At 37.4% G+C, this 246,123-nt stretch overlaps 7 protein-coding genes across 12 annotated transcripts; 2 read left to right on the top strand and 5 right to left on the bottom strand.

Moving 5' to 3' along the window:
- Positions 1-25,236: 25,236 nt before the first annotated feature.
- Positions 25,237-42,263, bottom strand: ca7 (carbonic anhydrase VII). Its single transcript, XM_053491287.1, has 7 exons — positions 42,027-42,263; positions 40,633-40,830; positions 35,530-35,648; positions 35,339-35,434; positions 34,925-34,987; positions 34,388-34,543; positions 25,237-27,221 (listed from the first exon to the last, which is right to left on the bottom strand). Exons 1-7 carry the CDS (start codon positions 42,061-42,063, stop codon positions 27,099-27,101), a joined length of 792 nt encoding a protein of 263 aa, XP_053347262.1. The 5' UTR covers positions 42,064-42,263; the 3' UTR covers positions 25,237-27,098.
- A 1,703-nt stretch (positions 42,264-43,966) lies between these two features.
- si:dkey-1h4.4 (leucine-rich repeat protein SHOC-2) lies at positions 43,967-46,990 on the bottom strand. Its single transcript, XM_053493475.1, has 4 exons — positions 46,829-46,990; positions 45,453-45,873; positions 45,026-45,165; positions 43,967-44,875 (listed from the first exon to the last, which is right to left on the bottom strand). The coding sequence occupies exons 1-4, from the start codon at positions 46,988-46,990 to the stop codon at positions 44,822-44,824; spliced, it is 777 nt and encodes a 258-aa protein (XP_053349450.1). The 3' UTR covers positions 43,967-44,821.
- Positions 46,991-54,138: 7,148 nt separating this feature from the next.
- Positions 54,139-61,801, top strand: sord (sorbitol dehydrogenase). Its single transcript, XM_053492157.1, has 9 exons — positions 54,139-54,290; positions 54,389-54,422; positions 55,676-55,840; positions 56,176-56,335; positions 56,490-56,608; positions 57,650-57,715; positions 57,964-58,142; positions 58,360-58,481; positions 61,278-61,801. Exons 1-9 carry the CDS (start codon positions 54,237-54,239, stop codon positions 61,441-61,443), a joined length of 1,065 nt encoding a protein of 354 aa, XP_053348132.1. The 5' UTR covers positions 54,139-54,236; the 3' UTR covers positions 61,444-61,801.
- A 2,851-nt stretch (positions 61,802-64,652) lies between these two features.
- apba2b (amyloid beta (A4) precursor protein-binding, family A, member 2b) lies at positions 64,653-189,187 on the bottom strand. Of its 6 annotated transcripts, XM_053492151.1 has the most exons (14): positions 189,048-189,187; positions 139,493-139,531; positions 96,646-97,761; positions 94,160-94,240; positions 90,720-90,759; positions 87,169-87,314; positions 80,445-80,480; positions 77,955-78,041; positions 74,133-74,318; positions 70,602-70,781; positions 67,778-67,990; positions 66,948-67,067; positions 66,505-66,645; positions 64,653-65,890 (listed from the first exon to the last, which is right to left on the bottom strand). In XM_053492151.1, the coding sequence occupies exons 3-14, from the start codon at positions 97,714-97,716 to the stop codon at positions 65,819-65,821; spliced, it is 2,373 nt and encodes a 790-aa protein (XP_053348126.1). In that variant the 5' UTR covers positions 97,717-97,761; positions 139,493-139,531; positions 189,048-189,187; the 3' UTR covers positions 64,653-65,818. The 6 variants fall into 6 exon arrangements, with proteins under 6 accessions (XP_053348126.1, XP_053348131.1, XP_053348128.1 ...); XM_053492156.1 differs by lacking the exon at positions 80,445-80,480; XM_053492153.1 differs by lacking the exon at positions 139,493-139,531 and having other exon boundaries at positions 189,048-189,186.
- Positions 189,188-199,881: 10,694 nt separating this feature from the next.
- On the bottom strand, positions 199,882-203,899 carry mcee (methylmalonyl CoA epimerase). Its single transcript, XM_053491801.1, has 3 exons — positions 203,721-203,899; positions 201,481-201,827; positions 199,882-201,397 (listed from the first exon to the last, which is right to left on the bottom strand). Exons 1-3 carry the CDS (start codon positions 203,746-203,748, stop codon positions 201,245-201,247), a joined length of 528 nt encoding a protein of 175 aa, XP_053347776.1. The 5' UTR covers positions 203,749-203,899; the 3' UTR covers positions 199,882-201,244.
- A 64-nt stretch (positions 203,900-203,963) lies between these two features.
- mphosph10 (M-phase phosphoprotein 10 (U3 small nucleolar ribonucleoprotein)) lies at positions 203,964-210,481 on the top strand. The gene is made up of 11 exons (XM_053491800.1): positions 203,964-204,118; positions 204,451-205,138; positions 205,277-205,461; positions 205,546-205,708; positions 206,693-206,834; positions 206,964-207,031; positions 207,104-207,241; positions 209,255-209,365; positions 209,474-209,581; positions 209,679-209,909; positions 210,206-210,481. Exons 1-11 carry the CDS (start codon positions 204,033-204,035, stop codon positions 210,353-210,355), a joined length of 2,070 nt encoding a protein of 689 aa, XP_053347775.1. The 5' UTR covers positions 203,964-204,032; the 3' UTR covers positions 210,356-210,481.
- A 762-nt stretch (positions 210,482-211,243) lies between these two features.
- mtmr10 (myotubularin related protein 10) lies at positions 211,244-245,281 on the bottom strand. The gene is made up of 16 exons (XM_053491799.1): positions 244,549-245,281; positions 243,828-243,888; positions 234,031-234,167; positions 231,079-231,151; positions 228,290-228,432; positions 222,463-222,556; positions 222,178-222,325; positions 221,409-221,496; positions 221,016-221,104; positions 220,494-220,624; positions 216,985-217,054; positions 216,460-216,530; positions 215,420-215,592; positions 214,866-215,036; positions 214,576-214,764; positions 211,244-213,879 (listed from the first exon to the last, which is right to left on the bottom strand). The coding sequence occupies exons 1-16, from the start codon at positions 244,594-244,596 to the stop codon at positions 213,262-213,264; spliced, it is 2,304 nt and encodes a 767-aa protein (XP_053347774.1). The 5' UTR covers positions 244,597-245,281; the 3' UTR covers positions 211,244-213,261.
- Positions 245,282-246,123: the final 842 nt, after the last annotated feature.

The following is a 246,123-nucleotide window of genomic DNA, read 5'->3' as shown; positions in this document are numbered from 1 at the left end:
GCTTTCAGCGCATTCGAAAGGAGCTGTTTTTGCGTCCAACCATTTCGAAAAATTCTTCCGGGTATGGCCAGGGATGTATAGGAGTTGGCTGGTCCTCCTGGCTACCAACTGGTGCTTGGTTGTGACATTTTACTCGAATCTTGGGTCTCTATCACGGACATCTTCATCTACTTATCACAACGTGATCAACCGAAATTGGTAATTTATTCATATGTCCTTGTGAGGTGTGTGACGTGATGTCATGTGCAGGTGCGATGGATCGCGTACCAACCAATAGGGTGTCGGAATGGTATGTTTATACTTCTTATCCAACCACAATGAAATTCGCTCCTGCCGGATGGCGTGATTTATCCGGATGTTTTTTTTTTGTTTGTTTGTTTGTTTTTTGAATGACAAGCTGAAATAAAATGGGAGGGCTATTTTTAAAATGTAAGGAGTAGAAAGTACAGATAATTGCGTGAAAATGTAAGGAGTAGAAGTAAAAAGTCGGCTGAAAAATAATTACTCCTATCTATAGTAAAGATACCCAAAATTTCTACTAAATAAGGTAACGAAGTATTTGTACTTGTTAAACATAATAATCACAAAATCTTGATGGCATATTCTTCAGGGGATGGGAAGCACTCACCTTAACTAAGCGCACATGGGCTGCGATAAAGTGAGATTAAGTCTATTAAACTTGGCAAACATGACAGTGAGCTCTCTTCCCAAATATCCACAAGTGACATCACACATAGTGCCACCCAGGAGGTAACTACTTAACTGAGAAAAGCAGTTATTGATGTTCACTGAACTGTGTCTGCCCAGTTATTTCCTTTATACTGAGTTAACCTTTAGATGGCAGAGCTCCTTGATGATGCCCCCAATGGCCACAAACAGCTGGTCAGTGGGCACATGACCGAATTCAGCACATTTTGATCTACAGTATACAACCCTACTCAAATTCAAATTCAAATTCAAATTTTATTTGTCACATACACAAACATACACAGTACGAAATGTAGTGAAATGCATTATACGACTGCCATTGACCCTAAAAGAGAGTTAAATTTTACAAATAAGAAATAAATATGAATAAAAGAAATACGATAGAAATTAAATTAAAAAATTAAATTAAACTAGGAAAAATAGAACTAAAAATAAAAATAGAAATGTGCTAGGAAAAAATAGAACTAAAAATAAAAATAGAAATATGATGTACAAAATAGAAATATACTGTGCAAATTGAAATATACTGTACGGTGTGTGCAAATATGCATAGAACAAAGTGTCTTAGTGCAGAGGTTATTAAAGTGTCTTTGTGCACTGGTCCAGGATGTAAACATAAAACTGTAAAATGTAGTGTAGTTGTGAAGGTAGGTGTGCAAAGTTATTAAAGTGTCTTTGTGCAATGGTCCAGGATGTAACGTACGACATGTAGTGTATATATGAAGGAAGGTGAGCGTGTAATTGTCCATAGTGTTCATGGATGTAAGAAGATTGATAGATTTGACCAATTATGAAAATATTGTGTAGTTCTGCATGGTGGTGTGGTTGTGGTTGAGAGACCTTATCGCCTGCGGGAAGAAGCTCCTCCTCAGTCTCTCTGTGTTGGCCTTCAAGGAGCGGAATCGCTTCCCAGACCGCAACAGAGTAAACAGTCCGTTATTGGGGTGGCTGAGGTCCTTCACGATCTTCCTGGCCTTGGTCAAGCACCGCTTGCTGTAAATCGATTGCAGGTCAGGGAGCTCGATGCGGATGATGCGCTCAGCTGATCGCACCACCCTCTGTAGAGCTCGTCTGTCCTGCATGGTGCTGTTCCCGAACCAGGTCGTGATATTTCCCGTCAGGATGCTCTCGATGGTGCAGGAGTAGAAATTCCTGAGCACCTTGGAGGGCAGTCTAAAGTCTCTCAAGCGTCTGAGGTGGTAGAGACGCTGCCGGGCCTTTTTTACCACGGTGTTGATGTGACAGGACCATGCCAGGTCCTGCGTGATGTGAACACCGAGGTATCTGAAGCTGTCCACTCTCTCCACTGGGCTTCTGTTGATGACGGGGGTCTGGTAGTTCCTCACCTGCTTTGTACTAAAGTCCACTATCAGCTCCTTTGTCTTACTGACGTTCAGGAGGAGATTGTTTCTCTGGCACCAGTTCTCCAGATTTCCAACCTCCTCCAGGTAGGCCGTCTCATCGTTGTTCGTGATCAGGCCCACCACAACAGTGTCGTCAGCAAACTTGATGATGGTGGTGGAGCTGGTAGTGGCCACGCAGTCGTGGGTGTACAGAGAGTACAGCAGGGGGCTCAGAACACAACCCTGGGGGGCTCCAGTGCTGAGAGTGAGGGAGGCTGAGACATGTCCGCCCATCCTTACTGCCTGTGGTCTGCCAGTTAGGAAGTTGGAGATCCACTGACACATAGATGAGCTGAGTCCCAGGTGCTCCAGCTTGGTGGTAAGTGTGGAGGGAATTATGGCATTAAATGCAGAACTGTAGTCGATGAAGAGCATTTTCACATAATTCCCCCTCCGAGTGTCCAGGTGAGTGAGAGATGTATGGAGGAGATGAGAGATTGCATCGTCCGTGGAACGGTTTGGACGATAAGCAAACTGTAGTGGGTCGAGTGTGTCTGGTAGTGAAGAGATGATGAAGTCTCTGACCAGGCGTTCAAAGCACTTCATCACTACTGAAGTGAGGGCTACAGGGCGATAATCATTGAGGGAAGCAGGATGAGGTTTCTTTGGGACAGGAACAATAATGGACTCTTTGAAGCATGTGGGGATCACCGACTGAGATAAAGAGATGTTGAATATCTCTGTGAACACAGGTGCTAGCTGGTCTGCGCAGGCTCTGAGAATACGGCCTGAGATGCCGTCTGGTCCTGCTGCTTTCCTGGTATTCACTCTCTTGAAGGCTCTCCTCACGTCATGCTCGGTGATGATGAATGCGCTTCCGGTGCTGGCAGTGACTTCCTGTCTGCAGCCGTTAGCGCCGCTAGCATTAGCATCGCTAGCGTCCTTAGCTGCAGCCTCGAAGCGAGCATAGAAAGTGTTCAGCTCATCTGCCAGAGACACGTCTACGTTTATCATACCGGATGTTGGTGCTTTATAATCCGTTATTGTCCTTAGTCCCTGCCACAGGCTCCTAGAGTCACTCTGTTGGAGTTGTGACTCTAGTTTCCTCCCGTAACGCTGCTTCGCCTCTTTCACCGCCTTCCGGACGCTGTATGACGCAGCCTTGTACGGTTCCATGTCCCCCGACGCGAGTCCCGTGTTGTAGGCAGTGGTGCGAGATCTCAGAGCGTCGCGGATGGTTTTATCCACCCACGGCTTCTGGTTGGGAAACGTTTGAATAGTCTTTTTTTCTACGGTATCGTCCGCTAATTTCCCGATGAATCCCACAACCGCTTCCGTAAACACGCTGACGTCACCATCGGAGCTGTTTCTGAACATGTCCCAGTCTGCGTCATCGAGTGCGTCCTGTAACGCGGCCACCGATTGGTCCGTCCAGCGCGCGACCTCCCTCTGAACCGGAACTTCCTGTTTCAGCCTTTGTTTGTACTTTGGCATGAGGAAGATAGCGGCGTGGTCGGATTTAGGTGGACAAGATTGTGCCTTGTAGCCGTCCTTGACCGTTGTATAGCAGTGGTCCAGTGTCCTTTCGCCCCTGGTGGGGCAAGTGATGTGCTGATAAAAGTTTGGCGCTGCACGTTTGAGGTTGGCACTATTAAAGTCCCCCGCCACAATAAGCGCAGCGTCCCGGTGTTGTGTTTGGTGCTGTGTGAGTGCCTCATGCAGCTCGCATAAGGCAGTGTCCGTGTCCGCTTGTGGTGGAATATAAACGGCGCTGATTATGACCGATGTAAACTCCCGAGGAAGGTAAAAAGGACGACACATGATGGACAGTAGTTCCAGGTTTGGTGTGCAGGAGCAACGCTTGCGCTGTTGCACCAGCTGCTGTTCACCATTAAACACACGCCGCCTCCCCTTGACTTCCCCGAGTCCCGCGTCCTGTCCATGCGATGAACCGAGAAGAACTCGGCCGGCTGGATGGCGTGGTCCGGCACCGCTGGGTTCAGCCATGTCTCGGTGAAGCAGAGGAGATTGCAGTCCCGAATGTCTCTCTGGAACTTTATCCTGGCCCTGAGGTCATTGAGCTTGTTTTCCAGTGACTGGACGTTGGCGAGCAGGATGCTAGGCAGAGGTGTGCGGTGTGCACGGGCTCTCAGCCTGTTCCTGACGCCGGCTCGTTTCCCTCGGGGCAGCCGCTTCGCGTCGCGTCCTTTGTTGTCCCTCAGGATCTCACTCGGCCAGCTCGGATCCGGAGTTAAAAACGTCGAATTGTGAGTACATTGTATACCAATAGAAACAAGAGTGTCTCTATCATAACTAATGTACCCCATGGTGGTAATTTTGCCGGTTTTAAAACGCTGTAAACTAACTTAAAGAACAAAAACAAAGAAAAGGTGGTCGGAGCAGTCGTGACGGCAGCCGACCTCACCGGCGCCATCTTGGTTAGACAGTCTTGTAGTTAGTATATGACATGTTAAAAATCCAGTTTTGATCACTATGAACACACTTATCTGTTGGATGTGCTATAGTAGCAGTATTACTAAAAATTTAATTAAAATGAACTCTATCAATAAAAAAGTGTAACTCTATCCAATTGTGCACCAGTGTTTGCCATCTGCATGAGTTGGCAGCATCTGTCGTCCGAGTTTGCTTGTCCTATTTTAACGAGGCTCACTAATTTGTGTCCACTAAATTTTTACTTTCCTCTTTCCAGCATTGGAAAGGTGCTCACTTTGCCTATTCTAGGGTATCTAGTAAACAAACATTCTGCACATATCTGTTCCTGTTTTGACAACACAGCTAAGGAGCTGCTTTATTTCACAATGCATTTTGATGATCAAAAGAAGTGCTCCATATTGACAATCTGGAGATAGTTAGATAGATTGACATCATTACTTTTAGATTAAACAAAGTGCAATTTTCCTTCTAAGGATTAAAAAGAAAAACAATTGGCTTCTATTCCCAATGGCAGAATAGCCGATTTAAGCAGAATAGCTTCTCAGTGTGGTCGGGGTCTTACTTGAAATCTCTTGAAAATTCTTTTTCAGGATGTTTTTTCCTTAAAAAATTAAGCAGCTCTAAATTGTACAGATTAAAATTTTTAATAAAAAAAAAGATTTACTCAAACTGTGGGTAAGGAATTGCAGGTAGGGCAAGGTTGAGATTATAAAAAAATAAAAATTACTTTTTCATACTTTTACCAACCTTTAAACTTTTTTGTAAGACCTCTGTATTTTAACCAATTAATCCAACAATACATCTCAGTCTTCTTCTTCTTCTTCTTTTTTTTAATAAAAACATCAGAGTGTGCAGGTGCTTTGAGTGTTGCATTTACAATATGTGTTGTTCTTTCACAGTGAATAACCCATTATGGTGATTTTTTTTCTTTAGTTCATTAAATAGTTTGGAAATTCTCAAGTCATTGAACAAACTCATGGGAGGAGCACAAAAAAAAAAACTTAGTGCTGTCTATACATGCATTTAATACATCTGCTGGAAATGTGCCAGTCTAGTCCCTCATACACACAGGTGTAAGGTGGCTTATCCCAAAGTAAGACAAAGCCTTGATGAAAGGTTGAAAGTTTCCATGCACCTGCCCTTTGCACCTAACTTTGGTGAAAGCTAGGTCTAAATTTACCCAGCAGAATTACTGGTAATACTGGTATATTTCTGTTATCTGATGACTAGCGCAGAGATAAGCATGCTTAATGACAAGCGTGAAAATTACCAGGAAAAAAAATTACATTTTTACATTGGTGTGTGTTCACAAAAATAAACAAATCTTATCTATACTGTATGTATATATTAGAAAGTAGTAGTAAAAACAAAGTGGTATTGTTTCCCACAACAGCCTAAAGTTTAATTTTTGATGTACCTTTCACCATTGATAATTATAGGTCATCAGCAGCAACCATTGCAATATGCCCCCCTTTTTTCGAAGATCCCCAGCTGTTACGAAGAGAAGGGCTGTCTTCCCGGTCTAATGCTTCAGCACCCTACAGCTTTCAGAAATTGATAGAATTTTCATACTCACTTTTGTAGACTTTGCATTGTATGAATTAGTTGTATTAAATGTGTAAATATGTAGTATAAGGTGAGGTTGATATTCTGTGCAGGAAACATCACCGTTCCTGGAAAAGGTAACCAAAGCTCTTCTCTAGGTGCAGGATGATGTAAGGCCTATGAAGCAGCAAAGGTTACGTGCTGGCAGAATGCCATTTTGAAGGGCATTACAGTAACACAGCACTCCACAGAAGACAGTTATTTTCAATCCAGGCATCAATTTCTAACCTTCAGCAACACAGCAAAGCATTTTCTCTTGTGCACAATAGGCATTAGGCAAAGCAGTTAGGTAGTGCCCACTAGGATGGATGGATAGATGGATGGATGGATGGATGGATGGATGGATGGATGGATGGATGGATGGATGGATGGATGGATGGATGGATGGATTTTTCTACATTCTAGAACAATACTGTATTTTTTTCAAACCTAACCTATGAAATAACACATACTGTATGGCATTAGATAATTAAGTAACAACAACAACAGTCATTATTTTAAGACACAAAGGTCAGCTGTTCTGGAATGTAAGAACAGTATTGCCAATGCATTTGCGAAACCCATCAATATTGTCAAGTTCAAAACCCATCAACCTCTCATGCAGACCATGACAGAAAAACAAGACCAAAACTTACCTCTCCTGCAGAGGAGAAGTTCATTTGGAGTTACCAGCCTAAAAAAATCACTAACTAACGGCACCACTGATTAAAGCCATTTTGAAAGCTTTGCAGAACATCGGCAGCAGACACATCTCAATATCAACTATTCAAAGAAGATTATTGGAAATTTTTTCAATGTCTTAAGTATAGTTTTACATTGTAGAAGGAAATAATAATAAAAGCATGTAATTTACATGTAAATAAAAGGTGTGTCTGCCACATGCTTCTTCGCTTGAGAAAAACTCTATAATTGGCTTTGGACATGCAGGACAGCATTTTGTTCAAGATCCTCCTTTCCGACACAAACTGCAGCAACAGTTTTCACAGTTTTCATTTTCCTAACCACCTTGTTCTCAGCTTTTCAGGTTCCCCAGCACACAACAGCATAGGGACAAACACTGTCCACTGACTGATAAAAGTAAGTGACAGCTATAATATAAATGAGTCTCAAGTCAGTTATTCTGGATGAGAGTAAAACAGAATGTATTGCAATAATTCATAAATTAGTTATCTCTTCACACTCAATGTTCACAGGAATGACTGTAGTGGGCTCTGAGCCACCTTGGCCAGGATCTTCATTTACAGACATATGGCCTTCTTTAAAGCGTTTGAACTGTTCAAATGTCCTATTGAAAGAGTCTCATCACCATACTGTGCTTAAAGTCACTTCTGTGAATGTTTTAAAACTGCATTCATGGGGAGCTTCATCACTAATCCCAGTTTGATCTGAATGCCCCTTGTATATTGCTTTAACTGTATAATGATATATTTAAAATATATATATATATATATATATATATATATATATATATATATATATATATATATATTCAATAATATTCAAATAATTTTCTTTTTCTATAATTAATTAATATGTATGTTGTTGTCAAACATTTGTCAAATAGCTTTTAAAAATATTTTGGGATGTTTTTGGAAGATACCAGCCCATAATTGGTTATTTTCCTGTAACAGCTAATAAGTTGTGTTTTATTTAGTATATATTTACAATTTTTCCCTCATTATTCCTTGCAAAAAATTAAGGATTTTAAATTTCACCTCGACATGCTGTTGGTTTTCTTGCCTGATGTATTTGAGTGTCACTGCATTAGCTGTTAATGCACTGCAGCTCACCTCAGACCATTATTTGCTAAGCAACAGTAATCAGTGTACTTTTAAGATGTATGTTTCTGATTTTGTTCTGTAGGATACTTTGGAAGGGCCAAAGCTATAATTATGTGCATTCCATGTTTTCTTTCTTCCACTTCTGTCTTTTTCAAAAGTAAATTGTTAACATTTTTCTTCTCTGTCAAATTGCACATAAGTCTAAGGAGGTCTTTTACATGTGTGCATTTATGCTGCTGGCTTGCAGGAGGTGGAGGAGGATGACGACAATAACCACAATGTCGATGATTACTGTGATTTCATTTTTGAAGGAACCTTCAAGCTGAATAAACATATGAGCATCTATTTTCAGAAGGCCATTTTGAATTGCTTCCCGTTAAAAGGAAGAAAGAAAGTATCTGAAAGTTAACTGAACGGCAAAGAATGTTCATTGCCACCCATGACAAGTGGCCTGCCTTTGTCCAAGGAAATGTGTATACTGTATGGAGATGCGATGAATCACCTACAGACCCCAATCAGTGGTTAGGATACATTGCGTTCACAGTGAATTTAATCAGTTTGATGTTTTTATAAAAGTCCCTGGGTGCCTATGAGGATATTATTATTAATCAATGAGAACACTGACACTCATCAGTGAATGACAGTGACTGTGATGAAACAGATTCCATACCTCCAACGCTCTAAAGGCATCTTCATAACGATCAATTGATTTATTTACTGTGACATTTAGCTCTATTCCCAACTGTGTATGATTCATCCCTCAATCACTGCTGACATAAATCCTCACAGACATTGCGGTCATAAAAACTGGCCTTGAATTTCACTCAATGAATTCTCATTTTTCTATTAAAGAACATTTTTTTAAATAGGAAAATGAGTATCTTAGTTTAATTTAACTAAGATACTAAGATATATAAATCAAATCAAATATGCACACATCAGCAGCATTGCCAAATCACAGCTGCAGAGTTTTCATTTAAATCCCAAAGCCTGAGTTACTTTCTGTCTGCTCTCTCCATGCCAGCCTGTTTCCTTTGGTATTATTACAGTACCCTTCCCAAAAACATGCCAGCAGGTTCAGCTAGGCTAAATTGTCCCAAGGGTTAAAGAGTGTGTAAATGTTTGTGTGCTTGGTGCCTTGCTACTGGTGCCCCCCTGTCTTCCTGGGATAGACTCGAGATAACCCTAAACAGAATAAGGTATTTACATGCAGTAGATAAATGGATAAAGAAATAAAGAAAATAAATAATAAATATGATAAAAAAAATCTTTATACCAGTCATTATTTACATCTTATAGACGAGTGAGCTAGTCAGTTATGACCCTCTACACTTTAACTAAGTCACATATAGGGTCACAGGGGGCCTGGATTAAGGGAACGAGGCATGATACACCCTGGACGGGATGCCAATCCATTGTACAGCACACATTTACACACGCATACACACACTATGAGAAATTTGGGAATGCCAAATAACCTAATCAGCATGTCTTAGGAATGTGGAAAGAAACCCGGAGGACTTGAGGAAACCCAACAAGCAACCAAGAATAGGAAGAACATGAAAACTCCATGCACACAGACCTGATCAAACCTGGACCGTGGAGGTGCAAGTGCTTAGCATTAAGCCAGTGTGTTGCCGTTATAGAATTAATTATACAATAGTTAGTTCCGACCAAGTAATCTGATCAGATGAGAGGCATTCAACACAACACTGGGGTGTTTAACTATATTTAGCATTTTGCATCACAGATATTTAAACAATCATTAATTACACTAATTTTCAGTTGTCAGCATGGGTGATAGTGAGTCGGTCCACAGTACTAGAAAAAGGAGAGAGCAGCATTACTGTCTCTGAACTGTTCATGTGATTTTAAAATTTAGCTAAGGCTAAATCCCAAATCCCTTTATAACCCCTGATCGAAGGCATAACTTGGTACGTGTAACAAGGGGCTCTAAATGACACCCTACTGTACATAGTGCACTTGCTTTTCATATAATGCTATTTAGAATTTAACCCAGGAACCTCAGAAGTTATAGATATTTAAAAGTTAAGGTAATTCTCATAGGTTTCTCAGGACTGTCCACCACCTCCATGATGTATTCTTCCCACCTTTAAGCTGGATAGTATCAACAAATAATTTGTAAAAAATATACCCTATTTTAATTGCACTAACTTTTTATTGCTACTTGTCAGTTGTCAGCTTAATGCTAGTTCTGCTAGTCACAGAAGGATATGTATTAGCAAAGCAAACATAACCAAATAAAAAAATTAACAATAGAAATCTTTTGAAAATATATTTTGTTTGAGTAACTGTTGTATAAAAGCAATATCAAATGGGACGCCGGGCTTAAGTACTGAATATCGATATATATATAATATTAAGCATACAGCATACAAACTTGATCTGAAAGTGCTAAGTTAAAATTTTATTTGGAATCATCTTAACCTGTTAAAATGTCATCCTGAGAAAACAAGCTATATCATATAAAACGTCACCCCTACTACTGAAAAAACAACACTAGTAACAGTTTGTTATAAGTACAGTAGCAACAATTTGTAAATTTGTAATGGAAATTCACAATACACATCAGTCCTTTCATGTGAGGTCAATTTCAGTCATGGCATTTAACAACCAGAAGCCTTATCTTCGCTCTTCGCTTGACTGATCACTGTTTACTCTTTCAACAGTTCTGAAATAGTCACAGATTATTTCAGTCCATTTTGTTGTGTAGGCTAGTAGTGCTAGGGTTAGGGGATTTTTTTTTTTTCAGGTTTCGGCTATGCCGTGTTGATAATCATAATAATGGAATAATTGTCCTCATAATGATAGTATGACAAATAAGAGAAATAAAGGATTTGCTGAGAAAAAAAGGGGAAAGAGAGAGATAAGCCGTCAGAACATTGTGTTCTAACCATCTTTATTTGGTACAAAATACGAATATAGTAGCTTTTTGTTTTCTTTGACTCTCTGATTTCCCGTTTTATCCATCATGCCACTTGAGTGCATTAGCATTGCTCTTTGAGTTGGACTTCGCTATAGCCACAGGCACTCACCATCATCCGACTTGGCTGTCTATCCCACGTTATAATAAAAGGTGAATCAAATATGAGTCCAGCCTTGTCTGCTCCCTCTATTCTATTCACTGCCCATCTCCCAGCCACCCACTCACACCACCCGCCTTCTGATTTCTTGTTCAGGCTTGGCAAGAACACAGAGAATCACGAGCACACTGGCCGCCACGATGAGTGGGATCTCATCCACTGCTCTGAATATGAGTGGGCTGCGTACAAAATCTCTGTATGCTAATAGTTTACTGACTCACAGTTACTACACTGTAGGTGTGTGTCAAGTTTCACTGATTCAAGTTGTAGTAATATATGGGTTGTTTTAAGAAATCTATTATCTGATATGTGCTGTAGTAGTGTGTGTGTGGGGGGGGGGGGGGGCAAAGACTTTCATGATGGGAAGAGGGATGAACTACGGAATTCCACGTTGGATAAGATCTGGTCAAACTTAGTCGGTCAAGTACACAATCTCAGTGGTATAAGAACATCGAAATGCTCTAAAAAAGAAATATTCCACAAGTAATTGTGGAAAGTCCAAGTTTATTTCAGTGTACCGTTTTGGCAGTCTCTCTGCCAATGTTTCCAAATTCAAAAATTTTTTTCAACCCGGTACCATCTGGGTTGTCTCTCAGTGGCTTTAATTGTGTTGATGGCAGGCTTTGAACTGTTTTTCCATATACTGACGTCTGCCTTTTTAAACTTATTCCCCTTTGACCTGTGTTTCTGGCACGAGGGAGTGAATAAAGCTTTTGCAATATACAGTTTCACTCTACCGCCCACAGAGAGGGGACTATCAGGTCTTTTAATCTTCCTACACTAGACTAGATGTGGGTGCATTAAAAGTTTGCTGTGGCCAATGTAGGACAATTGCATTATTGAGCTCTTGAGCAGGGATCATTCTTTACTTGCATTACAGTGACTTTGCATTCAGAAACATAATATTGGAATAATATACAAAACTGGAGTGTACATTCCTATACATCTCGATTTCCATTTTTGGGAAAATAAGTTATTTTAGTTTAACATTTCTTTAAGCACTTCCTCATCTTAACTTATATTATTAATTAACTGCAATGTAGCGAATATGAATTAGTTGATCTAAATCTATCTATATCTATCTACTGTTTATGTGTGTGTGTGTGTATATATATATATATATATATATATATATATATATATATATATATATATATATATATATACAAAAATGGCATATAACAAACAAAATCTTATTATCTTATGTATCTTAAAAATCTTAGATTATTAAAATTATCTTATTAGATAAAAATATCTTACTTTACATTATGATATAGGTACAGTATATATTATAAGTTGTAAGGTTATAAGTTATAAGGTTTCTTTAGAATGAACAACACACTTTATATAAAATAAATGAATAATGAAACTGTTTTAGCTGTGTGTACAGTACATCCCTAGGCTAACCTGTGTCTGGGCTTGATTAGATCTCAATTATAAAATGTCATATACCAAAGCAGATTCTACACCTGGCTGGACATCAAGCAGTCATGTGCTTGGATTTATCTGCTCTAACACAGCTCAGACAATGCCCTCTAAATGTCACCAGGCATGGAACGCTTTAAATCAAAAGAGGTACCATACATTACATGGCAGTCTGCCTTTGTTCCTCTTGGTTTAGCTCACCCTGAGTTTAGAGGTGTCATACTGTCAAAAAAGCTTGCTGTGTCTTGTTTAGGAAGAACTGTTATTGAAACTGTACAGTGGAAACTACAACAGGATGTCATGCGGAACACAGCTGACCATTAGCCCCAAGGTAAAGTGTATAAATTGACTGCTTATGATTTCTATTAGCCAACAATACAGTATATATCATAACACTGTAATGGCATTGTAAGTATTAAATCAATCTGATAGGACACTTTATATCATATATTTTTTAAACATATATTTTTAATTATTAATATTTCCAAAAGAAGTTATTAAAATATATGTAGGCAGTTACTCATGAAATGATTTAAGTTATTAAAATGTTCCAGATCCACCAAACCCGAATCAGTATAAAGAGATCATTGGAAGTGTGTGTGTGTGTGTGTGTGTGGGGGGGGGGGGGGGGGGGTGTTTGTAGGGGTGTGTGTGTGTGTGTGTGTGTGTGTGTAGGTGAGTGTGTGTGAGAGAGAAAAAGAGAGAAAGAGAGAGAGAGAGAGAGAACCCATGACAAAACTGTCTCTGATCCTAATCACATATTTATATTAATTAATTCCTTCTAATATATTATCATTTTTATCAACTTACACAGGGAATGGTAAAGTTGTCACTCAACATAATCTTATAGACAGATTAATAATGTTGCATTTTTTACAAAGAAAATGTAGAATAGATAAAGTTTTTTTTGACAAAATGTAAATTTTATAGTTATGATGAAAGTCTAGGGACTTCGTGTTTTCAGTTTTTTTTCAAAATACATATATATACTACTTAACCCATGTCGGATTGCACGGGCCTGAAACATATCCTAGGGAACTCAGAGGGTGGCCTTGGGGTGCAAAGCCATAGCAGGGCACAAGCCGGGCCTAATCATACACTACTAACAATTTGGAACCATAACCTTCACTACATGTCTTTAGACTGTGGGAGGAAACCAGTTTACCCAGAAAAAACACACTAAGAAGGAGGAGAACATGCAAACTCCAAGCACACAGATCAAAGACAGGATTCTTGCCAAGACAACCTTGCCAACCACTGCTATGTCACCTCTTGTTAACCGGAGATGCTTTTATCTATGATTTCTTAATGACTAATTAAGCCTAAAAGAAAGAAAAACTGCAATACTACAAGTTGATTAAGTGTTTTGTGGCCGTTCAAACAACACTAAATGTAAAGAAACAGGTATAATAAGATGTTTTTAATACATAAAAAAGGATATTGCAGTGATATAATAGGATTAAAACCAGTAACTTTAACTGGTCCAAAATTCAGCGGCTCGCGTCTTGTCTAGGACTCCTCTACGCGAGCACATCACTCCAATTCTAAAGCAATTACACTGGCTCCCAGGTAAGTACCGTATTGATTTTAAAATTTAGCTTCTTACATTTAAGGCTCTACATAGTTTGGCTCCTCCATATCTCACCCATCTTCTAAATATTTACACTCCTTCTCGTTCACTTAGATCGATGCACTCTATTTCTCTCGTGCCGCCGCTCATTCGTTTAAGTACAATGGGAGCGAGAACTTTTAGTTTTGTGGCACCTCGGTTGTGGAACACACTCCCCCCCAACATACGGAACAATGACAGTCTTCATATTTTTAAATCCCGTCTTAAAACGTATTTTTTTACTCAGGCTTACATGTGAATTGCAGCTTTGTTTTTTATTTTGATGTGTAATAGATGTATTTATGTTGTAAATTTTATAATGTGATTTTTATATTGTTACCTTTTTATTGGATTTTTGCTGTAAGGTGTCCTTGGGTGTTCAGAAAGGCGCCTTTAAATAAAATGCATTATTATTATTATTATTAATAAAATACTTCAGCGTGTACTATTAATTAAAATATTACATTAAAATATTAATATTAAAACATTGGCATAGCAATAGCATACCACAACCCCACTCATTCATTATTTCCCTAGACCAACAATGATTAATATGTAATTATTAATGTGATTATTAATGTGTTTTATTTCTTATAGAATATTTTAGAAAACATTTCACTCTAATAATAGTTTTCATTACTCACTCACTCACTCACTCACTCATTTATGGTCTGTATCGCTTTATCCTTCATACAGGGTCACAGAGGGCCTGGAGCCTATCCAAGGAGACTTACGGGCACGATGCGGGGTACACCCCGGACAGGATGCCAAGCCATCGCAGGGCACACACACATACACATTTCTAGCATCCCATCACATATCAGTAAGCAGCGATAGCTCAGAGGTTAAGGCATTGGGCTACTCATTGAAAGGTCCCAGGGTGAAATCCCATCACTGCCAAGTTGAACCTGGCATTTAACCTTTGTCTGCAAAGATGTACAGTATAATGGGCTAAAAATGTTGTTCTGGATAAGGATGTCTGCCAAATGTAAATACCCTTTAACGAGTCAAGCAAAAGTATGTTTTTTCCCCAGAATTATGTATCTATTTTCATTCTCAAAATGGTTTTCTAAATCACATTTTAGTACACATCCAAGTAAAAAGAACATTATATCACTTACTCACTCATGGTCTATACTGTCTAATTCAGGATTCAGAGGGCCTGAAGCCTATCCCAGGAGACTTAGGGCATGAGGCAGGGTACACCCTGGACAGGTGCCAACCCATCGCAGGGCACACACACACACACACACACTAACCTGCAGGTCTTTGGGAGGAAACCAGAGTACCCGGAGGAAACCCACCAAGCTCGGGAAGAACATGCAAACTCCATGAACACAGATGGAAACCGAACCCGGACCCTGGAGGTGCAAGGCAACAGTTCTACCCGCTACACCGTCATGCCACCAACATTATATAAATTTTTATTCAAATTTATAAATTTATTCAAATTTATAATTTTATTGCAAAATTTAGTTTCAGTTGTTCGTCACTATTAGGCATTACTGCTCCTCATCTCCGTTGCGTGTCTAAAGGACTTTACTTTTGCGTGACTCGGTTGAATACTTTCAGTCATGAGAACAGAGGCAACAGTTACAGTATAAATTGTGTTTATAGAAAGCTATAGTTTCCTCAAATTCTACTTGTAAACAAAATCAGTGAGTCTCATTGCAGTCTGCACAATTTATTCTACCAGGCATTTTAAAAATAAACAGTAAATTCACTGAGAGAATTCCGCCAGCTGTGTTTAGTCATTAGTTTAATAAGGGGGCTTTTAGCATTATTTGTGTTGGGGAATTTCTCCCAAGGCGGCGATTTCCAGCAACACAGAGCCATGAGACTCGTGATCCCCAGCACGGCGAGTGGAAAGCCTATGAGTGCTGCTGTCAACACTGGAACATAAATAAAGCTAAAGATAGGGTCACACCACCATCTCCTCTGACCGACCTCTCTTTTTATAGGCGCGCTCCGGTTTATAAAAGGCATTGACAGGCTATTTTTTGATCTATTGATGGAAACTTGTGACGGGTGCATGACTGACCTCCCTAGCCTGTGTGTGATGGGATTTTCAAGTGATAGTAAGTGTGTAGAATGTCAACGACACACAAGGCCAATGTAGTATTTGATCCCACAGGCAACACTGCTAAATTAGTGCACCCCTGTGATAGTGTTCCTGGAAGACTTTACCCCTGGTGCTTTACGGTTCTCTCTAAAGATCCCTAACAAATGACATTTAGACTGACATTTCCCAGAAAGGGGTCAAAGGTTAAAGAAATGTTGTTGTTTTTGTTTTTTTAATTATTGAGTCAAGGTTAACATTTTATTTTTACGCACATTTGCACATGACCTACAAGTTGCACACCTCTGGGACTTCACCAGTGAAGACTAAGTGCACTTAGCTGTAACTTGTCTTGCATTGTTTCATATTTTTACAACAAATTTTTTTATAATTTTATATTTATATTATATTGTGTATAATTTTTTTTTCTACTGTTGCACTTGTACAACCATGTATGTGACAAATACAATTCTTGGACCTTGAATAACCCATATACCTATAGGCCTTTTACATCTATTTTAAATCTATTTTATTAATTGACATATTGTAAATTTTACAGCTAAAGTTTTCTATATTTGTATCATTTTCTTTTATTTCATATTTTATTTTTAATTTCATATTTAATTTCTTTCTTTTCCTGTTTTTTATTTCAGGGCACAGGCTGATAAGGATTTCACTGCATAGCATAATGTGTATGGCTATGTACAGTATGTGACAAATAAAATAAGAATTTAAATCATAGTGCACTTCAATATACTTCATCTGAAAATCGAAACCTTAAAGAAAAATATAATGTGTAGATAGATCTGCGCATGGATATGTGTCATGTCATTGCCCTGGTGCAACATCACCAGCTCCTGTTTACTCACTGACAAAATCCTGCACTGCTTAGTAATCCTGCAATGAATGTATACTCAGTTAATGTCCCATCTATCTAACAAGGGACACAAGGTCATAAGGATTCCTCACGACCAGTAATCACCAGGCACATTCGAGATTTATGAATGGTTCATCCGGCAACTGGCCTCACTGTCATAATGTGTCATCTGCCGAGTTTTTAAGGGCGTCCATGAAGACAGTGAATCAAAATCGCACCTTAATATATCAGTGAATCAGCAGCAATGTGCTCCGGGTGACTGTGCCAACGGTTTTCGGCAGTGCCACATTTCCTAATAGACTCATTTCCCTATAATGTAATCCCACACTACTGAGATCTGCTGACTGGTATGTGTGTGTGTGTGTGTGTGTGTGTGTGTGGGACGGCAGTGGAGTGGTTTTCTGTATATCTATATTTAAACTGGAAATTTACCCCTATGAATTATTATTTATATCCTGTTTATATCACGCTCCTATTTTTCTTTGTCCTGTTGGTTAGTACAAACTTTATTGCTTTCATATCTGTTTTTTAGCAATCAATAGCACTGAAAAACTTTATGTCCAAGGTGTTAATGGTTTACCTAAAGACATTTGTATTGAAGACTGCAAATCTCAATAGAGTCACAGTTTATAAGCTCTACCACCTCTACCATTGATCTCTGACGTCACATCAGCTCCAATTCTCTTCATTTCAGTTTTATATCTGTTTTTATGATTATAATATACAGATGTTCTCCTCACTGGTTAAACTGCAAGCCAGATGTGGCTAAAAAGGAAAGATAAAGCCAATTGGGATGCTGCGTGATTTACATGGGTTTTCCACAGATCTAAATCATTTAACAAAGCCATAATGTTGGCGTCAAACTCAAGGTCAAGTCTGTTTTGTCAATGAATCTTACATCAAATTAGTACTCACAATAAACAAGCATAAACTCAAAAAAAAAAAAAAAGAAGAAGAGTACAGTAAAGGCATAATGGCACAAAAATAATTGTGGGATATTTTAAGCCTACAATCTGTTAGTTTCTTCTTTATTTTTGATGTTGTGACAGTGACAGCTTGTGAGTTAAGAGCAGGGAGAGAGAGAGAGAGATAAAGGTAGGAGTCATCCTGTTTGTTTGTAACCATGGTGATGTCCTGCTGTGAAATGAGGCAGAGACCATGTGTGTGTGTGTGTGTGTGTGTGTGTGTGTGTGTGTGTGTGTGTGTGTGTGTGTGTGTGTGTGTGTGTGTGTGTGTGTGTGTGTGACCTGTCCTTCACAGCCTGCCCTCTATAGCCATAAATACAAACCCAGGGCGGCTGATGCTTGAAGGAACAATGCAATGTTTATAAAATTAGAAGGGCACTTAATCAGACAAGTGGTCTCTCTAGCTAACATGGATGCTGTGTACTTGTTAAGGACAGTGTGGCAGAGCGAGTTCTAGGTCAAAGCATGAACTGCTTTATTTATTATACTAAACGCTAATAAATGGTAACCTATTAAATAGAAAACACTTCAATAAATCTAAATGGAAATCAAAATTATTAAGACTAAATTGAGCCCAAACGGAACAAATCAAAATAGTAGTAAAATGAAGATCACAAGCCAAAGGGGAACATGAACTGAACAATGTCTCTGGTATAAAAAAGTAATCAAAGGCCTCATAAAAGATGGTGAAGAAGAGCGTGTCCTATCACCAACTACGTGGCTGCTTACTGTAATATACTGTATAATATTTTAAAAAATTAACAAAATTAACCAGATGTATTTACTAAAACAAGGCAATAATCTAAGGAAACTAACCGATCAATTAAAACTGAATTTTATTTCAATTGAACATGGAAATAGTATAAAATAATAAAAAACATCTAAATAAAACACAGACTTCTGAAGACACAAGACACAAAAACATAATGTCTAATAGTGAATAAATAATATTTTAATTATTCACTCCGATAAGCACAAAAATTACTTTGCTCACAAAATAAAAAATAATGATAATAAGTATGCTGATCAGTTAAAAAATCTCTTTTTGATTTATGTCGACATTATGATTAACCTATTCATCTATGTTTAGGATATTTTACATTTAAAACCCAAAGCCAAACTAATATTTTCATGGGTCTTTAAGGCCTTTTTCTATTTAAATAATTGGCTCCTGCCCTATTATGGTTAACTACAGCTTTTATCTCTTATACAAAGGATTTAATAACATTTCCTGGGTATTTCTAATAATTATCTGGTTGGTAGCTTAACTAAATACCTTAATCAGTTTTTTGAACAAAAACACAATTTAATTTAATGTAAAGCTCTAACTCCTTAACCTTGCTGTTTTCTCAACTCGCCATCCCGGCCTGATTTGTTTTTTCCAGTTGCAATACAAAATGTGTAAGCAGTTGACGGTTGAAATATAAATTCTTTAAATCTCTTTATTTATTGGTTTTCCATGCCTGGAAGACACAGTGTAATCAAATAAGCATGACTGGACATAACACAGACATGACCAGACACATGTATTCAGGCTTATGTGTCATTTATTCAAGGAGATCTAAAAGCAGCCTGTGTGGAAATGGATCTAAAGTAATCATGATCATCATGCTCCAGCAGCTTGGAAGGGCAACATCAGTAGACATAACTGATATGCCCTGCGACAAAAATATCTGATGGCAGTTATTTATATATGCGACGGAACCCAAAGGCAGTTTATATTACACACCACATTGATCGTGCCTGTGTATATTCTGCTTGCTCAGGTATCTTCAGCAGCGCTATTCTGGGAGATCTATTTCTGCAGATATGTTAAATATACACCAACGCCTTAGGCTCATTCATTATTAATGAACACACACATAGAAAATAGCTGTGAATAAGACTGCTCAGGTGACAAACGCTGGACAGGTGTAATGCAGATATGGACTCCCACGAGATTTTTAAAGGAACGACCTCATCATTTCAGATGAGGAAAGAAATGCTGAGATATCATTACTCTGGTGAATGACCTTGTAAAGGAAGGTGTGGCTTCATTCTAACACTCCTCCTCCAAAAGGAAAATCTCCAACAAATAAAAAGGCAAAGATTATTATTATTATTATTATTATTATTATTATTATTATTATTAATAATAATAATAATAATAATAATAATAATAAATATGAGCATTTAAATGAAATTCTGTATGAATATGAATGCTCATAATAAAATATCTGATTAAATTAAAGTAGCCCCATTTATGATAAAAAAAATGTAAACAAAATTATGGTAAATGTGTAAATATTATACGTACTAATTTAATTGGACTCTTTTTAACCAATGCTTTATTATAATTACAGTTATTTATCAGAGCTTGTTTTTGTCTAGGCAAGTATATTTTTTGCATGAATAAACGTTGGCCTACAATGCCCTCTTGTGGAAAATATGACAAAAAACAAGCAAAAAAAATAAGCAATTCAAATACATATCATTATAATTTTTTTTAAGGTATAGCTTAAAATTCATTCATTATTAGGAATCTAAGACAGGGGACCAGTTGCAGTGAATAAATAATCATTTAAAACGTTATTATAATATTCAAGTAAGCTATCAACAGATGTCATGTGATTAAAAGTATTAGATGGTGTGTTCTTTTGTAAGTAAAAACAGTGTTTTTTGTTTTTGTTTTTGTTTTTAAGGGTTGCTTCACTTCCCTCCTCATTAGTCTGTCTCTCCATGTGAAATAAACCTTGGCCTGATTACTTAATGGAACAAATCACAGCCTGAGAATATTCCACTAACAGCATGAACATACTAAAGTACACCGCCCGTGGCTGCAGCCTGTTCTCAACTGTTAGATATGAATCACAGTCTGACATGGTTAAAGATTCACTCAGGTTGTCAACACTGTGGATAGCCAGCTTCCTGACCATCGGTTTAAAAACTGCTCCCACTTCTTAATTAAGTACTTCAATAAAATGTTAGATTTCAAAGATTTTCTTTTTAACAGGGCTGCTGTTTGTTTAACGCTCTGCTTGCAGGTTGAGTCATTTAATGCAGTCTAATGCAATCTATTATTAATTCAATTCAATTCAATTCAATTCAATTTTATTTGTATAGCGCTTTTAGCAATTTTCATTGCCGCAAAGCAGCTTTACATAGTCAAAAGAATTATTTAAGTTTGTATGAAATGTGAATTTGTATGAATCAAAATGGTCAGTTTGTCCCTGGTGAGCAAGCCGAGGGCGACAGTGGCAAGGAAAAACTCCCTGAGATGGTAATAGGAAGAAACCTTGAGAGGAACCAGACTCAACAGGGAACCCATCCTCATTTGGGTGAAACAGAAAGAGTAAATGATCTGCATTTATACAGTGAGTAGGGTGGGAGGCAGTTCAGCTATAATAGCTGATGTTAATTGATGTTAATATGGAGTCCAGGTAGTTATTGAAGACCCAGGTAGACTTGTAAGAAGTTCCAGTCATGAACTATCGAACTGTCAAGTCCCCAGAGAAACAGTTGCCAACACCAGTCAAGGCCAGAACCATTTTCTAGGTGGAGAGAATCATTCCCAGACACCAGACGCATCCCAGAGAGACACACGGGGCATCCATGTGACGAGATCTTCAGCCAGAAGCGGGGCACCAGGATGGGTCAGACAGGTCCGGAGGGCAGAGGGAGTCTGGATCACTGGCAGCTCAGGAACGACATGTGTAGCTCGACAGAGAGAGAGAGAAAGAGTGAAAGGGGGGGACAGGAGGAGAGAGGAAAAAGAAAGAGGGGGGGAAAGAGAAGAAGAGGAGAGATGGCAGTTAGGTATGGTCACAGTCACACAATGTATAATGTGAATGTATATTAACTGTAGAGTGCAAGCAGAGACTCCGGCAGGACTAACTATGACAGCATAACTAAAAGGGAGAGCCAGAAGGAAACACAAACATGAGGGCTTCCTGACATGTAAAGCAAACAATCACCTCACCGTCAGCAAACCTGAGTGATCAATGAGAGTGAGGAAGACAGCATCCAAACATACCAGTTCACCATAATACTCTACGTCCATGAGTCCCCCAGATCTGCTCCTTTACCTATGGCAAATCTATTTATAAAAATGCTTGGCTAAATAAATAGGTTTTTAGCCTGGACTTAAACACTGAGACTGTGTCTGAGTCCCGAACACTATTTGGAAGACTATTCCATAACTTTGGGGCTTTATAAGAAAAAGCTCTGCCCCCAGCTGTATTTTTCATAATACGCGGTACTGACAAGCAGCCTGCATCCTTTGATCGAAGTAGGCGTGGCGGATCGTAAGACACTAGCATTTCGCTCAGGTACTGCGGCGCGAGACCATTTAATGCTTTATATGTCAAGAGTAGTATTTTAAAATCAATGCGAAATTTCACAGGGAGCCAATGGAGTGAAGATAAGATAGGGGTGATGTGCTCATATCTTCTGGTTCTGATGAGGACTCTCGCTGCTGCATTCTGGACTAGCTGAAGCTTATTTATGCATCTAGCTGAACAACCAGACAGTAAGGCATTACAATAGTCCAACCTAGAGGTGATAAAAGCATGAACTAGTTTTTCTGCGTCGTTTGGCGACAATAAATTTCTTATTCTGGCAATATTTCTGAGGTGAAAGAATGCTATCCTGGTAATATTATCTACATGTGCTTCAAATGAAAGGCTGGAATCAATAATCACACCAAGGTCTTTCACTGTTGCATTTGATGGAACAGAAAGGCCATCTAAAGTTACGGTGTGATCTAAAATTTTACTCCTAGCTGTATGCGGTCCTATGACTAGAACTTCTGTCTTATCCGGATTTAGCAGAAGGAAGTTAATTAGCATCCAATTTCTTATGTCCTGCACACATTGCTCAATTTTAGTAAGCTGTTTTTTCTCATCAGGTTTTGCTGAGACATATAACTGTGTATCGTCAGCATAACAATGAAAACTAATACCATGCTTACGGATTATGTTGCCCAGAGGAAGCATGTAAAGGGAAAAAAGCAGTGGACCTAAAACTGAACCCTGCGGAACGCCAAACTCCACTAGAGAACATGCAGAATAATCACCATTTAAGTCTACATACTGATAACGATGGGTCAGATAGGATCTGAGCCAGGAGAGGGCTGTACCCTTAATTCCCACTACATTTTCTAATCTGTGAAGAAGAATAGCGTGATCAACAGTGTCAAAAGCTGCACTGAGGTCAAGTAATACAAGCATAGTTACACAACCCTGATCAGAGGCCAATAGAATGTCATTATTATTACTGTTATTTAGTTCTGCTTTAAGGCATATTTTACGAATATACATATCACTTTGTTCCTCTGCCTCCTGGGACAGTGTAATTAACCAGAATGTAAAGAGATCAAATTTAAATTCCATGGCTGTCATCAAACCACTTTTGGGCCCTTGAGCCCAAAGCAGTAATCATCTTTTTAATCATCAGCTGGTCCTTGCTGTGCTTGGATTGGATTCTCCCTTACTTATTTGGAAATGTCTGTCAGATGAAAAAATGCCTTGTTTTTTCTTTCTGCAAAATTGTAAGGCATCCATTAATATATGAAATACAGATTATCTGGTTAGACCCAGGATGAGGGGATGGGTTCCCCTTTGCTTTTGTCTTTTCCTTTGATTTTAAAGTTGGGTTTTTTTCTGGCTTGCTCATTAGGGAGAAGGGCTGATTCTTTTGTTTAGCCTGTGTTGTTATATGGATTACATATCCATATGTGCAACTTGTCCTGCCTCCCTTTTTATTTAATATAACATTGCAATATGCATTACAGTACATATTAGTTTTTGTATATATTTGTATTGTATATTATATATACAGCTCATTCATTGATTGCATTAATATTCACAAGCATTCACTCTAGGCTCTCTTCCCTTCCTCCTGACCTAGGGTTATTTTTCACTTGCAATGATTTTTTTGGACTGGAGGAGAATGTCTTCTAGGATTTGGCTGCATCCACTGTGTGCTGAACACTGACTGTTTTTCCAATGCCTGCATGACCATAACATGTTGCTACCTTCACCGTGCTTCACTGTGAAGGTGGTCATCTTAGAGTTCAGGGATTTTGCCAAACCTAGCTCTTTGTGCCAAAACTAAAATGTTCTCATCAGACCAGAAAACTTTCACATCATCGCTTATCACTATCGCTTACACTATCTTTACTATACTAATGCACTTACCCCAGCATTTTACTAGTGCTAAAATACAAGATAGAAAGTTTTAGCAGCCTGTCAAAGCCATGATCAACCTTTCTGCTCCACATGAAATGCTGGCCTCCCAGGAATCCTTTTAATGGTGTGCTAAAATTGCTTAGACTGAGGTCAGGAATGTAGAAACTGGTGATGTGCTGACTTCCTGAAATGCACAAATGGTTGGTGTTGATAAATGTGTGTACAGTTCCTACAGACATGTGTTTCTTATGCAAGTTAGCAACAAGTTATCTATTGATTTTCCACTTGCTGAATGTTTACGGGAACGAATGCAGTGGGCTTCAAGCCACCGTAGCCTTAATCATCATTCATGGACGTACATCCTTCTTAAAACGCTTGCACCATTTAAATGTTTTATTGAGTGTCTCATAACTATACTGTGCTTGAAGTCTGCTGTAAATGTCAATCAGTTTTAGGCCTTCATCCACCAGAAATTTTGGAAAGTCCTGGTTTGATTTGAACACCTTTGTTAGAGTTTTGTGATATTGTGTGAACTTTCTCATGCCTCTATCTCTGACATCTCCCTTTGTTATAAGTCATATGTCAATCAATCCACTCATAAAAATCTATCCACTCATTTTGCTTACTCTTTTCTTACAAGGTAACACTTTCTATGGCTGACAAGAATCCTTTGGTTTTAACACAGCATGCGAATAGGCTTTGATGTAGCTATAGGCTTTGACTATATTTATAATATAAGGGCTTATATACTGATTTTTTGTGTGAATAAAACAGGGAGATACATGCATGTTTCTGTGTTTTGCATGCATGTCGAGCTGGCAGGTAGTGTATCGAGGCGAAGCAGACACATTAAGTAATATTTTTTCTTTAATTAATTCAATAGATAGATAGATAGATAGATAGATAGATAGATAGATAGATAGATAGATAGATAGATAGGAAACAAAACAAACAAACAAAATGCAGTACTATTTTTAATTTTCATATTCCCATTAATGTAAACCTCTAACAATGTATAAACGTTTGCAAAACGTCCACTATATGTCTTTTCACTGAAAAAATTATGCACCTTCATTGTTAATTCCTTTTTTCGCCACAAAGTGGCAGTAAGACATCCCACAAAATAGCACATTTTATCATGAGAAGCCAGAATATTATTCAACAAAAACTGAGAAAAAATTTTCACAGTAACTTTAACAGTGTCTTTTTCAGTATTGATGTAATCATGGCTTGAGGATTCAAGGTACTGTAACTGGACACATGGACATCCTCAGTGAAACATCAGACACTCATCTTAAATGACCAGACCATAAGTAACTGAGACCAGAGAATGGTACCCCTCTTAAGCAACTAATGAAGCAAACACAAAAGAAAAAACTGTGAAAATGTAATTGTTTTAACATTATTTATATACATTATTTAATTACAACATTTACGGTAATTAACATAATCATAAACCTCATATGTTGAATAAAAAAATGACAATAAATAGCTAATTTAACTTAAAAGGTAAAGTCATCCATTAATTCTAATCACATAAGTAATTTAATTACATAGCTCTTTGTAAACCATTAAGACTACACAAATACATGCAACAAACTATATAAATCTGTAAGCCAAGAAAGCATATGTCTGCTACCAAGACAATAAAGAATACAAAGCTGCCATAACTCTCTGTTGTGCTCATCCTTTAAGAGTTATACCTGTACATGTAAAATGGATCCTCTCTCTTTTTTAGGGTGTGAGTAGGCTTTTATCATCCATTTCATACAATACGACCCAGCTGTAAGCTGTATAAGCTGTAACAATGGTAAATCAGCCAGAGAGCTCCTCGAGAAGAATGTGTTGAATAACTGTGCCAGCATGCACCACTGATGCAAATTTGATTCAAATTCAAGTCTATTAAAGGTATTCCAGGTTCATGTAGGTTTACAACCATATTAAGTAGCTGGTTTGGATTTCAAACAACCCCACACCTAAAAGCAGTATGTGTGACAGCAGCATCTCTGCCAAAACAGACTTTAAATTGTTTTCAAAGAAAGGTTGCCTTTGATTATTTTTAGGTCATAGTCCAATGTCAAACATTGAATAGTGCTGTCAGGAGTTAGTGTTCTTGAGAAATGGCATCAGCAAGCTTAATTCCAAGGTAAATAGAAGAATATTCTACAAATTTTATTTTACAAAAGTTATAAGCCTAAAAGTTATAGATCTACTTATAAGCCTGTAAGTATTAGTAGCATTTCAGTAACTTGTTGATGAATGAGGTTAAAACCAAGCCAAGATGGGACATTATAAATCATCACCAGAGAGAATCATAAGGAGAAAGAGAGCGTATAAAAGGTCAAAATTGCACTAACTTAGCAAAATGCATTACATGGAAAAACACAAAAAGATATAGTAACAAGTTGTGGGATATTTTGCTAGGTTATGATGCTAGGAAATCTATGGAGTATATTGTAATGCATCAGGATAATAAGTGGTATAGATTTTAAGTGTGGCTTGCCAGAGGCTGGTTACTATCCAAATGATGTGGAAAAACAGAAGGCTTGTCCTGGGTCATGCGGTCTCTGAGTCACGGTATGTACCTTAGGTTGGATCGCTCAGAACAAGCCTGATCATGAGAGATTACAGAGGATGTGTAAAATGGCTCAGGCACTTAGTGTTTTCAGGAAGGACTTCAGTGAAAGAATCGTTCCTGTACTATCCTACTGTATAATTCCTCTATTTGATATGAAAACAAAATAAGGTTGATAACACCTGGTAATATTTTTGCATCTTTAGCTGAGATCTAATCTATAATCAGCTTGACATGATTTGTATTTCTTGTCAGGCTCCAACATGATATATATGTCTACGCAGCAAATGATGCGTTTCCTGTGCTTCCACTATAGTACTTTGAAACCTGAGTTACCAAATGTGCCTGACTTCAGATAAAGAAAAACAGTATCTAGACTTCCAGGCTGCAAAAAGATGCTAAATTATGCTTATGGTGACTGGTGGGCTACTTGAACGAGGCACGGACCGTCCTGCCCTTCAGGGGCTGTGGAGGGCGAAAGTTGTTCTCCATTCGGTGCCTCTGTTCCTCCTCTTCAGCACTGAAGTGCAACATTCGGAACTTTCCCATCTACAGCCACAGGGGAAGAAAAGAAGAGCATTATAGAAATACAATAATCCAAGTTCTATTAGTAATAATGAACAAAGCTTGATGTGTCTTGGAATACACTTGCTTTCGATGGAGAAAAACAACAACAAAAACCTGAATTTTAAGCATTTTTAACAATCTTTACAATTTCCTCCATGGGTTGGGTAACTGATTGAAATGTTAAGTATTCAACATTGTAAAGCAGTGCTACACGTCCTTCCTGAAAGTATTAAAACAGGAAGGAATTTATTTTCCAAATCAAACTCTGAAAACATGAAAAGATGAATATGAGACAATAGATCAGAATTTCAGCTTTCGTTTCCCAATATTTACATCTTAATGTGAGACTGCAAATGAAAAATAGTTCTTGTAAATCTGGTACATTTACAAATATGTGAATTAATGTACAATGTTGCTGTCAAATAAGCTATTAAATGCATACTTAGAACATGCCATCTTTTGTTTTAATCTGTGCTCAGGTATTCCCAATTATGATCAGTTAAATAAGCAATTGCTCCGAATTACTACTTTTGCATGAGCCTTGTCTTATGACTTTGAAGATTGTTTTTTGTCAAAAAAGATAAAGTAACAAGCAGTTCTTGTCCAATCATTTTCTCAGAGGAAAAAAAACCTAGCAAAAGTTAGGTTCCAGAAAGCTACTGTAGTTTACATCAGGTTCATAAGTTTCTCATGGGTTCTTTGACAAGTTATTACTTTTGTAATGGTTGTCAAACCCAACCTTAACTGCGTGTGATGGTAAAGGGGAAAACAGGGTTTGTGTATACAGATTAGTCACTACACCTACCACTTCTCATCCAGTGCAGCTGCACCTGCTACAGTCTGCTATAGGAACCCCATGGTTTTGTTAGAAGGACACTCTAAAGAAACATTTAGTCTTTTTGGACACAGTACAGTGTTTAGACAAACTGTAGATTCAATTCAATTCATATAGTGCTTTTAACAATGATCATTTCTAAAAGAGAAATCATGATCAAAACTAAAAGAGAATTATGGAAATGTGTAGGAGCAAGTAAAAATGTGTATAGATCATAATGATCAGATTGTCCCTGATGAGCAAGCCAAGGGTGACGGCGAAAAGGAAAAACTCCCTGAGATTGCCATATGTCAGTGAATCACTGATGCTGTTATTGCAGAAAAGTGATATGCAACTAAACATCAAGTGTTATTTCCTTTACATTTCTTGAAGGCTATCTTGTCCATCTTGTTCTATTCGGAACTTGGTGGGACATGAAAAGACATGCAAGTGCTTACATACTTACACATACACACCACCCTGCTGAGTATCTCCGGGTTTCATAACTTAGCACAGTTACATAGGGCTTATAGGATTGAGCTACTGTATGCACACACACAATCATGCACATCTAACCCAGTGGTTCTTCAGAGGTGGGATATGGCAAATGAATCCCTTTATTATTACATTTTTAAAGTAATGTCACTTCTGTTTACCTGAGGATTATTCGGTTTTTTTTTTTTACATTTGGACACATATGGACTTTTTCCTTTGTCTAGTAAACAGAATCAATTATTATGTAGAGTTTTTAGTTTATGTAAGTTTTCAATAGTAAACATTTAATTTAAAACATTCAATAGTAGAAATGAAAATGTAAGAGAAAAGTGTATTTATATTGTATGCCATGTTGAAAGTGCAACAAGATTCTGTTGCTAGACTGAGTCATATCAGTCATAAGCAAACCAACAATAATTTTTATCACTATTGTCAACTTGTAAATAAAATCAATTTTGCTGAGACTTTCAGAATAAATGGGGGCGATTGTGAAGAGACTCGCAGAACGACCTTTAATGCTGTGGATGCATGCAGGACTCCAATGCTGTGGCTCACACTAGGAGTGTAAACGAAAAAAAACCCTTTGACCTGCATTCCTGAGACTTCAAAGCATTTCAGAATTGCACCTGTGCTTTTGCCCGATATCTGTTTTGACACCCAGCCATGTACACAGGAAACAACAATAGGCTATATAAAAGATTATAAAAATATGTAATCATGCTGATAAACCTGAATGAAAATTAGCCGCAATGTAATCATTAACACAGACACTATATATAAAAGTCAGGTCCATAAGCATTTAGACAATCATTTTTCAAATTCTTGTCAAATGTAGCACTAATCATTTATAAAGTAAAGCTATTATTTACAAAATTATTTAAAAAGTTCACAAGTATTAAGACAAACCAACAATCTTAAATATTATGATTTATTTTTATATCTTGTATGCAAAAAAAACTTGCAGTTATTATCTGCATCCCTTGAACAAAACGTTCTCTCTTCTGTGCTACTTTTGCCAGGGATTTACTGCTTTTGGGTCCTTCTCCTTTCAGTTTCTCCCTTCTCCCTTTAGTTTCTTCAGTACAATGTATGTGTAAAACATTTTCAATTTAAGTAGCCATGTAAGAACATTTGATGTCTTTGGCTTAGGTTGTTTTTGTGGTTTGTTTCAGGTCATTCTCCATCTGTACTATAAAGAGCTGTCTTTTGTAGCATTTGCCTGTATCTAAGTAATGCTCTATACACTTCAGAATTCATCCTGCTACATCTATCAGTAGTTACATCCATGATAATCTTGTTAAAAAAATTTCTTAGAGAAAAACTCGGTGCTCTACTAAAGGTTCCATGTTCTAAGTTGTTTAACGCATCTAGAAATAAAAGATCTAGAACTGCAGTTCCAACACTTTCAAAGGGGATTGAATTTTGGAAAATATTTTGTTCGGAATTCATAGTGTTTACAATGCAACGCAAAGCAACCCAATACTTGTAGTAAAAAATTAACTAAACATACAGTAAAACTGTAATGTAATTACTGAGGATGCCTGCACTGTTACAGATAAGATTACTACAATAAAGCGAACATGTGCATTCACTTCAGTTTTTGGTTTATTTAAGGACACATGTATGTTAACAATGTAACGTACACACCTAATGAATGGATGTTCGAGTCAGCAAATGAATGCTAATGAATGGCAATTGCAATTTATAGAAGACTTTAAGCACAGCACTGTGATGAGACTCAGCAAACCCGCAGCAAAAAAAAAAATTTTAAGGTGCAAAGATTTTAAAGAAGGCCGTACATCCGTGAATGATTATCCTGGCCGAGGTGGTTTCGAGGCCTCTGCAGACGTTCTTAAGAACATTCAGCAAGTGGAACGCCAGACGCTCAAAAATCTACTAACAACTTGTCACCAGCTTGCGGACGAGACGCATCTGTCTGTGGGAACTGTACACACAATCATTCACAACACCACTTGCATATTACAGGAACTCCTTGAAAAAAACTTTTTACCCTGATGGTATCCAAGAACCAGTTAAACACTGGGATAACTGCATTAGTGTAGCTGGGAATTATAGTGAAATAAAGTTAGTTTTTACTCCCATAACCATCTTCCATTAGTCGGCACAATCAGTTTGGCTGAAACGTCCCTTGTATAACCTTCCAGTGTTATAATGAGTATTGCTAATGCTAATCAAACATGTTTCTACATTATTAGAATAACTATCAGAAAGAATGTCCTATTACCGATTTCCACAAAGATTGAATATAGCAAAATGATCAAATATCATTGCAAATTCATAAAATTCTGAAAGGACAGCAGAAAAGGAAAGTTCCAGAAAGCTAGGTCACATAAGGTTCACACGAGTTCCTTAGGGGTCCTTTAACTAGTTATCACTCCTGTAATGGTTGTCAAACCTAAACTTAACTGTGTGTGATGGTAATTGGGAAAAGAGCTTTCAGGTGTTCGGATTGGTTACTATTCCAACCACTTGCAGCTCCCTCCTAGCCAACAGTTTGCTCCAACAGTCCTTGCATACACGCAGACACTGAGACTTGTATGGTTAACGGGGACAGACTAATCGAGGCTAATGGTTCTTCAGGGGGTCTGAACTAAATCATGCATATATGCAAATAAAGCTTTTTATTATTGCATTTTCTAAACTGTTGCCACTATAGTTCACCTGAGGATTATTGCTGAGCACCGTTTCAAATATTTTCAAATATTTTATCATGCAGGTAATTTACACTGAGTGATTTGGTTTTGAAGTTTTTAATATTTATAACAGCATTTTCTGATTATATATCAATTGGTTATAATTTAAATAATAATATGAAGCTTTTAAAATATGATGTGAGAGAAAAGTGTCTATTACATTCAATAAATCAATTCTATTGCTACACTGGCCAATTTTAATAGTAAGCATAACAACAATAAATTTCATCACCACCGTAAGGCCATGTTGATTACATTTAACTGAGTCAGCTGAATCTTGTCATTCATGTGCAGTTGTAAATTTGTGACGCGTGTGTAATAATCTATTGCACATAAGCAAGAGCTCTGTGTCAGAGTCAGAGTAGGGTCTCATCAAAAAAATAATAATAATAACCCCAATGCAAACAAACACAAGAAAACAGAAAAAAGCAGGACTGGAAACAGATTTTACTACCCAACTGCTGAGTCAGATAATTTGTGTATTCATTTTTGAATATGTAAAATAGGTTAAGATTTTACATTCAGAAAAAAAAGGGGCGGGGGGTTATGAAGAGACTTGCAGAATGACCTTTATTGCTAGCTTTTAATGCAGGACTCCACTACTGTGGCTCACACTAGGGGTGTGAAAGAAGAAAAACCATTTGATCTGCATTCCTGAGACTTCAAAGCATTTAGGAATTGCATCTGTGCTTTTTAGCAATACAGTATATGTATTGACACCTACGTCACCCCAGGAGACAACAATAGACTAGATAGGGGATTATAAAAAATGTGTAATCATGCTGATAAAGCTGGATGAAAATTAACCACAATGTAATCATTAACGCTGATATACAAAGTCAGGTCCATAAATATTTTGCCAATAATTTCCAAATCCTTGTCTAATGTTGTCCAACTAAAAAGTAATTAGACCAACTAACAATTGCATATATTAGGACTAAAAGAAATTACAATTCCTGGTTAAACTGTGAAGCAGGAGCACAATAGCATGCTGAAAATTACGCGTGCGTTGCTCAGGGGGCATGGGACTTTCTGCAGCCCCCTTCCATGGCACATTAAAGGGATTTTTATATTAAAGGCCCGGGATCGTTTCCGAGAAAAGACTTGACCCCAAAGTCTGGTTGAATCCTTCTGTGCTTAGAAACCGCACCTGAGTCTGATGGAAAAGGTGGTCGTGATAACAGCGTACTTGTGTATAGATCGAATCAGATATGCAAGCCAATCGTACCTGAAAACGGAAGTAGATCGCTGTTTAGACGCGACATCATTGGTGCCATCGGTCTTCTCCAAATCTCATGCCAATCTCATCCTCTGACCTATACATCCACAGATGATAAAGTAGGAAGGCACGCGAGTGCATTCCCCCCCTCCTTTCTAGGTGTGTAAGTGTTTTTTGGTGAAAATTAGCCAGAGAGTAAACTGAAGGGATCCTATTGACAAAAATCCATTTTTATCGGTTATGAAACAACAGATCATACTGTAGCTCCCAAATGGTTTGTTTAATCTTTATTCAATTTAATATTAATTGAATAGTGCTTCTAACAATTGTCATTGTCACAAAGCAGCTTTACACAATCAAAAGAATTATAGAAGTTTGTATGAAATGTGAATGTGTATGAATCAAAATGATAAGATAGTCCCTGATGTGCTGTGGAGCAACAGAGGGCAACGGAAAAACTTCCTGAGATGGCAATAGGAAGAATCCTTGAGAATAACCTCGAGTGATCTACTTCCGTTTTCAGGTACAATTGGCTTGAATATCTGATTCAATTCATACCCAAGTACACTGTTACCAAGGCCACCTTTTCCATCAGACTCAGGTGCGGTTCCTCACCAGGGAACTTCTTATTTGGGTAATAACAGATAGCAGTGATTAATCTGCAGTCATACTGTGTGTTAGGAGGCTGGCAGTTTAATATAACAGTTGATGTCTTATTAAAGTTAATGTATTACATAGAGTCCAGTTTGTTGTTGGAGGCTCAGATAGAAATTCCAGTCCTGAACTATTAAGCGACTGCAGTCACAAGTCTTTAGAGAACAGCGGTCTGCATCAGCCGTGGCCAGGACTATCTTCATGTTAAAGCGGAACTGTCCATTTTGATACAAGATTTGATACGTTTTATAGGCACGTGTTTAAAATTTAATGCACATCAGGGAGAGAGAGAGAGGTAGTTAGTAGAGAAAGTTGTTGTGTTTCTCAACATGACATGTCTTGTTTTCCAATCAGACCATAAATGAAGAGGCTAGGAGGTTCAGCGTGGGTATCAAACAAATACTCTACTAAACTTGAAAACAGTGTTTTGTGCCAAGGCTGCAATCCTTCAACTGGGCTCGGAAGACACCATCAAATGTTTTTATATAAATTTGGTGAGGATGGCTGACAAATACTTGCCTTGTTCCAAATTGGAGAAACAGTAATTTTGGAAAAACAGACTCCTTCAAAATGTACAATAATGGCATAAGTAAGACAGAGGAGGAGGTGGTAAACATGATAAAGCTGGGTAGTGTGTATCTGCATGCAAAGAATAAAACTGATACTGTTGGGTTGAATTACAAAAAAAAAAAAAGATTGATAAAACACTAAATCTCAAAGCTGCTATTTTTAACAGATAAGGCATGTAATCACGGCTAGCTAGATATTAAATAGGTTTGTGCAAACTTGAAGTCCAAAGGTCTCAGTACTGTAATGTATACATAAAATATGACTGAACAATAAGTCAGGGTTATAAAAGCTAAGTACATACAATTAAATCTGAAAAAAATTATGATGCAAATCAAACATCAAGCCACAACCTCCCACCTGAATCTAAGAGTTTAGTTAAGTGACAATAAATTACATACTGAGGACAAAAAATTTATGCCAATTCTGATTGGTTTTAACTCTGAAATGTCTGTAGTGTATTTTAAAAGACATCAGTGACATGTAGTTTTAAAACCATAAACAGGTCTGTTTGAGCATTTCCATTCAAGTCCACGAACTAACCGCCACATTAAGTACCCAAATAATAAAACTCATGCGATGGTTAAGATCAAGACGACAATCTGTCCACAGTGAGGAAGTGCTGTGGCAGTATGTAAATGCATGAACACGCAGACATGCAGGTATTTAAAGTTAGGTAACCCACCTGTTTATCAGAGACTCTAATAGGTTCAGCTAGAACAATCCAAATGACGCTTTCATACAGTGGAGGAGTGGTTAAAGATCCCAGGTACGTCCAGTACTTTAGACTTGAAGGTAGGAGGCACTTTGGGTTGAAACCTTTGAAATTTGCGATGTTTCCCTTAATATGAAACAGTAACAGATCACTGCTTTAGTATAAACACCCGCGGTGGCGATGAAGACTTAAATTGCACTTTCGTTTTACTTTATCACTAAATATATATTGCACACATACTGTATATTGCACATATTTTGTACTATTTTTGACTTCTGCACTATACAAATCATTGAATAGCTCCAAACATTAGTTCTCCACAAAGAAATTTGTTACAGAAAAATGTTTTTATATCAGTTAAGAAAAAATCTTAATATGTAACAGACCACATTGCTGACAAAAAAAGGAACAGTACTGTTTATTTATAACAGCTTTTGTTTAGACTTTACAATTCAATATTGTTATTATCATTGCATTACAGAATTTCTTAATAAATAAAAGAGATACCTTGAATTTGACCATATACAATGCATCTGTTATAGTGTGTAGGTCTCTATGTTCATCTCCTTTCTGCAAACAACCATATAAAACAAAAAAAAGGGTTAAGCCTTTAGTAAAATAAATAAATGAATAAATAAATAAATAAATAAATAAATAAAAACTTTATTTTCATAAACCCCCTTTTCAACTACTGTATATATGGCCTTTCTTACTAAATAAGTTAGATTATATTTTTAAATTCAAGCATAAAATTTTAAAAATCATCTACTGCCACTACTTTTTTTTACAACTAGTGTATGACAATATAAATTTTCTAAAATCTTAAATTTAACAATAATTTAATAAATAATAATTGCATTGCTTTTAGGGTGACATTATATAGTTTAGGTAAATAATGGACAGCAAATATGAGGTTCTAACCTCTAAAAAGATGCCCAGCACAGCCAAGCCATCAGGAGCTGCAGCAGCTTCACCAAACGTGCGATAGCGCACAGCATTCCAATGCACCAGATGCAGCTGTAGAAAAGGAATGAGCATAGTAAGATATGAAAGAGAAGAGAGTGAGATTGCCATTGATGATTTTTTTTTATTCCATTTTCTTGTGTTCACACCTCAGACACGTAGGTCTTCCCACTGACAGTGTGTTCAGAACCATCGCAGTCTTTTCCTCCCCAGTGAAAGTGGAACTGCTTGAGCCTGTATGCATTTTCAAGTGGGCCTCCTTGGATCACTGTCATGGGAGAAGAGTGATTCAGCTAGTGATCAGATTCCATGAGCTCTGTGTCTAAGGTTGTTTGGGTAAACACATGACACAAATCTCTGGGCACTATGCAGCTCCATAGAACTTTGTGAAATAGCACCAAAAACTCTATATCTAAATAAAGTCTACAGTTGTAAAGTTTACAAGAATTATTAAAAAATGAATAAATATTAAATAATATTATCAACTAACAATTTTATTTGAAATGACTGCACAAAGATTTGGTCATTTATTAATAGAAAATGTGTTTTTTTGTGTGTGTGATTTAACCCAAAGTTTCCGTTAGTTGTAAGACCCCATCACACTGCAATGAAGACCATGAACTTCCCACTTTGTCCTTAAAATATTGAAGAACAGAGCAGGAGCGGGAAAAAAATCTTATCCATGTCCCTGTCAGACTCTCAATACCTCCATTACGTAGTCAGTAATGTCCTTGAATTGATTGACTTATTTATAAAACTTATAGAGGGGCAAAAAAATATTTAGTCAGCCACCAATTGTGCAAGTTCTCCCAATTAAAAAGATGTAACTGAAATGTAATGTTACTTAAGATGTTACTGAAATGTAATTTTCATCATAGGTATACCTCAACTATGAGAGGCAAAAAAAAGAAAAAAAAAAGAAAATCGCATTGTAGGATTTTTAATGAATTAATTGGTAAATTCCTCAGTTAAATAAGTATTTGGTCACCTACAAACAATCAAGACTTGTGGCTCTTACAGACCTGTAACTTCTTCTTTAAGAGGCTCCTTGGTCCTTCAATTGTTACCTGTATTACTGGCATCTGTTTGAACTCGTTATCAATATAAAAGACACCTGTCCGCAACCTCAAACAGTCACACTCCAAACTCCACTATGGCCAAGAACAAAGAGCTGTCAAAGGACACAAGAAACTAAATTGTAGACCTGCACCAGTCTGGGAAGACTGAATCTGCAATATGTAAGCAGGTTGGTGAGAAGAAATCAACTGTGGAAGCAATTATTAGAAAATGGAAGACATACAAGACCACTGATAATCTCCCCAGATCTGGGGCAATCAAAACAAAAACGCAAGATCTCACTCCATGGGGTCAAAATGATCACAAGAACTGTGAACAAAAATCCCAGAACTACACGGGGGAACTAGTGAATGACCTGCAGAGAGCTGGGACCAAAGTAACAAAGGCAACCATCGGTAACACACTGCGCCACCAGGGACTTAAATCCTGCAGTGCCAGACGTGTCCCCCTGCTTAAGCCAGTACTGTACATGTCCACGCCTGTCTGAAGTTTGCTAGAGAGCATTTGGATGATCCAGAAGAGGATTGGGAGAATGGCATTTGGTCAGATGAAACCAAAATAGAACTTTTTGGTAAAAACTCAACTTGTCGTGTTTGGAGGAAAAAGAATGCTGAGTTCCATTCTGTGAAGCATGGGGGTAAAAACATCATGCTTTGGGGCTGTTTTTTTTGCGAAGGGACCTGGATGACTGATCCGTGTAAAGGTAAGAATGAATGGGGCCATGTATCGTGAGATTTTAAGTGAAAACCTCCTTCCATCAGCAAGGGCATTGAGGATGAAACATGGCTGGGTCTTTCAGCATGACAATGATCCCAAACACCACCCGTGCAATGAAGGAGTGGCTTCGTAAAAAGCATTTCAAGGTTCTGGAGTGGAGTGGCTCTGGAGAGGATGAGCCCCAAAACCACTGCTCTAGAGGAGATCTGCAGTGTGTGAAAACCTCGTGAAGACTTTGACCTCTGTCATTGCCAACAAAGGGTATATAACAAGGTATTATTGAGATTAAATTTTGTTATTGACCAAATACTTATTTTCCACCATAATTTGCGAAAAAATTCATTAAAAACCCTACAATGTGATTTTCTGGATTTTTTTCCTTATTTTGTTTCTCATATTTGAGGTATACCTATGATGAAAATTACAGGTCTCTCTCATCTTTTTAAGTGGGGGAACTTGCACAATTGGTGGCTGACTAAATACTTTTTTGCCCCTATGTAATATTGTTTCTGAACATATCGCACTGCACTTACCAGGTGCATACAATGCATGCAGTGCTTTTTAACACAAAGTTATTGTGTGAGAAATTGGATCCGGTATCTATACTAAATTCTGTGAACCCGACATAGGATCACTGACAACCTGCTGCATCCTCACCATAAACAGGGTAAGCACTAGAGGAACGTAATTCGAACACCAGGGCATGGACCTACCATGGTCATAGCACAAGCTGGTAAAAAAGTCAAAAACCCCACTGACGGAGCAACAACATAGTGACATCCCAATGAGAACTCCAGTCTTTCCTATCTGCGTACATCAATAAGGATCCTAGGATACCGTGTTCTTGCCACAATATCTTAGGATCTCTTTTTCAGAGTTCAACCAATTTTTTGCAGATGAAGTGAGAATTAACATAATAGTTACAACACAAAACTAAAAAGATGCATGTTGAACACAAAGCATTTGATAGATTACTAACATTTGACCTAAAGGGAAACTTGTGTAAATACTTATTTTTATCTGAACTTGCTACTCTTCCTTTAATAATGTATCAGGTATGCCCTCTCCTAATCTAGGTCATAAGAGATCATTTTCCCCCTTCATTTTCCACATGTATCAAGTTTACTTAAGAAGAAAGAGCACAGTGAGGGACAAACTAATACTGTGTCACTGGTAAGCATGCCTAGTAATAGAATATGACAAGTTGCCATTCTGTACAGGACATAAAATGCCCCAGTAAGTGATACAGAAAAAGCCTGGGGAAATTGCTGCCTCTTTCATCTACTGTCTGCTTATGGAGACTGAACTGTTGACTTAGTGTGTCTGACTGTTTCCCTAAACCGAGAATTTGAAGTCCAGATTTGCATTCCTAAAAAAATGTTTTTGCAAGTTTACCATGTAAAAATAACCTGAATAAACTAGAATGTCCCTGATCACATTTTAACTGTATTTCACAATTTCCACCTTTTTTTGTCCACATTGCAAAAATTTTGCACGAAAATATATTTTTTTAACTGATTGATTTCTCATTTTATTCTTACTGACAATTCACCAGTAGACATGCTCTCGGTGCTTCCCCTTAAGATCAAGAAGTAAGATCAAGGTTGCATATAAATATTTAAATCATTCTTAATACTTGTTGTATTTAGTGACATCATACTGTACAAGCAGACCATGATACCAAGCAAGCAGACAAGAACTCAGAAACAAAGATGAATATGCAGAGAAATACTCCAGTCTGTGTCCTTTCCTTAGTGCAATTTAATTCACAGGCAGAATTATAACTCTGCCTGAAATACTGACACATACAAAAACCTGAGTGCAATAATTACACACAGTGGTCAGACAGGGTCAGAGAAGAAATTACATGTGTCAGCCAAAATTATGCTGAGGTAATGGCATAATAGTGTTTCTAAATCAGACACTTTAAATGTTTAGCAGAATTCATAAACATTTGAACAACACCACGACTTTTTTTTTTTTTTAGGTAATTTTGCCTTTGTATACCATTAATGTGTATTTAAAATAAAGGAATCAATAATGTTACAGAAATGTAGACATTTGGCTTTAATTCATTACAAACAAGCAGCAACGTGCACAGCAAAGTACCTCAAGGGAGGAACCTCAACATTTGGTGAGTGTGTATGGGTTTGTATTGATTGCAAAGGACTTGCATCAAAGTATTAAAAAATAATACATATATTTATAATATTGTTTGCTAAATTACTCTTAAGCCAATGGAAAAAAGAGACTATGTAAAATGTAATTCCTAAAATATTTTTGGTAAACACACTGAATTAAAGCCAGGAATCTACACTTTAATCATGATTACTTTATTTCATATTCCTTGTGCACACATGGGCCTGACTACAAATACAGATTACTGGATCTCAGATAAATTCAAACAGCCCTTATGCAGAATCTGCTGCTGAGAATAAAATAATCTGATTGTAATAAATCTTTCAGCTACAGAGAATTTATTAAGCATTCAATTGCTTTAAATAATCATGGGTGGATGAGTGGAGTCTAAATGACTATTTAAGAGAGAACTATTCTGTGCTATTTGAACGGCAATTATATTTCACTAAAGATATGCAATAAAAGAGAAAACAAAAGCATTTATCATTAATTTATCAGTATTATACGATATAATTTATAATAAACAGTTTATTTTTCAATCCCTCCTTCTCTAGCGCTGGGGGAACATGCAAACTCTACGCACACAGATCTGAGATGGGACTCGAACGCTTGACCCTGGAGGTGCAAGGCCACAGTACTAAGCACTATGCCACCGTGCCACCCTAATAAACAATTATTCTTCTCAATAATTGCACTACTGTAACGACAATGCAAAAAGTGGTAATGCATTCTAATAGGTTACATAAAAAAACCTATTAGAGACCATTACACAATGTCATGTTTTGTCTATTTCCAATGCCTATGAAGGTTTACAGTTGTCCAAATTATAATGAATTAACAGCTCTTCCGTTATAATACTGAAAAATTGATGATTAACCAGATAAAGCTCAATGGATAAGTTCATACTTTATAATTTTTCCAATTATACAATTATTATTTTATCATCTAGTGGACTAAAATGTCTCCTCAGAGTTCACTACTTTATTTCACTATTGTGGGTTTCTTCTCTAAACTGATGGTCTAGCCTCAGCTTTCTATTCAGTGTAACACATTTGAGTAGTGTTGAGTGTAAGTGTTGAGCTCATACAGCCAAGATAATGCTGAAGACAGCTCTCTCAATATATGAATACATAGCACTTTGAGTTGTTTTTTTTTTACAATTTTATAAATAATAATATTGATTATTATTATTATTATTATACATAAAATGCTACAAAAAAGGTTTGTCAGGAAATTAAGCAATATAGGAAGTTGCCTTTTGAGATAAAAAAACATTAATTCATTATTTATTTATTTTTAAAGAAAATATTAATGCCAACCTGATCGATCATCCATATCCTCGAACTCCACCACCACAGAGTGCCCGTTGTTGGATATGGTAAGAGAAGTGCAGTTGTCATAGTTGAGCGAGATGCCTGGCAGGCGGCTGTCATAAACTGCCTCTTCAGGTACAATGTTAATTGGGGACTGGCGAGCACCTTGAGCGATGGGGTACGATTTGTACCATGCAGATGGACCTGAGAATATTTCATAAACCACAGGAAAAGATCAGTAATTGGGTAACACAGGAAAAGATCAGTAATCCTTCTGCAAAAATAGTGGAAAGTGCTATCACTTAGTTGTACTGATGCCAAAATCATTTAAATTTACATAACAGACACATTACTTGTATAAGAAAACATAATATGTACTTTTAATCATGAAATATAGATCTTATATATATATATATATATATATATATATATATATAAGTTAAACACTAATATCATGAAACAATAATTGATTATAATTAGTAATATGGAATAAATATCAGTTACCCCAAACTACAGTATGTGATTGTTGTTACTGTTGCACAAAAACAGACTTATTTTGAAAAACATTGGACAATTTGAAATTGTTTCTGCGTCAGAGGTCACTAGATAAAGAGCGCTGGACAAATGCAAAAGCTATGTCAGATGTTTCTCTTCATTTGTTTAGAAATGATGTCACTTGACGTGCAGTTTTATGAGAACTTTTTAAGTCCGTCATTTTGAATTATTTTATAATTATAACTATAAGAATTTGGACAGAAAAACTGATTACATCTAATAATGTATATAATCTTTTATATATATATATATATATATATATATATATATATATTTCCACCAGCTACTAAATAAAATAATTTACTTTTTAATATATATATATATATATATATATATATATATATATATATATATATACACTCACACACACACACATTTATACATTGGGCTCTTCTTTTTGTAAATAAATTTTAAAAGTAAGAAATACTTCTCAGGAACATTTTATAACCCAAATTGACCCTTGTCTGTAGAATGACCGGACTGTGCTGCCCTAGTGCCCTAGTCTGAGAATAAAACAACAGAACTATTGCAAGTTTTTAATCAGACACTTGCTGTACAAATCAAGTATTTTCACGCATGCATTGTACCTGATATGTTTTTCTCCTTTAAGTCACTAGAAGCCCTAGAGAAGTTTGTCCTGTGCAGACACTTTTCTTAATCTCTCTTTAACTACCCTGGAAAAGAAATCTCCACATATCCACACTACAGGGTGAACGAGTCCATCAAATCCATTAGTTTGTAAACCTGTGCTCGGCTCAAGTGAGCGCTACAAAAAAATGTCACGCTATTACAGTGTAAATAAGCTCTAATGGAAAGGTAGCAAAGTCTGATAAAATTCTTCTTACCATCTTCTTCACCATAACCCCACGTATGGCCAGTCATTGTGAGCTTTCTCCTTCTTTAGTGGTGAAAAAAAAATAAAAACCTGCAGAAGTGTCGCCTTGTTTCTTCTTTAGTGGTTCTGAGTAAATGAGTCCAGGTAAAGCGGTTTCATTCTCACTAAAGGCAGAAGTTTACCTAGCGGGTTGCCAGGTTTTGCTGCTTTATTCATTATAAATAAGCCGCATCGTTTTCTTACTGTGCCAGCGCCACTCAAGATGTTTACGTGATAAGCGATTTGAAATCTGGCAACAATAGAAGTTTACTCACTCCTCGCCACGCCCCTAAAACTCAGACTGATTAGCCGAACAATATGACCGAGTTAAAAAAAAAAAGTATAACTACGACACAGATAATTTATCTTCGTCATAAAATAATGACGTTTATTTACGACTACGTCTAAGATAAATGACCTGCTTCATAATTCACCTAACACGTCTATTTTCGACATTTGTAGTCGTAAATCAACCTTCAAGATAAATTACGAAACAGTTCACTTACTGTATCTTAAACGTTTATTTACGACTACAAAAGTCGAAAATGGCGCAGGCAGAATATTAAATAATTTAACATTTATTGCGGGCTTAAGGATTCAGTATAATAATAAAATAGTAAGGATAATCGTTATAATTAAATAAAACTCATTGCCTTATTAAATCTTATGAAAAAACACAAATCTTTTGTTAAGTCATTGTTTCTTTGTCAATGATACGCTATGATTTTTACATTTTACATTTAGTGAGTTTAGGTTCCCAGTTCAAATTCCCACCCAAACCCCAGCCTTTGGATGCAGTGCTGGTCCCAAGCCCAGATAAAACAGGAGGATTGTGTCAGGAAGGGCAAGAAAAACTTTGCCAAGTCACATGCGGATCAGATGGTCCACTGTGGCAACCCCTCGACCCCATGTGGCGTTTATATGCTTTCCCATGCTTGGTGGGTTTCCTCTGGTTACCCCAGGTTCCTCCCATGAATGCAGATTAGGCTAACCCAACCTGCCAAACCTAACACTGTCATTATTGGACAAATAACAAAAGAGAATGTTTTGTTTGGCAGTCCTGTGTATGAGATTGTTGGTATTTTCAATATGGCATGAATGATATTCCGCTGTACTTTGAAAAAGTTTACAGGCTAAAGACAAATATTAGAATTATAACAATCTAAGTTTTACCAATAGCAATATAAAAAATGAAATTTTGAACCATTTGTGAAATAGCATTAGGTAAGTTTCTCAGGATGTAAATCACACGGTGGTGTTTGGTCTTGACCTTGCAAATTTAATGGTTCCCTTTCTCATTTTTTTTAAACTACAGCTGCCAGTTGTTTCCTCAAACGGGCAATATACCTGTTCCCTAAATCCTTGGTAAAACCAGCTCTACTAGAAAACACATTCATTTATGGACACATTTATGGTGGTGTCAGACGCTGTCAGTGAAAACTAGCTCATGTAAAATACCCTACACTGTGTACATATGTTGTCTGATAAGTAAAACATTTCACGGGAAAATTTGTTAAATCATGAGTGATACGGTACCTACAGGAGACCGAATTTCATGTAAATTGCAGGGAAGGAATGGATATATCGATGTCAAAATGTAAAAGTAAGCAGGGAGCCACAGTAGCATTTCAATGTATAAATTTTAAATGTGAAATCAAAACCTATATACATACTGTAATGCACCATAATTGGAACAATATGTGAATCACATGGTGTTAATAATTAAAGCAAACAATTTTCCATAATACCAAGAATCATTCAGTTATAAGTTTAAATTAAATACAAATATAGTATCATTGTTCAAAATAATCTGCATAATGGCAAAAAAAAAAATAAAAAAAAAATGTAATGGCAGAAATAAATCTATTTGTTTTGCATGCATTTGTACAAATTCACATAGTTATTTCACAATTCATTAATTTACATCACAAAAGCTGTAAAGTATTGTTAGCTACTACTTTGAAAATAAAATATTTGTTGGAAATATTCAGACTTTTTAAACAGAATGAAATTACAAAAACAGATGGGAAATCACCATGTAATAGCTTCGAAAAAAAACGAAGGTCTATCGTAACTATGAGGTATTGCATGATCACAAAAATCTCTGTTCAGCATGTCCCAACACTTTATATATTATGTCCCAACAGTAATATATACATAACAAACAATCACAAGAACATACCAATCTGTTATAATGCTAAAAGACAGCCTGTGTAGGACATTTTTGTACTCACTTCTAGTACTCTTACAGCTCTGCAATGAAATTTAGATGTGAATTTGCTTTTTGGAGTTAATACTGCATGTAAATGTGCTCATTTTCTGCTACAGAATCAAGTAAATATTGTAATACAATAATAGAACAACACAATCTATTCATCACATTTAACATCAAGGTGTAATGTTCTGAGTCTATCATAATGTCATGACCTACATTACATTACAGCACCATCTACTGTCTACTAGCATGTTTAATATCTAACAGTGTAATGCTTAACTTTATAAACCTCAATTATATTTTTACAACATTGTATTTTACCATTCTCAGGATAAGAGGTATAGAGAATGGGAAAATATATTTGACCATAAAACAAGACCTAGTTTTGTTAAGGAATATATTTACCCAGTTCTCAATGTTCTTCACAATAAAATTACTTATTTATTGTGTTACATTGTGTTCTTATTATATATCTTTCATTGTAGTTCCTTCTGTTATAACCAGCCATGTGAAAAGCAAACACTGGACGAGTCGGATTTATTGTGTATTTGTCATATATCATCCATTGAGGTTTCTGTGCTGCCTAGCAATATAAAATCCAGACCCTGCAATAAAACAGAAAGAGAGAGAGAGTGAGAGAGATAGAGAGAGATTAAAATAATAGTCACACGAAGGAGAAAAGCAATTAAAAAGCCCAAAGTCAAACAAATGTACATGCACCAAACTCTGAATGCATAAACACTTTATATTCTTACCTTCCAGTGATGTGGTCTGAGTGTTAACGTGTTTTGCCTGAGGTCAAGTTTTATAAGTTTGCTGAAACCTAGAACTAAATCATCCTCAAGTGATGTAATACTATTGAAGTTCATAAGAAGAACCTGAAGGCTTGGCATTTCTGAAAAGAGATTTAAGATGCTACAGTACATAAACACAACTATTTGCATGCACCGTGCAAGAGAGAGAAAAAAAATATATAGTAATATTAAGCTAATTGTGCATTCTGACTGTACCTAGGCCTACCAGTTACGTAGGTAACTAATGATTTTCTTTTGTAATGTATGAAATAGATTCATTCTACATATCTCTTTGTGTATGCCTTTCTGCCTTGATGTTTCATGAGAAAACTATTATTTGTAAACTGGTCCTGCATACAGTATATTTAATATATGTACAGTTACTAACCTATGAGTGCCTTTGGAATCTTTTTGAAGCTGTTCTTATTCAAGTTGATGAAGACTAGTGACTGCAAGTTTTTCAAATCCTCTGGTACATCCTCTATTTTATTATCAGCCAAGTTTAACCACTGCAGACTTTTGAGGTTCCCAAATTGTGGTGGCAACGCAGTGATGGAATTACTACTCAGACCAAGTTTTTGCAACTTGTCGAGTTTGCCAATAGATGGTGGGATGGAAATAAGTCCGCAGTTTATGGCCCAGAGCTCTCTGAGTTCTCTCAGTTCTCCCAAATCTTCGGGAAGGACAGACATAGGGTTGTGGTTTATTCCCAGGTATGTCAGGTGTTTCAGGAAGCTGATGTTATTAGGAAGAACAGTCAGCTGGTTTTGATCTAGGCACAATTCCTCAAGCTGTTCAAGGTGCAGAATCTGCAAAGGTTCAGAGTAGGGTGAAGATGTAGTTTAATCAAAATAACAGTTAGAAAAATCGGAGTCCAAATTAAGTAACGTTTTTTCAAAGCAAAAAGTTTAGCAGTGTAGGTCTAAGCGGGTTTTTTAGTGATGACCAAAGAGATAGTACAAGGTGGTATCAAAGTTTAGAGATTAGCTCTGTTAACAAGCTCTGTTTTTTATTCTCTCAGATGCCTTAAAACCTGGCAGTGAAATTCGCTATTGACAGCGTGAGGACCAATGTTCGATGCACAATGTCACAAATGTCAGAGACAATGAGCATAGCCTTGGTCGAGCTGCAGACCTCCCTCGCCATTTTCTGACATGGAGATGCCAGACATGGGCTCTTCCACTGTAAAGACTTTTGGTTTAGCTCAGGGTCGTACCCATACACCCAAGTTTCGTCACTGGTGATGTGGTAACACACATGGTCATACAGTAGCACCAGTTGCACAGCTCCTGATTAACACAGGCCGATGTCTTTTGGCGCACTGACTTATGAAGATCGCAGCTCCCTGTGACTGTTGGCGTGTTACAAAACTAGTCTTAATTAAAAGAAATGATAACACCTTGTAGTGATAGTGATGCTTAACAAAGCAACAATAAAACTGTGAAGTCATAAAAATTTTAAATAATTATTTACTTATTTGTATTTTACAAAAAGAAGAAGTAGTGGGAACTTGGGATTGATTACTTCTGGCAACATGTATGGAGTTACTTACCTTACGATATCAATAATATGCAGAAGGGTGTATCATAAAATATTAATACCATCTATATACCACCGTATATAGTAGAGTTTATATATATATATATATATATATATATATATATATAGAGAGAGAGAGAGAGAGAGAGAGCGAGAGAGAGAGAGAGAGAGGAAACATAATGTAGTGTCAGTAGTTTAAAACAGCTCCTCCACTTGCCTTCTTACCTCTTCAGGGGGTAAAATCAGATGATTGTTGTTCAGAAATAGTTTCTTTAAAGTGATCAGCTCTGAGATGCGATCTGGCAGTACAACCAAACCGCGATGGCTGATGTTTAAAGACTCCGACTTGTTTGTTTTGCATTCATTAAGTACATCGTCTATATTCATTTCGCTTGATAACAATATCACCGTGAATGAGGTGACAGTAATGCATCTACAACAGGCACAAGACTGGAGCGGCGTCTCCATGGTTACACCGTCCGGGGGAATTTCCGGTCTATACAGTACAATACAGTACAAACCCGGGCTGAAATTAAGACTGTGCGAGGCACTGAGGCGATTTTTAATTTTAAAAAATTATAATAAAACATAAAGTGCAAAATAGCAGGAAGGTGTTTTATGTATAACATTGCCGTAGCACTATAAGTAGGCTATTATATACCCATTCATGGACAACAGACAACTAGAACCCGCCTCCTGTGCTGTGATTGACTAGTAAGATCTCCCTCACGGGCCATGATTGGCCAAAGCCATACCAGGTGGAAGAAGTACAGAAACCCGTACGCCACCAATCTGAGATAAGTTAGTGACAAGGTGCATTATCATACTGAAAACAATGTCAGATAGGCAATAAAATTTAAGTGAAGATTGGTTGCGATTAAAGGGTTCATCATCCATTCATCTAGGAACCTCTGTAGTCCAACTAGGGACTACAGAGGCCAAAGCTGACCATTATATTGATTTCCATTTTTACAAATGAAGGTAACATTCACACGTGCATTCACAGGAAAAACATGCAAAATCCATACACACAGATCCTGAGGCAGGAATTGAACCCTCGATGTGCAAGGTGACAATGATAGAAACTAAGCCACCATGCTGCTAAAGGGCTAACACTCACTCACCAACCAATAATACTGTACATTCCCCACACCTATACACCACCTCCACCAGGCTCTGTTTTTTTTTTGTATTTCAAATGTACACTATTAGTGACCATGTGCTTGCTGCAGCCTCTTTCTGTTCAGAAGTAGAACTTGATGTGGTGTTTTGCTGCATACTGTAGCTCATCATATTCAACTTGTTGTGCTGTGCATTTTGATATTCTTTTCTGCTCACCACATTTCTTAGTTACTGTAGTCATTCTATAATCTTAAACCAGTATGACCATTCTAGGCTGATGTCTTTTATTAACATAACACTTAATTTTGTTTCTCTGTGCACTGTGGCCTCACACCTCAGGGTCGCAGGTTTAATTCCCACCTCAGGCCTGTGTGTGTGAAATTTGCATGTTCTCCCTGTCCCTGTCATGTGTGCCCTGAGTGGGTTTGACACCATCCTGGGATAGCCTATTGGCCCCGCAACCATGTTAACAGGATAAACGGTATAAAAGATGAAAAAAAAAAAAAAAAATTTGTCCAGAGAAATGCCAGTCACTGGATGTCTTTATTGCACCAGAGATTATTCTATATGAACATCCTAGGAGATTACCAGTTAGGCATATATACTGTATACATAGCTTGAATGTGTTAATTAAATTAGATTAAGAATAAGAAAAAATATATAGCAGAAATAATATTGCCCAGGCGGCATGGTGGTGTAGTGGTTAGCACTGTCGCCTTGTACTTCCAGGATCCAGGTTCGATTCCCGTCTCTGTGTGGAGTTTGCATGTTCTCTCCATGCTTGGTGGGTTTCCTCGGGGTACTCCGGTTTCCTCCTGCAGTCCAAAAACATACAGGTTAGGCTACAGTAATTGCTGTTCCTGAATACAGGATAAAGCAGTATAGAAGATGAGTGAGTGAGTAATATTGCCCTCCAGTGGCTAGCTATAGTAAAACATTTATCCTCACCCATTAACGGGTCAGTGAACCGTTTATGCCATTTAAAGTTAATGGCATAAACAATGCAGTTAGGTTTAGCTAGATTTTATAACAAGTTATTATTGACTGTATGACCTTAGCTAACTCTAGAAATAGGTTTTTAAAGGTAAAAAAGGTGGTACAAACTATTGTCAGTGCCTTCATTTTAGATACTGTGGCAGGTTCTATCAAATCAAAGCTTTTCTGAGACAAAAGAGAAATTTTGCTAGTGCTAGAGATACTATTATATATACACTTTTATATTTAGAATAATAATACCTTCTTGGAGGTGGCTATTCTAATATTTCCCTCAAAAATAGGCTATGTTGAGTGTAAATTGAAAATTTGTTGAGTTGATGCTAACTAGTAAATTGTCAGTTGGTACAATTAGCATCTTTGGAATCTTATACTCACCAGCAACTTCATCAGCTACACCTTGCTAGTAATGAATTGTTGTTGTTTTTGTCTACATAAATAAAAAATGTTCCAGCCGTTGTAGATGTACTAGCTATTAGCTATAATATCTCTCATTAAGTGTACCTTGTTAGTACCGGGTTGGTACTAGAACCTTCACTAGTGGTGCCTTCAGAACTGCCTTAATAGTTTGTGGCATAGAATCAACAAGATGCTGGAAACATTCCTTAAAAATTTTTGTCCAGATTGACATGATAGCAGCGTGCGGTTCCTGCAGATTTGTCTCCCATTCTACTACAGTACATCATAAAAGTGCTCTGTTGGATTGAGATCTGGTAAAACTAGTTTGAGATGATTTTAAATTTGTGACATGCCGCTTTATTCCGTAGTCATAAAGAGATGAACATGGTTAGCAACAATACTCAAGTAAGCTGTGCTGCAGCAAGCAAAGAAAACATTTGAGGAGATTCGGAAGTACTGTAACTGGGTTAAGAACCCTTCAACACATCAAAACCTGGAAAGATACTGCTGAACGATCAACGTTGTTGAAGACATACAGTTTGGTTAAGTTTATGCTTTACTAGTAAAAGTAAGAGCTTTTCGATAACACACTATGCAATACCCCTTGAAACATACACCACAAAATATTTATCCTGCATGGCCATCTGGTATGACTTTAAAAAGTTTCCATAATAGTTAGTATCAGAGAGTGAGGACTGCCCACTTGGTAGCTAAGCACCTCTTCTCCCATTGTACTTGAAGACCCTTACCAAGAGCTTTTGGATAATGTAATGCACTTATCAACATGCTAAAAAACATGCCAATGTGACGGGGGTGTGGAGTACACAAGATCCCAGTGAAGCTGTGGCACACGACAGGCAAGATGTCTTTAAAACCTGGCATGGGCTCCAGCATGACAGTAACTAAGCTACAGTACGGAGCAAGCAGGACATCAGAGAAGCTGAGGTGGGCTGCAGCGATAAAGTTCTCAAAGTCAGGTGGGAGAGCATGCTCAATGTGCTTAAAACTCATTGGGGGTGTAGCAATACATCCTCAGTGCCATAGACAGAGGGACAGTGCAGTGAGGCAGTGCCTGGCTGAGATGGTGCTGTACATAACAGTGATTGTGCAGGACTAGGCAGCAGTGAAACAAATGATTTTGACACAACATGTAAACATTCGGTCACATACTTTTATTTTCTGATAGACTGATGATAGTCAACAAGGTGAATATCATCCAATCCCCATGTACAGCTGATAAATCAGTGCATCTGTATCATAAACCAATACACATTTACTAAGCACCTACATTTTATGCAATTATGTAATCATACAATCATACATTAGTGCGATGGGCAAAGTCATGAGACAGAGCAGCATCAAAATTGGGAACATTGTGATCTCAGTGACTGTGGCATGACGGTTGGTGCCAGACAGGTTGGTTTACTCTAAATGGTGGAATAAAATAAAGACATCCTGTCAGCAGCAGTTCTATAAATGGAAATGCCTTGGATGGATCTCAGGCAAAAAGAAAAGTATTGATGAAGTTATCAAGCAACGTAAATGAGGTCTGTTTAGGCATGCTATGCAGGATGGGCGAACAAAGATTAATCAGATTGATAATAGAGAGAAACAGAAATTGAAAAAAGTGAGAAAGAAGGCCAGCAAAAAGATTGATTGATGACATCAAAGAATGCTTAGGAGTAGGCGAGCGGGCAGAAATAGAAATAGCTAAGGAAAGAAAAGGATTCTGGAAAATATCAGGACAGGAATAAAAATCACCATTGGCCTCCATGGTCCCTATGGACTACAAAAGGTTCATAGATAGATAGAATAGACACCAAAACTTAAAGTTGTTGTTTTTTAAAATTGATGAAATTTTTGCTAGGGCGGCACAGTGGCTTAGTGGTTAGCAATGTGGCCTCACACCTCCAGATTCCCACCTCAGGTCTTTGTGCATGGAGTCTGTATGTTCTCCTCCTAACCCCAGGTACTCCAGTTTCTTCCCACAGTCCAAAGATTAGGCTAATTCTCATTACTAGATTGCCCATAGTGTGTAAATAAGTGTGTTAGTGTGTGTGTGTATGTATGTTTGCCCTGCAATGGATTGGCACCCATTCAGTGTATACTCCATCTTGTGCCCTAATCTCCAGGCCCCCCCGTGGCCCTGCATATAGGATAAAGCTATATAAAAAAATGAGGAATGAATGATATTTACACTTAAGAACTTTTATTATCTGTATATTTTTTTTGTAGATTGAGCTATTGTAGGTAGGTATTATATATACTGTAGGTAGTCTAAACCAACAAAAATGCTAACCGAATAACTGAGAAACTACTTGAGCATTTTCAGTCTTTCTTTTTGACCAAAAGATGGCTCACTTGTGTGAGAAACATGACTCTGTGAATTGGAACATTTCCACCCCCAGATTTGCAGACACCCAGGTTTAAAATAAGATTTTGTAAGAAATCTTTAGAAGGATAACTTAAATAATTTAGTTAGTGAACATAATGACCAATGTGTATTGAGAAATTTATTTATAATAAATATGGTATATTAGTACGTACTGTAAAACATAATTTACACTAAATCTAAATCAACAGGGTTCTTTGGATAATTAGGGGTTCTTCACTTCCCAGAGTGTTTTATCTGTTTACCAGGTAAATGCATAACAGGGCAGGCAAATGAGGGCAAATGAGCAGTTGATCGGACAACTTTAGCCAAAGCAACAACCAATGATTGTATACTTGTTGGCCTACTGGCTGATTGGATAATTGCATTTAAGGGCAGGGATATGAGTGTTCCTATTTAAGTGGCTGATGACTGCATATATGTGTCTATAAATACAGTGTGTATGGAATGTATTCAGGCCTCTTAAATTTTTCACTCTTTGCTATATTGCAGCCATTTGCTAAAATCATTTAAGTTATTTTTTTCCTCATTAATGTAAACACAGAACCCCATATTGACAGAAAAAACACAGAATTGTTGACATATTTGCAGACTTATTAAAAATGAAAACTCATGGGCCTAAGTATTTAACATTACATTAAGTTAAACATGTAAAACAAATATAGAACTACATTGTTAAGTGGGGTTAATCTTTTAAGTATTAAGTTTTCATATTTGTAAGAATTGCACTGCAATTTCTTGTCTATTGATAATTATTCTTACTGTAAAACAGGTTTTGATTTTTTTTCTGCACAATTTTTTTTGGGGTCGGGAATTACAAGTAAATTTAAGCTCCTGTATGTTTTATAACAATAACAATTTTTAAAGTACTGCATCTTATTGATAAACCATTTGAGTAACTTTATAATACCAGATTTGGACTAACAGAACATGCTCTTAAGTGGATTGGTTTTACATTGCCTCTGTCTATGAACGTGTGTGCATGGTGTCCTGGGATAGAATTTTTTTTTTTGAGAATTACACAAATATTATTTTTTATAAAGTGCTGTTTTGGCATTATTTAATCTTTTTGGTGTCACTATGGTGTACTGATTCATCTTATAAGTGTCAACATTCTTTATTGAAATTACCTCAAGTTTATCCTCTGCAACCACCTTGAAATCCCTCAGATTGCATCTCCTACACAGCAGATCTTCCACCTAAGTACATCTTACACCACTCTTATACTGTACATGTACAGTATGTCATCCTGGGTTTCTCTCCTTCTTCCTAAAATATGTATTCACCACTTACATTTTAATTGTTTTTGTGAAATCTACAATTATTTATCCCTCCACATTCCTCCTGGACCCCATACCCACCCATCACCTTTTCATCACCTCTGTTTTCTTCTCCAACATGCCCAACTCAGAAATCTTTTTTCTCACATCCTACCTGTGTCACTGATAACATTTATCATTACCCTTCAACTTCCAGTTTCACACTCTATCAGACACTCTCCTCACATCCACTACACTCGTGACATTCTCTTCCCTATTAGGTCAAAACAGTTTGGTGATGTGCAATGCCTTTTCAATGCATGATGGAGCAGCTTGTCCTAGGACAAAAGTCATAACTAAGTGGCTCAGAAACAAAACATGGAAATTTTGGGTCAATGGCCAGGAAACTCCCCGGAGCTTAATTTGCGGTCAATTCTCAAGAGGCAGATATCAGTCAGGATGTGGCCCAAAAGGGGATTGGCAGTATGCCAGGGGGAATTGCCGAGGTCTATTGACTCTTTGCATGAACTTGATGTAATGTCAATAAATTCAGTACGTCATAGTAACACCTGACAAAAAGATCTAATAACACCAAAACAGCACTGTATGAAAATCAATATTTGTGTAATTCTCAAAACCTTTGGCCACAGCTGTACAGTGGCTTGTGCTGCCCCAGAGGCTGAGGTAACTGCTGGACTTCTGCACCCTCTTTTTTTATTTTTTATTGATCTTTTTATTTATTATCTTTTAAACTTTGGTCTTACATTGAAGTTATGACAGTGTGAGGTGTTGTGCAACTTGGTAATCTCAATAAAATAAAAAGTTTATAGGCCTATTGTTTGTCTGGTGCGTGTCAGGTATTTATATAATATGTGATAGCTTTTTATGTTAAAATAATAGCAATATTTATAAGATTCAGCTTTAAATTAGGCTGCTTAGAAATCCTAGACGTGTGAAAGAAGGCGGTGCAAATCCTATGACCACTTTATTCGTGTAACTCTTATTCGTAATTTCATTGGCTGGTAGACTCTGACTCCCGGACTGTGATTGGTTAGTGCCGTACACGCCCGCCTAGGTACGGAAATTTCACGTTTGTCTACTGAAATCCTATTTAACCAGACACATTAACAGAACTACTGAATCAGAAAAACATTGGACAAAAAATATTATAATTGTAAATCTATATAAAATAGTACAAATAAAATTAAATAACGTCACTTAACGTAAAGTAACGCCGTATCTGCTACTGCTATTTCCGCGAAGTTATGGTGTCACGTGAGCTGCTGTACAGACAGGAGACAATAGCCAATCGTGATGCAGGGGCGGAACCTATTAGCCAATCCAAGTGTAGAAGGCGGGATCTAGCGGAACACTAGTGAGAAAACTGAGAGCATGAGAGTCGCGCGCAGTCACAGCTGTTTTTTAATAACACTTTGAGATTAAACGCTGCAGTGCACGTGAGGAGAACATGGAGAAGGACAACCTTTCAGCAGTGTTGCACGCTAAAGGCGATTTGAGGCTGGTATGATAAATTTGTTTTAACCCAACTTCCTCAATAAACTAATGTTTCTCTGAAATGGTTAGTTTTAATGGTTAATGGTTAATGTTGTTACTTTACAGGAACAACGTCCCATCCCAGAACCTGGAGCTAATGGTACTGTATGATCAAATATGCACAGGTTTTCCCTGACAGTAAATGCTGACGTTGCATGAGCTGGAATATGCACTTTGCCCCTCTATGCTCCAGGACCGGTGTTAGTTCAAATTTTTTATGTTATCCACAATAAAGAAAAAAATCTGTGTGCCAAAGTAGCTACTTCTGAAGTTTATGCAACATTGAAGTAACCAATCCTACTTCCCTAAAACCTTTAAGTTCCTAACTTCAGCCGTTTTTCCAGAGGCGATTTTATATGTGCCCCAAAATTTGCCATTTATACTGTCTCGCTTCAAACAATACTCATATTAAATGCAAATTATTCATATTTATTTAAATATTAATACTAGAAACGAATATAATATGCCATGTAAAGAGTGTAGTTTAAATTAAAGCAGTCCATGCAAAATGAAGAATTTTTCCCCCAAACAAATCTGTAGTTTCCATAACCATGTCAAATTCATGTTGCAATATCTAAACAATTTAGCATTTTAGAATAATAAACTTTTTGGGGTTTATGTTTTTTTTATGTAAAATTTAAATTTCAAATTTCATTAAAATGACAGTTGAGATCATTGAAAGATTTGCATTAAAGCCCGGATAAACTGTGAGGGTTGCATCAGGAAGGGCATCCAATGCAAAAAACAAAACAAAACAAAACAATACAAAACAAAAAGAAACCTGTGCCAAGTTTTGTCTGGATTGGTTGGGCCACTCAATGGGATTAAGACTAACAACAACAATTAGGACTGTCACCTTGCACCTGTATTGTCACATACCTGTAGTTCATTAATGCCGTCGTAACCGCGATGGCAGTAACAGAGTGTAAACGTCTTTTTTCTTGGCTTCATCATTCTCCAAATGTCCCTTATAGACAACATTGTGTGGCTAAGAAAAATAATATTCCGGAATAAGTAAAAGTCTGAAAAAGGTGTTTATCGTGTTTTGCTGTCAAACTGTTCAACTGGACTTGAGTATTTATCATCAAACAAGAAAAATGCAATAAGAGACGCATATGATTGTATCTAATGAATAAAATAGTCTTCAGCACTCTACTCTCATTATGCACAATAGAACAAAAGGTACAGAGTATGTAGCATACATACAATCAGAATAGCTACAAATGATTCACTGCTTCTGTCTCAAAACGGTAAATGGTCATAAATCCAGAAGATTCATGTGAATTTCATGCTTATACATTAAACATGGTTAATATTTGAGGATTTTTGTCTTTTGTCTTGTTTGACCATTAGAGGTTTTACTTCAGATGCACTCAGTGGGAATCTGCGGCTCAGACGTACACTACTGGGAAAATGGACGGATTGGGGATTTTGTTCTTCAGAAGCCGATGGTCCTGGGCCACGAGGCATCAGGGCGAGTGGTCAAAGTAGGATCTGCAGTCACTCATCTTAAACCAGGTCTGCTGGAGAAATGCATGTTTAAAAAATTGTCCTGCACTGTTTAAGCCAATATTATAAATGTTTCTTTGGATTCATAAACCTACACAACAGTATGCAGTGTCTGTTATCTGTTGAAACCAGACAATCATACACTTGATGATAAAAACAATTACTGTACATATTGGTTACATATTGGACTTATTTGTTTAATGCAGCTTTTAGTAATATCGGTGTTGCAAAGGTGAATATTCAAAATGGCTTATCATGGAGCTGTATAATTTATTAATTGTAAATACAGCTCCATGATAAGCCATTTTGAATCCTATTTATGTGCCAATTTGTTGTGTCATCAGGTGACAGGGTGGCTATTGAACCTGGAGTTCCCCGAGAAACAGACGAGTTTTTTAAAACTGGACGTTACAACATATCACCCACAGTGTTCTTCTGTGCCACACCACCTGATGACGGGAACCTCTGCAGATACTACAAACATAATGCTAACTTCTGCTACAAGTTAGTTTTTCCCAACATGATGCACATTTGACTTTAAAATCTTCCAACTCTTGGAAACATTTTGCTTATTTTAAACTTCTAAGCCACAAGAATAACCATCAGGCTGTGTGGCCATGTGCTTCTCCGGTTGATTGTTAAAATTCCTTTTGTGCAGGCTTCCTGATAATGTGAGTTATGAGGAAGGAGCATTGATTGAGCCACTCTCAGTGGGGATTCACGCTTGCAGAAGAGGCGGAGTTACTCTGGGAAGCTTTGTGTTCATCTGTGGTGCAGGTTATTACCCCTTTAAACCCCCTCCTTAAGGTAGCTGTTCCATCGACCTCAGTGAGGGCACTTTTATTCCTGACCACCTGGTTTAACCCCAACCAAATTAGCCCACTGGGTTTGGGCTTTAATACAAAATAGATTTCCACACGGATGTTCACATAGTAAATTCGGATTCGTCATACAGTAAGTCCCCAACTTAAGAACAATCGAGTTACAAATTTCTGCAGATACGAACGGACATTCTACGAACATTCTTATATGCAAACAAATCGCTGAAGTAGCTCACGTGTATTGTACAAAAAATAGACACTGCAGTGCACCAGATACCAATATTTACAATTATAAATGATATTTTCAGTGTGTAAGTCTGGAAGCACGATGATAGAAAATTTCCGTCTTGCAAAGCTGTTCCGATGGTGAATAATCCTAATTCCGCAAAAACCCTCAATGAGACAGAGTTCACAGTCCAACAGCTTTCAGACAAAATGTCATCCATTCAAGCGCACAGTAAACATAATGTCTTCCTGGGGCTGCCTTTAAACTTGGTCAGCTGACCCCGCTGCATCACTGGTCTTCGCTTTGCTATTAGGAGGCACATTCTTATGAGAGTGTAATGCAAAACCAAAACACCAAACCTGTGTGTTATTATTTTTTTTAATGCTTTACATTGTATATTGTGTCAAAGGTGTATAACACACCCATGATGTGATTTTGGACCACCAAAAGAACTAAACGTTTAATTTTTCACATGGGAACATTTAAAATGTAATCACGCCAAACTGCAAAGACTCGCTGTGAACCACAGAAAACCATACTTGCGAACTACTTGGTCTTACTTGGTGTAAGACTTAATTTGTCGGACTTATGAACAAATCTGACTTACGAATGTTCCCCAGGAATGAAACTCGTTCGTAAGTCAGGAACTAATTGTATATTTTGATGTACGATATACAGGAGATGCTATTTCCCACTATTTAAAACTAAAACACATATTGTATTACTTATATGAGTCAGTTCCTTAAACAGTCAACATTTTGTTTCCTGTAGGACCGATCGGTCTGGTCTCTCTGTTGGTAGCCAAATCCATGGGAGCCTCTCAAGTGCTTATAAGTGGTAAGGTGCATTTGTATACATATTTTTCATGATAAGATGCATCTATTATGTTGACAGATTAAACATTTAGAGCATTATGGTCTTCTCAAAATGCCCACTGACTTGACCTGCAGAGCTGATGCAAGAGCTAAATCTATTGTTTCTTGTAACCGAGGTAGTACTAATTTTAGACCATCTCAAATAATATCTGCAAAACTGTCACAAAGGTATGTGCCATTTATTCATATGACATCATCTTGTACCATCAGACCTTTCTACTGATAGGTTGGCGAAGGCTAAAGAGTTAGGAGCTGACTTTGTTCTTCCTATTAAGAGAGGGGATACACCACAGGAACTGGCTAAACGTGTGGATGGCATGCTGGGGGGCACGCCTCATATAACCATAGAGTGTACCGGTGTCGAGAGCAGCATCCAAACAGCAATCTATGTGAGTAACATTCAGCAAAACAATCAGTTATTGTTATCATGTTAATAATGACATAATTATAATTTTCGTGCCACTGCAATGTTTGACTTTTAAAAAAAATGTTTATTACATTTATTACAATGACTTTTTGCACAGAATAAGGGTTGTGCATCCCTAGTTGTCATGATGCAGCAGATGCACACACGTGAAGTGTGTATTATTATGTTTGTGTGTACAGGCCACTCGCTCCGGAGGTGTAGTTGTTTTGGTTGGACTTGGCGCTGAAATGACCGCAGTGCCTCTTGTTAGAGTTGCTACCAGAGAACTGGACATCAGAGGCGTGTTCCGCTACTGCAACACGTGAGTAAAACAGTACACAACATTCAGATAATCTATGCCTTTAAAAGAGTAAAGCAATGTAGTGCACTTAAATCTATTTCATTTGTTATAAACATTTATCACCAGATTTAAATGAAAATTACAAACAATTAAATGTATTCAGTATTCAGTCTTACACAAAGTATACTAACTATACAGTATATGTATTAAGCCGTTATACAAGTGTGTATTCTTTTTAGCATTTAACCTACATGGTCATTATGTCAGTAATCCGTGATTACTTATTCAATTTAGCATCATTATTGGCACTGCCCTGCCCACGCCGCAAGAACTGTATACATCCAGAGCGAAGAAAAGGGCTCGGTATATCACTTTGGGCCCCTCACACCCAGGCCACCTTTTATTTGAACTTTTGCTGTCGGGTCGACGCTATAGAGCACCAAACACTAGGACAGTCAGGCACAAAAACAGTTTTTTCCCCAGGCAATCTCCCTCATGAACAGTTAAACATCATTCTAACTGTCGATAAATATATGTGCAATATTGTGTACAGTACCACAGTGCAATATACTGTATAATACTACAGATTTCAGATATTTATATAACTTATTTAAAAGTATCTCACACCCTACTCCATTTGATGTCAACCCTTTTTTTTGTGTCGTGCTGTTTTGTCTTGTCATTTGTTTTTTTTTCTGGAAGCTCTGTCACTAAAACAAATTCCTTGTTCGTGCAAGCGTACTTGGCAATAAAACTCTTTTTGATTCTGATTCTGATCATGCACATCAAAATCATCACATGCTCACCTCAAAAGACATCATTTGCCTTAGTAGTAACACTTAATTATGGACAGAGTAATTAAATACCAGAAAACAATTAAATAGAATGTGCATCCACAAAAGGATGTGCAGTATTGTTAAAAAATTTTAAGAACCACGTGTTTTAGTATTCCATCTTACAGGAAATTAAAGCATATTATGGTAAAGACCACCTACGGTATCTTTTTTCTTTTTTACATGAAAAAAAAAACAAAACAAAAAGAAATCTTTTGGGTTTTACATGCTTGAAAATAGAAGCTGTCGCCACAAAGTCCTTTTGAGCACTGTGGCTGGTTCTGTAAGATGTTCAGTAAAGCTAAGCAGATGGGTCTTTCTTGTCATGCTGAAAGACCCAGCCACATTTCATCTTCAATGCCCTTGTTGATTGAAGGAAGTTTTCCACTCAAAATCTCACGATACATGGCCCCATTCATTCTTTCTTTTACATGGATCAGTCGTCCTGGTCCCTTTGCAGAAAAACAGCCCCAAAGCATGATGTTTCCATTCCCACGCTTCACAGTAGGTATGGTGTTCTTTGGATGCAAGTTGAGGTTTTACCAAAAAGTTCTATTTTGGTTTTATCTGCCCATGTGACATTCTCCCAATCCTCTTCCGGATCATCCAAATGCTCTCTAGCAAACTCCAGACGGGCCTGGTCATGTACTGTCTTAAGCAGGGGGACACGTCTGGCACTGCAGGATTTGAGTCCCTGGCGGCGCAGTGTGTTACTGACGCTTTGTTACTTTGGTCTCAGCTGTCTGCAGGTCATTCACTAGGTCCCCCCGTGTGGTTCTGGAATTGTTACTCACAGTTCTTGTGATTATTTTGACCCCACAGGGGGAAATCTTGCGTGGAGCCCCAGATCGAGGGAGATTATCAGTGGTCTTGTATGTCTTCCATTTTCTAATAATTGCCCCCACAGTTGATTTCTTCAAATCAAGCTGTTTACCTATTGCAGATTCAGTCTTCCCAAACTGGTGCATGTCTACAATTTTGTTTCTGGTGTCCTTTGACAGCTCTTTGGTCATAGAGGAGTTTGGAGTGTCACTGTTTGAGGTTGCGGACAGGTGTCTTTTATACTGATAACAAGTTCAAACAGATGCCATTAATACAGGTAACAAGTGGAGGACAGATGAGCCTCTTAAAGAAGAAGTTACAGGTCTGTGAGAGACACAAATCTTGATTGTTTGTAGGTGACCAAATACTTATTTAACTGAGGAATTTACCAATTAATTCATTAAAAATCCTACAATGCGATTTTCTGTTTATTTTTTTTCCTTATTTTGTCTCTCATAGTTGAGGTATACCTATGATGAATATTACAGGCCTCTCTCATTTTTTTAAGTTGGAAAACTTGCACAATTGGTGGCTGACTACATACTTTTTTGCCCCACTGTATTTTATTTTACAAATATTACATTTCATACAAATACGGCCCTATTTTTCTCTTACTGCACATTGTATTGTTGTATGGTGTATAGCGATATGACCCAGCACCCAAAATACTTAAAGAAAAAGTCACTCAGTTAACAAAAACGTAAAAAAAAAAAAATATATATATATATATATACACACGACACCCCCAAATACTGGGCAAATCACAGACATGCTGATTCGCACAGGACAGATATTACCACAGGACTTCGATGTTCATGGAAATATGGGTCATTTGTGTGGGAACTTTTTACAAATTTCAGACATGGCCGATTCGCATGAGATTAAGATCATAGACAATCTCCACAATTATTTGCGGAGACATTAGTAGAAAAAGGCCAGGTTGGAAACTTGCCTTGTAATCCAGCATGTATTGTTTGTATGTAGATAGACCTCTTGTTAGTTTCTTTATATACATGCCTCCCAATATGCCACTTCTCCTCATGATTTGGAAATATGACGCCTCAGTGACTTAAATCATTTAAATCATATTCAGCTCTACTCATTTACCATTTTTTTCCACGAATCTTTCATAATGCCCCTTTGTTTTATTTTCTCTGTCTAGGTGGCCTGTGGCTATTTCTATGCTGGCCTCTAAGCGGGTGAATGTAATGCCTCTGGTCACACACCGCTTTCCACTGGAGCAAGCTGTGCAGGCGTTTGAGACGACTAAACAGGGCATTGGGATCAAAGTCATGCTAAAGTGTGACAAAAATGACCAGGCCCCGTGAAAAAAGGAGCATCACACATTAATAAAGCAAATTAATCTAGTCTAATAATTCATATATTTTAGAATTATTACTGCCCAACCAATTGTCTTTCCTGTAATGTCCACTGATGTCCACCTGGTTCAAATTACATAAAAGTGTTACATTAAATCTTTACAGCCTCCAACAGACAAACTGCAACAGTTAACACAGTGTAAATTAATTTATCTTGTTTGCACTTAACATAATAAACATAAGAATGCACATAAGGGAATGAATGAAATACCAAACTTACTGTATACACACAGCTGTTTTATGTTGTGGTTGTAACCACCAGGGGGTAACCGAACTCTACTAATGGAGTAAAGATTTATCACAACCAGGCATCATGCCACAGCCTAGTGTTTGCTTTTGTAAAAGTGCAGTCAGGAGATTCATATCTCTTTGTGAAGCATAACCAGGGATTAGTGCTTTTCTTAAAAAAAAAAAAAAAAGACATTTTGTAAAACAAAAACCACCATGATATCTAAGACATCATTATGATTATTACTACAGTTGGTTTGCTTAAAAAGGTGCTCAAGTTTAATCCAAATCTTAAAAACTGAAAACCACAAGTCAGCTTGTATTTTATGTGTTCTGTGGGTGGAAGATTCAGAAGTAAAAATCACTATAGCTGTAATAAATACATTAAATAAATTATATCTATCTATTTATATATACACTACCGTTTAAAAGTTTTAGAACACTTGCAAATTTCTTTTTTTCGGTTTAGTGATTTATTTTCTACATTCTACAACAATACTGGGGATTTCAAAACTATAAAATAACACATATGGATTAGGTAATTATGTAACAACAAGAAAAACAAGTTAGTTGTTATTTTAAGACACAGAGGTCAGCCTTTCTGTAATAGTTCTTGCAAGAACAGTATTGTCAAATGCATTTGCAAAATTCGTCAAGCACCATAATTAAACTGGCTCTCATGAAGGCCATCCCAGGAGGGCGAGACCAAAACCTACAGTACCTCTGCCGCAGACGAGAAGTTAGAGTTATCAGCCTGAAAAATGACCAATTAACAGCACCTCAGATTAGAGGGGTTATAAAGTCTTTACAGAGCATAAGTAGCAGAAACATCTCAATATCAACTGTTCAAAGGAGATTAATGCATTTTTGGACGCCTTCAGCATTCCTTTACAATGTAGAAAGAAATAAAAATCAGGAACCATCATGGAGTTAGAAAGTGTTCTAAAACTTTTGAACGGTAGTGTATATATAAATATTTATGTTTGAAACAGTCTATATTGCAAGATAAGTCTAGGTTACCATGGCTACAGATGTGGATAAAGTTAAACTCAGCAATTTGTTATGAGGATGTGCTTCACTTATCTTAAGATGCCTCTGGAGCCTGCAGGAAGACAGACAGGTAATAAGCCAAAATGAGTTATCATCTCAGAAAGACCTCTGTGAATGTGTAGTTTGAAAACTGAAATCGAAATGTATTCCAGCTCTGGATCTACAATGTACAACTATTAAGGAAATGTCAGCTGTTTGTGTGTGTGTGTGTGATTACTCCCGACAGCAATTTCATCGCATTTCTCTGTACTGAGAGAACAACTTAACACTTTAACAGTGGAGTTGTGTGGGCTCATTTCTCAGGGGATGGAAAAATCTGTTTGTTTAAGGACTTGGCATGACTTCTTAACTGCAACTTCACATTATAAAGGCTTTCTAGTGAAGAATAAAAATAATGAAAATGTTTCCTTTTTAAGTTTCCAACAGTAAAATTTAGCCAAAAGTAAATTTTTTGGTAATTATTATAATGATAACAGCAGCTCCAACAATTGTGAATCAAGAGCACAATGAGTCCAGCAAGGGATTATGTTACACTTTATTGTTATTGTTTTGTCTTTTTTGCATTTTTGACATTTAGGCTGCATGCAAACAGGTAACTATTAATCTTTGTGAGTTCACTTGTTTTGCCGTTTCTCTTGTTCTCCAAAGCTTACTGTAAGCAAATCACAGTGTGAATTTATTTCCTTTATGTTCTGATCACAGTGTGAATTTATTTCCTCAAGGCAGACGCCTGACACAAAGTGGGGTGAGGGAGTGTTAACAGAGCAAGTGCCATCCTAATCCGGGCACTTTTACTAAACAATGTTTGTGTTTATGTACAGACATTCTAATACTGCGCAAGGTAATGGACGCACTATTAACAACACGTTTACATTCACAACTCGAATGAGTTTTTGTCGAGCACGCACAAAAATGGACATAAAACACATAAAAAATAATACGGTATAGTGTGTATGCTGTTCAAATTAAAGTAATTTACATCATGATGGTGATTGCTAGGTTTATTATTGAATTCTTATGATATGGAGGGATCGGTGTGTTTTACATGTGGTAGGTTACAAAAGGTTTGTGCATTGCCATGTAAAAAAACAAAAAAAACAATTGCCCACCAAATAAAAACAATTTGTAATTTTTTTGATGAATCAGGATATAAAAATGTTCCCTTCTTGTAGGAGCTGCTTTGCACATACAACCGTTCTAAAACCTGTTATTCCTCTGGACTACGACTTATTTAAGAGTTATTGTAGGGGTATATTCTCATAATAAAGTATAAAAGCAATTGTGCCATAGATTATATTGAGGTTAACTGTAGCTATTAATATATCTAGCAATGACAGTTATTATTTGCTTATTGAGATATTCCAAAGTTAGACTTCCCTCAACTTCTCACGTAAATTCAAGTAAAAGTTGACAAGTTCACGAGTCCTGAAAACTGAAAGGCATGACAGTCATTAATATGAATGCTGAAAACCAACTTCCACTGCTGACGATCCACACTATCTGAAGTAATGCCTGTATATACACATGGTCAAATATAGCCCTCGATATGTTCATGTAAATATGTATCAATCAAATCAACATTTAGTGTGAGGAGCTTAAAGTGTTCCAGATTTAAACAGTATGGCAAGCATCTGCACAGTTTTTTTTAAGTAAGTTTAACTGTAATGTTTTTCCAAGTAACAACCCATTAAAAATAAACTCGGTGGCACACATTTTCACCAGATTTCCAAAAAACACTGAGAAAAAAAAAAGAGCTGAGGTAAGGGTATGTATGTGGATGCGAACTCATGAAATAAGGCAAAATAAAATAAAAAAATATGCTTTTCACATCGAAATAGTTTTTAAGTTGCTGTTTCTACGTTTTGCACTCTACACCTGATAAGATGTGCTTTTCCCCTCTAGCAGGTGCTTCAACTTCCATTGTGTGAGACAGAGATGCGTGTTCTTATTACTGCAATTTAAAGATGCTTTTAATCTATTTGCACCATGGATACTTCAGCCACTGCAGCACTTGAGACATGAAGTGTCTGAAGTTATGCTCAAGAAATAATAAAGCTCGTACACCAGTAAAAAAAAAAACCCTCCAGAAAATAAAAAACTTTATCACCCTGGCTATGTCATGCCACTTTGAGATATGCTAATGCTTACTAATTGACCAAAGTCAATACCTCAAACTGTAATGTCTTGTCAGCCTTTTCAAAAGTACAAATTTAAATCTGGCTATACTGCGGTGAACTGCATTCTGCATCCTACACACCAATGTTTTGTTTATGGGGGATAATTTCATGTCATTTATTGATTGGTTTTAATTTTAACATTTTAGATTTAAGTATGACATTAGACTTAAGCAAAAATTATACCTGGCTTTACTGTAAAATTCTCTGTACCTGCTAGAGGGAAAGCAAAACACATGCTTTGAATTACAGAAAAACAGTAATTATTGAAAGGACATCAGAATTGTATTTCAGGAAGCTATATTCTTAACAGGAGCTTACTTTAAAAACCTGTGTAGCTGAGGGTTTTTTTTTTTTTTTGGCACAGCTCTTCCCGTTCCAGATACACAATTCTCACTATTTTTGGGCATTACATGGGTGGACTTCTCACCCTGGCTTTGCTTTTCCTATCTTCCGGCAGAATGAATAAATATTTACAGCACAAACTTTCCAACATACTTCACAGACAGGAGCAAGACACTTAATCGATAATTAAAAATAAATAAAACAAAGAGCTGAAAGGGAAGCTGAAATAAATATACATTAGCTCCCCTTTTTATTTGCATATAAGAAAAAAAAAAACGTTTTGGCCCCGCCTTTTATCATCTGACTCGACGACCATTGTGTATACACACGACGTCACAAACAAAATCCACAGAATCAGTGGGAAATGGCCAACTGTTATAGAGTGGTTAGGAGAAAACTAGAGAGACAAGTTATTACTGTATCTGTGAAACGAAAGAAGAGAGATGATCGGACAAAAGATGGAAATTCTTAGACACAGACGTGTCCATTAAAAGTCTTAAAATAAACCACAGACATCATTCATTCAGTCAGATGTACATGGGAGTCTCCTGGCCAGTTAGGAGCCTGAACATGGCTGCTGGCATTGTCTTCATATGAATCTGTTCAGAGGAGAAAAACAAAATGTGTAATTCATGCTAACTCTTATTACATTTTTCTTTGTACAGGGACTTTTGCAAAGCACTAATAGTATGGTTACTTCCAAAAATGTTAAATAAACATCTCAGAAAAAAGAACGTCACCACATAAATGGTTATACATTGACACTGTAAAAAATCTTATCAAATCCATTTATTATAGGCTTAGATTAATAAGACTGCCAGACAAAGTCCTCTGTATGAACTGTTACTACAGAAACAATAACTCATGTTAATAAACTTGCTAATGCTAACCTGATGTTTGTGATACAACCAGAACTACTGTCCCAGCTGTGGGGGTGGACAAAATGCCACCTTCTGATTTAATCAGATTTGGGAATTTACCCACAGTCTGCTATACACTAATCTATCATCTAAGCTGATATAACAGTCATCAAATTTTAACATTTATTTATAATGGCAGCATTAATGTTGTATAGCTATTCTGTATCAGTGTGTGTGTAGGTTCTTTTAAGTGAATTGTCTGATGTAAGACAAGATTTAAAACTGGTGGTAAGGCAGCTAAAACACTTTAGACCTATACGTCTAAAACAGTAGTGAAGTGAGTTTCTCCTTACCTCGCCCACAGAGTTGGACAATGCTTGGACAATCTTCTCATGAGCTGTGGCCACCACACTTTGGCCATTTATCTCTATGATCCGATGGCCAACCCGGACCCCTCCTCGCTCTGCAATACCTCCACGCATTAGACTACATATCTACACACACACACACACACACACACAATTCAACACCATGGCATTATTACCAGCATCTCACTCAATTGCATCTGGAGGTTTCATTGCTACAGTGACTTTAACACCACTTAAAACCATGTGACAGTTATATAACAGAGTCTCTACAGCAATAATATTCTATGAAGTATAAATATGATTCCCTGGATATGTGCAAATTTAAAATCTGTTTACAATAAAGTGGATGGAAACCCCACTGCTCTGACATTAAAAGCGTAATTCCTGGTTATTTGGAGGGGGGTAAAGGTTGCTGCTCTGCTACTCACAATGCCGTTCTGCACGCTAAAGCCCAGCTGGTATTTAAGGTCGGGTCTTTTGATGAGGACTGTGGTCACAGGGGGGCAACTCACAATGTTTAGTTTCACCTGCACCTGGTTCTTCAGACCCTGGGGGATCATAAAGAGCACAGATTATGAAGTACTGTTCATCAGCTCAACTGCAGGATGTAGTTATTATTATCTTCGTTACCTTCCTTTAAATGTATACACACAATGCAAAATGAGTGATTAATGATGGAGACGGCTCACGGCAGCCATTTATAAACTTGTTTTGAAGCTATACAAAAAGGTAATCACTTCCAGGGTTCAAGAAGTGGCACAAGAAGAAAGCGTTTGCCTGGAGAGTGTGATTTTGAATCCCGTTGATACACAGCCACCCGAGGTTAGTTAAGGGAACCAAAATGTTAATGATTTTCGGGTGGGAGGGATGACATGCTCTCTTCCCTGTCAATCATAGTGACACTAGCTTATGTGCATTTGGGTCTAAAAAGATTTGACTGGCTGTGTCTGGCTGGCAATGTGTTACAGGTAATCCACTTTGCCTGGTTGAAAGTTGTTGTACTAAATGTCCTTTTAATAAAAAAAAAATGGTAAAAGGTAAAAAAAGAGTTATGTTAGGAATAAGCTCTTCTATATAAGTCCAGGATGTTTCATTTCTATCTCAGATAATAGCACAATACTGTACATGGGTCACTGTAAAGGGTGAAGCCTTTAGAAGGTGTAAAGTATAGTCATGATAACCTCAATATGGGCCACAGCCAAAGTGACATACAGTAAGTAAAAACCACTGGTCCTGTGACCGCATGACTCCTGCTCACCTTAATGATGCCTTGGCAGGTGGCGAGTGGCAGTCCCACCAGACTAGTGTTGTTGATGGACATGATTTGATCTCCGATGCTGAGCTTCCCTGAGCGTGCGGCTGGTCCTCCGTTCATCATGTTAGCCAGAATCACCGTGGGCAGGATGGAGCCCCAGCCAGACTCCACTATTACTACACCCAGAATTTCACCCTTCTGCTTTTCCAACAGCAGCTGTGGGGGCAACAAAGGTGGAGCAACATTTACTTGGTAAAAAAAAAAAAAGTCAGCAGTAAAATATTTTAAAGCATTGGTACTTTAATTGAGTTGTATGAGTTCTACTTTAACCTTTTGAAGCAAAACTTGTTAATTGAGGTTAGATTGGAGAATGCAGAAACACATTAAACACTAAAACAAAGCAACATCCAGAACATAAAGACTGAGATAGAAGTTTTTTTTAGATATATTTAGAGGACGAAAGTCATAACGCCTCTCAGCTGCTTCTGAAACTAACAAACTCAGCACCCTCTAAGGCACAGCAAGTTCTGAGAAATACTGCTGACCAACTCATATCCAAGTAAACTGAATTCACAAGACAGTGTCGTAAGGCTCATATAACACAAAGGGGCTTTTTTTTTAAGGTAAGTCAAAAGGTCTGGACATCAGCTTTTATGTTTACTAATAAAATGCTCATCTATTATTACAGGTCCTTTTGACAGATTGTGTGAGTTTTACAGTATGCTTTGATACTAGGTCATACAGTAGCATTCTGTTATACACTGCACTGTCCTATTTTAACTGTAATCACTGGAAATCAAACATTTATAAAAATTAAAGGTGTACATACGGTAAAATATTTGCTTGACAAGTATAACTTTTCACTTTTAGCGATATAAAGCACTCATACAAGATGCAACATACTTAAAATGTACAGGATGTATTCTACTCATATTTTGAGACAAATTTGAACATACTGCAAAAGCCTAGAAGAAGATGAATTAAAATCGTATGCATAAGAGAGAAAAAAGTCTTTATGATCACCGTGAGACTTAAAATCATTTTCTGCTTTACTGTAAAAAATGTCTTTGAAAATGAATATTTGTTAATAAATGTTAGATAGCAACTGCAGTTTATTATTATTTTATCAAAGAAAGATGCCTTTGTTTCTAAACAATCTGAAGAATAACAATGGGCCACAAACAGAAAGTAGATGAATAACCACTGATATCTGCCCAAGCCATCTAAAATGATTACAAATCATTCATTCTATTCAGAGTATCAAACTGTTCTGCTGGTGTGTTTACAAATCAATTCGCCAATGATGATGTTACTAATAATTCCACTCAGATGTGGATTTTATGTTTCAAAACAATACATGACACGTCCTTACACTTCTCCTTCTGTTATTAATATTAGGACTAAAAGTATTGTTCTTACTGCTATTATTCTCGAATGCTAAGGCCACAAAACAAGAAGCAGCCCAGCCAAAAAAAGCTATCAAAGAAAGACAAAGAGACATTATATAGCCACTGTAAGAAAGGCTGAGTCAGTGAACAGAGATTTTTCGAAAGTGAAATTAAGAAAAAGCAGGTGCTACATAATGCAAAGTGCCAAAGTACTGTCTGCACTGAAAAGAGACAATAAGAAGCAATCAAAGAACACAATCGACTACACTACTTTACTCCCAAAAATTAGACACAGCAGCTCATTGACAAATCTCGAGGACAGAATGGACTGCAGAGTAAGATATCTGTACCAGTAGCCATGATAACCAGCTAGCTTTCCAACTAACTGTGGTTGACCTACACTTTGTATGAAATTTATTAGCCTGGGTTAGAATTTATTCCTTTTTTTGGGCACTGGCGCTCCTTTTTTGCAGTTTGAAACAAATCTGTTTCAATAATTCTGTTTCAATTTGAAACAAGGCTCTACTAAAGCTACACTAATCATTTCCATTGAGAAATAGATATTATAATAAAGATAAATACCCAATCAAACATATAGTGATTTAAATCATAGTGTATTTGGAGGTGTAAGAACTAATGTTAATCCCAGATCCAGACTTCCGACCTTTCTGAAGATGTTTTTCCAGATGTTTTTTCTCTTCAAGACCCTGCTTTTACAGAATGTCTTAGTTATAAGAATAAATTAAATAATACTGATCCGGCTTTCTGTATGAGTATATTGTCTAATTTCAGTGGCTTACATGTTCTTTGCACAATGACAATAAAGATTAATTTCATCTAATCTAATCATTTAATTAAGTCACATGAGAGGAAGTTGTTGTATTTAGCACATTTAACAGCATGACCTTGTATGAGTGATATTGTATAAAAACAATACAACTCCCTCTCATGTGACGTTATTTAATTAAATGAACAACATTTAACAACAGTTCTACAAATGGCATTTATTGTCAACAGATTATAATCTGTTTGTTTATTTAGCTAGTTATTTGGGGTGTCAATTTTATATTTTTACTGGATGTCATATTTTTACTAGAATATCAGCTTACATCCAGGTTATGTGGTTGTATCCCAATTAGCCTAAAAGGAATTCAGTCTGGTGTTAGCTTTGTAGCTTTGTAAGGACGATACCGACCTACTTTCATCCATGCTGATGCTTGACAGTGTTGTGGAGTGATATAGTTAAACATCCCAGTGCTGTTATGCTCTATATCAGTTGTTACAAAATATATAGGCATCAAATACTTGAGCAAAATAAATTACAATAAGCTAGAAACTAAAAAATCCAATTTTTATAAACTTTATAGCACACCCAAATAAAGAAAACTCTTTGTAATATTACACTCTGATACAGAGATCAGTCAAGTATATGCTCTGACCTCCTTGCAGTTCTCTGAGTTGGAGAAGTGGATGAGGTCATCGTTGTACATTTCCTGTGTGTTGATGATGTCACTGTACTCTTTCTGGCTCAGATCCTCTGGGTTGATGCCATTGGCACGGAGGAACTCCTGGTAAGCCACACTGAATGCCTGACCAATGGACTGGGCTATGAGCTGGGCCTGGGCCCCAAACAGAAGAGAAACAGAATACAGCAAAATAAACTATACGGAATAGACCAAATCATCCTGTGACTTTCAGAATGAGAAAATATTATCAGTAAGACACAGATTTACCCAGTGAGTTTATATTGTAATGTGCACCACACTGTGGGAACTATGCCTTTTATCTTTTAGATTTTCTCTTTATGGTAGAGACTTTCATTTTCCCATTATTTGTAGTGACTACCTGTCTGCTCTGATACAAAACAGCCATGTTGTGCACAGCATAAGAGTGTATCTTGTAACTATGTTTACTCAGAGCTAGCCAGATCTCAACCAACTCCATATTATGCTGCTCAGTGTAACAGATGAAATGTGTCACATTTCATTTAACTTGGCTGACTTTAGACTGATGGCACTACTCTGGCCTGGATCACTTTCATTGATTTTACATTTGAAAGCAGGTATGCCTTGTGTATACACACAGATCTGAGAATTGGGAAATAATTTGGTACTGATCTGCTGCTGGTGTTATCACATTAGCTGAGCCCACTGTATATATATAATATAGTATAATTGCACAAATTTCATCTATTTAATTAACACTGAAACATTACATTTATCCCCACATTTTTTTTTACATGAAGTGTTTTAGTTAACAGTTTCATGCTTTAGAAAATTTGATTTATTAAATTAATATTAAAAATTTGTATTTTTGACAGAAATAAAAAAATAATAAATTATAATATTTAATTTTATGTTTTACATATAATGTAGTTTGCTGTTTATGTACAGAACCTATGACATGTCAGTTAAAATATATTATAAAAAAAGAAAAATGCCAAAATCTAAAAACATTTGATGATAGTATCTACTGACTATTTCTAACCATGGTATAGTATATAGTTTAATACTGATACTTTATATCGATTATAAATGATTGCAGATGCTGTCTCATTTCCATTGATGTCATTTTGACATGATAATATTGAAACATGCTCATGTGATCGGATTAAGACTAGCCTGCTGGACGGCACGGGAATGGTCGACTCAGCACCTGCAAAAGCACAACAGATTCTGCCGCGAATTATTGCACAGCTAGCTGAATGGTGTCGGAGGCCTTGATAGGACTGATTGGACTAAAAATAACTTTGTTCAAATGTGAAAGTGCAGGATGCAGTCTGAATGACTCATCTAATAGCACACAGCTACACTCAAACTTTTTCACTTGGTCTATACATCAGGGAGGGTAATGAGTCAGTAAGAGTGAGCAGCAGCTGTGCTGATGAGGAGAACCGGATAGAACACCATAATTATGCACTGCAGGACTTATGAACTACACAATGGCTCTCTGAAACCGGATTTTCTGTCACTTCGGTTATTCAATTATCTTAAAGGCAGTGCCAGAATCATAATTTTATAATTCTCAAAGTAGTGTTCACTGCAATCTGTAATAGAAGGCACATTCTGCTATTGATTTAGAGGAGTTACAGGCAACATCACTGGCATTGCATGATTTAAATTTTCACCAACATGACATTATCATGTGTCATGCAATAAATGAGTTTCTCAGTCACAAGACATGTGGTCATACTGTATGTGTAGGACCTAAAATCTCTGGCGGTAATCTAACACAATTAATTTTTTTGTAGTACATTTGACATAAATTTGTAGTTTACATGAACTGCTTTGCTAAAATCCGTCTGATCAACTCTAACTGTAATTAATATACAGGTCAGCAAAATGAAACACATGCTGAAAATATTTTTGTTTTAGATAATCTAATTCTAATTATTGCTTTCAGCCATGCATCTTCAGCACTCTGCAGTCATCTACTTGACTCAGCATATATACTGTACAACAGTGAAAGACCTTTAAGGGGTTATCTGGAAGTTGAGTCATATCAACTGGACTTCTTTCTTGTTAGGTCAAAATGTTTCCCTACTTATCAAAGTAACTTCAGTCTAAGAGAAGTTGGTATGATCCCAACACTTTATATCTAACTTTAAGGTGAGAGTAGAGTAGGGAGAGATTTGTTAAGAAGAACCAGTATTAGGGATTGGGGAGAGTCATGGAGATTTAACCACCAGAAAATGTGAGAGATGGGGTAGACTTGCTGCTGGCCTGTGAAGAGGTCTAGATCCTCCTGGACATACATGAAATGGCAGCAAAAAAAACAGGAGACCGAAAGCACAAATTGGCTTCGGCATCAAGTCTATGCAGTAGGTGTCGCATACCGCTTAACATGACACAGCCTGACATGCACCTCCCCAAAAATGTAACTTTATTAACTGTTTTGGTACACCTTTCAGTACTATGAACCTCATACTGACCATCTCCTCCAACATCTTCTCTTATTTCTGAGTTGCAGTAATTTCAGTAAAAGTAACTGTAGTTCACAATCTATTAGTTCCAACGCCAACAAGATCCATTCAGTTTCATTCTCCATTGTTTGTACTACACCAGAGCATGGAAAAGAGATTTACAGTTTGCTTCTGTACTCTTTTGTAGACCTTGTTTTCTTTCTCCAATGTGAAGCTCTGAACACTCTTCATATGGTGTTTTCCAAAAATGCTTTTTAGTTTCTTAGACACACCACCAGGATTTTTTTTTGTCCCTGGGATTTAGCTTTATCTGCTGTCCTTTGGCTGAATATAGACTCTATCTTGTGGAATGCCCACAGGATATGAGCAGGCCTCCAGATGCAGAGCAGACCCTTTATCTTCAGATGCTTGTGTTCCTTATTTTTGGCTTTAGTAGAGGTGGGGATGTTTTCTGCCCTGTGGGTAATCATCCTGATGACACCTAATTTACTTTTGAAGTGGATGGTGGAAGTCAAACCATGACTTTCTTGCAGGCTCCTATTTCTGTTCCCATTTGTCCCTAAGAGAACTGCATAGTCCAAGAAGGCCAACTTATTGCTCTTTGTGTACTCTCTGATGAAGTTGACATTAGTGTAATCAGCCAATTAATCGCCAGACCAATGGGCACAAGAAACTGGAGAACCCAGGGGCTTAAGGGCTTACTGAAAAATGAATGAATGAAATTCTGATACATTTTTGGAATAAGTTATTGCTCTATTATATTTAGAAATCATATTTTGGATAATGGAAAAGTTCAATTTCATCAGTGCATTTTTAATTAACAGAAATTTATCCCAATATTCAGTGTACTAGAGAAAGCATGCAAACCTGTAAAAAATTTTTAAATAAACCGCATACTGGTATTTGTAGCTGACATAAAGAACACATGCACACAAACACATTTACACTCTCTTATGCTACATTAGTTAGTAATGTACTCAGTGCTACCAATAAACATGATCAAGTGGTTGCTTTGTACACATCATTAACTCTTTTCTGTTAGCCTTACATCTTCAGATTCAAAGACGTGGCAGATCATCTTGTACTGTTTCTTGGCCTCTGGAGCACCTGGGGTGGTCTCAATGCAGTCCTGTGAGGCGGAGCGCGGCATGCGTCGGCGTGCCATCAAGACCACAATGTTTCCGATGTCAGCGATGTATGAGATGGTGCGCAGGGCATTGTCCATCATCGTCTCCTGTAAAAACGACAACAGCCACGGTGACAGTCACTTTTCTTTCTGACATCCATAATATTTATTTCCTTGCCATTTCTATCAAGCTTTTTTTATTTTTTTTTACATAATGCTTACAATCTGCCTACTTTAACTGCATATTTAAGATTTTTTCCCTTACAGTGCAGAATCCAATTTGAGTAGACAGTTCTTTTCTTTCACAACTGGAACAAATGAGCTGAGCTGGTATTTTACACAGTCAATGGTAAAAAGCACTCCTGATTTATTGGCTCTCTCCCCCCGAGTCCCTGTTGCATATATAGTGCAATTTCTACTTACTGTTTTTTTTTTTATAAGCCTGATAACTATGAACTTAATCATGGTCTTTGAACAGAAACACGTTTTGGGAAAGTATCGTCCTTATATGAGGATTTATGTGGTTCAATTTGTATGATTTACATTCGCTTATTATTACATTTGCAGTAATTGTTAATTACTGCAATTTAAATAATTTTCTTGTCAAATGAGCATGAAGACTTTTTTTCTGGTGCTGATTTTCTATAACCCCAAAAGAAATTGTGCATTATTAATTATTATCAAATACATAATTATTATCTGTCACCCAGACACTTCTTAGAGCTGAATCTACCTGTTAGTGATCTTGCTTAATTTTTGCTTGAAATTTTTAATTTCACTTGTGCTCATAAGAGACCACAAGCAAAAAACAAACAAACAAAAAAAGTCTGAGCATATCTTTGATTTTAAAAAATTCCAGAAAACAATAAAGCATTCATTACATGGACTTACAGTATGGGAACACCTGTTGTGTATTAACAAGGTGCCTGTGGGTCAGTTAACAGCATTCAGTAGCAGCATTTCGCTTTCTTTCCATCTTACACCTGCTCAGATGAACATCATGACTCAGTCAGCAGAATAAATGATCAAATTTGTGTCTGCAAGCAGGCCACACACAGCCTTTAACCTTTTCCAGATAGTGAGAGTACAGAGCAGAACCATACATTTTTATTCTGATCACACGCTCGGCTGCAGGCCAGGAGGGAGCAATCGCTGCTCTAATCAGCTCTGTTCTTCATGTTCCCTCATGAGGTGCCTGGCTTTACATTAAACAGACACAGGGACACAACCTAACAGTTCCTCCCTTAATGCAACACCTGTGACATCTTAGTATTGGGAAAGCAGGCTATATCTTGTGCAAACGTAAAAGAGAACCTCCAAGTAACAACAGCAAGTGTTACCGTTTTCCCTTTAACACTATAGTCACTGGGAATTGTTTTTTCCTTTTTTATACACTGTCTCTTCTTACTGAAAATTTAAGTATAAGGCCTTGTCCATTTTAATGTCTTAAAATTTATGGGAATTTTAAAAAGGCTTCCTTTTTTTTTTTTTTTAAGAGCTAAGTTTAAAAATGTTAATGTGTCAGTTTTGTCTTGAGATATAATGCAGAGACAATGCACATACTTTTTTTTTTTTACAAACTTAAATTATAATTGAGAGGTATGGTTTATAATATTTAGTTTTAAGTTTTAGTTTTAGTAAATACTAATAAAACTACTTTAAGTACCCTAGAATAACTGTGATTCTTAGTTTTGTTGTGGATTAATTCTGTTTCAATTTTATTCTTATTCTTTAAAGAAAACCCGCATAACATTCAGTACTTTCAGACACTGAAAGACACTTTTTTGTCTAAAAATTATGTGTAAAATACTTTAATACATTTTTTGCAACAATGTCTTCACCAGTAGGTGTAGTGCAATGTTGTGTAGCATAAAGTGTGTACTATTCCTGCAAAATACTTCTGTAAGGAATACTGTATGGGATTTTTACATTAGTTACATTACAGAACATAATACGGAGCACTGCTTGATCAAATAGAATGAGGCCTGGGAACTTGGCCAGGTCTGGGAACTTTCAGTCTCTGGCTGTATGCTGCCTCTCTTGTGTGGTGTGTGACGGAAACAGAGCTGTGTCAGGCAGGGAGAGACACTGCATTGCAGTACATACAGAAATGCACAACGTCCGTGCCAGGCTGCCCACACACTGCTGTTCAGTTAGGCTAAAAGCACTCACACATAAACCCACCCGTACAGAGATTTAAAGCCTGACACACATACCCACCCGGTATGAGCAATTGTTAGTAGTCATATATGGGTGTGCAGGCAAACACACACACACACACACACACACACACACACACACACACACACACACACACACACACACTTTGTCTACAGAGTGTGTGGTAACATCATAAACCTGGCACATTTTAAGCAAAAAAAAACTTATACCGTATGTAGAAATGTATTTTCTAAACCATGAAGAATCATTAAGACCATATTGTGACATTGTTTTAACAAAGAATCTTTAGCTTTATTAGGAAAACATTAATAAATGTTGATGTTTTATTGTAGGTGTACTCGTGGGTTGAGATGGATGATGTTGGGTGAAACTTTATGACAGCCCGGTGCACTCACAGACTGCATGCAGTTTTAGTGCTGTAGTGTACTGAAGTTTCTTTCTGAACGCATGATTGACCTGCAGCCGCGTATAAATGATCAATAACAGAAGTTAGACTCCTGAAGGTGAATTCTTCTTAATGAAAGCTAGAGCCTAATTTATATGTATTGGCATTCATCTGTGTTTTGCATTCTTCTCACTGAATCCAGTAGCATGTTATATAAAGATGGACAGATACAAGTGCAGGTCAAGGTCAATTACAGGCAGAGTATGAAAGATCAGCAAACCAATAGAAAATGGCAACAAAACACAGGATCAATAAAGGATAATTTTTTTTTGTTGTATTTTTGCATACAAAGAAATAAAAGCTTGTCAGTGACTGGCAAGGAAAACATGGAACAGTCAACATTCGGTTGCCATTTGAGTCCTTATATATTTTGTGGCCGTGTGTGGGGTAATGATGTTCAGGTGCTAATCAGTAATCAATGGAGCAGGTGACTTGGGACGTGTAGTTTTCAGTGTGTACTTGTATGTAGACAAGTAGATACTGCTGATGAATACCAAAATATTCTTGTTAATACAGCCTTGTTTTAATACCTGTGCCGAAGCTATTGTTGGCAATATTAATCCATGGCCAAGTTTCCAAGTAGGAAACCAGCTTTTCAGCTAAAATATCATGTACTCCAGTTTTCCCCCACAGTCCAAAAAGCCAAAAAACATCACTGATTTACCTTCACATTTTCCCAAGATGTATGAGGTGCCTTTTTTTTTTTAGTACAGACACCCATTGCCAAAAGATGCTGGTGATGCTTATAAACAAAAAGGCCTCATATAACACAAAATGTCAAACTTAAGCTCAATAATCCAAGTTCAGGCTGTGCTTTTGAGGGTTGCTTTCAGGAATGATTTACAAAAAGCTTGTTTTGGCATGAAAATGGCATTTAATAACTAGAATTAATAACTGACTAATAACTTAAGCATCAACTCAACTGTGCACTTATAAAACACATACTGGGAGGTAGTCCCATGTTTTGTTTAGCTTTTGTCTGTATATTACTTTGTAAGTATATCACTGAACTTATTAATTATTCTATGTTTTTCACGTCAATATGTAATGATGTTTTTCACGTCATTAATGATTGATGATTTCTATATAATAGTTTTGAAAAACAGGATTTGGCATACCTGTGTGTCAGCATTGAGCACTTTAATCCTCTGGGTGGAGATAAATAGATCCACCTCAGTCAGCGTCTGTGTGTCCCCTTCAGAGTTCTGTGAAGAAACACAGACAAAGCACAGATGAGAAAATGCTCCCGGTTGGCACCCGGGAGCCCGCAGAACCTCTTATAAAGACCACTGGGGCCTGGAGATAATATGCTCCATGGCCTCCACTGAAAGCATTTTAAATGCCTAATTCATAAATCAGAAACTAACACTGGCTGGGCTTCCAGGGGCCAAGACATATATGGAGCTGAGGTAAATTGAGCTATTAATATTCCAAATAGGACAGGAAATAGAATGGAGGATATTTGTGTAAAATATAAAATGGCACTGCTTGTCAGCAATAACTTAAAACCCAATACAAAACTCTCACTGGATGGAGTATAAATCAATCAAAGTTATAGAAAACGCATAGCATAGTCAGACATCCTTGTCCTACATTAATAAACACTAAGCACATGCTTTATTGGTTTTTTTATGGGGAATGAAGAGATTAACAAATAAAATCAACAAATAACTGAAACGGTTAATCTGATTAAAGCTACATAAAAACAGCCAAGCAGGAAATGAAGAGGGAGAAATCGAGAGATGTACAGTATGCAAGACAGGATGACACAGGGAGATACAGAGGTAGGAACTGCATGGTGAGTAGTGGGAAGGGGTATGGTCGGTTAGAAGACCACCAAAGAGGCACAAGAGTAAATTTAAAATCATAAGCCTGTTCTCACTCTTATAAGTATACTTTGATTAGGTTTAGATGAGGCAATCGGTATAGTATAATAACAGTCTATATATATTTTTTGTCATTAGGGTTATTATGAAATGTCTGTGAATACAAACCATCGGAATCTGTCTTTTAATCCTGAGCATGTTTGGATTATTTAAGCAATCATAAGGTGAACCGCTACAAAAAACCTCATTAATGTTAATTATTAAAGATTTAAGAAGTACTCTCTAATGTTGAAAGTTAAATTGACTGGGATTAGTTTACATTACTACACTGAAGCCAAAGTTTATTCACAAGAAGTAACTCATTGTACAGTAGCTATAAAAACAAGTAGCTGTAACTATACTCAGGGACAAAAGAAACATTGCCATTAAGAACACACGTATGGTAAAACTGGCATCATGATCAGCAGAGTGTTACTTTATTGTGGAAGACCTACTCACATTTTCCTAAGGGGCGCCATGAAATTTGCCATGTAATTATGTCCAGCTTACATGTCCTGGTATCAAAGTGAGGAAAACATGCTGATTATCCATTTTGTCTTCACACTATCATGTGTCATGGCCTGTATGGACAATGCTAGGAGAGGGAACGATTGTGTGATTTCAATAGTGCAATATTTCTCGGTGTAATGCAAGCAGATGTCACCAGATGGCTCGGAGCTGCCAGGAATACCATTTCCAGGCTATGAAATTGATTCTGAACAACTGGTTTCGACTGCTGTTGGCCCGAGGTCTGGAAAAGCTAAAAAAGACAATGCCAAGACAAGACAGTCTAATATAATGGTGTTATTTGAGAAATTGTACTGAAGGTACTGCTACTACTGCCTCTGGTATCCCGGGATTACACGTGTCGTATTTAACAATGTTTGGCTGCAGCTGGGCTTGCTGGACTACCAGGAGGCCATACTGTGGACTATTGTTAATTTTACATCATCAACATCCTCAGAATTTTGAATATCTGTAACCAGATTTTAGTTTAAAATCAATCTTTCCTGTTTATTTGACAGGAAATAACTTTTAAATGTACAATGTTTATTTTGTCGATGAGTATATAATAACACCCTAAAAAAATGTCTCTCATAGCCTTTATGCTTTTTATAACATTACAACATAAATCTGCTTGATACAAAGCGCACTCCTAGTCCTAATTAAATAAAGCAGATTAGATTTAAATTACATTTTAACACTTGCATAATTTAGTTAATTACATGTGATTAAATTGAATGGAAAATTGACATGAAATAGAACAGTTAGTTTTTTGGTGCATGGTAATTTAAATTTCACTCACACTATTCAAGAAAAAGTTGAAAAGCTGAAGAGAAAGAACTTTTCTATTTCTCGATTCACTCCAACCAAACCAATCATAATCATTTCTGATATAAGAAAACATTTCCATAATTAAATCCTGTTTGCGAGCCACCGTCAGTTTTCCAGGATGATGAGAAAATCTCCTGCCATTTTAGGATCTGTGAGTGATTCATACCTCTGATATCATGAAACTCAATAAGGACCCATGACAACTAGATTAGTGTGAAACTAACACACTTTCTCTGCAGTTTTATTTTCAATATTTTCGATATTTTAGATGATAGGATGTGAATGCCACACTCATGCTGGGTGGAAAGGACAGGGATAGTGCTGGAAAGTTGATGTGCATGCAGAGAGACAAAAGGGAGATGTGATTGATTTTTCTCTTGGTGCTTAATGGTTATCTTGATTACACACCGCCTTTTTCTTGATTTTGGCTGCCTTCTGAACTCTCTGTGCGGCGTTGGGGTGGTACAGGGGTCGTCACATGTGGGAGGGGCAACGGAGATGGCAGGAAGCCAAAAGAAACAGATAAGCATGTTAGAATAAACAGGAAGGTAAGAGCCAAACATCAGATGTGCAATAATCGATCCATGAAACGCATGTCATGTTCTGCCACATCCATGTTCTGCCTTCAACTAAACAGGAGCTCTTTTGCTCCTATAAAAGCAAACTAATTCACCTGGCATGCAAATGTGAGGTTGATAACCATCATAACACAAGCAGGGAAAGGTTATAATCTACATTCGCATTTAACTTGAGAAAGATAAAAAAGATTACGCATGCTGCATTCGTATCTAAACTAAACATCTCTCATCTGTTATGAGGCAGCCTGAGTATGTATGACACCTTGTTTACTGCACAGAATCCACACTTAAAATGCAACACAAATGGTGTTTGTTTGATAAAGATACCATCCTGCATTTATTGTCTGGTTGGCACAGATGCAATCTGTCACGGGGGAGTTTACAGAGCATCCCAGCATAAAACTAGCATTTAATGTGGTCCTTGTTATTCATTCCGAGGTATTTCTGCAGTGCTGTATTGAATATTAATCTAAGTGATTTTTAGGGTTGGGTACCGAAACCCCTTCCTGTATAAACGGTATGTAATAGAACTGAATCAGAATGCAGATTTCAGTGCCACTTAAATGCCTGAGCGATCGATTGAAATATCTGTCCTCTGGGTATAATTTCTGCAAGTAAACGCAATTCGGAAAGCTATAATAATACAAATCCAACTAATCTTTGTACAGTAGTAACGCGCGTGTCCATGTTGTTTTCGAATCCTGACTTAAAATGCACAACTCTTAATCTGGCTGGCTAAGCTAAACATGCTCATACTGTACGTCCTAATGTGTGGATGTATTTAACACAAAAGGATTCCGACACCGTGCCATGCAACGAACGTCTTTTAATAGTTGTGTGTAACGGGGGAAACACGTCAAACCTAATAAAACATTAGAGGCCATGTGTCGTATTTTGCCAGATAAGATGAATATAATCATATTTCGGCAAAACAATTGCTAAAATGTGAAGCTGATTTGTAGTAATACCAAGAATACCAACTGTTCTCAGCTTCAATTATTGTACAGTAGTCGTGTTAGTTAGTATGTATATTATTTGTGTTTTGTATTTACTTACATTTATGCATAGTTTAAACTTTTAATATATTGTTTATTTAATTTTTTTTTTTTTAATAAAAAGCTGTTCTTTAATGTTTCATTTTTTAAGGTATTGGTTCAGGCACAGTTTAGGCACAAATAGTTTTGGCACTGGTATTGTAAACAAAAAAAAAATGATAGCCAATCCTAGTGATTTAATTTTGTTTATTAATAATTCAGGTGAATTGAATAATGAAACAATGGCCATACTTTTTTAGGCTACTAAAGGCCTCATTTATTTAGAAGGCACCCCTGTGCATTCACACACAACCAGAAAGAGTGAGCTGAGGAAGAAACAAGAAAAGCACATGGTCTCAAAGAGTACTTGACATCTCAAAATTCTCAACAAAATGATAAACCAAGTTTTCACAAATGTGACAAAATGTATTCTATTTATTCTGCATGTTCAGATTCTGTAACAGATTCTGACAGAACAGTGTTAGACTGTAAATGGGTCAGACATTCAGAAATAGAAAAAAATATCCTAATGCATCACAAAATATCATGGTTCTCCGTCTTAGTCATGCCGTGGTGCTCAGCAACTCTCTACAGTAAGTGATGCCATTCACTTCCAAACCTTTGGTTTAGTTTACAGAGCGTAAATGTGGATGATGTATTTATGTATTTATGTTTTACACACCTGTTTTAAGTTCACCCTGATTAAGTTTGTGAATAAAACTTTCATTCTTACATTTTTCAGTTCGTCCTAGTCTTGTGTTTGTTGTGGAACTTTTATTTCATGTTTGCTGTTTTTTCCTCTAGATTCTGTCTCTGTTATATATAGAGTGTGGTTTGAATTACGAAGGAGCTCCCTGAAAGGGACACAAGCTCATTGAAAGCCTCCCCTGAGACTTTTAAGCGAGCTTTAAAATCTCCCACTTTTTTGTTATAGGTTGCATTTTATTTTTAAAAATTGCATAAATGTGGCAATGTTGTGTGTTTATTCCTCATTACCGTCTATTTTTCAAACACCTGTCTCCACTAAGTAACACAAATCTGTGTCTATTCCTGCTGTGGCGGCGGCGCGGCACTCGAAATGCTAGACTTATGCAGTTACCTGAACTCTTCATCAAGAAGCAGGGTGTGGTATTTGAATAGACTGAAAGACATTAATTAGGAAAAAAATCGTTTTTACAGTGTCTTGCTAAAGTATTCGGCCCCCTTGAACTTTTCCACATTTTGTCACATTACAGCCACAAACATGAATCAATTTCATTAGAATTCCACATGGAAGATCAATACAAAGTGGTGTACACGTGAGAAGTGGAACAAAAATCCATGTAAAAAAAATCCATGTAAAAAATGTTTGGAATCATGTATGCTTTTCGTTCCACTTCTCACGTGGAATTCCAATAAAATTGAATCATGTTTGTGGCTGTAATGTGACAAAATGTGGAAAAGTTCAAGGGGGCCGAATACTTTTGCAAGCCACTGTATGCAGTATTTTAGGGCGGTTTATGGATAGTCAGATTGTCAAAACAGAAACCTGCCTGCTCGGACAATTTGGTTTTACTTAACAAACAGACAACAAGAAGTGATGAAGGGGTGTGTATGAGAATCAGAAAGATGTTATTTGTGTCTCTTCGCTTTGTGATTTTGCACTGATTAAGCTGTTAAACATTTTGCAAAGATCTTGCACAGATGTTGTTATTGTGTCTTTGTGAAATGTTACTGACGATATTGACTACCTGCGGTAGTAAAAGCACGATGTGCTGAAAAACAGGGCTCCCCCAAATGACGCTTCCCCAAATGTTTAGTGTATGTTTCACCTCGATTTAAGGAGATTCACACTTGCATCTGTCTCTACCTCCTTAACTCAGGACACAATATTTTAAACATGAATAAACATTATTTATGTGTGCATTAAGCAAACACAGCTTTGCTATTCTGCAACTTTGTTTTTTTGCAATAGTCCAAGTTTGCGTCTTTGTCCAAAGACGCATATTTAGTAATCACATCACGTTTCAAAAACATTCAGCTCCCCCATCTCTCTCTCTTTCTCTCCCACTCCTTCTCTCTTCCCATTTAACAGAGGGCATGAACCTGCCTTTCACACTCATGTCCACTCCCTCAGATTGCAGACCCCTGGTTGGCTTCCGGATAAGTGCAGCTTCATTCTCCTTCTTTATTTAGATGTATGAGAAAGAGCCAAACACCCTACAGGGCCAAAGCCTGCTGAGATTATTTTACATTCAGAGAATAGATTCTCGTTTCTACTGTATTTCTCTCTGCTAGTGCCATAAGAAAAATAAATCTCCTGGGAGAAACAGGGAGAGAAAGACGAAATGAAACACAGAGGCAGAATAGATGAGAAAGAGCAGACAATAAGCATAGCAAAAATACTGCATCAACATTGGCTGAAGGATCTAGTTCAATAAAACATGAAGCTTTTGTCTGTGCAGCTTGAACACTTAAGACTTGAAGTGCTCATGTCTTGTTTTCATGGCTGGTAAATGATAGACAGCAGGATGAAACTAAATTCATATGAAGGGAAAGTAGGATTGTAGTACAAGAAGAAGCGAATCAAGAATCAAAATCAATCAACGCCAAAAATTCTTAAAATAAATATGATGCAATGCCTTTTTCTAATACAGTACTAATGATTTTTCTTGATTTAATGGACTGGTGAATGAACATCAGTAAATGTCACTGTGACCCTGATCAGGACAAAGTAGGTACCAAAGAATAATAAATTCAGCCTTTAATTAACAAAAATGAAAAATATTTTCCAAAATTGTGAATCCTTTGAATGGAAATTGTCTGATAGAAACAGATGCAGTGTTAATGGGTTTCTGTAGGAAAAACAGAGATTAAGTGGAGTGCACACACTTAAGGAGACAAAGATAAATATGTACAGAGAGAGAAAGTGTGTATGTGTGTGTGTGAGAGAGAAAAAAAAAGAAACAGAAAAACAAGATAGAAAAAAGTAAGAGACAGAAAGAGCCCAAAAGAAAATCAGAAATAGAAAACATAGGGAGGAAAAGATTGACGTAAGAAAGACGAATAATACAGAGAAAAATAGTAAAGGACTCGTAAGAAAAAATAAAACTGGAATGGGGAGATGATCAAAAGTAAGATCGAAAGAAACAGAGAGAATGGAGAAAAAAAATCTAAAACTATGGAAAGAAGAAATGTTACTTTTAAAACCGTTATTACTTCCTTAATTATTTATGAATAAGGTCACTTGAAAGTTCAGAAATTGTTCTATATTACTGATGGGCAGCGAAGAGCAAAAACATATTTACCCCAATACAATCTAATCTTTCATAGTTTAACAGTAAATAGTTTCAGCTCTTATGAGCAAACTGATCACGTTAATGTCCATTTAACATTAAAAGAGAGGGAGAGAGAGAGAGAGAGAGAGAGAAAGAGAGAGAGAGAAAGAGAGAGAGAGAGTGGTAGAGATGGAGTGGCATTGAAGCGTTGCCATGGTTTCATTTGGAATGGCTTTTGATAGATGAGGCAGATTTGCAGATTCAGGTCCAGTGGAAGAGTTTCAGCCGCAAAGCTCCGTAAAGCTGAGTGTGTAAAGCGTGTGAGTGTGCTTAGTGGTAATTAAATCAAGATGCCTCAAATGCCTTAAATCTTGCTTCCTACACCACTACACACGTGATACTATTCACACAGTTACGCTTTGTAAATCGCCCACAACACACCCACTAACTGCGTACACAATTCATCTGATTGCATGAATGTAAAATACTACTACCCTTTGTTTTTCTTATTCATTATATTATATATAATTTAGTGCACACCGATAGCTTAAACACTGATTAGCAATTATATTACAACGCAAATCATTACTGTATGCCTAGTATTGTATATTGTAGGTTTCCCCTTGTGTCATCAGGACGGCTCTAGACCCTTGATGCACGACTCCACAAGACCTCTGGGGATGTGCTGTGGTGTCTGGCACCGGAACATTGGCAGTGGATTTTCTGGGTGTGAGGTGGAGTCTCTGTGGATCAGACACCGGCACATCCCGTGGGCGCTGAATTGGATTGAGCTCTTTGCCTGCCGGACCCTGTGCTCAGAGGGCTGTGGTATACTGGTGACTATCTATCATGGCCAGCATTGATTTTTTTTTTTTTCAGCAATTTGTGCCGCATTGGCTTTGCTGTGGCTTTTGGTCATCACAGGCAGAAATGAGCCTTGGGTGCTCATAATCCAGGCACCAGTTTACTGGTATATAATTGATAATTATTGTTAATGTATTAATTTTGTGTGGGGTTAATATTAGTTATGATCACGGTTTTGCTTCTTACTAATGATTTACATTTTATACTGTACACAATATTTTATTACACTGCAACAATATTTTAAAAATTTAGCTTGAAACCATTAATATTGGAAAATGAATCGAATTTAAATTATCTCCCTCTCCCTAAAGCAATGAGGCTAATAAGGCTAACAAGTGAGGGAAGCTTACAGACACTCATTTATCACTTTTGCAAACAGCATACCTAAATCTGCACTCACTCGCCTCAAACCATGTCAAGTTGATTAATAGCTCTAGCAGACTTTTTCATATGGTTTCTGATACGGTACGTTACTGTTGCACAGAGTTCGCTGCTGTGTTCAGACATTGCATTAAGATTGAAGGTGTGGCCTGAAGGCGAATATTAAGATATGCTTTTCAGAAACAAAATGTATACACTATATATTATTTACTTACTCACTCTCTCTCATCTCCTATATCCTTTAGCTTTATCCTGTATTCTGGGTAGCGGGGACCTGGAGCCTATCCCAGGAGTCTTAGGGCACGAGGCAGGGTACACCCTGGACAGGGTGCCAATCCATCACAGGGGACAGACACACATACATATTCACACACTACGGGAGATTTGGGAACGCCAATTTACTTAATTTACATGTCTTTTGACTGTGGGAGAAAACCAGAGTACCGGAGGAAACCCACTAAGCTCGGGGAGAATATGCAAACTCCATGCAAACAGAGATGGGAATCGAACCCGGACCCTGGAGGTGCAAGGCGACTTATTTACTGAGTCAAATGAGTTTTAGAGGTGAGTGAGTGACGACTGAGACATGCAAAACTAAAGAAACTTTAGACACAAACTATATTTGTCTGGTTATGTCTCATATAAAATGAATTTCTTTAACAAAAGTTTTAAATTTTATATAAGAATGTCAGTTCTCTTTTCCTTTTCATGTAGAAAGGAAGGTCAAGGAACAGGTTCTCCATCTTACTGTAAATTGAGCATTTTGGGATTCATAGTGTCATTCAAGGATCCAGCTATGGTAGGACAGAACAGGAAAAATAAATGCTACTTCAGCTGCAGACTCAGGCCAGTCAACCAGATCAGCCTGACCCTAGACACACCACATTATTTCTACCCACTTCTGGGTGTCTCAGCAAAAATAATGCATCATGTGGAACCACCACCAATACGCACATGACTATTGTCTCTCAGTGTATTTTAGGCTTTCTAAAATAATTGGTATAGTCTGACTCTGTACCTTGACTCGGCTCACGGCCTCCTGAGCCTGCATCATGCGGATGTTTTTAGACGGGTTTCTCTCTGACAGCAGCTGTGTGGAACCCAGGTAGTTGGCAGCGAAGATGATCCCATCAATGAGGTCCTCAGGTTCACAGGGCCCTGGCACTAATGGAATTCAAGCACAAGAAGGATCAGAGGCTGGAAACCTTTACCTCATGTAATACCTTAACCATGCCCGGTCTGTGCTACAATAGGTCTAGAGTGTTCAAAGCACTGGGGAGCTGAGCAATGTCTATGACTGGAAAAAAGAGGAAAAACATTCTTGAAAACCTTTTTATATATAAGGCTGAAGTGTAATTTTTGACTCATACTGTTTAATTTTTAATCTCTAGTCATGTTGTTTGGACTGTGATTTCTCGCTCTGATAGAGCAACCCACACAGAAGTAAACATAGACTCTTTATGAGCTACATCTGACTCCCTTCCTAATATCTGACATTCAGATAAAAATATCCTATATAAATAAGTATGCCTGGAAGTGTATATTTGCTTGCCAGCTTTTCAAGCCATGTACCATATACTGTATTTTACAAAGCCCTAGAGCAGGTTTCTGACTTCTAGCATAATATACTCCAGGAGTTATAGTTATGTGCCACTCTTCATGGTGAATAAAATGAATTACAAACATTAAATATTGTAGGATGGAAATGTAGGAGGATTATTTCTAGGCATGCAAAAGACATTTAGATGATATCAGTAGCAAAGGCTTCAGTAAAGTACAGTACAGTAAGCACGGCATCTCTGAACTTATAAAGCTTACAAGGACAGAACCTTAGGTCAATAAATAAGTCGTAAATAAGAGCAAAATAGCTTTATACTGGCTTTTACTGGTGCGTTTTTAAAAAATTTAAGCATACAGGGTGATTAAGCTCACAGAACTAGGAAAAGTCATGAAAGGAGGGTCCTGGAAATTGATCGAGTGTGAAGTATTTTTTTTTTTTTACCCACTTGCGGTCAAATGACCGCTGCTCTGCGCTTCTAGTGTTAAGTGCTGTTTTGGGAGCAATACAAAAATGATGTAGACAATTGTATGTCTCTCATACCACAAAGCAATACACTGTATATCTACCTATCTTCAATCATGTATAAAAGTTAGTACCCCCTCTTTTAATTCTACAGTGGACTTTTAGCATACAGTACGAACGCCCCGGCTTGTGAATTTCCGACTTACATACCAAAATTTTGGCTGGATTTTGTTTTGCCATATGAGTCAAAAATCTTTTTGTTGTAGCTTTTTTAGACATAGTAAAAACATAGCACCATGGGTCACAAGAATGTTTGTAAAGCTAGTATTAATTAATTAACCGAGATTACGCAACCACAGGGATTTTACCTCGTCTGCCACTGAAAACAAAAAGAGAGAGAAAGTCTCGCAAGAAAGAGTAAAAATGCGGAACACAAAGCACAACTGATGGAGCAATACATCATATGGAAATAGGTTATAAAGTATAAAACTCAAATACAAAATTATTAGCAGCTTTATTAAAACCTATTATGTGGCTGCGTTACATGCTATTAAGGATGGTATCAAGAAGAAAACTGAGCCACTTTTACAGTAGTTTCGTTTTTAAAGCAAGTAATCATAAAATAAAGTTAAGTGAATTTTAATGTCTGTTTTTTTTATATTTTACTTAATTTACATGTCTTTTCTAAATGTTTTAATTGTTTTAATATGCATTGAAGAATTATCTGCAATCATTCTTATGGTAAAATGCGTTTTAAAATATGAAATTCTCGAAACAGAGTAAATTCGTATGCTGAGGTACCACTGTACTTTGTTCTTGTGTGAACAGAAATTAAAATCATCTTATCATTGTGGGTCTTAGTATTATGCAAATACAACCTCATACAAACAAGATTTTTTTTCCCACTGTGCTATTACTTACTTTTACAAAAATTAATGGTTTCAAATACATACAGTATGATTCAATTGGTTGTAGATTCACCTTTAGCAAGAATAACTTGAAGTAAATGATTCCTGTATGACTTTGTTAGTCTCACACATCAATGAATTTTGGCCCAGTTTTCAGGTATTCACTTGACAAGAGGCACAGGTCTCTTTAGGTCGGACCACAGCATTTCAGTTGGACTAAGGACTGGACGTTGACTAGGCAGTGCCAAAACCATGATTGGTTTATTTCTCCAGCCATATATTTATTTTTTGTTGGATCATTGTTCTGTTGCACGACCAAATTTTTGACCATGCTTTAGCTGTAAAACAGATGGTTTCACATTTGCCCTTTTGGATACTCTGGTATACAGAGGAGTTCATGGTAAACTCAAAAACTGCAGGGTGCCTGAGTCCTGCGGCTGCAAAACAAGCCCAAATCATCACCCCTCCACTGGCGTCCTTGACAGTTAGAATGAGGTGGTTTTGCTGAAATGCTGTTTGTTTTTGCCAAACATGACAATGAACCTTATGGCAAGACAACATTGGTCTCATCTGTCCATAGGACATTGTTCCAGAAATCTTGTGCTTCGCTCAGATGCAGTTTTGCGGACCACAGTCATGCTTTTCTTTTTGGACAAAAGTGGGTTTCTCCTGGCAACCCTTTTAAACAAACCAGATTATTCAGCCTGCTTCTAGTTGTGCTGTCATAGACTTATGCCTCTAGGGACTGAGATGTATCTCTTGAGTTTTTTGTATTTTTTTAGAGCATTCTCTGGGGCATCCACTCCTGGGACGATTGGCAACTGTTTTAAATGCTTTCCAATTGTGGCTAACCTTTATCACTGTAGAACTCTAAATTGTTTGGGAATGGTTTCATAACCCTTTCCAGATTGATGCACAGCAGCAATTGCTTTTTTAAGACCACTGCTTATGTCTTTCCCTCTTGTCATTGTGTTAACACATACCGGAATGCTTCAGACCAGCAAACTGCCAACACATCTGCTTTTATAGAAGTTGCCCACTTTTTTTGCCTTCATTTTTGTTAAATAAATAATGACACAATGAAAAAAAGCTGTTGTCCACCTGTGGTTCCTAATACCAAGAGATTAATTTGGAGTACTGTACAGTAACTGACTGTAATTCGGAGGCCCAAGAAACCCAAGCAGTCAGTTAGCAGTTGCATTAAATCTCACCATTCTAGCATCATTTTGGTATAATATGAATAAACAAAAAACTAATAAATATATTTTCGTGTAAAAAGGTTGAATTTTTGTAATAAAAGTCCAAGGGAAATGGGATTAAGCTAAGGACGCTTCTTTTTTTTTAGTTCTCTTTCCAACTTTTGCTAATCTTCTGTCCTGTTTTCACCAAGTGTGCTTTTTTTTAATGCACATGCTGATAAGAAACACAGTGACAATCTATGAAGGGTTTTCTTTACACAGTAAATTAGTATCTTCAAGTTCAATGTTTTATTAAACATTTCATTATACTTGCAGTCATCATGCAAAAATGCATAAGACAGAACGTTTTTTTTTCCTGAAATTATGTGAAGTAATTTTTTTTTGTATTTGAGCAGTTCACTGGAGGCAGATAAGAGAGAAGTACAAAGTGGCTACTCACCATCGACAAAGCTGGGGAAAGATGCAGTCTTCTTCGATGGCTGGGAAACAAAAAGACACATTCAAATAAGAAATTAAGATGAAGCGTTTTTATAATGAGCTTGTCTAGCAAAGCTGAATAAAAAATCTTTGTACAAGTTCATTGCTTTTCTTTCATACTTATAGGACAAAACTCCAACCGAGAATGAAGAAAACAAGAAGCATTGATGAACATACACAACAAAAGCAAACACATACAGTACTGTCTTCAATTTGTAAGTGGCTCATGACCCACTCAGCCAATGTTAAATCAGCACACACAACACACCGGGTCATGTCAATTATTCAGCCTCTGATCTCTGCAAGTTTGTGGTGAGGTCTCTGAGCGAGAGACACCGCAGTGTATTGAGTAACAGCACTCACTTTGTAACAGCCATCCAAATGGAAAGTCAGCATTAGAAGAGTATCCATGCCCATTAATTGCAGTCTGAGAGAAGATCCCCAAAGCTGCATCAGTCAGGGTAATTAAATGAAGGCCATACAGGAAGAGATGTACAGCTTTTTAGAAATAAACAGCCATACTGTCCTTGGCTGCGCTTCTCTCTTCTCGAAACTATGCACAGTGCCCTGGAAACCTCTGAAACTAAAATGCATTGTAGGAAAATACTGTATACTAAGCTTTTCTTGAAGCTACTGAACAATATCCCTGAAGCGACTTAACAAAAATGTGCAACATAAAATAAAGGACACTGCTTTTGCAAACTGGCCTATAATTTGAGACAAATCGGCAGGGTGATCGCAGGAAGGAACTCAAGAAATGAAGACCTCTCGAATTTAATACGATGCCCAAGAACCTTCATAGAGACATTGTTCTGCTCAGTGTAGAGCCAAATCTGCAGACTTTGTTTCAATGCATTTGGGTGCAAATAGGACGCTAATTATTCTCAAGGGAATTACCCAGTAAGAATGACACTACTTGAAAAATTTCTGCTCATCCAACATGTGCTACATTAGCTGAAATTAACACATCAGACTGTACAATTTAAAGATAATTATCTAATTTTCTTCTGCTATTTAAACTGGCTCGGGAAAAGAACAAAGAGAAAGAAAAACGACACACTAGCTAAACAATACAATCATTTTGTAATTTAAAAAAATAGTTTGATACCTGTAATAATTAAACACCAAATATCATGCTCAGTTGACAAAGTAAAGAAAAACTGGTGTATTTGTTACTCTGTGAGGAGATTTTACTTGCATGGTTGGGTTCCATTTGTCTCTTGTGCAAATCAATACAAAATTGTTCTGACTTGTCCTTCACCATATGATGTAACATTCTTAACCATGATGGAAATAGTCTCTTCCAGGATGATTCACAGACCGCGGTTACAGAGCACAATGGCTCACTGAATAGTCTGACAAGGATAAAAATTATACACATCAAGTTTTGGGACAGTCACATGGTTTCGCCTCTTTCAACCACAACGGATTTGAAAAGCAAACAAGGTGGGATTAAAGTTTTCTCTCAATCTAAGTTTTATTAAAGACATTTAACAAAAATATTGCATTAACTGTTTAGAAACCACAGCAATTTTTTCAGTCCATTAATTTTCACAGGCTCAAAAGAAACTGAACAGATCAACATAATCATAAATATGAGGATTATTTTTAATACACTGGAACCTCGATTCACGAACATAATTCGTTCCTAAATTTTGGTCGTTACCCGATTTGGACGCACACCAATTTAGTTTTTTCCACAGGAATACATGTAAATAGAATTAATCCGTTCTCCCTCACTATGAAATACAGTATATTTAACTTGTGATTTATTTTGTTTATATCAGAAAATATAAAACAAAATATGAAAAAGGCTTAATTATACAAAAATAATGCAAAACATTTATTACATGTATTGTTCGCACAACTTTCTAAGGGAGACTTGCTGATGTGAAGGAACAGAGGTCAAGGACGATGGGTGGGGAGGAGGTTAGTGTTAGGAAGGAGATTCCCCTTACATAATAACACTGGGTAATTTTCCTTCAGGGTTTTTTTCTCTCCTTTGTTTCTTGGCCTCTGGGTCGTACATGGCAGCAATTTCACAAAAAATCTATTCAGAGAAATTTGTTTCTACTGTGCTGCATAAAAGAAGACACCACATTATCGTTCATAAGGTGTAGCACTCTGTTCGCCACAGCTTTGTTCTTGAGTTGAGGTCAGGAGACCGACTCAGTATTGAAGAATATGCCATTTCCTTGCCTTAAGACACTTTTGGGTGGCTTTTGTGTTATGTTTTGGTTTATTATTCAGCAGCACTGTGACGCTCTGTACTATGAGTTTTGCATCTTCCACCATCTATTTGAAAGGTATGTTTTGTTTTTGCCTCCCCCTAATCTAACCCTAACCCAGGCCACCTTTTTTCATTGCTCCGTGGTTCAGTTCTTATGTTCACATGGCCATTGTAAACACTTTTGGCGGTGGACACAGGTCAGCATAGGACCCCTGACTGGAGTGCGGCTATGCAGCCCCATTGGCAACAAACTGCAATGCTACAGTAGGTCCTGACCACTGCATAATGGAAACGTCCCACAAGAGCCACTCAGATCCCTATGCTTTGTTTCAGTTACCAGCACATCAACTTAAGTGACAAAATTTTAAGTGCTGCCTAATACAGTATATCCTCCAACTTCCAGGGGCCACAAAAACAGATAAACACTTCACAGGTCAGTGGTTAGTTTCTACAACTCTTTGGGGATATCTTTTAACCTAATGCACTATGGACTTTCCCTCATCTCATCCATTTAGTTTTTCACTTCCTGCCATCCAGAGTGATGATAAGTTCCCAAGATTGCTTTGTTATAAATCCAGTGTGGTGGTACACAGTGGCAGCGTTGTAAAAATTGTCACTGTCCAAAAACGTATGGACCTGACTGTATACGTAATCACTATACGGTAATCACCACAATCATCACCAAAACAGTTTTTATTTCTTCCAGCAAACTGTGGTCAAACCCATTTTAAAACACTTTGTGTTGTTGTTTTTTTACAGTAATTTATCTGTACTTTCATCATTTATTATTATTCAATTCAACAAATTACTCTTAGTTCTTGCTTTTAGCATGTTGGTTACACTTTTTTGACTCAGAAGTTGCTCCATCCTTTGTTGGAACAGAATGTCTTGTCTATGCTTAGTTTCATTAAAAGCCAACTAATATACAGTCCAGTACGCACTGTAATTTCAGCAGCAGGTTTTTAGGGGAAAATGATTGCTTGATTTTAATTTTAGTTCTAGCAATTCACCTTGCAGGCAGCAGAAAAATAACATACTGATACTTTTCCATCTTTTATTCTACACGCAAACAGACAGAGATGTGTTTTCTTATTTATTGATGATAGGCATTAGGCAAAAAGTAGATTATATGAATCATAGCGGTTCTATAGGTCAATATTGATTGGGTCTACCTCAGGGACATTGTTGTTCTCCAGAGGTCCGTTGAGATCTGAGCGTTGTTGTTTTCTTGGCTGCTCTGCACTGTTTGACACCTAGAAACAGAGAGAGAGAGAGAGAGAGAGAGAGAGAGAGAGAGAGAATTGAAACAGGATGAAACCCCCATCAGCACACTAGATGAGTTTCAGTGTGATTCCTCCAGGGATATAAACCCTCTGGATACCAGAGAGGCAATACAAAGCTTGTCAGATGACAAAAGGGGTAGGAGACCCTTTATGGACTGTTCTTCAGTGGAATGGCGTGACCCATATCACCCACAGTCCGGCTACATTAATTTCAATTCTACTATTTACACCTGTCTATGGTCACATCCGAGCAGAAATTAAAGTTTCTAAACAGTGGAACGACATACAGTATGTAGTGAGATGTTTTCCAGGCTATGTCAGAACAAATCGCTTAACTGAAATTGCTTGCTTAGAGATCATGATTAAACCTGAGTCAGTAGGAAATACAGTACATACTAAAATGTTTTAATATTTTGCACAAGTTAAACACGTCTGTCCCTAAAGCTTTTCCTAAAGGTTATTTTCAAATGTAAACCAGTCAAAAGAATATCACTCACTCATATTTCTTGAGTCTCTTGTAAAAAGCAAATAAATTATCAATCATGTACGGAGATGATAGAGCAGTCAAACACTATAAAATTTAGTCAACATGAGCTGAGAGGGTTAGATACTGTAGGCTGGTGGTTAGCTTTCTTGTTCGTCAAATAAACACATGATGCAGACTAGTACTATGTTAAAATATCTGTTAGATCCTGATACTGACTAATGCAGGACTTGTGTCTACTTTTAAGTATGTAATATTTCACATTTATTGAGATAATATGTGTCCTCCATATCCTGGGATATATGTCCATGTGGTTAACTATATTTTGGAATATTATTTATTTTTGATCTAGACGTCTTATTATTTATTGGTTTCTCACTTATGTTTTGTATGAGGTTTACCAGCAACCAGGTACTCTAGAAACTATGATGTCACGCTCATGAATATTTATCTACATTGCTACACATTGAAAGTATGACATTCAATAACATGACCGAATGATATTTTATGGTTGCAGATAAACCAGAATTGCTCCGTATAAAATAGTTATAATTTTTTTCTGCTTTGAAACTCCATAATCCAAACGAATTAAGTATTTTCTCCAAATCCACTCCCTGAAAACACAGCCTCCTTAGGGAAGAAAGTATGCCACAGTAACAGAACTCACAGGCAAGTGAAGACATCTCCTCTTCCTACCTAGCTGGAGTTGTCCAACAATCCAACACCGCTGGTTTAAATTCTGTTTAAAGATTTCGTCGTGCCACAGAAACACAAGTTTCTCTACTATGCAGACATTTTCTCAACTTCTAGAAGGTGACAAGAACCTTGCCAAATATTACAATCACAAATCCCACCTTCAAATATTGTCCCGAGCTAGGTAAATAAACATGATAGATATGTCTTATGAATGCGCTCGTCAAGCAAAACGAATGCGGATAATCAAACCCTTTTCTGAAGAAATGCTGTGTGTTTGTCCTGCTGCATTAGGAAAAATCTACTCAACATCAATCACTAAAATGTGGTTCTGAAATAAGTGGAAAAACGATTAGATTGCGCTGCCCTTCACCTTCAAAGACAATTTAACAAGTACAACCTTTAGAAGACTGTACAGTATATTGCTCACATCAGCTGCAATCCTCTTTAGAAAAAAAGAGCATTGCAATTTGGTGAATATACACTGATCATTTTATAATAAACCTGAATGCAAGAAAACAGTAAAAGAGTTCCATTCCATTCCAACAGTAGCATGGTAAGAGATTGGCCATCGGTTTGTGTTCATGCCACAGCTCAAGAACTCCTGTCTCCTCCTGCCTGAGGAGCGAGACATCAAGAGAAATCTCAATCTGATGGTGCTGAAGCAGTTCCTCACACAGCACCCAGCCGGAACAGTAGAGTGGAATCACTGTCACCAACCAGCTTTTCTGAGTGAAAGCATTAAACCCTAACCAGTTTCAACCATTTCCCCTTCCCACTTTTTTAAAATATTCCCCAGCTCCCGCTCTTTTAACACATGTAGACCTTTCCATGTTCACCCGGACCAGGAAAAAGCTTAAGCAGGTTTGCTTTCACAGAGGAGAAGACAGGCTTTCCCATGACCTGGATTCCTGATTCACTGCAAGCCTTCCCCAGGCGAGCAGTTTAGCAAGTTGTTAAACTATAAACTCTACTTACTACCCTTATGCTGCAAGCGTAGCAGATTGCTTTTTAGCTTAGAAAATAATGTGTTAAAGGAAAGTGTAGCCTAAGGTTTTTGAAACAAGCATAGACATCTAAAGTCACCTCTCAACAGAAAATCAGATTTATTATGTTTTAAACCTTAGTGAAGAGATAATCACAACATCATTGATCAGCGGTAAAAATGTGAGTTAGGTTAGTTTTTGCCACATTTTACCTGGTCTCCGTGCTGCTCCTGTGCCCATCTCCTCCTCTCCTCTGGGGTGTGCAGGTGCCCTTTTGAGCTCCTCTGTGGCTGTGGGTTGTGCCCAGCAGGAGGGATGTTGAGGGTTTTGGGTCTGCCGTCATGGCGATGTGGTGGTAGGTAAGGTGCTGGTTCAGCTTTGGACTCAGCTTCAGCCTGGTATCGCCCGGATGTGGGTGCCAGCTCCTCTGGGCTCTGATCTGTCCCACTGCTTAAGCTGCCCATGCTCATACTCATCTTAATCTCAGCCACAATCTGATCAATGTCTTCCTCCGTCTCTTCACCTGTTTCACCCTCTATGCCCTTGTGACTTGCATACATGGAGTTCCCATTGTCCTCTGGGGCGTAGTAGTCCCCAGTGTAGACTTCCCTTTCTTGTTCCTCCTCTGGTTCCTCCTCTTCATTAGCACAGTACTCTTCACTCTCCTCATCATCCTCCTCTTGTTCCTGGGTTTGAGAAAGAGCTTGCTCCTGGTGATGGTACTGATGGTGTGGATGGTGATCGAGCACTGGCTCAGGTCTCCCGTCATATATCTGCTGGTCAGAGTCCTGCTCCAGAACTTCACAACGCACCTCACCCTCACCCTCCACCCACTCTTCCACTGCTTCGTGGCACTCGTCTGTGTCTGGGGGTGGCTCAGTGCGCCCATACCTGCCCTCGTTACAGTTCATCCCTTCAAGGTAACTATCATCCTCTGGACAGTAGCGAATGTAGTATGTCACTCCCTCATCTTCTTCAGGCAGGCCTTCATCATAGTCCTCTTCATCCTCTGATGTATTGTTTACATAGTCTGAGCTTGAGTCTCCATCAAGGCTGTCTGGATGGCCATGGTAATTGGAGTGGGTGTGATCTGGGGTAGCAGGATGACTGCTGGGCAGGTCTACCTCCTCTTGGTCACAGTAAGGGGGTACAGGGGTTTCAGAATCTTGTCGTTCTTCACACTCTTTGCTGGGATAAGGGGCGGGGCAGGGGCATGGTGCTGGAGTGTGAAGCTCTGCTGAGGCCATGCTGCTGCTGGCCCCAGGCCTCTTCCTCTGAGCCATAGGGAGAGTCACTCAGTGGCCTTCCATCTCTGGGGATCTTCAATCCTGAGACAAAAAAAAAAAGACATTACCACATTAAGTGGGGTTTCCGGCACACATTTGTGAGTTCAGAGTCTAGGACTAGAAAATTACCACTGATGGCCTATTAACACATAATTGCTCCAGGAATGCTGTTCAACAATAATAGGTCAGCAACCCTTACCTTAAGCTACTAGAGAGTGAGAGCCAAATGAAGCCATCACATCATACTGAACTGCTGAGCATATAATAATGCTTCTAGTCTGTAAACCTAATCGAACAACCATCCGTAAATGGTTAGCATAGTCGTTCCCGCCACTCAGAGAGCAGGAGAAATTATGAGCTCTTGGACCACAAATGGCTGTGACATCACTGTGATTCAGTGGGCACAATTACCACCTGGGAGTCTTTTGAAAAGGTTCTATCTCTGTGCATCAGCCCGTTAGCAGAGAGTGTGTTCATCTTCACAAGTGACACTAACAACAGATTGTGGCCAGGACCGTTTTTAGAAAATCTTGCTTCCAAGTGAATCATAGGTAGACTGCCGATACCATCTGATTGGATTTAACTGGTTTTTGAGCATTGTGATTTTCCATTTGATTCTTCCATTGAAAGTTACTGTCTGATTTATTTAAAGAAGCTATCTGTCTGAAAGGTTTGAAGTATTAAAAAAAGTATTAAAATTACCTTATAGACATTAAAATGCAATTTATTGTCTACAGGTAATGACAAATAAGACAAAATTACACCCATAGGCGCAAGCTCTGTTGAATCCCATCAATCCTCTTAGCCAAACAGCAATGTCTCAATCCTACACGGTAGGACACTGGATCCCTTCAACTGCTCAGAGTCTGATCAATTACTATTATCGAGCTGGACAGATCTTTATTTACGAGATTCAAGTGTTGCTGGGTTTATAGCACTAAACACGTTTTATTAATTTTAATCGACTAAAATATGCAAAATAACATCGTCAATATATACAGTACAATCAATACAAAGTCTAAGTATTTACTGGTACCAGCCTGGGTGACGGATTTATTGATTAAAGCACAGTGAGTTGGAGAATGACAATGACATGGCTGCACAGGCAGAATTAATCAAGTATCCCAGGATTCCAGTTGGAAAGGGTGTGGCAGTTATTGTAGTGAATTAATATGCAATGTTCTTACTGAAGAGTCTTCCTGCTGCCTTTTAAGTGCATGGGGAGAAAGTGAACCTAACCTAAAAAGCGTAAAATCCTGTGCAAGAAGATAAATGACATTAGGAATTCTTGATACACACTATATAATCAAATTCAAATGAATGAGAAAAAAAGAACAAGAACATGTTCTGTATTCTGAGTCACACACATACACACACACACACACACACACACACACATGCTCTCCTTACTGTGCCATCTCCACCAGCAGCCTCTAAGAGGGGCTTTTGTTACAGCTTTCCCCTCCCTCCCTCCCTCTCTCTCTCTCTCTCTCTCTTGCTCACTCACTCTCTGCCATTATTATGCCTTCCATCACCAGACATTACAGCTGATAATCACCCATACGCCTGTACAAAGAAGCATAAAGGTGGGGAAAACAGAGATTACCTCCCCCCTTCCCACACACACACACACACACACACACACACACACACACACACACACACACAAACACCAAGACACAGATTTACACACCACACTTACACTTACACTAACACTCCACAGACTCTTTACAATATGCCCAAGCTCTCGTATCACCCTTCACAGCATGTCACCACTCCTAGATCGCATTCTGTACACATGCTAAAAAAGAGCTCTCCAGGGAAATCACACATCTCAAACTGCTGTTTCAATCACTGTGCAGAGCCACCGAATAGCCCGGCATTTACAAATCATGCAGGTGAATAAGACTCTTGTGTCCTACCTGTTTCCCCTGGATACTGGTTTCATATGGACCTGAAAAGAACTAAGCACCAGTGTAGAGATGATTGACTGCTATGCCTTGAAGCATCCCCCCATTTTCCTGCATCTCCACATCCCTCCTACTCTAAAAGTCCTGGCCAATCCCAGCTCTGACTCGCATAACTAAAAGCTCAACACCAACCCCTGGGGACCCGTGACCCTTTGCCTCTTTGTTCACCCCTGAATACATTAACCACGCCTATTCCGCAGCTTTGTCTAGAGTCTCCGTCAGACCACATGACATACTGTATATGTTTTCTGTAGCTAATAATACCATGATGGAACAGCAGAGAAGAGTGAAATGTTATGTTATACTGTATTTGTATTAATATTTTTAGTAAAATATACAGCTTGGGAAAGATATTTGGACCATATGTACTGTGTATCCATCACATATTTCCGTGCAGTGAGAATACATGTTGCTTGTTCCATATGCTTTATCTACATTTAGGTCTAATAATCCACTTAGTCCTTAAGACAAAAACTGAAAATTTTCCAGATTGATGTTAAATACATTCTTATTGCTTTTGGTGATTTTGAATACATTACCATCTCAATTGATTTAGAGGGCACATGCATGGAAAAATCTATTCCACTCGCTCTGTTAAACCAGGATCGGCACCAGACATCCGTTCAAAAGGAAACATAAAATGAATGAAAGATAAAATTCAGCTCTTCAGTCCTTATAAACTCCCGATAAGTCCTACAACTCAGGTCAGGTAAATGATAATAGTATGAAGATGTTCACTGTGTAAGAAATAAGACATAATTCCTGTGTAATGACGGATGATGGATGTTATTAATTAACCAATAAAAATGCATTTAAGCAAAACAATAAAAAAAAAAACTTGTAAACAATAACTAAAAAAAGACCACCTACAGCACTCTTGCCTGTTCCTGCAGTTTTCTTTTGATCCCACTATCAATATTTATTATTATTATTATTATTATTATTATTATTATTATTATTTGGTGTTAATTAAAAAAAAAGAAAGTTTAAACAAGTTGATCTTTCAAAGCTGTGGTTAGTTACAGGAAAGAGGTTTTCTCTGCAGGCATTCGGTAATGCAATCTGTTGATTGAAAGTGTAATAAAAAGCTCAGAAGGAGTGAGAGTGAGAGAGAGAGAGAGAGAGAGTGAGAGTGAGAGAGAGGAATAGAGGTTAGTTTTCATTAACTGGTGTATTTTGTAAAACAACTAGCGAAATATCTTTCACTAGTGCTGTAATTATTTTTTATTCTTTGATTACACTTTTTCATTAAAATCTCTATAACCTTTACATTAACTCTATTGATTCTACAGAGCAATTCGATTCAATCCTATATAGAACTATAAATCTTACTTTTTTTTTTTTTTTTAAGTTTGCAAATTAATTGGCTCCCATGAAAAACAGACATCTAATAAAACTAAAATGGCTCGGAAGTGCTAATTAAGTCCCTAAACTCTGTGTCTCTTAACTACTAATGACCTTGCAATTGCTTTAAGTTTTATACCCGGAAAGCATTTTTACAGGGCGATGCTATTTCTTTTATTCATTTGACCATTTCATAACACAGTGACCCCTGTTTAAGCCTAGACTTACACTTGGGCATTTATTAATACAAGTTCCTAAACAGTCTGGTAAATTTTCTTTTGGGCAAAATAGACTCTCAAACACACAAAACTCCTGCGATCATTGACTCAAGTCTCAAGTCATGCTAGGGTTGTACTGTATAGTATAAGCTCATCTCTCTTTCTTTCATTTATTCCGATTGGATGAACACAGAAAGCTTGCTTTGATTAGTCATAATCTCTCACAGCTAATGAACATTAAATATGGTCAAAGAGAAGTATATCAACAATACCATTATTATCACTGTACAAAAAAAGGAGCACAGAGATGCGGCGCCTGGACCCACTGCTATTTTAAGGGTATAGTTTCAGGACGATGTTATCATAACAAAAACTTTTTTTAAAACTACATTGTGTGAACATCGTAGGTGGCTTTGGAAATCATCTGAAGACTATAAAAAAAGGTGTCAAGACAATATGTGAATGTGGGCGTTACAGGGCAGGATGTTAGACTCTATAACATGCAGAGAAAAAAATACAGAGAAAGAAACTAAATATCATAGACCAGAACAATTTCTAGACTAGCACATATTGTGAAAGTCACTGATTCAGATTACAACTATAAAAATGCAGCACCCGTGAAATAAATTTAAATAGGAAAGCAATGAAAACAGAAGATAATGACCACTTCCTAGAGAAGGAAATGGTTTAGTGTATGCTTGGTCTACAGGGACAGATTAAGGGCGTATGTGACAACTGAGCAAAATATGTCCCAAAAAAGAACTATTCATGAATGCATCTTTCACATCCTTCCATTTCTAGTGGTATGGATGTCGAAGCTTTAAATATTGAAAAAATCACATGATGGCTTCTTTTTACATTAATCACTGCAAAAGCTGTTTAAAAATTGTGTGTTGCAAAAGTGCTTGAAAGGCATGGCATACTCTCGTTCTACTATTAATCACAGAAACACTACGCAGTCATGGGCAACAAAATAGTAACAAAAATAGCTATACAATCTAAAAAGTAAAATAAAAGAACAAAAACTGAAATGATGTGAAATCATATTTAATAATGAAGAAATAATAGCAATCAGAGATGATGTAAATGGTCTGCTAAAACAAATGCATCAGAGGGCAACTGAAATGGTCTAAATAAAGGATTTTATTTTAAGATTTATTTGAGCAGCTGCACATTCATAATAGACAGGCTCACTGAAAGAAGTTTAAGTGTGTCTGCTGTCTTGTATATACAGTACTCATTGTTTCTGCCTGTTTCTTTGTGCGCTATATAAACAAAATAAAAGTAAACAAAATGATAAGCCTGTTACGATATAATTTGTAAGATACCCCCTGGTTTCTATTATCAGTAAAAATAATTATCTGGATTACATAATTATCTGGATCAACAAACTGGTTTAAACAAGCTTTGCTAAGGGACAGCTCAACTCAAACGAGAGGTCTGACCGCATCGTAGAACTAAAATAGCAAACTGATGTAAGTAGATACTACAGCACAAATCAATTATGTAGGGTATATGCCTTTTTTGTCTCTGCAAAGTACCATAAATAACATGTAAAAAAAAAAGAGTATAAACATGTCAACAATCGGCCATTTAAAAACAAACATTTATATTTAATATAGATTACATTTATCTTTACTATAGATCACAGTCATTTTGCCTTGAAACCATTTATATCATTGATAATAAACATAATAACAACAATAATAATAATAATAATAATAATAATAACGATGGCAATGGCAATAAATGGCAATGTTAATAAAGGAACACAAAGAGTAGAAAAAGGTCAGTAGATATTTTAATCGTGTCTGGTAAGAGTCCAGCCCTTGTGCTCTTTCATCTCCTTCACCACAAGGAAAGCTGACACCATCCAACTTCCCGCAATGTTGGAACCTTCGACTAACTTTGACTCTGTCTTTCATTTTACACTTTCTCTGATTTGATAGCTTTGAAATATTTAATCTGCTTTAGAGCATATCTTATTCTGTTCAGCTTGGTTATTAAAAAAAAAAAAAACATTTTTAAAATAACATGCCAAACAGTCTATGAAGACATGAAATCATTTTCTAGAATAGCCAACATTAGCCAGGCCAAACTACTTAATGATGTTTATTCAACAGCTCATTTTAACAAAAGTGGTAGCTTTGATTCAAAGAAGCCATGAATCCTTCCCTGGGATTGACAGACACATGAGCAATGGTTTCTTCATGGAAATGACAGAGGTCACACATCCTTCACTAGAGCTTACAGATACAGTGGCCCTGCCTCATTCCCTAAGCCTGACAGGACGAGACCATGCGTCACTCATTGGAGATTACAGACAAACTTCCTTCACCTGGTCTTTAGCTGGGAACTAACAGAAAGGAACAGAAGACACACCTTCTTCACTGAGACTGACAGACACAAGGTGGCCACACATCCACTAGTTTGCTCAGTAAGTTATTCAGAGAAACAAGTTTAGCTGCAACCTTTTTCAGATGTTTGTTATATGGCAACAAATGTTTCAGGGTCACCCCCAAGTAAACAGGATTTAACTAATGGCGTATTATTTCACCTTTGCAGTAGATGTCCAGTTCTTGGTTTGCCTTTGCATTATTCAAGTAAATGAAACTGGTCTTGGGCGTGCTTGACTGGAATCACCATTTATCGAAGTACAATTAAACCTTGGATTGTGACCACAATTTGTTCAAAAAGCATGCTTGTATATTAAAGCTAATTTCCCCATAAGAAATAATGGAAACTCAGATAATTTATTTAACAACCCAAAAGTATTGATAAAAAATTTATACATAATCTTAAGTGAAAATAAAACAAATTAACCACACAAACTCACACACTAACTCTGTCTGCAAACCTCTCCAAGACACTTGCTTTTGCCTCCTTTTGAGGATTTTGCAGTAATGTGACATTGCATTGTTGTTAAACAAATTAATCCCCCGCACTGCTACAGCCTTTTAAACTTTTCTTTCTTCAGCGTGGCCGTTGTTGCAGTACAGTTATTGAAGAACAGTCACTAAACTTGGACACAAAATGTTTTACACACACACACATGGTCATAACATTATCGTAAACATTACACATGTGCACAGATCTTGACTATACAGTACGAGTGACGCACTGAGACTGAGCATAGGAAACGATTACCCACAATCCTAAGGCGCACGAGAGACAAGAACCATTAGCTCAGTTGTGATCAAGTGACGCTTGGCAGACAAAGCACATGTGTACTACTCATATATCAAAACCTTGCTTGTTTATCATGTTAAAATTAATTTTAAATATTTGCCCAAAGATGTCACAAAATCTTTACTGGGACTGGAAAAGAAGCCCATACCTCCTTTACTGGGACTGACAGACACATAGGCCACACCTCCTTCACTGACACTGACAGGAAGAAAGTAGCCACAACTCCTACATTGACACTGACAGATACAAAGAGGCCACACCTCCTTCACTGACACTGACAGACACAAAGAGGCCACACCTCTTTCATTGGGATTGACAGACACAAACTGGTTATGTCTTCTTTAATGAGACTATGATAAGTCTATTATCATTATATTATATTAAACATACAGTAAATGCAATGCATGTGACTTAATTCCTTATTTTATTCCATTAGCGCAAAACCATGTAAACATCCATGAAGAGGCACCCAAACAAACACTGCAAAAAAAAACGTGGTCATCAACATATTATATCTGAAAATGAAAATGATGTATTAGTCAATAATCACCTGCCATCAAAAAGCAAAAAAAAAAAAAAAAACATTATTTACTCATACTATTTGCTTCTTTATGCAATGAAATGATTCTACATGAATTTCTTTAAAACCTCAAACCACAAAAAGGGGAAGTTTTTGCAGCTTTTTTCCCCAGACATACATGTTCGTTCATCAGCATACTAAAAAAGGAGAGCCTAGTGTATTAAAGCCTTGCACTGTGATGCATGATTTCAATTTAACAGCCATGGAAGCCATAAAATTTCTAGGGGATTTACAGCCTCTCTGATCTCGTGCTGGAATGACGAATGAAAATGTGGCACTGCAGAGAGGTAGAGAAAACATTGCAGCAATCAGTTGCTACTCCTCAAGGCTATGGAAAAGACAGAGGAGCTACAGTACAACTAGGCATCATCCCCTGCCAAGAGAATAACCCCAGGTACAGTTTTCCTACACTGAATGGTAGATTTTTCCTGTACTTTATATATATATATAAAAAAGATAAGTTCAAGGACCTGGCTCTCTCACTAAATCACACAGATTTAGCAGAAGGAAGGTTCTCCACAAGGGGACACTATTTCTCATGAATGTATCGTTGTGGAAAAGGATGCGTAATTGTGTATGCAGAAGTAAAATTGCAGTTTATGTGAAACCACAATCGATTACACTGCACTGAAGAGCGTATATGGCTTTGGATGTGCATTAATTTAAGGATTTTCTGCCAAGCCTATGAAAGCAGCTCAAAGCTGAACTCTAAGCTGAGTAGCAGCACAATTCTGTACACTTTGTAAAAGCTGATGCTGAAGGCCAGACTCACTCACTCACTTATGAAGCAGGAAGAAGTCGAACGAGAAGACAAATTACGCTGCAAAATCTAATTTAAAAAACAAAGCTTCTCCTAAACCAGCTCAACCTTCGCTGGCTTCGTGTCAGTTGTACTGTAGCTTTTGCACAAGCAACCACTGTAGACAGAAAAATAATTGCACAAGTGCACCTTAAGTGTTCACTCTATGCAAATTGGATTCATACAGCCACAGAATATTGCACCAGGACAATCTTACAGAAGTGCTTACACACGCTGCAACTGTAAAAATGTTATTATTTTAATATAAATTCCAGAAGCAGTTTGGTTGATCAGTCTGGTCATAAAAATAAATTTCTGTAACATTCAATAATCCATGCTTTCATTTAATTTTAATGTTTAGACAATGATTACGGTCATTTCCTGACCATAAAATGGACCCCAGGGAAAGCAGCCTATCAGCAAAAAAAAAAAAAAAAAAAAAAAGGTCTGCTTGAACATGAAGATGTGCAGATGGTTTGGACGCCCGCCAGACTCCGACTGGAACACTGTGGGTCTCAGCGTCTCAAAAACATCAGAGCAAAATGACAACTATGAATAATGACGAGACTATGTAAAGTCATCACTGCTGTAGATTGCTATCTTCGTTGTGTTTTCATAAATGTTCACCATAACGAACCGGGAAAAAAAGTATCAGAAAACATTTTGAGTCCTCCTAACAGAAGAAAAAGAACGCTAGCCCTTGAGGGTTTGAACTCTCCATTATGCCTGCACTATGGGTAATATTTTCACTAATTGTTGACAGGCATCCTCATTACTGCTGCCTCAAGTGAAAAGAGGCAGAAGGATGAATCTCGCAGGCACAGAAGACTACGAAGACTAATCAGCACTTGTCCTTGTGTTGTGAACGGCATCATAGGATTTCACAGACTCAGGGGTTTAGGAAACGACAGCGGGGTGCAGTGACACTGCAGCACATTGGGAATGTGACCTGAATAAGCTCAGACACCTACATGTGGTCGACTGAGCCAGTCAGACTTGTGCCTAGTATCGATTTCATTATTGCATTGTAATGTACCATTTGTCAGATGTGCATTTCACAGTTCCTCATCCTTTTTCACTCCCTAAGTTGGTCTTTGCTGATTCCCAGCCACCAGCCGGCTGTCGCCTTCACAGTGACAAAATGCTGATTTCCTAATGACAGGGCAATAGAGACAATTTGAGACAATTCAATATCAGCTCTAGATTTAATTTCATATTTGGCTACAGCCCTGCCATTACAGGGCGCAACCAGAGTGGCTGTAATGTTTGTCATCTTCCAAATGTGATTTTGCAGTAGGAGCGTCAACACCCAATCATTTTTGTGGCCTTCTTGTAACACTACTATGCATTTACTTCCAGTCAAACAAGACTGTACAACCAGGTCAAAAAAAAAAAAGAACGTTTCAAATACAATTTAAAATCTGAAATAAAATGAAAATCATTTTATCCATAGATACAAAAATATAAAAATCACCATAACAAATGAAAAACAATTCTATTAATAATAAAATAATGATCATCTGATTATTATTTTATTCCTGTGTATCTTGAGTGACGAGACATCTGTCACTCAAGATACACAGGAAGTGCTGTAGTTGGGGTAGATTTGTGTGTGTATGAATGTGCAAACATGTACTGTCCTTATTGTGGACATATCCTAAATATGGCATTCTATACGGCTGTATATCTTGAGTGACAGATGTCTCGTCCAATCAGCGGTAAGAATTTCATTCGCAAACTATATCTATCTTTTACGGTTTGTATCTGACTGGCCGAGAAGTGCAATACAAATTAACAAAACAGAAAACAAAATAACAAATTCAAAACCGAATTAAAAAATCCGAAAAAAAATAACACCCCCAAAAACAAAACAATTAAACCCAAAACAAAATAACAAATTAGTTTTGGGATTTTTTATTTTGTTTTGGGTTTTGATACTTTGTTTTTGAATTAGTTTTTTTGTTCTCCATTTTGTTAATTTGGTTTTGAATTTGTTATTTTGTTTTGGGTTTTGTTGTTTTGTTTTGGGTTTTGGTATTTTGTTTTTTAATTTATTTTGTTTTCAGTTTTGTTAATTTGTTTTGCACTTCACGGCCACCGTACTTCAGCCTTAGTACACGAATGCAAAATGAAACCATGTGCATTGACACTACCCTGTGTTTTGCACCATTAGGTACTAATTACACACAGGTCCAAATTACACACAGTTTAAACAAACATGTGAAATAGTCAAGACATGCTATGTTGTTGAGATGAACAATGCTGTTAGCAAAACAACTTTTGTTTTTGCATTTTTTCCACGTTTGTAAGCATTTTAACACACTTAAATACTTATCAATCAAGGGCTTTGTTATATTATTTCAATCCAGGGATAAAGTTTAATGTTTTCCTATTATTGCCAATTAAAAAAAGCTTTTCCAAGCTGACAAAATGTTCCCGTCCAATAGCTTATGCTATTACCAGTTCCTTTGCTTATTGTGCATGAGTCAAACCTTTGAACCTGTTCATCTGCCACATTAACACAATTTAAGTTTAAATGTTGGCACGAAATTTCTAAATAAAAAAAGAATTACATATGTAGCACAGAAAATATCATGAGAAGAGAGATACTTGACATTGACAGGTGTATGTGAATGAAATGCTGCTGCTCTGGGATTTAAATAAGTTTGGATGCTTATCATTTTTCTTGCACATAAATCTATCTTGAATCATCTTCCTTCAGTCAAAGTGTCGAGGATGAAATAGTTTTTTGGTTTTTGACTACACTTTAACGAAAAATACCAGCCAGCATTCCCTGAACACTACGCCTATCATCACCTCTTTGTGATGGACTGAGCAGCCTGAGCAGGAAGACGTTAGCTTCAGGCTGTTTTGCAAATGTGATCAAAGGCAGCACATTCAAAAAAGAAAAATATTATGACCTCATTTATAAATAAATGCATGTTCCCCTGAACTGCTCAAACCTCCTGGCTTTTTAATGAGACGGACGGTTAAGTTGGAAAAATTAAGTCTAAATTTATGACCTCACTAAATTAAATATTTTGCTAAAGATATTATGAAGTGTCCATTATAAAAAAAGATAATAAAAAAAGACTTGTTTAATTTGCATTAGTTTTCACTTTTAAGTAGTTAAAACCCAGAGCATTTTGTAGCTTTTTTTGTTTTGCTAAAAAACATTAAAAGTAATGATAACTTCGCTCTACCTGACACATCCAAAAACCCAAATATACAGTTTGAAGTCGGAAACCTCCACGTTAACACATCAGCAAGGCGTACATAAAAGCACAGATGTTTTTTTTATTTATTATTGTCATTAAACTATGTTGTGCCACTTGAGGGATTTATTAAAGTAGTGCAATTTTGCAAACATTTAACTAATTATCATGTTGGTTATTTAACACTCACAGCACAAAAACCAAAAACTTACTCAATAAAATATTTTCTATAATGGAAAGATTTATTTATTTATGTATTTATTTAGTATCTAGGGTCAGGGTTCGATTCCCACCTTGGGTGTGCATGCATAGAGTTATATATTCTCCCCGTTCCCTGGGTATTCGGGTTTCCTTCCACAGTCCAAAGACATGCAGATTAGACTAATTGCATTCACAAATTGCACAAAGTGTATGTAAATGAGCGTCTAAGTGTGTACTCTATAATGGATTGACACTACATTCAGAGTGTACCCCGTCTTGTGCCATAAGTCTCCTGGGATAGGTTAGAGGCCGCACGCAACCCTGTGTGCAGGATAAAGCAGTATAGAAGATAAGTGAGTGAGGTGATAAAATGATGCAATTCCTCTATAATCCTAAAGTGGTGCACTCGAAACTATTTACACACATTGGCAGGCAGCTCAACATCCTGTGTAGTAGAAGCAAACTGTTTGCCAAGTTTGTTTAGAATTGTAACAAAAATTTAATACTGAATGGGGTTGTTTATAAAATCATGATACTAACAAAATCGCAATGCAGACGAAATTGTTACCTGGGTATCGTGATAATATCATATTGGCTGTTCCCGGGTGATTCCCTTCGCTATTATGCAGATTACTTTCTGATTATCCCATGTTTGTTTTGGTTGTACTAATAGCATTTATCAAAACAATTAACTACTGATTAATAATTCTTACTTTCAAATGCATTGTATTTAACTTCATGCATTTTCACCAAATCTATTTTTATTGATTCCTTGTTATTACTTTCACTCCTGCTCCCTGAACGCTGTTCCATGCTGCATGAAACACACAGCTGACATTTTGTGACATTAATGAATCCAAGGTCATCTGCGTGTTTCTTTCCAGACTGACAGAACTTTGCGCTGGTGATGCAATTAAACAGCAGCTAATAGGCAAAATGTGTCGCTGAGAATCTCTTGACCTACAAATTGAATCCTGAGGTGGACGGAACTCTGTGAATACGGTGGCATCAGCATTCGTGAGCCAGTGGAATACAGCACCTCTTAATGGAGCTGCTTTATCATGCGTGCCTGAGTCATTAAAAAGCAAATTAAAGTCATGAAACTTGGTCAGCTGGAAAAATTAGACTTCTACTAGACAAATACATGAAGTACATCTACAGGAGAGTGTGTTCATTCCTCATGCTCCATTCACATCCACCGCTGCTGATGTAAGCATGGGATGTGAAAATGAAAGTCTGAATGTGATCTGAAGGCAATTATGTCGTTTTTATATTTCCTCTGGACCTCAGACAGTACTGGGTGAAGATTAAATAAGAGGAATGGTTTGATTAGAAACATTTAATCACTTTCTACAAATGTATTCAATCAGCATTTGCTTCTTTATATGTTTGTTAGAAAAGCAAAGTCTCATAGCACCCATGATGTTTTTTTTATTTAGATTAAAATGCCTATTTAATCTTATACTGTCCATGCTGTTTCAGAAGCGTCTACTGTACATTAAGCAAAGGATACAATTAAAGTGGCTGGAATTGGGTTAAGAAATGTCCAGTACATCATTAAAACCTGGAAGGATGGGGTTGAAAAAAATTGCATTGACCCATAATTAGATGATCATTTAAACACTTGGTGAAGCAAGAACATTTCCACAGGCAAAATGTGATGAGAACTCACAGGATTGGGACTAAACTGGTGTTTGGCCATAAGACAACTATTTGTTAGTGAGACTAATCTGGATGGCGGAGGCTTCAGTTTGCTGGGAACCATAAAGATTGCACTTTGGAACAGGTCATGTGGTCTGATCAGTCCAGATTTACCATTTTCCAGTGCGATGGGTTTGGCTGGGTAAGAAGGGAAGCACATGAAGTGGTGGACCCATCATGCATAGTGCCCACTGTACAGTAGAAGCCTCTGGAGGCATTGTTATGATCTGGAATTAATGATCTAGGGCAGGGGTAGCTCAGTGGTTAAGGTGATTAGGAGGTCTCAAGTTGAAATACCAAGTCCTTAACCCTGAACTCCTCATATGTGTAATGTCACAAGTGTAAGTCGAATAAGAAAAATGCTGTAAATGTGATTGCTCCTGTTGATCAGGTCTAGACTCTGGCAATAAAATGAGGTCAGTTGATGACCTAATGTACTGAATGACCAGGTTATACCATCAATGGAACTTTTCTTCCCTGGTTGTACAGGTATATTCCAGGACTCAAATTATGAATAAGTGACTTTGGGAGGAATCATTTCCATACATGAACTGGCCAACAAAATGAAGACCATAATCAAAGCTTAAGGTGGACAAATGTTGACCATATTAAAGCATCTGCATATTTATTATTATCTGCATATTTATTTGGCCCAGGCACTGTTTTTTTTTGGCATTTAACAAAACTTGCAAAAGCATGACTGCCACTAATAATTTTCTCAAAACACACTTAACAGCTATTCATTACAAACCAAATGTTTATTGCTGCTCATTTAGTCTATATAAACTAACAGCCATATGTTCTCTGACTGTTGCTTTTCTATCTAAAACTGCAGAGAGAAATGAAATGCAGCAGCATGGATTGCTTTTAAAGCGTATCACATTCACTTCTAACACAAATCTATTTATTTTATTCTCAAAAAGCAATCTCCTGCTGGTTGTTTTTCATTAAAGGAAACAAGAGCTGTAAGAGCAATGCAATGGAAATTTTGCATTACAATATGGCATACTGTGTCACAAATGAAAAGCAATACCATTCTTGTTTTGCATTTCACTTGCATGAGGATTTTCAATCTTAATCATTATTATTTTCTGTCTTCTTATGTAATGACTTGAGTGAGCTGGCCATTTTTTATAGTCACACAAGATATATCCAATCTCTCTCTCTCTCTCTCTCTCTCTCTTTCATTTTCTCTGAGCCAGTCCTTGAGCAATTGAGCAACCTTATAATCCATTACATTTCTCCTTTGCGTCCTATCAATAGACCCGACTCTCACTCATAGCTGTTTATCTGCTACATACAGTAAAAGACATCGAGGAATTTACAGCTTGTGAGTCACACTTTAGAATATGTGTTTCTTAAATAAACAAAATCAAATATATGATGCAAAGTATGAAAGAAAATTGAGCATCTTTCTTATGGCTGTCTGCAGAAATGAGGTTTGAGCATCAAACCTCATTCTCCCTTCTCTCTCTCTCTCTCTCTCTCTCTCATCTTCCTTCTCTCTCTCTCCGTGTGAAAAGATAGGCGGCCTCTCATTGAGATTCTGCAGCCGCTTTAATGTCTTACTCCCACACACTGCAGGGAGTGGGAGCGCTCGTTCCTCGGCCCTCATCGGTCTGTAGTGTTTGTTCCTAAAGCAACCTCACGCTGCCAGGGCCACTCTGAAAGGCTCGAGGCTGGCCCCCGCTGCTCTTTGTGCTCAAGCTAACTAAACTGAATTTTGCTTTTAGCCTACTCGAATATAAATAAAAAAAATAATGTCCCATGAATTTTTGTCATTTGTCATCTTACAAATAAATGTGTACTTTGAGTTCAAAACCTCTTCATATCCCAGGCACTCCAGGTGACAGCAGAACTGTGAGTTAAAACTTGATGAAGAAAATAGGTTAATGTTATAATTAAGTGCCTAAGGCTAGCATGCTAATGAAAGAGCAGAAGCCTTTGCTTTAGCACTTACTGCTCAAATCAAGCTTTCAGTGTGCGTTTTCTCTCTCTCGCTCTCTCTCTGTCTGTTACTCTCTCTCTCTCTATTTCTGCCTGCAATTATAGTGTTTCCTGATTAGCCAGCGATAAACAGTGATACATAGAGTAAGACAAAAAGCTACACATACTCAGAGACTGAGATATAGACCAGAGAGTGACACACAGAGGATTGAGATGATTTGGAAGTGACTGGTAAAACGGCGAAGGCTGCCTTAACACTAGACACTATTGATCTGTACCATAAGATTTTTGTTAGTGTCCCCCTAGATGATGTTTAATTTCCCAGGTTTCCCTCTATCCTTATTTGCTTTGAGTTATTCCTCATTCCTTATACTGTATAGCAACTCTTTCTATGGTTTGTTTCCCTTTCTTTGGTTTCCCTGGATTTCACCATAACACGTTAAGGATTCATGCTCTCTCGATGTGCATAGTGCAGGGAGTTTGGCTAAGTGCTTAAATATCTCTTTGTGCTGTAAATAAATGGGAGAACATTCGACACTTTATCATGTGCATCTGTGTGTGCGTGTTTTTGTGTGTTTCTTTCCTAGTCGGCAGGCGTATCAAAGCCGCACATAAATTCAGTTTTATTTTTTGTTGCAAAAAAGTTTGAGGAAATATATATATAAATCATAATTACCAGTTCGTCCCTGATGAGCAAGATGAGGGCGATGAAAGGAAAGAAAGGAGGAAACCTTGAGAGGAACCAGACTCATTTGGGTGAAAACAGACTGCAGGGATTGATCTGTAGTCATACTGTATTAGGAAGCTCAGTATAACAGGAGAGGTGTTTAAATAATATGACGTCCACTTTGGTTATTGGAGGCTTAGACTAGCATCAAGCAAGTCTTCCCTCAATTTTAACTTAACAAGTACTCCTCCTCCCCTTTCCAGCTCTCACATTGGCACATACTGTACATATGCTAGGCCGTATGAGAGAAATGGAGTGAGAGAGTGAGAAAGAGGTAGAGAGTAAAAAGAGACAGCAAAATTGATAGATGAAGCAGTCATAAATAAGGGGAAAAAAAAATAATAAACGTATAAGAAACGAATAATAGAGAGGGCATGGAATGAGAAAGATATAGGTATTAATTTTCTGCTTGTATGCAACACAATAACCGTTTCAGGATTTACTCATGATTTGTATTTTTGCCGCACCTTAACCGTACACAGTTTTACTGTCTACTCCCTAGAAAGATCCACTGTCCAAACATCTGGCCAACAAATTGACACCATAATACAACCCTCTTCCATTACCACCTGAATAATGTCCTGATGGCCTACATCAATCTTACCAGCTGAAAAGCAAAGAGGAGAGGGAGTGAGCCACACACACACACACACACACACACACACACTGTGACTGGTGGTGTCGAGCCATCTGGAAACACTCTTCACACGTGGGTTATTAGAGCTCCATTATTAAGCAACTATTAGGATGATTACAGTTACGGCTGCACTCGCGTGGATCAGAAAGTGCAGTTGAAAGGCCACTGTGAAGTTACAGGAACACATTTACACATACAAATGAGAGACCTCTGCCAAATCAGACCTGCTTTTGGTAACATATACAGTATGGTCTTAGAAAGCAAAGCAATATGCAGACAAAAATGATTTCCTATACAAAAACAAGAAGGAAACAACTGACTAACACACCAGGAGGATCACTACAACGAGGTAACAGTAATACAGTAAAGTGCATATTTTACTATTTTTATACGTTTCTACATCAGAAAACTAATATTGCATACAGTTGCACAAAGCACAAAGTAGCTGACTACATCCCAGCCCATTATTAGACGGTTCTTGTTAAAGAACCCACAAATTTAAAGCTGACCTTTTTCCCCCTCTTGAAAGTACATGTCTTGATCAGATGCTGCACGATCATCTGCATGCATCACCAAAAAGTCAACAATTCCTTTAGCCCTATTTTGACAGGGGTAGTTTTACATGATGAGGTGAGGTGGTTAAAACATTATGGAGTACCTCTGGGATTCTAGTCCCTTTAATTGATTAATGATTGTTAATCATGTTCATCAATCATTCTTTGTTAAACAGTCTTTTAAATATTTTATTTCATCCTGTGGGAAAAGAAGTGTGTTTACTTTCAATATAAACACATTTCAAGAAGCGATCTTTTTTAACATCCTTTGGCCAAAAACAAGACGAAACAGTGAACAATAAAATATAGCTGACATTTTAAAAAAACGTGTCAGAAAAGCAATGCTTCCAGGAATTTAAGATAAGCTGTCGAGTTCCTACAGTAGCACCTACATTCAATATACATAATACATGGTATGGTCATGTGACATACCCTCGAGCACACGTTCCAAACACACTCAGCCAAACACACTCTACCAAGTGCTTATAATAAAGGTCACAACAAACACTTTTGAATTACAATGAAGTGTATTGCGTTCACATGGAAAGTTTATTATGATAAGCATGCATCCTTCACTCCTAACTCTGTTTCCTAAGAATATGTCATGAATAAATCATATCGCATATAGTATTTTAGCCTGTAATCTTCTACTCATCTCACTGACTTATGATTTTTTCCCTCTTACTGCTTAGACTCCATAACATAATAAAAAAGATAATAATATTAACTATAATCCCCCACTGTACTATTTTGACATGTTCAGATTCTTACCCTAAACAACTCAACATTATTGTGCATGCTTAGATAAATATCGTCTTCCACCTGAGACAAACGTTTAATTCTTTTCCCTCACCTTTGACTTCTCTATTGAGCATAAAGATGGTTTTGCAGGTAGCAAACAAGTTCACATTAACATCCTATTCTGACTCTAATTGTCCTACCTGACGAATTATTGGAGACAAATTCTTACCTGCCTCACTTGGAAAAACTCCATTTGTTCAAAATTCTACTGTTCTGCTTTTTATTCGCTTTCGTTTAGTTACATTAGTTTAGTTTTGTTACTCTGGAAAAGACATGAATTTAATTTCCTGGTCACTAAAATGACAGCTGCAGCAGGTGTAGAGCCTCACTATCACTGCTAGTTATCTGGAAATAAAGTCATAATATGATCGCATCACTGAGCGTGATGCAAACATCCGAAATTCGCTCACAGTGTGTGTGTGTGTGTGTGTTCTAATTAGTACTGTTAGTATTGTAAATACATTTTATTTCACAATCCACTATGAGAAAGTATTGCTTTTAAAAAGCATTTAGATTGGTTTCTGATAAAAAAATAAATAAAATAAAAAATCCATTCCATAATTTGGATTGATTTGGGGCATACTGCTCTACCACGTTCCTTATGGGTTTCATTATGTATGTAACAGGAAATTGTTAGTTAAAATGCTGCACCCAAAAGGTTTTTAATATTTAATCCTAGTTGCACACAGTATTTGGCATCAAAGACTTTAAGCTCTGTGCGCAAGGTAGCGAATACACCCTTAACTGTCTCTTACGATCTATTCCTCAATATTCCCCAGTGTTACGTTACGTCTATCCTTGTTAGAATACTGTATCTTACTTTACTGCCTAAAAACCAGTCCTTTTTTGCTATTTCCTATGTTTTAGTAAAAACAGTATATCTATGGGTCGGGATACTCTCTCATTGTGCAATATAGGGTAAAATATTCTTTTTTTTTTAGCAAAAAAAATATGTTGAAACTTAACTGTATTTAAATGTTACCAACTGTACAAACATGACTCAGCAAAAATGACTGGCTGCAGCTGCTCGATAGTTCATGACTGGAATTTCCTACAAGTCTACCCGAGTGTCCAATAACTACCTGTACTCCATATTAATATGAATTAACATTAACTGTTATAGCTGAACTGGCTGCCACCTAACACACAGTATGAATGCAGATCAATTCCTGCTTCCTGTCTCACCCACATGAGGATGGGTTCCCTGTTGAGTCCGGTTCCTCTTAAGGTTTCTTCCTCTCTTCCCCCACATGCCCATCTCAGAGAACCTACAGCTGGTGTGAGGGATGCTGGGTTTTAAAAGTTTCCATCCTCCACAATATACTGTACACCTGCTGTGTATCTCACCAGGCCTCTCATTAATACTACACACTTTCAGTCACACATGAAAAACCCAGATGGCCTCAACAGGAGTTAGTGCCTCCTCACCTGGCTTCAGTGCAGTCAGCGAAAGAGTAGTTCTTGAAAAAAGCTGGGCTCCTGATAACACGGCGATGAGATATTGTAAAATTCTCTCTGTTATAAAACAAATACAGCCACCACCCAAAACACACACACACACACACAAGCAAGCTCATCTCGCGTCAGTAGAAAGGTCTTATCCTGCCATCTCAAAGCAAAGGATCACAACAAGATAGAAGGGACCAGCAAGGAAGAGCAAAGAGATGAAAAGAATTGGGTAAAATGAATGTGAAACGAATGTGAGATAGCAAGGGCGCTAGACAAGAAAGGTTGGGAGGTGATGATAGAGAAAAAGGTACTGTAGAGAAGATAAAACAGCAGAAGTAAAGTTTAAGGGAGCACAAACATTTCAGGAAGAAAACGTATAAAAGGCCCACAGGCAACCAGAAACACTTCATTTCCTCCAGTTTGTTAACAAAGAAAAATGATGACATTTACACAGTTGAAGCCAACCAGCGAGCGCAGAACATATTTAACTGATGCAGCAAAGTCTCCATCGACCCTACACCATAGTTCAGAGTGTCATTTTGCGCTTCAATAAAAGAAGGTTACGGGAGTATGAGTTTGATGCGCAACCCTGCGGTCCCTCACGCACAAACCGAATGCTCTTTTCTACATGTCTGTATAATTACACACTACAGACCAACTTATGATCTTTTGGCTTTTGATTTCAACTTTACAATGGTGCAAATGCAATATGCACTTAGTAAAAAACCTGCTTCACGTTTTAGTCTTTTCCTGAGCTAGCGATACTGTACATGGTATAATAAACCCAGTCAGCCACACAATCTTTAAGGCAAACTACTGATACTCTAGTGTGTACTGTGTTGCCAGAATTTGTTTAATAGAATGCAAGGACAAAACAAGCAAAGATAGGATGTTCAGTGTGGTTTGGTATATTTAATGCGTTTTCTATTTACAACCTTGTCACCTTAAGGAAGATATATATATATATATATATATATATATATATATATACTCAGCAAAAAAAAAAAAGTCCCTTTTTAAGGACTGTGTATTTCAACAATAATGTTGTAAAAATCCAAATAACTTTACAGATCTTTATTGTAAAGGGTTTAAACAATGTTTTTCATGCATGTTCAATTAACCATAATCAATTAATTAACATGCACCTGTGGAATGGTCGTTAAGACCTTAACAGCTTACAGAAAGTAGGCATTTAAGGTCACAGTTCTAAAAACGCAGGACACTAAAGAGACTTGGATATCACACCTGCGTGACAGGTACAGGATGGCCACAACAACTGCCCGAGTCACACCAGGAACACACAATCCCTCCATCAGTGCTCAGACTGTCCGCAATAGGCAGTCCATGAGGAGGAGATGCACTGCAGTACTTCAAGCAGCTGGTGGCCACACCAGATACTGACTGGTACTTTTGATTTTGAGCCTCCCATCATTCAGGGACACATTGTGAAACATTTTTAGTTTATGTCTTATGGTGTTGACTCTTTTAGTGTTCATACAAATATTTACACATTAAGTTTACTGAAAGTAGAAACAGTTGAAAGTCAGAGGCCGTATATATATATATATATATATATATATATATATATATACGTCCTCTGACAGTATATATATATATATATATATATATATATATCAGTATATATATATATATATATATATATATATATAAAAACAAACACAAGTTGTGTTTATATATATATATCAAAAAGTTAAGCATATCTAGCTACTATATTCATGATCATGTTTAAAGTTTTATTTATTTATTTATTTTTTAACTGTCTATTCGGTTGAATTTTGTATTGCTAAAAGATCTAAATTTGTAATACTTGTCAATTCAGTCCTGAGTAAAATAATCTTGATTAGTGATGGGAAGTTTGAATCATTTTAGTGACTCAGTTCTATGAATCTCGTTCATCAAAATGAACAAATCTTTTTTTGAGTCGTTCAGTTCATTTCGTTCTTTTGACCACAAATAAAATAAAATGTTAGATTTTCAATAAACAGACACCCAACATGTCTACATACACACATTTTGGCTCCAGTTCCAGTAATGAAAATATTACAATGCAGCTAAGGACATATTATAATAAACAGAATGAAACCTACAGAAGATTTGCGATGCTTTGCGTATGTGCCCCCAGTAGAACATGAACAAATCCTCTGAGACATCCTTCATGACGACCCAGCACTAATCTTGATCATTTGCGTTATTTTAAAACATCTCTCTGACTTTTTTTTACTTATTTATGCGCCCCCTCCCCGTATCCTCACTAAGCCTCTGTCCTTGTGAATGTTCTGCTCAAGAATTTCGAAGCATTGAGCAGATGATGTTGTCGGCATGGCATGCTGTAGATATGAAAGCTTAAGTGGGTTAACTGGCAGAATGAAAACCAACATGTCATGTCAATTTCAGTAAACAGCAAAATCACCCACTCATGCTTTGAATGCTGATCACTATGCTGGATGAGGGAACGCTCACGCTGGCGGCTTACTTCAAAACGTCCACCTGCAGTATATACACAGTGGTCGTGACCTTTAAGTGTGTTGAGTCATCGGAAAGGAACACGGGGGTATTAGACTCTGATACACAGGCCAAGTGTAGCATGACAATGCATCAGCACCTATAATATACTGCAGCAGCAGGAAGGAGAAGTTCTGCACTTTGAATAATGTGGCAGCTGGGCACTGGTGCTGGCAATGTACAGCAGATGTTTTACTCCTGGAGGTCTTGCAAGTACAGTATGCAACGATTCCTGTATAAACACTAACCTTTGGAATAACAAGGATACTGAATCTGTAGAACCAGTGCTTACGAACGAACAGCGGAGACAGCTGATAAAGACAGAGAGGGATGTGACAGCACAAATAGCCATGGAAAAAACAGTCTGTGGGTGTGTGTGTGTGTGAGAGAGAGACAGCATAGAGAGAAATCTAAAGAAAAGGGACAAAAAAGGAGAGTTGAAAAGTGAGACTTGAGAGACGGTGTCAGGAAACGAGAAGGAGACAGGTACAGTGTGAGAGAGAGGAAGGCCGAAAGAACGATGGACCTTGCGAAAGACAGAAATGGACAGAGAAAGCAAGAGACAGGACAAAAGGAGACAGGGAGACAAACAAACAGACACAGATAGATAAAGTGAAAGTAAAGAGACAGAAATAAACACAGACATGGGCTGAGGTGGGACAGGAGAGAGGGAGACATTGTGGGAAGGACAAAAGAAAAAGAGAGAGACAGAGAGAGAGAGAGAGCGAGACGAAGTAAGAAACGTGCCCTGGGGGTCTCTGTAATATTGCAGAGCAATGATTTCAGAAGCTATAAGCCACAGTCCGTCTACCGGGGCTATTTGTCTATTTCTCTATACGACTGTCTCCTCTTCTGCTATCTATTGTAATCTTTCTCTTTCTTATGTCTCTGTGTCCCTGTTCCACTCATATATGAGTTTAATCTATGTTTCCTTATATTCATCCCTTAGAGCTGAATGTGTTCATAAACCCTGAGTGCTAGATTATGCTTGGGGCAAAACCCAAATACCCAGCTGGATAAATAGTGGCAGTCTGGAAAAAAAGAAAGGAGAGAAGAGTACGATAAAACAACAGCACACCGCTCCCGTAGTGACGCACTGACAGAACTCTCTCGATTTATGATTACAGATTCCAGACTCTATCACCACAGGATGCATCACATCAGACATGCTGTGATATCTGTGATTTTGGAGGGATGAATGCTTAGGATGATTGTTCTGTTGGAAGACCCTATTGCGATGAAGCGAAAAATGACATTTCAGGCTGACATTTTCAGATTGGTCACCTTAATATTTTTAGATAATTATTATTCCTAGTAACAGAATGTACTTTCTGAAGTGTCCCAGTTCCTTTTCAAGCAAAACACCTCCACAACATATTGCGCCCATTTTCATACTTCACAGTTAGGAAAGTGTTTTTTAGATTAAATGTATCCTAACACGGTGCGCATTATAGCTAACAAGTTTTATCTTTGTTAATATGACCATGACGGTGATGAGCTATGAACTTTATTCTGGCTGATCTGATGCGGTCATAGTATATCAAACACATATATAAGCCTCCCAAATGCTTCACTTGGCCTGCAGACATTGGTTCTTTGCCAAGTAGAAGAGTGGCTTCACATCACTTCGGTAGGGGTAAAAGGTAATAGATCTAAAGCAAAAAGTAGAGTAAAAAAAAAATGAAGAAAGAAAATGTTGAAAAAAAAAAAAAAAAAAACCAAACAGAAACAAGTTAAAAAAAAAGCCAAAAAAAAAAAAAAAAAAAACTTTCCGGGTCTTTCCGGGAGGGTAATTTAGCTTTGATTTCTGATCAGTGAACTCTGTGAGAACTACTTTCTCTCACCTGTGTTTCCTTCAGACTTTTATCATCTTGATCACTGGCTAAAGAAGAGGCACTGATTGGCTCCCTATTTCACACCCAACCAATTATAGTTCAGACTGAATTCTAGTAATCAATCATAAAGAAGACAGACTTTATCTTTAAAGATGGAAAGCTTGATTCAACCTAAAAAGTTGGAGAAAAATGCTTCTTCTTCTTTTACCTCTTTTTTTCAACTTTTTTTCTGGCAGATAGATTTCTGATTAAATGGTTTGCATGGAAAAACTATTGTCCACGTATGTAAATGCAGGGACTGTTTAAATAAACGGACAACTTCATGAATGTGAAACTTTTGCTTGAATTCCAATATATCCGATTAAAGCTAAAATTAATCTGTCTCTTATCACTCATTCATTTATTCGTTCATTCATTCATTAGTTTCCTATACCTCTTATATCCTGTACAGGGTCGCGGGGGCCTGAAGCCTATTCCAGGAGATTTTAAGCAAAATCTTAAAAAGGCAGGGTAGACTCTGTAACCAAAGGGTGCAAATCCATAACAGGGCACAACACACACACACACACACACACACACACACACTATGGAAAATTTGGGAACACCAATTAGCCAGATCTGCATGTCTTTGGACTGTGGGAGGAAACCGAAGCAGCTGTTAGAAACCCACCAAGCACAGGGAGAACAAGCAAACTCCATGTACTCAGACCCTGGAAATCGTACCCTCGACCCAGGAAGTGCAAGGCAACAGTGCTAACCATTATGCCACCAAGCCTCCTGTCACTAATTGTATAATTGAATATCGTTGCCTACAGTAGGTAGCCTAGCCTAGAATTATATAATTATTGTGGTACAATATTTTTGCACACTTGACATAGGATTAAGTGTTCACAGAAAGTACTGTATGTGAGGTGAATGTTTTTGCTTTTTTTTATATATATATTTTTTTCCTCCATGATTACGGTGGAACAGTATTAGAATGTTTGCCCTATTTTAGCACTTTTTATAGTTTATGCACATGATTTAATGGATTGATTGGTGAGCAAACATAAGCAGACCGTGTTGTTTATTAGGGTTAGACCAATAATAATGCTCAGTAGTGCACAGCAGTCAGAATACATGAAGGAAACAACATACAATGATCCATAATAAGATCTGAGAATTAATAAAAAACACACTTACAGTAAAACACCGCTCAGACTTTGAGATACAAGGCCATGATGAGACAGTGACGAAGAAACAACTGAACCGTACAGTAGGCACAGATCAGGTATGAGACAGGTAATGAGACAAAGTGGAGACTGGACCAAAATAAATGCATAAGACAACAGAAACAAAAGGTTTGTAAAGCTAACTAAGCAGTACTTGTCAGACTTAGATCTGAGAGGGTCATTCGTGACGTGTACTCGTTCCTGCAGGCAGCTGTGTGGCACGCCTGCTGTGTGTCTACGATATATATATTACATGCTGTTAAAAGAATGTGATCAGTGTATGTTGGCACTATATGCTACCCAGCAGCTGTGAGAATGTAAGGGCTCCCTGGTGGGGATCAAGAGGGCAAGAAACACAGAGGTAGAAACACAACCCTTCATCATCACACCACTGAACAGTGGTTTATTCCAGCTCTGGGGAAATTAGGGGGAGGGGGGCGGGGGCAGCAGACAGAAATGGCATCAAGTCTTGCTGCTTCTATCAGGACTGGCCAGACTTCTACAGCTACGGAAATTAGTTGGCGAATCTTTTGAAGTTGAGGAAAAGTTTGTGAAAAATAAGGGGTGGACAGAGAAATCGCAGCAGTTCATGAAGCCTGACAAGGATCAACGCTTCCAGGTACTGTATAATAGTTCATGATTCAGTGCTATTTTTAGATACTTCTTAAGAAGGAACGCTTTGAGGCAGATGTGCGTGGAACTGGTTTTGAATCCCACTCCTGCAGGAAGTTTGTCCAATCCTGCCCACTCATGCTATTTTAATATCTCAATATTTTTAAAAACCTTCCTTGTTTTATTTCCTAAGAAAAAACTAATGGCCTACGTGTCCCCTTCATCGATAAATTCATTTTGTATTAGGAAGTAATATTGCATAATAATAAAATATTGGTTCGGGTTTTTAAGTTCTTATCGCTTCATATTAAGTTAAAAGAAGCTTAACTTTCCAACATTTTTCTCCTTACTGTATGTTTTTAAAAAGTATGTGCATAAGGTCGTGTGGTGGAACATCCATGGTCACTGGCCATTTCATGTTTTTTTTTAAATGAACCAAAAAACTGAGCGATGTCCTTCATTCACTGTTCAAAATACAAAAAAAAAAAAAAAACACAATCGGGTATCAAATCATAAAAACCTTCTGAGCACGATGAACAAGAAATCACTTTTAAAACATTCATTATAATTATAGAAAAGCCTTTCCTATAAACATTACACACTATTATATCTTGTAGATCTTATCTGCCTTTTGTTTCATAATCCAAAACTTCAGAATGCATCAGTAAGCACTTTTGTATTATTGGACCAGGTATATGTTCTCACCAACACAAAGAAAAATGCATTAAGAAGGGAAAAGTCAAAGGGTTTAAATGCAAATGGGCCAAACACTGCATTCTCATGACATGATTGTCCAAGTGCAAATACTGCAGAATCAAATTTAGAAATTCAGTCTTGCAAATTTTTATATAATTTTGTGGAGCCCTAGTTATTGTCTTATAAAGGTCATTGAATTTCTTTTTTTTTTACTTTGGAATAATATTTATTTTGATATTCCTGTATAATACCTGTATATGAGGAGTGAGTGAAAGTGTAAAACTAACTGGAATTTACAGAGGACTTCTGCTTGGAGCCTGTGCTTGGAGGCCACTGCATTTGTTCTCGTGAACATTAACTAAGAAATCGACTGATCCTTGAAATCGTTTGATAACTTTTCGGCAACTTGCAGTAGAGACGCATCGGTCTTTGAAAACTATACACACAATTATTCACAAAGAGGAACTTTGCTGGGAGTTATTGCCACATCCTCTGGCCTGGCCTTGCTTTGGTCCAATCATGGTACTGAGAAAACATGGCACTGTCTACCTTAATGGTATCCAAGCACTAGTGAAAATGCTGAGATAAGTGCATTAGAATAGCAGGTGATTATATAATTACAGTGGAACCTCGGATTACGAGCATAATTCGTTCAGGAACCGTGTGTTTCCATTTATGTGCACAGGCGCTGTGTGTGTGTTTTTCTCTCTCCTGACACACACTAACGACGAGACACTAACACTGACACACACTAACGACGAGAGTGTGTGCGAACCTGCGCGGTGTCAAATTACGCGCGCACACATAACACACACTCTGCAGCGCAAGAGAAAGAAAAACACACACACACTCAAACACTGACACACAGTAAAGGCGAGAGAGAAAGAGAGTGTGTGTGTTTGTGTGTGTGTGGGTTTGTGTGTGACCGGCGCGGTGTCAAATTATGCGCGCACAAACATAACACACCTACACAGACTGATTATACCAGTAAGAGACGAGCACTAAGACCCAGCAGGGGAGATAAATACCCGCAGCTCCAGAGAGAGAAAAACCGTTGGCTCAGTTGTGATGATGCGACGATCGGTGTCAAAACAAGAAGCGCATGCGTTATACATGATACTCGGTGCTTGTAAACCACGACAACGCTAGTTTTTTAAGTAAAAAAATTATAAAAAATATCTTTGCTCGTCTTGCGGAACACTCGTAAACCGTGTTACTCGTAATCCGAGGTTCCACTGTAATAATAATATAACACATTTTATATATAACATCGCCGGCCAGTGCATAATGTAAAAACATTGCTGAAATTGGATTGATTCTCATCACAGGTTTAGACCTGTGTATATGCTTAGCACTGTGTGTAAAAACATGCACTTCTGATGACACTCATTCTGCAGCTGAAGCGACACAGTTCATATTAGCTTTTAGTAAAAACATAACAGCTGAAGCCTCCGCAGGAAAATACTAAACAAATTCCATAGTCTGAGATATCAAATTATCGTGCTGTTTGTGTACGACTTTCCTCAGGGATCTGATTCATTTGGAGTGACATTTGTTGCTTGGCAAAGCTAAATTGCCTAAATGACTTTAAACAAGCAGGATGTGATAGCATGCCAGAGCACACACACATATACACACACACACACACATGCACACACACCCCTGACTGCTTGAATAAGGCACACCTCCATTATACCCTGCCATCATGGATTTTTTTTTCCAGCACAGACTGGGAAAAGAAATTGATTTTTTATGCATGTAATAACATGCAGCAAACTTGTTCTCTTCTCTTGACACTGAATCTGTGCTTTGCACTAAACGCACTGAGGATTAGTATCCTGAGCCTATCATTACTGCAGGAAGCGTATCATCAGTTTATGCTCAGCTATTCACCGTTTCAGGTGAGTTAATAACCAAATCTGTGTATTTCTTGTCATTTGTAAGCCTGTTAAATAAGCACAGGATCCAGGCTAAAGCATGTAGAACACGTTGACTCAAATGTCAAATCTGTCTATCAAGGCAAAGCTGGAATACAGGTGGATTAGAGGGAAATGGGAAGGGATGAGCGACACCCTGGCTGCCATCCTGGTTACTCTATCTGTGTAAAGCAGGTGAATAATAAGTACTGTATATGAAAAGAGATTAGGTGGTGTGAGTTTAAAAATAGTATGCAGCTAGATGCCAATGCTATCTGACTTAACTGATTTCTGAATGGCATCACCCTGCCAGTTATGGCGGCACAAGCTGACTGACTAACAGATTCTTGTGCTTTTCAGCCGCTAATCCGCTTTGGTGTGCAATCAATCATGAACCTGGCAGAAAGCAAGACTGAGAACGAAAAAAAATTGAGTCAGTCTATCTCAACTCAGGAGAGGTTTCTGGGACATTTTAGTTTAGATGCTCCCACACATCTGAGTAGGCAGTAATTTAACTGCACCTGTTATGTAAAATTCACTTTTTAGTCATTTTAGACATTCAGATGGATCTCCAGTACATCTGTGCTAAAAAAATGTAAGAAGAAAAAAAAAATTCCCTGGTTTAAACAAGACAATTAAATTTTGCCCCTATTGTGACTTCATATAAGGAGAGTCCTCCCCTAGCATGTTTCTCAGCTCTGGTTTGATCTGGTGTGCTCAGCAGTAGCTCATTTACATTAGTGATGGGTCGTTCATCAATCATCGCAAAACCTCCGTAGGTTATGTACAGGAAACAGAAATGAGTAGTTAACTTTGAGTCTTTTGTTCTGAATCATTCCTTCTTTTGTCACGTGACTCCCATAGACGCTATCCAGTGCAATAGATTCAAAAAAATGAACTACTCGGACCAGAAGATATAAGAGGTGAGCTACTCATTCTGTTTATTATAATATGTCCTTAGCTGCATTGTAATATTTTAATTACTGGCCAAAAAAACTATAACCAAAATCTGTGTATGTGGACATGTTGGGGGTCTGTTCATTGAAAATGTAACATTTTATTTTATTTCTAAACAAAAGAATTAAATAAGGCGGCACGATGGTGTAGTGGTTAACACTGTTGCCTTGCACCTTCAGGGTCTGGGTTCGATTCCTGGCCTGGCTCAATTCCTGTCGCTGTGTGCATGGAGTTCTCCCTATGCTTGGTGGGTTTCCTCCCATAGTCCAAAAACATTAATAAGGTTAGACTAATTGACCTTTTCAAAATGCCTGTAGAGTGTGTGTGTGCCCTGCGATGGACTGGAACCCTGTCCAGGAAGTACCCCACCTCGTGCGCTAAGCCTCCTGGGATAGGCTCCAGGTCCCTGCGACCCTGAATACAGGAGAAAGTGGTATAAATGAAGAGTGAGTAAGTGAGAATGAAATTAACTAAATTACTAAATTATTTCCCATCACTAATTTACATTGACACTGAAATAGAGCACTTGCAGGAGGAGTGAAATAAAGGGATTTTAAAGTATGAAAAAATGCATTATCTGAGGGGTATTTTAGCTGAATTAAAAAAAAAACAGTAAAATAGGGGACATTTACAAATCAACAGCATGGATTATAAATGCATAATACAATAAAATTTTACTGAAATTTATTTATAAAACCAAACACAATCCAGTATGCATGACTTCCTCTACACCACCATCCACCTTTTAGAGAAAAAAAGTGAACTGTTTTCAGATACAGCAGAAACTATCCTCTCGTTAATGTTACAATCTCACACAAATGTTTAATTACAACTTCATCAGTAGGTGCAACAATCTTCGAGCCAGTTGTTTGAGCTGCGCTCTGCACGAAATGGAAGACAGATGTAGCCATTTACATAAAATAACAGCGCCAATCTGGAGTCTACAACGCAGCAGGTATTGTACCAATTACCCAAGCTGCACTGCAATGACCAAACGCGGCTTGCAGGAGGACTAATGTAATAAGCCAGGCTTTTATTTTAAATTCGACAAGTGATGGACAGACCTCATATACTCTTTGTGTAGTCACCAAATAGGTTGTGCAGGTTTAAATTCAAAACTCAGCCAGGTGGAAAGATCAGCTGACAGATTCTTCTTGCGGCTTTGATTCTTTTAGGATTTCTTGTCATTTTCCAAGCTAATAATTACATTCCAATCCTATTTTTTCATTTTTTTTCTTTTACAGTTATAAGACTGCAAGTGAAGACAAATCCCTTTCAATCCCTTATTTCTGCACTCTTTTTCCCTTAGAAAGAAACCAGATTCTATGAATATGCAAACTGATATCACCTCCAACCACACACACACACACACACACACACACACACACACACACACCACCCCCCCTTGTTCTGGCAACATAGAGCAATATTGAAAATTGGTACATGATAGTTTCTTGTATTTTATGATGCAACAACACACCAATTTTAACACACTTTTCGACTGCCATTACACTTCTCTATTAGTTTGTGCCCACAGGGTCTAGTCTGTATCTTCACTCACTTCAGCAGGAGCTTTGTGTTCCAATCGGCCGATCGTGCAGCAGGAGAACAGTGCCTCCAAACATGCAGATACACCACTTGTCGAGAGTTTTAGTTAACATTTAAATCAAACATCAAAAAGTGATTTGCTAAGGAAAATAGATAAATTGGTTTAAACTCACAGGAAGCCTGTAGTTATTCAAATAACAACGCTTCACTACCATGGTGAGCAGAAAAGCATCTCAGAATCTATAATACATAAAAACTTGATAAGGATCGGGTACAGGAGCAAAAAACCTCACCAAGACGCCTTTCTGTCCGAGTATAGATACTTCACTGTATGGAATCTTTATACTATTTTTTAAATCCAACTATAAGTATTTGTGTCTAGTTCTCTGGGCTGTCAGAGCACTGACTGTGGGGCTGAAACAGTTATTGCCCCTGAAGCAGTGATCTATTAGAAATGGTGGATGGAGTAATTAGTTCCAGTCATGTGGGAAAAGTCATTATTAAAAATCCTCCTCTTTCCATTAGTGTGTAAAATCCTCCAGTGGCTACACATTAAAAAAATTTAGCCCAGTTACACATAAAAACTGCAGACCTGGCAAGTCTTAATAAGCGGGTTATATATAACTGCACAGACATTCTGCATTAGACTCTCTCTTATATCATTTAAAATGACAGTGTATACAGAACATGTATCGAGCCTCATCCCGATTCTCATCTAACATAGCTGGGTCTGCTCTATCAAACCCAACTATCAATAATTACAGTATGCTTAGAAACATTATTATTAATATTATGCAATATTGTATTAATATTAATATTATGGATTCATATTATGTACAGGTACTGTATAATTGTAAGTCTCATGACAGCATGAGAATAGTCTAGATTATCATCCACATATTCAGAAAATCTTATGTTCACCTGTTACTGTGTCAAAGGTGTCTCCATTTAATCAAACCAAAGATGCAGTTCTTTTTACATTTTTGCTCAGCTTGCAAAGAGACAATCATTATTTTAGAGTGAAAATCAGAGCAAGTTTCTGGATGCTTAGGTAGCAATTCTAAAGTGTTGATTATACCTACCTTTCTAGCATGCTTACCCTGAGAAATATGAATACAGTAATTGTCATGTAATGAAAAGAATTTTATGAAATATGTATATATTTACCTCTTGCATCTTATTGCACTGTCAAATAATTCAGAAGAAGAGACTTTATTAGGACCTGATGATAGCACCACTGAAGTCTTTGCCTCAAACCTGCTGCTGTGTCTGAATTTCTTTCCTATTCTCTATATTGCGCACTATTTGGGGTGCAGCTTTAATTCTCAGAGGACAAATTAGGTTTATTTGTTTTTCTCCTGACTGGGAAATAATTAGCAATGGCAAATAGATTAAAGAATAATTTTCAATGGTTTGATAGCAGACATAACCGGAGGAAATACGGAAACACCGGAGCAAACACCAAAGCTTCCCGGACATGAAGCGTGTATCTCATGTCTCCTGTGTACAGAGTGATAGTGCTGTCCAGAGTATATTATGACAATTAATATATGAACTATAATAAATGTGTCTTGATAGTTATAATGTCCTGTATGTACTGCACTGTACTTTCTACTGTTATATATTAATGTGAACTTTCCCTACTTACAAATAAAAAGTTAACCAGACAGCAGTATCCGATTTTGTCCATCGGCCATCACTTGAATGTTATCTCCAAGTTTAATTTAATATTCATCGTACTTTTTGCCTTTAAACAATGTCCAAATGTTCACAGGAGGTAGTGTGGATGGTAATCGATGTATACTTCTAATATGATATGCATCTGAAATCCTGCTTGCCTCACGTCTACCCAGTAACATCCCCACTGTTGATTTAACACGTTCAGAATTCAGGTAATTGATGGTGTTTTAAATTGGTAAAGTGGTGTTGATTTAAAGCTGGGGATTTTTGTTGGACATTTTTTTTGGACACACCTTCTAATTCCATGGTCTTTCCTGGTTTTTATTTTTTTTTACACTGTAAAACAATGCTAAAGCTATTCAAAATATGCAATTATCTTCTTTAAACAATTAATAATGAGATGTATCTGCTACTTAAGCTCTGTAAAGCCTTTATAACGGCTCTAATCTGAGGTGCTGTTTGTTAATTCGTGATTTCTGAGGCTGGCGACTCTAAAAGAACTTCTCCTCTGCACCAGAAGTAACTTTTGGTCTAAGTATAATAGTGCCAAAATTCCTCAAAGCAAAATAGCAGGTTGAATTACATGAACTGAAAAAAATGTGTTGCAATAAATATGTTTGAATTTTTCTGCATTGCAATTTGATCTGAATTGAAAAAAATTCCTTAGAGCATTTACAATGTTTGAAATTTTTTGCCACTGCAATTTATTGTGGTTGTATATTTCAAGTAAAAATGTAATCCAAGCATTTAAAATTCAATGCAAAAAGATTCAAGTTACTAAATTGCAGTTCAAAAATATTTTCAAGTGTTAAAAATACAATCTTCATTATTTTTCAATCTTACAAATTCAGGTCGATAAAATTCAGGTTGCAAAAATTCAGGTAACAAAATTCAGGTTGCAAAAATTCAGGTAACAAAATTCAGGTCACAAAATTCAAGTCGCTAAAATGCAGGTCTTTACATCCGGGATATCACAGGAAGAGCAGTGGAGAGCCGATTGCTGCTGTCCGTGCCGCAGTGTACTTTAAAGTGTGCTTCCTGCTCCCTGTGCAGTCTACTTCTCAGAAACTACTTACCGATCGGAACGCAGCACTCTTAACTTACAGGCCGGGTTGCCAGTTGCACAATAAAGTGTGTATGTGTTAAAATTACTCCTCTGCCGTAAACACTATATTCAAAGCAAAGCCAGCGCTCTTTCATTCACACGCGCGAGCGATGGGTTTCCCGCCCCTGAGCTCGGTGATGTTACAGTCACATTCAGTAACCAGATGTGATTAATTTCCTCAGCAGCAGCAACAACATACATGCTGTTGAGACTTTGTTAAATTTATATTGCTTATAAATAAAGGTAAACACAAAAAAAATGTAATTAAGAAAAACGTAAAGTGTGGATAGTACGGTTTAATGTCAGTCTGATTAAAATATAATATAAATAAATTATATAAATTATTTTATGCAATGCAATTACAACATTTCAGTTTCAGTTTAATATTTAGTATGAAGTCATAAGTCTTCATGTAGTTATTTAAACAGTTAGTAGTATATATGTATATGTGACTGTTTCATATGTGTGTGTATGAGTGAAGTTTGATTTAAGCTTTATACGGCGACTCATAAATACCTGTCGCACTGTGACATTGTCACATATAACATTGTACATCAATGGCTGCACTGCAATTAACCCCATTTCCATTTTTTATTGTAATTTATATTTATTATCTTTATATACTTTTTATATATAGTTTTTGTCCATCATTGCACTAGTAACTCTGGTCAGTTCCCACATTACCCTGTGTATACTGACTGTATACTGACTGTAAGATATACAGTGTGGAGTCTATAACCTATCAGTTTATTTGCACAGAGTCAGACTTCTGCAGTTACTCTGGTGTCACTCGCTAAACCCATGCTGTTTGACTGCTTCCTAAATTTGTTTCTGCTGCTGTACTGAATTTTTCCACAGACTGTAACATTACCGAGCTCAGGGGCGGGAAACCCATCGCTCGCGCGTGTGAATGAAAGAGCGCTGGCTTTGCTTTGAATATAGTGTTTACGGCAGATGAGTCATTTTAACACATACACACTTTATTGTGCAACTGGCAACCCGGCCTGTAAGTTAAGAGTGCTGCGTTCCGATCGGTAAGTAGTTTCTGAGAAGTAGACTGCACAGGGAGCAGGAAGCACACTTTAAAGTACACTGAAGCACGGACCGCAGCAATCGGCTCTCCACTGCTCTTCCTGTGATATCCCGGATGTAAAGACCTGCATTTTAGCGACTTGAATTTTGTGACCTGAATTTTATCGACCTGAATTTGTAAAATTGAAAAATAATGAAGATTGTATTTTTAACACTTGAAAATATTTTTGAACTGCAATTTAGTAACTTGAATCTTTTTGCATTGAATTTTAAATGCTTGGATTACATTTTTACTTGAAATATACAACCACAATAAATTGCAGTAGCAAAAATTTCAAACATTGTAAATGCTCTGAGGATTTTTTTCAATTCAGATCAAATTGCAATGCAGAAAAATTCAAACATATTTATTGCAACACGTTTTTTTCAGTTCATGTAATTCAACCTGCTATTTTGCTTTGAGAAATTTTGGCACTATTATACTTCCATACTTGCTTTTCTGGGATGGTCTTCATGAGAGCCAGTTTCATCGTGGCGCTTGAATACCATTTGACCATATTAAAAGAACAGCCTGAGACATCTTTGTGTCTTAAAATAACAACTGACTGTTGTTGTTGTTGTTGTTGTTACTTAAACACCTAATGCTATATGTGTAATTTAATAGTTTTGGGGGGAAAAAAAGAAAACAGTATCTTCTAAAAATAAATCCAAACTTGTATTCAAACTTTTGACTGGTACTGTACATACGCCTTCTCATTTCTAAATGACAGCAGTTTACTTGCATCTATTTCTCTGCATTCAGATCACGCTGCATTCACGTGTTTGCTTATTTACATGACAACAATCCCAGATGCTATATCAGTCACACTCACGCAGTGTAAAACAAAACACTATTAATTCACCAATCAGGCCAGAGATTAATGAATGATTAACTCATACAACTCAATCACTTCTGTCATCCCCCTTCCTCATTTATGCCATTCCGTACAGTTCTAACTGGGACATAAATTACAGTGTTAGTTAATTAAACATTGGTGATTCTAGCTGTTCCACAGAGACTCTAAAAAACAGAGTGAAAGCGACAATAAAACGTATATTTTATATATTATACATTGTGATATCATTTTATATATTGTATATTTATATATTTTACAAGTATATTAAGATAAAATAAAAGCAGTAAAACCTTTGACAACAATAAATTATATGCTGTGAAATATGTATTTAATTTTAAACTACCTAACAAAGTCTGTGAATTTTACCTTATGCTGATAAAAATAATGAAAAATAATAAAATAAAATAATGAAATAAATGCATGTGATTACTTTCTTTGTTTAGTTTTTTTAATACGAGGCAGTTGAAAGTCTTGAGTCGACAGAACTTTAAAAAAATAAAAAATAAACTTGAGTGCAATAAATGTTTTGGATGAAAAAAAAAAGTAATAACTATGTGAAGAATCGTGATCTTATTTCCAATGGAGAAAAATCATGATTCACATGTTGGCAAGAATCATGCAGCCCTATTTATAACCATGCTTGCTTTGTCTTCTTAGTTTCCATTTATACCTCCGCCCTTGTCTATGTTCTTCGTTTGGCTATTCTCGGGGGTCTTAATATCATCCTAGATTTCTTGTTATCCAGTTGTTAGGTTTTTGTATGCAGTATTACTTATACTACTATACAGTATTAGTATTTATTTATTAATTGTAATATATACGTCTAATTCTCGAATCGTTCCCCAAAAACACAATGAAGTTATTTCCAACAGCGTCTGACTGCAATTTGTTTTAGTCACTCTCACCCTTTTTTCCCAAGTTCTCTGATATCTCAGTAGCAGCCACAGACATAATATCCATCCTCCAGATCTGGGCCATGCTTTCTTGGCATGACCCAGATGTGATTTACTGTTTAAATGATTTTAAATTCCAGAGTGAAGACCTGCTCACACGCTGATGACTGTCATACTGTTTGTGGCTTTCTTTTGCATTCGCTTTTTTTTTTTTTTGCCACTCAAAGAGTGTCATCTTTCTGACAGCAGCTAAAGGCAGAAACAGGTCACTTAGAGCAACTTAAAACCTTATGCAATGTATATGCTGGGGTGCACAGAGCTCGGTTGGAAAAGCACTGCTATAAATAATGCAGTGAAGAAAAGGATGAATAATTGATGAAGGTGGGCTGGCTGCTGGTGAGAGGGGAGCAGTGGACTGAAGTTGTTCAGCTGTTGTTTTTCTCTTCACCCTCCACGCTATTCATCTTCAAAGAAATCCATCAGCATGCTGTTTAACCTGAATTCATAGTGGTATGGGATCACCTACAGTACCAAGCTCCTCTGAACCTGTATATCTCACCACACAGCAGACACAGAAACCGAAACGGATTTGGTCAATTTCTGTCTTAAAAACACTGCATTGCTGATTTACTGCGCAGGCTTCTTGTTTGATAAAATCAGTGCAGCTTCAAAATACAGCCAAACAAGTTTCATTATGAAAGCGCATTAAAGGTCTGCATGAGAGCAGCCCTGTCTGATAACAAAACACATTCAGCATTCTAGGCTCAAAGACGATAGAAGATTCATTAAGTCTTCTAAAAAAAAAAACAACCTTGGGCTTCGCTTCAAAACACAAACACTACCTGATCAGATCACATGCACATGAATATAAAGTTAAAGTATTTCTTCCAAACCCCAAAAGCACTTACTGGAAACAATTATATGGAGTTCTCTAAAACCTCAATGCAGCCCTACCAAGCAGGAACCCGTATGTTGGATGTATACAGTGGTGTGAAAAACTATTTGCCCCCTTCCTGATTTCTTATTCTTTTGCATGTTTGTCACACTTAAATGTTTCTGCTCATCAAAAACCGTTAACTATTAGTCAAAGATAACATAATTGAACACAAAATGCAGTTTTTAAATGAAGATTATGTTATTAAGGGGGAAAAAAAACTCCAAATCTACATGGCCCTGTGTGAAAAAGTAATTGCCCCCCCTTGTTAAAAAATAACTTAACTGTGGTTTATCACAGTTAAAAGTTCAATTTCTGTAGTCACCCCCAGGCCTGATTACTGCCACACCTGTTTCAATCAAAAAATCACTTAAATAGGAGCTACCTGACATAGAGAAGTAGACCAAAAGCACCTCAAAAGCTAGACATTATGCCAAGATCCAAAGAAATTCAGAAAAAAATGAGAACAAAAGTAATTGAGATCTTTCAGGCTGGTAAAGGTTATAAAGCCATTTCTAAAGCTTTGGGACTCCAGCGAACCACAGTGAGAGCCATCATCTACAAATGGCAAAAACATGGAACAGTGGTGAACCTTCCCAGGAGTGGCCAGCCGACCAAAATTACCCCAAGAGCGCAGAGACAACTCATCCGAGAGGCCACAAAAGACCCCAGGACAACAACTAAAGAACTGCAGGCCTCACTTGCCTCAATTAAGGTCAGTGTTCACGACTCTACCAAAAGAAAGAGACTGGGCAAAAACGGCCTGCATGGCAGATTTCCAAGGCGCAAACCACTTAAGCAAAAAGAACATCAAGGCTTGTCTCAATTTTGCTAAAAAACATCTCAATGATTGCCAAGACTTTTGGGAAAATACCTTGTGGACCGACGAGACAAAAGTTGAACTTTTTGGAAGGTGCGTGTCCCGTTACATCTGGCGTAAAAGTAATACAGCATTTCAGAAAAAGAACACCATACCAACAGTAAAATATGGGGGTGGTAGTGTGATGGTCTGGGGTTGTTTTGCTGCTTCAGGACCTGGATGGCTTGCTGTGATAGATGGAACCATGAATTCTACTGTCTACCAAAAAATCCTGAAGGAGAATGTCCGGCCATCTGTTCTTCAACTCAAGCTGAAGCGATCTTGGGTGCTGCAGCAGGACAATGACCCAAAACACACCAGCAAATCCACCTCTGAATGGCTGAAGAAAAACAAAATGAAGACTTTGGAGTGGCCCAGTCAAAGTCCTGACCTGAATCCTATTGAGATGATGTGGCATGACCTTAAAAAGGCGGTTCATGCTAGAAAACTCTCAAATAAAGCTGAATTACAACAATTCTGCAAAGATGAGTGGGCCAAAATTCCTCCAGAGCGCTGTAAAAGACTCGTTGCAAGTTATCGCAAACACTTGATTGCAGTTATTGCTGCTAAGGGTGGCCCAATCAGTTATTAGGTTCAGGGGGCAATTACTTTTTCACACAGGGCCATGTAAGTTTGGATTTTTTTTCTCCCTAAATAATAAAAACCATCATTTAAAAACTGCATTTTGTGTTTACTTGTGTTATCTTTGACTAATAGTTAAATGTGTTTGATGATCAGAAACATTTAAGTGTGACAAACATGCAAAAGAATAAGAAATCAGGAAGGGGGCAAATAGTTTTTCACACCACTGTATACTGTATACACTGTTGTGGTATAGTATTGTTGAGATGTTAGAACAATTTTGGGACAACAAAAGGACAACTTTGATAAAATGATGTTCAATTTATGACCCCAACACAACATTGTAAAAGAACAGAATTTCAACCTTTATGTCTAGCGTTTCCTTTGCATACAATCTATTACATCAATTACATTGATTATGTGAATAGATCTGCTTCTGTGGAGTGCGCCCATGCAGGATGCGTTTTGTCCCCAATTCTGGACAAACACAGTGGAAAATGTGACTTTGTCCACACAAATCTGAACCTAATTGTCCAGTGTATAGTAAATCTTTAAAGAAACACCTAATAAAATGGTGCTTTGTGCGCTGTGTCTAAGTGAAATGGCTCACCACAGTATGCACACACACACACAAACACACACACCCATACACACACAGCACAAGCATTGTTAAAGGTTGAGTAAAAGTTAGAGTTATATAGATTTTATGTTAAAATTTAATCAATTCCTATTGCTATTTTAAAATGGCATTACAAATCTGAGATCACAGTATGTGCTTACCTGGTCTCTATAGTAGTCTTAACGCAAAACCAGTGAATAAAACCAAATCAAGCACTTTTGGATTAAGGAAAAATAAAAAAAATATGACTTTCACCGAATATTGTACATTTACTGTATGTGAAAAAAAATTTGATTACTTGATGATCTAAACTTGTTTTTCTCTTTTAAAGTAATTATTCCCAGTCAGCTAGGAAGGGAAATTCTCTGTCTGTGTTGGATTTAAATACTGCAGTAACCAAACATTAAAATATTTATCACAATATCACGTAAACCCGCAGACATGTTAACACTTACTACATAACGGAAAATTAAAATGTACAATATATTAATTGAATATTTATATTATGTGTATAAGAACATTAGCATGAATATAAATAAACAACTGATAGTAATAACAATGAGAAATTACACGATTTGGGACAGAGGAACCATCTCCTTCTGTGTTCCTTCTGTTTCTTTCACTATTTCTGTATTGATTTTGAAGCGTCTTTCTCTCATCCGTTTGTTCAAAGTTTAATCTATGGCCTGGTAAGGTCAACCTGTAAAATACCCTTGTAATTAGTAGAACCCATAATACTCTTAGTTTTCACAAGAATCCATAAACCACTTCCGCAAAGCACCAAAGACTCATATCTATATATTCCTTTGGCACATCAGATGATTTCTTTGTGTGTAACGACTCTCCTTTTGCTGACAAGCTGATGCTGAACATGCCTAATGTGTTCATGACAAAAAAGGCTTGCTTTTGTGCTTCCAGTTGCAATTCTACTGTGGTGATGGGTCGTTTATGAACGATTTGTTCTTTTTCAACGAGTCTTTAACGTGACTCAGAAGAACGGGTAGTCTCGGGGAGTGATTCATTCATTTTCTACTGCCTGAGCAAAGCATCGCAAAACCTCCGTAGGTTATGTACAGGAAACAGAATTGAGTAGTTACCGTTGAGTCTTGGTCCGAGTCATTCGTTCTTTTGTCACGCGACTCCCATAGATGTATTGCAGTGCAATAGATTCAAAAGAACGAACGACTCGGACTAGAAGACTTATAGGAGAATAACTGTTCAATTCTGTTTCCTGTGTAATGCACTGGATAGCGTCTATAACAGTCACTCGACAAAAGAACACGATTCGGACCAGAAGATACGAGAGGTGAGGGGCTCATTCTGTTTATCATAGTATGTCCTTGGCTGCTATTTATATTTTCATTAATGGAACTAAAGCAAAAATTAATGTATGTAGATGTGTTGGGGGTATGTTTATTGCAAATATTACATATATTTTATTTATAATTAAAAGAACGAAATTAATAAAAATTATAAAAATTCAAAGATTCAAAGAACCAAGTCACTAAAATTATCCAAAGTTCCTATCACTAATCTATTGATACTTGGTAAAGTTTAGATACTATACTTTGTGAGATTCACACAGGAATTATTAATTTTTTTAAACACTTCCAAACAGCCAAATGTAATTAAAGCTTATTTAACAACTTGATTTTGAAACTTAATAACCAAAGCATCCCGTCCTTCACCATCTTCTTCACTGTGCTCATTCAAATTTAAAATTTCAGACTTATTTTTGTTATGAACCAAATTATGCTTAAGGGTATTTTTAATTACTCATGTGTTTCCCTATTTATTATATGATCAGTGCAGGTTATTAATCATCTGATTGTTTTGTGTTTAAAGTTTTTAACTTTATTATTTTTTATTCTGGAGAGCAAATAAAATGTAGTACAAGAATGACAATTTGTGTTTATTATAAAACATTCATGATTATATGATGAATGCTAATAATACAGTCACATATATTTTTCTGAACATATATTTTTCTGTAAAAGGTCCTCCCTCAGGTGGAAATAATTTGTGTGTAATGTCCCATCTATACATGCTTTTTTTGCTCATTACTGTATATGAAGCAACAGCAATCATTTTTTGGGGCGCTGTCATAACCTTTGACTCTGCTGAGTTCCATCACAATGAATTAGATGTTAAACTCAGATAATATGCTGTAGCATGCGTTCTTCACATAACTAGATAATTTACATTTTAATAGTGTCCTGTCACTGTGTCACTGCAACAAAGGTCAAAACACATGCAATAAATAGAAAAGTCACTTTTTAAAGGTTTTAAAAAGTGGACAGGGACTTGTTACATAAGTAAAGGCAAATAATTAGAGCATAATTAAATCACAGCACTGATTTTTTTCAGTGTCTTTCTGTGTTATAAATGTAAAACCAAGAAAAGCTGAGATCCTCCTTAACTTCAAAAGAGCATTGCTGCTCAAGTATAATAAGCACTTATACTGTACATGACATGTTTGTGCATTGTATTTGCAAAAATCACCCTCAAAACAAAACATACAGTATACAGTAGCTTTCACTTACCAAGAGATGAAATGTTTCTTTATCTTCCAAAGCACAAACCTGGAACAAAGCAAAAACAGTATAAGGGATGAGTTATTGCTTCATAAACATGGTGACACACTTGATCTGTCAAATCAATGGAAAAGGTACTATAAGAAAATCAGTTTCAGATATATTTTGGATAAGACATAAATAATCCATACAGCTATGAAGGTTTTTTCGAAAATCCACACCGTACATCACTAACTGTCTAACATAAATCTGGTTGTAGAGCAGAAATTCAGTAAAAACAAACAAAGCAAAGCAAGCAACAAAGCAAGTAAAAAGCTACATAATAATTAATTCTTCTATTTATTTAAATCAGCCTATTTCTTGTTTCCCTGTAGCCTCACATTTACATGCAGGAGAAGATAATCTTAGAACAAAACAAAATGCTATCATCACTTTCCCATTCAAGTCATTTTATTTGACTGAGGGTAAAGCACTGTCAAGAACACTGGACCTGCAGTTCGATTTTTATGATGTTTTACTTATTACCCAATGGCTAATTGTGACCTGGTGAATGCAGCCCCCTAGCCTGCAATATTTCTTGGCAAGGCCATGGCTCATGTACAGTATATTAAGTAGAAATGGGTGGAAAAATCGATTGAGTTACGAACAGCGATTCTATTGTGTAACAATTCATGTATTGCCCCACTGACTCCGGAATCAATTTTTATTTATATAAATAAAATGAAGGTTTTGTCTGTACAGTACATTGGTCACAACCTACTCTTTTAATGATATCTTAACATACATTAGAGGACAAGAAACCAGTCTCAGAATATTTTCTGTCTATATGTCTGTCTGTATGTCTGTCTGTATGTATGTCTGTCCATGAACAGTCCTTTCAGTATTTGCCCGAAGTTAAACCTGTGCCACAAATTAAATTAAAACCTTGAGTAGAAGGGACGTTGCAGTATGTGCCTGTTAATGTCACAACATCCAGCACTTTTTTTGGATTAATTAAGTGATTATCTCAAGGTGGAGCCAATCAACGCGATACGTTACCATGTATACACAGAGTACGTACGTAATGCACCAACAAAGCGCCCAAATTCTCCTGAAACACAAATGAATATGTGCCACTGCATGGCTTATTCCAAAAAAGGCAAGTGGACTATGAAAACTGAACCTTTAAAGATAAATGGACAGATCAACGTATGTTTATTCTTCCTGCAGGAAGTTCAAAACGTTCAAAACCAGTTTGTCTAACTTGTTCCGAAACCATGGTGCTAATAACAAGCAGTAATGTGAAACAGCACTATGAGGCAAGTATGGGTCGTTAGAGAAAAATATATCCGTAGCAGTTCGGGGTGAGGGCACTGAGAGAGCCATGTTTCTCACACAAAGTGTATTCTTGGGCAGGTCAAGTATATTTTCTCACTCTTGGAAACCTGGAACACCTGCTGGTGTGTCAACGGAGGAGGCTTCAGACATCACAGTGTGCATTTGAGTTTTCTGATATATATACCGTATATATACAGGAGTTGGGCAATGAAACTGAAACGCCTGGTTTTAGACCACAATAAATCATTACTATGATGTAGAGCAGGGGTCGCCAACTGGCGGACCCCGGTCCAAATCCGGACCACAAAGCCTTTGGCAACTTATAAGTTGTTAATGTTTAAATTAATTTATGTTCTGTTCAGATTTAGAGATGAAGGCATTTTGCAGTTTCCTTCACCATATTTTTGTCAGACATTGTTACTGGTTAAAGTAAATTATTTTGAACCAAAGCAACATAAAGGACAGAACAGAACAGCATTAAAATGAGATCCCATTTGTGAAGGATGTAAATTGGTCTGTTTATACATACGAAAAGACATGTTTATCCATATGAAAACATATATTGGATACACCTAAAGCATCTGTGTCTGTTTTGGGTTGTCTGGACCTTAGCTGGTGAGGAGTGTTTATTTACCGGACCTCAAGCTATTTTAGTTGAAGACCCCTGATGTAGGGTCTTTTTTTGCGGCCAATACAGCATCAGTTCGTCTTAGGAATACCAGATCCAAGTCCTGCACAGTGGCCAGAGGGATTGTGAGCCATTCTTCTTGCAGAATAGTGGCCAGGTCACTACTTGATGCGGGTGGAGTAAAACATTTCCTGATTTGCTCCTTCAAAACACCCCAAAGTGGCTCAACAATATTTAGATCTGGTGACTGTGCAGGCTGTGGAAGATGTTCAACTTCACTTTCATGTTCATCAAACCAATCCCTTCAGGATACAATGTTTGAACAATTGGGTGCACATGGTCCTTCAGGATGGTTCAGTAGACCTTGGCAGTGTTTTAGTTACATTCTCCCACCCCTGTACAGTATATACACAAAAGTGATCAAAAGTGGTCTATATAAGTGCTAACAAAAGTGGTCCAGATTTACTATAGTGCCAAAAGTATTCGCTCATCTGCCTTCACATGCATATAAACTTGAGGAACTTCTAATTCTTAATCCATAGAGTTTAATACTGTATGTTGCCCTACCATTTGCAGCTATAACAGCTTCAACTTTTCTGTGAAGGCTTTCCACAAGGTTAAGGAGTGCGTTTATGGGAATTTTAGAATTTTTGGAGTCATTTTAAGACAAAACGTAATCTTTATCTTATCTACTTTATTTGATTGCTCATCTGTGATTCACTCTCTGACGAATGAAAAGGTAATATATTTGGCATGACGATGAAAGAAGTAAAACTTAGTTATTAACTCAGCGTAAACAAGTTATTTATTGTATTGGTTATATTATTTATTTCTTTGCGTTAATAAGTTAGTCCCTAAAGATGGAGTGCTCTAAACTATTCACACACTGGCAGGCAGTAAAGCATTGTGTATGGTGTAGGAACAAATTATTTGCTAAAGCTGTATAGAATTCTAACAAAATCTGAGAATTTAGAATCGGCACAGAGGTATCGCAATAATATCGTTCTGGGTGCTATCTGGTGATTCCCAAACCTAATATTCAGTCTAAAACACATTTCCAGCATGAACATCCTGCCTGTCTGGAGATGTTGACAAGAAAATGCTGCTAATTAAACCATCTGAAGCTCCTTGAGTAGAAGCAGCATTGGACCTGGGTTAAAGAAAGGGGCTTATTCTGTACAGTAGACCCTCATATTAAGATTAGTGAGCACCTGCTCATAAACCCTGTAATTCCTTCACTTATTTTCCTCTCCTATCGTACCATGATGAGAACGAGTGCAGAGAGCCGTCCCAGCTCAGCCCTTCTGTTGGGAAACCTGTCGCTCATCCTTTACCTTGACACTAATGTTTGTCATCCTACAGGGACAAAATCTGACTGAGCAGATGTTTTTCGTGTGATAAGGCCAAGCTGATCCCCAGCAGACCTGGATGACTTTCCTTGCGAATCTAAATGCCTAATTACTGTTGTGTCATTTTAACGTGTCCATCTTAAGAGATTAGTCTTCCAGTCTAGCTGGGAGACAACGTTCAGCCCTGTTTACAGACTTAAGTAAAGGAAAATGCCATTATATCCTAATCAAGGCCGTCACCAGCATGGTGAAAAAGATCTCAGTTTAAACATCGAGGCTCTGAGAACACACATGGGCACTGTAACAAGTTAGTGTTCTCCCAGCTGTGATGACACCACTTTTCCTCTTCACAAACTTATCACCATTCTGCATCGTTTAACTTCTAATTAAGTGTTTCCCGATCCTCTGGTTACTCTGCATATTTCGTGTTTTTCCGCGAAAAAATGTGTCACAACTCATAATTAGATTAAGAGACTCTTCATATAGGCAAAATGGGATTTCAGAGCAGGATCATGTCTATAATGCGCTATAGAGAGAAACCTCAAGACCCAGACTGTGAAATACTAATCAAGGTGGTAAACTAAACTGTAGCTGAGTGTGTTTTCCATAAAACTGAATGAAATTGACAGAAATTTAATAACCAAAATATAGCATCTTTATCTAAAATGTATGAAAGCTGTTAAACTTACCAAGCAAAATAGTCTAAATATAACAAGGTTCTTGAAACACTAGTTAGCGTTGGTTTTTTTATGCGAACTGGACCAGACTATCACAACAATGTCAAGCCACTTCCATAAAATACTGCACGTAATGCTTTGTACATCTAATATGAGGCTAATGGATACCGGTATAATGTATATTGTACTAGTAAAGTGGAATTATGCAGTTATTATCATAAAGCAAAGAGATAATGCTATTTAGTAGCAGCATGGCCTCAATTTAGTTTTTCATTCCAGAAGGAAGAGTGTATGGCTTACTTTAAATGGTCTGAATTCCTCAGGCTTTCAAGCATTGCAAATTCATGTACATTCAGCTGAATTTGATGGCAAGCATTTTCTTTTGGTTCCTACATTCTAAACAAGCAGCACTAAAACTACAAGTGTACAGTGGAACCTTGGATTGCGAGTAACACGGTTTGCGTGTGTTCCGCAAGACAACAAAAATCTTTTATAAATTTTGACTTGACAAAAATCTTGGTTTACGAGTACAGAGTATCATGTATCACACATGCGCTTCTTGTTTTGACGCCAAGAGTCACGTGTTCACAACTGAGCCAATGTTTTTTCTCTCTCTTGCGCTGCGGAATTGTGGATAATCGTCTCCCCTGTGTACAGCGCGCGTGTACTATATCTTATAACACACGTGTGCGTGTGTGTAAAGCAAAAGAAAGTCTTATTAGAAAGGTTAAAGATCCCTTTTCTCCCTCTCTGTTTTAGCCTGTCGTTATGTGTGTGCCCATAATTTGACACTGTGCACACACACACACTCTTGCATTTACACCCCCCAACCCCTCCTCCTCTCTGCTTCACACACACACAAACACACACACAAACACACTCTGCTCTACACAGAAACACTGCTCTGTCGCGATGTCATTTTTTGTTTGTTTTACTTTACAGGAGTGATTCCATTAGTATGCGCTCATGCGAGTTTTATTAGCAATGTTCCTTGCAAATTTTTCTGATAAAACATTCTTTCCATTATTGTGTGTGTGTGTATGTGTGTGTGTCTGTGAAACTCAAATAAGATAGAAGAAATGTTTACTGTGTAAGATGAGAAGGGGGAGGGGATTCCTTCTCTCCTCTTACTTTAGTTTTACACACATACACAAACATACACACACAGCGCCTGCGCGCATAAACGGAAACACTTATCTGTCGGGATTTTATTTTTATTTTTTTTAAAGGTAAAGTGTTTTTACTTTATATTTTATATTATAAATTTTTATGTATTCATTTTGTTGGTCTGTGGAACGAATAATTTAAGTTTCTATTATTTCTTATGAGAAAATTTGCTTTGATTTAGTGTTTTGGAAAACGGATTATGCTCGTAATCCAAGGTTCCGCTGTATTTAGTAAGTTTCTGTAATAATAATAATAATAAAAAGATGCATGTATTTCATTTAAAATGAAATCTTTAACACAAAATCTAAGAGGGTAAAAATTGTCCAAACCCACTGCAAACACAATGACTACAATTGTTCAAGAAGGGTTGGGGTCACAAAGATACATTCAGAAAATTAGCAGCATTAGCATTAGCAGCAGCACAAAGGCAGAAAAATAGCATCTAGAGATCTGTGGTCATCAAGAGAGGAATGAGAGAAGGAAGATTTAGCTTAGTGACTGGCACAATGCCTATGCTCTCAGATGGTCCATGATAATAGAGATGGGTTTGAGTTATGTCTGGTGTTAAAAACCAAACATATAGAAAGAAGAAAAAATATCCTTTATTTCTGCTCAATAAGAACCAATCTAATGTCACAAATTCCATAAAATCCTTTAAAAATAAACATATCTAAGTATAGTAACTTAGCTACTGTACATGTATGTGTAATTATTAATAGGCTAGATATATCGTTGCTGTGACCACAAACAGGTAATTGGTCAGATTATTAAAATCCATTTGCAAACTGCAGTGCTCTAAATCCCACTGACACACATCACATTTTTTTACTGAACTGTGTTGTAATTATAGCTGTCCAACTGTCTGGCTTTTCCCGTCCTCAATAATTGAATACTCTGACATGGTTGTATATGGGTATTTAACAAGGTTGACATGCTTATTTCTTGATGAAAAAGTGAAGCAAACTGCCATGCAGAACGCATTGTGACACACTCCAAGCGCTGTGTCAACTCGTTGCAAAATCAAACGAAGAAAATAGTTGCGCAAAACAAAAAGTCACAGCTACACCTTACTGTACAAACCTAGTGAAAACACTCAGAAGCATGTCATAATGTCACAAAGATCTCTGAATCATTTCAGCAATAAACAGAACACAGAAGAAAAATGGGGAAATAAAACAGTTTCTTACAGGGTTTTTTTTTTAGATAGGGTTAGTTTTTTTGTCTGTCCAAGAGATTTCACATGGGTCTCAATCAATGATCCACAACATTATATTAATATTATATCGATCCCTTCAATATTATAGAGTTTGACACGAAAAATAAATGCACAATATGAAAAGAAGCACATCTGATAGTGTTATAGTTTTTACATAAAAGAACATTACTTAACGTTCTGTATATACCGTACAGAATCCTGGATTTATTTAGTTTTTATTGATCCAGATTTAAATGAGCCTAGCCGTAGTGTACTGTACTGTCTAACATGTGGAAACAGTCCATTTTTGCCCTAAAGTCTAATCAGCATCATGTATTATTTACCAACCTGATTTTTCAATAAAAGTACCTTCCAATTCTCTCACACAGTCAACATGTATTAGAGTATATCATGAACAGCGGGTTCAATTGATACCGCTCTCATCCCTCAATGTAACGCACAGCAGATGAATGTAAACATAGAGCATCTATGTCTTCTAGACACAGCAAGTGTGTTTCGCTGGTGGAGTGTTCAGAGCGGCGGGCGCTGCCTGACTCAGCCTCCCAGGGGACGATGCAGTTCAGCAGAGGGAGGACAAAAAAACAACCTGCAGCGCTTTTTAAAGGGGAAGCAGCAGCATCAAATCAGAGAGTGAAAGAAAGAGAAAGAGCCCTATTAGTACATCCTCTAAAGGCATTAATGGCTTTACGCCACACTGTGGGGCTTTCACAAGTAATGATCAGGAAGCTGAATCAGTCTCCAGACAGGTTATAAATACAGTACAGGCACACTACAAACACAATAAACACACATATGAACACACAATGCATATGCACTACTAGGACACATAAACGATACAATAAATTTGTGGTGTAAATCTGGCATGCATACATATACTTAAATAAAACACACATACTGTAATAAAGACACAATTAGGTGATACAGAATTTCTACAGCATGTATATATGAAGATATATATATATGCTCCCCAAGAAAATAATTTGAGGTGACGTAAGATGTGTAATAGAACACATCAAGATTTATTTAAGAATTTTTGGCATCAGTTTGTGCTGGGCCGAGCACGTAGGTAACATACAGGCTTTGTTTCATTGCAATCGGCCAAAGGGAGAAAAAGATATGATCATTTGAAATTTAAATGGAAAACGCCCTTATATAAAAAAAATATAATAATAAATCAAACTTAGAAAAATCATCAGTTCATCTCAAAATTCAACAGATGGTGCTGTGCATTTTTGTAAGAAAACGCTTATGAGTGTGCAATTGAAATCTACTTAATAAATGCAATCTCAGACCTTACAGTAACAAGAGCAAATTTAAGTTATTTTCAAAATTCAACAGATGCCGTTTTTTTTTTTAAAACATGTTTATGAATGTGCAATTAAATTCCATGTAAACTAAGTCACAGGCAAATCTAGTTGTTAGTAAAAATGCTCCCAATATACTCAATATTCCAGTACTATTTATCACAGTAACAACATTATACCAGCATCAAAAACAATCACTTCAAATCCACTAATCTGATTGGTCCAGCAGCGTTGCTAGAAATATGAAATCTTATAGTGTCAGTTACAGATGGAAAGGAAGAAGCACTGCTTACTGACAGCACTTTAAGTGGCAATGTACAAATCGATGTGCTCGAGCTAGCTATAAAATGAGTGTAGCTTCTTCAGAATCTATTTCTGTCAGTGAAACAAAAATTCAAAATAAACTTTTGGTGATATTCTGTCTGAATCGCCTCAGTTTTACTTCCTTGTTTATATACGTTTTGTATAAAAGCCATATCGCACTCGCAGTCATGTGGTTCTACTGAACATCTGTGAAACTGTTATTCCCTACAGCACTCAGCCATGGGCTCATACCAGCAACCAACTTTAAGTATAACCACCACTCTCTAATTTGTATGAAACTGCTAAATTATACCACAACATTGCTTTCTCGAAATTGAGTTCTCAAATAGAACTGATAAAGTGCTGCTCAGGAAATCACAGGCTATTATGGTCCTGTGCAAAAACCCTGTGTTTCTTTTAGTACACACTTTTATATAGATTTTTTTGTACATTTAAGACTTTATTATTAAGTCAGCACAAAGAAATTCAGTTTTTTTAAACATTAGTATTCAAATGCAAAAAATTTAAGTTACTGGAAAAGATTTGCGTGACCACCTGTGACCTAAAATCTAACAAGAAAATTGAATATACAAATAAAGAAATAAAATATGAAATTAGAGAAAAATACACAAATAGAGAAACTTATATATATATTAACGACTGTTTTCTGGGCTGTATTTTTTCTTTTTTTCTTTTAAGGAATCTTTGCTGTGCCACATTTATTTGCATGTGCCTAAGACTTTTGTGCAGTATTTTATAGTAATGCACTTATTTTATTGTGAGTATCTACTACTGGTTATATACAGTTACTAAATTAACTGCTATAAAACACACATACGCATGAATCTAATAATAAATCGATTTTTAAAAAAGTGTGTTATTTAACAACAATCAGAAATATATATATATATATATATATATATATATATATATATATATATATATGTTTGATGATATGTTGAAGCTTTATGTAAAGGGACATTTTAGTGTATTTAATGTTTAGAAAAGTGTCAGATTTCTGCCTGTTTTAAACCACACAAGTCTTCAGGACAGAGGCCATTTTTTGCAACGTTAATTGGACAATTATTAAATAAGTAAAGACATTTTAAATACTTAAAATGCAAAAATATAAAAACATACACTGTGGCTGTAAAAGTACCACTACAGTTTATTACTTACTGCCGATCCTCAGACTCAAGTTTCCCAAAGTGTGCATTGTGATTTTCTTATTTTCTTATGGATGCGTAGGGCAAAATAATATGATAGATAGGCACTCAGTATGAGCGAACTCTGTGAGGAGATGCAGACACATCCCTCACATTAACATGGGTATCACTGCTATTTAGACTCGCCATTAACATTATTGTGGCTACTGGCTGGTGGGATTAATTGTTATTTACTTGTAGGCTGCACAGACATGCTCTCTCTCTCTTTCCTTCCCTCTCGCTCTTTACACACACACACACACACACACACACACACATACTGCTAGCCAGGGAATTTACCCCCAGGACCGGCGACTGGTCCGTTTTAGTTGACCCTTCAATACACTACTTTAAAATATTTTGTAAAAACACTATTTTGTACACAGCTCCTGCCATGCCTGACTGTGGCAGTTTTTCAAATGCATTGTTACAGTGCTTTATGCTACGTATCTATTTTGTGCTTCCTGTTAATTGTGTTCGTTTGTTTGATATTTGAGTATTCTTACATGTGATACATTATTTTTGTGTATGGATTAAACTTGAATAATTAATTGTTACTAAAAATATTCACATGTTTTTCCACATTTTTATAATTAAATGTCTCAGATCCTGTGTTCCTCAATAGCTTTTTTAATGCTTCAGTTAGTGCACATTTGTTGTAATCTGTAAATGCATTTGAATGCTTATCTATTTCATGGCTGGTATTCCTTTGCATGTAATTAAATGTTAAACTTGATGACTGTAAATGTGTTATGATAATTTTTAGTATTTTTGAGGTGGTTAGGGTGCATTACACTAGGTCAGGATACGTAACGGGGCGCTTGACCCAAAAAGTTCTGGATCTATTGCCCTAGACTGATTATACTCCGTATGCGAGTGGCATAGAAGCACTACATGCATTTACATGTGCATATATAAATAAAATACTACATTAAACGCACAATGACTTATATAAACCCACTGCATATTGTATATGTACAGCTGCACATTTGGGACACACTACCCAGATAACACACTCCATCACACATTCAGTGGAAATGATTTGAAATAGATAGTTATATCTATATAGAGATGTTATAAACATAATACTACCACTGCTAGTAATAATAATATTAATTATAATTTTTTTTTTTTACTTAAAATGTCACATTACGTACACATATGCACACAAAGCCATCTCGCAGGGTCTTGGCTGTTCTTTATAAACCTCCATTCCCTCTAGTGTCAGATTCCACCTGAGGCACTGTTTTTCTTAAACACACACACACAAACACACACACACACACACACACACACACACACACACATTGTGCAACATCCTCTCACACTACAGCTGTGACAATCTCACTCTACAGGAAAACATTCACTTCTCATTTGCATTCTTTCAGCTCATGTGCTTTAATTGTTTAACTCAACACTAAGCAGTAGACTGAATATGCAATAGAGTAGATACAGTACATTATGTATATACAGTACAGTGACGTTCGACATGAGAGACGTATATGTCTATAAACTACTGCTTAAAAGTTTGAGATCACTTGCAAATCTCTTTGTTTTTTTTTGTTGTTTTTTTTTGTTTAGAGATTGAATTTCTACATTCTACAGTAACAACACTGGAAATTTCAAAATTATGAAATAACACACATGGAATTAGGTAATTATGTAACCACAACAGTCAGTTATTATTTTTAGACACAGGAAGGTCAGTCTTTCTGAACTAGTTCTTGCAAAAACAGTATTGTGTCAAGTGCATTTGCAAAACCCATCAAGCATCATAATGAAACTGGCTCTCATGAAGACCAACCCAGGAAGGCAAAACTAAAACTTATCTCTGCTGCAGAGGATTAGTTCATTTAGAGACACCAGCTTCAGAAATCACCAATTAATACCAAACAGCACCTCAGATTAGAGCCGTTATAGAAGTGTTACAGAGCATAAGTAGCAGAAACATCTCAATATGAACTGTTTAAAGAAGATTATTACATATTTTGGACGCCTTCAGCATTGGTTTACACTGTAGAACGAAATAAAAATCAGAAATAAAAATGGAGTTAGAAAGTGGTCCCGAACTTTTAAACGGTAGTGTACGTACATGCATGTTTGCAAGCTGATTATTTATCCAAACACAGTCATGGAATGTTTAAAAAAATATGTCTAGACTTTATAGTAACCTTTTTAAATTACTGCCTTTATAATGTAACATATTGTACAGCCATGTTCTAAGCACGTTATATGTTTGTTTTATGTTCGCTTTTTACAAATGAATCACTTGATTCCAATGAGAAACATTTCAAAAATCATATAATAAAAAGTGGAATAAGCAAAGAAAAACAGAAGACGATTAGAAAAATGCATAACCTTCCCATGACAAAACCATATGATTTTGTTCCGACACACACAAAATGCACAACAGTATACGAGACACAGACATCTGGAATGCATTCTGGACCATACAGATATTTACATTCACTTGCTTTAGTTGTAAAGGTGAGTGATGAATTAATCAGTCCTCTGAATCAGTGGCCTTTGCATGTGATTGCGTTGCCATTGATATAGAAATTATATTAGACCATTCGTGTAACAGACTTAAGGGTTCCATCCAAATCCTGAAACACGCATACACATAGAGAAAAATAAAAATGCAGAACATGTGCTACGGATGAGCGATGATAGCTCTGTCAAAGACTCAAAGGCCATGTTCATGGATGACTAACCCTGCTTTCTGGTAATCTAGCAATCTTTTCCTGTCTACCTCTCTCTCCCATGGCCCCCCGCTTCCTTTGTCTTTCACCTGCTTTTCCCAGGTCGTGTTTCTCACTCTGCTACTTTCATTTTCATTCACTCTCTCCCTCACCCACACATCTGTCCTCTATCCCTCTTCCTGATATATGAACATTAAATGCGACTAACGAACAGCTATTTCTTCTGGCTGTGTTTACTCACAGTTATGGTCATTAATAAAAAAAAAAAAAAAAAAAAGGTAAGTGCTTATATACATTTTTTATCATAATATCATCGTAATATTATTGATATTGCAATGCAAAAATATGACATCAATCATTAATGAAATTTTGCAGCATCTCATTGCAAATTCCGTTTCGTTATACTTCGTCAATTTTATAACATAACTATTTGTGCAAGAGACTGTGTTGTACTATGTATTACAAAGAGCTTCAAAGTGTTCGCTTCTGGCAATCTATAGATCTAAATAAGACTGCTATCCCTTAGGGAGGCGTTGTGGTGCAGCGTGTAGTGGAGCCGGTTCATCGCTCAAGGGTCCCAGTTCAATTATGAGTTCAATCATGATGTATTGGTTTTAAAAGCTTTAAAAAAAAAAAAAGAAAAGAAACCGGCAAAAAAAATCATAAATTTATTATTAGAAGTAATAATTGAATTGAAGTATATTATTATTGAAACATGTTTTAACTTGTATTTGTAAACTGATTTGTGATAAGGTTAGTTAGGACACTTTACCTATAACTCTAATAAAATGAAATAAACTTTTTCTAAAAAAAATATTTAATTTATTTAATTCATTATTTAAATATTCAATATTTTCCTAATTTTTTTTATTTATTTAACATAGATCAAAGGGCATGTGTTAATACAGCTGAAAAAAGGTAAGCAACAAGCATTTCTTATAGAAAGGGTTTTTCTTACATGAGGTCACAATAGGAGTAAAAATTTTATTGGCTTGTCTGAACCCCATTCAATAAAAAAATCAAACAATTAAAAGCAGATTTTTTTCTTCATGTTTTTCTGTTTAAATCTGAAATCTGAATGTGTAACAATGACTATTCATTGTTCAATTAAAGGTAGAAATATCTTACAGTCTAAGACAGTCACGTATAAACCGAAGTATCCATTATTTAATTAAATAATATAAAAAACATTTCTTAAATTATATTTAAAATTGTATTGTTAGTTGAGACTGAGGTTTTAAACAACTAACTTTCAGATGATGTTCATTTGGCACAACAGAAAAGCATTCCCCTATCATCTGGACATCAGCAAATCCAATCCTGATCATGCTACAGTACAGCCACTCTTGGCCATTAAAGAGCCGTGCTCTCTACCCTCTCAATCTCGCCAATCACGAGTGTCTATGAGTTTGTGTATCTAGAAGTGGGCACATAGCGCTTTCCTTAGAGTGCGTTACGGTTACTATCCCATGACATTTCATGAGCAGCAGTCCTAAAAGATGCAGGCGGCTGGCTTCACATGGCTCGGAGGAAGGGAAGCGTATAATAGCCTTCGCCATCCCTGTCGGTAGCTGTCATGTGACGGGGAGAGATGCCTGATGCATAGTTGTTGGCCAGGACTAAATTAAGGAGAAATGCTGGCAGGAAGCAAAAACAACATCAACAAGAGCAATGAAATGTGTCCAGGTGGCCAGTTAGTAGACTTTGTCCTTAAAGTGTTCATCAAAATAGGCAACATGGAACAAAGGGAACATTCTGATAAAGTCATACAGTTAAAATACTGTAACATATCATACAGTATAACAATTCGTCAGCATGTGGCTAAACATTTTATATTAAAAAAATTCATACATGAGAGAATTGTGGTTTATTTCACAAGTTCTTTGTAGAACAATCTAATTTGTGGCTTACACGAAATTTGATATCTCTGCTTTCTGTTCTTTCTACAGTATATACCTGTAATTCTCTCTCTCTCTCTCTCTCTTTCCCCGGCTGTTGTCTTGCAGTCATCGTTCACTGAAGCTGATTTGGCCAGGTGTCCAGCCAAGCAGGGATTGCTGGAGAGAGGAAATCTATTTCCATCAATCTCTCCTCCTCTTGGCATCCTCTATAAAATCACCTTTCATTTTAAAAGCTTTCACAGAGTATTTCTCTGATATTTTACTCCCTCCCTCTCTCCCTTGCTAGTTAGGAGGCCGCTGGCTGTCCCTCAGTGAACGTCGCGTCCTGATCTACATTACACACACGTACTGAAGATAGCTTGCAGGAAATTACTTGAGGCACAAGTGTAATAAACAGGCTGTGACTGGTCAAGTTGATACACCACGGGTGAATCATTTAGACTCGACGGATATTAAATATTCATATCACGATAATCTCCCTAACCTTTTATCATGGTGTACAATTATAACACAATATAAAATTATCCATTAAACTATTTCTTCAGTTACATTTCAGTCCACCATGCTTCTCGGAACTATCACATGCTTCCTTGGAGATGCGTGACGCCAGCCGACCGCATATTTTTAAACAACTGAAGAGGGCTAGCATTGCTATGATTGATGTGTCTGTATGGGACTATATGCCATCCCTCCTCCCAAACAGAGACCACAGGGACAATCTGCTCTCGCCCAGCTACAGATGGTTGTAGTATCACACAGGAGTCAAACTCTCATGGCTCATCTCTGTGTGATAGTGTGGATGTATTTTTCGTTACCCCACTCAGGAACCATAATGTTTTAGCCCTATATTGAATAATTATAGTTTTTTTTTTTTTTATTGCAAAAAGGTTAATGCCAGAATAACACTGCAAAATTTTGATGCAAATGCTGCTTTTCCTGTATCTTTAAAATCTTCGTTCTTTAATAAATAGGAAGGTATAAAGGCCGTCTTTTGTGTGGCAATTTATGTATTGGCGTACTGACTCCAAGATCATGTTGTTGTTTTTTTGTTTTGTTTCTAATATCTTTGCATTTTAGTTTGTAAAATGCTGCAGTTCCTCTATAATCCTACAGGTGGTGCATTTTAAACTATTCATACATTTGTAGGGAGCACAGCATCCTGTGTGGTAGGAAAAAAGAAAAAAAAAGAAAAAGATTTGGCTTTTAAAAAAAATAATACAAATGGAATTGACAACATCGTTAGTATCATGATAATATTGTAACAACAACAGGAATTTATAAATCATTTTAAAAAGTACAGCAAACTAATAGCTAATCAATGTATTTAAAAAGCTAATAAATGCCTTTAATAATGTATCCTGATATTTCTCAAATATGTTTTAATCAAAATGTTAAGACACAAAAGTAGACCGTGATGTAATAAAAATGTAGAAATTAATCTTGATTTTAAGATCACACATGAGAATCTGAAGGCTGATTTGCCCACACAACACAGATCTGACCTTTTTATGTGAACTCATGTTCTTATTGAATCAAATGTCATTAACTCATAATTTAGCTCATGTATTAGACAGATGAGGCAGTGTAGAGATGAAGGCCTGTCAGAGTCAGGTGCTGAGGTTAAAGGCCCTCCATTAAAGAGGCACAGAATTAGATTAGAGCTAAACCAAGGGTGACAAATAGGCTGCACGATATTCACTGCTGACATGAGAGCTCCTGTTATTATTTTCAAGTCATTATATTTTACCTTTAAATGATTTCCTTTAACATGCTCATCAGAATTCAGGAGATGACACAATATGAAACAATCAGCCCGGGTTGGGAAAAGAATCTCACCTTATCCTTCTCATACACCCCACGCACTGTTACCTCTTCTGTACAACATACACTTTACCCAAGGGAACGCCCCCGTGCTACATTCAAATCAATCCAGACAAAAAACTTTAGAAACAATTACAAGTCTTAGCCTGAAGACCTCATGTATCACAGTGCACTAAGTGTATAACGCCTTCGTGAAACAGAAGGAATGGAAAAGAAAACTCCGCGGGTGAAGAGGTTTCTTTACTGCAGCTCCTGGTGTCTGAGTTGCCATTAAAAGCAATTACAGCTGCATAAAATGTAAAGAGGTGTTTGAATGATTGTAAGACATTCGGTATATGAGGAATGACTGCAGATAATGTTATTTTATTTTTACTGTTATTTGACTTCTGTGATAAAAATGCCAATACAGAAACAGTGACACTGATCAGATAGAGAATTTTCTTTTGGCATCAATAAAGTATCTATCTATCTATCTATCTATCTATCTATCTATCTATCTATCTATCTATCTATCTAAGGTGTATGTTAACATGATCTAAGCATTTAATCATAATGAATATGGCTATAACAAATCGACGTTTTTTCCTAAATGGTTAGGTTTTCAATCTTTCCCGACAAATCTCGCCTTCTGCATCATGATTGGTTACAAGAATTGAGTTTCATCCATGATTGGTTAGTTGCTTTACTGGGTATGAAATGGCAGGCCAATCAGTGCCAGAGACTCAGAGGATAAAAATTAGCACAAGAGGGAGAGAGGTGCTCATACAGAGTTTATAGATCTCCAATGGAAGCAAACTTTTTTTCCTTGAAACATCAAAAAACTATATTTATTCTGATAATACAGAAAAAAATGAGGATGCATTTTAAAGCTAGCCGATTATTCTGATTATTAGTGAGTCCATGTAAACGCACCAGGTCTACACTCAGTCAGGTTCATCTGCACTCGACATACTAAGACACTAATATAGTGTATACTAAATACCCCATATTTCTACTTGACACTTCATCCCAACACAATCTCGCACAGCTTGCATCGTTTCACAGGCCTCCTATGAAAAGCACTTGTAATAATGCAGTAGCAAAAACGTTCCTTTATACACAAGCCCTCGAAGATAAACTGAGTTTATAATGAAAATAGCAGGCAATTTATTGATGCATCTTTTTTAACCCCACACACACTTAACATAATCCAGCAGCTTAAATATTCAATGTAAATGTCAGTCATGCTGAGACTCCAGAGCTCAAAGGGCACGGGCACTATTCAACACAGACAGCAATGCAGCACCTCGCACCATCAAGACAAAAAGCTAAGCGCCTAGGCTCCTCTGGAAACTCTTTCTCTCTCACAAATTTCTCAGAGATACACCAACAAATTGGATTTCATTCGAAGGCTGCAGGGATTTGGATTTTGTCAGAGACGTGCATACACAAACACACACATATCCACATAAACGCGCCGACCTCATCAAGCTCAATCAACAGACGAGAGGAGAGAATAAAGAGGAGAGAAGATGGGAGAAGACAGGAGAGAGGAGAGATCAAAGGAAGAAAGAAGCAAAGATTGTTAAAATTCAGATCACATCACCTCTTACTCTAGCCAGTGCAAAAACCTAACTATAAACACATGGTTTTTGGATATCAGTCAATTAGATTTTAACACAAATTTTGCTGACGGAGTAATTATTTGACTTGTTCACTCAAATCCAAAACAGTTTAAATTAGGCACGTACTGTACCACATGCAATAAACAACTTGGATAACTAAATGAAGTCAGATGTCTTTTAAGTTTCTTGATTTCAGACATAACATACAACCAGAGACTCTGCGTCCTCTTTGTTCGAGTCACACTGTCACCTTACTGTTTTTTTTAGTGATCATTTAGCATTTATCTAAAGAGAACACTTGACTAAAACGGTACCAGAATAAACCTGCATAATCTGCAGCATTTAGGACATTTAGGACTCGCTGTCTCGATGTGGAACCGCAGTTCTAAACTACCAGATGTCATACATACAAAAGCCATAATCTCCGGGGAAAAACTAAATGTAAGTGTGTCAGAGGAAGTTATGGAAAAGTTAAGATCAGTTTTGCAAGTCACCCTGTTACTAGAGATATGTGTATCTTCTTTAGAAGTGATACACTAGTAATATATAATATAATCTACTTTACTGGGTCATTTACTATGTTAGAGAACTCTTGAAAATAAGACTGGGTATAAGAATGTATGACACTGTTCAAAAACTGTGAATCCTTACACTCTGACTAAATGCAATTCGTGTTGGAATGTATATGTAATGCAGTGTATAAAAAACTGAGGCTGACTGCTTGCAGGGAGAAAATGAAAAATGCTCAATTTAATCGGATTTTCAATTTAACTGATCTTTTGTTGATTGAATCAATTAATAATTCTGAATCGATTCACACCTTTCCAATTATTTAGGTAAACTTGCAAATGTTTAATGGTCTAGAATTAACAAAATCCCTAAAAATGCACAAAAGCTTTTGCAGAAAAGGGAAACTGCTTGCATATATGCTTGCCACCTACTGGGCTGGAGTTTGAAGCAGAAGAAAAAAAACAGTTTATATGAGCCATGACATTTAAACAATGAACAAATTAGTGGTGATGGGAGTTGGTAAACTTTCCATAATTGATCATCGGTTGGAGTAAACCAAAGGTCAATTAATAATCGATTGAACCGCACAATAATGTTTTTTTTTTTAAGTTACGACCAGTTTCGATTAGCTATACACACCCGTGTTGTGAGCATGCTAAGTTATCAGTATTATATGCACGTGGTTACACTAGACAATAGTTGCCCATGTGCGTAGAAAAAAAAAAAAACAGGCAATATGGCATGTTTAAGAAATTTTTAACAAGTGCTGTTTTTCTTAACTGCTTAAAATGCACAGGAAATCACCTGATCATCAACTTTAATCAATAATCAACATCGGATACCTTTAAAAGTTTAAATACTTAAAAATGCTTGGGAATATCAGACAGTAGACTTTAGTGCTACTGGATCGAATGAAACTGAAAATCAGAATTCCCCAAAATGGAATCGAATTGAATCAACTGTACCTTTGATTCACAGCGCCGGAGAGCATCCAAAACTCCACAGAGACAATAAAGTAAACTAACCCACAACAAAGTACCATCCTGATTTTATTACAAATGCTTAATTAAAGCAAAATCAAAGATGGTAAGATGAAAATGCAAAAGCAATATTTTTGTGCCTGAGATGATTTCTCTAGTAATATACAGTATAAGAGTACTGATTACTCTAAACACTGATTTCAGGACAATGGCTGAGTGCTGTGTGATGCCCCTTGTCTCATCAGTATGCTAATAGTACACACAGTCAGAAGAACAGGGCTGCTAATGATGGAGCCTTGTGAATAGCCTGAGTGCTTGAGTTCTAATAATGACCTAACAGGGGCAAAACAAGGCTGGAGCTAAACAAAGGTCTAGCAAAACCTGCAGAGCTGAGCACAGACACCAAGCAAGGCCACACTTACCGCAGTGTCATAACCCAATGCGAGATGATGATTCATTTCTGAAAATCTATCTGCTCTGTTGATACAATCTGTGAGTCATGTTGCACACGGTTACACGTATTACTGCATATAAGTTTTCCTCGACTTACAGTACTGTGATATGTGTAGTTACACTGCGTTATTGACTATACCTGAAACTATATATTATAAAAAATGCTTGTGAATTGTTTATTACAATTTTACTAATTGTGTAAAAGTGAAAACAAAATAAAGAAAGTTTGTTATTGAATTTGTCCTCATTGTTATTAAAGTATTTAAACAAAATATATCTAGCAAATACTTTCTTTTTTGTTCCTTGCTCTACATAAAGGCTTTACACCACAATTATAATGGAACAAGATATGCACCAAGATCTCATCAAGTGATTCAGCATGCAGGAAGATCCACCATTACTGGAACCCAGCAAGATGGAATCTGGTTACAGAAATGCCAGGAAGCGACCTACATGACATCACTAGGCCGTAGTCTGTATTCAGTATGCTGAGCTTACTCTAAGAGGAATGTTCCAATAATTGGTGTATAATTTCCAGTAATATTAACACACACTCATTCCCTGGACACTTAACAATATCTTCACTTGGGCTTGTGCCCAGTCTTCCATTTTTAATTTTTTTTATCCTTCCCTGTCAGAATTTCCTACCAGTACTAAAAATGTATTGGTCTACGCTACTTTACCAATATGTAATGCTTATAGTTTTGAATAATGGTAGCAATGCAAAAATATTGTGTCGTTTTTTTTTACACAAAAGGCATTTTCTGACATACTGGCAGTTATATTATGACCCTTTTTGTCAATTAGCATTATCAGGTATCATGGGTAGCACAGTCTGATAGTTTTAAAAGTAAACTCTTAAATTAACCATACAAATGATAAAACAAACAAAAAAAAATTAAAGATCATACCATCAGTCGATGCATTAGTAGCATGTATTTATGGACATGCACTAATGCAACAAAACATTTTTTTAGCATTCACAATCGTAGCATATATTGATTTACTTACTATGCAAATCACAGTAAGAAACAAGTATTCCCACCCATAACCCTAAATAATCTTAAACCTGTGTGTCCTATATTAATAGCTAATTTACTGTTCGAAAAATGGATTAAAAAATTGAAAACTAAACTGAATTCCAAGTAGATTTGTTCTAATTTTCTAGTTGTTGTTTTTATATTATTATTATTATTACTATTATTACTACTATTGCTAAAAGTTTATTATATTTAATATGTAAAGTTCACAATATAATAAATTTGTTCCCACAGATAATTTCCACAAAAGTTTAGAGTACATTGTATAACTCTGTTGAGAACCGGTTGACAATGTGAGCGACGCATCTGCGCTCAATGGTGCTTGTTAGAAAAGGCTTCACAGTGTTTGTAACCGCGGAGGCCACATCTCTTTTAATGAATCGCCAGCAGTCAGTCTCACCTCCTGCATCTAAAATAGCCTTAAATCATGATGTGAATTAGGCAATAACCCAGCTAGATCGTACGATTCTGAGAATGTGAATCTCCTGGATAATGGAGAAAGAATAGACTGATCTCTAACCGTTAAGACTGAGACAAGTTTCGAGAGTAATTGTGACATGGAGAAATTTTCCTACTTCACCTATGCCACCACTGTTTAGTCAAAGCAATGATCTAGTGGAGAATGAAGGCAGAAACATCCTGTGAATGGATTTATTTCATCTCATTCCAACGCAACACATCTGCCTGCCAAGGATGGACTTACTCATGAGCAAATGATAATAATGGAACTCAGTGAAAATAAGTTAGCTCATTTAAATGCTAATGTACTCCTCTCTAACCTATCATATGCACACATGCTTCCAGTGAATAGCTGAATAAGCTGGTATTACAGAAAATTGTGAGTGAGTAATGTAGTAATGCAGGCCTAGATCTATTCAAGCTTTATTCAAGATCTACCTAAATAACCAACTCAATTCATACTTTTACCATGTAAGAGTTATCTAGCATAAATAGTATACCTATATTTCACCTGAGTATTTTTTTTACTATAAAACTTTAAACATATGTAATAGCTGTTGGAACTGAGGAAACCTTATTTCACTGAGTCCTTACAATTCAACATGTAAAAGACACATTTGGAGATCTAATTTAAGTCATTAAAATTGTTTTCATTTGGTTAAGACAATATGCTGTGATATTAAGATTAGACATTAATCCTTTCATGGACCCTTATGTACTTCACTGACCCTCAGTGACTAGTGCTCCCAGTAAGACCATACTCCCCGAACAAATCTATGGTAACAGGTCAGATAAAGCCCAATTCTAAAACCCCTATCTAAGGAAAAAAAAAGATTGTTTCCTGACGTGGTGACATGGAGCCATCTCCTGAGCTTACAACCGAGGATGGAGGTCAAGGGCAATACTAGTTGGATGACAGGAATAAGATGGACAGGTTTAAACACTTTCAGTAGAACCTGGCTGTGGGAATATTACTTCACTGCAGGGAAATGTCCTCAGCTAGTGTATGAGGAAAGTTATCAGCTCTATATGGCAGGGCCTTACATCAGCACACAGTATGGCTCCAGTACCAAACTTCAGGGGTAAAAAGTGTTGTCACTCCTACTCCCACAGGAGACTGGCTTCAAGCATGTGTGAAGATACTCACTACTCCTAGCCTGAGGGTCTCCCAGTTCTTCCCAGTAAACAAGACCGGTGCTGCTTTGAGATTTCAGGTCTCGGGTAGGAAAATGATTGTACATACTGTATGTGCTAAAATGCAGTTTGGAGCATTCAGCCTTTTTGAAGTAGGTAGAGCTGACTCTATAAATCTCTCTGGTGACTGACAGATATGATAAGGTGTGATTGGGTGAAATGACCTCCCGGATATAAACTGGAATAGCCTTCTGTGTTAGCCATGAATTATCGATCATAAAAACTCTGTACTTAGAGTAACTAAGTGTAACTATTGTATTGCTTTTCTTGTACTGTACTGTCCCTAGTTTCTATTTGTACAATTTTTTATGCTACTGTGAGACGAATAAAGGTATATCTTATCTTATTTTACGTCCCAGAGCAATTGGGCCTAAGGTCAATAATTAATTTTGTGATTGTGTCTTTACACTTTAGGCCATATGTACTGGACAATTACTTGGACCATTGGATGGATAAATTATCTGGTAAATTCAGGAGACCTTTTCTGGTTGCTTGGGAGACTCGAACAGACTTTGGTGAGAGAAATATTTCAATCAAATTGAAAGGCAGCTGCAAAAAAGTGTCCTCTGGTGCATAGTGGTAACCTTAGGACATGCAGGGGTACACCAGGAGAGTAAGGGAAGACCTCAAGTTAAAGAAATAAGCTTTACGCATTTTTCTCTACTTATTCAAAAAGTCTGAGCAAGATGAGCTGCAGACTTCTGAATGTTCAAGTGTAGGGTTAGTTTGGAGAAAGACCTTAACATAGTCTGACAAATCATTTAGCACATCTGGGGAATGATGGACATGAATCCAGTAGACATGCCATTCCTTCAGGAGCAATTAAAATTTCTGCTTATTTACTGTAGTGTCCATTTTCATGACTGGTGTTAGTAACCCCCATGGCAGTAGGTCTGAATGGGATTCTGCAACATGTCTGGGTAACATGCCTCTTAACACAATAAGAACACCTCTTTAAAGATGCCTTTGAAAAACCTTTGGACCAGCACACTGAGCAGGTAAGCCTGACACAAATCATTTTTAGCTTTGAGAAGCCACACCTCTTTTGCAAAATCTGACAGAAACCACTCCATTATGTCTGAGTCGAACAGTAACGATTATGTAAAAAGAGCACATTTAGTGAATAGGTCATTACTGTAGCAGCGTCATTGTGCAGAAGCCTAGCCCCTGCATTCTGCGACAGAACATTATAGATGTTGGTATCAGCCTCCTTGACCTCAATATTACAGTGAACACAAGCAGTGAACAGCACAGTCAGCACTTCAGAATTGACCCGGCAACCTTTATAACGAACAGCACAGCATCATCACTCATCAGAAGGCTACCGTACAACAGAAACTCAATTAGTGCAGTGAGGAACTTTTAAAATGACTTTTAAAGTTCCTAAGAACTTCTGTCTTCTGTTTTTATTACATTTTCAATTCCAAATAGCTGACTGACTTTTATCACTGGTTTAATATTATCATCAGCTGGTAGGGATGGGAATTGATAAGATTTTTACAATTCCAATTCCATTTTCGATTCTGCTTAACGATTCAATTCTTTATCGATTCCCTTATTGATTCCCATTTGAAAGAATGCTGGGTTGAGAACTGTTAGTCCGAAGCGGATTGAAAACGCAACATTCTTTTATAGTTATTGCATGCTGTGTGTGCAAATGTTTTAGCATGTTAGTGGTATTTCCTCCCTTTGAGGAAATATCTACGCTGCAAGTATTGCAAGCTGCGCTATTTTCATGTTTTTTGGTGAAATACAACCAGACTTTTAAGCGTTTGTTCCACTTAGGCACCATGCTTACTATTGACGTGCGTAAGTTACGCAAAGCGCGTGATGACGTCATTCGTGCCCACTGGAATCGTTAAGGGAATCATTTGCAAATTTTGCAAACTATTCCGAGGAATTGAAACACTGGGAACCGGTTCTCAACAAGAACCGGTTTTCAATTCCCATCCCTATCAGCTGGTACATAAGATGTAACAACCTTACGAAAACATTCTATCTAAAACCCTTTTCACAGGTTCAAGACGGAACGACTGCACCTTCATTAAGCCCCAGTGTTCTGTGTAAAAAGAGGTCCTTGTTACCAATTATAAAGCACAAAGGAAAGACCTATCGTGTGTTTAGCAAAGTTAATCACCATATGGCAATAAATTGGTAAAACAGTAAAGTCCAGGAGCTCCTTAACTTTTTAATATTTTATTGGTCAGTTCAATTAATTAAACAAAATTGTCCAGTTTTAGATTCAGAATCTATTTACACTTTTTAAATTATTTAGGTAGACTTACCAACATTAAATGAAAATTGATAAATTCTTTAAAAATGTACTGCAGCTTATGAAATAGAAGTTTCAGAAATAGAAACTTTCTATGAAAAAAAAGAAAGTTTAACTTTTCTTCAGGAAATTTCTTCAGAAAATTAACTTTTCTGAAGTTTCAGAAATAGAAACCGTATACTTACACATACAAGTATACAATTTCGATAAAAGTCTTAAACAGATTTAATTGAAAGTAATATAAAAATAAGAAAATATTCAATTCCGATATTCAAATTCAATACCATTCTAAAAAAATTCAATGCATTATTACTTTTGCAGTCCTAAAGCTTTAATTTAGTTAGGTAAACCTACTATGGTCTTAAAAATACATAGCATTTTAATGATTATTAAATACGTTTAGTAGTTTTTAATACTTCATAACCTGTAAGAAATAGCTTTGAGCAATATAAACTTACGATTAATGACCAATTACTTTGGTTTTGGTTTGTCTGTGTCTTGTTTGTTTGTTTTTCCTCATACTGTAGTTCACTTGTATGTAGTTATGTATGTTTGTAAATATGCTAAGCCAATAAATCTGGTATTATTTTTTTTCAATGAAAGAGACATAAACAGACTGGACAGGGTGGAGTCATGTGACTCCACAAGCTGTAATATATTTTAACATATTGTTTTAAAATCATTTTGATAAATTGCCCATCCCTAATAAGAAATATAGCTGCTTGAAATAAATCAGACAGTTTACTTTAGTGATTGAAAATCACAGTGTCCATAAAGCAAATCTAATCGAATTGACAAACCAACCTATTATTAGTTACAGCTCTAAAAGAAGTGGTTTACAAGATATCTCCGATGCAAATGTTACATATCATACTAGGTAGGGATCTCATTTGATTTAAATGTCACACTTCTTTAGAAACATTAACGGGCTCCAAAAAAGCACACCCTGTGGTGGCTTAATGCACGGCTGCTTTTTACAACAATTTCTGTGTAAAAAAAACCTTAAGATTTATGTGCTATTCTATTTGGTACTATTTCTATTAAAAAATAGACCCATGGGTTTGGCTTCCACTTGCACATTGGGGCCCCACATCATGCACCCACAAATTCTTAAACCTCAAAGAAGAAGGGCATTTAAAAGCAAATGTACATTCAGCGTCATGCCTTAGTTTCTTTTTTTGATTGAACAGTAGCACATTTTAATTGTGAATGAATCTATTTTAAAATTGAAATTAATTGTCTAATTCATTTAAAATTGCATTTACATTTTGCCAAACACTTTATAGCAATTGTTTAGCAGTTGTACGCAAAAACGCAAGAATTACCTAATAGTAAGCATTAAGCATTCAAAAAAGGAAAATAAATACCTGAATAGCTGCCATAATACTAATATGGATATACTCATGCACACAAAAAACTGTATCCTGTTATGCTTTGGACACACATAATATGGCCATATCTGTGTACACACACCTGGAGATTGATTCATAATTGATCGGTTGAAAGCTATTGTTTTAAAACCCTAATTGTTTCTATGTAGAACTCAATTAAATAAAAACACTCAATGGTGCTAACTGATGAGGTTAGGTCTTGCCTTATTATAACTCTTTTAGATGCTTAACTTACTAATCTGTGTTTTAGTGTAAAATCTATACTGCATAGTCTTATGGACACAACCAGCACAACTTGATCTTAGGAGCAAAAACCCAGCAAGTAAAATGCTGATGTCAAGTAAACTTGCTGATATTTTGAACGGTCTCGATAAGTAGTTCTTCCACACTTTATCCACATTGCCTGGAGGCTGTGAGCACAGTTTGTTCTGTTTCAGGCATTTCTTTCGACAGATTCAGAACAGACATTTGCAGCAAGTGGGAACTGTTCTACTTCAGATACATGACTCATTCTGAGTGAGTGAGACACAGTACATGTGAGAGGCATGTATTTCCCTTTTGTGTGGAAGCAGGACACATGTGGACTGGATCCCCAGAGAACTGCAGATGTGTCATTTAATCAATTATGCAATATAATAATCTTTTGTTGGTCGATTTAATTAATTGACTCAGTTGTTGATTGAGAATGGAGACATAAGTTTGAAATGATTTAGGTAAACTTTTAAACGTTAAGTGGTCTCAGATAAACGGATTTCTAGAGATATGCAGAGAACACAAACTGCTTGCAACCTCCTGCAAATTTGGGAAGATATCGCTTCTTCTTCTTTTGAGTTTATGGGTGGTTGGGGCAACTGCCACCTGCTGGACTAGAGAGTGAGACAGAAGATTGACAGAATTTTTTTGTTAATTGTATGAAACTCCAAAAAAAATTTATATATACAATCAACAACATAAGACTGGTGATTTAAATTGCATACATAAATGGCTAAGTCCAAACAATTAACTCAAGCAATAAAGTATGTATATGGAAATATTCCTACATGAAATAACTCCTAACCTCCATTAAAGCCTATAAACATGATGCCAAAAAATGTCATTATCCTCAATAGTCTCTCAGTCATACTAACAAAATCACATATATAACAATCCTACTGATTGCCTACACTTATGTATACAGACTCATAGGCTGCGTTCCGTTCCATAGTGTACTTTAAAAAGTGTGCTCCCCACTTTTTGTCAAGGGTCACTAGTCGGGACACCCTGCAACATCACCAGCACAGAGATCGCCTCCTGACATCCATGTGTAACCTGGTTTCCTGTAATTCAGGAAGTATAAAAGGAGACAAGATGGCGTTTCACATCGCACAGTCATTGAGTCTGCCCATGCCGTTTCCGACGCTTCGCCGGATTTTATGTGACTTTGGGTCCAATTCCTGATTGAGTGTGTGTTGCTAGAACGCGGTGTTAGCTTCCCTGCGCAACAGCCCGTTAATTCATGCCCATGCAGTGATGAGAAAGACAAACGAGTCGATGCGTGTCCATTCTTTTATTTTCTCCGTTGTCAGGCAATATTACAAACTTCCGGGTGGATTCCGTACTTAAATCAAACCAAAAACTACTAAAAGAAAACAGGTTCAGGCTCTATATTCCAGCTCATCTCACATTTCCGCATTTACGCACATTGCATTACCCACAAAGCATTGCCCGCACTGGACTACACTTCTGTAAACAGCTGCCGTAAAATCAACCTCTCTCCCGCAACAGCGGGTATAATTGTGTAAACTCTTGCTCTCGGTGTGAGAGAGTTCTTACAATGACTCGCGTGGTTATCCTGCCTGTTCGCGCTATTTCCGCGTTTGGATTTACCGTCCACGCTACAAGGGCTAACTGCTAGTCTTCTGGTCCGCTTCCGGTGGCCCGTGACAGTTGCATTACCAAAGGCACTCGCTCTCTGGTAACCCTGCAACGTAGGGAGTGATACACTAACGTCAATCATGTAACAGTATCACGTTTGGTTGCGCCATGTCGTTGTCTCATGCTGGATTCCTCTTCAAAAGCAGAAAATGCACTTTGCACTATTTATTACACTTTATTAAGCATTTCTTACATTTTCTTTTAATATGCACCTTAAATGTTAAGAGATAATTGTTAAGTGTTCGTTGTGACTTTAGAATTATGTTTACATTTTAATTATTTAAGTTTTCCATGGTTATTGACATTTCTGTCTTAAAAACTGAGGGGACTATGATCAGAGGAAGGTTAAGTTTAAAATAAAAATGTTTAAATGTAATATATTTTTCTCCTGGTCCTTATTTTAAATGGGTCATAAAAATATCAATAAATGTCAATATCAACCGATATGAAACACTGATATCATGATACAGTTTTCAGCCATATCGCCCAGCCCTACTTGGTAGTGTAAGCACAGTGGATACTTGTTGCTAATACTTTGGAAATTTAATTAAATATAAATTATTTATTGAAGCAAAACTGATACTATCACAAAATGAAAACTAATGTATACTAAATCTGTGTATAACTCATAAAATTTTTATGCAATTAATTTATAAGATCTATGGAGAAGTTAGTATTGTGCAGTTTTCGTTATAATTTATGAGCTATACCATATAATAGTAAGGATGTATTGATTAAGTTCAATTTAAATAATATGACATTTTTCATTTAATTAAAATATTTCATTGATTAATATTGGTAATTTTTATGGTAATAAATAGATAAATCTCATTTCGAGCTCAGTACCAGCAAGGTGTAATGACTGATGGAAAATTTTTATGTCCACTTCCGACAAAGTGATGAACCCAACGTTCAATTGTCCCCTACACCGTTTACAGTTCCCTTTGAACTTAACAGCTTTGTTCCCTGCGGTATAGCATCACACTTAACATGGCTTAATACCCAGTGCAGTCCAGTACTTATGGTTTGGAACAGCTATAGCCCCGGTTTAACTGCAGTGTAATGTCCCACACCTGTGGTTTGCCAAACCTTGCATCACTGCATCAGTATTTACTCTGTTTCATGATTTATGAGCTTGCCTTTCTGCCTGGTTTGCATATCACCTCACCTGTACTTGATTCTTGACCCCGTTTTTGTCTATAGATTTGATTTGTGTTGACTGTGTAAAAAATAAAGGAATCTATCTAAAATTTTCACTATCTCTGCTACCTGACAACAATACAGAGATAAAAAGACTAGTACTCTGCCTTAATTCTAATAATTTTATTAAGGAAATCATCTCCAACGTACAGCAATTCCCCTATATATATATACTGTACGATGTTCTTCAGAATCATGTTGATGATTGAAGAATTCATGTAAAAAAAAAAAACAATCTGCCGTCTTTACCTCACTACATTCTCTCAATTATTTTTACTTTTGTCTCCATCATTAGTGCTTGCCACTTCTTAGAAGTACCAGCTTCATCGCCGCTGCTTTTTCGCTTGCTTCTGGACATCCTGGGCTTGAAACACTGCAAGCATGTGACAATGTACGACAGACATGCGATCTGACTTCCATGACTGAACATGCGTGAATGCATGAAATGCTGGATTGAACAGAATGCTGCCTTTTAATCGCCGCATTAAGGACCCTTTCACTCTCGCATAGAGCCGGCTTTTGTGATCTTGCCGCTAAAGAGGAAAAGGCTGCTGTTTCTCCATGTAAAGGCCCCCGTTCCCAGACGGGAAAGCCATTTGGCCAGTCAGTGGGAGGAGCTGTTTGAGGTAGCATGCAGGGGGCACTGTCCACATGGGCCCCCTCTACCACTCTGCTCTCCCCCATCGCTCACCAGCCTTGTGCCTGCATGACAGCAGGGCACTGCCTCCTTAAAACCCTTTCCTTCCCCACTTTTAAAAAAAATATTACCCTTTCCTGTAAGACCTGGCCTTGTGTCCATGTGTCTGTGGTATCATCCATGCAAAGACTGTTACAGTATTTGGGGGATCTACTGTACTGTATATTGCTAAATGTCAAGATATCACATTATCTGGTTAAACATGAACTCCAGATGTTTCTACTGAATCAACTAGATCATGAAGCTATAACCTGAACACAAAAGAGAGCTTTCTACCTATCAGTGGTGTGCCTACAGGATAGTTCTGCCTCGTTTCACGCTGAATTTTCTGAGGAACAGCTGTGATTGTCAAGTTAGGCAGGGCAGTGCCAAGCTCACAAATTCTGCCAGGCATTTCCATTTGAGCGAAGGCACAAACAGTCTGAATGCTGATGTCTGGAGATGAGGTTACACGGCTCAGTTGAGGCTAATGTTAACGCGAGTGCGAAAAATGCAACTTCAGCTGCCTGTCCCAATCTGATGGATTTCAGGGCCGTTTTTAAATATGGTGTTGAGTTTATTCTTTCTTAGTCAGCATAGCAGCTTGCTTCACATTATTCACAGCCAGAAGACGAATATGGCATCATTATTTGTTAGATTACCACCACAGGTGCCATGATAGGATACAATTTACGTCTTTGTCTCTTCCCTGCCTTGCTCTACAGTCTGATTATTGTTTGTACATGTTTCTTGTAATTAGGTTGTGTTTAGTTTGTCACACTTGTCTGGTTCTGAAACGTGTGTAGGCTGTGTATATACACACATCTCTGTTTAAAAGCGGTATTGAGTTCCTGTAAGATATTCATAATGCTCTTTCAGAGTTTCTCAGACTTGTTTATTATTAGATGCCGCTTATAATTGTGCTCTGACCTTTTCCTGCCTGACCTGAATTTGGATAATGTTTATGGATATTTGTGGGCTACCTGTGTCTGCCTGTGCCTTAACCAAACCATTGGTTCTGACAATTATATTTGGAACAGTGCTAATTAAAGTCTACACATTTACACCCCGTTGGCATACCTGCAATTGGAACAGAGACAAAAGCAAATGACATTCCTTTTACCAGGGCCAATAATACAGTACTTTCTAAGACTCCTGGCTGGAGCCAGCTGTGCCCCTGCTAGGATTTAATCTCAATATCCAGCAAATATGGTGAAGACTTATACAGCTTATAAACAAATTCAGTAATAGCTTGGACATTTGTATTTTGGCACTGCCAAAACCATCAGTGGTCAGATGAGTGAGAATGAGGACTTGTGTCATGTGTGACATCACATGAGCAAAGCTGCACATGTTCTAGGAGGATGCCCAAGTCAGCAAGTCTACCTTGACCTTTCCAGATTGGTAGCTTTTATCTCATAGGGAAGAAACGTTGCATCTTGATATGTGCAATATGCAATACCCATAGTCTGGGGAGTCTATATTGAATATTTAGAGAGCTGTAACTCATCTGTATATACTGAGTTCTGATAGGATTAGTGTCCTTGGCCTTGATTTGTTCTCATTTCTCACTCACTGTCAACTTTAACTTCCTCTTACGCCAACAGCTGACCAGATAAAATCTTTAAGAACTTTAAGAACTGCCGACATCAGGAGCACAAATGGAGTGTAGGAAGCATTTCTATCTAATGCTTTTGAATGCAGAATTTTAATGACACATGAATGCGTTGAAAGATATGATGTAATTCAATAGAAGTGAGCACAAAAAAAATAGAACATGACTCATAATCTTTACAAAACAAACTGAATAAGAATTCAATAATATAAAAATGACCTTTGTGTGATCATTTTGAGAGCACAATATTCTTACGTTTCCACTGCAGTCTTCATCATTTTAATGGCTGCACAATCTTCAATGAAAAGGGAACTTGATTTTTTTTTTTTTTTATGATTTTACATTATGTGCTAATATTTTTTATCAAACATGTTTGAATGACAGATTTTTACATTTTAAGGTGTGTTCACACTTGAGTTGACCATTGTCATTGGTTCAACTAAAGCGAACTCTGGTGCTCCTGAAGTATGTACCTCAGTGCGCACCAAACTTGATTTTTTTTTTTTTATGATTTTACATTATGTGCTAATATTTTTTATCAAACATGTTTGAATGACAGATTTTTACATTTTAAGGTGTGTTCACACTTGAGTTGACCATTGTCATTGGTTCAACTAAAGCGAACTCTGGTGCTCCTGAAGTATGTACCTCAGTGCGCACCAAACAAGCAAACCGAGACTGTTTGAAAAGTCATAGCCACATCACACGCGTTAGAGCTTAAAAAAATTTACACCAAAAGTCATTAATAAATTTAACAGCGCCAAATTAAATGTTACATTTAATGAGCATCCAAGGACAGAAGTGTACGTGATAGCTCAGCAGTGCTGTGTTTAATGTTTTTAAGGAAAGAAAATAATCTATCGAAGAAGTAAAGATCGCAGCTTGCCGTTTATGTTTATTTTATTGTATTTTATTTATTTCATTTGTTTGTTTGTTTATTTATTTATTTATTTTGTGGAAAAGTCACCTCTGGCAACTGTCTAGATAAAAGCTATAAAAATAAAAACTTTAGGCGTATTAGCGACTATTTTATTCGCCATCTGGAGCCATGCTTGTTTTTCAATGTATAACGCTACATTTTATACACTTGTCATGAGCTTTCAGCTGGTAAAGTGTGAACACGCCCTTAAGTGAATGAAACAGTGGTGCATACTTCAACAGCAAAAATAACTGGTGTTTAGTTAAAAAAAAAAAAACTTTACTCTTATTAGGGTGCCAAGAGCACAGCGTGGTATCCTGAAAAAAAAAAAAACGCCATTGTTAATGGCTCGTCAAATAATTAGCCATATTAGCAATTCATAAGCCACTCAAGGGGAAAAATAGTTTTGATAAACACATTTTATGGTAATATATCACAACCAAGTTTTAAAAGTCATTACTCATTCATTGCCTCACTCCTTTTGATTTCTTACAGTAAGTCAACAATCATATAGTAATTGGGAATTTATTCATATTAATATTCAGTAAAGTATCTTCCAACCCCTGGAAAGGAATCCATCGTTTCAGTGACATTTTTCTATAGGGTCGGGGTTGCTACCTTGACACCGTGACTTTGCTCAAGGGCCCGACAGCGGCAGCTCAGTAGCACTGGGACTCAAATGGGGGGGGACATTCTGATCAGCAGTTCAGGACCATAACAACCAAGCTACTGCTGACAATTGATATACAATACATAATAGTTAACATCTGTTTATGTGCAAAATGTTTCTTCACACAACAAGCAGGTGTTTTGTTTTTTCCGTTTTGTTCTGCTGAGTCATTGCACCTCTGTGTGTGTATGAGAGATAGAGGAATCGTGGTCGTGTTTGGGTGTTGCAAAATTTCCCTGTTATGATGAAAGTAAAATGTAACGCAACAGATAATTAAATTTGCTTCTGATTCAAAGTCAGCATTGAGTTCATAGGAAAAAAAATCCCTTGTTGATTGTTTTTTCTGAAGACATTAAGCCATGAATGAGCAATGCAGCAAAAGTTTTCTTTTTAATTGTGTAGCATTGTGTATGGATTTTCGTCATGTGCCTAACATTGGTGTATGGTACTTCATGCTTGTTTACTCCTATGATCTGTAATTTGTAAACTGCTTTTAAAATTGGTTAATATTGCTGTTTGCTATTTTAAATTTTCACTCATAAGTGAATCTTTGCCAAAAATGCAACCACGGGGGGGCGCAATCCAGTGTCTTCTTGTGCCAGTCCCAAGTCTGGATAAATGCAGAGGGTTGTGTCAGGAAGGGCATCCGACGTAAAACATTTGGCAAATCAATGATGCGAATCAAGAATATAATTCCCATACCGGATCGGATCACTGGTGCTGTTGACCTACAGGGTGCTGGTGGAAATTGGGCTACTGTTGGTCGAACAAGGAGAGGAGGAAGGCGTGTTCGTAAGCAGAGAGAGAAGAGGAAAGGCAAGAGTTTAGGAGTGATAGTAGGGACTTTGAATGTTGGGACCATGACAGGTAAGGGAAGAGAGTTAGTTGATATGATGCAGAGAAGAAAGGTGGATATACTGTGTGTACAGGAGACCAGGTGGAAAGGTAGCAAGGCTAGAAGCTTAGGATCAGGGTTCAAATTGTTTTACCATGGTGTGGATAGGAAAAGAAATGGAGTAGGAGTTATCCTGAAAGAGGAGTTTGTAAGGAATGTTCTAGAGGTGAAGAGAGTATCAGATAGGGTGATGAGTCTGAAGCTGGAAATTGAAGGGGTGATGTTAAATGTTGTTAGTGGTTATGCCCCACAGGTAGGATGTGAGTTAAAAGAGAAGGAGAAATTCTGGAGTGAGTTAGATGAAGTGATGCAGAGCATCCCCAGAGGTGAAAGAGTGGTGATTGGTGCAGACTTCAATGGACATGTTGGGGAAGGGAACAGAGGTGATGAAAATGTGATGGGCAGGTTTGGTCTTCGGGACAGGAATGTAGAAGGACAGATGGTGGTGGACTTTGCAAAGAGGATGGAAATGGCAGTAGTAAATACTTTCTTCCAGAAGAGGCAGGAACATAGGGTGACATATAAGAGTGGAGGCAGAAGCACTCAGGTCGACTACATCTTGTGTCGACGTTGTAACCTGAAAGAGATCAGTGACTGCAAAGTGTTGGTAGGGGAGAGTGTAGCCAGACAACACAGAATGGTGGTGTGTAAGATAACCCTGGTGGTAAGGAAGGCGAAGAGGACAAAGGCAGAGCAGAGGACAAAGTGGTGGAAGCTGAGAAAGGAAGAAGTTTGCGAAGTCTTTAGGGAGGAGTTGAGACAGGCTATGGGTGGTCAGGAGGTGCTTTTAGTTGACTGGACAACTACAGCCAATGTGATCAGGGAGACAGGTAGGAGGGTACTTGGTGTATCATCAGGTAAGGGGAAAGTGGACAAGGAGACTTGGTGGTGGAATGAGGAAGTCCAGGAGTGTATACAGGGAAAGAGGCTAGCTAAGAAGAAGTGGGACACTGAGAGGACTGAAGAGAGTAGACAGGAGTACAGGGAGATGCAGAGTAAGGTGAAGGTAGAGGTGGCAAAGGCCAAACAAAGAGCATATGAGGACTTGTATGCTAGGCTAGACAGTAAGGAGGGAGAAGGGGATCTGTACAGGTTGGCAAGGCAGAGAGATAGAGATGGGAAGGATGTGCAACAGGTTAGAGTGATTAAAGATAGAGATGGAAATGTACTGACAGATGCCAGGAGGGTGATGGGAAGATGGAAGGAGTACTTTAAGGAGTTGATGAATGAGGAAAACGAAAGAGAACAAAGAGTAGAAGAGGTGACTGTTGTGGAACAGGAAGTAGCAAATATTGGTAGAAGTGAGGTGAGAAGGGCGTTGAAGAGGATGAAGAGGGGAAAGGCTGTTGGTCCTGATGACATACTTGTGGAGGTATGGAAGTGCTTAGGAAAGGTGGCAGTAGAGTTTCTGACAAGTTTGTTTAACAAGATCTTGGAGAGTGAGAGGATTCCAGAGGAATGGAGGAGAAGTGTATTGGTGCCAATTTTTAAGAACAAGGGAGATGTGCAAAGCTGTGGCAATTATAGAGGTATAAAGCTAATGAGCCAGACATTGAAGCTGTGGGAAAGAGTAGTGGAAGCTAGGTTAAGGGCAGAGGTAAGCATTTGTGAGCAGCAATATGGCTTTATGCCTAGAAAGAGTACATCAGATGCAGTATTTGCTTTGAGGATGCTGGCGGAGAAGTACAGAGAAGGTAACAGGGAGTTGCATTGTGTCTTTTTAGATTTAGAGAAAGCGTATGACAGGGTGCCAAGAGAGGAGCTGTGGTATTGTATGAGGAAGTCTGGAGTGGCAGAGAAGTATGTTAGAGTGGTGCAGGACATGTATGAGAGCTGTAAGACAGTGGTAAGATGTGCTGTAGGTGTGACAGAAGAGTTTAAGGTGGAGGTGGGTCTGCATCAAGGATCGGCTCTAAGCCCCTTTTTGTTTGCTCTGGTGATGGACAGGATGACAGATGAGGTAAGACAGGAGTCCCCATGGACTATGATGTTTGCAGATGACATTGTGCTCTGTAGCGAGAGCAGGGAACAGGTGGAGGAAAATTTGGAGAGGTGGAGGTATGCTCTGGAAAGCAGAGGAATGAAGGTTAGCCGCAGCAAGACGGAATACATGTGTGTAAATGAGAGGGACCCAGGAGGATCGGTGAGGCTACAGGGGGCAGAGGTAAAGAAGGTGCAGGATTTTAAGTACTTGGGGTCAACGGTCCAGAGCAATGGAGAGTGTGGAAAGGAGGTGAAGAGGCGGGTACAGGCAGGTTGGAATGGGTGGAGAAAAGTGTCAGGTGTGTTGTGCGATAAAAGAGTATCAGCGAGAATGAAAGGAAAGGTGTACAGGACAGTGGTGAGACCAGCGATGCTCTACGGCTTAGAGACAGTGCCGCTGAAGAAAAGACAGGAGGCAGAGTTGGAGGTAGCAGAGCTGAAGATGTTGAGGTTCTCTTTGGGAGTGACAAGGATGGATAGGATTAAGAATGAGTTCATCAGAGGGACAACCCACGTTAGATGTTTTGGAGATAAAGTCAGAGAGTCCAAATTGAGGTGGTTTGGGAATGTTCAGAGGAGAGATTGTGAATATATCGGTAGAAGGATGCTGAGGTTGGAACTGCCAGGTAGGAGGTCTAGAGGAAGACCAAAGAGGAGATTTATGGATGCAGTGAGAGAGGACATGAAGTCAGTTGGTGTGACAGAAGAGGATGCAGAGGATAGGGTTAGATGGAGGCAGATGATTCGCTGTGGCGACCCCTTAAAGGGAACAGCCGAAAGACAAAGAAGAAGTGAATCTTTGCCAAAAACGTGAACAATGCATAATCAGCCCTGTTTTTAAACAAACTGCACTGAGAAGCAAATCAAGACTGCTCTTAATACAATTTGAGGGCAGCTCTAATCAATTGTGTGCACCATGATCACAAAACATACTTGAGAAACATACTGAACATGAACCCTTGACTGAATAATTAAATCTCCACAAAGATTATTCTTTCTTTAAACAGTCTGTCTTTGCAGTAGTATACAGGGAAGGACAGAAAGAGCGTCTGTCCGGGACATCAAGGCCCCTACTTATTAGACTAAACAGATACTGCTTTAAATTAGCCGGTCTCACACCATGTGCATAATGGCAGCTGGCAAATTTCATTAGTGCTTTTGAAAAGATGCTGGTATTCGTCCATATTTAGCTGCTCTTTCATGTCAATAGTAAACATCAGTCCCTGATGAAGGAAAGCAAAGATAATAGGAAATGAAAGATATCTCACTGTGAACTTTGGTGTGACACAAAGTTCTAAGCACAGAGGTCATCCCTAATACTAGCTAACGATTTCAACACCATGCAATCAGGAGAAATTTGTTAACATAGATATAACAGATATAACAAAGTGACATGCAAGCCTTTGATTTGAATATATCTGAAGGACCACTCTGTCACCAGAGAAGAAGAATCTAAAAAATACATGCTAGACAGAACTGAGACATAATCTTATCTGGGAACGGTATGCGCCAAAATATACAGTACTGAAACCCGTGCATCTTTGACGCACGTGTGCATTTGTCATGTGCAAAATAGCTCCAGACATACTTGTTCCCAGGAGTGAAAAAAAAAATTGCTGTTGGAAACGGGTCTCTCGATAGAGGAAAAGTATTATATTCCGCTTATACGGAAGTGGTCGTGAACGTAGACTGAGTTTAAAAAAGTTGGCAGAACAATTTCTTTCCATACCCGTTCCATTCCCCCAATTTTACACACACTTCAAACACTTACACTGCGAATACCATGGTAAATCAACAGGCTAGTATTGTTTGTTAGTTTCTTTCAGGAAAAAATAAACTCACAGATGAGAACAAGTTATAAGGTATTATTCTTTGTCTATTCATTGTACAAATACTGTATATTTTGGGGCATACTGTACTTATTACAATATCATCAATTAATTAAAATAAAAAAGCATATTATCTTGTAAAAATATAATGTCAGCAGAGACAATTTTACAACATGCACAAGGACAGAAAAGCCTCCAGAGCCTTGTTAGAGCCAGCTAAAAATATTAAGCAATCAACATAACATGGCACAAGGAAACACATACACACAAACACTAGTAGGTTTAAAAGCAATGCCAAAGAATCCTGAAATACTGCCCAGCTAAAAAGATTCAGCCTTAACACTGATTGAAATTCTAAGCGAGCTACTGTAGGTTGGAGCAGAATCAGAGAATCCTGGCAGTGAGGGTAACAAAGTGCCAGCTCTTAAGGCCCTGATTAAACAATGACATTCATCAGCTAACGGCTTCTAATGCCTTTCCTTTCCCAAAGACTCGTCTTTTCACTGCACTCTAAATTTGCAAACTACACCTTCTCTCCACATTTAACCTCCTAAATGTGAGAAAGTATAAAAGTGTTATATTAGAAATCATAATATCTGATATTATAAATAAAAAAACAGTAGATATGTACAGTGGGTATTAGAAAATGAATAATAACAACCGTTCTGCAGTTGGAATTAAACCTACAGCTTATGGCAGTGAAATTAATATATCATAAAATGTTCCAAATTCGATAACATAATAACATCATATCTCAAAGTGAAGTGGAACCTCAGTTCAGGTACATAATTCATTCCTAAGTTCTGTTCGTAGCCTGATTTGGTCATATACAGATTCATTTTTTTTCATAGGTATACATGTAAATAGAACTAATCAGTTCTTCATCAGTATGAACTGTATTTAACTTTCGATTTATTTTGTTTATATCACAAAATATAAAACAAAGTATAAAAAGCCGTAATTATATAAAAAAATAACACAACACTTAATATTAAAAAAAACTGTACAGGAGACAGAGCGACCACTTCATGTATTGTTCCCATGTATTGTTTTCTTAGCAAAACTCTGCTGATGTGAAGGAATAGTGAAGAGGAAGACGTATGAAGAGGTGGTTAGTTTTAAAGACGAGAGTTCCCTTCCATAATAACATTGTGTAATTCTCCTTAAGTAGTTTTCTTTCTTTTTTGTTACTTGGCCTCTGGTCTGTACGTGGCAGCCGTTTTCACTAAAAATATATCCGGAGAGATTTGTTTTTTCACACCTGCGCAACTGCACTGCACAAAAAGATACCACGTTATTATAAGGTGTACACCACAGTTTTGTTCGCATGATACTTCTTGGCAAACGCTTGGATGTCACTCCACTTTGCACAACATTCTTTTATCATGTGTGCACCCTGCGACCACGGACTGAGCAAAATTTATAAGTGTGACGCACCCATGCCTTTGTTCAGCTGATAGACTCAGCTTGAAATGGCAGTTTCTGGTTCGTATTTTGAGGAGGAGTTCGTAAAAAGAGGCAAATTTTAGGCGAATTCTAATGTAGCACTGTATCTACATACCTATGGAACTGTAATCTCTGTTAAGCAAATAGGTTAGTTCCCTGAAAGTCTTTCATAATGTTTTTGTTTGTCTGTTAATTTGTTTATTTTAATTATTATTATGTTCATTTCAAATGTGATGCTTATTTGTTAAATGTTAGACCTGGTTCAACAACCAGTAATAAATTGAAATACAAAATAAAAAGGTAAGCATTTAGATATAAAGTGAGAAATAATAAGATTTATTTGTTGTGCTGTTATAGCTAGATTTTAATCAGGCTAAAAAAACAGAGAGGACTTGAATTTTCTTTTTACGAATCTAGGTGATGGGACTACAACTGATTAAACATTAAAATTCTGTACACAAATCATAAAAACACATAAATTACTGACATCTACATAAATTCCAGATTATGGATCTATTACCTATAATAAACTCTCTGCAATTAAATAGTTATTTAATATAAACAGTTATGCAATTACATAACTGTACAGATCCATAATGCGATTTGGATTTTAATTAATTATGCAGCGCTACTCTATATCATGATACGAATATCAGAAATGCCTTTGAAAGTGGTGGCACATTTTACTGCCTGTAGAGTAAATCTGATTGGATTGTAGGCCCATTACATAACCTGCAGATAAGCTGTAATTTAGCCTGTAGCCCTACAGCAGCACAATACCCTGGAGTTACAATGCAAACTGTTTGACACTTGTAAATGGCAAGTGAGAGTCCAAGAGTTAACATTTGCCATGAAAACATACATTATGGAATCAGACTCAGTGGAAATGTATGCTTATAATAAACTGTACTATATTTTTACAAGTTATATTTACTAAATCAGTGCAAAAAAGCACAGAAGTTAATTCTTTATGCCTCACATGCTTTAGGCACATCACCTCTGGATGTGATGTGATGTGATGTATGATGTGGATGTGTTGTTGATTTTGATGTGAAATGTCTTAATTCGAGCATTCATTAAGAAACTATTAAGAAATTATGAGTGTTTCCCAGTATGGAGTATATACGTGGGCAGGCCACCCAGGTACGGTATATTGACAGCTGCCAAGTACATTTGCTGATCCTTTCTAAAAATCTGTCAGAGAACGATGCCTTTCACGATCGATTATCGAGTAGCGGACAGTCGGACAGCGCGAAAGTAATGTCCGCTACTAATTAATCATTTCTCGTTTCTCGTTAATCGCACGATGAACAACTCTTCTTTATAAAACCCAGGAAGATAAATAAAACTCAAGCAGCATAAATCCTTGCAGGAGCAGCACAGCACTGGTCAATGACTGATTATAAAATATAATAATAATAATAAACACAATAAATAAAAAATCCTGACGTTGTGTGGTTCGAAGAGGGAGGCTTCAGACATCACATTGTACATTTGGGTTTATGTCATAAAGTTATTATTACTTTTTTTTAAAAAATGTTTAAATTCTACTGATACCAGAAAATGGGAATGACGTCGCAAAAATGCAGAACTCACAAACTGTGCATATTATTATTATTATTACTAATGATCTTATGGACCTGTGCTATTTCTTTTTTTTTTTTTCGCTCGATCATGTGTGTGTATAGCTGGTTAAAATGAAGTAAAATTCAGTTCATCATATTGCCTAGGTTGTGCTGAAAAAAAGGATATGTCTGAGGTTAACTCTATATTGCACAATCCTGACTCCATATATGTTTATTATAACATACCAATGCAAAAAATGGCTAAAATGCTCTAGTTTTAAAGAACTACGCGCTCTGACAAACAGTTCCATCATTATACACAAAAGAGTGTTTAGTGTGCTTTGTCTTACTCTTCACATAGGGTGGGTGGAGGGGAAGCTTTGTAGGTTGGATCTGTAAAATGTGAAATTAATATAAATATCAAATACATATAAATATTATGCAAAAGGTCATACGTATTTATTGTTCGTTGTATGTAGGAGACCACTTCTGTGCTACAGGTAATGCCGTCCCGCTCCGCAGTTTACCACCGCAAGTATATTTCAGACCTGTGAAGGAACACTGTTAGTCCATGTACTTTTAATTTTAAGATCTTCAACTTAATTCTCAATGCCTTCTATTTGAAAGACAATTACAAAATAATTTCAGACACATTAAGACTTCACAGACATCCTTCAACCATGTTTGTAAAATGGCACACTGTCCTTTGTTCCCTATCTGCAAAGTGTATTATGATTGTTTGGCATCTTTAGCACCAGCGCTGTTGGAAATCATGGGCAAATTATACACTTTAGTTTAAGACAGGCTCATAAAACTTCATAAACAGTGCACTATGCAGGTGTGATTTTGGATGTATTAAGTATAATGTATGAGTTGTTAGAAATAAAAAAGAGAATATATTAAAAGGTAAGAACGAGGGCCAGTTGTTTGGGTTCTTTTGTTTATTAAGGGTTAATAAATAATAGTGTATGATTTAATATACTGCACTTTAATATTAGATTATAAAGAGTTAAAGGGCTGCTTTTTAACAAGCAATAGAACCTGGAAAAAAAACTGACCTCAATACCATGGATCTAATTCACTGCACACACACACACTCTCTCTCTCTCTCTCTCTCTCTCTCTTTCTCTCTCTCTCTGAGGACAACCAGCTGCGCTGCACTGTGTGCTGCAAAATGAACACATGCATTACACCACTGTACAGAACAGTCGCTCTGGGCTACAGCAACACACATCTGCAGAGCAACTTCCCTTCTATCCTATTTCTAAAACACCCCCTTAACACTTCTTAAAAGCCATTTCACTGTAAATCATTAGACATTATTTATTCGTTAACTCATCTTTAATTTATCCTGAACAGTGGATCCATAGCCAATCCCTAGGACATGGGTTTGGAACACACACTGAATGATGCCAGTTCACTTCAAGTCGCCATGCACATGCAGATACTGTATGATATTACAAATAATTATTGGATGCAAACTTAAGGCTTAAAGTTTGTTATTTAACGCTCAATTAACTGCTACCTTATCGCTTTTTCTTAAGCTTAGAGATTATTGATAAACTGCGAGGTTCTAGTGAGACATCCTTTTACAAATGACTACCGGTTATCTCCTATTTGGTGAATTTACAGGTATTCCCAGATCAAATGTTTGAACTAGATCATGCAGTGGAATGTATTAATGATCTGTTTGATACACTTGGATCAGTCTAAGCCGGGGGGTTGGGAAGTGTAGGTGAATGTTTGGTTATGTTTTTCTTTTTTTTTCTGTTGCTGTACATCAGAAAAATTATATTAATATATAATATATAATTTCACTGTTTTTTAGATATTTGTACATCATAATTGTTCCATGAAAATATTTCAATTCAGCTATCATCTATATTAAAGCAAAACCACATGCATAAGAGTGTTAGTTAATCTGATCATTTGCACGGCTGTGGACCACAGCTAATCACAGCTAGGGTTGCGCGATATGCCCATTGTCATATCGTCCTATCGTCAGCCTGTAAGATCGCCGATACACGATAGTAGTCAAAGCCCAGGGATTCTGCGTGCTGTCGCGTTGTATTCAGAGAGTAGTACATATTTTTGTGGTTTTTTTTTTTCATTTCATGTCTGTTGTTTTATCGATAAATCTGCTCATATCTGCGCACGCGTTTATCAGCCTTTTGATCAAAAAGTTGCACGCGCAACTCACTTTCACTTTGCACAAGGCAGTGTTTATTGTTTAGTGTATATTTAAAGGCGCATAAACACAATAAAACAATTGTTTTAGGCTAACATATCATACCTCATTATAGTTTTTTTGCACACACGCGCGGGTGCGTTACAATAATAATAAGGAAAAATCACAATAATAAATTCGGAGCAGTACTACTAATAATAATTATACTGAATGAAGAAAGCGCCGTCGAAGAAGTATCATCATTGAAGGAGAGAAGAAAATGAAGAATTAATACTTATCAGTATTTACAGTTTGAGCTCGACATGTTTATGAGCTCTGTCGCTTGCTGTCAATGGGTGACTAGGAGAGAGAACACATTTTCGGCTTCAGTAGACACACAATACTTCAGACTGAAACACGACTGCCCCATACAGGTAATGAAGGGCATTTTCACAGCTTGCCGTGCGCAGCCGTGGCAAGTCACGGGATTCCTTTTCTTGAAACGTGGGTTTTTAATGGCGACATCTGTATCGTCCATATAGCTGACTATCGTCGATAGACGAGACTATCGTCGATAGACAATAGTATCGTCTATCGGCACAACCCTAATCACAGCCATACCAGAAATGACGACAGTACAAATATGCGCACACCACAGTGCTGTTGACTTCGTGAATATGACTGCTCAGAAGCTTTTGTTTAATTTTAGCTATCAGCAGCGCCGGCTGTAACTTAAATGACAGATTTACAGTATGAGTGCTCATTTCTAATACATTATCGTTTCTATAGTAGCATCATTTACATTGCAGACACACCATACGTACAGTACACTGTAAAAATGGAATCATGAGGCTTGTAATTTTCATTGAAAAAATTTGATGTAATCATTAAAAATAATGTGCATATTTCATTTAAAAAATGGTTTTCTGTGTTTCTTATAATATAATTAGAACATTTCAATAATAAGATTAGGAAATAAATTTTACCTTTTTTTTAAGGAAATGTGTGCAATTTTTAGGCTTAATTTGAGAAACCATTTAGGCCAAAATTTTGAGGAAAAAAGGCTCCGTACACTACCGTTCCAAAGTTTGGGGTCGCTTTTTAACTCCATGATCGTTCCTGATTTTTATTTTTTTCTACATTGTAAAGGAATGCTGAAGGCGTCCAAAAAATGCATTGATCTACTTTGAACAGTGAGATGTGTCTGCTACTTATGCTCTGTAAAGACTTCACAACGCCTCTAATCTGAGTTGCTGTTAATTGGTCATTTTTCAGGCTGATAACTCTAAATTAACTTCTTGTCTGCGGCAGAGGTAGGTTTTGGTCTCGCCCTCCTGGGATGGCCTTTATAAGAGTCAGTTTCATTATGGTGCTTGACGGATTTTGCAAATGCACTTGGAAATACTGTTCTTGCAAGAACTATTACAGAAAGGCTGACCTCTGTGTCTTAAAATAAGAACTGTTGTTTTTGTTGTTTTTATGTAATTACCTAATTCCATATGTGTTATTTTATAATTGTCCAATTATCCAGGTTTGATTGCGTCACCTTCATTTGAATCTCAACAACAGCAGTGATCAGATGGCATTTTGAAGGAGCAGAGGAACAGTGTAAAATGTTAAGAGGTAAGTTAAGCCTCTTACTAATTTTTACATTTAATTTTATTTCTTAAATAAGCTCCTTCCTTGCACTAGTGACAGCAATATAAATGAAATGAATTAAATATTGTGAACATTTCTGAAAAGATCCTGTCTGCCATTAGCATACTTGAGTTTGTTGTAGTGTCTTCACAGTTTACTGAAACAAGTTTTGGGGAGTTAGTGTTTTACAATGTTACAAAGATATGAACCTAGAAATGGTTTACTGTACAAGTTCTCTCAGGTTTTAGTACAGAATGTGACTATTTCCATAAAAAAAGATGTTAGCATATAATGCTAAACAGTTTATTTCAATGATACCAGTGAAACATGGAATAAAGGCATGTTTAACACCAAAATCCATTATGTATTAATTTTATTATAAAATGTTTATATTATTAAGTAATTTTCCTTAATACATATGAGTAAATCTTGTTTTATCTGCTTAAACTTAGATTCTGCTAGGGAAAAAATCAAGCCGAAATACTACTTAAGAATAAAAATGCGTCTGGCTAAATAATTTAGGATTTTTTTACATGATTTATTCAAGTAAATTCTTCTAAAAAAAAATCAAGCCCTAAAAACTGCTTAAAAATAATATGTTCAATAATGTTACCATATTTTTTATAGTAGATAGCACATAAGATTTTTTACAGTGATGTCTATAATTAATCATTGTTATTACAGATTGTTATTTAACAAAAAATAATAATTACTATTATATAACCTTTATTTAAAGGGAGGAATGTCCAGTTTAGGAGATTTAAAACAGACAATATACTTTTTTTCAATTGTTTGTTTGTTTATTAGTTTTTTACATAAAAGTCAGTTTCTTATCTAGATATTTTTTCTTTTGTCTTATTAACATCAAAACAAGATAAAAAGAGACTGGTGTGTGTATACAACTCTGCATGTACTGACATGCCATGGCAGAAAATTGTAAAAAAGAAAAATATATTATTTTTTTTATGACCAATAATTCAGCAATCTTTTTTTCAGTTTAAGGATAGTGGTGAGGTAAAGCCAGTTATTATCACAATTATGTGAGCCGTTTTTTAAATCTAAATTATAATTAAACTCACTCAACTGGTCCTGATCTGGGTTTAAAACCCACTGAAAAATTTTGCCTAATAATATACACACACAAGCTGACAGACACATGTTTAAATGGCTATTAAGGCTAAGACATTAAGTATTAAGGGCTGTATTGATTTACCTGAATACTGAGCCATGGAGAGGGCAAAAGACCTGTCAAAGCATCTTAAAGAAAAGGTATTTTTATCAATTAGGAAAAGTATATTAAAAGATATCCAAAGATTTTACATTGCCCATCTTTAGATTTCAAATACTGATTTTAAAAAAGTGTAAAATTAGTGGTCCTGTTGACACCAAGCCACAGTCAGGTAGACGATTTCCAGGAAAATTGTTCAAAGTATATAAAAAAAAAACACACAACTAATTTCAGCTGAAACCCAGGCGCCTCTGCAAAAAAACATGATGTAGCTATTTCTAGAAGCACAAGTAGGTACTTAAACAAGCATGGGCTGCATGATCAAGTTGCCAGAAAAAAGCTCTTACTGTGCCAATGCCACAAAACAGCCAGCTTACATTATGCCAAACAACACCTAAACAAGCCCTAAAACTTTTGGCACAAAGTCATTTGAAGTGAGGAGAAAAATGAAACTTTTTTTTGGCCCCAACTCTAAACACCATGTCTGGAGAGAAATCAACAAGGCGTTGAGAAGTGCACCTACTCTACCGTGAATGAAGGTAGATCTCTGATGTTCTGGGGCCTACAACAGAAAAAAGTGAATTAAAAAAATAAAATAAAATAAAATATATCTAGTAAGATCTTTGACTCTGAGCGCACCACAGAGGCGAGGTCTTACATGAAAAGCAGGGAAAGGAAGGGATTTTAAGAAGGAAGGAAGGAAAGAAGAGAAGGAAATAAGTGAGGATGTGCATGTGTGTGTCCAGAGTAAGTGCCCAGCTGGCATGTGCACAGTCGGCTGGCCAGTGATGGTGGCTGAAGAGTGTCAGAATGGACCCGCGTGGGCAGCGGATTCTGCAGGCTCCTCAATGCAACCCTTCTTGGGTGTGGAAAGGGATGGAAGTTGAACACGATACAGGCAACACTGTAACCGCAACAGCCTTAATGTCGAATGCAGCAGCCTTCTTCTCCTTAGTAGCTGGATTCCGATGGCTGGCTCTACGTTAAAGTGAAAGTGCCGTGACAGCTCGTGCAGTCCTTTAGCCGCTGTCTCTTGTGCGTGATCAAATGGCGATGTTCAGTCCACTAATCTTTGAAGTCCCAAAGGCTCATGACATTGCCATGCTCACATGCCGCTCTCGCATTTAGTATCTACTGCACATTCTCCTCGCTCCCAAACTCCGGACCCCGTGCTAAGGGTCTAATAATAATTATCCCTTTCCAGCCGTGCCAGATTCAGCAGCCCTGCCCCTTCACATACCTGCATGCCAAGTAAGCTAAGAACACACAGTATGCCAAATTTAAGTATTCAAAGTGTGTACGGCTTGCTGTATACAGTCGTTTATATCGTTCACACAGACTCTCAAACATATCCTGGAACAAAGGTTGCTGCAGACTCCTGCAAAAGGAGATGATCTGCTCATGTAATGTTGATACAGTACACTACCAGAATAGCGAAATTTCATAACAATGGACAGCATAATTATGTCACTTGGTCCCCTCTTATTAAATTTTTCTCTGAATTGTTCTGCCACCTTTTTCAAACTCAGTCCTATAAAATTCACTCAGTTCTCACTCACTTATCGTCTATCCTGCTTTATTCAGGGTCATGATGGGCCGGAAGCCTATCCCATGAGACAGGGTACACCCTGGACAGAGTGCCAATCCATTCTAGGGCACAAAGACCTACAAACACACTCAGACACTCAATTATACACTATGGGCAATCTGGGAACGCCAATTAGCCGAATCTGCATGACAATGGACTGTGGGAGGAAAAGTACAGAAGAAACCCACCAAGCACAGGGAGAACACACAAACTCCATGCACACAGAGGCAGGAATTGAACCTAAACCCTGAAGGTTAACCTCAAAATTTTTGTCAGGGTATATAAACTTATAAGCAGAACTATAAAGTTACTACATTTTCAGTTATAATAGGAACAAAAGACCATTTAAAGGAAAAACCTTCTCGATGATAAAAGTAATTCCATTCAAGTCAGGCCACATCACACCATGCCATTGTTGATTGTTTTCCTATAATTCATATGGCATGGTTGCAACATTTATTATTATCATTATTATGATTTTTATTATTATTATTATTATTATTATTATTAATCACAACATTATTAAATTTTTTCCAGCTTTTTAAACAGCTCTAGCAGAACAATTCCAACAAAGTAGTTACTGTATGTAAGACAAATAAATGGAGCTCAAATAGTTAAACAAACAAATAACAATGAAATAAAATGAACAACAAAAAACCTCGACATAAAAACAGCAGTTTTCTGCTCTGGTTTCCTTTCAAAAACAAAGGCCACTAAAAATACCTTGTCCTATATTGTACACTGAACTGCAAATGCGCCCTCTTGTGATGTGTAAATTAAAAGTGATGTGAACTGAGAAATGTTATGCAAAACAAACATTATCAGCTGTATTCCTAGTGCCAATTAATCTATTAATGACTGATCATTAACACCCTACTGCAAATGTGTTGTCACATTATAGATGCATACAAGATTTGCAGGGATTTATTTAAGGGATTTATATAATATTAGACATCCTACAAAAAAATAATACTTAGAATTGTTCTCTGTTAGTGTCACTTGACTGACCTAGATACTGTACATCTCTAAGCACACACAGGTTCTGAAGGTTTCCAGGTATTACATGTAACTAACAGGTTTAAAGCTGTGAAGTTGATCTTGAGAAAACAATGCTGAGCTCTAAGATAATACTCACCGAACCCATTTCTTTTACATTCTTACTATGAAAGGCTCTGTTTTAAATAGAAAAATTATGCATTTATTTGTTATTACCAAATTAGATTTTTTCCCCCTGTCTTCAGACAATGACCAAAATACCACTTCACTCTTTCCTGAAAAATTCAATTAAATGTTTTTGGAAAGAATGTAATTCTCTCTTCCCCTTTTATCTCTCACTCTCTCTGTCTCCCCTCTCTTCTCCTTCCTCCATCCCTCTCTCCTCGTCTCAATCCTTCCTCTTGCCTTTCTCTCCTCCCTCCCCTCTCTCTTTTCTCTCTCTATCCTCTCTTTTCCTTTCCTGTCTCTCCTCTTCCCCCTCTCTCTTCCGCTCTCTCTCTCTCTCTCTATCTCTCTCCCACAAGAGCCCAATTTAAAATTCTCCTGCTTCTGCTGGTGCATGAATAACGTCTTGATGCGCTCAGGCGGCTCGGGGTGTGTTCTTTATCATCGGAGCCGCACAGAGAGACATAACGAGGGCTCTGGGGGGAGGAGTTTATGTGTTTGTGTGTGTGTGTATGTGTGTGTGGTGCAGCTTGGCCAAGTTAACAGCAGGTTACCATCCTGGAGACACATCCACCCAGTGGGATAACAGAACATGGCACACACACACACACACACATAGAACGAGTATATTTTCCTCATTCTTACCGTTTGTTCTATCTTTCCGTTTCTCTAAATGATCTCTCTTTCTCTTACTCATACACATAGATCTATATCTCTAAAATAAATCTGCATAGGTTATTTACTATGCAGTATTTAAACAACTCTGTGGATGATGCTAAGTGGATGGGCAGAAGGGAAGGTGTGGTTCCCACATGGATCACCTTCCCAGTCCTGCATCGGTTAAGGAAACACGGGTCGCACAAGTCTGAGAAAGCTGTATCAGTCTTTATTGTATCTGCCACGCATGTCTTTATAACACTTTAATTAGATTCTTATAATCGCTCAAGGATTGGAATGCAAACCAAACTATAACTATTACTATTATATTAGATGCTTAATAATCAGTATAGTCCTGCTTATTCTATACTTGTGATTAATATTACATTAGTAAATGTAATATTAATGCACAGTATGTTTTACATTATAGAACAACTAACAATTTGTTAAAGCCTTAAACCAAACAGATAAACGATAAGGAAATAATAAAGTTGTATTTATTCATAAATAATATTAATGATTAAACCGCCTTAAAGTATATATTTGATTCAGTATATATTTGATTTTGTTAGAAAATAGCATGAAAATTCAACAATCATTTAAAGAGCAAGTTTAAAGCCATAGTGAACTATATATATATATATATAATCATGACAAACAATAAACTTGCTTAGTTTACAATGTCTAGTAATTTTTCTTGCTATATTTGGATGGATATTGAACTAAACACAGCCTGGGAGTGTGAATGAGCTGAACAGAGAGAGCAGTGATGGGTTTTAAGCTCACACCGCTCAGGCTACGGCTAATGTACAAACACACAGACCGCCTAAAGACGCTGCAGATATCCATCTCTCACACACACGCACACATACAGACGTTAGGGTAAAACCGTCGGTTCCGTACAGAAGAATACGCGTTACCTCTATATCCGTGGTTATTGCCGTGATGTTGACATAAAACCCGGAGCTGGTGTTAAGGAGGAGACGCGCTGCCGCTCTGAGACGCTGCGCCCCGAGCTGCTTTTATAGGAGCACAACCAGCGCGTGCAGCTGCAGCTAAATAAACCTGCGCGCGCCGCGACCGTTATTCTATATTCCGCACCCGGTTTCTCAAAAAAAAAAAAAAAAAGGAAGAAGAAGAAAACCACGCCCACTACAAATGTGCGCCGTTCTGATTGGTCAGAAATAACACACCGCTAAAATTAATGACAGAAAAATATTGTTTATCGTTATCTACAATATGTTCATATATCAGTCTTACTTAATGTTTGCAAAGCATTTTAATAAATGTTAAATATCTTTTCAATAATCATCATTAGCTATGATCATTTATTGTGTTTATACATATTCTAATTTAGAATGTTCTATTTAATGTTGACAACCTAGGTTTTATTAAATTATACACCACAATGTTCAGATATTTGACAAGATTTCAAACATTTACTGTATATGAATGATGATTGTTGACGTAGTGGTTAGCATTCTGGCCTCGCGCCTCCAGTGTCCAGGTTCAATTCCCGCCTCTGTTTTGTGTGCATGGAGTTTGCATGTTCTCCCTATGCTTGGTGGGTTTCCTCCATGTACTCCAGTTACCTCCCACAGTCCAAAGACATGCGAGTTAGGCTATCTGGTGTTCACAAATTGCCCAGTGTGTGTATGGATTGGCACCCCATTCAGGATATAACTTGCCTCGTGCCCTAAGTCTCCTGAGATAGGACCCTGTGACCCTGTATAAGATTAGATTAATTGGCATGTGTGTGTGTGTGTGTGTGTGCAGGTCTTGCAATAAATTGGTGCCCTAAGTCTCCTACAGTAGGAAAGGCTCCACGCCCATCATCCGTAGACAGTATAACCACACTGTAAAAAATGATTTTGGTGGGTGGTAAATACTACCCTTGCAAATAGTCTACCATTTACCTATTATTTTTGTCATCAAGTTTAATTATATAATAATGAGTAAAATTCACCCACACTACCTAATTATTTATAGTAATAACTGCAACCTAAAAAAACATTGTAATATATACCCCAAAACATTGGATCTGTTGTAAGCATGAGCTATTTGAGGCACATGTTCATTTGTCAGGCTTCTGGGCTGAAGGTAAGATATCTTTGTAATATGCTGTCTATTTATCATATCATGAAAGCAAAGGGTAACATTTATTCTTATCTCTCATAAGGTTTGTGGTCATGTTCGATGAGAAGTTCACATTTGTAGCTTTCTTTAGGCAAACATTTGTCATAACAAGCTAGCTTAGCTAATGTTAATGTACAGGAGAAAAAGTATTTTTCCCCGCATTAGTTAGGTATAAGTACGGAGAAAAAAAACATGATTTCAAACGTTTTACCGGTAATATAATACTGTCTCGTATTTTATGCCTGTAAAGTAATAAAGCACAATCCGTTTTAAGTTACTGAAACATTAGCTAGTAAGATTGCCAACTCTTATACAGTAGCTAGCTACTGGCTGCCTTATCCAAAGTCTAGGCTAACAGATAAAGTTAACGAAAAAGATAGAAATAACTTTAATTACAGAAAGCTAACGTTTAAATATAAGTATTTGTGTTTTTTGCTGGTAAAACAAGAAGTTTGGAGTTAAGCTTTAGCAACAGCATTTAAAATATGCACTTGCCTGATCTTAAAGATGTGTTTAAGAATGTTTGTCACTCAAATAAATGTTATTTTTGTGTTGGAAAAATGATAGACATATTAACTTAATTGTAGATAAATTTTTACTTCAGCAAGCGTGCATAAATTAAAAATACAATTGTCCAGTATATGATGCTAACAGTGCTGTTGTTGATATTGAGTTTAACATAGTGTTGAAATCTAGAACACTTGTTTTCTAAATTATGTCTTTAATCCATTTCTTCATTAAAATGAAAAGGTTTGATACAAACTACTTAAAATTAGGACAGTCACACAACATTTTCCTTTTGTAACATGGATATAACTGACTTTAAGATGTGCTTTTATGAGCTATGATTAGGTCAATGCCATATATGTGTTAAAAATAAAGAATTGTTATAATCCTATTTTCAATGACAATTTGAAATGTTTATAAAAGTGTGCATATGTCTGTCTGTAGGATTTGGATTTTCCTGTCTGTATGAATTGGACTCATTTGTCTGCATGAGGTGCATTTGTCTGCCTTTGACTGTTTAGGTAAACTCAGCTAAACTTCACACTGAATGGAATAGAGTGTTTCCTTGCTTTATGTTGGGGACAGTTACACAAGTACGGTTATTCAGTGTTATTCTCTTATTCTGGTATTTTTATAAAAGATAGTTTTGTACCTTGTTTCTTTGTTATTTGATTGTTTAATAAAAACAAAATATATATAATCATAATCTACTGTGTCGGGTGAACTTTTTAAATGAAGTTAAACTTTTCTGATTAAATTATGGCTAGTTAGTCATAAACTACCTATAGAATCTACCCAAAAAGTGTGAGGTAACAATTTGCATTTAATTTGTTTGGGTACATTTCACCCCATATTTTTCGTAAAAAGTACCAAAATAAATTAGCTATAACATGCTAATTTAAAATAGGTAAAGCCTACTCATTGCATAAACATAATGTTACTTAATTTTAGTAAGTAATTCATCATGTGATGCAATGGGTAGGCTTTACCTAATTTTAATTTTCATGTTATAGCTAATTTATTTTGGTACTTTTTACGAAAAATATGGGGTGAAATGTACCCAAACAAATTAAATGCAAATTGTTACCTCACATTTTTTGGGTAGATTCTATAGGTAGTTTTTTACAGTGCAGTATAGATAAATGAAGGATTGTTGAACGATTTTTCATATATTTAATTTTATTTAAAAATATATATTTTTTTAAGAAAGCTAAAGTATTCACTGGAGTGTGGGACCTATGAATTATTTTTCAGCTTGGGATTTTGTGTGAAAAGATTTGCAAGTGTATGGTATACCAGAGGCATGCTGTTGCACCGAGAATGGCAAACAGTCTGGAGAGTAACATAAATCAGGGTAATGATTAATGGTAAATTACAGTAATGATTTTGAGGTGATTTATAACCTACTGTGCCTGCAGAAAGGATTCATCTACTGTGACTAGGTTTCCTTTGGCCCCTGATTTCAGCATCAAATGTAAGGTATTTGTTTATTTGTTACTTATTTTGAATTGATTACATAAATAAAAGAAAGTTCAAAAAGAATTTGTTTAGACACGACAAAACTTCTTGTGTTTCCATAGGGTTTTGATTTCCTAACCCTTTTCCTGATATTTAAGTAATTCAAAAGATTGTGTTATGGTTTAATTTGTATTGCTTGTCATTTGTGCTGTTTGCCTGTTTTGAAAATAAGACTCTTGTGAAGAAGATTTTTTTTTATCTCAATGAGGATAAATACATGTTATTTGGGGTTTTAAGTCAAACCACGACTTTTGATTGTATAGAAACGCTGGCCTCCCAGGAACTCCTTTAATGGCCCAAACATGAAAATGACTTGGAGCGTACAGGGGATATGCTGATAACTCCCAGCTGAGTTCCTGTAATGTGTAAGTGGTGTTGGTGAATGATTGTGTGTACAGCTCCCACAGACAGATACGCCTCTTCTACAAGTTTGTGACGAGTTAGCCGTTGATTTTCTAAAATTAAGCGGTGCACTCACAACAGAGCCACCTCATCCGGGATCATCATTTATGGACATACAGTACTGCCTTCCTTATGTTACATAAAATACAGCTCTGCTCATTTTAAACCCATATCTGTCGAACTACATATGTACACAATAAATATGTCAGAATGTGGGAAGTCTCACAGCAAAAATGACAAATCAGATCAGTCCTGCTGTCAAGAAGACTGAAGAACAGCTTGTAAATCTTCAAAGTAAAATTGTTAGGCGAACAAAGAGATGGAGAAGGTTATGGAATTCACTATTACAAAAGCAAAATGAAAGAGCTTACTGACTGAAAATAAAAGAACATGTGCAGACGTCAACAATCTCATCAGCTCTTTCCAGCCTCTACAGGAGAGTGACCAGAAAGACTACACTTGTAGCATCATGCTCTGTTCCAGTCAACTAGACACACGCATACATAAGTAAGGTGAAAATATACTGTGTGTTTTAACAAGACAATTTGGCAAAGCTAAAAAAAAAAAAAAAAACTGCAAAGGAATGGCTTGGGGGAAAATCCACCTGAAGTAAATCTACTTGAAAATCTGTGGCATAACATGAAAATGACAGAAATGATATTAAAAAGGAACACAATACAGTGAGCGAATATATTTCATGCAAATGTATGCTATATGTAAATACATCACGGTAGAGTGGGACAAATAAAGTATTAGTGCAATATTAGTGTGTGGGAACAGGTGTGCACTCCAGCCGTGCAAGTGTTGAAAGGGTGATTTGAACTGATAGATGAGGTGAGTGTAGGTGGGGTTGACCTTCGAGGCCATGCTGGCTGCCCGATTCAGAAAACTGATGAATAAATGGAAGGTTAACAGTTAAACCGGCAACACTTTTACTTTTATAAGTTTTCTTGTAAAATTTCTTTTTCTCAAAAGGAACACTACTGAAACAAATTATGTTACAACATTACATTAAAATGATTTAAGGTTCACTTGGAGACACCACCCCGGTGACAGTGGCCTTTTTCTGAGAGTGAGAGACTAAAACCACACCTACAGTAAAATACATAGTGCTCCTAAGACTACAATGGATTCTGTGCATGAGTTGACATCACAATGCATCAGTCCATCACAAGATCCCAGGCACACGCATGCACACACACACACACATTCCCATTTAGGGGCAATTTAGTGTAGCCAGTTCAACTACTGGCAGTAAACCATGCTCAAGATGAAACCGTGGACCCTGGAGATAGCAAGACAGCAACAATAATCTCTGCACCACTGTGAGTCCTTTTTCCTATTCACATTAGTGTAGCATCTCATTATTTGTTTTCTTTATTGCTCTCACAAATGGGGCTTATTAAAAGATTATGGATCATATTAAAAACCCAAACAAATGGAAATAATGTCCATTTATGGCACTGGTTGTAAGCTCATCACTAATTTAGTGGCTCTTTGAAAGATCACAAAATGGCTTTACATAACCCAGTGTAAAAACCATATTGTTCTCATCCTGTCATCAAGCGTATAATATTTTTCTTCTCTTATGAGCTCACTCAAAACATTAGGCTCTAAAATGAATGCAAATCCATGTCCATTAGGTTCGAGGTTCATTAAGAAGACACACTACATAACAAAAAACTATTACTGAATGATTGCAGATTCAACATACAATTATGCCACAAAATATTTCTTTTTAAGCAGATCAAGAGCGATCATTCAATCATTTACACTGTAACATGTTTTTTAAGAGTTTATGTAACGCATAATGTCAAAAATCAGTTTTGCAGATATGTTCAAAAGTTAGTGCACACTCTTTTGATAGGTCTTCTTTGTGTAAAAACAAAAACATTTAAAAACAAACAAAAAAAGCATCTGATCATAACAGGTCTCAGGATCATGCAAATACAACCTCAGATAAACAATATTTAATTATTTTTCACCATGCCATTACTTAGTTAAAAATAAAGGGAAAAAATGTGCAAAATGTAAAAATGCAATACTAAGTACCCCCATGATTCATTCTTCTTTATAACATTGCTTTAGTTCATTGAGGTTTTGGTATTTCCTTATACACAGCTCTCTTAAGGTCCCACCACTGCATTTCAACTGGGTTGAGGTCTGGACTTCCCTAAACTGTGATTGTTTTGTTGTTAGTCATTCAGTGTAAATTTACTAGTGAGCTTTGGATCATTGTCCTGTTGCATGACCCAACTTCGACCAAGCTTTAGTTGTCAGGCCTTACTTTTGCCTCTAGAATACTCTAGTATACAGAGAGGTTAATGGAGAATTCAAAGACTGCATGGTGCCCAGGTGCTGTGGCTGCAAAACAAGCCTAAATTATCACCCCTCCACTGCCACGCTTGGAAGGGTTTTTGCTGAAATGCTGTTTGTTTTTTTGCCAAACATGGCCCAGGTCTTCAGTCCAAACAACTCCACTTTGGTCTCATCTGTCCATAGGACATTGTCCCAGAAGGTTTGTGCTTTGTTTAGATGTTTAATTGTGCTGTTATGGACTCTAACACTTAACCTTCTCACCAAGAGCTGAGATTTAGCTTTGTTTTGTTTTTTGTATTTGTCTGAGCATTGCACAATTTGACCTTGGGGTGTCCCTTGCTGGGACATCCACTCCTGGGAAGAATGCTCCAGACCAGCAAACTGCGAATTAATAGCAGCACCTGAGTGCAACTTACCCTCTTAAATCATATGCAAGCAGTAATGGGGTACAAAGTATTGCCCACATGTTAAAAACTGATTAAAAAATATATATGTTGTGTTTGTGTAAGGTTGTATTTGCCTAATACTGAGACCCGCTACAATCATATAGTTTTTATTTTGGTTTTACACAAAAAACATAGATTTAATAGTGAGTACATACATGAACGCATTGTTACATAAGATACACTACACATTTAATGTAAAATATGTTACATTTGCACAGAGAACAGGACAGTCACGGCCTGGGCTTACAATGCTTTATTTAATTAATTTATTTATTTTTGTGGCAGAAAGATTGTACATATTAAATAGAACACCACTCCAATGAATTTGCTGTGAAAGTTAGCAGTTATTTTTGGATTTCTGAAATATGCAAAGGGCCCAAATATAAAGGGTTAAAATACGCATTTAACACACCTAATATATGGTTAAGCAGGTTTACTTTTACTGTATGCACATGTTTGTGGTAGCCATAAATCATGCTTCATACAGAATTCTGGTTGGAAATTTAAGCACTCTTCTTGACAGAATTGGATTCAAATAAATGTGCTTGTTTTTGGGTACTTCCCGGTATCAGCTTTTAAGCATGTTCCACAAACATTTCGATTGGGTGGTGTCCCAAAAGACTAAAGTAAGTCTGCTCTATTTCAGAACTAACTTTGATGAGTGTGTGGGATTACTGTACTGTTGGAACACTGAATATTTAAAGGATTCAATTCAACTGTTTAGCCAATGATTTGGGAATCCTCCATCATTTTTCCATCTACTGCAATGCATTAATTCCACTGGCAGCAAAACAGCCCAGAGGCATGATGCTACCACCACCATGCTTGCTGGTCGAACAGTTACTACAGTCTTCTTGGGATTGAATGCCTCAGCTTTACTCCTTCAGACACAGCTTTGGATAAAAAATTCTTTAAAAAGCTTTTTGTTTGTTGCAAACTTTAACTGAAGATGCCTGAAAGTGTCAATTTTGGGACAGGGGCCTTTTTCTTGGACAGCAAGCTTTTAGTCCATAATGAGTTTAAACTTTCCTGACCGTGAACAGTGACACTTGTGCTCCAGCAGCTACCAGTACATAGAAGGCCTGTGTCTTGGTGGTTTCTAGCCATCTTAATCAATGTTCTCCCAGCTGAGGTTCCCAGATTGGGTCTTTTTTTTCCCAGATCTTGGCTACACCTCCAAATAACATTGTTTAATCTGGAAATTTTTAGTTGTTTAGAAGTACAAAACACTTTCCTGACTTGTATACTGTATTTACCATGTTCTTTCTCAACCCTTCACTGAGATCCTTGGACTTTCTCATTGTGTTGGTCAATCCAAATCATTTTATGTTGCATAGAGAAGCTACCAGCTACAGTCTATCAGGATCACTAACAGAAGGTTGAGAGACCAGCCAATTCTGGACTTTCAGTGCGTATATTTTGTACCCTGGTTTGATATGAGAAACCCCACAATAATTTAGACCTTGTGCTGCAACATTTTTGGTGTTTTCTTCTATTAAATATGTATGTTGTAAAATTATTCTGCCCTGGGAAAAGACTGCTTCAAAGAAATCTTTGAGAGTGCAATATTGCCATGATATTCATATTCAGTAAGCGCCTGACTGCAACCCTATATGTGACATGACTGTATATTTAGTATTGTATTTGCTTGGATTATGGCAATGTTCCCTTCTGTAAGCACTGCCTTTAATCTTTTTATTGATACTGAACATTTTAATATCTTATTTTATAACTGCTATTCGACTCTGTTTATTCATTTTTACTTGTTAATTTCTAAACCTTTTTTCAGCTATTCTCGACTTGCAAACGTACATACAAATGTTTCTTTAAATAGGAAAAAATGGCTTTTTATTGCAGTGTTGCTATAACATCGCATATCAATATGTTCTAATACTATCCTGATCTCACATACAGTACTGTGAAAAAGTCTTGTGCAAACTTCCCTATGGATTTAAAAAACAAAGAATTATTGTCTGACTTTATTATAGTGATTTCTAAACATTAGTCAAAACTAACAGAAAATGTAATTGTTACACAAAAATATGTGCATACCAGAAAAGAAAGCAGCACATTATATAAGCGAACACTTCAGACAAAATGGAAGCTGTTGGGAACTATTCATCTTTGTTAAATGCATTTTCGCTCTTTAGCATTTATTTGCATGTGCTTAAGACTTTTCCACAGTACTGTACACCGATCAGCCATAATCCTAAAACCGTTCACAATAAAACCACCTAGGTTTTGGGATCATTGTTTCCCTTGGAGTATGAGTCCACAAGACCTCTGGGGGTGTGCTGTGGTGTCTGGTACTAGGCAGTGGAATTGGTGCATTGCAGTAAATGGAAAAATGATTCTAAATCATTTGGAAAAGGATTTTAAAATCATAAGCTAGACAGTTGAATTGAATTCCGGGAAAAAAATTGTGTGTTCCAATGAACAGTGATCCATTTGGGTGCTCTGGATTGCGAAGTGAGGCCGCCGTGGATCAGACTTTGTTTGTCCGACACATGCATGGATGCAATGGGATCTGGGGGAGTTTGGAGGCCTGATAATAGTCTTGGGCTCTTTGCCAGGCCAAATATTATTTTTGGGGGGGTGGGGGGTGGGGGGATGGATTGGAAGGATAGATTAGCACTTAACATACAAGCTTGATGCTTAGATACACCACAAATCAATGTATTTTTGCTAATGATTGAGTATTTTTAGTTTAAAGAATTTAATTAGAGAGACCATGTGTGATATTTGCATATTCCGGACAAAAGAATCATTTCTTCCAAGCTCAGCAACAATTTATTATCAATATAACAACTAATGGGAACACAGGGAGGGCTTTGCAATTTAGCCAGCTGCAGTGCAGAATAAAAAGTTAGTAATAAAAATCAGTAGAAAGAGGAAGCAATCAACACATCAGCTAGGCAATATTTATAGTGTGACAAATGTGATTAGGACATGCTGTAGGCATTCCATAACTCCAATTATTTATTCACACCAATTTATGCCAGCAAAAATAAGGGAAATCTTGCTCCTCTGAAATGACGCACTATAGCAACTATGTACTGAAGTAATCAGAACAGCTTGTAAAAAAAGAGCCTTTAGATAATAGATGTGGACAAGCAGCCTTTGGATAAAAACTAATGACTAATTACCCTTTCTTCCAGTAAGATTATGAGGATTTTGTGGGTTCTTTTGTATTTTTTAGTTCCTGATAGGGGGAGGTCGATAGTGACTAAAGATATAACATCTGTATTTCATATGTTACCTTATAAGAAGCCGCAAAGATCGAAAATGTAAGTGGGATACGGTGAGTATTGGCCACATCATAATTAAATATCCATTTCCCCATATTGTGTTGTAACGGAAATTCACACTTACTGGACATATAATATCCTTGTAGCTCAGCATATATGTTATGCATTACATCATGTATGACATAATGCGGGTTTGCTTCAGGTTTTTCAGTAATGCAATTGATATTTTAAATGAGAATGACGTTTCCGATAAGGACATGCTACTTTTAAAGTAGAACGTAGGGAGAAGGGGTGTGTGTTATTCATGCTATTCTGATTTATCACTAGTTGACCATATTAAAAATTAATATGTGAATGAAAAATTTACCCATTTTAATTTAAGCATAACAGTAATAATGCTGGATCAGTGGGTAAAGTTTGGTTGTCTGTGTGGGTTGTGTATTTAAATCCCGAGGACTATCAGAGCACTACTGCTGAACTCCTAGACTAGGCCTATAATTTTCTGGACTAGACTTTTCTCTTAATTGTACGCCACCTTTAATAAAAATACATTGGAAACTCGGATTACGAGTAACGCAGTTTACGTGTGTTCCGCAAGACAAGAAAGGATTTTTAATCAATTTTGACTTGAAAAACGAGCATTTTCTTGGTTTATGAGCACCGGATATAATGTTTTATGCATGCGCTTCTTGTTTCGTGTGAAACCCCTTCACAAAAACACACGCGCACAGAAATTAAGGCGAGAGACACACACTGGTTTTTGAAAAAACTATGCTCTGTCGCAAATTTTTTGAGACCTCAGGGGCTGAAAGCAAGAGTCTCCACTTACTCAAGCCTAGGACTTATTTTATACTTTTTTGAAAGGTAAAGTGCAGGTTAATTTGTTTTATTTTTACTTTATATTTTGTATTAATAATGTTGTTTTTTTTTGCCTTCTTATGGGAAAATTTAATTTGGTTTACGAGTGTTTTGAAATACGAGCCAAATGAATACGATTCCACAACTAATTATGCTAGTAATCCGAGGTTCCACTGTAATTAGAAAACAAACAAGCAAAAAAAAAAAAAAAAAGAAAACGTTATTATGATTCAGCTGCCTTAACCTTTAATAATGATGTTCAATGTGGTAGCCAGTTCACGTCCAAAATCCCCCCCCCCATGACATTGCTGAACCTAGACCTGTCCATCTGGAGCAACCCTAGATCATAACACTGCTTATCCAGTGGGCACTCTGCAGTATGGGTGCATTGATTCATTTGATTTGCGTCTTACCCTGATGTACCCATCGCTCTGGAACAGAGTCAATGTGGATTCATCAGACCACATCACATTTTTACATTCCTCCAAAGTCCTATCTTTATGCTCCCTAGCAAGCTAAAGCCTTTTCATCCATATTATTCTCACCAAGGGGTTTTATTTTTATGATGCAACGTCACAAAGCGTTTAAATAATCTCTGATCACGCTCAATCATGAATTTTTCTCTTTAGCACAGTTGACAGTTTAACAATATCCTTCCAGATTGTAATAATGCATTGGAGAGCTCTCATCTAATCTCCAGCAATTTCAACCTCTTTAGTTGTTTTCTTTGCTTAATACCTTCTGAAGCAGCCACTTTTATTTGTCCAAGCAGTGTATATTTCTGATCAATGTCATGTATGCATGTCAACCAAAGTTGTCAAATAAATATTTATAGACTAAGTACTTTCCAGTTTCTTACCAAATAAACGGAAATGCTACAGATAACTTTTAGGTGCAAATCAGACCCTTTTCTTCCAACAGTTCAAAAGAGTCAAAAAAAAGTAGCAATGCAGAAACCACATAGACAGGAAATTGAGAAAAAACATCAGTCTCTAATCTTCCAGCTCCAGATGTGTCCAAAGGGAAACGATTTATGGATTGAGTGGCAGAAGAAGAGACATCTGAAAGATGGAAATAGTCCAAATCGTATCCCAGTAAAATGCTCATTCTTGTGCAGAGTGTGAGCTGAAGTCAGAGTAGAGGACGGATAGAGTGGAACGTTGTCATCTTTTAAAAATCCTTCTGCCTGGGGTGCATTTTTATTCACCACGAGTTAAAAGGAATACTTTAAGTGAATGTTTATGAAATGTGCAAAATGTGAAAATGATCTTTTTTTTTGCAATTACAGGAGTGGCAGGAACAGATTATAATATATTATCCAACATGAGAAGATTGTGTAACCAACATTATATTATAATGTTTTCAGTATAGATGTACTGTAAGGTCTCTTTAAATAAAGTGGATGGGTTAACGATAGGAACAATTTCTATGATCATTGACAATATTATTAAAAACTAGTGCTGCTCTAAATAGTGTAGTGTGATGTAATCTTTTACATGATATGGCATATTATAAGTCAAATCATTTAATTCATCTAATAATTTACAGACAACAAAATTCATATCTACTGTATGCCAGACACCAAAACCTGTCTGAAAGAAGCACCTTTAGTTTATGTCAAATTTTTTAATCTTCAAATTATCACTCTTTGTATAGAGTTTCTTTAAGGCAATGTATCAAGTATTATGCTTGCTCTATTTCAACAAGAACCCCATCGCAGTCTTTAGGATGGAGGAACATCACAGGTTTGCCATGAGCACCGATCCGCGGCTCTGGAGAAAGCAGTCTAATTTTCTTTGCCTTCAAATCCGCTATTGCTGAATTTATATCATCGACCTGGAAGCGGAATACATTGCATAAGCCGATTAATAAACAGTACTAGAAATATTGTCTTGAATTATTATTACCCAATACGTCACCTCGATGCAGATGTGGTGCATTCCCCCAGCTTTGTTCTTCTGCAGGAAGCCTGCAATGGGGCTCTTTTCTCCCAGAGGATGCAGGAGCTCCAGTTTGGTGTTGCCTAGCTCCACAAATACAGTGTAAACCCCATGCTCAGGCAAGGGCACAGTAGCGCTGACCTGGGCGCCAAGTACATCCTGGTACAAGGCTGTTGCCTTCTCCAAGTCTGGTACAGCGATCGCAACATGGTTCAGTCTACCCAACTTCCACAAGGATGGAGGGACACTTTGACTGACAGGTAACGATGAGGAAAAAGTCCTCACTAATAGAGACCGGTGAAGAGCACACTTTGAAATACATGTACCTGCAAGAGAGTGTACATATAAGCAAGGACATTAGTGCATTAGTGTAGCTTTATTTTGCATTTCATTTAGCGTAGTGAGAACATTTGTGAACACTTTGTTCGGGTCAGACTTTACTCAAAATTTAAATAATCACACTAAATGCCTTTTTTTTTAATTAAGTAACCGGTTGAATTCAAGCTGAAATTATTAAGTTGCTATTTGGAGAAATGTGTTCCAATTAGGTTAAGTGAGGGTACCCTTTTATTCCTTCCATGTTCCATCTATGTGACAGCAAATGAACAATCATTTCCCAAATGGCTCACGGATATGAATAGGGAAGTTTTTTCTGATCCCACAGAAGAGCTACTCTAACACAACTAGCTAAAAATATTGCTGGGCAATATGTCCTATACTTTCACCAAACTTACTTTTACTAACAAGTTTTCTTGTTATTTTAGAAAAACAGTAATCAGTACAACAACATACCCACCTCTATTTGGGATTTATAAAATGCAAACTTTCATTAGTCTTTACAAGTTCTGTTTTTTTTTTTTTTTTTTTTTTAGCAAAATATGAAGTATTGGTAAAGTGCAAGCTGCATACCTAAATAAATACCTTATAAACCTACGTTTCATAAAAAATAATTACAGAAGTTGTAAAAATAGCAATATATATATATATATATATATATATATATATATATATATATAGAATTTTTTTTAATCACTGAAGAAAAACAATTTTGTAAACCACATGCAACTTTAAAGTAACATGTAAAAACTTTAAAGCATTCTACATGTTTACAGTTTATAGCAGGGACACAAGCCTGTCCACTGCATCAGGCTTGAGACATGTCCTGTGGTATCGATAAAATCCATTTTCATTTTGCATAAACCACAAATTCAAATGAATCGAAAATAACAATTAATCCTGCAGCTCTACAGCTGTGGTAGAAAGGTTTCTGAACACACAGTGCATCACAGCTTGCTGCATATGTGGCTGCATGAAACAGCTAGAGTGCCCATACTGACCCCTATCCACCACCTACAGCACCTACAATGGGCAGCTGAGCATCAGAACTGAATCAAAGAGCAGTGCAAGAAAGTGGCCTGATCTGATAAATTATGTTTCTTTCACATTATGGAGGTGGCCATTGGATGTGCATCATTTACCTAGGGAAGAGATGGAACCAGGATGCACCATTGAAAGAAGATAAGCCAGGGAGAAGTAGTGTGATGCTTTGGGCAATATTCTGCTTGGAAACAATGGCTCAAGGTATTTATTTATATTTTTATTTAGAAATTATTTAAGAAATATGACAAAGAGCTCATGGTTTTGAATTCTTCAGATCTCAATCCAATTAGGAGATGTGCTTTGCTTTTGCCCGATGAGGAATTCATTTATTTAGGAAAAAATGCTGGCCAGACCTACCTGGCCCTTTGTGAAAAAGGTAACGTTTACAGGCTTTACAGAACATAAGAAGCAGACACGTCTCAATAGCAACTGTTCAAAAGAGATTATAGTATATCCTGGTCGTCATCATTGTTGTACAGTGTAGATAAAAATATCAAAAGAAAGAAATATCTGGAAATTAGAAAAGTGTGTCCAAACTTCTGACTAGTAGTGTATGTTTCTAAAAGATATTTTATATTTAATATCTATCTATGACATAAAAAAAAATCCTCAATGCAGCGTCGGTTGCTTAGAAACGGCCGGTGTGTGTGTGTGTGTGTTGTTTATAAAACTGACCTTGTTTTTAATGTAATGTACACACAGACTGATATACTTCTATAAGCGGGTATATATAACATTTATGCCATTTTTACATTAAAATACACTTTCTGTAAAACATAACTAATAATACAACATTTATATCAGATTTATGTTTTTTAAACACTTTATTTGTTTCCTACCTGCAACCTTCAGCAAGGAGGCCGCCATGTTTTCCGATACAAAACCTAATAACTTGATTCAAATATCACCCGCTTTGAATTAATTTGATATCATGACCAACGAGCGTACAGTGCTAATTATAAGCTTATTATTATAACTAACTGCTGTCTGTAAAATATGTCTATACATATATTTGTTCGATGATACAAGCGTGCTGCACTAAACTCGTATCTCGTTCAACCCCCGGAACGATTCGATTCCGGTCTTTGTTTCCGAGGGACAGTTTTACCTTGTGCACGGCGGCTCTCACGTGTGTCTGTGCGTGTGCAGTCATGGCGGGTGAGCCTGTTAGCGACACGCTGGAGAAGTGTTTACAGCTTTTAAACAGCGGCACAGCGCAGCCAGAACTATTTCTAAAGTAAGATCATTAATAAATGTGATGTTTAATAATTGAGACACGTTATTATGATGAATAAGTCGGAGTTGGTGTGATTGTGGCTGAGATATGATGATGGGGTTAACATTGTTAACATTGTTAGCTTGTGTGCAGTTTTGTTCTTTGGTTTATTAGTTTGTTAGTTTCAGATGATCAGTATGTTTCCATGCAGCTGGTAAAGATGTTGGTATGATTAAACAGTTTTGGGTGTTGTTTTATCTACTTAGCAGATAAGAAGAAACACAGCACCATCCATTTTTGCAAGTAGGCTTGTGTGAAAAAACTGACATCTCTCTCTCTTTCATTCATTCCAGTGTGCAGGATGGCTTGGCCACAGACTTCACATCTCTCACAAAGACTTTGTACGATTTGCACAAAGCCCATAAGCGGAATGGGTGGGAAGGGAGCCCGCTGACCCAGCTGGTGGTGGAGAACTTTGACGAAGAACAGATCTGGCAGGAGCTCGAGCTTCAGAACACGGCTGTGCTCAGGCACTTCCAGGACGCAGTGAGCCAGGCGGTCACAGACGACACATTGACGCTTTTAGAAGAAGAATCAGAGAAGGAACAAGAGGAGGAAAATGGTGGGCAGGAGGAGGATGATGATGATGATGACATCAATGATGATGAGGAGGAGGAAGAGGAAGGTGATGAGCAGGATGATGAAGAGGATGGTAAAATAAAAAAAGGACTTGAGTCCATGTTATCTCTGTCCGATGACGACGAGGACTCGGATATCGATTTCGACGTTGATGAGTTAGAAAAACAATCCAAACAAAAAAAGAAAACAGACATCCAGTTCCCTAAATCTAGGACTGTCTCAGAAGTGGACGATCAGTTTTTTAAGCTGTCAGACATGGAGGCTTTTCTCGATGATATGGACAAGAGGGAGGGAAAGGAACATGCTGGGGAGGACATTGACTACTTTCAGGACCTGCCTTCAGATGAGGATGATGATGAATTGGTGTTTGATAAACCTGCTGCATCTAAGAGTAAGAAAAAGGTGAGATGCACTTATCAGTAAGCCTCATGCTGGTAATTAATGTAATCAGGTGATTAACCTACCACGGAGCCAACAATGCCCATAATCGTGTAACTTGTTAACGAGGTGGAATTAAAATAGCATCTTTTTCTTTTGCAGTCAAAAAGTTCCAGAAATGTGAAATACAAAGATTACTTTGTGGATGAAGAACCTGTTCAACGCGAGCCAGATGAGAAGGATGAGTCAGAGTCTGCTGATGAGGAAGAGGAGGATGAAGAAGCAGAAGAGGAGGAGGAGGAGGAGGATGATGATGAAGAGGACGTGGAAAGAGATGATTTTGATGAGTATGTGTAGAGCACTGAGGCTTTTTTATTCAGTTGTTGTACCGTTATTTTTGGTGCTTATGCAGGTTTTTTGGCTCTGTTCAGAGGCGACGCTGAGAGCCAGAAAGCCAGAAACGCTTTGCGCAAAGTGACCTTCGACCTCCCTAGTGAGAGTGAAGGAGAGGATGTGGAGGACATTCTAGGCGGAAAGTCAAAAAACATATCGAAGACAGATGCCAAGTCAGCGTTTGAGAAAAGACAGGAAAAGGTTTGTTTAGGGAATTTTTAAGGTATTTGATGTGTGTGTTTTTTTTATTTATTTTTTATTGTTTTACATGGTTTATGTAAGAAACCAGAAGTATTTCTGTAAATATCTGCATCTAGTGTAGTTTTGTGTAATCAATAAACATGAGGAAATTCACTGTAATGTTGTTAGGGCTGCCGTCTTGGACAAACAGAACGATCTTTAGCTTTATGGCAATTTGGGCTGAAAATAGGCAAAAAGGGCTGTTTGAATTGATAACACGGACACAAAGCAGGATCGATCCTAGACTCAACCTCGACCCTGTGATGCTGTGTACGCAGAGTTATTGTCACATTTATTTTATGCTTTCCACTCACCTTTTAAAAAAGCTCTGAGATCCCTGCCTCAAACATAAAGCTCTTGTGTAAAATAATAAATAAAGAAAAAATGACACACATCCTTTATTAATTTTTAAAATTAATAAAATTTATTAAAAGTACAACAGAACAAAAGCCAAGAGCAGAGGGAAATAATACAGATGCACATTAAAATAAAATTTGCAGAAAATCAAACCTCAGATTTAATGAAACAGAAAATCAGTAGAGAACCTGTATTTTATTTTTATTTGCATTTCTATTGTTACCCAAAGGATGTTCAAGTCAAACCAGGACTTTTGATTAAGCAGTTATTTTTTCTATAATACGAACGTTTCACTAGCGCTTGGATACTATCAAGGTAGAACATTTTCTGAGTACTCCGGAGCCATGATCAGACTGCCTGCTTCACATCTGAAACCCTGGTCTCCCAGGAACTCCTTTAATGGCCCAACCATAAGGGAATTGCGTAAAACGAGGTCAGGACTGTATAGATGATGTATTAAAAACTCCTAGCTGAATTCCTGAAATGTGTAAGTGGTGTATGTAAGTGATTATGTGTACAGATGCTCTATTTACAGATGATTATATGCACTGATATGTTTAATGACATTTACATTATGACCCATTACAGATGCAAGAGAAGATTAGTAAGCTGGAGAAGGCAGCGTTAGCTGAGAAGCCGTGGCAGCTGACCGGAGAGGTGTCGGCACAGACTCGGCCAGAGAACAGCATGCTGGAGGAGGATCTGGATTTTGATCAGGCCTCCAGGATGGGTATGGCCACTCATTACTCTATTATTTTTAATATTACACATGTGGAATTTTCCCTACTTATTATTAAACATGTCCTGACTCAAGGATTATTATTATTATTTTTTTTTTTTTTTTGCTTACTTCCTAAAGCGCCTGCGGTCACGGAGGAGACGACGCTCCAGCTTGAGGAGATCATCAAGCAGAGAATCAAAGACCAGGTTTGTACATTTTCACCCTTCATAATGAAGAAATGAACATGTAGCCACAATTAAACTCTGGTGCTGTCTTAGGCCTGGGATGATGTTGTGAGGAAGGAGAAGCCAAAGGAGGAAGTGTTCGAGTATAAGAAAAGGCTGACGCTGGACCACGAAAAGAGCAAGCTGAGTCTGGCTGAAGTGTACGAGCAGGAGTACATCAAGCTGAACCAGGTGCGCTTTTTTATAAACTGCTAAATCGTTCACAGGAGTGTTGACACAAGAAATGATTTTGTATTTATCACAAACCTGCTTGTTCATGTCTCTTGATTTACACAGAAGGAGTCTCTGTAATCTATAGGAAAAAAACAGCTTTCGTCTGCACATTGGTCAGAACTCGCTCTTTCAGTATTCTTACGTTTAATATGTTGGAGAGCCCGAAACCAGTCTCAGAAAATGTTCTGTCTGCAAAACTGTCTGGACAGAATTTTATAAAACTTTGCCAGTCCTTCGGTATTTGCCTGAACTTTATTCTTTATGAAATGAATAAAATCAAAATGTCGAGTAGGAGTGAAGTTATAAGAAGTTATAAACTGTGAGTTTTAACGGCGTGCTGCAAAAGCATTAAACTGTGGACGCGTCTTAAATCGACCACTGGACAAAATTTAATGAAACTTATTGCAATACTTAGATATCTGCCTGAAGTTTAACCTGCACCATAGGTAAACCATAATGAAGAAAGCAATGTTATGAACAGTTATGTAGCGGATTTAATAATCTACTTTAAAATAAACTACTAATAAGCTTCTTACTTACTGTAAACACCTGCACCATTAGATAGTAATTAGAAAACCGTAACTGGATATTTTTACTGGGATCACTTCTTATTTTCATAGTGGAAGTGGTACGTTTTTATCCGATCTACAATCTGTGGTTCACTCTCTGATTACTGAACAAGGAGTGTATTTGGCTGACAACAAGTTTAAGATACTCAACCTTACAAATTTTTATTTAAATTAAGAAAGACAGACTAAAACTTTTCTCAGCCGGCTCTCATTCACCGTTTCATTTTACATCCTCAGCTGTCTGAGTTTTGCCTTTTAGGAAGCTTTATCGACCTACAGTTGTTCAAATGTTAGTACTCCCACTTTTAATTCTGTGTTTTTGTGTAAAAAGTTGATTAATCATAGCAGGTCTTAGTATCAGTCAAATAGAACCTCAGACGAACATCATCATAGAACATAGATTTTATTCCTCCATTAAAAAAAAAGGAAACGGGCAATACTAAGTACCCCTTATGCTTATAAAGGATTTAAGGGGGTAACTTGCAGTCAGTCGCATAGCAGAACAATTAGAAGAAGACTGAACAAGTACAGTTTACTTGGAACTGTTGCCAAATAGTATTTCAGCAGAAACACCTCACCCCAGACCAAACCAAACCAGACCTCAACCCAACTGAAATGCTGTGGTGCGACCTTAAGAGAGCCGTGCATAAGTGAATGCCCAAAAACCTGAATGAACTGAAGGAGTATTATAAGGACGAATTCCTCCAAAATAATGAGAGACTAAAAGTCATGTAGGACATGATTACTTAGATTTATACTTAAATTATTGCTGCTAAAAGTGGATCTGCTGTACAAGCCATTCAATCATGGGCTTTTTAGGCTTCATTTTTGCTAGATCAATAATAATAACAGTAAAAAAAAGTTCTATGTTGATTGTCTAAGGTTGTATTTGCCTAATACCTGCTATAATCAGTTGATTTTATTAAACAAAAACATTTAGGAAAAAAGAAAGGCTAACAAATGGTGAACTTGGCAGTATTTTCAATACACTAGATGCTATTAAATCTAAATACAATACACTGTCTGTTATATTATTGCCACACACTGTTGCTGAGTCTTGACATGACCAACTGAAGCAACCCCAGATCATAACACTGCCTTCAGAGACTTGTATAGTGACCCCAGTGCATGTTGGGGGCATTGTTTAATGCGCTTCCCTTCTTACCCTGATGCTCCCGTCGCTCTGTAGTAGGGTCAATCTGGACTCCCTAGCAAGTTGAAGCCTTTATGTCTGAAATCAGTCTCACTAACAAGTGGTTTTCTTATGGCCACTCAGCTGTTCAGTTTCAATCTTCTGAGTACTCACAATGTGTTTGTCAGGCAGCGTATTGTATATGGAAATGTTGCACGGGTTAACTGTTGAGTTGAAAGTTTTAAAACGGTTGTTTATTTGGTGTGTTAGGAAAAGACTGAGGAAGAAGAGAATCCGGCCCATGTAGAAATTCAGAAGCTTATGGACTCCCTCTTCTTGAAACTGGATGCACTTTCCAACTTCCACTTTACACCAAAACCAGTAAGTCTGTCCCTGATTTGTTTACGTTTTGGCCAAATTACCTTTTTCTACTTGTGTGTAGAATTTGTCCACATTATCTGTTTTTTTTTTTTTGTCTGTTTTTTGCAGCATATTCCTGAGGTTAAGGTCGTCTCCAATCTGCCTTCAATCACGATGGAGGAAGTGGCTCCGGTCAGCGTCAGCAATGCCACACTTTTGGCTCCCGAAGAAGTCAAGGTTGGTGTTTTTTATTGGAAGATACTGCTTATGTTACTACTACACTGAAATAAGCCTAGATTTTACTTTCTATTATACTGAAACTCTGTTCCTTTAGGAGAAGAACAAGGCTGGAGACGTTATCGGTGACACTGAGAAAACCGCCACCGATAAGAAACGCGAGAGACGCAAGAAGAAGAAGCTGAAGCGGCTGAAGATCCAGGAGCGTGAGAAGAAGACAAAGCTTAAAGAAGCTGCGAGTGATGGAAAGATCAAGAAAAAGTCAAAGGCCCAAGTAGAAGAGACTCTTAAGAAACTTACTAAAGGAGGGAAAGCCAAATTACTCACGGTTAGTGTTTGCTTTGGGCTTTTTCTGCTGTTTGTTTATTATAGAGTGAATCGTTAATCCATGTGTCTGAGAAATCAGACTTCATGTCCAGACCATCATGTATCAATTCGCCATCTATTAACGTAATGTGATTTTCCAAACATTATCATGAGAGGGTAGCAATTTGTACTAGAATCTGGTTCATTTAAATCATTCTAATTGTAACCCGCGGTGATCTAGTGAGTCTGTACTGAACTTACTGAAGCAAACCTTCCATGCTAAATATACTGCGTGTATTTTGTTGTCGCACCTCACAGGATGACGGGATGGACAAAGCGCTGCGCTCCTCTCAAGCCTTCTTCTCCCAACTTCAAGACCAAGTTAAGAGTCAGATCAAGAGCTCCAAGAATCAGTCTGGCAAAAAGAAGAAACAGAAAGAGGTTTCTGCCAGCAAGCTCAAGTTATAGAGTTCTAATCGTGTGTGTCATGTACAGTTTCTCTTTTTATGATGCAAATGAAACAAGTCTGGGTCGCCACATGATCTGGTCATTTATATTAAAATGGTTTTGTCGTATTTAAAAATATGGTCTGTATGGAGTTGTGCTTCATTTAACCCTAATGAGAACCTGCAGTACAAAGCTGCAGGCACCGAACGTGCCCTTTAAGATGTGTGGGCTGATTTAGTATCAACATATTTCAATTCCACAAAAATATCCAGATTTTCTTTGTTATAAAGAACAATTCCAGATTTGTTCATTTGAAACATGACATCTGGGTAGGTTAAACATGCCTAAGGCTTTAAGTATGTAGTTTATTTGCTCATTTAATTAAACATGCAACCTAGTATACCGTCCTCACCAACAGCTTCATTTTGTCTTGAAACATCAGCTGCTAACTTTAACGCTGTTCTAGGGGTAAGCATCTCTGATGATCGACACTCGCGGTGAGTGACACACCTTACATAAACGGTATGAATGTTTCTGGGTGATAATTGTTCCCTAAATCATTTAGAAACTATATAAGTGCTGAGGTGCTTCGGGGGAAAATTGGCACAATGTAGGTAATAATCCAACCTGGTTTACAAAACCTTTGAGGAACATTTAATTCTTGAATTAATGATTTGGGTCCAGGCTATATGTATTTTTAGGGCTAATATTTTGTCACTATTTTGTGATAATTTATTTACACTCAACCCGAGTCCAGGGCAGTTAATTAATTGTGAATGAACACAAAATATGTAAACTTTTATTTACACTGATGTATTGCTTAGGAAGTTGTGGTAAAAGTTTTATGGATGAGAGTGCCCTTGACATGTCTTATATTAGATAAAATAAAAATTAAATCCGCACACAGAATTGTCAACCCATTTTTAATTTCAAAGAAATAATTCAGAAGCATCGTATCTCGCATAGCGGCTCAGAGTCGAGAATAGTTGACAAGAGTTAAATCAGAACCTTTTGGATGTACAGGAGCCCAGCTGACCACCTCATAGCTTACACAATTCTACACACACACAAACAGCTTTGGAATTATGTTAAGTTTAGCCGCTGTTACAGGAGGCAGTGCCGGCATGTTACAGCCTGAGAGAAAGAGAAAGAAAACATCCACTCAAATAGCAAGGCCACAATTTCAAAAAGGCACACAGGATCAGAATAAATAACCCCGGTTCAGCTTCTTTGCATATCTGAATAAATATCAGCGCTGTTTGTTGTAAAACAAAGAAAAAAAGATCTACATGTGTTATATCAAGTAACTTTTTTCATCCACAGCTTTGAGTGCACTGCATTAGTGGTCAAATGATCACAAAAAAATATTAATAAGGATAAATGGAAGGAAAAGTACCATATTCAAGACAATAAAAGGTTTAAACAAAAATATGGCATCCAAGTACGTGTTCACAGAGTAAGGGTGGGCGATATTTCCAGTTTAAATTTTTTTTAAATGAAAACAAAAAATATCCGAAGGTATTCTTACAACACGATTGTTTTACTTACATCCTCAGCAATTTAGTTGATCAACTAAATAAAAATTGTAATAAACACGTTTTTTAAAAAGAAAAACTAGGGTGAAGTTATTAATTAACTAAGGTGAGTAATAGGACAAATTCTTAAATTGTGTTATAACTTGACGTGTTGTATGATCATAATTTATTGCGATACTGATATCAGCATATCGTCCACCCCGTCTCAAACCCTGATCTACATCTAAAGATAATCGTCTCTACAAAAAAAGCTAAAGATCATACGAAACAGAATGAGTGTCCAGTTAAAAGAAAAAAACAACACAGAGGTAACAAGTGCTGCCTTTTACCCAATAAACCCCTAACCTACATTTTTAAACTTGACTCTCTGATCGAAAGCTAATTCACTATGTGCCTACTGGGATACGGTGCACTCGACTGCTGTACCAGTTCAACCAGCAGACTGATAGGAGCAGTAGTCAGTTATTTAGAGCAGCTATTCTGTGCTTCTGTTGGGAGAGGGATCTAACAAGACGAGGGCCAGCCTGTGTGTGTGTGTGTGTGTGTTAGAGTTCACTCCGAGTGCACAGTTGTCACCTGTGTTTTCTGGGGGGTTTTATTATGGGCAATCCCTGCAAACCCCAATTTTATTAAAAGCTACCAAACAGTAAGACCTTTCCAGAAGGTTGCTTACAAAATCTATATATCTATACATACTAAAATAAAGTGTTAAGATTCTTCTACCACAGACTTAAATTACAATCCTACTTTCATCATCATCATTAATCTAAATGCCAGAACTCCCAAAAAAACATAAAAGCAACCAGTACTGGTGGTTTAAAAAGAGGGAAATAATTAGAATGTGCGGATTTTATAGTGATGCTTCATCAAAGGGGGAAAAAAAAAAACACCTCACTTGAAAACTTGCAAAAATTCTAGACAATAGGCATGTACCGATTTTTACACCCTAATGCAATATTCATTAAATGCCAGATGGGAAATGGAGAAAAAACAGAACATCTTAGAATGAGGCATAATTTCTTTAAAATGACACGAGTTGCAATAATAATATTATAAACCATAAAGATTTGAGCATTTGCGGTGATATGAAAGTCTAATATCGGCTCATGCCTACTTGACAACAGACTAAATCCCTCATTAAATCAAACCAGCACAGAAATACAAGAATCCCTATCTTAATGTCAGCCTCATTCAGTGTTAGCTATGACATTTTTTTCCCACCTCACCAAATACACATCATAACCAACCAGAAATATTTGGCTAATGAGCTTTCAGAAAAAACTGAATAGCCAAATGGACCAGTGTGGACAAGGGGAGAACATTATAGAGAATTCACGATGACGCTACACCAATACAATTGCTGTTTGAGGCCTCTAATCAGGCCAAAGGTTTTCAATGGTTCTCATTGGCCAGCGTCTCTGTGGACAACCAGATTCTGGCTCCGTTGAGAAATTTGCTGAGGGGAGTTCCCAGGATGCTGCGCCGACACAGATTGCCCACAGGCGAGAAAGGGAACGAGGAACTAAGGTACTCGGGAGGAGAAGAGGACTCGCGTTGAGATAATCCTGCCCTGAAGAACATTTTGCCGGTTTCATCCTGGGGGCTGCTGGGACAACTGCGTACTGGAGTCGCCCCTCCTGTGTACTGCCTCAGCTGATTCTGCAGAACTTCGATCTCGTCCACCAGCGTAGAGAGCTTGTGGAAGGTGGTGATGGGGCCACCGTTAGGGATGCGAGCCTCGGGCACCCAGCGCAAGAAGTAGAGCTTCCACAGGGGTAAATGGGAAGGCAGGAGCTGTGGCAGCAGCAAACCCTGTAGGTCAGCGGGCCGAGAAAGCCAGTGCTGCAAGAAGTGTTCGGCGGGACTGTCCTGCTTCTCATTCACCTGCGCAGCATCCGTACGGAGTCGCGGCATCAGAGAATTCCGCCGTGGCAGAGTATCGAGTACAGACAGACTGCCATTCTTCAGATCTGAGGGCAGGCCTCGCAACGTGGAGCTGTAGTTTTTTTGCTAAATGGGAGAAATAAAAAAAAAATAAATAAAAAAAACTTTATCGTACATATGGCAGCTGTATTTATATTTTGTGGAAGTTACAGAACTAACTGGTGCCCAGATGTTGCTTAGCAAAACTGGTCAACCCCTGTCTACAGTTACCATCAGTGAAATAGGAGCATCAAAAACGCCAGACAGCTGAACTGGTACTATTTTAGACACACTGATGTGTGTGTTGTTTTGGTAGGCGTGTAAATTAAAACTAAGGGTGCTGCCATACCATTATATATACCTAGCTTTGATCAGAAATAGTGACACTGTTAGTGTGCTAGTCAAGGTTCAGAAAGTTAAACAACAATAACACTACCTTAACAAGGTTTTTAAAACATAATAGCCAAACATTTAAGGAAAATATAAAATGGAAATTAAACTGTTTTCCCAAAATAGTACTAAATTTATGCAAGCAACTGTAACATAAAACAGTGGTTTGGGATAAACACCATACATTAAGGTTTTTTTTTTTTTATTATTATTCTTTTTACAAAAAAAAAAGAATCTAGCTGAATAGTTCATGATTTTCTTTTTTGATTACTTCTAATCTATAACTTTTTAATTAATATGTACATTAAAACTCGAGATTAAGCTAGTCTGTCATATGCCTCTTTTTTCATATAAAAATCTGAAAAATCCAACTAATTATCAAACAATCCTCACCTTGCTGCGCTTATGCGTGAACGTCCGCACTGTGCCGTTGTGCACACAGGGGGCGCTCTTGCCCACATACAGAGGGTTATTAAAGAGGGTCTGATCTTTTAGGCTGAATTGCTGTGACCAGTCCCACACAGGGGGGAACTGCAGAACTTTGTCCCTTCCCAGGGATATACTCTTACTCAGGGCAAAGTCCTGAAAAAAGGAGGACACAAATAAAAGGAGAGAAACTGGTGCAGTCAAGAACAATAACACAGACATTACACTCAAAACTGCAAGTTGCAATATCATCTCACCCGGCTGTGTTCTGCCCTTTGTCGTGGGCAGTTGAAAAGGAACGTGCTGAACACTGGGACCCACATGCTGTCGCTCAGAACCGTGAGGTACATCTCTGTGAACTCGAAGGCTGCTGGGTACTGCTCCAATAACTGCCATACACAGTTCAGGAACAGCAAAAACAGAGGAGACTGCAAGACAAAAAAAAGGGGTACATATTCAGCACATTGCACATTTGGCACATCTAATGGTTTAAGCATCCATGCCTCTAAGGCAACATATTTCTTGCTTAAAAGAAATTAATCTAGTTTTGGTCTGTTCTTGAGAATGTGTAAAAAACCCACATGGTTTTCATTCACAAATTAATCATAGCATTGGATTAAATAATTCAAACAAAAGGTACTTTCGTTTTCTATTCTCATACAGTACTAGTGTGGGAAAAACATGACTGTTATTCTTGTTAATACTAAATCAATGCTATTCTGCATGCCAGCCGGCCTTCTCATCACTCTTGTCCTTCAGGCACAACTCCACAATTCAGGGTCAGTTTTGTAGCCGTCTCCAGGCTGCTAACCTCCTCCTTGTCGTTCTTTTTCAAATGATTGCAGCGGTCGAGGAAGCGATGGCCAGCCATCACCCATTCCTTTTGCACCAGGCCCTGAAATCCTGCTAGACTCCGGCAATGAGGATCACACATTAGCTGCACCAGAGACGCAATGACACAGCTCAAATCCCGGTCTTCTTCTTCTGCAAAAAGAAACCAAGAGATAAAAATTTCAGCAAGGTTTCAGATGGGCAGAGTTAAGATCCACAGAGAGAGAGAGAGAGAAAAAAAAAAGAGAAAGAGAAAATTTAAAATATTTTCTATGTATTAATTTCAATGAATTTTAGAAATTGTTGTGATGCACAGTGGCAGATCTAATGTGTATAGCAGTATGGCATCCTGAGTGAATTCTCCTTGATTGCCCCACAAAAAATTAAAATAAACAAAAAATAAACATAAATAATAAAAATAATAATAATAATGGCATCCCATCATTCTGTGAGAGGCGACAACAAAAATACATGCATTATATTTAGCATAAAAGGTTTGGTTTAGCAATAATAGTACCTAATCTCCTTTTCTTTCTTTTTTTTTTTTATTTAACAAGCATCAGGACATCATGCATCTTCAATTAAGAGTCATCACTGAACCATTTTACCTTAAAACTATACAATACAGTTATTGTGTACTATACACATTAGTACTTCTAATTCCATGGTCTTTCCTTTTCTTTTGACACTGTAAAACAATGCTAAAGCCATCCACAATATACAATAATCTTGATATTGAGATGTGTCTGCTTCTTATGCTCTGTAAAGCCTTCATGACAGATCTAATTTGAGGTGTTAACAATTAATTGATGATAATTGGTGTTTTTTGAGGCTGGTAACTCTAAATGAACTTCTCCTCTGCAGCAAAGGTAAGTTTCAGTCTTGTTGTAAAATCTAAAAGATTAATTAATTGAATTAAATCTGCTCCGGCAAGATGCCACCCTGGGCAGCTGCCCATGTTGCCCATATCTAAATCTGCCACTGGTGATGCATATAAAACTGTCACTGAGCACGGCTAACCTTGCAGAATGACTGAGGATTGTTTCCCCTCCAGCATGTAGATGACCTCCACTGCATGCCTCAAAAACACCCTGAAAAAACATCACATAGATTTGACTAATGGATCAGCTGCAGGTAAAAAAAAAAAAAAAAAAAAAAAGGTAATCTATTTGAGGTTACTGCCTGTGCATTTAATCATTCTGACATGGAATGCATGTTTATGTTTCAATGTGACTGTGTTTCTATTTATTGATGAGATAAAAGCGAAAAAATTATACAAAATAATTTGTATCTAATTGGGACCATTCTATAGCAATACTGTAAAAGTTGTAATAATTTAGCCATTTATTACACAGACTTTAATATAATAAATGCAACAACAAAAATGAGCATCTCGTGCATTTATAATCTATTCAGTTCAGTTTTGGCATTTAAACTCCCACAGAAACTCCTCTAAATAAAGGAAGGTGTCAGAGTGGTGCTGCGTGCACAAGGCTGAGAGAGAGCCAGCTAGTCATTTGGCAAATGTATGGTGTTTATTCATACCTGACATATTCCATCCACCGTGAACTTTCCATGGACGACAGCCACTTCTCGTCAGACTCCTCGAAGGGCTCTGCAAACACGCGTGCACACACACACACACACACACACACACACACACACACACACACACACACACACACACACACACACACCTTTTTAATAAACACAAGCTGAAGTTGAATAGTGACTAAGATAAGAATGAGGGGGGAAAAGAAACACATCCCCTCCTGTTTTTACTTTATAAATTTGCAATTCTTTAAATTTTTAAAGAACCTCCAAGTACAACAACCTAACTGCAGAACCGGCCTGAGTGATTCTGATAGGTGTTGGTCTGTGAAACAGATTCACTGAGATGATACATCATTATCATTTGACTAGACGTAAAAATAGAAATGATACTAATCAACAGAAAGTCTGCAGAGTCTAGGATAAATGCTGGTGAGACTAACCTAAATACACTACCGTTCAAAAGTTTTAAAACACTTTCTAACTCCATGATGATTCCTGATTTTTATTTCTTTCTACATTGTAAAGGAATGCTGAAGGCGTCCAAAAATGCATTAATCTCCTTTGAACAGTTGATATTGAGATGTTTCTGCTACTTATGCTCTGTAAAGACGCCTCTAATCTGAGGTGCTGTTAATTGGTCATTATTCAGGCTGATAACTCTAAATGAACTTCTCGTCTGCGGCAGAGGTACTGTAGGTTTTGGTCTCGCCCTCCTGGGATGGCCTTCATAAGAGCCAGTTTAATTATGGTGCTTGACAGATTTTGCAAATGCACTTGACAATACTGTTCTTGCAAGAACTATTACAGAAAGGCTGACCTCTGTGTCTTAAAATAACAACTAACTGTTGTTTTTCTTGTTATGTAATTACCTAATCCCATATGTGTTATTTTATAGTTTTGAAATCCCCAGTATTGTTGTAGAATGTAAAAAAAATAACCTTCTTCTTCTTTGTCTTTCGGCTGTTCGATGCGAATCATTTGCCTCCATCTAACCCTATCCTCTGCATCCTCTTCTCTCACACCAACTAACTTCACGTCCTCTCTCACTGCATCCATAAATCTCCTCTTTGGTCTTCCTCTGGACCTCCTGCCTGGCAGTTTCAACCTCAGCATCCTTCTACCGATATATTCACCATCTCTCCTCTGAACATGTCCAAACCACCTCAATCTGGCCTCTCTGACTTTATCTCCAAAACATCTAACGTAGGTTGTCCCTCTGATGAACTCATTCTTGATCCTATCCATCCTTGTCACTCCCAAAGAGAACCTCAGAGAACATCTTCAGCTCTGCTACCTCCAACTCTGCCTCCTGTCTTTTCTTCAGTGCCACCGTCTCTAAGCCGTAGAGCATTGCTGGTCTCACCACTGTCCTGTACACCTTTCCTTTCATTCTCGCTGATACTCTTTTATCGCACAACACACCTGACACTTTTCTCCACCCATTCCAACCTGCCTGTACCCGCCTCTTCACCTCCTTTGAACACTCTCCGTTGCTCTGGACCGTTGACCCTAAGTACTTAAAATCCTGCACCTTCTTTACCTCTGCTCCCTGTAGCCTCACCGATCCTCCTGGATCCCTCTCATTTACACACATGTATTGCTGCGGCTAACCTTCATTCCTCTGCTTTCCAGAGCATACCTCCACCTCTCCGAATTTTCCTCCACCTGTTCCCTGCTCTCGCTACAGAGCACAATGTCATCTGCAAACATCATAGTCCATGGAGACTCCTGTCTTACCTCATATGTCATCCTGTCCATCACCAGAGCAAACAAAAAGGGGCTTAGAGCCGATCCTTGATGCAGACCCACCTCCACCTTGAACTCTTCTGTCACCCCTACAGCACATCTCACCACTGTCTTACAGCTCTCATACATGTCCTGCACCACTCTAACATACTTCTCTGCCACTCCAGACCTTCTTATACAATACCACAGCTCAACTCCCTGTTACCTTCTCTGTACTTCTCCGCCAGCATCCTCAAAGCAAATACTGCATCTGATGTACTCTTTCTAGGCATAAAACCATATTGCTGCTCACAAATGCTCACCTCTGCCCTTAACCTAGCTTCCACTACTCTTTCCCACAGCTTCATTGTCTGGCTCATTAGCTTTATACCTCTATAATTGCCACAGCTTTGCACATCTCCCTTGTTCTTAAAAATTGGCACCAATACACTTCTCCTCCATTCCTCTGGAATCCTCTCACTCTCCAAGATCTTGTTAAACAAACTTGTCAGAAACTTTACTGCCACCTCTCCTAAACACTTCCATACCTCCACAGGTATGTCATCAGGACCAACAGCCTTTCCACTCTTCATCCTCTTCAACGCCCTTCTCACCTCACTTCTACTAATATTTGCTTCTACTCTTTGTTCTCTTTCGTTTTCCTCATTCATCAACTCCTATTTAAAAAAAATAACCAAACAACAAAAAAAGAAATTTGCTAGTGTTCTAAAACTTTTGAACGGTATTGTATGTCTAAATGATTTGTTTTGCTTTAAACAGTAATGCAGTACTAAAAATGGAAAGAATAATAGTCATAATAGTATTCAGTATGTAGGTATATATTTTAGAAACACCACAAGCTGTCACAAGTAAATTACTCGTGTCACTCAGTTGACAAAAAAGCTAAATTTAATCTTATAAAACTCCAAATAATTGAATGAATAAATTTCAGGCCTTTAACTTTACACATGCTATTTGTGACATTATAGTTGTGCACGTTTATGAGTAAGAAAATATACCCATGAGGTGCTGCATCTATAATTACCAGCATTTATACTGAGTGAAGCCTTTCTTCAGTGATACAACATGCTAAGGCAGGCAGAGCGTGGCCCTGTGGTAATGCCTCTGTTCCTCTAATAAACACATGGTATGGACATTAACACAGCTACAGGCCTGTCTTGTACAAGTTTTAAGACAACATTCTACTGCCGCTTTTCCAATTGTGATCACGGTAAATCCGGTAAATCCAGTGTAACACCTTTTTCCATTCGGATGAGACATGCCTGCACATACTGGTGTTGCCTTTGCTCCAACACACCTGACTTATAAAAGCATTAGCTAATTAGTATGCTCACATAAACAACTTTATCCATAAGGGTAAGAGTACTCCAGGATTAAGAACTACCTAAACTACTGACATAAACAGGACATTTATAGTATAGTATAGTATAGTATAGTATAGTATAGTATAGTATTGTATTGTATATTGTATAGTATTGGCGCATAAGTATCAAGAATGCCCTTGGAATAGCCGAAAGACAAAAAAAGAAGAATGTCCTTTCTAGATTATTACAATTAATGATTACCTAGTCAAGATCATCATAATCATATATCAGGTAATGATATTGGATTAGGTGTAAAATGTGCAGTGCCTCAGCTCTTGGACACGTCAATGATCAACACATTGGTCAAAGCTAGACCTTTCTTATTCAAATTACTGTTATGGTGGACAAACAGAAAGGCTGAGGGTAAAAGCAGGGAGTGGCTCTGCTCACCAATCACGCAGATCTGCCGCAGCTTCACTAACGCAGTCTGGATTTCCTGGATGTTTGGCAGACTCTTGTCCAAATCTGTCTTTAGGACGTTGCTGCGCATCGGGTGGCTTTTGATGACTGCACTGCAAATCCTATCAGAATTCAGAAGCAGATTTGTCTACACACATATCCACACACAGAAAAAGTAGCGTGTCGTAAACATGTTGTTGGAGATGTCTGTTTTCTTGTTTTTTTCTGCGCGTGTTGTGTTTCGACTCTGACTACTTGCCAGCTGCTCATTTGTTGTGCCAAAAGATTAAGTGATTGAGCTGACATGCTCTTTGCGAGATTCAAAATAAATTGGAAACAGACACTTGCTACGCAACAACCCCGGAAAAATGAATTCAGACTTCCTGCATTCCCACGGCCTATTATCAGAAATCTGCATCATTTATTGTGTTTATGTGAAGTGTAAAAGAACAGATGACTCTACTCTCTCTTCTCATGTCCCCTTCTCACCTCACCTACTGCCGTATCCCATACCTTTGATCTAGTTTCCTCTGCTGCTGGGGCTCGGTGATGTTGGACATTCGAACCAGGGCACTCCCATTGGGGTGATTCCAGCACCATAACTACACACACACACACACACACACACATATATACACATATATATATATATATCCACACATGCAATCAATTTTATCATACGAGCCAAACATAGCTCCTTGTACATAAATAGCTGAAATGCATTTGAAACAGTAAACTCCTGGATTATGTCCATATTATTTAAACCTACACACTGATGAAATACTCCCTAGCTCTGCTTTTTTCGGCTCATTAAGTTGCACTCTCACACACGCTTGATGTTAATTGGAGCGTACATTTTAACTAAGGACAGCAACGCAGGCAGAGATGGCGCAGCCGCATACTCACCGGGAGACGCTGCGCTTTAAAGTAACAGGCGTACTGCTTCAGGTCCTGATCTGCCAAGGAAGACGGAACCACAAAGAACTCTGGGAGACTGGGAAATAAGACACAGACCGTAAATAAGACAGATAAGATTACTCTCACTGTTAGTAGGCAGCAAAAGAATGAAGAGAAAGAACCTCTAAGGGCTTTCTAAAGTGTCTGTCACCCATGACTGTTTCTCTTTGTCACTTTTTATAAAAAGAAAAACTAAATCCACATATGCACTGAGTAAAGTGCTTGCTTTTAATCTTGACTGGTTCTAACGTTGGAGTCCAACTTATTTGTACTGCTGCTAAAGCAAACCTTTTTGTTAATAATTTTATTGCATCAAATATGAGCAGGTTATCAAAATGTCAAATTAAACATATAAACATTTGAAATGATTAACCTTAGATTTTTAAGGCTTTGCCTGGTAATTAATTAATAAGAAAGTTTTTAAAACGCTAGAACTGGAATGTTCTACCTGTCAGATCTTTTGAGTGATAGCGCACATGTAATGGAAAAATATTTTTAAAAGATATGATGTTAATTTGAAAATTTGTCAGTAATAATAGCATAACAATATCATGGATCACAGATGGAGCTGTTATATAAGACAATTTTTTTAATTGAGAGAAAATATCGGTACATAATGATTCTGTATTATAAAATTATTACACACAAACTTACAAACAGATGCAGATACACAAATGCACACTCAGACACACACACACACACACAGACAGTCACACACCTGGGGGAGACCAGATACTCCACATTAATGTTGCACACTCTCCATTCTGAGGCGCCGGTTCGTTTGATCTCCCTGTCCCAGTCAGAAGAGCAGTCAAACATGGCCGTCTGCATTCCCTTCCCCGAGTCCACTCCATTCACCTTCTCACCTACACAAACACAATAAAGATTACTCACTCTGAGACTGCATAATGTGCGCTATTGAACTTGTTTACCAGCTAATTGGTGGGAAATGGTGTGTGTCTGCTGTTTGTGTTTTGTGTGTGCGCGCGTGTGCGCGAATTACCTGAGGAGCCGTGGAAGCACGTACCAACATACTCGAACCCAAACAGTAGTTGACTGTCGGCTGGGTGAGAGTAGTGTGCGATAGCGAGGCAAACCTACAGCACAAGAAAACCATGTGATCTCATATAAGGCTTTATAACAGCAAAAATTAGCATCGTTAATTTGATCAATAATCTTTAATGTAATTAAATATTAACACTGCATTAACAATAATAGCATTGTACTAACACAAGACGACACAACAATGACAAAACTACAATTACCAATCAATGACTTAATGACTTAACACAAAATAGATTTAATGTCTGGCTTGTAACTTTAAAAATCAATAAAACACGCATTTCTTTAACATTTTAGATTGTAATCTTTGAATATTTATATACACTTATCTCTGAAATGCAAGCACATTGAGTCTTTTAAAATCTATTAAATGCTAAATCCAAAAATAATTAGGAGACGTTATCAATGGAGGATGGATGTATAAACAAGCAAGCATGTGTGCTATGCAACCAAACAGAGATATAAAATATCAAACAGAGGGACTACAGATCACTTACTGCACCAGTGTCAATAAAATCCGGTAGATTGTTAGGCCATCAGCTAATTCTCACTAAGCTCACCATTACTGCACCCTATCACGAAAGAATTAGTTGTCCCAAATACCCAAAAAATTTTGAATACCCAAACAATTCAAAGAGGTCAACGGTGCAGGAATTATTCAAATCTCTCTCTTTCATAATGCACACCTGACTGTCAGTTCTTGTGTTTATTCATTCGTAATGGATTTTGCCGCAACACACTTTGAGCCAAACATGGAAACAGTCTGAGTCAAATTCTGGCTGACCAGCCCTCACTACAAACTTTAGACATTTAATTCAAGGAATTTATTTTCACAGCTGAGATGTTCAACACAGCTGAGCTTTTAAATCATTCGCGTGCTCTTAAAGTTCAGATGCCACGCAGCCAAGGTGTTACTTAAAACCCAAAAAGAAAACAGTTGAGCCTCAACTAACTCAAAAAAAAACTTTTAAAAAATGTTTTACATCAATAAACAATTATTGTTTAACAGAGGCTAAAAATGAAATGTCCAGTAATAGTCAGGTTTCCTGTTCTGATTATGCAGCTCATCTTACTGTCTGTCTGGAGGTGGAAACTCTGCAGACAAGAGGCTTTCATATGGGTCGATGGCAGCGCCCTTTAGTAATGGAAAAGAAGCCTAAACTCTGTAAAGAAAAACACCAGGGAGGAGAATACCGTGCACGGTAACTGGTGTTGTGGCTATGACTCCATAAAAACTGCACAATGTATGTTATTCATGCAGGATGGAGACAAGGTGCAGTCACTTGTACTGTATAGCTGCAAGTGCACACGTGTGTGCGCGTGCGTGCGTGCGTGTGGAGTCTTGCAGCTCTGTAATTTCCTTAGCATAATAAGCTATTACATTTTGGCTTCTTTCCATCTGTCACAAAGAAAAACATGGAACTCCCTTCTTTAGCTGTATGCAGTAATTACACTCAACCCCCTTCGCCAGACACAGGAGGCGTGATTAAATCCCACACAGCCATTTCACTTCGGCCGAAAGAAAACACACACACGCATACACTAAACCCATGTAAAAAAAAAAAAAAAAAAAGAAAAAGAAAAAGACAAACAGAGCTCTGACAGGTGCGAGTATACAGAGAGGTATTCATACTCTGAGACGGATTTCCAGAAGGGACAAACTGATAAGATACTGAGAATTAGACACATACTAAAGTCATTTAAAAATAATATGCACGTACATTTACTATTCATGCAATCTGCTATAAAATCATGCAAAAAACTTTAGGTAATGTTCACATAAAACATCAGAATGTGGAAAACAAGTGTGGCAAGGCTGTTGTTGCTAGAGGGGTCAGAGGAAAACGTCCAGGCTGGTAACTCAAATAATAATTACTTTTTACAACAACAACAACAAAAAAACTCCTAAACCTGCTAAAAGTTTAGAAAAACTAGAACTTTGCTTTATTTGACCAGCTGTGGATAGGGGACCCGTTCATCATTAGCATCCACTATTCGAACGCACCAAAATGTCTCACTGGGTCGATGCCCAGGTGATGTTGTAGCCTCTCGCAGCCGTGGGCCTAGAGAGAGCTGATTGGACGAGCTCTCTCAGCGGGGTGGGATGGGAGGCACGTAGTGCTCTCACATCAATCACAGCTCTACAGCCAATCATGGGCATCTGGGTGGGGGAGCAAAAACAAAACAAAAAACAAACAAACAAACAAAAAAAAAAACACGAAAGATATCTGTGTTCTTTACTCCCAAAGATTCCTATGAAAAAAAAACTTTACAATATGGATAAATGGCACACCTGGTATTTGCTCATAACTTTAAATTATGTAGGCAATATAAAGAAAGAAACCACGTTCAATCAAAAAATCCCCACTCTGGTTATATTAAAACTTCTGTTTTGTTCAAAGCTACTGTCTCAGCAGTCAGGTGTAAACATCTTACATCACTAAATGGATGCACACTTGTGATTTGCACGAAATAAGAGCAGTGTGCAGTGATTAGTTTTTTTGTCGTTTTAGGGTGTACCTTTGTGCCGAAACAACTGACGGAAGAGCAGAAACAGAAGTGATGGATTTTGCAAAAAATTTGGACCAATCCTCTGAGGAAGGTGAAAGTTTTTTAAAAGAGAATCATTCTTGGGGACGAGACGTAGATCTATCATTATAATCCTGAGAGTAAACGAGTACAGAATGGTAACATTCTCAATCACTGATGAAGAAAAAGCTCAAAAGTTAACCATCAGCTGGAAAATTTATGCTTACATTTTTCTGGGATTTTTGAGAGCCAGTACTGGAAGATTATCAGAAAAAAAGGTTCAACAATGTACAGTGCTCGTTACAGTGAGATGATTATTGAAGACCTGATTACTGAAGCCTAAACGCAGAGGACTGCATGTTGTGATCTTACATGACAATGCACATCCTCACACTTCAGCCCACACTGCTGACACTCCCTAAAGGATCCAGCCTACAGTCCTGATCTCGCTCCATTGCACTTTCACCCGTTTGATCTCCTAAAAGAAGCCCTGTGAGGATGAAGATTTACTTCTGATGAATAATGAGGAAGTGAAAACAGCAGCGCATTCATGGCTCGCAGCTCAGCCTAAAACATTCTTTTTATGGGAATATGAAAGCTTGTTGATGGAGGACAAAGTTTTTTGAAAAGCAAGGAGATAATATCAAATGAAGGATTTGGTTGTTTTTTTTAAAGTGAATTAAAATAAATTTAACAGCCAGAGCGCGGATAATTTTCAATCACCTTCATATACTGCCAGAAGAATGCTAAACGGACCCCAGAAAACATTTTGGAAATACAAAATTGCTTCACACTTTGCAAAAAAAATGAAACAAAGAAAAAACACATGAAATATACAGTTCAGGTAAACATAGCCAAAGGAGCTTTTATAGCAAAGAAACTTGCTATATAGTTGATCCAGTTCAAGGTCAAAACACCTGATATCCACATTAAACAGACCAGATCGAGATCATATCCACAAAAGGTCTACTGTAGTGCAGTTGCTTTGGTCGACACATTTGCTGTTTTCAGAGATGCCAATATGAACCGAACCAAGGAGGAAAACAAACCAGTGTCTGATTCAACCAGACTAAACAAAGCAGGTGGGAAAACACCTTTAGAAAGCACCTATCAAATTGGCACTGCGTATTGCTTATAACACTCAGAGTGACGACATCAGCGCTATGGTAGGCATTCCATAATAATTTCTGTAATATCTGATGTGGACAGATTGTTTATACCACATCCTGTAACATGGTTCTGATTACATGGAGAAAAATCTCAATTGAAAAATCCACTTGTAATTCTACAGATTAGCAGTAAAAATATTTGTTTTTGTTATTTAGTTTGGCTTTTTTTTACACTGTATTTTTTAAGGAAGAAATTAGCAGGGATTTAAACTTTTAAACAAAATCTGTTTTGACCAACCATAGGTTTTGCTATTTATTCTATACAACAATTAAGGATTTTTATTTCCTAGATATCAAAAGTGGGCAAAAGGTCAACATAAAACCTCATGATCATTATGAGAGGAGTGCAGCTGAAGGACTGAGTTATCACTAGGGGAAACTGAGTGGAAAATTCACTGTAGTGTTTAGGCGATGACCCTAGCACTGTAATGACTCACATGTGCTGTGTGAACACTACGCTTCCTGGCTGTGGATGAGTGTGTGTGCCAGTGAGCTACATTCTGCTTGCCGTACATGTAAGCTCACAGATCAGCATTCTGTCCCGGAGGCTTTCAGAGAGGCTCTGGAATGGAACAGCAACACAAATGCGTCTGTGTTTGCTGAGCGATCAGAAAGTGAGCCCTGTCCTCAAAGGGCTTTTTGTTCCTCTTGTTTTCCTGCTTTTCGCTCCCCCGTCTCGCCTTCCTCCACATATTTCTCAAAAGCTGGCAGGCTCGAATCGAGTCAAACTCCGTCACCACGCTTTTGCTTTCCTGCTTCTAAGTCTCCCTCCCTCCCTTCCTCCCTCTAGTCTTCTCTTAAAAAGCTCTCCCGTTCTTACTTGCTCCCAGCATTTGATGGTCAAGTCCAGGTGAAAACCTATTTCACACAAACGGTATGAGTCACTACGGCCTTTTCCCACTGCTAAAAGGAAACAGGCATTTTTTCCGCTTTGAGAACTCATACTAAAGAAAAAAAAAAAAAAGTGTTTCATCCTTCCCCACAATGACTAAGAACCGTTCCTAACATACTGTGGAACTCTTTCATCCCGGCTCTGAGTCAGGCTGAAGGAACGGCCAATCAGAAACAGCAAGGCTACAGGAATGATGAAACGGAGAATGTTATTTGCTTCTGTCGACTGGTGAGTCAGGAGTACTGTAAGCAATGTTTATGTTGATTTTACACAATTTTCTCCAGGCAACAGCAGCTGTCATGAAGCAACCAGACGACCTTGGGCAGATAGAGCGTGGGTCTCCCTGACTGAATAGATCTATTAACATGAAGCGTTCCTCCTCATATAGTGGCTTGAAATATTACAGAATGTCATCAAACATTTTAGTTATATAAAAAAAAATATATGGGGAGATGGGAGTAGTTGGAGGAAGCATTTGGATTTTTTTTTTTTTTAACAATGAACAGCAAGTATCTGATTATTCAGACAAAACATAAAAAAAGAAGAAGACAGCTGAGCTCATTTACTAAGAGACATCTAACTAAAAAACAAGCAAGGCTTTAAACTGGACATTTTTTCAAGTGAGGGGAAAAATGAACATTTGGGCCACAGACAGTCGTGTAGGTTGGAGAAAAGCACTGGCTCGTTTTCATACACAGACAGTGCTTATTTCAGCCACACACTGCTAACCAGATGGAGAGGCAGGATGAAGGAAGGAGAGACTGGAGGAGCACACAAACTATAATCCACTCCATCCCACAGCCTCTCGAGAGCAGAGAAAAGGACCAGAGTTGTCTTTTTGCCGTGTCACTGGACAGCTCGGTGAACTATTTCAGGCTACAATGCTGCCCAGTGGCATTAGCTGGTCAATGATAGGTGAAAAAAAATATTTACAATGATGATTCAAAAACCATAGCTCACTTTTTATCCATATGATTGTTATGAGCCATCAGCTAAGCTCTAAATCCTCTTTCACACTAATCCACCAAACAAAAAATATGGTGTGTGTAGTGTATTTGTTTGCTCTAAAATGCACCCTGTGTATAAATGCATGATTTCACAGAAACAGGCTGATGTTCTATCAGCACGACTTTAAATTTTAAATCCCTGCTCAAGTATGTGTATGAGAGCACATGTACCTTCTTGGCGCTCTCAGGTCCAGCCTCGTCGAAGCGGAAGCGAACGATCCGGAAATCCTTGCAGTACAGGATTAACTCAGTGGGATTAAACTTTAGCTTCTTATTGGAGCCCAGGACTTTCTGCTTACCCTTTGCATCATTCACTGTGGAGAACAAAAAAAACAACAAAAAAAAAACATTAGCACTGATGTGTGAGAAAACACACATATTACACCCATTAAAGCTGTAAGCATTCGATATTGTCAGGCAGATCATAAAAAAAAAAAAAATTCTTTTACTAGACCGAAATAGCTGCAAATTTTTTTTATTTTTTTTTAAGTGTTCTGTGGGCTGAAGACAGAAACTAAGTTAGATGGTTCCTCTTTTTTTGTATTCTTATGAAATTTATCACATTCGAGACCACATCCCTTTAATAGTCAGCCATTAGAGATAAACATTTTAAAGTTTAAGTTTTTTGTGTGTGTGTGCGTGTTCTATTTAATTTTTCGCTATATTTTGCCACTTTTGTTAAATCCAAATTAGAATTTTGTAGTCATTGTGGCATTTTGGGTTGGAATTGAAAGTCTATATAGACTAAACAGATGAGAACAGCTTATTATTATTATATTTGTTGTACAGTTTTGTTAATCCTATAGACCACAGTGCAATACATACATATGAAATTGGCACCAAAGACACATAAAATGACAATGGGAAATGGATTGGGGAAAAAAAAAAATTATTTAAAGTTATAATTTTTCTGTATGTTGATATAATAACCATTTCTGTGTCTAATAAGCACACACTAACAGTCTACAGGAAAAGAGAAAGAAACAAGTGCAGAAAGTCTAGCTGTATGGGAATTTTAACATAATTCACAAGGGAGAAGAAACAGATCTGCTCATGTTTAATATTACTGAAATTCCCAATTATCAAATAAATAATGCTAAAATCATGTTATGAGCGAATTAAGGCGATTAAATCATAGCTGTGTTCTCAGTGTGACTCAAAACACACCAATGTAGCATTACGCACAGGTTTCCGCAACCATCTCATATCACTTTCGTAATTTTCTTAAGAACTTCTTTCAGCAGAAGTACTGTATAAAGCCACTGGTATGAAGATTTATTTAACCAGTGATTAACGTTACTGCTTCCCTTTTAACTTTAAGAGAAGACACTGCACTCTTGGCTTCATTCCTTGCCTGAATTCTGCTATTTTATAATCAATAGGTGTTGCAGAAAACACCAAATGCTCCAGTAGTGAGGTAGGAAACGACTCATATGAGAAAGGAAGGGGTCATTCACAATAATGGTTGCTTTTCAAATGCCTTTTTATATTGTTACGGTTTTTACCTCATCTACTGTAGGGTGTTGTGCCATGTTAAGCAAAAAAAAAAAAGAGATAAAAAGTCTAGAATTACCTGTAAGTCATAAAATGTCTTAAAATTGTCCGGACATATTTCCAGTTTTGGCTTTTGTGCATGATGGGTTTTTAGTGGCTCACACTCCACCTTCACGCCAGCAGCCTGACCATGAAAAGCACTCACTATGTTTTTGCCAAGGCTTCAGTTGCTCATAATGGACTTTTATTTCAGGCATACAGACAGCAGGGGGAAAAAAAAAAAGAAAGATAAATTACACACACGCACACACACACACACACACACACACACACACACACACACACACACACACACACACACACGCTCGTTTCACGCTTGATCAGTTTGATACAGGGCTTCAAGCCTTGGGGGGCTAAGTCAGCAACGAGCGGCAGCAATGATCTAACACAAACAAGCGTAATCCCAGCCAGGCATTACAGCTTTAGGCCACGGTCTGGACCAATGATCTCATCAGCAGGTCAGCTTAAAACAGTTGGGCTAATGGGGGAGGGAAAGGCTAATATCCAAATAGGTTGTGCTGCAACGGGTTTCATAGCTTACATTCATTCATTCATTCATAAGATTGTTCTTTTGTTTGGCAAGAACAAATAAAAGCGCGACAGAGTAAAATCAAAAAGAAGAAGGGGCAACGAGTAGTGAGTAAAACAGGAAGAAACAGAATCTTAACAGAATCTAGACCAGATTAACAAGCTGGTCAGATTTAGACTTAGTCTAAATAAGAAGCAAACAAAACAGGATTCTAACGCTTAGTATGATTGTAGATCAACTCCTGCTATCCATTAATCCCCCAAATGTGGATGAGTTCCCTGTTGAGTCTGGTTTAACTTAAGATTTCCTCCTGTTGTCATCTCAGGCAGTTTTTCCTTGCCACCATCGCCTTTGGCTTGCTCATCAGGGACAATCTGCTAATTTTTAATTTTTCCTTTGATTCTGTAAAGTTGCTTTGCAACAATGACACTTCTTAAAAGCACTAAATGAATAAAACTGAATTGAATTGAACTTGAAGGTATGATAAACAGGATCTTCCAGGTGTCTCCGGAAAGACTCTACAAATAGCTACATCAAGTCTGGTTCACATGAAGCCTCAGACTTGACAAGCCCAACATTATAATGCCAGCTATAATAACTATAATAAAAATAATATATAATAGCAGGAACTTGAACAACACCATTTTCAGTCTGTGACAGTAAAGCAAAAACATCAGACCTCTTCAACTGGGTACATGAGAGAAACAAGATTAATTGTACAATAAGGCGACTGACATGTTCATTAGCCCACACCGTACCTACAAGACAGACTTAAGTTCCAGTCACATTATGTAGAGATAAAGGATGTAATATTCCAGAATGAGTCAAAAATTTGTCATGGAGGCTCGGGAACTTAAAATTAATGAGAACATCTTACCAGTCACCACTTGCTCCACACATGTCAGTGGGATGTCATGATCTCCCAAGAGGCGGTGGACACACTGGAACCTCTGGATAAGAAAAACAAGAATTGAACAAGTTGTGCTTAATGAGACTTTAAATATGATACAGTTCCTCTTTCCCCATGTGAGAAATACCCATACATATACACAATCCTTAAGATTTGTGCATCCAGCCTTCATCCAAATATGCTGCGGCAATATTGAGAATGTCCAGGACAGCAAGACTGTAAATGTTTTATTACATATACAATACTATGGAACTAAGCATGCTATCTTTCTTCATTGAGAAGGAGAAATACATTGTTTAAATAGAAAATGTAATTTAAGTAAATATGCTGTTGTTACTGCATTTTTGTCCATATCACACAGCTATCAGTGTCAGCTGATTTCATTTAATGATACCGTGAGGCTCTGAGGTCATTACATGGTTAGTTAATCAGTAAATAATATGATGCCACTATGCCTTACAGATTTTACTCAAAGTTCTACACAGAATAACCAAATGATGGTTAATCATACTCTCACAAACATTCATGAAAGACAAGGGGATAAGAGACAAAACCTAGTAATAATCAATGATTGAGAATTAGGTTTGTGTGCGTTTGTCAAAGTTGATATTCTGAATTCTGTCAAGTTTGCTAATAGTGCACAAAATACACTGGAAAAAAAAAAACATACTCTAACAAGTTATGCAAGAGCCCCACCCTGCAAAGCGCAAAAACAAGTCATAAACTATTCCTACATTTCACAGTACACACGGGGGAACGTACATTACACTGTTTTCCACAAATATGAAATATAGGTCTTTGAGGATGTGAAGAACTTTTTTATTTATAGTCAGACGCTGGGTCCCATTACATCTCAAGTGCAATGAGGCATGTTTCCTCTCTCATACCCTCGCCGCTCTCTTTCTAACTCAGCTGTCAGTTGGACTCCTGCAACGGACAAGTCCACTTCATTTTACTTCTGTTTATCATTATTGTGCATTTACATTCTTTATATACACTCATTCTCATGGTGGGACCCAATTTATTTATATCAATTAAAAATGGAATGAATTCAGCAAAAATAATATTTTTATTACAATTTTGCAACAGTAAACCTTTTAAAGCTTTTAATGATCAAGGTATCGTGATAAAATACCCATTGATAGATACAATGACTACACTTTGCACTTTGATATTGATTAGTATTTTGGCATTTGGGTTTCAAAGTGATACAAACTGGCTTTCGGCAAATTAGGCAACCCTGATATGGAAGAAATGCAATCATCAATGGTCATCCATCTTAGTTGTCTATTTATGATTAAATCTCTTTCTCGCTCTCTCCATGATCCCAATGGAAGTGAGAAAATATTCCTGGACTCGACTCAAAGTTTCACACTGGCATGATTAAAACTGCATTAATAATCTATAGAGTCTAGAGATAAGATGAAAGGTTTCAGCCCAAGTTCATTAAGTTTTTGGCAGTGTTATTAACCCGAGTGCTTGAAAGAATGGTGTTTAAGGAAAAACTGAAACAAAGTGGTTTGTAACAGTGAAAAAAGATTCTAGAAAAAAATTCTAGACCAAAAAAGGGTACTGCATGTAGCCTGCTTCGCAGCTATGTAACTGATTATTAGTTAGCTATCAGGCAATTAACACATAATTAATCCTAACAGCAAACACAGGGAGGCTAAATATAAGTGAACTGTTATTTAAAAAAAGTGTTAAATTTGACATGCACTTGTTGTGTATTACGGGTAATACTCAAGGTCGTGTGATCGTTGGTAATCACACCAAATAAACACTCGAAAGGACATTCTAGCACTGTGGCCAAGCTAGTAACACCACTAACTACACTACACACCACAGTATCTCCACGGGACTAGACTTAAATAGATTCTAAGGGATCCTAAGTGCATTAAAAAAGTAAGGAAGGCATCAACAGCATGAATACACAAACCAAACCGGTCATGTGTCATCAGTTCAAACTGGTGGGGGTGGTGTACTGGTGTAATGGTGTGGAGTAGTAATCTTAACACATTTTGGCTAATGACCAATTGAGTATTATGGACTATTGTAGATCTGTGAATCATAGGCAGATTGTTAATCTGTTTTGGTGCACTGCAAATTTTAATTCGATTCCTAAGTTCACCCTAAGTTTGATGTCTGACTTGGTTCAAACACCTATATTTCTAAAAGGTTTAAGAGCAATAACTGATAAAACATTGGAATGCTGTGCAACTTGTGTTGTTAATCATTTGTCACATTTCATTAAAAATATTTATCCTTTCTGCCAATCACCTGCTCTACACTCCAGTTCAGGAGATGATGGTATTGCATCAACTGCACATAAATTCTTTAAAAAAAGGAGACCCAGTGATATCTCAAAATTAGAGTATTTGTGCACAATGGACGAGCTTAGTATTTTCTTTAAAAGCTGTGGTGTATTTAAAGGAGATCATCTCATTTTGACCTTTTAACAAATCATTTGTTTATTAAAAGAAAGACTATGAAAAGTGTTATTTGATTCTAAATGAAAAACTGAATTAATTGAATTGACCAACAAAAGACAATTATTCTACAAGTTATCTAGATCATAAATGCTACTTTCATCATATTAATGCATCATGTCACAAAGCTAAGTCATCTCAAACTGGTTTTATGATCGTGACAGTAAGTTAGTCATCAGTCACCAGATCTGAAAATAATCAAAGACAGTCTGGATGGAATAGGACAGAGGAAAAATATGTATATATAAAAATTCACAGCCCAAAAGTTGTAAAGGCAATCATGTGATCAGAGTAACTCAGCAAAGTTTCCAAACCCTAATGGAAGCCATAATATGAAGAACTGATGATTATGTGAGAGCACATGTGGATCCTAACCAGTATTAATATAGTTAAATTTTTTTTTTGCATATTTACAACTTGTTTACTTGCGTACCTGTTGTGGCAAGGAATCATGGGTAACAAAGGAGACCTTGAAGTTGGTGCAGATGAGCTTCCCCCACAGGTCATCTTTACTGCTGTCTGCCCCAATGCACTTCCGCACAAAGTTTGCCTCGTTTACCACGATCTCCCCTGTGGACAAGAAAAAAAACCAGTCATGAACCAGAAGAACATCTAAGAGTTTACAGTCACATGAAGAAACGAGTGAGAGCGGACCATAAACAGATCAGTGGAAAAACCTTATAACCTTGAGGTTATATGATGCAGAATACCCTTTCAGGTTACACATTCTGTAACAGTGTATTAACATTTCTCAATCCTAGTTTTCCAGTCTCCCTCTGGCACTATCTTACTGTCTCTCTTCTTAAGTACAGATACATGAGTGACATGTTACGTATCTGAGAGAATGCACCTGAAGAAAATTCCTGAATGCAAGATAACAGAATGCTTGTCAAACAGAGATGCAAAAACAGAGGCTAAAATACAAAAAACAGACTTTCATACTATAAAAACAAACAGGTTAGGTCACGTTAGTGAGATATCGAGTCTTGTGTATACATTACCCATTTTATCTACCAACCCAACACAGTGAAAGGATAATATAGTTTATTATTAAATATAGCCCTATTCAGACAGGACTAGTTTTCCAAACGACGTTTGAGTTAGAATTTTTTTCAGACAACGTCTGTCATTTCATGTATACATTCGGACAGAACTGTTGGCAGATTCAGACAGGATTAAAATCACAAAGTACGTCTGTGAAACAGAAATTTCTCTAACAACCCCCTGTAAAACTAGTCCCGTCTGAATCGGGCTTATGTCTGAGACAGGGACGTTTGTGTATCTGTCATGACCCATGTCTTGTTTAGGTTTCCTAGGTGATGTGTAAACTATTCACTTTCTCCTGCTGACAGGTGATATGTACATTCCTGGGCTTACAAAGCAGAATTAATGAGCCTGCTGTTCCACCCCTGAGTCAGGAATCTACTGCTGCAATACCACAGGCTGGGACAGAAACTGAGACAATAAAAGACAGAGCTGGATATCTATAGGCTGACCTCACTATGCCAAGTTCAGCTAAATAAATCAGCTTAACTGATGTCTCTCAATCAGCCTCTGCATTTTCTTGCTTAATAAAACATTTAAGTATTTCACTTCATTTTGGAGAATCAAGCATTCATCCAGGCAGACGTTAAAGTTGGTACGTGGTATAATTTGCTTGTGGGAGACACATACAGGTCAGTGCTTGCTACCTGCACTGACTGGCACTGGTAATTCAAATACCACCAATTTTGCATCCACAAGCTGAAACACATCAGTATGAATCAGTAAATCAAGAAAAATTACTTTCTCGTAAGGAGTGCAAGAATATAATATAAACATATACAATATATTTAAAAAATAAACTTATACAATTATTATGAAGTCAGTGCTGCAATAAAGCAAGTCTTAATACAGTTCACAACAAGTAACGAAAGTAAACAACGAGTAAGTACTAATCCCTTTCAAAGTGGTAAATAAAACACATAGCAGCTTGTTTTTATATCAACGCTCTGATATTTTGTTGCTGCTTTTTTTCTGCAACAACACCCTGCACACAAAGAGGATATTTGAATCACACTCTAAATGACCAATTATGTTTAAGCTGTCAACAATAATTTCAAAGAAATTTAAAACTACTAAAACCTGCAATCTTCTCATGAAAAGTTAACTGTCACAGAGTGTTGGACTTCCCACTGGAAATGATAACACAGACATGCACATAGCCAAAAAACAATCAAATTTTTTCATAAATGTCTTTTCACAGACAAAAAAAATGTCTTTTTAAAAATGTTGTAATGTGTGTTTTGCCACAGGACTTATCCCTCTAGGAGATCCAGAGCTCTGAACTCACCAAACTATTGCAGCACAACAGGAGGTCGTGAGTCACTGAGCTGAATCTGATCAGGCAGTTTGGATCACGCTGCATTGTGAGCGAATTTATGCAAATTGTCTATAACACATTCAGCACTGGCACCTGACACATGCGCCTATACTACATCAATGAGAAATTAGGCCTAACGATATTATTTTTTATTTGTTTTTGTATGTGTGTGTTTTTACAAACAGTTATATCCAGGTGTTTGCAGGGCTTTGAGGATCTATCGGTTCTGTGAGGCATAAAGATGGTAGCATGGAGAACAGACAGCTTTGCTAGGATTTGTACTACTTGATTTCTATTTTTTAGTTTTTAGTCTTTTTGTATTGGGCATGATATGAGCATTCTTCTAATTTTTATTATTATTAGGGCTCCATGATTTAATAATAAAAAAAATAAAATTAAAAAAAAATCACACATCAGAAATATTGCCATTGCAATTTTAACTATGATGTGTAACTTAAATAGACTATTTTGTGTTCAGATGTATTTATCTAGGCTAACACCAAATAACACAAATGATCTCATTAAATATTGCACAGGTCTATATTGTGATTTTGATTAATTGTGCAGCTCTAAATATTATTCATTGAGGCATTCACAAATGTAACTGATAAGTACCAAGCAAACCAAACCCACGGAGCTCACCTAACCATTAGACCGTTACATCAATCTACATAAATAAAAGCAAAATAATGTTTGTCCACACACTCCATTCACAGGTTATGGTAACACGAACAGTAGGTGTCAGGATCTGCCTGCAGACGGAGCCACGGGTAACCTCTAGTACAGCCTAAAATGATAATGATCGCCCTATCATTCAGAGATTGCAAGTTTGATTCCAGGGTGAAGCTGTAACCCAGTGGTTCTCAAACATTTTCTGTCATTCCCCACTTGGGGTGGGGAAATTTTTAAGCCCACTTGTCAACAAAATAATAACAAAATCAGCCAAGTTTACTATATGTGTCACATGGTTCGGAGAAAACGCGCAATGGTCTTCAGCCCTCCTGTAGTAGTAGTACAGTAGCTTTAATGTGGGAGCCCCCAAGTGACGGGAAAGAATTGGTGGCGACTAAAACAAAGAGAGAAGCTGGGGGGGGAAAAAGTGAAAGAATCTATTCTTAGATTGATGCATCTAAAAATGTAAGCATGTATTAAAGCTTGAACCAATGAGTCACCAGTTTTGTCCAAACACTTGCATATTTTTGCTGAATACATCTTCAATTTAAAATAAATAAATAAATAAATAAATAAATAAATAAATCTCTGTCTGTTTCTTGGAACACATTCACTTCCTTTCCAAGAAGTCCACATTGCACCCAAAAGGAGGAAGAAGAGCTTTTATTTCTGTCCTTCTATCTTGGGGAATGCAAGGGGGGGACCATAAACAGAAATAGTGCGAGGGTGTGGTTCCCACAGCTGTAAGTACTTCAGTTTTTAAAGGGAAGAAGAGTGTTTGGTTGCAGCACAGGCACACACAGAGCCCAGACCTACAATGCCAGCTGGGACTCTTTAGAGAATGATACTGCAGTCCAGGACAGGACATAATTCAACACTGGACATGTACTGCTTTTATGTCCTGTATTTATTACTGCTTGTGTAGTCTTGTGTCATAGCTAGTTTTTCATTCTACTTTATTTTGGGTATATTGTCACAGTCAAAAAACAAACAAACAAACAAGAAAAAAAAAACATTCTAACTCTACTTGTATTTTTAACAATACCAGAAGCACTATAAATTTATGTAAACAATTTTGTCATGCCTTGAATCATCACCCAGAATATTCCACAGGCCAGTTTTCACTCCCCATGTGCATTATGAGCCTTGGCCTCCCATGTTCTTTCCTTGGAGCAGTTTTGGTAGGTCCTGACCACTGCAGACCGAGAACCACAACAGCAGCATTTTGAGCCTATCGTCTAGACATCACAATTAGGCCCTTGTCAAAGTAACTCAAATAATTACACTTACCTTTTTTTTTTTTTGCTTTCAACAAAAAAAGTTTACTTGCTGCCTAATATATCCCACCAACTTCCAGGTCCTACTGTAGCTGTTAAACTGTGACAAAGGGCCAAATTGTGATGCTGACCCATCCGGGTGCCCCGCTTCTGGTTGGAGATCTCGTCGCATGGATGCCCCGTATGTCTCTTTGGAATGTGTCTGGTGTCTGGGGATGGTTTCACTTTACCATAAAGACGGTTCTGGCCTCGACTAGTGTTGACAGCTGTTTCTCTGAGGACTTGACCTGGCTGCGGTTGCTCGATAGTTCAAGATAGTTCAAATGAGGATGGGTTCACTGTTGAGTCTGGTTCCTCTCAAGGTTTCTTCCTATTACCATCTCAGGGAGATTTTCCTTGCCACTGTCGCCCGCGGCTTGCTCACCAGAGACAATCTGCTCATCTTGATTCGTGCACACTTATATTCCATACTGACTTAAAGAATTTTTCTGATTGTGTAAAGCTGCTTTGCGACAATGACGATTGTTAAAAGCGCTATAGAAATAAAATTGAAATGAATTGAATTGATGGTTAGACGACTGGGTCAGAGCAACTCCAAAACTGCACCTCTTGTGGGATGTTCCCAGACTGCTGTGGTAGAGACCAACCAAAAGTGGACCAAAAAAGGAAAACTGGTGAACCGGAAACAAGATCATGGGCGGCCAAGGCTCATTGATGCATGGTGGAAGTGAAGGCTGGCCCGTATAGTCCGATCCAATAGAAGATCTACTGTATCATAAATTGAGGAAAAGGGTAATGCTGGTTTGGAGGGACCTACTCAATATTAGGCAGGAGGTCCTATTATTATGGCTGATTGGTGAAATCAGTTAGCTTTATCATTTCCTGCTGATATTTAGTCCAACTGTATACATTTTAAAAATAAATAATGTTAATTAATATAAATTTATGTTAAAGCAAACTTTTAAAAAAGCAATTCTCATTATCCCCGACTTTCCTCTCCAAACTGACAGTCGCACATGTTGGTTTGCTTGTTTATAGGTATTGCTTGCTCTTAGGCTTGAGTGAGGGTGGATTGGGGGGGTTGGGGGGGTGTTGCCTAATCGGCAGAATGGCCTCCTGCTCTATTAATTAGTAGCCCCGGCCTGCTGATGTGGCAGCAGCGATGGCAGCATTACAGGGCGTTAAACTTAATCACAAGAGCGTCTATTAAGGCTTCTTGGTCATGTATTTCAAATGTAGCACTGCTAGTACAACAATGAGAGAGGGGTGTACAAATAGCTTTCGCCTCATGCAAATTGTGAAAAGTGGTATTTAAAGGCGCCTGCTGGGGTCATGGAGACCTCGTGCAACATCTGATGGTAAGCTGTGAAAATGAGAATGTACATACAGGCTTCTATTTGCATTCTTTAATAAAATCCTAAACTGACTTTCAAATGTACCTCAGCGTCAACCACTACCTGTTACAGATCCTTTACTGACATCACAGTAACTCAACCTACCCTCTGCTGGCCTGTGGAAAGCAACATAAAACCTCAAACTCATGACATCGACACACATTAAGAAAACATACTGCTTGCTCATGTGCATGTTCTGTGTTGCGTTCTCTGCGCTTCTTGATACGGGAAGAAAAACGAGCGCTCGTCTGTAGAAAGAGCCACCTGAAGGATAAGTCCTGCTGTGCCTTTTATCCTTAATGTGCACGCTCTTAGAAATATTACATAAGGTGAAACTTTGCAAAGAGACGTGATTAGAATGTAGTACAACAGGTAGGATTCATTTTTCACATTCCCTTTACACAGCATATTTCATGGTCAGAAAGTGAAAAGATTTTGATTTGTTTTAAGACAGGAATTTAAAGGTCATGTAGAATTTATCGTGTTATCTGCTGAGCACAAGCCACACTTACCGTATTGATTTAAATTTTACTTGATTTACTTGATATTTAATTGATTTAAAATTTCTTTTTTGGGCATTCTGCCCAAAGGGACAACTGGAAATGGGGAGAAAACTAATAATAATGTTACTTATCTCCAAGAATGTGCCTCCCACATCATTCCTGACAAGCTGGCCTGCATGCTTCATTAATCATGCATGCATGGCTGTTTTCAGATAAAGATGCATAACCTGTATCCTGCTTTCAATTCCCCTTACTGAAAACCTATGGTAAGGGACAACATGTCTTGAGATATACAGTATTGCCTACTACTGTGGTTTCTGTTTGCAGTTCTTTATTTTAAGTTAGTTTTGATTAATGACTCGAGAGTCTTCGATTGGAGCTGATGATCATTTGACGTCCTGTGCATTTCAACCGTTTATTAAAAAAATTACAATGTTAATCATTAAACCTTCAGAAAACATGCCACCTTGCATGTTGGTTTTTTTCTGTGCACTTATTCACGTGACTGCTGTATGAGATGAATAAAAGAGCATGTGGCTATAATGCCACAATTTACCTGTTATATAATTTTCAGGAAAAAGACGTTAAGGTAAAATGATACAAACTAAACTACCAACGAAGGAAAATCTTAATGTGAAGAGCATGATAGGCAAAATCTGTCATAAGGAGTATGTGTACAATGGTGAAGACTAGTTAGCCTACAATGACCCTGAGATTACAATGACTCAAATAATTCTGTTTTCCCAGCTGTGTGGTGTTTGTGAAATTAATATATCTGGTAATAGATGCTTACGCGAGTAATCCTAGTTGATGTACAGTGTGTATATGTAATGTTCTTTGGGTGTAGTAATATTGAGTGATGGTGGGATTGATTTTTTTTTTTTTAAACACAAGTGCAAGAATCACCATACTGTGCATTTAAACCAATTATTAATCGATCACTGATTGGTTTACTCAAAACGATGATCAATTATGGAATGGTTTCACTAGTTTTGGTACATTCATTTTATATGCAGAGAACATTAAAAAAAATCGATGTACAAATATAATAATCAAACCACAAGTAAAAAAGAACTTCTATATCTTTGATAGAAATACTAAATGCTTTCACTGCCATAAGACACACACACCTACAGGAGTCTGAACTGATTACAGCCAACATTGTAGGGAAAAGAAAAGATACAAATGTTTATATATAGTTTTATTTCCTTAATAATATTTGGTTACTGAAACAATACTGAGAACTGGAAGAGCATGGGGAAGTTTGAATATGACTGTATCTCAAAATGAAATAATATTAAGAGGAAGCAAAAAAATTTGGCAGTTCCAATTCATGGGAAACATAAAAGCAAAAGGAGAACGGAGAGGTGTTCGGCGTAAAGACCCAACACTCAAACAGGAAATAATAAAACAGCAGCGCTGAAATAACTGTCCACATTTAGATCTTTAAAAAAAAGTAACACTCACACTACTGGCTGGGTAAAACAGGTTATCTTCATATTCAATCTGTACTGCAAGTGATATAGAGTTTAACTTGCATGCAAATCCAACTCAATCCAATCCAAAACTTCTGTGAGAATCGTATAAACTAAGAGCTTAAAACATTAGGCATTTGGACACAACTCTACTTTCCGATAGTGCCTAAAAACATGGTGACGCTGATCCCAGGTGTGTTTTCTGAATCGGTGTCATAAAAGTGATAATAAAAAGTATGGTATAGGATTGTGGACATTAATCAAATCACATGATTGACATGAACATCCCTACAGTTCAATCACAATAAAGATGACATTTGCATTGATTCTAACTTCAAAATGGTATCCGTATTAATTTATCTAGGATTAACAGATTAACAGTGAATTTATTTGTTAACACACACCTCTGTTCGGTCTCTGGACTAACATAATGACCATCCAAGGAAGGCAAGGCAAATGTTATGTGATTCATGAAAAGAAAATCTCTTTAAAGAAACTAAATCAAGTCTGAGAGCATGATCATAAATCAGCATTACGCATTCTGTATTCAAAAAACTAATCACCGTTCTCTTTGTAGACACCTGCTAGTCCAAATTCTAATGCAGGCCAGACAGGAACCTACTGTAAAATTAATCCATGCCTCATTAAGAGTGAGTAGAAGAAGCATTGGCGAGAACAGCTCTCCTTTAAACTGGAATACATTTACCATCTGACTTATACATCATTACTAAAACGGTCCTACAGTAATACTGTAGCATCCTACAATAGATATCAACAGCACAGGTATTTTAAATGCCACATACTGCACACACTGTGGTGGATATAATAATAAACACTGTAACCAGGGCTGCGAGACTGCCGTTGCAGTCACCAGAAGTGTGGTAAAAGTATTTAGGTGGGATCTGTGAGCTTACGTTTTTGCCACACACGCAAAGTCTATTTAAGAGACAGGGAAGATCCAAGCTGTGTTGTTTAATTATAAGGAGTGAACGCCTAAAAGCCAGGAGCTTTCAGAGCAGCCTAATGTTTAATGTATGACTGCGCCGTAACCAGCACGGTTAAGTGTGTTGAGTTAACTTTCAGGAAAATACGATCCTGATGTCACCGGCCTGGCTGACTGTTAGTTCCAGGGAAGGAGGCGTGGCATAGCTACCAATTAGTCTAGGTGAAGGAGGCGTGGCTGTAATGCCTGTCAGTCTCAGTAAAGGTAGTGTGGCTTCACTGAATAACAGTCACAGTGAATCTGGCATGATTTCCAAACTGTCAGTTTCAAAGAAAGAGGTGTGACGTCTCTATCAGTCAACTCCAGTGAAGAAGGTATGGGTTTTCTACACATCAGTACCAGTAAAGAAAAGCATGGCCTCTGTACCTGGCAAGCAAACACAAAGAGGAGTGGCCTCCTACTCACCAGAACATCCCTATTCAGAAACATCCTTTCAAGTTATTTATTAGCTGTCTGCAAAATAATCAATAACAGTTGTTTCATGGCATCACAAAGCCTCCAAATCATATTTTCACCCAATACTTAATAAATAATTCATCAGGTACAAAGACGCACAATGGATAAGCTTAGAAGTAATCGATACACACCCCTTGTTAAATCAATTAGGAGCAATAAAGCTATGCCTGTTACCCTTTGAAACTGGCGACTAAATACATTATTGCTTGTATGAAAAGGGGTAAGATGGCTGAACCAGCATTCTGCAGAAATTAGCTCACTGGCTCTGACAAGAACAGAAACCCACTTCCTTAGTCAATGTTTATAAGCCAATGTAACAGTCAGTGCCTTACTACAGATATGCTGATTACAGAATACATGGTGCAAACACTCAAAGCCTGCAGACCATAGTGAACTGATGACATTAAAGATGACTTCCCACCTGCCCTGTTTGCAGTTATGCACCAGTTAGGCACGAACCCAAAAAGCACTTCAACCATAACACATTTTGTAGGATGTACATACTATGACCAAGCGTAAAAACATTCACATACTGCATGAGTGTACAGTAGGAAACGCAGTTCCACACACAGGAAGCATGCAGGAAGTAAGAGAATATCTTGTTTAATTAATCATGTAAGGCGTCTGACGTCTCTTTCTCTATCTCACGTGTATGGCAAACACTCACAGGGTGGGGTGAAGGGGCAGTGAGCAACGAACAAGCCTGTCTCACATGTGCAGGAAGGCTTTTGTTAAACAAATTAAGTACACATTATGCACAGTTGGCTGCAGTAGCAAAAAAGCAGGAAAGGCAAAGGAACTGAATTAAGTAGGGAGGAAGACAAACACTAGTGTTTGAGAAGTGGACAGGCATACCAAAAAACTGATGGTGAAAAGTGTAATTATGCTTATTCTGAAAATACATTTATTTCCATTTTGATTATTTATTACAACGAAACTTGGCTGATATAAAATCACTTTCATTATGGAAAAAAATAATCATGACTTCAGAGACATTTTAAGTAAAAAAAAAAAAGCACATTGAGATCAGGTTAGAGATTATAATCATAAAGCATATGATATAAGCATATGTGTTATAAAGGACTGACCTGGTAGGAGTCTGGCCTCGAGCTTCTTGGTGGACACGGGAAGATATTTCCTCACTTCGGGCTGTGTGGATATGCAAAAAACAAAAACAATCATCAGAGAATGGAAAATACCCATCTAGGAACCTCTGGTCCAGAATATTTATTCCCATTTTATGACCCTCTGGTCAAGATCCCTACACGCATTAACACACTACAGGCAATTTGGAAATGCCAATTGGACTGTGGGAGGAAACCAGAGTACATAGAGGAAACCCACTAAGCACGGGGAAAACATGCAAACTCCATGCACACTGACCACGAGGAGGGAATTGAACCCGGACCCTGGCGGTGTGAGGTTACCACATATGCTAACCACTAAGCCACCAATACAGCATATACATCAGCCATAGTGTATGCTGAGGGTTAAAGTTGTATCAATACTTGATACTTCATTTGTATTTTGTAGAATGCATCTTATTTTTACCTGAAAAGTAAGTTTAAATGTTGTCATTTCAATCCACTTTCTAGATTAAAGCTTTAATTGTACATTCGTTAATGAAATATTTTAAAAGTATATTAATTTCACATTTCCAGGTCAAAGGGACATGCTAGAGGCAACTTACAAAACATTATACTCTTGATAGGACAGTTTGGTACCTTTATTTACCATGCAGTTTGTTTGTTGATCCAGAAAGATTACATATTCTGTAAGTTCACTTTAAAGAAAGATTTTTATTCTCACCTGAACGTAGGAGGTAAAGGTGGGCTTTGGAGGTTTTGGAGAAAACATGTTTCCGACACACAGAGCTGTTGATGTCCAACGCAGAGCAGCTGATGTAGAGTATTTTTAGCAGGACAAACTTTGGCGTTGGAGGATTAACAAGGATTTCTTCAGCACCATTGGATTGCCATGCTCAGTTCTTACTTTGTGATAAGGATTGCAACAAAACTACTTTCCTCCCACGATGAAGGAGTAACCTTAATTCTTCATTGATCACAAAAAAATAAACCCTACAGTGATGTCCTTCTTTGTGTAAACCTGTTCTCTGCTCAAATCACTTCTTACAATTGTTAATTACTCGAATTATATCCAAACCTCGTCTAAAAGTATCCCAATGTGACTAAATATGCATCTATCTATTTAGTCTAACGTCATGCTAGCTGAAACAGTTTGCTAGCCAGGCTAAGTTAGCTCTCTATAGCAACCCAAGCGGCTGTCAAACTTCACACAGCTAAAACTTTTCTCCTTCCAGCTCGGTCGCTGTTTAAGTCAGTTCTTTTTCGCAGATTCTGCTCATCTCCGTCTTCTTTTACTCTTCTCGTCTTTCAGAAAAGTCCAAAGACAACACCGTACCGGGTCTCCATGGTACCGCTCGGTCCTCCCGCTGCTCAATGAACGGTTTATGTGAGTGAGCGCTCGAGCTCTGTGGCCAACCTTGCAGCCATGTTTACAATAAAAGCTGAGATGGGAGTGCGCGAGCGTGCCGCTTTCGCGCTGTGGAGACGCGCAACGAGGGCGGGGTTTAGGCAAATGAGCTTCTCGCGGATTGGATGGTAGAGATTCAGAGGCGGGTTCGTTAGAGTTGCTTACGGAAGTCAGTTCCTAATCCTGGGAATGAATGGACATCGGGTGTGTCCGAAGTGTAAGGCATGTCTGTTAGCATGCACAAAAGCATCAAGTCTCGTCAGGATTAGATATTTAGACATAAAAACTGTCATGTGCTGTGTGATTTTTGAAAGGAGCGCACTTGTATGCATCATCACTGTCCTACATATCCCATAATCCTGTGCGTCAGCCTGTCTGTAAGAAGGAGGATAGGAAAACAAACAGTTCTTAAGTTGTTTTTAATTATTCAAACTGATTGTAATTATTTTATTTGTGTGAACAGTTAGCACTGTTGCCTTGAACCTTTAGGGTCGTTCGAATCCTACTTCTGAGTCTGAGTGTATGGACTTTGCATGATCTCTCTGTTCTTAGTGAGCTTCCTCTGGGTACTCCAGTTTTCTCCCATGCATGCAGATTAGTGCAATCTAATTAGTGTTCCCAAATTGCCCCTAGTATGTGAATGTGCAGGTGATTAAGTGTGCCCTGCGATGGATTGGCACCCTGTCCAGGATGTACCCCACCTCGTACCCTAGGTTTTGCCCGCCGCGACACTGTATACAGAATAAAGCAGTAAAGACGTTTAGTGAGAGTGAGTGAGTGAAAATAAATTGCTGATTTAATAATATTATTAGTACATACTATCACCTTGCACCTTCAGGGTCGTGGTTCAATTCCTGCCTCAGGTCTGTGTGCATGGTATTTGCACTGCAT

The sequence above is a fragment of the Clarias gariepinus genome, chromosome 3 (assembly GCF_024256425.1).
Source record: "Clarias gariepinus isolate MV-2021 ecotype Netherlands chromosome 3, CGAR_prim_01v2, whole genome shotgun sequence".
Lineage (NCBI taxonomy): Eukaryota > Metazoa > Chordata > Actinopteri > Siluriformes > Clariidae > Clarias > Clarias gariepinus.
This window is presented reverse-complemented; position numbering and strand designations above follow the sequence as displayed.

Coding starts and splice junctions, on each gene's coding strand:
- apba2b (XM_053492151.1), bottom strand. CDS start 97,716: ATGGCTCAGAGGAAGAGGCCTGGGGCCAGCAGCAGCATGGCCTCAGCA. Junction 78,042..80,444: donor CCAAAATCAAGAAAAAGGCG/GTGTGTAATCAA, acceptor GTTTCTTCACAG/AACTCTGAAGGGGACACACA. Junction 70,782..74,132: donor ACGTCTTTGAATCTGAAGAT/GTAAGGCTAACA, acceptor TTTGGGGCCCAG/GCCCAGCTCATAGCCCAGTC.
- mcee (XM_053491801.1), bottom strand. CDS start 203,748: ATGGCGGCCTCCTTGCTGAAGGTTGCAG. Junction 201,828..203,720: donor CTCCTTGCTGAAGGTTGCAG/GTAGGAAACAAA, acceptor ACTCTCTTGCAG/GTACATGTATTTCAAAGTGT. Junction 201,398..201,480: donor TGCACCACATCTGCATCGAG/GTGACGTATTGG, acceptor TTCCGCTTCCAG/GTCGATGATATAAATTCAGC.
- mtmr10 (XM_053491799.1), bottom strand. CDS start 244,596: ATGTTTTCTCCAAAACCTCCAAAGCCCACCTTTACCTCCTACGTTCAG. Junction 216,531..216,984: donor CGGTGGATGGAATATGTCAG/GTATGAATAAAC, acceptor ATGTTTTTTCAG/GGTGTTTTTGAGGCATGCAG. Junction 213,880..214,575: donor TCACGCATAAGCGCAGCAAG/GTGAGGATTGTT, acceptor TCTCCCATTTAG/CAAAAAAACTACAGCTCCAC.
- ca7 (XM_053491287.1), bottom strand. CDS start 42,063: ATGACTGGCCATACGTGGGGTTATGGTGAAGAAGATG. Junction 35,435..35,529: donor GGAAGACCTACGTGTCTGAG/GTGTGAACACAA, acceptor CCTTTTCTACAG/CTGCATCTGGTGCATTGGAA. Junction 27,222..34,387: donor TTAGAGTCTCTGATAAACAG/GTGGGTTACCTA, acceptor CTGTGGCTGTAG/ATGGGAAAGTTCCGAATGTT.
- sord (XM_053492157.1), top strand. CDS start 54,237: ATGGAGAAGGACAACCTTTCAGCAGTGTTGCACGCTAAAGGCGATTTG. Junction 54,291..54,388: donor CTAAAGGCGATTTGAGGCTG/GTATGATAAATT, acceptor GTTACTTTACAG/GAACAACGTCCCATCCCAGA. Junction 54,423..55,675: donor CCCAGAACCTGGAGCTAATG/GTACTGTATGAT, acceptor TTTGACCATTAG/AGGTTTTACTTCAGATGCAC.
- si:dkey-1h4.4 (XM_053493475.1), bottom strand. CDS start 46,990: ATGAATATAGACGATGTACTTAATGAATGCAAAACAAACAAGTCGGAG. Junction 45,874..46,828: donor TGATTTTACCCCCTGAAGAG/GTAAGAAGGCAA, acceptor GAACCTTTGCAG/ATTCTGCACCTTGAACAGCT. Junction 45,166..45,452: donor GATTCCAAAGGCACTCATAG/GTTAGTAACTGT, acceptor ATCTCTTTTCAG/AAATGCCAAGCCTTCAGGTT.
- mphosph10 (XM_053491800.1), top strand. CDS start 204,033: ATGGCGGGTGAGCCTGTTAGCGACACGCTGGAGAAGTGTTTACAGCTT. Junction 205,462..205,545: donor GAAAGAGATGATTTTGATGA/GTATGTGTAGAG, acceptor GGCTCTGTTCAG/AGGCGACGCTGAGAGCCAGA. Junction 207,242..209,254: donor AGTACATCAAGCTGAACCAG/GTGCGCTTTTTT, acceptor TTGGTGTGTTAG/GAAAAGACTGAGGAAGAAGA.